The sequence below is a fragment of the Staurois parvus genome, unplaced genomic scaffold, assembly GCF_062004578.1.
Source record: "Staurois parvus isolate SC_StPar_1 unplaced genomic scaffold, SC_StPar_1.0 ptg001557l, whole genome shotgun sequence".
Lineage (NCBI taxonomy): Eukaryota > Metazoa > Chordata > Amphibia > Anura > Ranidae > Staurois > Staurois parvus.
This window is the reverse complement of record NW_028319353.1, coordinates 31445-257221: the sequence shown is the minus strand read 5'-3', so window position 1 is coordinate 257221 and position 225777 is coordinate 31445. Positions and strand designations below refer to the sequence as shown.

The 225777-nt window shown below is 45.9% G+C and overlaps 2 protein-coding genes and 1 long non-coding RNA gene across 6 annotated transcripts; 2 read left to right on the top strand and 1 right to left on the bottom strand.

The window, feature by feature from the left end:
* The first annotated feature begins 2818 nt into the window (after nt 1-2818).
* USF3 (upstream transcription factor family member 3) lies at nt 2819-22849 on the top strand. Its single transcript, XM_089662823.1, has 5 exons — nt 2819-2883; nt 6591-6619; nt 11917-11999; nt 13748-13844; nt 16539-22849. The coding sequence occupies exons 1-5, from the start codon at nt 2837-2839 to the stop codon at nt 22793-22795; spliced, it is 6513 nt and encodes a 2170-aa protein (XP_089518949.1). The 5' UTR covers nt 2819-2836; the 3' UTR covers nt 22796-22849.
* A 7683-nt stretch (nt 22850-30532) lies between these two features.
* On the top strand, nt 30533-32955 carry LOC149435295 (uncharacterized). The gene is made up of 2 exons (XR_016308520.1): nt 30533-32182; nt 32243-32955. It is a non-coding gene; the product is annotated as an uncharacterized LOC149435295 (long non-coding RNA).
* An 11397-nt stretch (nt 32956-44352) lies between these two features.
* On the bottom strand, nt 44353-205231 carry SIDT1 (SID1 transmembrane family member 1). 4 transcript variants are annotated; one of them, XM_089662818.1, is made up of 27 exons: nt 205015-205231; nt 199350-199707; nt 142356-142477; nt 140034-140186; nt 138086-138131; nt 123648-123749; nt 104990-105073; nt 102918-103011; nt 98856-98921; nt 90916-91009; nt 86977-87020; nt 84645-84716; nt 82338-82477; nt 82137-82210; nt 79709-79775; nt 77221-77294; nt 77009-77132; nt 75102-75219; nt 71915-72051; nt 71673-71781; nt 69648-69662; nt 65387-65463; nt 64633-64679; nt 56067-56172; nt 54982-55092; nt 51370-51483; nt 44353-45994 (listed from the first exon to the last, which is right to left on the bottom strand). In XM_089662818.1, the coding sequence occupies exons 2-27, from the start codon at nt 199539-199541 to the stop codon at nt 45932-45934; spliced, it is 2445 nt and encodes an 814-aa protein (XP_089518944.1). In that variant the 5' UTR covers nt 199542-199707; nt 205015-205231; the 3' UTR covers nt 44353-45931. The 4 variants fall into 4 exon arrangements, with proteins under 4 accessions (XP_089518944.1, XP_089518945.1, XP_089518946.1 ...); XM_089662819.1 differs by lacking the exon at nt 69648-69662 and having other exon boundaries at nt 205015-205230; XM_089662820.1 differs by lacking the exon at nt 199350-199707 and having other exon boundaries at nt 205015-205230.
* Between the last annotated feature and the right edge of the window lie 20546 nt (nt 205232-225777).

Here is a 225777-nt window from a genome sequence, read left to right as displayed (position 1 = left end):
GCGCATTACCTCAGTAACCAAAATGTATTAATTATAAAATGATACTCACAAATGGCGAATAAAATCAGGCATGTAAGTCCTCAGGAGGAGCTGCGCCTCATCGTTGGTGTCGTTGGGAGGAGCTGCGCCTCGTCGTTGGGAGGAGCTGCGCCTCGTCATTGGGAGGAGCTGCGCCTCGTCATTGGGAGGAGCTGCGCCTCGTCGTTGGGAGGAGCTGCGCCTCGTCGTTGGGAGGAGCTGCGCCTCGTCGTTGGGAGGAGCTGCGCCTCGTCGTTGGTGTCGTTGGGAGGAGCTGCGCCTCGTCGTTGGTGTCGTTGGGAGGAGCTGCGCCTCGTCGTTGGGAGGAGCTGCGCCCCTTCTTTTGTGTCTTTCTTTTGTGAGGGGAATTATGCCTCATTGTTGGTGTTAGTGGATGAAATGGTGCCCCAAGAGACGAATAAAGGCACGCAAAGGGCTGCATCTGGCCCCTGGGCCGCCGTTTGGAGACCACTGCTTTAGAGAGTATAATGAAACTATCTTTCTGTAAATATGATTGATATAGTGCCCCCATTTTATTATATGTATATGTATTTTTTTTTTTTTCTCAACTATTCCAAATATCCAATGCCAGTATTAATGGTATATCCTCAACCACCATTGTATTAAATACTCCCAAATGCGCACCGTTGCCCCCGAACCCGTGTTCTAACAAGCACAACAGTACCACCTACCGCCTCTAGCCATTGGAGTCACCAATATCTCCGCCCGTAGAATGATGAATTCATGTGCCTGGATTTGGACAAGCGTGCCTGCGCATATATCCTGCTTATCTTTTTGTCAATGCACATATAACAATAGGCTCGCCATTCTACCAATCCAGTAGCAGGTATTTTTGATTTCACCCGATTTTGTGTTGTAAGTTTTTTTTTTTTTTTTTTTTATGCACCAAGAAATTGTAATAAAATGTTTTTGTATTTATTTATGTTTCGTGGTGCGCCTATACAGTCTGTTCAGTGGTTGCTGGTGAAAAAAATTTCTTCTCCAGTTTACTTTTTTTCATTGTTCAGTACATTTGGATGCGGCACTTTGAAAGTCCCATAGTTGTTGCGCATAAAATGAGTGCACCCCAACAGATTTGTCAGAAAACCTTTACTTTCCGAATCGACATTTTTCTATGGGACACGATACTACAAAAATCCTCCCACAAAATGCCAGCCATTGGTTGCAAACCAGATTAGTTTATTTGCACACATAAAAAAAACAAAACAAAAAAAAGAAGTATTTTTCTTAAATTCATTCAAGACCATGTTGCAAAAATGAATACACCCCAATGAAAGTCTTAGGCCCCTTTCACACAGGCGGTCCGTTTTTTTTAATCTTTTTGTTAATGCACATTTAACAATAGGCTAGCGATTATACCAATCCAGTAGAAGGTGTTTTGTTTTTTTTTTTTGTTTTTTTCACTTGATTTTATTGTGTTTTGTATGTTTTTATGTTCCAAGAAGTTGTATTAAAATATGTTTTTATATTTATGTCTCGTGGTGTGCCTAAAAAGTCCCCCTTTTTTTTTTGGTTTGGTTTGTTCTGTTTGATTTTGTTTTATTTGTGGTTTTTTTTTTTTTTTTTCTTTTGTTTGTCTTTTTCACTCAATTTTATTGCGTTTTGTATGTTTTTATGTACCAAGAAGTTGTATTTAAAATCTGTTTTTATATTTGTATATGTCTCGTGGTGTGCCTATAAAGTCCCCCTTTTTTTGTTTTTGGTTTTTGTTTTATTTGTGTTTTTTTTTTTTTTTTTTTTTGGTTTGTTTGGTTTGTTTTTGATTTGTTTTGTTTTCGTTTGTTTTTTTTTTTTTCACTTGATTTTATTGTGTTTTTGTATGTTTTTTATGTACCAAGAAGTTGTATTAAAATGTGTTTTTATATTTATGTCTCGTGGTGTGCCTAAAAAGTCCCCCTTTTTTTTTTTGGTTTGTTCTGTTTGATTTTGTTTTTATTTGTGTTTTTTGGGTTTTGGTTTGTTTTGTTTTCTTTTTTGTTTTCGTTTTTTTACACTCGATTTTATTGTGTTTTGTATGTTTTTATGTACCAAGAAGTTGTATTAAAATATGTTTTTATATTTATGTCTCGTGGTGTGCCTAAAAAGTCCCCCTTTTTTTTGGTTTGGTTTGTTCTGTTTGATTTTGTTTTATTTGTTTTTTTTTTTTTGTTTTTTGTTTTTCTTTTGTTTGGCTTTTTCACTCAATTTTATTGCGTTTGTATGTTTTTATGTACCAAGAAAAGTATTTAAAATCTGTTTTTATATTTATATATGTCTCGTGGTGTGCCTATAAAGTCCCCCTTTTTTTGTTTTTGGTTTGGTTTTTGTTTTATTTGTGTTTTTTTTGGTTTGTTTGGTTTGTTTTTGAATTGTTTTGTTTTCGTTTGGTTTTTTGTTTTTCACTCGATTTTATTGTTTTGTATGTTTTTATGTACCAAGAAGTTGTATTAAAATCTGTTTTTATATTTATTTGTCTCCTGGTGTGCCTATAAAGTCCCTTTTTTGTTTGTTTTTGGTTTGTTTGGTTATATTTTGTTTTCGTTTCCTTTTTGTTTGTTTTTTTGTTTTTTATGGTTGCTGGTGAAGAATTTTCTTCAGTTTTTTTTTTTCTTTTTTCATTACTCCTTTTTATGCTGAGCATTGTGACTGTGGTGGGGAACATTAGAGTGTAAGCTCCTTTTGGTACAGAGGTGGATGAGACTGGCTCAATGCTCTTTGTACAGCGCTCTGGAACATGTTGGCGTTTTTTGTGTGATTGAATGACGTTCTCATTTCTGTATTTTCTTGGTTCTTCAGAAACCATCCTCTGGATTCAAGCATGCCGGAGATGACTCAGAGTGCAAACCCTAATAAAACCAAGCATAGGTAAGAGCGGAGTTTATTCAGCGTGAACATTTTTAGTTGGGTGGTTTTATATTTGAGGTTTTAGAGATTGAGGGTGAAATATGGCCGTGATTGATGACTGGATGTGGTTTTATAAAATATAATCCCCCCCCCCCTTTTCCTGGTATAGCACCTTCCACATTTCCAGGCCAGTGGTCTTATGCAGGGCTTCACAAATTTTGCTTTGAGTCTAGGAGCCAGTTGAAAAAAAAGTTAGGCACTAGATGGGGGGGAGGGGGGGTAGCGGGACAGATGGGGGGGCGGTGTCACACACATCTTGGGAAGCACCAGTCCTCCCAGCTCTCACTTGTCCAGCAGCGGCTCCTCTAGATGGTGTCAGTGGAGAGGATCTGGTTCAGGAGGGGTAGCTGAGCCTGTGGCCGCCTGGTTGTTGGGGTCTGCGCCATGCTAGAGGTGGGGCTGTCACGCAGGTGGATGGGACTTGGTGGTCCCAGTGACTTCAGTATGTGTGCGGTGCTCCTTCGAGGGGGAGTTGTACGCGTTAGTGGCCAACGCCATCGTGTTGACGGGCTCTGGCATGCGGCGCTGTGGCCACCCGCACTCCGAGCACATGGCTGCATGAAGGGTGTGCATTGGAGAGTTGGTGCGGGGGGGGGCTTGTTTTCTGCTCCACAAGCTCTCCAGTGGGGGTGGCTGTTATGAGGGGGGCGGACCTGCGGTGTCCTCCGGGGGGGGCGGCTCGTGTGGGCAGTTTGCAGATCTTCTTTTACCAGGACAGGTGTACACTGGGGGTGGGGGTCTTCGTCTGGGCCTGGTGCACGTGGAGGCATGGGGAGGACTCCAGGGGTCCCGGGACACTGAACCCACTCTGTAGGCAGAAGAGGGGCCGGCCAAAGATGAGGGGTGGAAGAGCGCAGGGCAGTGTAGGCTGCAGGGGCCCAAGCATCGGGACACGGTTTCTGATGTCCGTTGCAACCTGAAATTTATCGAGTCCTGTTCCCATGTGACCCGATTCAGATGAGTTAGCAGGATTTTGAGCTGCTGTCCTATTATTGAGGAGGAACTGAAGTCTGACAACTGAGTTCAAAATAAGGCAAGCCGGGGACAAAGGAGTAGTCACCAATGTCTGCCATGGTCTCCCTGCAGCTGATCTTTTATAGATTGCTAATTTACCATGTCTATTGTGGAGGCGGCCATATTGGTAGAGACAGGGCTTTGCTTCCCCATGTCAAAGCCTTCATCTTGGAGAACAGTGAGCAACAACACTGTAGTGACCTCCCCCTAATCTCACTCCAAATCTGGTGGGACTAGCAGTCAGAGGCCGCAGTGCCTTAGATGATCTCGTACTGCAGATATACCGTATATTTGTGAGGCTACAGAGCAACAGTGCCTGGGTACAAGGGGTGCCGTGAAATGTTTCAGGAACAAAAAGACACGCTGAACGTCAGGATGTAATTTTATAACATTCCCACACATGCAGCAAAAGCATCCCGAAATGTTCTCAATATGGAAATTCAGAGCCAAAAAAATCTTTTTTTTTTTTTTTGTTTTGTTTTGTTCATTTTTTGTTCGTGTTTTTATGGCTTTTTTTCTGCTTTATTTAAGCACTTCAGTCTCAGAGCCATTTTTTCGCAAACATGTTAAAATGCACATTCTAATCCTTGTTTTTGTGTTTTTTTTTTTTTTTTTTTTTTAAAGTACCATATCAATGCTTTTGGGTGGTTTTGGGACTGATCAGGCAGCTTCATAGGCATCCATCCAAATTACTTCCATCTGAATGCCAACTGTCAGCCTAACAGGAACCAGGGTCAAAAGCCCTTGATTCCAGAACTGTTTTAAAATGGCTCTTGGACTTGCTTTATTGCTGTTATAGAGGGGCTAACAAGCCCCCTATGTGATGTCATTGGCAGCCGAAAGGTTCTCTTTGGAGTCATCAGGGGTCTATCAGACCCCTGATGCCTCTCTTGCTCTTCATTGCAGCTAATCAAGCACAGCTTGTGAACAAGAGTGAAAATACTCATTACGACCGGATTCATTAGTCACGGGGGGTGGGGAGGATCAGAGAGCCGATGTTTCCCCGATCACTTCCTGCTCTCAACAGCACAGCCATTTACCATGGCCCCGGGCTCCCTGGAGGAACAGGAGAGCCCAGGAAACACCAAGGAATGAGCTTGCTTTTGAAAACATACCTTGGTAGACAAGGGGTTAAAGTGCCACTATTTGTCAAACATTTGTAGCATTTAAAGGCTCTTTTACAAATGTGTTCCCACTACTGACGGCTGGGGCCCTCAGACCACACCAAAGGGGCTGCAGACTGGGCAACATGAAGATGGGGACTACATATATACAAAATGCATTAGGAGGGTAAATGGATGAAAGGTTGTCCCAGACTGGTGGTTTCCTCCAAAGACCATTCATCCAAACCAAGTTCCTGCATAGAATATACTATACTCCCCCGAGACTCCAAAGATTCCATCCTGCCCTGGACCCTCTTCGCCCCCTGTTGTCGTATACATCCGGGTTCATTTTTGCACATGTTCTGGGCTTGCCCTAGGATTGCTTTTTTCTGGTCAGTTGGGTTTGATCTTCTTAATTTCAGGCTTCAGTTGTCCATTCCCATGTCTCCGGGTTTGGCACTATTGGGGATCCATGAGGATGATTTGCACCCTCACCAAAATTGTTGATCTCAATTTATTTCTTGGCACAATATAAAAATATATTTGTAAATTGGACTTCTGTTGCTCCTGCTGCTGTGCCATCTTGGGAAGCCACGATTGATGCTGCTTTGCTACTGTTTAAACTGGCTTATATCACCCGTGGGTGCATGGAAGTACGATAAAGTCTTGCACCCCCTGGATGTCCCACTAGGGCAGGGGTAGGCAACCTGAGAGCCGCAGGACTACAAGTTCCATCATGCCTCTGCAAGCCATAGCTGCAACTGTCACTTTTGTAATCTTTGCAATGCCTCATGGGAAATGTAGTTCCACAACAGCTAGAGAGCCGCAGGTTGCCTACCCCTACACTAGGGAGCACTACTGTTTGGGCCTTCTTGGTTCTTTGTGTGAGGAAGGGAGGCACACCCTTTTGTGTCACCTCCTTGCCTGCCTTTTTGTTCTACCCCCCCTTCGTCCTTTTCCCATGTTCCCTTTTTATCTTCCTTTTTACTTTTCGCCCCAAGATGTTGTATTTCCTTTTTGAGTTGAAAGGGATTCTGATGCGCTAGATGGACCGGTGGTCTGCAAACTGCGGCCCTTTGCTTGCCCTTTGTCTGATCCTTGGGGCATCCACTGACACCAATAGCGGGGCATAATTCCTGTCGCTGACACCAAAAAAAAAACCACGGCTTGGCCCTCTCCCCTACTACCTCGTGACAGCAGCAGGAGCCAATGGTTCTACTGCCTCGGCAAAGCCTGTGAGAGCACAGAGGAGAGAGCGGCTACAGACAGGCACAGCTCTGGATCGATTGACGACTCGAGTAAGTGGAAGGGGGAATGAGCAATACTTTTTTCACCCTAACGCAGGAAATTCGCCAAGCTAAAAAATATTTAGGCTTTAGATCCACTTTAACAGGGAGGCTTCTAGACATAAATGACCCAAATATAAAAAAAAGATTTGCTTACCTTCCTTTTTTTTTTTTTTTTTTTTTTTTATGTATTTATTATTATTGTTAAATTTTTTGATCAATTACTGATGTTTTATCTTTTTTTTTTTTTTTTTTTTTTTCCCAGGAAGAAAAACCGGGAGAGCCACAATGAAGGTTAGTGTAATCTACTCTACAGAATGCTTTTGTCCTTTTTGGACCATACGTGTCCTAACCAGGGTATCCTTACCTGTCAAATCCGGGTACCCGTTCCCCATAGCTTGCTATGGGGGCACCCACTGCTCCGTGTTTCCATTCACACACTGAGCCGCGGCTCGACCTTTCCCATTCTTTCTTCTCAATGGCTCCCGCTGCTGTCTCAGCCAATGAGAAGAGGGAGTCCCGGGATAGCCAAGACTCCAGTGCATATTACTGTAACTCTACTGTAACTCCCTCCTCGCCGGCCTACCCCAACACAGGCTATCCCCGCTTCAGTCTATCTTAAATTCTGCGGCCAGACTCCTCCACCTTACCAACCGCTCCGTATCCGCCACCACCCTCTGCCAATCCCTCCACTGGCTTTCGATTGCCCAACGCATAAAATTCAAAATACTAACATTGACGTACAAAGCTGTAAATAATACTGCCCCAAACTACATCACCGACCTGATATCCATCTACCACCCAAAACGCACTCTCCGCTCCTCACAAGACCTTCTACTCTCTAGTTCCCTGGTCTCCTCCTCCCATGCCCATCTCCAGGACCTTTCCAGGGCTTCCCTCATCCTCTGGAACTCACTACCCCAATCCATCAGACTGTCACCTACCCTCCTCCCCTTCAGGCGCACCCTGAAAACCCATCTCTTCAGGGAAGCCTACCCCAACCTCACCTAACTGCTGATCTCCTCCACTCTTCCTACCACTCCATCCCCCACAACTATTTCCTCCTGTACCACTCTCCCCTCCCTCCTAGATCGTAAGCTCCAAGGAGCAGGGCCCTCGAACCCCTCATGTATTTTATTGTTACTGTACAGTCTCATGTATTGTCTCCCATTGTAACGTACAGCGCTGAGCAAACTGTTGGCGCTATATAAATACTGTATAATAATATTGCAGGAATCTAGAGGGGCTTAGGTGAGTATTTTTGGGGAGGGGGGGCTGCTGCACATAGATGTGGGTTTGTTTTTAGCTGGTTAGGAAGGGGGGTCAATCCTCTTGAAGGCAAGTGGTTAAGATAATCTGCCATTTTGAATTGCTTTATATCTCCAGTTTAATTACATTTTCTGAAATATTGTATTCGCCAGAATTATTTTCACCATTGCCTTATGCCCTAGAAACATCTGGGGGCTGAGAGTCTACAGAGGTGTCCTAAGTCAGGAATGTATTGTCCGTAATGACACTTGTGGGCCCGTGTTTACGACGGCAGGGTGGGAAGTTTCTTGCCACCTCTGGGCATTTGTGGCCAATTGTCAAGCGAGCTTTAGAGAGAGGCGGTGCAGGGGAGAAAAGCCAGGAGGCTCCTTGTAGTTGGATATTAAGACCATCTTTTTGTCTTGGTAGCTTGTACAGTCGAAAAGCAGCTGAGCTGTCAACATATTTACAAAGCAGGTTTTAAAAAAGGAGGGGGGGAATACAGCTGTGGCTACAATACTCCATTTTGGCGCTGTCCACCGCAGACTTACTGCCCCTCTTCTGGGTTGAATGGCGCCCAGTGTCCTTTAACCCATGTTGGTGATGGCAGGACGTTATGAGCCTGCTACTCTGGGTGGGTGACATCACTGCTATGCCCTGCACTCCTAGTACAATGATGCAGGGAATAGTGCTCATGTCACAATGTTGGCAACAATCTCTTCATTATTGAAGACTGCCCAATGCAGAGGAAAATGGCGCTGGATGTCATGTGACTATCTGAAGGCAATTGAACTGGTAGGTGGAGTTAGGCTTTAAAGTATTACTTAACTAATTGAGTACCAGCCGGTATATTCCTCCTCATTACCAGACCATTTTCTGTTTTCAGTGCTGTCGTAGTTTGGCTGACAATTACTCATACAACACTGTACCCAAAAGTAATGTCATTTTTTTTTTGTCATCTTTTAGTAGGGTTTAGTTTTTTTGAGTATGGGGGTGATGTGCGCATGCTTTAGGGGGGAGGGGAATGCGCCAGTGGAGAGTGAGAGATTGAAGATGTGGGTGAGGGAGCGTAGGATGGAGGAGGAGGGTGACCGGAGGAGCTGTGTGGGGACAGGTTCAAGGGGGCAAGTGGTGAGGCGGGCTTCTGAGAAGACCTTAGTGACCTCCTCAGTGGTAGCAGTGCTGAAGGAGCGGAGTGTTGGGGAGGTGAAGCTGTGCGGGATGTTGGGTGTGGTGGGGGGTGGGGGGTAGGGCGGTTGTGAGGTCAGAGAAGGGGAGAGTTGATGGGGTTATAGTGGGAGGGAGGCTAGGTGGGGAGGAAGGTTGAGCATTGGAGATGTCCTTACGGATTGCTTTGATCTTATTTTGGAAGTGATTGGCAATCTCGTGGGCGGTGAGTGAGGTACTGGGTGGGGGTGGGGGGGGGAGAGAGTAGGGAGTTGAAAGTGGAGAAGAGCCGGCGAGAACAGGTGGCGAAGGTGTAGATGAGGGTTACGAAGTAGGCTTGTTTGGCGGCGTGGAGGGAGGAGGTGTAGGTGAGGAATGTGGATTTGTAGAGGGAGAACGCTCGAGGGGATATGGTTTTGCGCCATAATCGTTTCAGCACGCGACTGCGTCATTTAAGATTTTTAGAGTGGTTGTTCTGCCAGGGTTGAAGCGGTCGGGGTCTAATGCTACGTGTGGTCAGGGGTGCTAAGGAGTCTAAGGCAGCTGATAGCGAGTCGTTATACGCAGTAGTGGCCAGGTCAGGGCATGACAGTGGAAGGATACTGTCGTACAGATGATCAGCTGCAGAGTGGAGAGGGGCCGGGTTCAGGTTGCGGAGGTTACGGCTGTTGATGATTTGACGTTTGGGGGGGGAGATGGAGAATGTAATGAGGTTGTGGTCAGAGAGAGGGAAGGGGGTGTATGTGAGGTTGTGGGGGGTGCAGAGATGGGAGAAAACGAGGTCCAGGGTGTTCCCATCGGTGTGGGTGGAGGACCGTGTGTGCTGTGTGAGTGCAAAAGAAGAGGTTAAGTGGAGAAGTTGGGATGTAGCCGGGTTGTTGACATTGATGGGGATATTGAAGTCTCCAAGGATGATGGTGGGTAGCTCAGAGGAGAGGAAGAAGGGTAGCCAGGCGGAAAAGTCGTTGAGGAAGCTGGATACGGGTCCAGGAGACCGATAGATTACCGCAATCCTCAGAGGGGTGGGGGAGAAGAGTTGGATGCAGTGCGCCTCAAAGGAGGAGAAGGATAGAGAGGGGGGGTTTGGGAGGACCTGGAAGGTGCTCAGCGGTGATAAGACCATGTCGACCCCACCACCTCTACGACCGCTCGGTCTGGGTGAATGGGACCAGAAGAGACCTCCATAGGAGAGTGCCGCAGGGGAGGCGGAGTCAGTGGCTTGGATCCAAGTTTCGGTGACCGCTAGGAGGTTGAGGGAGCGGGAGATAAAGAGGTCATGGATGGCGGTGAGCTTGTTGCAAACTGATCCGGCTTTCAGGAGTGCAACTGAGAGTGGAGGGATGGATGTGGGGAGGAGGGGGACAGGTATAAGGTTGAGGGGGTTGCGGCGGTTTGTGGGAGTAGGAGGGTGCCTAGTGGGTGAGTGAGGTGGTGAAGGATCAGGGTTTGGGGAGATGTCCCCAGAGGTTAGGAGAAGAAGGGTGAGGAAAGTAAGATGGGAGCGGGATGTACACGAGCGCACATGCCTTCCAGTCCCGGTGTTTGGGTCAGCAGGAGAGTGAAGTATCAGCAGGAGGTGATGAGAGCAGTAGTAGGGAGATGGTAGCAGTGAGGGGGAGATGTACAAGTTTTGGGGTGGAGAACTGGCTCCGGCCTTTTTTTTTTTTTTTTTTTTTTTTTTTTTTTTGATCGAATGCTTCTCATTGCAGATAAGAGATGTGTGGTCTTATTAACCCCATATCTCTCCATAAAGAGGACCTGTCACTAATTATGTCTTATTGACCCCATATCTCTCCATAAAGAGGACCTGTCACTAATTATGTCTTATTGACCCCCCATATCTCTCCATAAAGAGGACCTGTCACTAATTATGTCTTATTGACCCCATATCTCTCCATAAAGAGGACCTGTCACTAATTATGTCTCATTGTCCCCCCATATCCCTCCATAAAGAGGACCTGTCACTAATTATGTCTCATTGTCCCCCCATATCTCTCCATAAAGAGGACCTGTCACTAATTATGTCTCATTGTCCCCCCCATATCCCTCCATAAAGAGGACCTGTCACTAATTATGTCTTATTGACCCCCCATATCTCTCCATAAAGAGGACCTGTCACTAATTATGTCTTATTGACCCCCCATATCTCTCCATAAAGAGGACCTGTCACTAATTATGTCTCATTGTCCCCCCATATCCCTCCATAAAGAGGACCTGTCACTAATTATGTCTCATTGTCCCCCCATATCTCTCCATAAAGAGGACCTGTCACTAATTATGTCTCATTGTCCCCCCCATATCCCTCCATAAAGAGGACCTGTCACTAATTATGTCTTATTGACCCCCCATATCTCTCCATAAAGAGGACCTGTCACTAATTATGTCTTATTGACCCCATATCTCTCCATAAAGAGGACCTGTCACTAATTATGTCTCATTGTCCCCCCATATCCCTCCATAAAGAGGACCTGTCACTAATTATGTCTCATTGTCCCCCCATATCTCTCCATAAAGAGGACCTGTCACTAATTATGTCTCATTGTCCCCCCCCATATCCCTCCATAAAGAGGACCTGTCACTAATTATGTCTTATTGACCCCCCATATCTCTCCATAAAGAGGACCTGTCACTAATTATTTCTATCACAGGGGCTGCATGCATTTCTTGTAAAAAGAATAAAAGTGTTTGTTTTTTTCTTTTTTTAAAGGGACAGTGCTAAATAATTAATAAAGTTTAAAGTCGCCCCCCCCCCCCCATGCTCACAAATAGTGGTGAATGCATACGTAGGCCACACCCACATATGTAAATGGTATTCAAACCATACATGTGAGATATCGCCACAAACGTCAGAGCAAGAGCAATAATTCTCACACTAGACCTCCTCTGTATCTTTACACGGCTAACCTGGAGACATTTTTAAAGCGTCACCCATGGAGATTTTTAAGTACCGCAGTTTCACACCATTCCACAAGCCTGCGCAATTTTAAAGCGTGACATGTTGGGTATCTATTTACTTATCGTAGCATCCTTTTTCATATTTTACAAAAAAATTGGGGTATATATTGTGGTTTTTTGTTTTTTCTTGTGTTTGTTTTGCCAAAATCCTTGTATGGTTTATTGCTGACTTCTCAACAAACTTTAATGATTCTTTTTCTTCTAACTCCTTTTCTTGTCAGTGGAGAGACATAGGAAGAAGAAAATCAACTCAGGAATCAACCGGATCGGGGATCTAATCCCATGTTCTCCAGCACTAAAGCAGGTAAGATGTTGATGTCCAGAACATCCTTACTTGTCCAGGTGAAGGACAGACCTCCAGGAGGTTAGTTCACCTTTCCACCAAACCTGTGAAGGTGAGCTAATTCACAAGACCTTCCCCAAACTCCCGGTCCTGCTGCATTTACCCGCCTTGGATGATTATCTTTCACTGCCCATGCTAGCTGATGTAGCGGTCTGGACATTGGAAAAAAAAAATGCTCTCTTTTGGCACCCATCTATCTTCCAGGACCCTGGGAAGCAGAGTGATTGTCATTGGTCAAGCATGGTCACATGCCAACACTGACTGATGCCTGCTGACCACCATGATGCTGCACAGCCTCTGCAGTGTACAGCATTTTTCAAATTGCTGGTCTGCTACACTGTGAGAATACGCTGATCAGCGCTGCAGATGATTGGTTGCAAGCGGCTGATTGAAGCAAGCTTTCAGCAGAAGACAAGCTATTGATCGGCTTCTGTCTAACAGGGAGGGCTACACACAGATCAAAATTCGGCCATTTTCTTCTGAACCAGACACATTTTGATACCTGTGTACCCTTCTTTAGTTCACCTTTTGATTGTGGGGTTTTTTTTTTTGTTTATTTTTGTGAAAGGGTAAACTAACCCTCTCAATTTTATGCATAACTTTACTTAGTCTTCAACTCTTACATCTACTTTTTAAAATGTTACTAAACCCAAACCTGCATTCACTATTTCCGCTGTCCCCGGACCCCGCATTCACTATGTCCGCTCTCCCCCGGACCCCGCATTCACTGTGTCCGCTCTCCCCCGGACCCCGCATTCACTGTGTCCGCTCTCCCCCGGACCCCGCATTCACTGTGTCCGCTCTCCCCCGGACCCCGCATTCACTGTGTCCGCTCTCCCCCGGACCCCGCATTCACTGTGTCCGCTCTCCCCCGGACCCCGCATTCACTGTGTCCGCTCTCCCCCGGACCCCGCATTCACTGTGTCCGCTCTCCCCCGGACCCCGCATTCACTGTGTCCGCTCTCCCCCGGACCCCGCATTCACTGTGTCCGCGCTCCCCCGGACCCCGCATTCACTGTGTCCGCGCTCCCCCGGACCCCGCATTCACTGTGTCCGCGCTCCCCCGGACCCCGCATTCACTGTGTCCGCGCTCCCCCGGACCCCGCATTCACTGTGTCCGCGCTCCCCCGGACCCCGCATTCACTGTGTCCGCGCTCCCCCGGACCCCTACTAAATAACCTGTGTGTGTGTGTGTATATATATAAAATATACAGTATATTTTGCGCACCCCTGCCGCCCTGTAGCAGTTTATCTGCTATAGGGCGGCGGGAAAGAGCTTTAACCTCTGGGAGCAAATCCAGAAGAAATGGTTTCTGGGACATAGGACCATGTGCTGCTGCTGCTTGGCATTTGGCCCAGTGCTGTCACATGGGAAGATCGCTCAGCCGTGTGAAAGCTCTAACAGGAGCACCTTATACAAAGATTCTTTGCTCCCTGAAGACAGTCAGTTGAAGGAAAGGTGATTATGTGCAAAAGATTTGCTTTCATTCAGACTTGCACACTACCATGCTGTCATTTTTTTTGCCTTTTTATTCTTCTTCCTTTTGCTTTAGCTATTGCATTGTGAGGGATATTATTCCTGTTTTGCTATTTCATTAAACTCGTTTTTTTGCAAAAATCAACAAGTTCATTATTTGCGAAAACTTGCAGAATGTAGTTTTTACATCTCAGTATGTTCTCATCATCTATTTTTCTCTTTTTAACTTCAGAGTAAGAACATGATTCTGGAACAGGCCTACAAGTACATCACCGAGCTCAAGCGCCAGAATGATGAACTCTTACTCAATGCAGGAGACAAGGAACAAGGTGAGGACTTGCAGGCAGGAGAGAGGCGTATTCTTTTCATTTTTGCAAAATTGGATGGTGCCGGCTTCTTAACCACTTTCTCTCCAGAGGATTTACCTCCCTTCCTGACCAGGCCATTTTTTTTATGTTACGGCTGTCAAGGTCCTACCTTTTCCCAGAGGTTATGTTACTCCATGTGCTGGCATCCATGTTGGATTTCTGCAGAGCATGGTGGGAATCTTTTTATGCCTTCTGGTCTCTGAGGTCCATCCCCCAGAGGGGTGTGGCTGATTACATATAAGCCTGTGGTCCGCACATGCCCTTTGCACTTGTGTCTTGTGTCTTTGTGTTGCTATAACTCTGTTCTGACTCTCGTGACTCTCCTGGAATCTGACTCGGCTTGTGACCTGACCATTCTTTGTGTTCTCCTTTGATCTGATCCTCTGTTGCTGAACTCGGCCCGTGACCCGTGATTCTCGTCTGCTGTCCTGTACCGTTTTCTCCCGTTGTTGTCGACCCGGCCTGCCCGACTACTCTATTGTCTTTTCCACCAGCTACACGCCATTGGCGGCGGCCATTACTGCAGCTGAGGTGTCTTGGGGGGCCGTGACCTTGTTCCTGGCTGCGTCAAGTCCATCCCCACCATCAGGGGCCCTGGTGAAGGGCAGCCTGGGACTTGGACTCCGCGCCCTGGGGGACTTCGGTCTGTGAGTGGTGGTTGTCGCCAGCCAGTGCGTTACATTGTTATTTGGCCTTCCTGTCCGTTCCTCAGCTCCTGCCCTGACAACGGCACTGCGTTACTTTAACTGACAATTGCGCGGTCATGCAGTGCTACACTCAAATTATTTTTTTTTCTTTTATTTCCCACAAATTGAGCTTTCTTTCGGTGGTAATTGGTTGCCTGAGCATTTTGGGGTTTTTTGGTTTTGTTTTTTTTTTTTTTTGCACTATTAAAAAAAACAAAAAACAAAACGATTTTTGAGAAAAAAAAAAAATATAGTATTTGTTGTGACTTTTTGCTATTAAACCTGTCCAGTAAAAAATAAAATTAGGTCCTTGCTAAAAATAAAAATCCCAATACGTGTAAATTAATTGGTTTACGTGAAGGTTATAGCATCTACAAATGGTGTGTATATATACGGGGATTTTTAAATTCTTTTTAATAGTAATGGCGGCGATCAGTGACTTATAGCAGGACTGTGGCGGACATTCTGATACTGGGGGGGACTGACTTGCACAGGCAATAGAGGCGGGGGGGACGTTTAGAAACATCCACCCACATCAGCAGTGCTCCTATCCGGCCGCTTCTCGTGAATGGGCTGGACGGGAAGAGGTTCCAGTAATGCAACTAGCAAAAGTGTATGAATAGATCTTCATATCGGCCTCCCGTTACCATCTGCACAGAGGCAGTCAGACTGAGATGGAGGGGCAGCACAAGGAGCCATCAATGCTTTGCTCTCTTCTTTCTACCAGCTCTGAATGTACCAACAAAGAAGACCAGAAGTGGTGTCACCCTCCTAGAAGGGCTGTATGAATCACAAAATTGGCTGGACAGAATTACAAAGATGATTTTATTTAGCTCTTTTTTGAAAATTACATTTTTATTATGTAGCTATATGTCTTGGAAATTCGCTTTGAACGAATTTCTCCTTACCGTGAGTACTCGCAGTTGGATGCGTAGAAATCCTCCATAAAGCTGTGCGAATCTCGCTTACTGCGACTGCAGCTAAACGCCACGATTCCTGCCCCTCCAACTGGGTTAGCTATCTTGAGATGTGGGGAAATGGAGCTCCAGTTATCTAGGAATGATCAGGCGACACTCTCAGGTTGCTGTTGGAATTCACATAGAGGCGGATCCAACCCCAGCCTCCGATTTTTATTTACAAGCAGACACGCCCCCCACATGAATAAGGTCAATCCCCTCCCACAGAACAATGCATGGGGAATGCCTATACACAGGATGTACATTCCGATTGGAGCGTAGCCTTTCCTCTTATCTATCACCGGTCCTCCCCCCATGAACCCTCTGAGGTCAGCAGACTTCCTCCCCTCCCCCCATGAGCTCTCTATGGAGAGCATACTTCCTGTCCTAGCTCCTAGTGGTATGTAAATTCTCTGTACAAGCATCCCCTAGATTAAACATCAGTCTGTATCTGAATGGGCCCGATACGATCTTTATTAAAACACATCCATCCAGATACAGTTCAGGTCGGTAGTGGTTGTAGAGATATCCATGAGCCTACACGCGGAGTTTGCATTGCCTGGCGCCTAGACATACGAGGTCCATGTGGTACTATGCTGCTGATATGTGGATACAGGCCCGCGGCCTACCGCCGGCGGCATTCGCATCGAATGCCGTGGTGGTATACACGCCGGTCTATAAGCGCAGATCTGCCATCTCATCCATTACCGAGCTGAGTACTGTAATACATACATTGCAAATGCGCACGGCCTAATTGCAGCCTTCAGAGCTTTAATTAAGCCACACGAGAGACATATGAATAACACTCCTATATGACACATTTAAAGTTCAACCAAAAATACAAAATTTCCATGACATATAGCCGAACATTTTACAACTGCTAGCTATATTTGGTTCCAGAAATATCTGTACTTTTCATATATTTGTATTTCATCTGTCTGTTGTTTTCCTTTTGTTGTGTGTTGCCTTTTTTTTTTTTTCTCTTTTAACAGTTTCTTTATTCTGTTTCACAGCCCGCGAAATCCGGAAACTCAGAAGAGAGCTGGCCGACATTCAGAAGGAGAACGCGCGCTACATAGAGCTATTGAAGAGCAACGACATCTGTCTGTATGATGACCCAACGCTACACTGGAAAGGAAACTCTAGGCGCGCAAAGACCTCTCTGATCGCCCCGGCCGACCAGAAGCTCCCGCTGTGCCTGAACAGTAATCAGTTGGCTTCTTCTAACCAAGGTAGCGCTGTGCAGGGAATTACTTTCAACGTGGGGCAGACCCTGCAGAAACAGACAGCCAATGTTGTGCCGGTGCAAAGAACTTGCAATCTGGTAACGCCTATGTCCATTTCTGGTGTGTATCCACTGGACAAAGCTTGGCAGCAAAATGCAACCTCTGCAACCACGACGAGCCAGCAAGCTACCTTGTGTCTTCCTGTCACCACGTCAGCTCCTATCACAACGGACCTTGCCACATCCAAAGGCACTCAAACCGTCCTATTCCACACCAACTCTTTAGCTCATTTTCCTCTGCCGTCCACTTCAGCTGGCTCACAAATGTATTCTTCCAGCCAGTCAGCACAGCCAGATAGCTTAAGAGGGAACCCCATGGACTCCACATCAACCCTAAATGTATCCACCTTCAGTAATCTTCCATCCCAGCCATCTCTTTTGACTTCTCAAGCTGGTATGAGTCCTCAGGATTCTCCAAACTCAATCCATGGAAAAATATCAGGCGCTGCTGAAACTGTGAAAGACTTGGTTAAAGAGATTTTCCCCAGTGTTCATATTGAATCCAGCCCAGAGGTGGTGGTCATTTCGAGAGACTTAAACCCCTCGGTTGAAGTTCACACGGCTTCTGCTGGCCCCTCTTGTCTGGAGAGCAGTTGGTCCCTTTCTAACACCCTACCAGAACTGAAAAGTGTTGGCAGCTTAACACGCATCCCCTCCGATGGAAATACACAAACTACCTGGACCACACTGCAACTTGCAGGGAACACCGTGCAGCCATTAAGTCAATCTGCCTCTGGTGCAGCGTCAACTCTTTTGGTTGAGCAGGTGGTGGCATCTAAAGACCAGGTTAATCAGCAAATGCCAGCTTGTGTAAACATAAGTAACATATTGGCCTCAGAAAATAGGACTGCTGAGCAAGTAATGGTGCAAATGCCTTCTTGTCAACCTGTCACAGTCCAGCCCTTCAAAACGCCGCCACAAAGCACAGCCAATATTCTTCCACTTAATCCTCCAGTGCAAGTAATTCAGGTGGCCCAGCCATTTGGTGCGGCTCTAAATCCAGTTCCAGCTAATCAGAACATTATATTGCTTCAGCCTCCAGCACCAGCTCCTTGTCCACCTCTTCCTAAGCCAACCGTGGGCCAACAAATTGTTATAATCCAGGCAGCGCCTAACCAGAATCCATTACCGCTTGTGTCTACACAGCCATCTCCCTCAGTGGTGATGCCCATAAATGCTCCCAATCCCGTAGTTTGTCCGGCAAACCCAGTGCAAAGTATAGTGACTCCACAGACATTTGGTGCAAAGCATCTTGTACACATATTGCCCAGACCTGCACCTGTACAGCCTTCGGGTTCCACCCAGCAAGTGTCGGCGTCCACTACCGCCTCAAACCAACAGCCCCCAACAATTTCCTTAAATGGTCAGTTGTTTGCACTGCAGCCAGTGACTCCTTCAGCTGGCTCCTCAAGCCAAGCTCCAATGCAGATTATCCAGCCAACAACCAGCGAAGATCCCAACACAAATGTAGCCCTTAACACCTTTGGTGCATTGGCCACCCTTAGCCAGAGCATATCTCAGATGGGTGGACAGAACTGTGTACAGTTTACTCTAAACCCCTCCGTTGCATCTTCTTTAGCAGCCAATAGCCTACCAATAAACTGTGCTTCTGTGCCTGTGTCCAGTGTGGCAACCGTACCCGCTGAAACATCAGTTGTGCCGGTTGCTTCTGTCCTGACAAAACCTTTATCTGTCAAACCAGTTAATGGCACTCCAACCACTGTAAAGCCAAAGAAGACCATCAAGAAGCCTGCTGTTAAGAAGGGAGGTCCGTTGAAGAAAGAATCCACCCCAGCAGTTTTACCTGATGATTTATCAGAAGCTTCAAAATCTCAGGCCCACAGTGCTGAACAGAACCGGATGGAAAAATTGTCTGTTTTAGTCGCAGCGCCTAATACAACCCAAGAGAAAGCAAGTGCCACCGATGGCATGTCCCAAAATATTGACCAAACTCAAGAGACGGCAGATGCCGAGGCCTGTGCTTCTGTGGCACTGAACGTGGGAATGGAAGGGGATGTTCTCATTGAATCAAAGACACATGAGCATGTTCCAACAGAATTTTCAGCCTCTAGAGAATTTGTTGCTGAAGAGGATTGTGTTAATCAAAAGAAGGGACTGCTCTCTGTTGCGCCAGCCTCACCTAAGACTGAGGCTGTGGCAGCCATGCTCCCCTTAAAAGAGCAATCTGTTCAGGATTCTCTGCCGGTTGACCAGTCTGTAGTGACCATTGATGAACATTCAAATTCAGCTTCCAAAGATTGCCTAATTCAAGGAGATGCTGCAGACCTAACTGCTGCTGACTTGTTGGACGTGCAGATTTTGTCAGATGATCCAAATGTGAGATCTCCTGAGAAAGCCACCACAGATGTCCCCGACAACTCTAAACCATTGTATAGCGAAACCAAGTCAAATGATGCCTTGACGGCTGCATCAGCAGATTCCATCATCTTGGCCACTTCAGTTGTCCACATTGCCCAGAACCAGTCTAGTACATCCGATCATGAAGTTGTTAGTTCATGTGCTAATAATCGACAGACTGATTCTCCTATGTCTAACAGTTCTGTAAGCGGTCGAAATTTCACCGTTGCTTCAATGTTGCCAGATACCAGTAGACAGGACACCGCAAACCCCATTTCCTCCATTCCACCCTTTAATGGATGCAGTTTTTCTGAGCAAAATGAAATGGTTGCAACTACTGCAAGAACTATATTTGACCAAGAAAATCTTACCAAGGAAAAGACCAGAACACAGGCAGAAGTTGTTTCTAAAAACATAGAAGTAGTATTGCCGGGGGATTGTCACCTCCCGTTCAAGCCACACCCAGCCAAAGAAGGTATCTCTGGGCTCCCCTCCATATCGCACTCCTTCGGTACTTCAGAAACAAATGCTTCGTCAACCTCCGATCGGCTGGTGGATAAAACTCATTGTACCTTAGGGATGAATAGTACCAATCTCTCTCTGCAAATTTCATCGTCTCAGTCTCAAAGTGTGACCAGTTTGAGTATCAATAATTTAATACACCAACGAGGGATAACCCATTCTGTTGCAAACTCTGCAAATGTTTCACAGGCATCTGACCATTTGCATTTGACTACATCCATCAATTCCTCAGTGCCCTCCAACAGCTACGAAGGACATTCTGCAGGGACGACTATCTTATCTGAGTACCATCAAGATGAGCTGAATTCTATGAAGGCTCGAGTCATGCAGGTCCCCCCAACCACGGATTCCCTTTTAAAGCAAAACTTAGATGTTCGGAAAGAATCTACCAAACGCACTGCGCATGGGGATGAGTTATTGTCGGTTGCCAAGAGGCAAAAGCAATTTCAAGGCCCCATGAGAATTGAAAGGATTCATCAATCTGACGGTGTAGGAGAGCAGAATGAAATGTTAGGTGGCCCGTTACCTTCTGACTCTTCCTCTTTGTCTGGACGCATTCAGAATCATGGAGAGGGAATTTCTAGTCTGTTCCCAGCAAGTAATAACTTTGTTACCCCAAATCTAAGGCAAAGTGACATGCGTTGCAATTCTCAACCATCAATCCCTGAGCAGAGTCAGATGGGGAATCAGCACCTTCAGCCTTTGCAGCAACACCAGCAGGCGACACTTCTTCACAACAGCAATCCTTACATAAAGCAACAACAAGCTGGACACATGCGGGAACAGCATCACTTGTACCAACAGCAGCAGCAGCAACAACAACAGCACCACGTTCCACTTACAGACAGCTCTGTTCGTGGTCAGCCCCACAATGTACAGCAGCAAAGAATGCTACAGCAGGACGTTCAGATGCAAAAGAAACGGGCCCCGATTCAAGGTGCCCAAGTGGGAAGATTGGCTCTACAGCAGAAACAGCTGCCCGAGCAAAACAGACCAAACACCTCTCAAGCTCACCCACACCACCAACAGATCCAGCAGCACATGCCAGCTCATTTTGGGTCGGCACAGGTAGAAAAATCTTGTGAAAACAATACATCAGCCCGAGGTCTTCACAGTTCTCATCAACAAAGCCATATGAGTCAGGACATCCGTCATCAGCATCAACAGGATATCAACCAGAGAGCACAGGGGTCTGTGGTATCTTCAGAACATCTGCCGGGCCTTAGCCAAGTCCAGAGACTTATAACCTCAAGAAGTTTAGAACAACAGTTGGTGTCCCAGCCCAGTGTTGTATCCCAGACTGCAAACATGAACATGAGTACCTCCCATCGGCAAGAACGAAATCGGGTTTCAAGCTACTCGGCAGAGGCACTTATTGGTAAGAGCACTTCAAACTCGGAGCAGAGAATAGGAATTTCGGTCCAAGCTTCAAGGATATCCGAGCAAATGGAAATGAGAAAGTATTTAGATGCTTCTAGGAATAAAGCGATGTCCACTCACAATATTCAGAACCGAATGACCATAGAGCATTCTGTAAATCCAGATTCCCAGAGACTCGCCGACTGTCAAACCTTTAAGCCGAGCGGCTTGAACCAGCAGCAGCAGCAGCAACCTCCAGCTTCCTTCGATGTGCAGAACTCAAGAAACAATGATGGTGGCAGCGCAGCCAATATGAGGAGTCTGCAATCCCAGACCTACAGACTTAATCAGAATCCCAATTCGGCAATGGATCGGCAAAAGCACTTGCCGTACCAGACTGTACAAGAGGTCCCTGTCGCCAATACGCTTCAGATTCGAGATAATGAAAATGCTTGCCATCAAAGCTTTATGCAGAGTCTTTTAGCTCCACATATTGGAGAGCAGCTTGGTTCGGGTCAACGGGCAATATCGGGTCCTCAACGTCCACAGTACAACTCTTCCTCCAGCCTTGAATTTGGTTGTGCGCCGACTCGTGATGCTCTCCATTTAAGGAGAGATAGCGAAGTCCAGAACAGGGAAAGCTGTGACTTGGTCATGGGACAGGTCACTTCGAGAAATAATTCTTTAAATGTTCCCTTCTCCAGCTCTTCTGGAGATATACAGGGAAGGAACACCAGCCCTCACAATACAATCCAGAAGTCCAATTCGATTAGACAAATCGACAGTCAAGGTGCCAAGAACCAGCTTAATATCCAAGTGTCTATTAACATGCATGGGGTGGTTCATCCACCCATTCCCCATCAGTCTGTTTCCCATGGAAATGTCGATCAACGGCAAACAGTGAGGCAGGTCAACCCTCCAGTTCCTCAGCGCTCAAGGCATCCTTTACAGGAGGAACCAGATTCCAAAACCCGACAGCCTGAAAGGAGCAGATCTGGGAGCCAAAGACATGGCAATATGTTTGACCCGACCTTGCCTCACCTTCCTCTGGCTGGTCCCAGCAGCATGATTCTTGGGCGGCAACAGCCTGTTACAGAAAAAAGGCCTGGTATTGTTCGATTCATGCCAGACACCCCTCAAGTGCCCAGTGACAATTCAGGCCCTGATCAGCACACTTTAACCCAAAACTTTCCTTTTCCCTTTATACCGGAAGGTACAATGAACCCACCGATAAATGCAAACGCCTCTTTTATTCCTCCAGTCACCCAGGCCACTGCCACCCGGACTCCTGCTCTCATTCCTGTTGACCCACAGAACACTTTGCCATCATTCTATCCACCGTATTCACCAGCTCACCCAAGCCTGTCTAACGACCTCACATTGCCATATTTCTCTAACCAGATGTTCCCCAATCCCAACACCGAGAAGACGAACAGCACAGGCCTAAACAATCGGTTTGGCTCCATACTTTCCCCACCACGACCCGTTGGCTTCTCCCAAACCACGTTCCCCCTCCTCCCGGAAATGCCTCCAATGCACATGACCAACCCCTCACACCTGTCCAACTTCAATTTGACATCCCTTTTCCCTGAGATCGCCACTGCTCTTCCCGCTGACGGGTCCGCCATGTCTCCTTTACTGTCCATATCGCACCCCTCCGCTTCTGACTCCTCTAAGCAGACCTCAAATCGGCCTGCACACAACATAAGCCATATACTGGGCCATGACTCAAGTTCAGCTGTGTAATGTTGAGCAGATCAAGCTACTGAGCTGGTGCAAAATGGATCCGTTTTAATTGTACTTGAGTTGTGTTTTTGTTTTTTTGGGGTTTTTTTCAAGGCTGATGGTTTTCGGGGATTTTTGTCATGTCGAGGTTTCTTGTGTTTCTCATAGGAGGTTTAAAGTAGAACTGTGGGCAGTCAAGTATTGTCGTATTCTTAACAAGCCGTAATTAAGCTTTGAAGTGTATCTAAAGGTTCCCTGTGACCGTTGAGGTCCAAAACCAAATTACTATGCGGTGTCCAAGCCCCCGGACCTTCCCATCAATCTGAAGTAGGCACAATTCATTATTATGTGAACTTACAGCTGAGTTTTAGGCTGACCTCTGTTCTTCAAGTTGGGCTGGACACAACATCTCGAAAAAACATTGAGATGTTTGCTTTGGAATATTGTAACCTTTGGTTCTGCTTGGGTTTTGTTTTAGGTGGAGCTCAAGCCGAGATCTTTTTTTTTTTATTGGTGAATGGAGGCACTTTTCAATATCCCATCTCCCCCAGGTGCCTGCCATTGCAGCCTGTGAACCCATTGGGAGGACTCCTTTCCCCCACTTCCGGCTCTATCATGACAGCCCTTCTTGGAGCTGATCATAGCGGTGAAATTCGAATATATTAAGGCCAGAAAGCTGAAACTAACCGTTTACCTGGTCCTGGTTGGCTTGGATCAACCGGGGGTGATGGGAAGTTGGGCAATCAAGAGCTTGGTTGGTATAAAACCCCAATTCCATGGTCAAACTGAAAAAAAAAAAAAAAAAAAAAACACCTAAAAGTTTACCCAAATTTTTAACATATTGCTACACAAACCATTTAACATTCTAATGTTGTTGAAAATTGCCTCTAGATTGGATCACAGGCTTCCTTTGACATTCTTTGACTGCAGCAGGATATTTTATTTTTTTTATTCTAGGGAGGGGTGGCAAAATACTACATTAATCATGTCCCTGCACAGTATTTATGCCTTTTGTTAACGTGCACTTTTAAAAAGAGTTTTGAACAGATCATACTGGAGGTCAGAAAAAAGTAAAAAAAAAAAAGTCTGATCTGTTCAAAACTCTTTTTAAAGTGCACATTAAAGGCATAAATACTGCACAGGGACATGATTTTAAAAAAAAATTGTATATGCACTGAAAACCAATTAATCCGTTCCGGAGGTCAGTAAAAAAATAAGTCTTAATTGGTTTTCAATGCAGATAAAATACATTTTTTTTACTTTTTTCTGACCTCCGGAACGGATTAATTTGTTTTCAGTGCATTTACAATTTTTTTTTTAAATCATGTCCCTGTACAGTATTTATGCCTTTAAAGTGCACTTTATAAAGCGTTTTGAACAGATGCATTTTTTTTTCACTTTTTTTCTGTCCTCCAGTTATGATCTGTTCAAAACTCCTTTATAAAGTGCACTTTAAAGGCATAAATACTGTACAGGGACATGATTAAAAAACATTTTTTAAATGCATTGAAAACTAATTAATCTGTTCCGGAGGTCAGAAAAAAGTTAAAAAAAAAAAAAAAAGATTTATTTTATCTGCATTGAAAACCAATTAAGACTTTTTTTTTTTTTCTTACTGACCTCCTGAACGGATTAATTGGTTTTCAATGCATTTACAAATATTTATTTTTAATCATGTCCCTGTACAGGATTTATGCCTTTTTTAACGTGCACTTAAAAAGTCTTCTCTGTTTAAAAAAAAAAAATAAATAAAAGAGTTTTTTGCTTTTTTCTGACCTCCAGTATGATCTGTTCAAAACTCTTTTTAAAGTGCACATTAAAAGGCATAAATACTGTACAGGGACATAATTAAAAAAAAAATTGTAAATGCATTGAAAACCAATTAATCCGTTCGTATTGCGAAAAAAATTTGTAGGCCGAGGCGTTATTTTCAATGGATTTTCATTCGTAAAGCGAAAATTACGTAAACCGAGGCGTTCGTAAACCGAGGTGCGTCTGTAGAATGGAAGTTGTGATCGTGTGAATGAGTTGGTGCGCTGAGAGGCCATCCTATAATTTCCTAAGGCTCCATTCACACTGAGCTGAGTGTTGTTTTTTTTTTTTTTTCCCCAAGCGTCTTTGAGCGTTTTTTTTGAGTAGATTTGCAAATGTTAGGCGTTTTTTTTCCAGTCGTTTTTCATTTAGGCGTTTTTACCGTGGCCAATAGAGCTGCTGTTTGAGCTGAAAACGCCTGAAAAAAATGCGCATTCCCACTGTTCAGGCTTTTTATCATTCAAGTCTGGGCAGCACAGTGGCTAAATGGTTAGCACTTCTGCCTGGCAGTACTCGGGTCATTGGTTTGAATACCAACCACGGCACCACCTGCCTGGAGTTTGCATGTTCTGCCTGTGCGGGTTTCCTCCGGGTACTCCGGTTTCCTCCCGCACTCCAAAGAGCTGCTGGGAGGATTTTTGGCCCCTGTCTAAATTGTCCCTAGTATGTGTATGTATGAATGTGAGTTAGGGGCCTCACATTGTACGCTCCTCGGGGGCGGGGACTGATGTGAATGTACAATATATATATCCATTCAGTCATATCTGACCCTTGGCGATTGCATGGACTGTCACTCGTAAGCGACTTTTTCCATGAATTCTCTTAGCAATTATTTTACAGGGTAGGTTGCCAGGTTTTTCCCCAACCCCCACCATGAAGGAGATGGCCAGGGATGAAACTAGGACTAGTGTGGGAGGAAACCGGAGCACCTAGAGGAAACCCACGCAAGCGCAGGGAGAACATGCAAACTCCATGCAGGAGGCGCCATGGTTGGGAATTGAACCCATGACCCAATTATTACAAGGCAGACGTGCTAACCATTAAGCCACTGTGCCACCCCGGTGTGTGTGTGTGTGTGTGCGTGCGTGCGTGCGTAAATTGATGGCGCTATATAAGTACCTGAAATGAACAAGTCTGCGGATAAAACGCTCAGATCTGCCTGAAAAGTAGTGCAAGTACCTTTTTGAGCGTCAGGTGTTTTGCTACGGTCGACAGAACGCTCAAGTGTGAACAGGGGCCATTGGAAATAATGGGATTTTACTTGTTGAGTGTTTTTTCAGCCCGACGCGCAAAAAAAACGCTCAAGTGTGAATGGAGCCTAATCACTGCAAATATTCCTTCCCATAAAAACCCGATGAGCCGGTAATCTTGGCTCACGTCAGTGTTTCTCAACTCCAGTCCTCATGGACCCCCAACAGGTCATGTTTTCAGGATTTCCATTATTTTGCACAGGTGATTTGATCAGTTTCACTGCCTTAGTAATTACCAGAGCTGTTTCATCCTGAAAACATGACCTGTTGGGGGTCCATGAGGACTGGAGTTGAGAAACACTGGCTTACGTGGACGATACATTTTTGTCTTTTTTGTGTAATATTTATATATATATATAATTTTTTTTTTTTTTTTTAAAATATACAGAAAATCTTGGCGTTTTTTGTTCACAAATGGAAATTTTAGGTTTTTAGAATAAATTACAAAATGGTTTGTGCAGCAATTCTATATGTAAGACGAGTCCAGGGGGTGCATACTCTGTACATGACCGCACGTTGCTTGGACTTTTGATCCACATCGGTGTGTTGGAATCGAGGTTTGATCATGCAGATGTGTTTGATTTTGAAAAAAATTTTTATGGTCCTTTTTGGTTTGTGTTTTTGTTTGGTCATCTGTGCCCCCCCTCTTGTTAATGGTGTCATACCGTGTAATTGCGACTCCGGAACAGATTTGTATATTTAATGAAATATCACTAATGTTGGTAAAATTGTAACTCCTGCGTTCTATTAATGTCACCAGAGGAAGCTTAAAGTGTTACTGAACCCCCAACAGTACAATCAGTCTGTAGATGCAGGAAAGCGTGCTTGTTATACTCACTGTGGGACCTAAGGGGTTAATCCTCCGCATTCAGTAAAAAGCCTGTTTGATCCTGACTTTTCTGATCCTCCCCTTCTACTGTCCTCAATCCATCTGCTGATAGATAAGAGCCTTGGGGGCAAGCTGCACATGCTCAGTTTGATGTGGAATACTAGAGATCTATATTTTTTTTTTTTCTTGGGTGAGTGCATGTGATCAGCACTGTCCAAACAGAGAATCAGGGGTTCTGCATCCTTCTAGAGCAGAAAGAAAACTCCTACAAGATTAACTGCTTCCCATCCGTCCTATAGCAGAATTACGGTGGCATGGGTGCGCAAAATATTTTAGCTAAGACATGGAGCAGAATACATTTTGGCCTAAATTTATGATGACATTTGTTTGTTTTGTTTTTTTTTTTTTTTTTATTGGACATGTTTAATAGCAAAAAGTCAAATACAGGTGAAACTTGAAAAATTAGAATATGGTGCAAAAGTTCATTTATTTCAGTGCAGCAACTTAAAAGGTGAAACTAATATATGAGACTCATTACATGCAAAGCAAGATAGTTCAAGCCGTGATTTGTCATCATTGTGATGATTATGGCTTACAGCTCATGAAAACCCCAAATCCACAATCTCAGAAAATGAGAATATTGTGAAAAGGTGGAATATTCTCGGCTCAAAGTGTCCCACTCTAATCAGATAATTCAGCCATAACACCTGCAAAGGGTTCCTGAGCCTTTAAATGGTCTCTCAGTCTGGTTCAGTAGGAATCACAATCATGGGAAAGACTGCTGACCTGACACCATCACTGACACCCTCCATAAGGAGGGAAAGCCTCAAAAGGTAATTGCAGAAGAAGTTGGATGTTCCCAAAGTGCTGTATCAAAGCACATTAGTAGAAAGTTATGTGGAAGGGAAACGTGTGGAAGAAAAGGTGCACAAGCAGCAGGGATGACCGCAGCCTGGAGAGGATTGTCAGGAAAAGACCATTCAAAAGTGTTGGGGACTTTCACAAGGAGTGGACTGAGGCTGGAGTCAGCGCATCAAGAGCCACCACATGCAGATGGATCCTGGACATGGGCTTCAAATATCGTATTCCTCTTGTCAAGCCGCTCCTGAACAACAAACAACATCAGAAGCATCTTACCTGGGCTAAAGAAAAACAGACCTGGTCCGTTGCTCAGTGGTCCAAAGTCCTTGGTTTCCAAATGAGATGCAAAAGTTGCTCTCATCAGAACAAAGGACCCTGAGTATGGAGGAAGAATGGAGAGGCCCAAGGACCCCGAGTATGTGGGAAGAATGGAGAGGCCCAAGGACCCCGAGTATGGGGGAAGAATGGAGAGGCCCAAGGACCCCGAGTATGGGGGAAGAATGGAGAGGCCCAAGGACCCCGAGTATGGGGGAAGAATGGAGAGGCCCAAGGACCCAGAGTATGGGGGAAGAATGGAGAGGCCCAAGGACCCAGAGTATGGGGGAAGAATGGAGAGGCCCAAGGACCCAGAGTATGGGGGAAGAATGGAGAGGCCCAAGGACCCCGAGTATGGGGGAAGAATGGAGAGGCCCAGAGACCCCCGAGTATGGGGGAAGAATGGAGAGGCCCAAGGACCCCCGAGTATGGGGGAAGAATGGAGGGGCCCAAGGACCCCCGAGTATGGAGGAAGAATGGAGGGGCCCAAGGGCCCCCGAGTATGGAGGAAGAATGGAGAGGCCCAAGGGCCCCCGAGTATGGAGGAAGAATGGAGAGGCCCAAGGGCCCCCGAGTATGGAGGAAGAATGGAGAGGCCCAAGGGCCCCCGAGTATGGAGGAAGAATGGAGAGGCCCAAGGGCCCCCGAGTATGGAGGAAGAATGGAGAGGCCCAAGGGCCCCCGAGTATGGAGGAAGAATGGAGAGGCCCAAGGGCCTCCACTGTGCTTCATTAAGTCCAGGGTCAACACAGCCGTCTACCAGGAGATTTTGGAGCACTTCATGCTTCCTTCCACAGACTAGCTTTATAGGGATGCTGACTTCATTTTCCAGCAGGACTTGGCTCCGCCCACACTGCCAAAAGCACCAAAACCTGGTTCAATGACCGTGGGATTACTGTGCTTGATTGGCCAGCAAACTCGCCTGACCTGAACCCCATAGAGAATCTATGGGGCATTGCCAAGAGAAAGATGAGAGACATGAGACCGAACCATGCAGAAGAACTGAAGGCCGCTATTGAAGCATCCTGGTCTTCCATAACACCTCAGCAGTGCCACAGGCTGATAGCTTCCATGCCACGCCGCATTGAGGCAGTAATTGCTGCAAAAGGGGCCCAAACCAAGTACTGAGTACATATGCAGCTTCTACTTTTCAGAGGTCCGATATTGTTCTATGTACAATCCGTGTTTTATTGATTGCATGGAATATTCTCTTTTTCGGAGATTGTGGATTTGGGGTTTTCATGAGCTGTAAGCCATAATCATCACAATGATGACAAATCACGGCTTGAACTATCTTGCTTTGCATGTAATGAGTCTCATATATTAGTTTCACCTTTTAAGTTGCTGCACTGAAATGAATGAATGAATGCACCATACTCTAATTTTTCGAGTTTCACCTGTATTTTTTTTTTTTTTCTCAAAATTGTAGGTTTTTTCTTTTGTATTTTTTTTTTTTTTTTTTTTTACAGCGCAAAAAATAAAAACCGCACAGGCGATCAAATACCACTGAAAGCTCAATTTGCGGGGGGGAAAAAAGGATGTAAATTTAATTTGGGTGCAGCATTGCATGACCGCACAATTGTCCGTTAAACTAGCGCAGCGCTGTATAGCAGAAAAATAGCATAAATTGCAGTATCTCTCCCACAGTTTGTAGACGCTATAACTTTCACACAAAGCAATCAATATACACTTATTGGGATTTTTTTTTACCAAAAACATGGAGCAGAATACATTTTGGCCTAAATTTCTAACTAACTTTGAGTTTACTATATATTTTTTATAGCTGAAAGTAAAAAAAAATCTCATTTTTCTTCAAAATTTTTGGTCTTTTTTTTTGTTTATAGCGTGAAAAATAAAAAGCGCACAGGTGATCAAATACCACCGAAAGAAAGCTCTATTTGTGTGAAAAAAAGGACGTAAATTTCGTTTGGGTGCAGCATTGCATGACCGCGCAATTATCAGTTGAATTAGTGCAGCGCCGAGTAGCAAAAAGAGGCGTGGTGAGGAAGGGGGGTAAATCCTCAGGAGGGCGAGGGGTTGAAATGGTTTCCTATGGACCTCGTTCACATCTGTGCATTCTGAGCCGGTGCGGTTTTTCCAAAGAGTCGGGAACTTTTTTTTTTTTCTTCCCTGCTGCAGATTGCGTTTTTTCATGTAGTTCAATGGACCTGCATCAAAAAAACACAAGTGTTGCGTTTTCAATGCGTTTTTGCCTTTTTTCTTTCTTGCCTCATAGGAAAGTATGACCGTTCTGTTCATGTAGTGCGACTTTACACTCTCATGCTACTTGAGTGCCAAAGTAGTGCAGGAACCTTTTTTGTGTTGAAAGTCGCCTGTTAGGATCCTCAGTAATTGAATGATAACCCGAACAATTACTGCTCGCCCTTGACCCGAACATGTGACTTTGGACGCCTAAAGCTTCCTGCACCACTTTGATGCGACTTGAGTATAAAGTCACCTCCAACTTGCACTACATGAACAAAACTCTTACTTTCCTGTTATCAAAAAAAAAAAAAAGGGCATGTTCAAAAACGCACCAAAATGTGCCGCAAAACAGCTTCAGCCACAACCCGCACACATGTGAGCCTCGCCTGGAGGGAGGGATGGGGGGGGGGGGGGGGGGTGCAGCTGGGGCAGTCATATTTCATGCACCATGGATGGGTAATGGACTCGCCATGCAGGGCAGACATATTACTGGAGGCAGCCATAGATGTGTTTGGAAAGTCTCGCTCCTCGGGGTATAGGGGGAGAGATGGAGGGGGGGGGGGGCTCGCTGATCACACCATGCTGCATCTGTATGCTCTGACCATTGTAATGGGGAAATGTTCTTTAGTAGGCAGTCCCGTCCTAAAGCCGGAAGTACGGCGTCTCTTCTATCACAGATCCAAAAACGATTCTCAGCTGCGCAGCGGACCCCGCTGTATAAAGGAATGATTTGCATATCTCTGTTCAGTAACTTAAAAATGTAAAATTTACACCTTTTTGGGGGTTTTGTGATGTAAGTGAAACTTGCAGATACTTTCCATTGGAACCAGTTCAGCATTCTCACTAAAAAAAAAAAAAATTGTTAAATGCTTAAAGTGGTTGTGAAGGTTTTTCACTTTCATGTGTTTTATGCATGAAGGTAAAGAAAAAAAAAAACCCCCAGTGTGCAGCAGCCATTTCCCCCCCACCCCCCCAAACACTTACCTGAGCACCATACCAATCCAGTGATGTCCTCCAGGGGACTTTCACTCCTGATTGGTCCCCACATCCCACCCACAAAACTGAATTACTGTACTATTATTGGCCACTAGATGGAGCTTGCATCCCACCCACAGATATTGAACTGAGCTCCTCCCCATCAGCCATTAGATGGTGCTGACATCCTGCCCACAGAGGTTGGACTGTTCTCCCCTCTATCAGCCAGTAGATGGGGAGGAGCACAGTCCAAGCTATGGGTGGAATGCATCGGATACCAGCGCTATCGACCAGTAGAGGGTGCTGGTATCCCCTTCATCCCGCCCACAGAGGTTGGACTGTGCTCCTCTCTATCAGCCAGTAGATGGTGCTGGTGTCCCCAGCATTCCGACCACAGAGGTTGGACTGTGCTCCTCTCTATTGGCCAGTAGATGGTGCTGGTGTCCACTGCATCCCGCCCACAGAGGTTGGACTGTACTCTTCTCTATTGGCCAGTAGATGGTGCTGGTGTCCCCTGCATCCCGCCCACAGAGGTTGGACTGTGCTCTTCTCTATTGGCCAGTAGATGGTGCTGGTGTCCCCTACATCCCGCCCACAGAGGTTGGACTTTGTTGCCTTCTATCGGCCAGTAGATTGTGCTGGTATCTTCTGCATCCCGCCCACAGATGTTGGACTTTGTTCCCTTCTATTGACCAGTAGATGGTGCTGGCATCCCCTGCATCCCGCCCACAGAGGTTGGACTGTGCTCCCTGCCCACAGAGGTTGGACTTTGCTCCTCCCTTTCTGCCAGTAGATGGTGCTGGTATCCCCTGCATCCCGCCCACAGAGGTTGGATTGTGCTCCTCTCTATTGGCCAGTAGATGGTGCTGGTATCTTCTGCATCCCGCCCACAGAGGTTGGGCTGTACTCCTCTATTGGCCAGTAGATGGTATTGGTATCCCCTCCATCCCGCCCACAGAGATTGGACTTTGCTCCTCCCTATCTGCCAGTAGATGGTGCTGGTATTCCCTGCTCCCCGCCCACAGAGGTTGGACTGTGCTCCCCTCTATCGGCCAGTAGATGGTGCTGGTGTCCCCTGCATCCCGCCCACAGAGGTTGGACTGTGCTCCCCTCTATCGGCCAGTAGATGGTGCTGGTGTCCCCTGCATCCCGCCCACAGAGGTTGGACTTTGCTCCCTGCCCACAGATGGTGCTGGTGTCCCCTGCATCCCGCCCACAGAGGTTGGACTTTGCTCCTCCCTATCTGCCAGTAGATGGTGCTGGTATTCCCTGCTCCCCGCCCACAGAGGTTGGACTGTGCTCCCCTCTATTGGCCAGTAGATGGTGCTCTGCATACTGTGGCAGGGTTACTGGGGATGCCAAGATTCCTAGAAATTCCGGACTCCCAGATAACATCTCTAGGGCCCTCTAATTGCACATCCCTAAAGCACGGCGATGCCAGGATGTATTCTCACCAAATCCAGAATCCTTTTCATTTTCTTCTGTGTTTAGCAGTTTGCCCTCCGCAGTCATTTGCTGGCGGTGTAGATGTTCGAGCGCAGAGCCCAGCAGAATGATCGATCCTGTGTGTGACACCTTGGAGTTCCTGGAGCCTGTAGATAATGTACATATGTGCAGATGACGGGGAGCCTCTCGTAGTCTCCTATGTACATACCTTGTATAGTTCTTTATACTTTCCTTTCTTTTTTTTTTTTTTTATAGAAATCAGAATAGAACCATCCCCCTCCGGGGCCACCGCTGCCTGATGGAGGGATTCTGATTCTTGTCTGATATATTATTATTTTTGTTTTCTATAATTGGTGCTTCGGGTCTCGCGAATCTCATGCTAAGATTTGATTTCAGATGATTTTTTTATTTAATGTAACTCTGGTTGTAATAATTCTTTGTAAAGAGCGGAACATATTTTATTACTAAAAATAAAAGTTTTCACCTCCTTTTTGTGTCTGTTTATTTTTATTTTTTCTTTTCTTTCTTTCTGGTTTTATGGGGATTGAGATTTTATGATGATGTTAAACCCATAAAGACAAAACAGCCTTTAACCCTTTTTGCTGCCAGAGCTGTTTTTTGCATTTATTTTGCTCATGTTAAAAAGAAAAAGATTTAGGCGTGAGGATTAGATAAAACCTTATCTACGAGGAGCGTTCAGGTCAAACCGAGACTTTTGTGTTTGTATAATAAAAGAACAGATTTCAAGGAGTGGAAACTGCTGACATACGTGTATAAATGTAGCAGGGGACTATGTAAAAAAAAAAATGTATTTAAAGTGTTACCAAATCCCCAAACAGTACAATCCGTCTGTATATGCAGTAAAGCATGCTTGTTATACTCACTGTGGAACCTAAAGGGTTAATCCTCTGCATTGTGTAAAAATGCTGTTTGATCCTGTCTTCTCTGATCCTCCCCTTCTTCCAGTGTCCCCCTCTTATCTTCTGATAATACATATCCTGTAGTCACTGCTCAGTTTGGTGTGTGTATTGCCAGAGAGGCTTTTTCCCCCTGGAAGTGTGCATGTGATCACTGGGCCAATCAGCACTGTCCAGACAGAAGTCAGGGGTCCTGCATCCTCCTAGAGTAGGATGAAAACACCTCTTTAACCAGTGTTCTGCTGGACACTGATGGTCACAAGACTGCTTTATCCTGCTGATGAGAAAAGATTTTAGCAGTTTATATTTACTAAAATAATTGCATTTCCATGTCCTGTGTACTGTGGGAGACTGGAGCTAGTGAATGCAGGGTCTGGGGAGAGCGGATAGAGTGAATGCGGGGTCTGGGGAGAGCGGATAGAGTGAATGCGGGGTCTGGGGAGAGCGGATAGAGTGAATGCGGGGTCCGGGGAGAGCGGATAGAGTGAATGCGGGGTCTGGGGAGAGCGGATAGAGTGAATGCGGGGTCTGGGGAGAGCGGATAGAGTGAATGCGGGGTCTGGGGAGAGCGGATAGAGTGAATGCGGGGTCCGGGGAGAGCGGATAGAGTGAATGCGGGGTCTGGGGAGAGCGGATAGAGTGAATGCGGGGTCTGGGGAGAGCGGATAGAGTGAATGCGGGGTCTGGGGAGAGCGGATAGAGTGAATGCGGGGTCTGGGGAGAGCGGATAGAGTGAATGCGGGGTCCGGGAAGAGCGGATAGAATGAATGCGGGGTCCGGGGAGAGCGGATAGAATGAATGCGGGGTCTGGGGAGAGCGGATAGAGTGAATGCACATCCGGAGAGAGTGGATAGAATGAATGCGGGGTCTGGGGAGAGCGGATAGAGTGAATGCGGGGTCTGGGGAGAGCGGATAGAGTGAATGCGGGGTCCGGGGAGAGCGGATAGAGTGAATGCGGGGTCCGGGGAGAGCGGATAGAGTGAATGCGGGGTCTGGGGAGAGCGGATAGAGTGAATGCGGGGTCCGGGGAGAGCGGATATAGTGAATGCGGGGTCCGGGGAGAGCGGATATAGTGAATGCGGGGTCCGGGGAGAGTGGATAGAGTGAGTTCGGGGTCTGGGGAGAGCGGATATAGTGAATGCGGGGTCCGGGGAGAGCGGATATAGTGAATGTCCGGGCCGAGCGGATACAGTGAATGCGGGGTCCGGGGAGAGCGGATATAGTGAATGTCCGGGCCGAGCGGATACAGTGAATGCGGGGTCCGGGGAGAGCGGATATAGTGAATGCGGGGTCCGGGGAGAGCGGATACAGTGAATGCGGGTTCTGGGACTTAGGAACACTTGAATGTCGGGAAAACTTCAGCATAGAAAGATTTGTCAGTATGCCTGAACCATCCTAGGACAGCCGGCTTCACTTCCTCATTGTGTTCATCGTTCCCAGAGAAAGATTTGTCTTTTGTTTGATTCCACGACAGGTTGTGTGTCGATGATCCAGGATCAGGAGTTCCATGTACTGAATGTTCACAGGAATGTCTGCTGTGGCCTGGGAACCACCACAGCCGAGATCATCACTGACGGACGTACGGCCATCTTTGAAACTTTTACTCCATTCTAATGCCTTACTGCGGCTGAGCGTCTCATCACCGTACTGGGCGTGAAGTCTTCTGTAGATATCCGTGGGTTTTACCCCCTTCGTTCACAAGAAACTTCATCACCTCGCACTGTTCCATTCACGCACTACCACTGATGTCCGCCATCTTGATTAACGGTCTCAGACCTGGCCTGCGACATGTGCACCGCCTATCACTTACTACTGCGTGTGGTACCTCCATGCCAGCATCCCTTTTTATATCTGGAAAATTAAAAGTCCCGGATTGACTTGAACACCCCTCATTTATTTTTTTATGTCACACAACATTAGCGCAAATGTTTACCAAGTGCAAAATTTCAGTAAAAAAAAAAAAAGTTACTTTTGATGCACACAAAGAATATATTACCCAATATAAAAGATAAGGTTGCACCAAGTAAATAGATACCCAATATGTCAAGCCCATGGAACAATGACAAACTTCAGTACCCTAAATTTTCCAGGTGACTCTTTAAAAGCCCCGACAGGTCATCGGTTTTGAGTTAACAGAACAACCGGCATAGAATTATTGCTTGGGTGTAACTTCTATTTTTATCATTTATCTCACTGGACAAAAAGGTCCCCTTTGGATGTTGGACCAAAACGTTGGATGTTGGACTTCTACAGACCTGCCACAATGGAAGGGTTTCATAGTAAGGCTTCTTATACACTGGCTGCTCCTAAACCTGAGTTTAGGAGATTTTGGTGGGTTTTTTTTTTTGCCATAGGCCATGAACTCAACTGAATAAAAGCCTGTGTCCATGGACACGTAGATTTTTTGCAGAATTTAGGAACAGCCACGTTTAGGGGAGATTAAACCTTCCTCTCCGGATTGTAGAAGAATTGCATTCAGGAGAAGAACATTTGGCCCAAGACCGGGGAGAGCGGATAGAGTGAATGCGGGGTCCGAGGAGAGCAGATAGAGTGAGTGCGGGGTTCGGGGAGAGCGGATATAGTGAATGCGGGGTCCAGGGAGAGCGGATATAGTGAATGCGGGGTCTGGGGAGAACGGATATAGTGAGTGCGGGGTCCGGGGAGAGCGGATAGAGTGAGTGCGGGGTCCGGGGGAGAGCGGATAGAGTGAATGCGGGGTCCGGGGGAGAGCGGATAGAGTGAATGCGGGGAGAGCGGATAGAGTGAATGCGGGGTCTGGGGAGAGTGGATAGAGTGAATGTGGGGTCCGGGGGAGAGCGGATAGAGTGAATGCGGGGTCCGGGGGAGAGCGGATAGAGTGACTGCGGGGTCCGGGTGAGCGGATAGAGTGACTGCGGGGTCCGGGTGAGCGGATAGAGTGAATGCGGGGTCCGGGGGAGAGCGGATAGAGTGAATGCGGGGTCCGGGGAGAGCGGATAGAGTGAATGCGGGGTCCGGGGAGAGCGGATAGAGTGACTGCGGGGTCCGGGGGAGAGCGGATAGAGTGACTGCGGGGTCCGGGGGAGAGCGGATAGAGTGACTGCGGGGTCCGGGGGAGAGCGGATAGAGTGACTGCGGGGTCCGGGGGAGAGCGGATAGAGTGAATGCGGGGTCCGGGGGAGAGCGGATAGAGTGAATGCGGGGTCCGGGGAGAGCGGATAGAGTGACTGCGGGGTCCGGGGGAGAGCGGATAGAGTGACTGCGGGGTCCGGGGGAGAGCGGATAGAGTGAATGCGGGGTCCGGGGGAGAGCGGATAGAGTGACTGCGGGGTCCGGGGGAGAGCGGATAGAGTGACTGCGGGGTCCGGGGGAGAGCGGATAGAGTGACTGCGGGGTTCGGGGAGAGCGGATAGAGTGAATGCGGGTTCCGGGGGAGAGAGGATAGAGTGAATGCGGGGTCCGGGGGAGAGAGGATAGAGTGAATGCGGGGTCCGGGGAGAGCGGATAGAGTGAATGCGGGTTCCGGGGCTTAGGAACACTTGAATGTCTGGAAAGCTTCAGCATAGAAAGATTTGTCAGTACGCCTGAACCATCCTAGGACAGCCGGCTTCACTTCCTCATTGTGTTCATCGTTCCCAGAGAAAGATTTGTCTCTTGTTTGATTCCACGACAGGTTATGTGTCGATGATCCAGGATCAGGAGTTCCATGTACTGAATGTTCACAGGAATGTCTGCTGGGAACCACTACGGTTGCAGGATCATCACTGACGGACGTACGGCCATCTTTGAGACTTTTACTCCATTCTAATGCCTTACTGCGGCTGAGCGTCTCATCACCGTACTGGGCGTGAAGTCTTCTGTAGATATCTGTAGGTTTTACCCCCTTCGTTCACAAAAAAAATCACCTCGCACTGTTCCATTCACGCACTACCACTGATGTCCGCCATCTTGATTAACGGTCTCAGGACTGGGCCCCGCCTATCAGTAATAGGACACACTTGCCACTTACTACTGCGTGTGGTACCTCCATGCCAGCATCCCTTTTTATATCTGGAAAATTAAAAGTCCCGGATTGACTTGAACACCCCTCATATATTTTTTTATGTCACACAACATTAGCGCAAATGTTTACCAAGTGCAAAATTTCAGTAAAAAAAACAAAAAAAGTTACTTTTGATGCGCACAAAGAATATATTACCCAATATAAAGGATAAGTAAATAGATACCCGATATGTCAAGCCCATAAAACAATGACAAACTTCTGTTCCCTAAATTTTCCAGGTGACTCTTTAAAAGCCCCGACGGGTCATCGGTTTTGAGTTAACAGAACAACCGGCATACAATTATTGCTTGGGTGTAACTTCTATTTTTACATTTTTATCATTTATCTCACTGGGCAAAAAGGTCCCCTTTGGATGTTGGACCAAAAAGTTGGATGTTGGACTTCTACACACCTGCCACAATGGAAGGGTTTCATAGTAAGGCTTCTTATTCACTGGCTGCTCCTAAACCTGAGTTTAGGAGCTTTTGGTGGTTTTTTTTTGCCATAGGCCATGAACTCAACTGAATAAAAGCCTATGTGTCCATGCACACGTAGATTTTTTGTAGAATTTAGGAAGAGCCACGTTTAGGGGAGATTAAACCTTCCTCTCCGGAATGTAGAAGAATTGCATTCAGGAGAAGAACGTTTGGCCCAAGACCACTAAATGCAGTACTGCTTTTGTATGAGTTTTTGCCACGTTTAGCATTTTTTTGGTGTCCAGGGGAGGTTAATGTACATGAAGCCTACTGGAGGTTATGTGTTGGTTTCTAATAACTTCCTTCTCCTCTGGAAGTTTGCACCTCTTCCCCGGGAACAAACACAATACTTAGTGTTCCCACTGAGGCTGGGGGACTGATTGATCACAGGAAAGTTGGAAGACATGGGGGCGTCCTCTCTTATGTCTACTGAGAGTAAAAGCAAATCTTTTGAGTCTCTAGGAGATGATCTATCATTGCAGGCTCTGCTAAGGAGGGCCCAAAAATGCCAGAATCAGCCTCTCTTCTCTGCATGTCCCTACAACTGTGATAAAGACCATTGAGGATGAAATCCATCAGTAGAGGAGGTCCCAAGTGGGGTCTCTTGACTGTCCTGGAATAATCAAGTTTGACGAGTGATGGCCTTTATGGTGTGATGCCAAGTATTTTTTTCTAGGTATGTTGACTTTTTGGGAGAGGATAAGCCCCTGCTTGGCATTTGCACCCAGTGAGCCGAGGGAGCAATCTTTTACAGAGGACTTGGGAGCAATGGGCCACATTTACAGGTCTTTTATGGAGCTGGCTTTGTACACAGAGGCACAGTCATGCTGGAACAAGAAATGGGATTTTTGACTTGCCTGTAAAATCCTTTTTTGGGGGTAGATTACATAACACAGGGGAGTTTATTCTCTGGCTGACCAGACATAGGTCCAATTTTCAAACGAAAAATCGTTCGAAAAACGACCCAAGAATAATCTGCCGATTTTCGCTCTGTTAGTGGGGCAATGGCACTGGCTGATTTTCATGGTTCCTCCCCATTTCGCTTATCGGGCATGCTGGAAAATTTGTGAAAAACAACCGATTTACAAAATCATTGGTGTCACCATTGGATTACAGAACGAACAACATTTTTGATTGAAAAATCGTTCAGAGTTTGACCCATGTATGGTTTGCTTAAGGCTACTGAGTTCTGCTCTACCTCCAGGTGCTTGGACACTTGCAAATATTGACACTGCCAAAAATAACTCCTCCCACTCCATGAATGGAATTTTGTGAGTGTGACGGTAGTCACTTTGGGTGGAGGGCCCATGGAACCCAACTCACTTTGGAGAGGTGGGGAGACCCCTGTCTGAGCTCCCCATATCCCTCTTATGTGTAAGTCACCCTGTGCCTGTTAATTGTACAGGGTGATCTGTCCTAATATTGGGGTGGGGGTTGTTTAATGCCATGTGGTTGCATCCCATTGTTCTATTGTCTTGCTTGGGAACAAACTATTATGGGATGTATGTGTTTATGTGTATTAGCTTAGTGGGGGTATCTCCAGCAGCCCTCCCTCCTAATGGGACTGTCTGCTGGTGTGAAGTTTGAATACCTGTGTGTCTCTTGTTGCTAAGTGTAGATTGCCCCACCCTGTGTCATTATTCAGGGAGGGGGGATTGTCCCCTGAGTGTATAAAAAGGCAGTTCAAGTTTCAAATAAAGAGTTCCATGTTCAGACAGATTGGTGTCATTTAATCTTGTATGGTCTGCTGTGGTGTCTGTGGTCGGTGTTCGGACGGGGAAGCGGTATTATAACGGAAGTGCCCAAGCGCAGTCTGGGTCAGTTCCATTACAGTAAGCAAGCAATACTGAAGTGAAAATTGAGGAGAGGGATCTGTGTCCTGTGATTCACTCCAAGATCGGGATTTTACAGGCCCATCTTCCTAATTGTACATTATAGGACACAGGGGCGTTCATTCTTAGGCTATTGGGATGTCCAAAAGCAATCCCACAAGTGGGCAACAGTTACCAGGCCCAACAGTAACAATCTTCCTAAACTGACAAGGCTCCTATAGGGCCACCTGTATAACTGTTCAACATAGGCCAGTGTCCACCAAGGCCTGAACATTTGCCTGGTAAAACCTAGCAGAGGTTCAATTTTCTAGGGTCATCTTACAGCCCTGGGAAACTGAAGCCTGATGTTACAAACTGAAAATCCAAAAGCTCGTCACATGGGTATACAATGCTCATAAAATCTTCTTTATTACATACCCATAGGGATACAAAGATATCTGCTGCACAAACTGATGAGGACACGTTTCCACCCTTACCAGCCTTAGTCGTAGCCATGTTGAAAACTCCATGGAGCACCAACACTTCTGGTGGAGCGAGCCCTCGCAGGAAAGTGAGGAACCCCCACCCAACGAATCCACTTAGCAATTGTAGGTCAATAGGCATCTTGTGCCTTCCAGGGACCTTCAGACAACATAAAAATGACATCATATTGAGGAACTGAGGCCTTGCCTACAGTATGTGGTAGGCTTGCACAACCCTAACAATATTGCTGCAATGGAGAGCAATCTCCTGTAAGATGTTTTGGGGCTTTACAAAAGGAAGGCAACACTATGAGGACAGACCACTAAAGGTTATCTCATGCGTTACGCAGGTCAAGTGACCACATATCGTATGCGATACTGAAAATATCAATTCACCATTGCTAGTATGCAGTATTTACCGCAAACATGCTTGGTAAATATCACCTAAGAAGACTTGAATATCTATTCACAGAAGGAAATAAATAATTAAATGTACACGTGTGGTATGTACTGGTTGTTAAAGAGTAGGCGGCCACCTGCATGCTTACCAACCAGTAACTGTCATGGTTGTTATGGATCGGGCGGCTGCCACGTCCTTAACAACTGATGAGTCAGCAGCTGATGATGGATCTACATCGGGAGACTTTTTTTTTTTGTGAATGAGTAGGGTTACCATGTGCCCCATACTCATTCACATGCGGAGGAGGGTCGAGATCTGGGCCACTCATTGTTAAAGGGGGCTTCCAGATTCCGGTAATCCCCCTGCTCGCAGACTTCCACAACCACCGGCCTGGGTTGTCGGGAAGAGGCCCTTGTCTCCATCAACATGTGGCCTGGTATGGAGGGAAGGGGGTGCTTGCTCGTACCCCCCCCCTTTCCTGTCCTGCTGGGCTGCATGCTCAGATGAGGGTTTGGTATAGATTTTGGGGGGGACCGCACACCATTTTTTTTCCTTATTTTGGCGTGGGGGTTCCCCTCAAAATCCATACCAAACCCAAAGGACTTGGTATGGATGGGGGGGACCTCACATCGTTTTTTTTCTTAATTTTGAATTAGCGGCTATTCTTTGACAGCTGATGACTCATTACATTATCGTAAGTTTTCACAAACTCATGCGGCATTTTAGTAGCATTTTGTTAGTGAATGCCAACTTTTTATTAAAAAAAAAACGCTGCATGTTATCTTACTGCATACTTGGATGTGTTAAGATACTGCTTTCTGAATTGTCCCCTATGTCTTGATTCAAATAGAACGTGGAGACCACTTTAGGCAGGTAAAAATTATGTAGGTCTCATCACAGCTTTGTCCTTGTGAGGCACAAGAAAAGGCTTCTTACAAAGGACAAAGGCACAAGCTCCAACACCCTCCTAATTGAGGTGATGGTCGTGAAAAAAGCAACCTTACATGTTTGGAGAGGAACAGAAATATCTAAAATGAGTTCAAACGGTGGCCTGTGAGAACCAACAAAACCAGACTGAGGTTCCACAGAGATTGTGGGGAGCATATTCATGAAACAATGTGAGCCTTCCTATGCACAAATGCTCTGATCAAGAAATGCAAAGCCAACAGTCTCTGAAAGAGCACTGCCAAAGTAGAAACTTCCGTTTTTAGTACTCAGGGCTACGGGCCTGTCCAGTACTGTTTAAAGGAAGTATTTTCTGGGATGAAACTCCCTCTTTCCATCAATTTTGCTTTCCACATGTAGTAGTAAACCCAATGAGAAGAATTTGCAAGGCTCTTGTTCCTCAGAACTTGGGCTTCAACAGCAAAGCTGTCAAAGCCAGCTACCTTGAAGCATGGTGTAACACAAGACCTTGAGAGAGAAAGTCCGGTTGGGCCGACAGGGAGTCTACTAGGAGTGAGGTCCAAAGACCAGGCTCCCCTGGGCCAATTTGGTAGCTCAGGTAGAGATCAACACCTAAACTTCTTATAGTCATTCCTCGGCAGGATCTTAGGGATATCTGCTGTCGAACAGAAAAATCAGCTGAGAATTCCTCCCTTGACACAAAGGCCCCCAAGGTCGGAGCCCCTGAAGGAGTTGGTGAAAAACCAGATGTTGCCAGAGACCCAGAGCTGGAATGCTGCCCTTCAAGAGAAATTGTGGATGGAAGACTGTCTCCTGATATAAGAGAGAGTAGTCCACTTGCTCCTGTTCTTCCAGGCCTGCCAAGCTCACAAAGGCACACAATATTTAAATTACTGAGTAAGAGCTCCAGTAAGGGAGTAGGGATAGTCTCCCAATGTCCCACTACCTGGGGGCTTTGGAGTCCTTTGTCGCGCCGTGGCCTGTGCTCTAGGAGTGCTGCAATTTATGTCCTACTAAGCTGGAATCCTAAGCAAAGAAGGGGTGCAGAAGCGCCATCAAGCCCTAACGAATCAGTATCCTCAGTGCATCTGAAACACTTACAGACACGTAGCAGAGATAAAAATTGGCTCAATGCTCACCTTCACAATAGGCATACCCTTCAGGATCTTTAGGAACTAGGCCCTTGCCACAGCAGCCAACGGCCTTGGACCTGTAAAGCGCCCCATCAGACAACTCACGGACACTAGCAAAACATTGAGGCAAACCTTAGGAGTGGGAGAGGTTATGTTGGGTGGTATAAATCTTTGCTATTTGGTAGTGTCCTATCACTTGGAGGTGGTTCATAATCCAGTAGTCTACGAACTAACTCTCCTGTGCCCCGTGAACTACAATTAAAAAAAAGAAAAAAAAAAGGATCTTCCCCAAACTGGTGCCACAAGGTTGGAAGTGTCCAATTGTCCCAAATACCACCCAACCTGCACTCTTCGCTCCTCACAAGACCTCCTACTTTCTAGCTCCCTGGTCCCCTCCTCCCACGCCCGACTGCAGGATTTCTCCAGGACTTCCCCCATCCTCTGGAACTCACTACCCCAATCCATCAGACTGTCACCTACCCTTCTCACCTTCAGGCTCACCCTGAAAACTCATCTCTTCAGGGAAGCCTACCCCACCCTCACCTAACAGCTGATCTCCTCCACTCCTCCTACCACTCCATCCCCCACAGCCACTTCCTCCTGTGCCACTATCCCCTCCCTCCTAGATTGTAAGCTCGAAAGAGCAGGGCCCTCGAACCCCTCGTGTATTGTTTTGTTACTGTATTGTCTCATGTACTGTCCCCCCACTACTCTGTACAGCGCTGAGCAAACTTTTTGGCGCTGTATAAATACTGTATAATAATAATAAAATAATACTTGTCTAAGATGTCTTTGTATGTTGTAGCTTTAACATTACCCTTCAGTGGAAACACTTGAACCCATGCAATTATTATTATTATTATTATTATTATACAGTATTTATAAAGCGCCGATAGTTCGCTCAGCGCTGTACATTACAAAGGGGGACAGAACATGTGACAGAACAATACCAATACAATGCAAAACATGAGGGGATCGAGGGCCCTGCTCTTTCGAGCTTACAATCTAGGAGGGAGGGGATGGTGGCACAGGAGGAGATAGCTGTGGGGGATGGAGTGGTAGGAAGAGTGGAGGAGGTCGGCAAGTTAGCAGGGGGTGGGGTAGGCTTCCCTGAAGAGGTGGGTTTTCAGGGTGAGCCTAAAGGAGAGGAGAGTAGGTGATAATCTGATGGGTTGGGGCAGGGAGTTCCAGAGGATGGGTGACACCCTGGAGAAGTCCTGGAGGCGGGCATGGGAGGAGGAGACCAGGGAACTAGAGAGAAGGAGGTCTTGTGAGGAGCGGAGAGTGCGTGTTGGGTGGTATTTGGATATTAGGTCAGTGATGTAGTTCGGGGCAGTATGGTGGACGGATTTGTACGTCAGTGTTAGGATTTTGAATTTGATCCGTTGGGCAATCGGAAGCCAGTGGAGTGATTGGCAGAGGGGGGTGGCGGAGATGGAGCGGTTGGAAAGGTGAATGAGTCTGGCAGCCGTATTCAGGATCGACTGAATCGGGGATAGCCAGCGGCGAGGCAGGCCAGAAACTGCAATGGAGAAGGCCCACATTCTTTTGGCCTTCCAGAGTATAACTTTTTCATTTTCATTCCCAATCAGTGACGCCATATTTGAATTCCCCGATGTTGACCTTGGCTTCTATATATACATTAGCTTGTATCCCTCAACAGTGACACGTTAATATTTGGTATTCCAGAGCAAAGAAGTGTTATGATGGTAAACATGTCAGTAATGACGACGAAGAGCTGATAGTTTTCTGTCTTTATGTAACATTTGATAATAATTATAATGCATTTAGAATTTATAAAAGTGCTGTTGACATTATTGGGTACAACAAGTTTAGGCAACCTGTGGCTCTCTAGCAGCTGTGGAGTTACCTGAAATGTTAGCATCTTGGAGCTCACAGCTCCATAAAAACCCAACTCCACAGCCTGCACTAGACCACCGTGTCCATATACTGTGCTTCTTCTTGCTCCACAATGCCATCAGCTCAAAAAATGAATTAGTAAACATGTTAGTAGAGCACTGGCCTAAAATCTTGAGATTCAAACTTGGAAGGTAACTGGGGTATCCTCAGGAGGTCCCCAGAACAGTCTGAGAAATGCAGAGAAGAAAAAGAGTGCCACAGAATTGGTATGAGTCTAGTAGACATGAAAAAGCTAACGTGTTTTGTAGGCCTGAAACTTCCCCTTCATCAGGGCCTGAAATGTTGGCAGTGACTTGCAGGTAGTATTGTAGGGATCTTGGCTTTTGGGTTTCCCAAGTAGGCAGTACCTGATGTGTTTGAGAGCTGGATTTTAAAAGAGAAGTGCTCCTTTCCTACTGGTATTTCAAGGCCTGCTGAAGGAGAGTTAAGTCCATGAAATGACTAATTCTGTGACACTCCTTTCCACATTTCTTACAATGTCATGAGCTGGACCTGGCTTAGCTGCCACTATACTGGCACAATTCTTCAACTGAAGAAGTAGAAAACATAAGAAAGGTCTTCAGATTCCAGCTACAACACATTTTGAGGTCTCATTGAAAAATGTACAAATCACATTCAAATAAATTACTTAGACAACAACAAATTCAGCCACAGTTGGCAGCAGCATGGCACTGAAAAGTTAATGCAAGACTGACTGACGTGCACTGGCGATCACAGGTCTTTAAGACAAATACACATTACAATAAAATAGATAAGAAAAAAAATAAACTATTCCTGGCACAGAGGGCCAACGGTCCTTTTCAGATTCCTGTTGCTGAAATATCCATCTTTTTCAGGCTTGTTTGGCCAGTGGGAAAAGAAATGTGCTACTGTCACGAGCCTTGGCAGCTTCGTAAGACCCCTATGGACTGGCCACCCTCAGTAGTTGGAAGTGATGAGAAAGGAAAGCAAGGAGTCATGTGATCAATGTGAAAAAATTTGTAAACAACTTGTGCCTTATGTCAAATGTGATCAGCTGTTTGGAAGTTCACCAATTTCAGGTTCGATGGTGAATGTTCCACTGGGTTCAAGTTCAGAGTTTCCGACTTATGGGGAGGCAGTGATGTTTGGAGGGGCAGCTGTGTCTGAGCATTAGCAATGAAAAATTGTGGTGGCCCAGTCTGAATTAAAGATGGCATTAGATGAGCACGGGAGCAGTGTGGCATTATCAGGCAGCATTTGATTGGTTTGTTCTTCTGGAAACTGGTGGGCTGAGAGGACAAGTCCGTCTCTCCTCTTCCCACTCCTCCACTTTCCTCTTCCTCTTCCTCTGGAAGGGTGATAATTTTCTGCGGTCTTGGACGCGAGCTTCTCTGCATGCCGAAGGCAAACGAAGGAAGGAGACAACGCCATTTCTCCTTAAAAGACCGGAATTTTGTCTCTCCGAACCTCATCCAAATCGTCATCCAATGTGAGGAGGACCTGGAGATGGAACCAGACAGCACAGCTGTTTAAGTCTGTCATGACCAGAAGACATGGAAGCCTAGCTACCCATGTCAAAGTTAGCAGCATTAGCATGGGTTGGTTAACTTGATGATTACTCTATGACTACATTCCTTCTTAATAAAGTGGTTCTAAAGGCAGAAGGTTTTCATTCTCAGCATTGAGGTAAAATACCTTCCGTGTGCAGATCTTCCATAGCCCCCTTTTATAGCTTCCTGAGCCAGATTTCCAAGGCAGCCATCAGAAATTTTGGGCCCCCTTACATAGCTTTAGGCCTGGCCCCCGCCCGGACCACCAACATTCCCCACCGAGTTCACCCACTGAGTTCTTCAGTGCACCAACTTTTATTTTAACACTCTTACAACTTAATATATCCTCCAACCCATGTCCTCCTTCTCTAGTCTCATCTCTTCTTCCAATCCAATCTTCTCTATCCCACATACTCTTCCTCCTCCACTCCATCTCCTCCATCCCATGTCCTTCTCCAGTCCCATCTCCTCTATCCCATGTCCTCCTCCTCCAGTCCCATCTCCTCCATTCCAAGTCCTCCTCTAGTCCAGAGAGAGAGAGAGTGAGAGAACCAGGCAGAGAATGAGAGAGAGAACATGGGAGAGAATGATAGAAAGAGGGAGAAGAGAGAGGAGGGTGAGAAGGAGAAAGAAAGGAGAAGGGAAGAGAGGGGTGAAGAGAGAAAGGGAGGGGTGAAGAGAGAAACGGGGGAGAAGAAGGGGAGAGAGAGAGAGGGGGGGGAGGGGGAGGGGGGAGAAGAGGGTGAAGTGAGAAAGGAGGGGAAGAGAGAGAGGAAGGGGTGAAGAGAGAGGGAGGGTTGAAGAGAGAAAGGGGGGAGAAGAAGGGGAGAGAGGGGGAGGGGTGAAGAGGGGGGGGAGAAGGAGAGGGGTGAAGAGAGAAAGGGGGGGAATAGAAGGAGAGGGGTGAAGAGCAAAAGGAGGGGGGAAGAGAGAGGGAGGGGTGAAGAAAGAAGGGGAGGGGGAAAGAGGGGGGGGGGGAAGGAGAGGGGTGAAGAGAGAAAGGGGGGGAAGAGAGGGGGAGGGGTGAAGAGAGGGGGGGGGGAGAGAATGAGAAGGGTGAAGAGAAAGGGGGGAAGAGAAAAAGGGGGGGGGGGAATAGAAGGAGAGGGCTTAAAAGTGAAAGGAGGGGGGAAGGGAGAGGTGAAGAGAGAAATGGAGGAGAAGAAGGGGAGGGGGAAAGGGGGGGGGGAGAGGGGTGAAGAAAGAGAAAGCGGGTTGGCGAAGGGGGGGTTACAGAAAGGGGGGAGAAGGAGCTGAGCAAAAAGAAGTGGGGGGGAGAGAAGGGGCTGTTCTGGGTGCGGAAGGCTCACTCAACAATTATGCCCCCCCCCTTCAAGCTGGTCTCTCCCAGGGTTGTGGCAACTAGTAGCTGTTGTTTCAAAACTGCCACCCAGCTGCCCACAGCTCCCCTCTCACAGCACAATGCCTTGCATACAGGCGGCTGGAGGGTGGGCAGGGTTGGTTGGACACAAATGGGAGGCGGGTTGTAGGATTGGACAAGCAGCGGAGTGAGGGAGGGGCTAGAAGGACAGCGGAGACAGGATGACAGGACGGGGGGCGGAGCGGTTACAGCCCACTTTCTACAATGTCCGGATCAGTCATGGTGTCTGGAGGAGAAGACACTCCTCTGAAAGCTGTACACACAGACTCTCCTTGTCCTCGGGACTCCAGGCCCCGAGGATGTGCGAACATGTGTGTTGGCTGTCTCCCCTGGTAGCGACCTGCCGATCTCAATCAAGCGGTGTGCACAAAGGTAGACGTTCTCTCCACTCTCTCCCTCCTCATTGGCTCAGAGACAGCAGCAGGACCAATGTGCTCTTGCTGCTGTCAATCACAGCCAGTAAGGAGAGAATGGGGTGGGGCCAGGCCACACTCTGCGTGTCAATAGACACACAGAACAGGGCTTGGGAGTGAGTACTTACGACCAGTGCCTCTACAGCAAGCAGCTTGCTATGGGGGCAGTTGGTGGAGGGGGGAGCCATGAGTGCCAGTGGGGGACCCCAGAAGAGGAGGTTTGGGTCTGTTCTGTGCGAAACCAGTGCACAGAGCAGGTAAGTATACGTTTGTTATTTTAATAAAAACAAATGGAGCATTTCCAATCCCTTTAAATAATTTCTGAGCTACAGGCTTCATATAGAACAAGGGCAGCTGTGAGTGCAGACCAGGCGATGACAATACATGAACAACAATTATGCAAATTAACTCCCGACTTTCACTATATTACCAATGTCCTCACATACATACTTAACGCTTAAGTTTCATCTGCGTAGATTTTTCCATTCCTGGTTCCTAGTCATCAACATTCTAATGAAATTTTCTATTTTTATTACATACCTTATTTTAGACTCAGTGACATCGCTAAGGTCTCTGTGCTTCTCTAGGCAATGCAGGAAAATCATGGCTGGTAGGAGGGGCCAGCAGAGTGACTCAGTACTCCACTTGAGGGTCCTCTGCCCTGATGCAAGCAGTGGGCTAGCTCTTGGGAGAAATTATGCAAAAATGCCTTGATGGGCGGATGTTGTCTCCCAGCCCTGAGGGTGAAAATAATGAGGGCAGGGGCGACAGACATAGGTTGAATCCTTGCAGATCTCTGCCTGAAGTAGTGGGCTTTCCTAGGCAGGCAGTATTTGCATGAAAACCACCCGCCTGCTTTTAATGCTGAGCCTCCATGATTGAAAGGCCTGAAATCCAATGAATGAAAGGGGAGGGCCAGGGACAGTCAAGACAGGGTAGGAAAAGACTCAATGATTCTGGATGTCCTCCAGCTGGCAAATGAGGCAGAGCTCTATCTGACTTGCTGCAGCTTCTAATGCACATTGTGAGAAGCTCACAGTGTGCAGTGACATCAGAATGAGCCATTTCAGTCCAGGAAAGGAGCCGGCACAATGGTGCAAGACTCAAGGGAAGGCCGGAGGTCAAATTTAACACAAAGTTCCTTGCTCTATGATAAATTTGCCTAACTAAATAATTATTGTATCTTTTAAAAGACACATAGGGCTTGTATTGGATATACACTGTTTAAAAACAAACAAATCTGTTTTTTTATTATATGCTAACAAATGCCTCAAAATTTAAAAAAAATATATATTTTTGTTTAATGCTGTAATTGTAGCTGATCATTACATTGTTAAACCATGAACATGCTGCCACCCTCTGGCTGCAGTGGAATTTTCAGGCTGAAGCATTTTGTTAAGCCCAACTGAAGTCTGGGAATGTGCTCTCTCCTCTCTGGTTCCAGTGTTCTAGGGTGCCAGAGATGATTGGTGGCCACACCCTCTCATTACAAATGTCTTCACAACAACTTATAAATCTAAGGAAGTCAGGGGGCATCTCTGTGATGGGAGTGACTTTGGGTGGGGGACCCATGGAACACAGCTCACTTTGGAGAGGTGGGGAGACCCTTGTCTCAGCTCCCCATATCCCTCTTATGTGTAAGTCACCCTGTGCCTGTTAGGGGTACAGGGTGGAATGTCCTGATATTGTGTACACATGTATAGGTGGGGTGTGGGGGTTGTTCATTGTTTACTGCCATGTGGTGCATCCCATTGTTCTATTATGTGTTTGTGTATTGAATTGGTGGGGGGTGTTTCCAGCAGCCCTCCTGATGGGACTGTCTGTTGGGATGTGTCTCTGGTTGCTAAATTTGGTTTGCCCGCCCTGTATCCTTATGCAGGGAGGGGGGTTGTTCCCTTGAATGTTTATATCTTGTGTCTGTGTTAAAATAAAGCAGTCCATTTCCTGTTTTAAGACAAGTCTGGTGCTGTCTCGTCTTGTATGGCCAGCGGTGGTGTCCGTGGATCTGTGTTCGGACAGGGAAGCGGGAGTCTAACGGAAATACCCTAGTGCAGTCTGGGTCCAGTTCCGTTACAATCTCTAACACGTCTGACCAGATCTGTTCAGTTACAGATTGCACTGGGCAGTGTGGTCAGGCTCTGGCTTCTATTGCACTGCACAGTCCTATTTAATCGCGTTGCACAACCGCTATGAGAAAGTGGAGGTAAGAGTATGAAAATAGAAGCTATGAGTACAATGTCTATCAAACTGATTATCTACTTCAACTAAAAAAAAAAAAATCTTCTTATGGGGCCCACGTGTCTCGAAAAGCCAGGATCACAGGGACATGAGTGAACTTCTGAGTATTCTCAGTTGTCCTCTACTGTTCAAGGCATTTAAGGCGTTTCCTAATATGGATCATCCCTTGAAGGCCATGCATTTATCTCCTAAAGATACTAAGTTATATCCACTGCAATAACCAATTTCCTGTTCCGCTGCTCAATAATTATATTAAATGATAACCAGAGTCTTGCTGTAGTGCCAAATTTCCTTGCACCCCCCTCAGGCTTCCCTACACTCTGCTGTGCCTTGTGGGGCTGATGTCCAGACACATGGACAGAAGTCACCAGGTGGCCGACCAATCAACTGCCTGTTTTTACACACCAACTCCCGAGTTTGTGGTATGAGGTCATCCAGTTGTCTGGTGGGAAGTAGTCCTTTTGTGGACCAGTATGCCCAACCCACAATGTGGGTAGGAGCTCTGGACCACTATTGGCATGCTGCAATGTGCACATGTACGGTCATGGCCAAAAATATTGGCTCCCCTGCATTCCTGTCAGATAATGCGCCACTTCGCCCAGAAATTGTTTCGGACAAAGCACTGGAGAGGACTGAACTGGTCAGCAATCAGTCCAGATCAGGGGCGGACTGACAACTCATGGGGACCCCGGGCAATAGGGGATCATGAGGCCCCTGTGTCCTTGCCCAAACTCAAAAAAGCCTATGAAAAAGGTACCAGGGGCATCTCATGGGGCCCCCTACTGACCCCGGGCCCTCGGGGAGTGCCCGAGTTTCCAAATGGTCAGTCCGCCCCTGGTCCAGATCTCAATCCTATCAAGCTCTGTTGAGAGATCTCAGACCAGCAGTTGGGAAAAGGAACCCTTCCAATCTGAGAGACCTGGAGCAGTTGGTGGAAGAAGAGCGATCCAAAATTCCAGCAGAGAGGTGGAAGAAACCCATTGCTGGTGCCAGGAAGCCATTGATTTCAGTTATTTTTTCCAAGGGGTCTGCTACCAAATATTACATGGAGGGTGCCAATAATTTTGTCCGGTCCATTTTGGGTTGTTTTGCATGAAATGTGTCAGATTTGGCTTTTTGTTTCTGCACTTTTTTGTGTTACACCAATACAAACAAAAGAAGTAAACATGAGAATGCCGAAATATTTGTAATTGCAGCAATTTTCTGGGCGAAGTGGTGCGTTATCTGACAGAAGTGCAGGAGGTACAAGATCTTTGGCCATGACTGTATTTGCTGTTGGTGGCACTTACTCACCAGGAATGAGAAGAACATGGCAGTGGCTGATAAGAAGTGCCAGATATCGTGGTCATCGAAGAAATTCATGATAATACACTCCCGATTCTTCTCCCGGGACTGTGCTGGGGTCTCCTGCAAAAATACACAATACAGACAATGAATACCAGAGCACCAAAGCAATTCAGGCAGTGCTGACACCACTCTGCCTGTAAATGGAACTACAGGAGGGATCATGACAAGACTGGTCACCCCAAAGGTGTAGGGCGGAGGTAACAGGTCTTCAAGAAGTGCTTGGGTTATCTGAAGACGGCCTATAAATGAAGGTTTCAGAAGATGGAAGCTGCAGATTAACGAAATCGCATGAGAAAAAAAAGACTTGTACAATTAGGTTGATCTTCTGAAATATTCATTCAAAGGGCACATTCAGATAATGGGATCCACTAGCAGCACTATACTCTGTGCTGGGTGACCAGTCTCCTCAACGTCCCTCTTCTAGGTTCATTTCAGGCAAAGCTGACTTCAGCACTGCTGGAATCAGTTGGCGTGCATATTAAAGTTAATATTGCTTCCGCCCACCTGACCCTGTCCGCTGCGTCCTACCTAGAGTCCACCCATTCAGTCTGTAGAAATGTAGTTCTAGGTCTTTCTCAACCTTTTCAACACAGAGGAACCCTTGAAATACCTTCCCAGGCTTGGGGAACCACTGCTAAAATCTACAAATCGTGATACATTCGTGTGATGGTCATCGGGAAGAACGCTCCTCACACTTGTGGTCATCGGGAAGAACGCTCCTCACACTTGTGGTCATCGGGAAGAACGCTCTTCACACTTGTGGTCATCGGGAAGAACGCTCCTCACACTTGTGGTCATCGGGAAGAAAGCTCCTCACACTTGTGGTCATTGGGAAGAACGCTCCTCACACTTGTGGTCAGTGAGAAGAACGCTCCTCACACTTGTGGTCAGTGGGAAGAATGCTCCTCAAACTTGTGGTCATTAGGAAGAATGCTCCTCAGACTTGTGGTCATTGGGAAGAATGCTCCTCACACTTGTGGTCATTGGGAAGAATGCTCCTTACACTTGTGGTCATTGGGAAGAATGCTCCTCACACTTGTGGTCATTGAGAAAAATGCTCCTCACACTTGTGGTCATTGGGAAGAATGCTCCTCACACTTGTGGTCATCGGGAAGAATACTCCTCACACTTGTGGTCATTGGGAAGAATTACCCGCTTACAGATAGCTAAAAAGATCAATGGTGTCAGTGGGAACTTATCTGAGAGCAGAAATTTCTCATTGCTCAAGGAACCCCTAACAACCTCTGGAGGAACCCTGGTTGAGACACCCTGTTCTAAAGGGTCCCTATGCTTTATCTGATATTCAGCCTTTAAAGTGGGAGTAAACTCCCACTGGACACTTATAATAAAGCCTAGCTGTAGGTACAAGGAATATCTCCTGAACTTGTACCGTTTAGGAGATATTCAGTGTCCTTGCAGCCTATGACATCACCGATGCCTGCACTCTCAAGGTATAGCATACCCATGCCATTCCTTCAGAGCTCTGTGCCACAACCATGACTCCCCCGCGCATTCGCGGGAGTGATGTCATCTCGACTCAGCCAATTGAGCGTCCAGAGCCCACGAACCTGGAAGGAAGACTGTGTAAAGATGGAAGCCCTGTCAGCAGTGACAGGACATTGCTGTATTGTATATGGAGATCATATCCACCCCTTATGTATTATACATGGTGATCATATCCCCCTTATGTATTATACATGGAGATCATATCCCCCCTTATGTATTATACATGGAGATCATATCCCCCCCTTATGTATTATACATGGAGATCATATCCCCCCTTATGTATTATACATGGAGATCATATCCCCCCCTTATGTATTACACATGGTGATCATATCCCCCTTATGTATTATACATGGAGATCATATCCCCCCTTATGTATTATACATGGAGATCATATCCCCCCCTTATGTATTATACATGGAGATCATATCCCCCCTTATGTATTATACATGGAGATCATATCCCCCCCTTATGTATTATACATGGTGATCATATCCCCCCTTATGTATTATACATGGAGATCATATCCCCCCCTTATGTATTATACATGGAGATCATATCCCCCCTTATGTATTATACATGGAGATCATATCCCCCCTTATGTATTATACATGGAGATCATATCCCCCCCTTATGTATTATACATGGAGATCATATCCCCCTTATGTATTATACATGGAGATCATATCCCCCTTATGTATTATACATGGAGATCATATCCCCCCTTATGTATTATACATGGAGATCATATCCCCCCTTATGTATTATACATGGAGATCATATCCCCCCTTATGTATTATACATGGAGATCATATCCCCCCTTATGTATTATACATGGAGATCATATCCCCCCTTATGTATTATACATGGAGATCATATCCCCCCTTATGTATTATACATGGTGATCACATCCCCCCTTAATCTTCTCTTCTCAGTAGAGAATGAATTCAGTTCCTCTAATCTTTCCTCATAGCTGATCTCCTCCATGCCTCTTATCAGTTTGGTTGCCCTTCTCTGTACTTTCTCCAGTTCCCCAATGTTCTTTTTGTGAATTGGTGCCCAAAACTGAACTGCATATTCCAGATGAGGTCTTAACATGTTAAATTGTTTCAATACTTCACTTCATTTGTCTCTTTTTTTTCCTCCCTAAAAAAAAATATTTTATTGGTGTTTCACACAACAATTTGGGACAGAGGTTCTTAACCTCTTGGCGCCGGCCGAACGCAAATGTGCGTCCTCCCAGCGTCTGGGCCTAGACGCCAAGCGGCTGCACATTTGCATTCTATTAAAAAAAACATGTGCTGAGAGTGCGCGCCCTACCCGCTCCCAGCACACACGTTCAGTACTCACTGAAAGGTTCCGATCTCCTCTTTCGATCAGGACCTTTCCCGATCATGTGACCGCTGTGACAGCGAACCCTGCCCCACCTCCCGGCTTCTGTAACCCTTAAAGGGCCGGGAGGTGCTGGCGCCAAGGGGTTAAGGTTTCTCTAAATAATTATTGAACTCTTTCTTTGGTCTGAAATTCAACTATCACGCCTACTTGGATTTCGGTTCCCTCTCTTTCCTCTACTCTTCCTATTTGTAAGATACCCCCAAAAAACAACTAAAATTCTAACATTGAAACAAAGTTAACCTTTTCGCTACAAATCGTTGCTTTGTCAGTGGATAGAAAGTGCATACGCCCCAGTGTGTTACCTTCACAATGTTAATATAGTAATGGCCTGCACGGTGCGCTATGTACACAGGTTGTGACAGAGGAGTGCGCTGCAGGATCCTCCTCCCGAGGCCAGAATGGCTAAAAGTTTTGATCACATGACGTCACTTACGGCTGGAACAAGGTCCTTCAGCACCCAAGGCGAAAAGACCAAAGTGCAACTCCCACCCTGGGCGTCTTTTAGCACCGCCTTCTGCTGAAGTGCCCAAGGCAGCCACCTCTTCTACCTACCCCTTGACCCAGCCCTGATGTCATTGGCCGAAGGAATGAACAGCGCCATGCTCTGGAGGAGCCGCCAATGGGACGTTTTGTATTTAGATATTTGGTGAACATTACCTCCCAACTGCTCAGGTTCTGGAAGAAGAAGTACAGAGCTGCAGCCCATACTCCTGCGGTGGCCATGATGCAGAAGATCGAAAGTGGGCGGATCCTCTCTGCGCTGCGTAGCTGTGAAAGGAGAAGAGGATGTGAGTGCTCCATAGTGCTCTCCATGTTGGAGAGCCATACACCTCCAACAGTCTCCTGTGACTCCTGTGCTGGAGGCCGCCAGACATGAAAGAGATATTCAGTGTTCTCTACAGGTGTTCCTAAAATATTCTGCAATAGTCTCTGATACTGCTAGTCAAAGTTCATACTGCTGCCCAGACCCAGACTGGGGCCATAGGGCACACCGGGAACTTGCCCAGTGGGCCGGGCCACATGTCCTAAAAGATCTGGCTGTCTACCCACATTGAAGAAAAATATACTTGAAATGCTACAATTTTGGCCATATTCAATATATTTCAAAATATATTTCAATAAATATATATATATATATATTTATTTTTTTTTTCGTTCTGCTTTCCCGGTGCCCTGTGCTCTCTCTGGGCCCCTGCAAGCAAAAATTGTAGAAATAATTAAAAAAGAAAAATTGTAAAAAAATTGTTTAAAAAAAATAGTAAAAAATAATTAAAAAAAAATTTGTAAAAAATTATTTAAAGAAAATTTGTAAAAAATTATTTAAAGAAAATTTGTAAAAAATAATAAAAAAAAATTGTAAAAAATGTAAAAACCGATTGTAATAAATAATTACAAAAAAAAATTAAATGGTAAAAAAAAAAATACTGACACCAGTGGCAGAACTACCAGGGATGCAAGGGTCACACCTGCAACTGGGCCCTAGCATTCCACCAAGGGAAGGGCCCCCAGGCTCGGGGTTGCTCAGTTTAATATGCCTGGGTCTATTTTTTGTCCCAGTTCGGGCCTGCTGCTGCCCCTCCCTCTCCCAGTGCTGCTCTTCAGGGGTGTGCAGTCCATGCTGTGCTGCTCTCAAACACCTGTTTTCATTTTAGAACACAGTGGTGCTCAAATATATGACTTTTTTTTTTCTGGAGAGCCAAGAAGGCTCTGGGCAGGTAGGAGAATGCTGAGCTGAGAGTTACCTTCATGATGATGTAAAAAGCCAGATACAGCAGCAAGTTACAGATGAAAATACCCAACAGATAGGAGGCGAAATCCCGAGGACGATAAACCAGTCCGAAGATGGCGCTGAGAGGGGAGAAGGAAAAGGTCAAGGGTTGTGATCAGGGAGAATACTGAACAAAGAATGCAACATGAGACTTTGAGAAAACCCTATCCATAGCTGACAGTGACAACTTTTGCAAGAAAATAAATTGTATTTATTGGTGTGAATGACATTCATAGAGCTCTGACACGTCTGTGAGGGGTTCTCATTCATCCAGGCTCGGAACAATGACGGGATCCTCCTAGATACACAGGGGTTATGTTATGGATATGGCATGCTAAGGTATACCCTAATGTGGGGTTCCTGTTATTAGTGTTCCCCATATTCCTCACTTCATATAGCCGGACTTTATAACTGGCCATCAAGTCCCATTTAGGTCACACTATGTTTTTTCCTATTTGGGAGATATGGGGCTCTGGCCTAATGTATCCTATGGCGCCCCCTAGGTCCTTGTCAATCATATTCCCAGATGAAGATGCTGTTACAATCTCATAACAATTGATGTGTTAGGATGTCACTTTCTTATATATTATCTCTTGTACAGAAGGATGTGCTCCTTTCCCTGAAGAAGAGTTTGAAACGCATCAGAAATGCAAACAAATACTATTACAACATTAGTAGTTTTGTAGGGTTTTTTTTTTCTTTGTCTGTTTTAGTTTTTTTGTTTTGTAGATTTTTTTTTACTTTGTACAAATATATATATATATATATATATATATATATATATATATATATATATTTGTACAAAGTGAAAAAAAAACTACAAAACAAAAAAACTAAAACTAAATATATATATATATATATATATATACAGAAATACACACACACACACACACACATATATATATATATATATATATATATATATATATATATATATATATATATATATATACACAGTTTTAGTTTTTTTGTTTTTACAGTGTGAATATATATATATATATATATATATATATATATATATATACACACATACAGAAATACATATATATATATATATATATATATATATATATATATATATATATATATATATATATTCACACTGTAAAAACAAAAAAACTAAAACTGTGTATATATATATATGTGTGTGTGTGTGTGTGTGTGTATATACAGTGGGGCAAAAAAGTACTTAGTCAGCCACCAATGGTGCAAGTTCTCCCACTTACAAAGATGAGAGAGGCCTGTAATTGGCATCATAGGGAGACCTCAACTATGAGAGACAAAATGAGAAAAACAAATCCAGACAATCTCATTGGCTGATCTGGAAAGAATTTATTTGCAAATTATGGTGGAAAATAAGTATTTGGTCACCTACAAACAAGCAAGATTTCTGGCTCTCACAGACCTGGACCTTCTTCTTTAAGAGGCTCCTCTGTCCTGCACTCATTACCTGTATCAATGGCACCTGTTTGAACTTGTTATCAGTATAAAAGACACCTGTCCACAACCTCAAACAGTCACACTCCAAACTCCACTATGGTGAAGACCAATGAGCTGTCGAAGGACACCAGAAACAAAATTGTAGACCTGCACCAGGCTGGGAAGGCTGAATCTGCAATAGGCAAGCAGCTTGGTGTGAACAAATCAACTGTGGGAGCAATAATTAGAAAATGGAAGACATACAAGACCACTGATAATCTCCATCGATCTGGGGCTCCACGCAAGATCTCACCCCGTGGGGTCAAAATGATCACAAGAATGGTGAGCAAAAATCCCAGGACCACACGGGGGGACCTAGCAAATGACCTGCAGAGAGCTGGGACCAACGTAACAAAGGCTACCATCAGTAACACACTACGCCGCCAGGGACTCAGATCCTGCAGTGCCAGACGTGTCCCCCTGCTTAAGCCAGTACATGTCCGGGACCGTCTGAAGTTTGCTAGAGAGCATTTGGATGATCCAGAAGAGGATTGGGAGAATGTCATATGGTCAGATGAAACCAAAATAGAACTGTTTGGTAGAAACACAAGTCGTGTTTGGAGGAGAGAGAATGCTGAGTTGCATCCAAAGAACACCATACCTACTGTGAAGCATGGGGGTGGCAACATCATGCTTTGGGGCTGTTTCTCCGCAAAGGGACCAGGACGACTGATCCATGTACAGGACAGAATGAATGGGGCCATGTATCGTGAGATTTTGAGTGCAAACCTCCTTCCATCAGCAAGGGCATTGAAGATGAAACGTGGCTGGGTCTTCCAACATGACAATGATCCCAAACATACCGCCCGGGCAATGAAGGAGTGGCTTCGTAAGAAGCATTTCAAGGTCCTGGAGTGGCCTAGCCAGTCTCCAGATCTCAACCCCATAGAAAACCTTTGGCGGGAGTTGAAAGTCCGTGTTGCCCAGCGACAGCCCCAAAACATCACTGCTCTAGAGGAGATCTGCATGGAGGATGGGCCAACATACCAGCAACAGTGTGTGCCAACCTTGTGAAGACTTCCAGGAAACGTCTGACCTCTGTCATTGCCAACAAAGGATATATAACAAAGTATTGACATGAACTTTTCATATTCACCAAATACTTATTTTCCACCATAATTTGCAAATAAATTCTTTCCAGATCAGCCAATGAGATTGTCTGGATTTGTTTTCTCATTTTGTCTCTCATAGTTGAGGTCTCCTTATGATGCCAATTACAGGCCTCTCTCATCTTTGTAAGTGGGAGAACTTGTACAATTGGAGGCTGACTAAATACCCTTTTGCCCCACTGTATATATCTATCTATATATATATATTCATTTATATTCAAACTGCAAAACAAAAAAACTAAAACTGTGTGTATATATATATATATATATGTGTGTGTGTGTATTTCTGTATATATATATATATATATATATATATATATATATATATATATATATATAGTTTTAGTTTTTTTGTTTTGTAGTTTGAATATATATATGAACATGCATACATACATCTATATATATATATATATATATATATATATATATATATATATATATATATATATATAAATATATATATTAAAAAAAAAAAAATATATATATATATATATATATATACATACATATACACACACACAGATATATATATATATATATATATATATATATATATATATATTTGTACAATGTAAAAAAAGCTTACAAAACAAAAAAATAATAATATATATATATATATATATATATATAAATAAGTATTATTATATTTATATAAATATAAATAAAAGCGTATTTAGTAATTGTAAAACAAACAACATCAACACACCAGCAAACAGGAGACAAGCAAACATGAAGATACAGGTGAACTACAATCATATAACCAAAATGTCTAATTATAATACACTATATACAAGATGAGGAACACAGGTCACGGGGAATACTAGAGATTCAAGGAAGGGGGGGGGGGGACAGGATTGGGATCAGGAACAAGGGGAGCAGATATAAGGCAGCAGGGTGCAGGGCAAGAGTATGATCAGGAGCAAGATAAATGGCACACAGTATCTGGTAGCAAACAAAGCAAATCAAAACGCTGACTTAAAATGTACTAGCGGAGGTGAGACTAAATACCCTCCCAGCAACCAGCATCAGGTAGAGCTTTATTATTAGAAGCTGTTGGCTGCAGGGAAACACCTGCTGGTGGACACAAGAACTACAACCTCTGGGAAGGACAGTGCCACTAGCAGGTGATTCAGGTCCTGACATATTTTATTCACAATAGTTGTATTCAGGGCTTTTTTTCCTCAGAGAATAGATGCAGGAACTCCCTCCTTCTGAATAATTTCTTGTCTCCGCCCCCCCCACCCACCTCCAAGCACCGTCCTTTGGTTCCACCCCCTACCCAGCTGCGAGCACCGTCCTTTGGTTCCACCCCCTACCCACCTCCGAGCACCGTCCTTTGTTTTCACCCCCTACCCACCTCCGAGTACTGTCCTTTGGTTCCACCCCCTACCCACCTCCGAGCACCGTCCTTTGGTTCCACCCCCTACCCACCTCCGAGCACCGTCCTTTGTTTTCACCCCCTACCCACCTCCGAGCACCGTCCTTTGGTTCCACCCCCTACCCACCTCCGAGCACCGTCCTTTGTTTCCACCCCCTACCCACCTCTGAGCACCGTCCTTTGTTTCCACCCCCTACCCAGCTGCGAGCACCGTCCTTTGGTTCCACCCCTACCCATCTCCCAAAACCTCTCCTGTAGAGAATACAGAGACAAATATAATTTTGTGGTGCTAAGTAATTTGTATGGAATTTGTTATTGATAACACGAAAAGCAGTAAAATAGATCCCCTGCACAATAAATTCCCCCCAAGCAACAATAGATCCTACCAGCATCAACAATAGATGCCCCAGCTTCAACAATAGATCTCCCCAGCATCAACAATAAATCCCCAGCATCAACAGATCCCCCCAGCAACAACAGACCCCCAATATCAACAATAAATCCCCCAGCATCAATAGATCCCCTCCAGCAACAATAGTTCCCCCAGCAACAATAGACCCTCAGTAGCAACAATAGATCTTCCCAGCAACAATAGACCCCCCCCAGAACAGCAGATCTTCCAGCAGCAAGCATCAATGGACTCTCTAGCACAGCGGTTCTCAACCTGGGGGTCGCGACCCCTTTGGGGGTCGAACGACACTTTCCCAGGGGTCGCCTAAGACCATCGGAAAACACATATTTCCGATGGCCTTAGGAACCGAGACACCGCTCCTCTATCCGTCTGCAGGTGTGGGCGGGATGACATGCCGTCCCTGTCATCTGGACACACCCCCGGGATCAATCCTTCCTCGTCGGTGATTGGCCGCCGGAACTGTAGCTCAAGAGAGGCACACAGGCGGCCAATCACCGGCGAGGAGGTGGAGCTTGGAAAGGAGGAGCCGAGCGGCACCGCGAAGCACGAGCGAGTGAAGAGGAGGAAAGCGGCCGGAGAAGGAAGCCATCTGACCGGTAAGTGTTTGTACCATGGGAGAGGGAGGGAGCGAGCGAGCCCAGGCTGGAGCAGGGGTCAGCAAGGTAAGTATCATTGGTGTCAGTGGGAGGAATAGTGCCCAATCATTGGTGTCACTATTACCAACGATGGGGCACTATTCCTCCCCCCACTGACACCAACGATGGGGCACTATTCCTCCTACTGACACCAACGATGGGGCACTATTCCTCCCACTGACACCAACGATGGGGCACTATACTTCCCTCTGATACCAACGATGGGGCACTATTCCTCCCACTGACGCCAACGATGGGGCACTATTGCTCCCCCTGATGCCAACGATGGGGCACTATTCCTCCCACTGATACCAATGATGGGGGCACTATTCCTCCCACTGACACCAATAATGGGGCCGTATTCCCCCCACTGACACCAATGATGGGGCACTATTCCTCCCACTGACACCAGTGATGGGGCACTATTCCTCCCACTGACACCAATGATGGGGCACTTTTCCTCCTACTGACACCAGTGATGGGACACTATTCCTCCCACTGACACCAATGACACTATTCCTCCCACTGACACCCCCCCGCTCCCCCTGATGCCAACGATGGGGCACTATTCCTCCCACTGACACCAGTGATGGGGCACTATTCCTCCCACTGACACCAATGATGGGGCACTTTTCCTCCCACTGACACCAGTGATGGGACACTATTTCTCCCACTGACACCAATGATGGGGCACCATTCCCCCCACTGACACCAATGATGGGGCACTATTCCCCCCACTGACACCAATGATGGGGCACTATTCCCCCCACTGACACCAATGATGGGGCACTATTCCCCCCACTGACGCCAATGATGGGGGCACATTCCTCCCACTGATACCAATGATGGGGCACTATTCCTCCCACTGACACCAATGATGGGGCACTATTCCTCCCACTGACACCAATAATGGGGCCGTATTCCCCCCGCTGACACCAATGATGGGGCACTATTCCTCCCACTGACACCAATGATGGGGCACTATTCCTCCCACTGACACCAGTGATGGGGCACTATTCCTCCCACTGACACCAGTGATGGGGCACTTTTCCTCCCACTGACACCAGTGATGGGGCACTTTTCCTCCCACTGACACCAGTGATGGGACACTATTCCTCCCACTGACACCAGTGATGGGGCACTATTCCTCCCACTGACACCAATGACGGGGCACTATTCCCCCCACTGACACCAATGATGGGGCACTATTCCCCCCACTGACACCAATGATGGGGCACTATTCCTCCCACTGACACCAGTGATGGGGCACTATTCCTCCCACTGACACCAATGATGGGGCACTATTCCCCCCACTGACACCAATGATGGGGCACTATTCCCCCCACTGACACCAATGATGGGGCACTATTCCCCCCACTGACACCAATGATGGGGCACTATTCCCCCCACTGACACCTATGATGGGGCACTATTCCTCCCATTGACACCAACGATGGGGCACTATTCCTCCCCCCACTGACACCAACGATGGGGCACTATTCCTCCCACTGACACCAATGTTGGGGCACTATTCCTCCCACTGACACCAATGTTGGGGCACTATTGCTCCCCCTGATGCCAACGATGGGGCACTATTCCTCCCACTGACACCAATGATGGGGGCACTATTCCTCCCACTGATACCAATGATGGGGCACTATTCCTCCCACTGACACCAATGACGTGGCACTATTCCTCCCACTGACACCAATAATGGGGCCGTATTCCCCCCACTGACACCAATGATGGGGCACTATTCCTCCCACTGACACCAGTGATGGGGCACTTTTCCTCCCACTGACACCAGTGATGGGGCACTTTTCCTCCCACTGACACCAGTGATGGGGCACTTTTCCTCCCACTGACACCAGTGATGGGGCACTTTTCCTCCCACTGACACCAGTGATGGGGCACTTTTCCTCCCACTGACACCAGTGATGGGGCACTTTTCCTCCCACTGACACCAGTGATGGGACACTATTCCTCCCACTGACACCAGTGATGGGGCACTATTCCTCCCACTGACACCAGTGATGGGGCACTATTCCTCCCACTGACACCAATGATGGGGCACTATTCCTCCCACTGACACCAGTGATGGGACACTATTCCTCCCACTGACACCAGTGATGGGGCACTATTCCCCCCACTGACACCAATGATGGGGCACTATTCCCCCCACTGACACCAATGATGGGGCACTATTCCCCCCACTGACACCAATGATGGGGCACTATTCCCCCCACTGACACCAATGATGGGGCACTATTCCCCCCACTGACACCAATGATGGGGCACTATTCCCCCCACTGACACCTATGATGGGGCACTATTCCTCCCATTGACACCAACGATGGGGCACTATTCCTCCCCCCACTGACACCAACGATGGGGCACTATTCCTCCCACTGACACCAATGATGGGGCACTATTCCTCCCACTGACACCAATGATGGGGCACTATTCCTCCCACTGACACCAATGATGGGGCACTATTCCCCCCACTGACACCTATGATGGGGCACTATTCCTACCACTGGCACCAACGATGGGGCACTATTCCTACCACTGACACCAATGATGGGGGCACTATTCCTCCCACTGATACCAATGATGGGGCACTATTCCTCCCACTGACACCAATGATGGGGCACTATTCCTCCCACTGATATCAATGATGGGACACTATTCCTCCCACTGATACCAATGATGGGGCACTATTCCTCCCACTGATACCAATGATGGGGCACTATTCCTCCCACTGATACCAATGACGTGGCACTATTCCTCCCACTGATACCAATGATGGGGCACTATTCCTCCCATTAATAACAATGATGGGGCACTATTCCCCCCACTGACACCAATGATGGGGCACTATTCCCCCCACTGACACCAATGATGGGGCACTATTCCTCCCACTGATACCAATGATGGGTCACTATTCCTCCCACTGACACCAATGATGGGGCACTATTCCTCCCACTGATACCAATGATGGGGCACTATTCCTCCCACTGACACCAACGATGGGGCACTATTCCCCCCACTGATACCAATGATGGGGCACTATTCCTCCCACTGACACCAATGATGGGGCACTATTCCTCCCACTGACACCAATGACGTGGCACTATTCCTCCCACTGATACCAATGATGGGGCACTATTCCTCCCACTGCAAAATTACAGTTATGAAGTAGCAACGAAAATAATTTTATGGTTGGGGGTCACCACAACATGAGGAACTGTATTAAGGGGTCGCGGCATTAGAAAGGTTGAGAACCACTGCTCTAGCAGAAAGCAACAATAGACCCCTCTCAACATTAGATCCGTCCAAGCAACAATTTATCCCCCACCAGCAACCATAGACCACCATGCAAAAATAGATCCCCTCCAGAGACAATAGACCCTCCAGCACCCCTTGCCATTACATACGTTCAGTGCTGGAAAAAGCCCTGGTTGTATTGAAATAGTCCCTAAAAAGTCCGAACATCTTTGGTAGTCTGATTCTGTCTCGGTACTTACAAGAACCAGTTGACAATGTTCCCGACTATCAGGAGAATCATACGATCCTGAAAACAGAGAAGAAGCAATGAGAAGGTGATCCGGGGATCTTGTGATCAGTAATCCTGCACATAGATCAGATGGCCAATATGCTGAGATGATGTCATCGGTCTGCTGCAGGCAAGAGGAAGCATTTCCTCAGTCTCCCCTCCCCTCCCCCCGTGATCAGACTGCAACAGTGTAACCTTGTAGCAAGTCACATGGTGAGAGGCTGCATCAGGGGCTGATCTGTGGCAGACATTTGTAAACAAAGCCAAGAACGACACCAGGAGTTACATGATTTGTCATCTCAGTTCAGGAAGTAGATGGTGACCATGGATGAAGCCTGGAGAAAAACGGCTCCATCCTTCTTGAGGGAAATTCAGATGAAGACATTGTTAGGGAAGTACTGCGATCTCTATATGTGTCTTTCAGCAGGGATGCTCCACCTAAGGACTGGTGAGCTGCAATATATTACATTTCCTTTTTTTTGGGGGGGGGGGGGGGGGGTAGATACACTATAGCAAGGAGATCTGTCCAATGGCCTACAAGTGGTATACCAATTCTAGTATGCCGAGCTCACCGGACACCATCAATAAGTGAAATAATCCTTCTGGACGAGGAGATCCCTTTAAATGCTGTTTTATAATGAACTGGAGACACACAGTAAGGATCTGGCCCCCCCACGTCTTGAAGTGACCCTCATATAAAGTGAGAGAAGATGGACATTACCTACCATGTACATCGGGCGGCTGCACTGCTGCACACAGTCTGTATAGAGGATCTGAAAGATGCGTCGGAAAATCCCAAAGTCTGTGGAGAGAGGATGTAGATGATGGATACTGAACATGGCATTGGAAGAAGATGAAGACCCAGATTTATTATATAGTCATTCCCATTCTCAACGTAGGAGGAAATCGACACTATATGGCCCACTGCTGGTGGACAACTGACCATTATACCTACAGTATGTTGGACATCTCATTTAAAAACCATCAGCATTGTTAGGGAGTTGCTCATAACCCCGCCCCCGGTGACTATAAGACCTTCCACTTTTTTGGGAAGACCTTCCAGATTTTGAAGTGTGTCTATGGAAGATTGTCCCATTTGTGAGGTCATTGACCGATGCTGGATGAGAAGATCTGGCTTTTGACAGGCATTCCAACTCACCCCCCAAGCTGTTCGGCAGGGTTGAGGTCTCAATGGAGGACGGTCAAGTTTCTGCACGCCACACTGGGCCAAACCATGTTGGAACTGGCTTTCTACACAGGGGCACAGTCATGCAGGAACAGAAAAGGGTCTTCACAAGGTTGGAGGAGCACGATCTTCAACAATGCCTTTGTATGGTGTAGCATTACCACTACTCTTCAGCCAGAGGCAGACAACCAGTGACCGGCCAGTTGTGGAATGGCGATACCTACTCTACGTTTAATGGAATGATTTCATAGGATGGAGAGGCAGTGTTTGGGAGTTAAAGGTGACCTCTTCCATTTTATCTTTGTTTTGGATAGAACTGGTAAGAAGCTGGGTTGGCACTTTATTGCTGTGTCCCCAATGGGGAAATGTCACACCAAGCGGAATAGTTAAATTTACAAGGGAGGCTATAAAAGCTCCTTCTACCCAACAGTTCCACTCCAAAAAGATACAAAGTACCTCTTGTGGGATACAACAAGTTACAAAGTGTCACCAGACATTATAACCAATTTCATTTAGGGCCAGGGGCGGACTGACCATTTGGAAAGTCGGGCACTGCCCGAGGGCCCGGGGTCAGTAGGGGGCCCCATGAGATGCCCCTGGTACCTCTTTCATAGGCTTTTTTGAGTTTGGACAAGGAAACAGGGGCCCCATAAGTTGTCAGTCCACCCCTGTTTAGGGCCCATTTACATTTGTACTGTGTGTGAAAATATTAGGGTCAGCAAAGTCCCAAAAGGTCTCCAAAACTGTAGACGTCATGAAATTTTTGCTGGTGATTTGCAAATGAATGGTAACGTGGCAAACCATGTAACGTGTGTTGCCGCATGTTCCCGCAACCCAAAAGGTGTATATGGGCCTTTAGCTTTCCAGCTGCACTCACTATGGAGCAATTTTGGTGTCCTACAGCCCTTCTCCAGGACTTCTGTGAACCAAGCCTGACTTTGATCTATGGAAGACACTCACATGCTCCTCTCAGGGAATCCAGAATTGCCTCCTTCAGTGCTATACAGGTTGGCCATACCACAGGTACGGGGCTCATCTGCCAGGAGGGAGACCAAGACGCCCACAGTTCAACAAATTTTTCCTTGGCTGAAAGCTTGCAGACCACTCTCACAACCTCAAACACCAAATTATGAGAGTTTACAAGCTCTCAGCCCAAGGTCCATGCTCTCCAGAATGATGTTACTGTGCATCTAGGATATGTGTATGCACAGCCAAGGGTATGGTCCCTTATTTTAGTCTACAGTTTCAGTCCTCACAGCATCCCTGTAGGGTCTTTCAGGATTACAGGAACCCCCACTACCTCCAGGACTTCCAGAGGTCCCTGAAAGGATGCTGGGTATGTCCTCTGAGCAAAAGGGTATTCATGCACCAGGCTTTAAAGTGGCTGGTGTCGCGTCTCATTGCCAGATACCCCTAAGCTAAAGTGCTATAAAACTTGTCTGTTAGTTGCCTATCTACTGCCAGTCCAGAGTGACCTGACTACTTTCTTACCTGCCTGGACCTGACTACTCTTGCTTGCCACCTGCCTCGACCTGTGCCTGGACCTGATTACCCTTTTGCCTGCTGCCTGCCTTGGTCCCTATCTAGACCTGAGTACTCTCTTCCCTGCTTCAACACCTTTCTGGGCTTGAGTACTCTCTTGCCTGCCATCTGCTTTTACCACTGCCTGGACCTGACTACTCTCTTGCCTTCCACCTGCCTCGACCCCTGCTCAGACCTGATTACTCTTGCCTGCATTGGCCACTATCTAGACCTGACTAGTCTCTTGCCTGCTTGGACACCTTCCTGGAATTGACTACTCTCTTTCCTGCTGTCTGCCTTTACCCCTGCCTGGACCTGACTACTTTCTTGCCTGCTACCTACCTTGGCCCCTATCTAGACCTGACTACTCTCTTGCCTGCTTCAACGCCTTCCTAGACTTGACTACTCTCTTGTCTGCCATCTGCCTTTACCACTGCCTGGACCTGACTACTCTCTTGCCTGCCACCTGCCTCAACCCCTGCCAAGACCTGATTACTCTAGCCTGCTGCCTGCCTTGGTCACTATCGAGACCGGACTATTCTCTTGCCTGCTTGGATGCCTTCCTGGAATTGACTACTCTTTTGCCTGCGGTCTGCCTTTACCCCTGCTTGGACTTGACTACTTTCTTTCCAGCGACCTTCCTCGACCCCCTGCTTGGATCTGATTACTCTCTCGCCTGCTACCTACCTTGGACCCTATCTAGACTTGACTACTCTCTTGCCAGCTTCAACGCCTTCCTGGACATGACTACTCTCTTGCCTGTCGTCTGCCTTTACCCCTGCCTGGACCTGACTACTCTCTTGCCTTCCACCTGCCTCGACCCCTGCCAAGACCAGATTACTCTCTTGCCTGCTGCCTGCCTTGGCCCCTATCTAGACCTGACTACTCTCTTTCCGGTTTCAACGCCTTCCTGGAAATGACTACTCTCTTGCCTGCTGTCTGCCTTTACCACTGCTTGGACTTGACTACTTTCTTGCCTGCCACCTGCCTCCCTGCTTGGACCTGACTACTCTCTTACAGGTTTCGACACCTTCCTGGACTTGACTACTCTCTTGCCGTCCACCTGCCTTGACCTGATTACTCTCTCGCCTTCCACCATCTAACCCACAATTAAGAGGTCAAATTGTATTTGCTACGTTTTGAAGGAGGATTCACCCTGAGCCATTGATTTATTTTTGGGTCATTTTATTCCATAACTGTGACTGTACATACTGGAGCTTCAGAAGTAGAAAGGGGATTTATGAACCAATCTGGCAGCTCATAGTCTGTTTCATACAATGTAGCACCTCCCTGTGCAACAAGATTGCTACCTTTACTCCAGAGATATTTATTGTCTGTAAAATAGCCAATCCGGTATGTATCTGTCTATGGTATGTATACAGTATTATAGGACCAGATACACGTATGGGGGAGAGGGATATGGAGGAGAGGGATATGGAGGAGAGGGATATGGAGGATAGGGATACGGAGGAGAGGGATACGGAGGAGAGGGATGTGGAGGAGAGGGATACGGAGGAGAGGGATACGGAGGAGAGGGATGTGGAGGAGAGGGATGTGGAGGAGAGGGATGTGGAGGAGAGGGATACGGAGTAGAGGGATACGGAGGAGAGGGATACGGAGGAGAGGGATGTGGAGGAGAGGGATGTGGAGGAGAGGGATACGGAGGAGAGGGATGCGGAGGAGAGGGATGCGGAGGAGAGGGATGCGGAGGAGAGGGATACGGAGGAGAGGGATGTGGAGGAGAGGGATGTGGAGGAGAGGGATACGGAGGAGAGGGATGTGGAGGAGAGGGATGTGGAGGAGAGGGATACGGAGGAGAGGGATGTGGAGGAGAGGGATACGGAGGAGAGGGATACGGAGGAGAGGGATACAGAGGAGAGGGATACGGAGGAGAGGGATGTGGAGGAGAGGGATACGGAGGTGAGGGATACAGAGGAGAGGGATACGGAGGAGAGGGATGTGGAGGAGAGGGATGTGGAGGAGAGGGATGTGGAGGAGAGGGATGTGGAGGAGAGGGACGTGGAGGAGAGGGACGTGGAGGAGAGGGATGTGGAGGAGAGGGATGTGGAGGAGAGGGACGTGGAGGAGAGGGATGTGGAGGAGAGGGATGTGGAGGAGAGGGATGTGGAGGAGAGGGATACGGAGGAGAGGGATACGGAGGTGAGGGATACGGAGGAGAGGGATACGGAGGAGAGGGATGTGGAGGAGAGGGATGTGGAGGAGAGGGATGTGGAGGAGAGGGATGTGGAGGAGAGGGATATGGAGGAAAGGGACGTTACCTGCATTAGATACATCTGATAGAGACAGCGAAGGAAAGAGAGAGAGAAAATGGTAAGAGGAGACCAACCTGGCCTGTACAGACATCAGGATACAAAACCCTCCAATACTCAAGACTCAGATCACTTTATACAGGACACACAATATCACAAAATGTCAAAAGTCAATAAAAAGGCAAGCCCACCCAAAAATGATATGTTAGTATTTGATGGAGACTAGTGGGCTCAGTCAGCCTCTGGATTCCTATGTGATTTAAATTCTCCAAGACTGAGATCTGTCTGACTAAAATTCCGGATCTGTTTCCATGAACCTGGAATGTTTGGGTGCTACCACCTCTTGTGTGTCCAAGCTCCTCCCACCCAGGGATGGTGGAAACCCCTCATAATGGGCACAGCAGGTGTACAGACCCGGGAACTCAGCCCAGGGATGGTGGGAACCTCTCATAAGGGGCACAGCAGGTGTACAGGTCTGGGAACTCCGCACAGGGATGGTGGGAACCCCGCATAATGGGCACAGCGGGTGTACAGATCAGGGAACTCCGCACAAGGATGGTGGGAACTCCTCATGATGGGTAGAGCAGGTGTACAGATCTGGAAACTCAGCACAGAGATGGTGGGAACCCCTCATAATGAGCACAGCAGGTTTACATACCCAGGCACTCAGCACTGGAATGGTGAAAACCCCTCATAATGGGTACAGCAGGTGTACAAACCTGATAGCTCAGTACAGGAATAGTGGGAACCCCTCATAATGGGCACAGTGGGTGTACAGACCCAGGAACTCGGCACAGGGATGTGGGAACCCCTCATAATGGGCACAGCGGGTGTACAGACCCAGGAACTCAGCACACGGATGGTGGGAACCCCTCATAATGGCCACAGCAGGTGTATGGGCACAACTGAGATCTGTCTGACTAAATTTCCGGGTCTGTTTCCATGCACCTGGAAGGTTTGGGTGCTACCACTTCTTGTGTGTCCAAGCTCCTCCCACCCATGGATGGTGGGAACCCCTCATAATGGGCACAGCAGGTGTACAGACCTGGGAACTCAGCACAGGGTTGGTGAGAACCCGCATTATGGGCACAGCAGGTGTACAGACCTGGGAACTCAGCACAGGGACTGTGGGAACCCCTCATAATGGGCACAGGAGGTGTACAGACCCCGGGAACTCAGCACAGGGATGGTGGGAACCCCTCATAATGGGCACAAAAAGTTAACATATCCAGGCACTCAGCACTGGGATGGTGAAAACCGCTCAGAATGGGTACAGAAGGTGTACAAACCTGATAGCTCAGTACAGGAATGGTGGGAACACCTCATAATGGATACAGCAGGTGTACAGATCTGGGAACTCAGCACAGGGATGGTGGGAACCCCTCATAATGGGCACAGCGGGTGTATGGACACAACTGAGATCTGTCTGACTAAATTTGCAGGTCTGTTTCCATGCACCTGGAAGGTTTGGGTGCTACCACCTCTTGTGTGTCCAAGCTCCTCCCACCCATGGATGGTGGGAACCTCTCCTAATGGGAACAGAAGGTGTACAGATCTGGGAACTCAGCACAGGGATGGTGGGAATCTCTCCTAATGGGCACAGCAGGTGTACAGACCCAGGCACTAAGCACGGGGATGGTGGGAACCCCTCATAATGGACACAGCGGGTGTACAGACCCAGGAACTCAGCACACGGATGGTGGGAACCCCTCATAATGGGCACAGCACGTGTACATACCCAGGAATGTAGCACAGGGATGGTGGAACCCTTCATAATGGGCACAGCAGGTGTACAGTGCCAGGAACTCAGCACAGGGATGATGGTAACCCCTCATAATGGATACAGCAGGTGTGAAGAGCTGGGACTTTAGCGCATAGATCTCAAATTCCCAAAACGATGATGCAAGAGACTCTCAGGACATGTATCTCTCCAGCATCCACCAAATTAAAATTCTGATAAATTCTGTACATTATAATGACACAGTGAGTAAGAGGAACACAGGAAACTGTCCAGAGGACAGATTTAGGTCTCACCAATCTTGAATCGTCCCATGTAGTAGATGTGTGTGCTGAGCGCCAGTGACCCCACCACATGGATGATGGAGAAGATCACCCAGAACCACCAATGGTCCTTCCCAAAGATCTGAGGAGCAGAGAGAGGAGAGATGAGTCGTGACCATTAAGAGTGACCTGGTGGTTCATTTATACCGGGGGAATCCATAATATTGGGAAGTACACACAGGATATGTTTTATCTGATGTGTATGGAGTACATACCACTCCGATGACTGCCAGGAAGATGACGAGAGCGAAGGATGCATAGGCTGCATAGGCGCTGGCGTTGATGTCGGGGTGCCGGGTCTGGTACAGTTTTAACATGCAAAGTCCCGCAATCATATACATGAAGGATGTATCTGAGGAGAACAGAGACATACGACTGTTCAGAAATATCTTATTTAGTCTCTATCTAATTACAGCTCAATTGATCTTTCATTTTCAGTACATTCCAGGAGCATAAAAAAAAAGGCGTTCAAAATCTTGCATTTGGTTTTCTTTACAATAATAGTCACAGCCTCAGTAGAAAAGCCTGTTCCCCATCAGCATGTTGAGTGGGACCCTCATTCTCTGTGTGGAAGCAGTGGTCTCTCTGCAGCAGTCCAATACACCCTCCTCTGTATTAGAGCCAAAGCTACAACATTCAGTAGGGAGAACGAGCTTTGTGGGGGCAAAGAAGCTAGAATGGCCTCAGCAGGGGATGTGTTGGACCTCTGTAGATGGACCTCTGTAGATAGACCACTGCTTCCACACTGCTAACACAGAAATAGCTTTTATAGCGGGTCCTCTCCCAGACAATGGAGAGGTGAATCCTTCCACAGACAGCAATAAAAACTTGATCAGGATTGTAACTCCCTTCCACATTCTATCTGTAGCGCCCTCTAGTTTAGCCAGGATATTTGTGTGATAGTCAGAGGCTTGATAGAAGCCTGGGATGAGCAAGCCTGGGAGTGAGGTTACCTCAGGGCAAGTTGGGAGGCTCTACAGGTCAGGGCTTCTGGAGCCCTCCCACCCTTCTAGACCCTCATTCTCTGTGTGGAAGTAGTGGTCTCTCTGCAGCGTTCCAATACACCCTCTTCTGTATTAGAGCCAAACTACACCATTCAGTAGGGAGAACGAGCTTTGTGGGGGCAAAGAAGCTAGAATGGACTCAGCAGGGGATGTGTTGGACCTCGGTCAGGTTGGGAGGCTCTACAGGTAAGGGCTTCTGGAGCCCTCCCACCCTTCTATGAACTGGAGGGACTTTCTAGAACAGGGGTGGAGGAGGAGAGGCCTAGATTTGCATGTTTAAGGGCACTTGGACCATCCCCAGGCAGGAGGCCAGGCATGGTGGCTAAGAGCAACAACCCTTAAATGTGGAAGAGCCTGAGGAGTGAGGGGTGTAAGAGCAGAAGATGGATTAAGGAAGGTGCTAGAGTGTGGAGCCTGGGAGGGGGACCACAGAGGGAGGCCTACCTACAGGCTGAAGCAGACAGAAGAATCTCCAATGCCCTACGGTCTCCTTGGGAGGACAGTTTGTTAGCAGAGAAGGAGCCAGCCCAGTGCAAGGCCTGAAAGCAGCTGCGACCCAACAAACTACAGGACAGTGTGAGTACTCCTACACCCCTTGGGCCACAGATGGGAGAGGATGGTCAGGTGCAATACCCAACTAGTTCTCATCTGGGACTGCTTCACAGTGAATTCTGGAATCCCTCATCCGGGGATACCCTCAGGACAGCTGGGTGGATGAGGAAAGTTTCATCTGGGGTCTAAGGAGGTACACTAAAGGAGACTCAGTGATCCTTAACCACTTCCAGTCTGGACACTTCCCCCCCCCCCCTTCCAGTCCGGACACTTTCCCCCCCTTCCAGTACGGACACTTTCCCCCCCTTCCAGTCCGGACACTTTCCCCCCCTTCCAGTCCGGACACTTTCCCCCCCTTCCAGTCCGGACACTTTCCCCCCCTTCCAGTCCGGACACTTTCCCCCCCCTTCCAGTCCGGGCACTTTCCCCACCTTCCTGTCCGGACACTTTCCCCCCTTCCAGTCCGGACACTTTCATCCCCTTCCAGTACGGACACTTTCATCCCCTTCCAGTCCGGGCACTTTCCCCCCCCTTCCAGTCCGGGCACTTTCCCCCCTTTCCTGTCCGGACACTTTCCCCCCTTCCAGTCCGGACACTTTCCCCCCTTCCTGACCAGGCCAATTTTCAGCTTTCATCGCTATCACACTTTGAATGACAATTGCGCGGTCATGCAACACTGTACCCATATGAAATTTTTAGCATTTTTTTGAGACAGATAAAGCGTTATTTTGGTGGTATTTATTCACTGCTGGGATTTAAATTTTTTTTGCTATGTAAATGAAAAAGTCCAGAAATTTAGAAAAAAAGTTTTTCTTATAAAATGTTGCAAATAAATAATATTTCATCATAAATCTTGGCCAAAATGTATTCCGTTATCTTTTTAGTAAAAAAAAAAAAATAACCCAAATTAGTTTATAACCAAAAATTATAATTTTTAAAAAATTTTTTTTACATTTTTATTTTTTTTCGTAATATTATTTATGTTCTTTTTTTTTTTACATACTGTCACCCTAGCAGTACAGTGTCACCATGGTGACACTGTACTACTTGTGGGGGGTGATGAAGATTTTTTTTACACCGATTGCTTTTATACCCATAAAGGCTGTAAAAGCAATCATTTCTCTTTCTCTCTGGCTGCATTCTTGCAGCCATTGAGAAATACTGTGTGAGCTGTGATTGGTCACAGCTTGTCACATGGTACAAGGCTTTTGTGAATAGCCTTGTACCATGTGACCTCTGTGATCATTCACAGATTTCACACATAGTAAGCAATGATATCAGAAGTGACATCTTGCTTACTACTCTGCATGTGATCACTTATTGGCCAAGCAGTGATCACATGATCGGGACCTCGCACAGAGGTCCCGTCCGACGATCGGTCTTCCACTGTGTCAGAGGACACAGCAGGCACCGGATCGCGGTGCTGAGCGCTCCCTGGGATCGCGCACAAGCAGGGAGCAGGGGGACCGTTTATAAACACCCACCCGACCCTGCACTGCCACCGTCTGGCCGTTTATATACATGGGCCGGACGGGAGGTGGTTAAAGAGAAGGTTGCTGATTTTTGATCCACATGTTGAACAGTGTTTGCAGTTCCTTTGGCATCCCATATACCACAAGTTGTTAACCCCTAATATATAAAAAAAAAAAAAAAAAACAAGCTCAAGGACTGTTTTATTGTCTTTCGATGAAAGTGTGGAAAATTCGTGTTGCCTGGCTGTGCGGATTTTAAGGGGGGCCCAATCAAATCCAGTGGCCCTCAAGAGAGTGGAGCTGCACATTCACTTACCATAAAGTCCTGAACATACAACAAGCAGAGTGAGTGAATCAGCGATGGCCGATCTTACCGAACTGGAAGTTGGAATAGTTGGGGCAGACGTGGTAACAAGCGCTGAGCACCCCCTCCATGGTCAGAGCGATGCCCATAGTGTAGAACAGACCGAAATGCTTGGGGATGCCGTATTCCTGTGAAAGAGAAAATTATCAGCAAATTAATCTGATGTCATACAGAGAACCACTTGAGAGGTGCAGAGATGGCCATGAGCATTCCAATCCGATTGTACAATCTCTTTAAAGCTGGCCATTCACATTCAAATTTTTAGATCTACCAAAACTTTGTAACTTGGAATAGCTAAAACATCAACTCAATCTGTATCCAATCATCCTTTGAATTACATTAGGTATAAAGCTCACCACACACACCTTACAATCTCATTGTACAATCTCCTCTAGATCAAGGACTATGTTGGTTGGGTCTGCCTGAATCATCCATTTCATCTATAACCAATCAGCTGGTCCACTACACCAGTGGTAGGCGCAGAATGTTCAATCTTGCTGACTGCCGCTCTCTCAGTGCTACTTCTCTGAACTTCTGGTCTTTACAGTGTAGCACCCCTCTAGTTAGCTACAGGGCGCCAGGTAGTTTTTTTTAGATAGAAACAATGAGTAGCAGCCTAGGCAGCGGGGTCAAATTTAGGTCAGGGCTGAGGGCTCTGCAGGTCAGTTCCCTGATATCGCCCCTGATCTAGAGACTTGGAGAAGTCTCTAGAACTCATTGGGTAGGGGTGAGGAGGGGCTGGCCTGCACACTTAAGAGACTCTGACCAATCATCAAGCAGGAGGCTTGGCATGGGGCCAGGGCAGCCTTTAAGTGTAAGAAAGTCTGCTCAGCAGCAGGAGAGTTCGGGAGGAAGATGGAGTGAGAAGTTAGGATGCTGCAGCCTGGGAGGGGGCCCAGTGGGAAGAAGCCTTCCTCCAGGATTCCTCAACTTCAGCAGTCCCCAAATCCAATCACTGTCCAAATCTTGTAGACTTCACCTCCACAACATCTCCAACTTCCAACATCTCCAACCTCCACAACATCTCCAAGATACGTCCATTAATAACCTCTGAAACTACTAAGCAGCTTATTCACTCCCTTGTTATATCTCACCTTGACTATTGTAACTCCCTCCTCATTGGCCGACCTCATCGCAGGCTATCCCCTCTTCAGTCTATCATGAATGCTGCTGCCAGACTCATCCACCTTACTAACCGTTCTGTATCTGCCACCCCTCTCTGCCAATCCCTCCACTGGCCTCCATTCAGTGTCCTCCACCCCTCTCTGCCAATCCCTCCACTGGCCTCCACTCAGTGTCCTCCATCCCTCTCTGCCAATCCCTCCACTGGCCTCCACTCAGTGTCCTCCACTCCTCTCTGCCAATCCCTCCACTGGCCTCCACTCAGTGTCCTCCACCCCTCTCTACCAATCCCTCCACTGGCCTCCACTCAGTGTCCTCCACCCCTCTCTGACAATCCCTCCACTGACCTCCATTCAGCGTCCTCCATCCCTTTCTGCCAATCCCTCCACTGGCCTCCACTCAGTGTCCTCTCACCTTTCTGCCAACCCCTCCACTGGCCTCCACTCAGTGTCCTCCATCTCTCTCTGCCAATCCCTCCACTGGCCTCCATTCAGCATCCTCCACCCCTCTCTGCCAATCCCTCCACTGGCCTCCACTCAGTGTCCTCCTCCCCTCTCTGTCAATCCCTCCACTGGCCCCCACTCAGTGTCCTCCTCCCCTCTCTGCCAATCCCTCCACTGGCCTCCACTCAGTGTCGTCCTCCCCTCTCTACCAATCCCTCCACTGGCCTCCACTCAGTGGCCTTCACTCAGTGGCAGCTCGGTCCTTTGACAAACCCATGGCAGCTCGGTCCTTTGACAAACCCATGGCAGCTCGGTCTTTTGACAAACCCATGGATGGTGCTGTAGAACATACCAGAGCGTAGACGTTTTTGGCCTCCAGCAAGCTGCGGTGAAGGAGATCTCTGCGCAGGACGATCAGGAGGAAGAGGAATCCCAGCATCACATGACCCATGTTACTCAGAACGTTGTTAAAAGCGCTGAAATAAAATAAAAATATAAAGTTTGAAGGGATAGATATGAATCTAAAGGAGGTAAGAGCCCCCCCCCCACTACAAGGTTACTGACCTGAGTACTCCGAGTGGGTGGGCGCACAGGAAGTTGTAAAAGCAGATATCTTGGTTTCCCGTCACATTTACCACCTGGGAGAAAAGCACACAATGTCCCAATGGCTCAATTTATCCGTTATGCAACAGCAATGGCCAGGAGCAATGGGAAGAGTGCAAATCCTAAAACTAGGGAAAGTTCCAACACATAGTTACATTGTTACCTTAACCACTTCAGAAATACTGCTACAGGGTGGCACGGGTGTGCAAAATCATGTGTATATACGTGATTATGCATTTCCAGGTAGGGGACGCGTGCTGCCATCCGTGGCTGTCAATCACCGGGTCCCGGCCGGTGATTGCCGAGCATCTCTGACAGGGAGGAGAATTGTTTGTAAACAAAACAGTTCTCCTTATATATCATAAGATGCAGCGCTACAGAAAAGGAGTACTATGTAAGGCGAATATGTGCATCAAATAACAAATACATAAATAAATGAATCAATAAATGCAACAGTTCATAGAATAAGGTGACTTCAAGTGCTCTCTTCTAATTCATATCCTCCTGATGCTCAGGCGCTGTGCGAAATAGTGCTGAAGGAATGCACACTCACCAGAACGCACAGTAAAATGAGCGTTTGTCAATATAAATTCCCCTCTGGGTCATCAGCTGGTCAGGATAAGGTCTGCAGTGTGATAACCTCCCTCCAGAGCTCCTGGATATTCCTGTATGATCCCTTGGTAGGTGGCCTGTGGACTTCTCCTTACAGCTTACATACGCTCCTTACCCAGCAGAGAGATGAATAGCTGCAAATTGATACTCCCCAAGGGAGTCAAGACAGAGACATATCCATAGTGTAGTAGGTAATTGAAAGGTTTATTGGCACAACAAGCTATCGATGGTACACAGCAGTGTGTATAAGAGATATGTGGACTGACCGTCCAATGTTAAAGATGGCCGCCGGAGCTCCACGATGCTCCGGCGGCGTGACGTCACGGCGTTCCTGGCTCCTCCTACGCGTTTCGTGCACACGCACGTCGTCTGGGGGGATTTGCTCATTTTACTGTGCGTTCTGGTGAGTGTGCATTCCTTCAGCACTATTTCGCACAGCGCCTGAGCATCAGGAGGATATGAAATAGAGGAGAGCACTTGAAGTCACCTTATTCTATGAACTGTTGCATTTATTGATTCATTTATTTATTTGTTATTTGATGCACATATTCGCCTTACATAGTACTCCTTTTCTGTAGCGCTGCATCTTATGATATATATTGTTTTTGGGGTGTTTGGTTACCTGGTGTTCAGCTGCTACTTGATTTTTACAGGTGCACTCGTATACAATTTTCTTAAAACAGTTCTCCTCCCTGTCAGCTCATGCACATTGCTTTGGGTGGCTGTGCACAGCACAACCATCCAAAGCAGTGTGCTTACAGTGAAGCACAGAGACACAGCACTTAGTAAAACAGCACGCAGTTAACCCTTTGATCGCCCCTTGTGTTAACCCCTTCCTGCCCAGTGCCATTAGTACAGTGTCAGTGCTTTTTTTTAATACTGATCACTGTATTGGTGTCACTGGGGATGTCAGTGACACCAAGTGAGTTCCCCCCCAGTGTCAGAATGCCCGCCGCAGTCCTGCTATAAGTCGCTGATTGCTGTCATTACTAGTGAAAAAAAAAAAAAAAATCCTGGTATCATCACCGCCATTTGTAAACGCTATAACTTTCACGTAAACCAATTAATTTACACGTATTGGGATTTTTTTTTTAGCAGAACATGGCCTAAATTTATGACTAAATTTGATTTTTTTTAATTTTTTTACTGGATATGTTTAATAGCAAAAAGTCAAAAATATAGTTTTTTGTTCTCAGAATTTTCAGAATTTTTTTTATAGCACAAAAAATAAAAAACGCACAGGCGATCACCATGGAAAGAAAGCTCAATTTGTGGGAAAAACAGGACGTAAATTTCATTTGGGTGCAGCGTTGCATGACCGCGCAATTAAAGTAACACAGTGCCGTAACGCAAAAAATTGCCTGGTCAGGAAGGGGGGGATCCTCTGGAGGGCAAGTAGTTAAATAATAAAAAGGGAACATTTTTTTTGTTGGCTGTGCAAAGAACAGAGATGGTTAGGCCCTCTGTCAGGCTTTTAGTGGTGACTGTAACACACTAGAGAGATTTCTCCTCACATCCTTCCTAGAAGACACCCCATCACAAGCCCCTAAAGAATTCCATAAATATATTGATAGAGAATACACTGCAGAAATGGGACAGCTGTAAAGAACAAACTGTAAGTAGTCCGTAGTTAAAAATGGGAGTTGCCCTGGGTGTCGCCAGAACAGGAAGTGAAAGCAAATCACCTAAACGGTGACAAAGGCGTCAATGAGACCTATAGGTGGTCCCCGCCCCTTGACACTCTATGCAGAAGTATAAAATGAGAATACATTGGATCAGTTTGCTTAAGCGATATTTGGACAGAGAAGGGGCCACATTTAGTACACATGACACATACCGTTTGGTAGGTGATGACCAGCTGGACCACGGGCAAAGCGTAGAACACGGCGATGGTGATTATGTTCCTGCAGAAGAGAGTCGTCATAGAGTGAGATAGGTGACCTCTCGCCTCAACTACTACATCGCACTACTCACTGACTTACCTTTACATAGGCTATCCCCCCCCAGTTCATCATGCATGCCGCTGCCAGGCTAAACCACCTTATCAACCATTCAGTGTCTTCTACCCCACTCTGCCAATCCCTCTACTGGCCTCCAATCATTGTCCTCCACCCCTCTTTGCCAATCCCTCCACTGACCTCCAATCAGTGTCCTCCACCCCTCTCTGCCAATCCCTGCACTGGCCTCCAATCAGTGTCCTCCACCCCTCTCTGACAATCCCTCCACTGACCTCCAATCAGTGTCCTCCATCCCTCTCTGCCAATCCCTCCACTGACCTCCACTCAGTGTCCTCCACCCCTCTCTGCCAATCCCTGCACTGGCCTCCAATCAGTGTCCTCCACCCCTCTCTGACAATCCCTCCACTGACCTCCATTCAGTGTCCTCCACCCCTCTCTGCAAATCTTTCCACTGATTTCCGCTCAGTGTCCTCCACCCCTTTCTGCCAATCCCTCCACTGATCTCTGCTCAGTGTCCTCCACCCCTCTCTGCCAATCCCTCCACTGGCCTCCAATGAGTGTCCTCCACCCTTCTCTGCCAAACCCTCCACTGGCTTCCACTCGCCCAATGAACAAAATTTAAAATACTAACAACAACTTACAAAGCCATCCACAACTCTGCCCCCGGCTACATCACCAACCTGGTCTTAAAATATCAACCAAACCGCTCTCTTCGATTCTCCCAAGACCTTCTGCTCTCTAGTTCTCGTGTCAACTCTTCCCATGCTCGCCTCCAGGACTTCTCCCAAGCTTCTCCCATCCTATGGAATTCCCTACCCCAATCTGTCCGGTTGTCTCCTAATCTATGCACTTTTAAACAATCCCTGAAAACCTTTCTCTTTAAAGAAGCCTATCCTGCTTCTACCTAGTAAATCGCCATTTATTTCCTCCATCAGCTCACCCCCCCCCCCACAGCTATTACTTTTTGTATCACTCAACCCTTCCTCCTAGATTGTAAGCTTTGTGAGCCGGGCCCTCTGTTTCCTCTTGTACCAAATTGTATTGTAACTGTCATGTCTCCCTTCATTTTGTAAAGCGCTGAGCAAACTGTTGGCGCCATATAAATCCTGTATAATAATAATAATAATAGGTGAATGATGACCATAGGGGGAACTGCATTGTCATGTTATAGAAGGGGTGTCCTGGGCCCCAACACCATCTAGGCACTAAGTGCCTACTAGGCCGCCTTGCAGCTGCACCGCTGAATACCAGGTAGGCATTGAGCACCCACAGGGCCGTCTTGCAGCTGCACCGCTGAATACCAGGTAGGCAATGAGCACCAACAGGGCCGTCTTGCAGCTGGAATACCAGGTAGGCATTGAGCTGAATACCAGGTAGGCTGAATACCAGGTAGGCATTGAGCACCAACAGGGCTGTCTTGCAGCTGCACCACCCAGCACCAGGTAAGCACTAAGTGCCAACTAGGTTGGCTTGTTGCTGCACAGCTGGTTTCTGAGTCTTTGCTGGTGGTGCCTTAGAATCCCATAGATGGATGGCTAATATGGATGGGGCAGCACAGTGGCTTAGTGGTTAGCACTTCCTCCTGGCAGTACTAGGGTTGTTGGTTCAAATCCCAACCACAGCACCACCGGCCTGGAGTTTGCATGTTCTCCCTGTGCCTGCGTGGGTTTCCTCCGGGTACTCCGGTTTCCTCCCACACTCCAAAGACATGCTGGGAGGTTAATTGGCTCCTGTCTAAATTGGCCCTAGTATGTGTATGTATGAATGTGAGTTAGGGACCTTAGATTGTACACTCCTTGAGGGTTAGGGACCTTAGATTGTACGCCCCTTGAGGGTTAGGGACCTTAGATTGTACGCCCCTTGAGGGTTAGGGACCTTAGATTGTACGCCCCTTGAGGGTTAGGGACCTTAGATTGTACACCCCTTAGGGGTTAGGGACCTTAGATTGTACACCCCTTGAGGGTTAGGGACCTTAGATTGTACACCCCTTGAGGGTTAGGGACCTTAGATTGTACACCCCTTGAGGGTTAGGGACCTTAGATTGTACACCCCTTGAGGGTTAGGGACCTTAGATTGTACACCCCTTGAGGGTTAGGGACTGATGTGAATGTACAATACATATGTAAATTGCTGCATAAATTTACAGCGCTATATAAGTACCTGAAATAAATTAAAATAACATATGCGGCTTTCTCTGTTCAGTAACCACAACTCCCAGCATGTCCTTCTGGCTGCATGCTAAGACTCTGCGTTCACTTCCTGACACCATATTTGTGGTCGATAATCTGGAAGTCGTTCAATACTCACCAGAAGTAAATCTTGTATTTCTTACTGATGGTTCGGCGGTCTTTAATGGCGAGGTCAGACACGTACAGGAAGGTCTGGAACAAGGATGGCTGTTATTCCAACTGATAATCGTCGCAACATTGGCAGCTCTGTGCCGTCCAATCAGTGACTGGTGGCTCTATGCCACTAATACGAGACACTTGCTGTGTTTATCACACGTACCTTGGCGTGGATTACATTTTTATCGCTGTCCATTTCCGGGATGCCATCAAAATCGCTCTCTTCATCCGCAGAGCTATCAGAATATACGCGCGGGCGGGGGATGGGCGGAATGGATTTTCCCTGCCTTTGGCGGGACTCGTCTATGTAGAGAGTAGAGGGGATAAAAAGGAAAGTGGGGAGAGAGGGCAAGAGGTAGAGAAGAGAAGAGAGGGGGAGACAGTGATAAAATAATTAATGAGGAGAAAAAATAGGGAGAGAGTAAGAGATGAGCAAAGAGAAAAGGGGGGGGGGAGAGAATGGGGGAGAGGGAAAGCAAGAGAAAATGGAGGAGAGAGAGAGTGCGTGGGAAGTGGGGAGAGAGAGAAAATGAGGGGGGAAGAAAGAAAAAGAAAATGGGGACAGGGAGAGAGAGTGTGGGAAAGGAAAGTGGGAGAAATAGAAAGAGAGAATGGGGGAGAGGGAGAAAATGTTGGAAGGGGGGGGGGGAGAAAATGGGGGGGGAGAGAATATGTGGGAAGGAGGAAGAGAGAGAGAATGCAGGAGAGAGAAAAAATAGTGTAGAGGGAGAAAGAGAGAATGGGAGAGGGAGAGAAAATACAGGAGAGGGAAAGAGTGTGGGAAGGGGGAAGATAGAGAAAATTTGATGGGGGGGGGGGGGGGGGGAATGAGGGAGAGGGAGAGAAAGTGTGGGAAGTGGTGAGAGAGAGAAAATGGGGAGGTGGGGGGAATGGGGGAGAGGGAGGGAGAGAGAGTGTGGGAAGAGCAGAGAGAGAAAAATGGGGGGGGGGAGAATAGGGGAGAGGGAGAGAAAGTGTGGGAAGAGGAGAGAGAGAAAAATGGGGGAGGGGAGAATAGGGGAGAGGGAGAGAAAGTGTGGGAAGAGGAGAGAGAGAGAAAATTTGAGGGGGTGGGGAGTGGAGAATGAAGGAGAGGGAGAGAAAGTGTGGGAAGAGGAGAGAGAAAGAAAATGGGGAGGTGGGGGGAATGGGGGAGAGGGAGGGAGAGAGAGAATTGGGGAAGGGAGAGAAAATGGGGAAGAAGGAGAGATAGTGTGGGAAGTGGAGAGAGAGAAAAATTGGGGGGGGGGGGGGGGGAGAATAGGGGAAAGTGTGGGAAGAGGAGAGAGAAAATATGGGGGGGGGGGATAGGGGAGAGGGAGAGAGAGAGTGAATTGGGGGAGGGAGGGTGTGGGAAGAGATGAGAGAGAGAAAATGGGGGTGGGGGAATTGAGCAGAGGTAGAAAGAATGTGTGAAGAGGAGAGAGAGAGTGAAAATGGGAGGGGGGGGGTAGAGGATGGGGGAGAGGGAGAGAAAGTGTGAGAAGAGAAGAGAGATAAAATGGGGGGGGGAGAGAATAGGGGAGAGGGAGAGGAGGTGTGGGAAGAAGAGGAGAGAGAGAGAAAATGGGGGAAGAGTAAATGAGGGAGAGAAAATGTGGGAAAGGGGAAGTCAGAGAGAAAGAGAGAGAGAGAATGGGGGGGGGGGGGTGAGGGAGATAAAGGGAGAGAGAGAAAGAGATAATGGGGGGGGGGGGATAGAGAGAGAGTGAGGGAAGAGAGGAAGAAAAGAGAAGAAAGAGAAAAAATGTGGGAGTGTTTGTGTTGGGGGGCAAAGAAAGAGCTCAGGAAGGGTTGAGAGAGGGAAGGGGGAGACAAGGAAGACAGAGAGTCAGAAGGGGGGTGAGAAAGATTTTAAAAGGGAAGAGAAAGAGAGTGAAGGGGGGGAGAGGGAGGATGGGAAAGGGGTAGAGAGCAATATAAAGAGAGGGGAAGGGCGAGAATAAGAAGAGGGAAGGGGGAGAGATCGGGAGTTCAAATGGGATAGAGGGGGACAGAGAGAGAGCGAGGGAGAATGTGAAGAGGAGAGGAAGAGACAGACAGGGGGGGTGCAATAGATCAACACAGAGAGAGGATAGAAGAGGGGTCGGGGTGCACACAGCCAGAAGAAAGAGACAGACAGACAGGGAAAGAGAGCAGAGGATGAGCAGAGGATGAGCAGAGGACGAGCGGAGAATGAGCAGAAGACAAGTGGAGGAGGAGTGGAGGAGGAGCAGAGGAGGAGCAGAGGATGAGTAGAGGAGGAGCAGAGGAGGAACAGAGGATGAGCAGAGGAGGAGCAGAGGAGGAGCAGAGGATGAGCAGAGGATGAGCAGAGGATGAGCAGAGGAGGAGCAGAGGATGAGCAGAGGAGGAGCAGAGGATGAGAAGAGGAGGAGCAGAGGATTAGACAATGTAGTTGATTGAGCAATCCTGAGCAGCCCCATTAGTATCAGTGAAGGTGACAACGCTTCAATCACACTTGTCATACCTATAGCCCCGTAGCTGCTGCCCTCTGGGGTGCCGGTGGTGATGGGATGAGAGGCCGCCACCGTACCTTCACCTGCAAACACAACGTGTCCTGTTAATGTCCATGAAATCAGCCATGAGACCCAAGAGAACTCCGATCACAGACATGCCATTGATCCGGTCTGGACAATAGGAGGGTCAGTAATTGACTACAGACAGCAAACAGCTTCCAAAAAAATAGCGACAAATATAAACTAGAAATAAACAGTACAGCAAAAGTGCACAAAGGAAAACTGGTCTGCAGTACCAATTATGTCCATCGGGTGGCGATAGGATCCCTTCTATGCTCAATAACTGTCATGCCTCATAAGAACTCTATGCGGTGGATTTACTAAAGGCAAATAGACTGAGCACTTTGTAGGTGAAGTTGCACTCATTTGCATTAGTAAATGTGGTAAATCTTCGTTTGTATAGAATACCCAATCAGGAGCAAGGAGAAAAAAAACAGCATTTGTGATTGCATGTGATCAGATGACAGAACTCAGCAGAACTTCACATTTGTAAAGCTCGTGGGGGACAATGAGTGCAACTACACTTGCCAAGTGCCTTTAGTAAATCCACCCCTAAGTTCAGCATCTCACGTCGGTGACCAGCGACAATCCTTCTGCAATCACATCTATGACTACAAATTGCTGAGCGGTCTGTAGCAGAGCGCACCAACCCAATGCTGTAGCACCAGCTCAACTTACAGCAGCGATGAATCACTTATACAACCAATAACCTCTTACATCAGCTGTCCCCATCAGAGTGCCCCCCCTCATATGATCAGTTATCCCCACTACATCAGAGGCCCCATCAGAGTGCTCCCTTACATCAGGTGTCCCTATCAGAGTCCCCTCTTACATCAGGTATCCCTATCACAGTGCCCCCTTACATCAGAGGTCACCACCAGAGTGTCCCCTTATAACAGGTGTCCCCAACAGAGTGCCCCCTCAGATATGATCAGTTATCCCCGTTACATCAGAGGCCCCATCAGAGTGCTCCCTTACATCAGGTATCCCCAGCAGAGTGCCCCCTTACATCAGGGGTCACCATCAGAGTCCCCCCTTATATCAGGTGTCCCCAACAGAGTGCCCCCTCACATATGATCAGTTATCCCCATTACATCGGAGGCCCCATCAGAGTGCTCCCTTACATCAGGTATCCCCATCAGAGTCCCCTCTTACATCAGAGGACCCATCAGAGTGCTCCCTTACATCAGGTATCCCCATCAGAGTGCCCCCTTACATCAGGGGTGACCATCAGAGTCCCCCCTTACATCAGCTGTCCTCAACAGAGTGCCCCCTCACATATGATCAGTTATCCCCATTACATCGGAGGCCCCATCAGAGTGCTCCCTTACATCAGGTATCCCCATCAGAGTCCCCTCTTACATCAGAGGACCCATCAGAGTGCTCCCTTACATCAGGTATCCCCATCAGAGTGCCCCCTTACATCAGGGGTGACCATCAGAGTCCCCCCTTACATCAGCTGTCCTCAACAGAGTTCCCCCTCACATATGATCAGTTATTCCCATTACATCTGAGGCCCCATCAGAGTGCTCCCTTACATCAGGTATCCCCATCAGAGTGCCCCCTTACATCAGAGGCCCCATAACAGTGCTCCCTTACATCAGGTATCCCCATCAGAGTGCCCCCTTACATCAGGGGTCACCACCAGAGTGCCCCCTTATATCAGGTGTCCCCAACAGAGTGCCCCCTCACATATGATCAGTTATCCCCATTACATCAGAGGCCCCATCAGAGTGCTCCCTTACATCAGAGGACCCATCAAAGTGCTCCCTTACATCAGGTATCCCCATCAGAGTGCCCCCTTACATCAGGGGTCACCATCAGAGTCTCCCCTTACATCAGCTGTCCTCAACAGAGTGCCCCCTCACATATGATCAGTTATCCCCATTACATCAGAGGCCCAGTCAGAGTCCCCTCTTACATCAGAGGCCCCATCAAAGTGCTCCCTTACATCAGGTATCCCCATCAGAGTGCCCCCTTACATCAGGTATCCCCATCAGAGTCCCCCCTCACATCAGCTGTCCCCAACAGAGTGCCCCCCCATATAGGATCAGTTATCCCCATTACATCAATTGTCCCCATCAAAGTATCCCATCACACATGAAGAGTTATCCCCTTCAGAGTGCCTCCTTACATCAACTGTTTGCATCAGACTGGCTCATGGAGGGGGGGTGGGGGTGGCACAGCTATAATCTGGGGGGGCACAGCCCACCCCAGCACCCCCCTTAGATCCAGTCCTGAACACAATCAGTTTAATGATTGCACAGAGATCAGAAGGAGTACCTTCATCCGGGCTCCCCGCCAAGTCCTGTCCCTTTGACTGCGACCTGTAAGAAATGAAAACTTAAAATGGTATACAAGTAGTGATGGGCCGAACCCCCCCCCTCCCCCCCCGTTCAGTTTGCGGTCGAATATCTGAACCTAACGAAAGGTTAGGAAAACTTACCGCTTCCGAGTATGTGGTAGGATATCGCACAGCTGCTAAACTGCCGCATGAGGTATATTATTGAGTCATGCAACATTCCTTAATATTTCAGCTGTCAGCGGCGAACGGAAACAGAAGTGCTGGCAACAAAAAAAACAGTGTGGCCCCTCCCACTCCATACACACCAAGCCCTTCGGGTCTGGTACGGATTTTGAAGGGAACCCCCCCATTAATTTTTATTTTAAAAATAGCGTGGGGGTCCCCCCCAAAATCCATACCAGACTCTTATCTGAGCATGCAGCCAGGCTGGTCAGGAAAGGGGGGGACAAGTGAGCCCCCCAAATGAACCATACCAGGCCACATGCCCTCAACATAGGGGGTGCTTTGTTGATGGGGACAAGGGCCTCTTCCCCGCAACCATGGCCGGTAGTTGTGGGGGTCTTATTGGAATCTGGAAGCCCCCTTTGACAAGGGGGTGCCCAAATCCTGGCCCCCCCATGTGAATGAATATGGGGTACATGCAGGGGCGGACTGACCATTTGGAAACTCGGGCACTGCCTGAGGGCCTGGGGGGCCCCATGAGATGCCCCTGGTACCTTTTTCATAGGTTTTTTTGAGTTTGGGCAAGGACACAGGGGCCCCATGATCCCCTATTTCCCGGGGGCCCCATGAGTTGTCAGTCCGCCCCTGGATACATGGTACTGCTACTCATTCAGGGTAGAGTGAAAAATGACAGAAGACAGTCTTTGACAAGTTCTTTATGAAAAACAAAAAACTAAAAAAAAAATGTCCCCTGAAGTAGCAACGTCAATCACGATGACCGCCACCACCGCTGACCCCAAAAGAGAAAAAAAAAACACTCCGCTCTCGACCTCGGGTGGGGTCACCCTGTGACATCAACGTGTGCCGTGTTTGGCTATGGGAAGGTTGGACCATTCTTCCAGAAGCACATTTGTCAGGTCAGGCACTGATGTCGGGGGAGGAGGCCTGGCTCACAGTCTCCGCTCTAATTCATCCCAAAGGTGTTCTATGGGGTTGAGGTCAGGACTCTGTGCAGGCCAGTCAAGTTCCTCCACCCCAAACTGGCTCCTCCATGTCTTTATGGACCTTGCTTTGTGCACTGGTGGGCAGTCATGTTGGGACAGGAAGGGGCCATCCCCAAACTCTTCCCACAAAGTTGGGAGCATGAAATTGTCCAAAATGTCTTGGTATGCTGATGCCTTCAGAGTTCATTTCACTGGAACTAGGGGGCCAAGCCCAACCCCTGAAAAACAACCCCACACCATAATCCCCCCTCCACCAAACTTTTCACTTGGCACAATGCAGTCAGGCAAGTACCGTTCTCCTGCTAACTGCCAAACCCAGACATGTCCATCAGATTACCAGACAGAGAAGCGTGATTGGTCACTCCAGGAACCCGTCTCCACTGCTCTAGAGTCCAGTGGCGGCGTGCTTTACACCACGGCATCCAGCGCTTTGCATTGCACTTGGTGATGGAAGGCTTGGATGCAGCTGCTCAGCCATGGAAACCCATTCCATGGAGCTCTCTACACACTGTTGTTGGGCTCATCTGAAGGCCACACCAAGTTTGGAGGTCTTTAGCTATTGACTCTGCAGACAGTTGGTGACTTCTGCGCACTGTGCGCTTCAGCATGCGCTGACCCCGCCCTGTCATGTGACGTGGCCTACCACTTGGTGGCTGAGTTGCTGTTGTTTCCAGTTGCTTCCACTTTGTTATAATCCCACTAACAGTTGAGCGTGGAATATTTAGTAGCCAGGAAATGTCACGGATGGACTTATTGCCCAGGTGGCCACCTATCACGGGACCACGCTTGGAGTCACTGAGCTCCTGAGAGCAACCCATTCTTTCACCAATGTTTGTAGAAGCCGTCTGCATGCCTAGGGGCTTGATTGTATACACCTGTGTCCATGGAGGGGATTGGAACACCTGAATCACATGATTTGGAGGGGATTGGAACACCTGAATCACATGATTTGGAGGGAGCCCAATACTTTTGGCAATATAGCACATATTTTATACAGAACTTATTATACTTACCGTATTTTTCACTCCATAAGACACACTTTTTTCCCCCTAAAAAACTGGGGGAAAATGTCTGTGCGTCTTATGGAGTGAATATGGAGCAGCTGTCCCAGAATTCTCGCCGCCGTGTTAGAATACCGATTCTGTGCTCCTCAGTCCAGCGCTGTCCTCACCGTCTTCTCTCACCGGCGCCGGCATCTTTAGTGTTGGTACCTGGCTGTGACAGCTTGCGGTGCGCTGCTTTGTGAATGGTCCGGCATTCTTCTGGGACCTGTCACGTGTCCCAGAAGACTGGGAGGGAGGACAACTCCGCGGAAGTGGGAGCGGGTACCAGTCAAATTTGGGTAATCGCTCCCCCCTCCCTCTGCTCCCCAAAGGTCGGCAGTGTTTGATCATCTCCTGTACTATGTCCGCAGTCTCTGGTCATCTCCTGTACTGTGTCTGCAGTCTCTGGTCCTCTCCTGTACTGTGTCCGCAGTCTCTGGTCATCTCCTGTACTGTGTCCGCAGTCTCTGGTCATCTCCTGTACTGTGTCCGCAGTCTCTGGTCATCTCCTGTACTATGTCCGCAGTCTCTGGTCATCTCCTGTACTGTGTCCGCAGTCTCTGGTCATCTCCTGTACTATGTCCGCAGTCTCTGGTCATCTCCTGTACTATGTCCGCAGTCTCTGGTCATCTCCTGTACTATGTCCGCAGTCTCTGGTCATCTCCTGTACTATGTCCGCAGTCTCTGGTCATCTCCTGTACTATGTCCACAGTCTCTGGTCATCTCCTGTACTATGTCCGCAGTCTCTGGTCATCTCCTGTACTATGTCCGCAGTCTCTGGTCATCTCCTGTACTATGTCCGCAGTCTCTGGTCATCTCCTGTACTATGTCCGCAGTCTCTGGTCATCTCCTGTACTATGTCTGCAGTCTCTGACCATCTCCTGTACTATGTCCGCAGTGTCTGGTCATCTCCTGTACTGTGTCCACAGTCTCTGGCCATCCCCTGTACTGTGTCCACAGTCTCCGGTCATCTCCTGTACTGTGTCCGCAGTCTCCGGTCATCTCCTGTACTATGTCCGCAGTCTCTGGTCATCTCCTGTACTGTGTCCGCAGTCTCTGGTCATCTCCTGTACTATGTCCGCAGTCTCTGGTCATCTCCTGTACTATGTCCGCAGTCTCTGGTCATCTCCTGTACTACGTCCGCAGTCTCTGGTCATCTCCTGTACTGTGTCCGCAGTCTCTGGTCATCTCCTGTACTATGTCCGCAGTCTCTGGTCATCTCCTGTACTGTGTCCGCAGTCTCTGGTCATCTCCTGTACTGTATCTGCAGTCTCAGGTCATCCCCTGTACTGTATCTGCAGTCTCCGGTCATCTCCTGTACTGTGTCCGCAGTCTCTGGTCATCTCCTGTACTATGTCCGCAGTCTCTGGTCATCTCCTGTACTGTGTCTGCAGTCCATTGGTACAGAATATTTTTTTTCTTTTTTTCCTCCTAGGTGCATCTTATGGGGTAAAAAATACGGCATTTACTACAATCATCAGCTCCATCTAGTGGTCCTAATAAAATTCACTCATTTGAGATAAAATTTTGTATCCTGCTATTCGATTTTTTTTCACCACTAAAGTCAAAAAACGAACATCAATTTGACCCCATGAATGATTAGAAAACGTAAAGAATGTTCTCAAAACGAAAAAATTTGAATGAAAATCTACTAGTGTGTGGCCAGCTTTAGAAAAGGAGACGACATAGAGAAGACTGCCAGACGTACCTGAAGTGATGGACGAAGAAGACCAGGAAGGCTCCCAGATAGAAGACGAGGAAGAAGAGGAGGCAGAGCAGCGTGGCGTGGAGATAGACCGACCCTGGGGGGGGGGGGGGGGGGGAGGAGAATGTTACCTGACATCACCGACATTCATCATTATTACTACACTCATCTATACAGGAACACTGATAACCGGGACCTATCAGTGCTTTGTAATGAGGAAGATCGCAACAATGTATCACATGTATGGAGAGCACGGATAACCAGGACCTATCGGTGCTTTGTAATGAGGAAGATCACAACAATGTATCACATGTATCAATGGATGTCTTCTATAGCAGAACACTGATAACTGGGACTTGATCTATGGTTCAGGATGAGGAAGATCGCAACAATGTATCACGTGTATAGAGAACACTGATAACCGGGACCTCTTTGTGCTTTATAATGAGGAAGATCGCAACAATGTATCACAAATATCAATGGATGTCTTCCATAGCACAACGCTGATAACTGGGACCTATCGGTGCTTTGTAATGAGTAAGAATGCAACAATGTATCACATGTATGGAGAGCACAGATAACCGGGACCTATAGGTGCTTTGTAATGAGGAAGATCACAACAATGTATCACATGTATCAATGGATGTCTTCTATAGCAGAACGCTGATAACTGGGACTTGATCTATGGTTCAGGATGAGGAAGATCGCAACAATGTATCACGTGTATGGAGAACACTGATAACCAGGACCTATTGGTGCTTTGCAATGAGGAAGATCACAACAATGTACCAATGGATGTCTTCTATAGCAGAACACTGATAACCGGGACCTTTTTGTGCTTTGTAATGAGGAAGATCGCAACAATGTATCACAAATATCAATGGATATCTTCCATAGCAGAACGCTGATAGCTGGGACCTATCGGTGCTTTGTAATGAGGAAGAATGCAACAATGTATCACAAGTATCAATGGATGTCTTCCATAGCAGAATGCTGATAACTGGGACCTGATCTATGGCTAATGATGAGGAAGATCGCAACAATGTATCACATGTATGGAGAACACTGATAACCAGGACCTATTGGTGCTTTGTGATGAGTAAGACCGCAACAATGTATCACAAGTATCAATGGATGTCTTCCATAGCAGAACACTGATAACCGGGATCTATAGGTGCTTTGTAATGAGGAAGATTGCAACAATGTATCACAAGTATCAATGGATGTCTTCTATACAGAACGCTGATAACTGTGACTTGATCTATGGTTCAGGATGAGGAAGATCGCAGCAATGTATCACATGTATGGAGAACACTGATAACCAGGACCTATTGGTGTTTTGTAATGAGGAAGATCGCAACAATGTATCACAAGAATCAATGGATGTCTTCCATAGCAGAACACTGATAACTGGGACCTGTCAGTTCTTTGTGATGAGGAAGGTGGCAACAATCAGAGGTGTATTTACTGCGAGGCAAACTAGGCGTTTGCCCAGGGTGGCAATTTTCAGGGGGCAGCAACACCCCCCAGAAGAAGTGGCAGGAGGAAAGGGGACCTGGTGAGGAGGCTGAGTGGATGGATGACCGGCTGCAGGTTAGTTCTTGTGATTGGGCAGCGGTGGTGATGGGCGCTGGTGGCAGAGGTTGTTGGTGACGGGGTGGGGGGCGATGGCGAGAGAATGAGAGAATGGTTGTCGGTGGGCGGGGGGGGGGGGGGGGATTGGCTTGGCGCTTCCACTGGGGTGCCTAGGCACAGCACAGGCCGGCACTTTCTCTGTGTGGCCTATGGACCTCTTGTATGAATTCTTCATTTCTCTGCAGAGTCCCCCCCCCTCCTCATACACAGGGGATGATGAGGGAATGAGGGAATCTGTACTCTGCACAACTGTCTCACAGCCTGTCCACACACATGACCATTAGTACATATATACACACATGACAATATTCCATGTAGCAGTGAAGTGTCGGCTCCCCCAAGGCTGGGAAGTGATGACATTAGCCCAGGACCCCCACCGGTCAGCAGTCTCTGATTGGAGGATCGGTCCGTACATCTCTGGTACACACACGATCCTCCAGCTGTAACAGGGAGTCAGCTAGTGACCAAATGGGGTGTGTCCATTGCTGGCTCCGCCCACTGGAGCCAATCAATAGGCAGGGGTGTGCTCTGATTTCAGAGTTAACCCTATGTGGGTAGGATGATCGGGGCCCGATGTGTATGAGAGGGAAGTGGTGGAGTGCTGGGAACCTGTCCACACTGAGAGTCACAGCCAGGACTCCACGCTCAGGCAGGAGCCATCAGAGGAGATCCGAGCCTAGGAGGACAACAGGTCACGGAGGTGACGGGAGCGGACAATGGTCAGGGTGAGGGGAGCTGATGCTGATTGGTCACGTGGGACTCCACCACATCATGAATGATCCTTCAGCTGAGGGGAGGCAGAAGGGGAGGAAGAAAGGACAGAGGAAATTCCCAGGTGTCTGGGGCCAGTGTAGCAACTGAGCTGCCTCTCCTTCCAGTGTTCCTCTCAGACTCAGTCCTTTACTGCAAGCCGTCTGGAAGCTGCTGATCACTGTGGGTTTTGTAACTCTTTTCTCTTTTTTTTTTGTTTCTCTGTCTGATTGGTTAATACAGTTAATTTATATTTGGTTAATACAGTGGATATAAAAAGTCTTCACACCCGTTAAAATATCAGGTTTCTCTGATGTAAAAAAATGAGACAAAGATAAATCATTTCAGAACTTTTTCCACCTTTAATGTGACCTATAAACTGTAAAACTCAGTTGAAAAACAAACTGAAATATTTTAGGGGGGGAAAGCAAACATAAAACACTAAAATAATATGGTTGCATAAGTGTGCACACCCTCTTATAACTGGGGATGTAGCTGTGTTCAGAATTAAGCAATCACATTCACAATCATGGTATATAGGAGTCAGTACACACCTGACATCATTTAAAGTGCCTCTGATTAACCCCAAATAAAGTTCAGCTGTTCTGGTCGGTCTCTCCTGACATTTTCTTAGTCGCATCCTACAGCAAAAGCCATGGTCCGCAGAGAGCTTACAAAGCATCAGAGGGATCTCATTGTTAAAAGGTATCAATCAGAAGGGGACAAAAGAATTTCCAAGGCATTAGATATACCATGGGACACAGTGAAGACAGTCATCATCAAGTGGAGGAAATATGGCGCAGCAGTGACCTCACCAACAGTGACATCCCCATCAGTGACCTCACCAAGAACTGGACGTCCCTCCAAAATGGATGAAAAGACGAGAAGAAAACTGGTCTGGGAGGCGGCCAAGAGGCCTACAGCAACATGAAAGGAGCTGCAGGAATATCTGGCAAGTCTTGGCTGTGTGGTCCATGTGACAACAATCTCCCGTATTCTTCATATGTCTGGGCTATGGGGTAGAGTGGCAAGATGGAAGCCTTTCCTTACGAAGAAAAACGTCCAAGCCCGGCTAAATTTTGCAAAAACACATCTGAAGTCTCCCAAAAGCCTGTGGGAAAATGTGTTCTGGTCTGATGAAACCAAAGGTGAACTTTTTGGCCAAAATTCCAAAAGATATGTTTGGTGCAAAAACAACACTGCACATCACCAAAAGAACACCATACCCACTGTGAAGCATGGTGGTGGCAGCATCATGCTTTGGGGCTGTTTTTCTTCAGCTGGAACTGGGGCCTTATGCAGGCCATAGACGGGTCGAAAATTGGCCTATTTTTCGGGGGAAAAAAATCGGCTGATTATCGCACCGTTAGTGCGTTAATTGGTCGGCCGTTTTTCGGGGTTTTGGCACATTTATTTTATCGGTCAAGTTGGAAAATTCATGGCCGATTTTGATGATCGGACGATTTTCACGGCAATGACAAATCGGCCGATCGTTTTACCGAACAAAAAATTTTCCGCATGAGCCGTGACCTGCAAGAATAAGAAAAAGAAGAAAATAAAAAGAAGAAGAAGAGGAAAAAGTAGAAGAGAAGAAGAAGAAGAAGAAAAAGAAGGAAAGAAAAAAAAGGAGAAAAAGAAGAAGAAAAGAAGAAAAAGAGGTAAAAGGAGAAGAAGAAGTAGAAGAAGAAAAAGAAGAAGAAGAAAAGAAGAAGAAGAAAAAAAAGAAGAAGAAAAGAAGAGAAGAAGAAGAAGAAAAGAAAAAGAAGAAAAGAAAAAGAAGAAGAAAAAGAAAAGAAAAGAAGAAGAGGAACACAGATTTGGAGTGTTTCTGTAAGGAAGAGCGGGCAAATATTGCCGAGTCAGGATGTGCCATGCTCATAGACTCCTCCCCAAAAAGACTGAGTGCTGGAACAGGGGCGGACTGACAACTCATGGGGCCCCCGGGCAATAGAAGATCATGGGGCCCCTGTGTCCTTGCCCACACTCAAAAAAGCCTATGAAAAAGGTACCAGGGGCATCTCATGGGGCCCCCTACTGACCCTGGGCCCTCGAGCAGTGCTCGAGTGCTCGAATGGTCAGTCCGCCCCTGTGCTGGAATCACATCAAAAGGGGCTTCAACAAAGGATTAGTGTAAGGGTGTGAACACTTATGCAACAAGATTATTTTAGTTTTTTATTTTTACTTCCCTCCACCTAAAAGATTTCAGTTTGTAGTTCACCTGAGTTGTACAGTTTATAGGTCACATTAAAAAGTTCTGAAATGATTTATCTTTGTCTCATTTTTTACCCGGGGTGTGTAGACTAATGATCCAGAGATCAGATCAGTCCACAGACACAGCACTGCCTTCCAGCTTCGCATGTAAAGAGAGGATCCAGTCCGAGGAAGGGGAGCGTCCTTAGCAATGGAAACTATTGATGTACCTAGCAGCGGGCGGAGCCATCTGAGGGTAGGGGGCGGAGGCACAAAAGTGGGAGGTGTTTCATTTGACTCTGATTAAAGTCAGGGCTTTTGCACCTCCAGCACTGAATGTATATAATGGCAAGGGGTGCTGGAGGGTCTATTGTTGCTGGCTGCTGGGGATCTATTTTCACCGTGGGGGATATATTGTTGCTGGGGAGGTCTGTTGTTGCTGGTGGGGGATATATTGTCGCTGGGGAAGGGGTTAATGTTGCTGGGGGGGGGTGTCAATTGTTGGCTGGAGTGATCTACTGTTGAGGAAGGGGTTTATTGTTACTGGCTAATGGAGGGTCTATTGATGCTCGCTGCTGGGAGACCTGTTGTTACTGGCTGGGATCTATTGTTGCTAGAACAGATACATTGTTGCTGGCGGGTAATTTTCTTGTGGGGGGTCTATAGTTTCTCATGGTGGATCTATTGTTGCTGGGGTGATCTAATGTTGAGAGAGGGGTCTACATTTTCTCACAGGGGACCTATTGTGGGAGGAGTGTTGCTGGAGTGATCTACTGTTGAGAGAGGGGTCTACAGTTTCTCATGGGGATCTATTGTTGTGGGGGTATCACCGCTGGAGTGATCTACTGATGAGGGACGGGTCTATAGTTTCTCATGGGGATCTATTGTTGCTGGGGGCTAGTTATTGCTGGAGTGATCTACGGTTGACAGATTTCTTATGCGGGATCTATTGTTGCTGAGGGGTGGGAAATTGTTGCTGGAGTGATCTGCTGTTGAGAGAGGGATCTACAGTTTCTCAGGAGGATCTATTGTTGCTGGGGATTAATTGTTGCTGCGGTGTACTACTGTTGAGAGGGGGAGTCTGTCGTTTCTCACAGAGGGATCTATTGTTGCTGGGGGAAATTATTGCTGGAGTGATCTACTGTTGAGCAAGGGATATACAGTTTATCATGGGGATTTATTGTTATTGGGGGTCTATTGTTGCTGCAGTGTACTACTGTTGAGAGGGGGGTCTGTAGTTTCTCACGGGGTATCTATTGTTGCTGGGGGGGTATTGTTGCTGCAGTGATCTACTGTTGAGAGAGGGGTCTGTAGTTTCTCATGGGGGATCTATTGTTGCTGGGGGGATTGTTGCTGCAGTGATCTACTGTTGAGAGAAATGTCTATAGTTTCTCATGGGGGATCTACTGTTGCTGGGGGTAGTTTTGCTGGAGTGATCTACGGTTGAGAGAGGGGTGTATAGTTTCTCATGGGGAATCTATTGTTGAGGGGGGAAGATTTCTTGCTGGAGTGATCTTCTGTTGAGAAAGGGATCTATAGTTTCTGGGGTGATCTACTGTTGAGAGGGGGGTCTATAATTTCTTACGGGGATCTATTGTTGCTGGAGAAGGGATTTTTGCTGGAGTGATCTACTGATGAGAGAGGAGTCTATAAATTCTTATGGGGATCTATTGTTGCTGGAGTGATCTACTGTTGAGAGAGGGGTCTATAGTTTCTAATGGGGGATCTATTGTTGCTGGGGATAAACTGTTGCTGGAGTGATCTAGTGTTAAGAGGGGGCTCTATAGTTTCTCATGGGGATCTATTGTTGCTAGAGTGATCTACTGTTGAGAGAGGGGTCTATATTTTCTCATGGGGGATCTATTGTTTTGGGTGGATTGTTTCTGGAGTGATCTACTGTTGAGAGAGGGGTCTATAGTTTCTAATGGGGGATCTTGTGTTGCTGGGGGATCAACTGTTGCTGGAGTGATCTAGTGTTAATAGACGGGTCTATAGTTTCTCATGGGGGATCTATTGTGGCTGGGGATTAATTGTTGCTGCGGTGTACTACTGTTGAGCGGGGGGTCTGTCATTTCTCATGGAGGATCTATTGTTGCTGGGGGGCAATTACTGCTGGAGTGATCTACTGTTGAGAGAGGGATCTACAGTCTATCATGGGGATCTATTGTTCTTGGGAGTCAATTGTTGCTGCAGCGTACTACTGTTGAAAGAGGGTTCTGCAGTTTCTCATGAGGTACCTATTGTTGCTAGGGGGGGAATGTTGCTAGAATGATCTACTGTTGAGAAAAAGGTCTATGGTTTCTCATGGGATCTATTTTTGCTGTTGAGAGAGGGGTCTATAGTTTCCCATGGGGGGATTTGTTGTTCCTAGGGGGCAATTTGTTGCTGCAGTGATGTATTGTTGTCCTCTGGAGGATCTATTGATGGTGGCTGCTTGGAGATCTATTATTTCTAATGCTGCTGGGGTAGATCTATTGTTACTGGGGTCTGGCTGCATTACAAAATGATACTTGGTTCCGTATTCTCTATAAGGGGCGGTACTGGGAGGTGGGTAGGGGGCGGAGAAGAGGGGTGACTTAGAAGGGGGGGGGGGGTACCTGCACCAATTCTCTCAAAGTAGAACTATCCATTGTAGGGAGGGTTAGGACCCCCATCAGATTTTTTTGCCATCTGTGTCCCCATTGGGGAGATTTCCCTTCACTTCCTGTCCCATCGCCAAAACAGGGAAATTAAAATTTGGGATTTTCCTCCACTCTCAAGCAGCCCATTGGTTGAAAAAAAATGTAATTCCCCCATTCAATGTGGAATGGGGGGGGGGGGGATCCTCCCTGCTGAGGTATTATATTCTGACAGGGGGAGGGGAGACTTCTTCACCATCACTAGATCGATCGATCGATCCCCAGCTCGACTTCTGTACAACCAGCTTTCCCCCCACACATGGATCGAATTCTGGCTCCTCCCTGCTGAACCGGCCGAAATTCCATCCCTGTATGGGCGGCTCCAGCGATCAGAGGATGGGACGAATGGAAACGGAGACTCTCCCTAACCAGGACGAACACCCAGCAATGAGGGGTTTACGGCTGTATCGTTAGCTCCATCTAGTGGCCAGAGTGCAGCATCGCGTATCTACGGGGGTATTTCAGGAAGCAGTGCAGCATTTTGACCAGTAGATGGAGCCGATGATCCAGGTATTGATCCCTTGGAAGAGATAGGGGACATTTCATTGGAATTGCGCCAATGCGTCTTACGTTCGTGCGATGAATGTGTTACGAATGGGCCCCTCAGTAATTCAGCATCTAAAGCCCGGCTGATCTCTCGACACATTGGCCTCACATTCTCCAGCTCATCATGGAGGCTTGGTCTCTTACCATCAATGGACGGAGTGACGGTGACTTCGATGTGCTTCTCGCGCTTCAAATTCCAGGTGTGATTTCCTGTCCGGCAGACGAGAAAACAGCGGTTATATATGGATGTACTACAATCTAGCATCATCTAGCCCTTTCCTCCCCAGCCGGGTTGTCCCTGGCCCTCCCTTTTCATTCATTGGAGGCTCAGCGTCACATGTGGGTGGGCCGCATGCAAACAAAGCCTGCTTAGGAACTCCGATTCCTCCAGACTGACACCCACCTATCAAAGAATGTTGATATTTGCATAACTCCTCCCAAGAGCCAGCCCACTGCTTGCGTCAGGGCGGAGCAGCTGTGATGTGTGTTCAGGAAGCTCTGTACAGCACCCTGCCGGCCCCTCCCACCAGCCACGATCTGACTGCCTTGCATAAAGAAGCACAGAGACCCAGCGATTATGTCACTGGGTGGTAAATAAGGTACGGAATGAAAATGGAAATGTTTTATTCAACCTCTTGGCGCTGGCCGAACGCAAATGTGCGTCCTCCCGGGGCCTGGGCCTAGACGCCGAGCGGTCGCACATTGGCGTTCTATTAAAAAAGAACATATGTGCCGAGAGCGCGCTCCCAGCACTCACAGAAAGGTCCCGATCTCCTCTTTCGATCGGGACCTTTCCCGATCATGTGACCGCATCATGTGATCACATGACCCTAAACCCCGTCTCCCAGCTTCTGAAACCCGTAAAGGGCCTGGATGCGCCGGCGCCAAGAGGTTAAAATGTCACTGACAGGTGGAAGCAGGGAAGGCGAAATAGAAACATTATTCGTTTCACGGCCACACTCGCACCCGAGCGATCGGTAGCCAAAAATGCTTGAGGAGCAAAAATCAATCATTCCCAATGGAGAGGGTTCACATCTCCACTCCAAGTCGCCTGAAGCCAAACGCCTGAAGCTCAAACAAAGTTCTGAAGCTTTTTTTTGTAGCGCAAATTGGGCAGATTCACGTGGTTTTTGAGCATTTTTATTCCCATAGAAATTAATGGAAACGTGTGATGTGCGCGGTTTGTCGCGTGTTTCTGCACGATTTTCAGCTCAAATGAGAAAATGAACAAAAAAAAATAAAAATTAGTAACACTATATAAATAAATAAATGTAATATATATATAAAATAATTATCGTCATAAATAAATAATAAATAAATTAATTAATAAAATAAATAATAATTACCCCCTAACCTTAAAAAAAAAAAAAAAAAAAGAGAAATTATTATTATTATTATTATTATTATTATTATTACATAGTTAGTCTGGCTGAAAAAAGACAAAAGTCCATCCAGTTCGACCATTAAAAAAAAAAAAAAAAGAGAGTTATAATCCTACACCCACAGTTGATCCAGAGGAAGGCAAAAAAAAGCACGATCCAATTTGCTCCTGCAGGGAAATAAATTCCTTCCTGACCCCCCCGAGAGGCAATCGGATATTCCCTGGATCAACGTCACCTATAAATGTTATATCCAGTTATATTCTGTGTATCCAAGAAAGAATCCAGGACTTTCCTACAGCAATCCACTGAGCTGGCCACAACCAACTCTGGAGGGAGTCTATTCCACATTCTCACAGCTCTCACTGTTATTATTAATAATAATAATGAAAAAACAAACCCGAACAAAAAAAAATAATACTGTATTATTATTATTATTAGTGATATATATGAATAAGTAAATGTAAAATAAATACACAAATAAATAAAAAAAATCATAAATAAATACAATAAATGAATACGATGTAATGATAAATATTACTTAACCCCCTAACCCTTAAAAAAATTATTATTATTAATAATAATAATAATAATAATAATAAATAATAAATAAACACCCTATCTCTAACACAAAATAAATAATAATAATAGTGATAATAATATTATATGAATAAGTAAATAAATAAATACAATAAATGAATACCATGTAATACTATGTAATAATACTTAATCCCTAACAGGGGCAGACTGACAAATTATGGGGCCCCCAGGCAATAGGGGATCATGGGGCCCCTGTGTCCTTGCCCACACTAAAAAAAAGCCTATGAAAAAGATACCAGGGGCAGCTCAAGGGGCCCCCTACTGACCCCGGGCCCTCGGGCAGTGCCCGAGTTCCCAAATGGTCAGTCCGCCCCTGGTCCCTAACCTAAACCCCCTAACCCTTAAAAAAGTATTAACAATATTAATAAATAAATACCCGTCCTAACCCTAACACAACATAAATAATAATAGTGATAATATTTTCCTCTATTGGGTAATAAAAAAAAACTCCAAAGCTCAAAAATGCCTAAAAACAAGCGAAATTATGCAAAAACGCATGAAAATTGTTCAAATTCTCTACGCTCAAGTGTGAATGCAGCCTAGGGAAGGTGAATTCTTATAGCTGTGACAACTGCTATTTTCATTTTATTGCTCAACAAGGAAGTATAACCCGGCAGGTTATGGTGGGAGGGGCTGAAAGGAACCCGAAAGAGGTCTCCACTGAACAACAATCCCCTCCCTCTTAGATTGTAAGCTCCCAGGATCAGGGCCCTCCTATCCCTCTTGTATTGATCTGTATTGTTGCTGTATTGTCTCCTGGTATATTGTAAAGCGCTGAGCAAACTGTTGGCGCCATAAATCCTGTATAATAATAATAATATAAATCCTGTATAATAATAATAATAATATAAATCCTGTATAATAATAATAATATAAATCCTGTATAATAATAATAATATAAAATCCTGTATAATAATAATAAAAAATCCTGTATAATAATATTATAAATCCTGTATAATAATAATAATAATATTATAAATCCTGTATAATAATAATAATATAAATCCTGTATAATAATAATAATAATAATATTATAAATCCTGTATAATAATAATAATATAAATCCTGTATAATAATAATAATAATATAAATCCTGTATAATAATATTATAAATCCTGTATAATAATAATAATAATAATATTATAAATCCTGTATAATAATAATATTATAAATCCTGTATAATAATAATAATAATAATAAAATAAATCCTGTGTAATAATAATAATATAAAATCCTGTATAATAATAATAATAATATAAATCCTGTATAATAATAATAATATAAAATCCTGTATAATAATAATAATATAAATCCTGTATAATAATAATATAAATCCTGTATAATAATAATATTATAAATCCTGTATAATAATAATAATAATAATAATAATAAAATAAATCCTGTGTAATAATAATAATAATAATAATAATATAAATCCTGTATAATAATAATAATAATATAAAATCCTGTATAATAATAATAATATAAATCCTGTATAATAATAATAATATAAATCCTGTATAATAATAATAAAAAATCCTGTATAATAATAATAATAATAATAATAATAATATAAATCCTGTATAATAATATAAATCCTGTATAATAATAATAAAAAATCCTGTATAATAATAATAATAATATAAATCCTGTATAATAATAATAATATAAATCCTGTATTATAATAATAATAATAATAATAATAATATAAATCCTGTATAATAATAATATAAAATTTGTATAATAATAATAATATAAATCCTGTATAATAATAATATAAATCCTGTATAATAATAATAATAATATAAATCCTGTATTATAATAATAATAATATAAATCCTGTATTATAATAATAATAATAATATAAAACATGTATAATAATAATAATATAAATCCTGTATAATAATAATATAAATCCTGTATAATAATAAGAATAATAGTAATAATTTTAGGAGCTGATGGCTACAAATCCTACAACATCTGTCTGCAGTTTGGATGAAATGTCTCTGCGATCTCAGGCTATATGTACCACACAACTGACAGCCACGCCGTTATCCAAAAGAGCAGAAAGGAATGCTTTGGGTGAACCCGCCTACCGTCCTGGAATGAGGAATGATCTCTTATGTGCAGGATATGATGGAATGCTATAGGACGGCCATACTGCACCGCACAGAATAGTAACACATCTGCAGTTCCCCTGTGTGTCCAGCAGAGTGCAGCATCTTACCGACTGTGGATGTTGGCATTGTCCCTCCGCAGGCGTAATCCTCGGGTTTGATAACAAACACGATATAGAATTGTCCTTTGGGGAAATCCTTCCTCTGGTGGGGGGAACAAGAAAAGCAAATGTCAGCCAAACATCAAAAATTTCTGCTTTCATAAGACTTTATTCTGCAAGATAAAGCCGCCACCCGTTAAAAACCGCCCCGTGCAAAATATACGGCCAAAAAGTATGTGAACCCCTCGGAGTGAGCGAGTTCAGGCGCTTCCAGTGAAGGGTGTTGATAATACTTCAAGGATATTTAAGATAACTGTGCTATTCCAAAGCAAAGACATACAGTATTTGCAAAAAAAAAAAAAGTCTGTATGGTAAAATATGAAACGAATGAAATTTCATCAAAGGCAGCTCCATTTTGGCAAAATCACGCAACGCTCATTTACCGCAACACGTGTCACCGAATCCTGTGCGGTGAGAATGAATTATTTTGTTTGTTTTCGCCCTAGTACAGATCCCCCTAGGCCAGGGATAGGCAACCTGTGGCTCTCTAGCTGTTGTGCAACTACATTTCCCATGAGGCATTGCAAAGATTACAAAACTGACAGTTACAGCTATGACTTGCAGAGGCATGATGGAACTTGTAGTCCTCCGGCTCTCAGGATGCCTACCCCTGGCCTAGGCAGTGCTTGGCTTACTAAGACTTTTGTTGGGTAAGTATCCTCTTAATATTCTTATGTAGCACCCTCCTAGATATCTAGGGGGAGCTAGAGTCCACTTTTTTTTTTGTTAAGAGGGCCGATAGCAGCCTGGGGAAATAGTCAGCGGGGTTCAAATTTGGGTCAGGGCTGACGGGGTCTGCAGAACAGTTCCTTGACACCTCCTTTGATGTAGAGACTTGGAGGAATCTGTAAAACTCAGTGGGTGGGGGTGAGGAGCTGGTCTGCACTCTTGAGGAATACTGGCCAAAGGTTTGGCATGGGGTCAGGACAGCCCTTAAGTGTGACTAAGTCTGCTCAGTAGCGGAGAGTTTGGGTGGAAGATGAAGTAAGAAGCAGAGAGCAGGAGTCTCGAAGGGGGCCCAGATGGGAAGGGGCTCACCTACAGGGGGAGGAGCTGGAAAGGAGGAAAGCTCAGGACCTCATCGGCCCCCACAGCAAGGACCAGCAGGGAAGGAACCGCCCAGAAGAAGACCTGAACCCTTCAGCTCATAGACAGAGGACTGAGTGAATAGACCTACACCCCTTGGGCCAGTAAGGGGAAGGAGCACTCTGGTGGGAAACTGGATTCATTTGCTACCCGGGACTGTCTTATATTTAAAGTGACAGGCACTGGACCCCTTGCCCAGGGGTTCACCCGGTACAGCTGGATGAGGACAGGATTCATCCGGGGTCTGGGGTGGTACATCTGGTCATGCTGGCTAGCTCTCCAAGAAGATAATTTTGCCATTAAAGAGACTTGTACATAATTCCAGGAGTTGCCGTTCCCTTGGACATCCCATTACACCCCTTACCCCACCCAAGTTCCAATCCCATAATAAAATCCAAAAAAACAAGATCAGGGACCGGTTACTGTCTCCTGGATGCAAGTCTGTATGGAAAATGCGTGTTGCCTGGCTGTGCATGACCTTAGGGGGACCCAAATCTTGTAGTAGTGCTACCCTTACCAATGGCCAAAAAAAAATAACCACCACCCAGGGGTGGACTGACAACTCATGGGGCCTCCGGGCAACAGGGGATCATGGGGCCCCTGTGTCCTTGCCCAAACTCAAAAAAGCCTATGAAAAAGGTACCAGTGGCATCTCATGGGGCCCCCTACTGACCCCGGGCCCTCGGGCAGTGCCCGAGTTTCCAAATGGTCAGTCCGCCCCTGCCACCACCTCATAGACTTCACAAAAATGGAACCCAGGAAGACTTGCTCATTCCCAGTTATACTTTATAGCCCAACTCTAGCCAAAAGCGTTTGGTTGGACAGACTGGAAGAGAAGCTGAGCTTCTGTCGGGTCTTCAATGCCCTCTGGGACTTCCTTGTGTGGTCACTGGGGGGGGGTAAAAAAGTAGGTATAGAACCAAAAGTCCACTTACCTGGATGGTAATAGCCGCCTTCCTCGTCATAGACTGGTAGATGCCATTAAATTCCACATTATGGTCCAGATCGTAGACAGGACACTGGAAGAGAGCAGAGCGGATCACCAGGATTACCGGTTTGTGTGCAAATGGAGCTCCAGCAGCACTTGAGGTACTTAAAGGGCCAACATGGGGAACATGTGATCAGACTGAATAAATGCACACATTGGCCAGCACACCAAGGATCTTCAAACGTCAGACTAAATGCACACATTGGCCAGCACACCAAGGATCTCCAAACGTCAGACTAAATGCACACATTGGCCAGCACACCAAGGATCTCCAAACGTTAGACTAGATGCACACATTGGCCAGCACACCAAGGATCTCCAAACGTCAGACTAAATGCACACATTGGCCAGCACACCAAGGATCTCCAAACGTCAGACTAAATGCACACATTGGCCAGCACACCAAGGATCTCCAAACGTCAGAATAAATGCACGCATTGGCCAGCACATCAAGGATCTCCAAACGTCAGACTGAATGCACACATTGGCCAGCACACCAAGTGTCAGGAATGGGCTCAGCACAGGTGGTGCTGGGGCTCACCTGCCTTGTGGGCTGCAGTACCGGTGCTGGCTAGCGGGTGCTCTCACCAGCCAGAATCTCACTCCTGCAATCAAGCCATCACCTGAGGCTGATTGCAGGAGGTGTATTTAAGCAATGACCAGGCCTGCAGTCAGTGCCTTGGTGTTTGTTTCCCCTGAGCCCCTGTACCTGGTATCCTGTGTTCCTGCACATCTGCCTATCAGATTTGTTGCTGACCCTGCTTGATCCTGACGTCTCGTGCCCTGATCCCTGGCCTGTCTGACTTCTCTTTGGATACCCTCATTGGATCTGATCTCCTGTTACTGACCCGGCGAGTGACCCGACTATTCTGTGCCTGCTGCCTTGTACCGCGCTGTCCCCACCGTTACCGACCCGGCCTGTCTGACCACGCTTCTGCTCAGCCATCCATCCTGCACGGACCCATCCGCCTCTTCACATCAGGCTCTCCTCCAGAATATACCTCTGGCGGATCCCTCTACCACGGGTGGGTGCACTCAGGGGCCGCAACCTGGTTTCTGTCTGCTCCAAGTCCATCCCAACCATCAGGGGCCCTGGTGAACAAGCAGACTGGGACTTAGACTCCGCACTTTGGGGAATCCTATTCCGTGGGTTGCTAGAGGTACCGCCAGGCGGTGCATTACAGACCCATACGGCCTGCCTGACCATTCCACCTCTCCAGCCCTGACTACGCCTGTGTTCCCACACATTTCTGGTCATACCCGGATCCCTGACACCAAGGATCTCCAAACGTCAGACTAAATGTACACATTGGCCAGCACACCAAGGATCTCCAAACGTCAGACTAAATGCACACATTGGCCAGCACACCAAGGATCTCCAAACATCAGACTAAATGTACACAATGGCCAGCACACCAAGGATCTCCAAACGTCAGACTAAATGCACACATTGGCCAGCACACCAAGGATCTCCAAATGTCAGAATAAATTTACACATTGGCCAGCACACCAAGGATCTCCAAACATCAGACTAAATGCACACACTGGCCAGCACACCAAGGATCTCCAAACGTCAGACTAAATGCACACCATGGCCAGCACACCAAGGATCTCCAAACGTCAGACTAAATGCACACATTGGCCAGCACACCAAGGATCTCCAAACGTCAGACTAAATGCACACATTGGCCAGCACAGCAAGGATCTCCAAACGTCACACTAAATGCACACATTGGCCAGCACACCAAGGATCTCCAAACGTCACACTAAATGCACACATTGGCCAGCACAGCAAGGATCTCCAAACGTCACACTAAATGCACACATTGGCCAGCACACCAAGGATCTCCAAACGTCACACTAAATGTACACATTGGCCAGCACACCAAGGATCTCCAAATGTCAGACTAAATGCACACATTGGCCAGCACACCAAGGATCGCCAAACGTCAGACTAAATGCACACATTGGCCAGCACACCAAGGATCTCCAAACGTCAGACTAAATGCACACATTGGCCAGCACACCAAGGATCTCCAAACGTCAGACTAAATGCACACATTGGCCAGCACACCAAGGATCTCCAAACGTCAGACTAAATGCACACATTGGCCAGCACACCAAGGATCTCCAAATGTCAGAATAAATTTACACATTGGCCAGCACACCAAGGATCTCCAAACATCAGACTAAATGCACACATTGGCCAGCACACCAAGGATCTCCAAACGTCAGACTAAATGCACACATTGGCCAGCACACCAAGGATCTCCAAACGTCAGACTAAATGCACACATTGGCCAGCACACCAAGGATCTCCAAACGTCAGACTAAATGCACACATTGGCCAGCACACCAAGGATCTCCAAACGTCAGACTAAATGCACACATTGGCCAGCACACCAAGGATCTCCAAACGTCAGACTAAATGCACACATTGGCCAGCACACCAAGGATCTCCAAACGTCACACTAAATGCACACATTGGCCAGCACACCAAGGATCTCCAAACGTCAGACTAAATGCACACATTGGCCAGCACACCAAGGATCTCCAAACGTCAGACTAAATGCACACATTGGCCAGCACACCAAGGATCTCCAAACGTCAGACTAAATGCACACATTGGCCAGCACACCAAGGATCTCCAAATGTCATCCAAAAGGCTTTCATTGCAGAAAGATCACATCACAAAGGAAAAAGCGCAACATGCCGGAGCCACGCAGGACCCCTTCGCCAGGCATGTGATCAGACTGGCAGATTTTTAACCCCTTCACACCAATTGCAAATATTTGGCCCCACTGGACTGTGCTTTTTTTTTCCACTGGGGCCGCTGATTTGCGTTATGGCGTGCTCCCAGCGCAGAGACCAGGGTCTCACTGAAAGCTCCGGGTCTCGTTTTAACAATCGGGACCTGGAACTCCCGACTCCACGTCACCTGCGATAAGCTCTGATTGGCTATACTAATTTAAAATTTAAAAAAAAAATCCTGACAAAAAAAAAAAATCCTGACCCTGACCTTGACCCTAACCCTGGCAATGACCTAGATCAGTGGTCGGCAAGCCGCGGCTCGCGAGCCACATGCGGCTCTTTACCCACTCTAATGCGGCTCTTCTGTGTGCCGGGCGCCTGCTCCCCTCCCTCCTCTCGGTCGGCCGCTCCCCTCCCTCCTCTCGGTCGGCCGCTCCCCTGCCTCCTCTCGGTTGGCAGCCCCAAAAGTCCGCGCGGACCTTTTAATCCGGCCCGCGGATGTGGCTGTCAGGATGTGTGTAGGCGGGGCAGCGTGCCGAACGTGAGGGGAGGGGAGCTAGGCTCCTCTCACAGTCCGCCCTGAAGACCCGAACGGCGCGGGAAGACAGCGAGAGGAACGCAAAAGGTAAGTGAATTGACACGGGGGACTTGGCTTACTAGAAGGGGGGGGGGGGAATAGTACTGTGGGGGATGAAATACTATATGAGGGATGAAATACTATATGAGGGATGAAATACTTTATGAGGGATGAAATACTATATGAGGGATGAAATACTATATGAGGGATGAAATACTATATGAGGGGATGAAATACTATATGAGGGATGAAATACTATATGGGGGGATGAAATACTATATGAGGGATGAAATACTATATGGGGGGATGAAATACTATATGAGGGATGAAATACTATATGAGGGATGAATTACTATATGAGGGATGAAATACTATATGGGGGGATGAAATACTATATGGGGGGATGAAATACTATATGAGGGATGAAATACTATATGAGGGATGAAATACTATATGGGGGGATGAAATACTATATGAGGGATGAAATACTATATGAGGGATGAATTACTATATGAGGGATGAATTACTATATGAGGGATGAAATACTATATGAGGGATGAAATACTATATGAGGGATGAAATACTATATGGGGGGATGAAATACTATATGAGGGATGAAATACTATATGGGGGGATGAAATACTATATGAGGGATGAAATACTATATGGGGGGATGAAATACTATATGAGGGATGAAATACTATATGAGGGATGAATTACTATATGAGGGATGAAATACTATATGAGGGATGAATTACTATATGGGGGGATGAAATACTATATGAGGGATGAAATACTATATGGGGGGATGAAATACTATATGAGGGATGAAATACTATATGGGGGGATGAAATACTATATGAGGGATGAAATACTATATGGGGGGATGAAATACTATATGAGGGATGAAATACTATATTAGGGATGAAATACTATATGGGGGGATGAAATACTATATGGGGGGATGAAATACTATATGAGGGATGAAATACTATATGAGGGTCGAAATACTATATGAGGGATGAATTACTATATGGGGGATGAAATACTATATGAGGGATGAAATACTATATGAGGGATGAAATACTATATGGGGGATGAAATACTATACGGGGGATGAAATACTATACGAGGGATGAAATACTATACGGGGGATGAATTGCTATGGGGGATGAATTACTATATGGGGGATGAATTACTATGGGGGATGAATTACTATGGGGGGATGAATTACTATGGGGGATGAATTACTATATGGGGGATGAATTACTATGGGGGATGAATTACTATATGGGGGATGAATTACTATATGGAGGATGAATTACTATATGGGGGATGAATTACTATGGGGGATGAATTACTATGGGGGATGAATTACTATGGGGGATGAATTACGATGGGGGATGAATTACTATATGGGGGATGAATTACTATGGGGGATGAATTACACTATGGGGGATGAATTACTATATGGGGGATGAATTACTATGGGGGATGAATTACTATATGGGAGATGTATTTTCAGTTTTAAAAATGTGGCTCTCAAAATAAATTTCAATCGTGGTTTTGGCGAGATTTGGCTCAGTTGAAAAAAAAGGTTGCCCACCACTGACCTAGATCAAACCTTTTTGACCTAGATCGAAGGTTTGTTTTTTTTTAAATTATCTTTTTTGCCCCGTTTTCTCTCTCTGAATGAAGGAGAGAGATACATTGTATCTTTCTCTCTCCTTTCAGAGGAAAAAAAGGGTGAAAAACATAAAAATAAAAATAATAATTAAAAAAAAAACCTAGATCAAGGTTCGATCTAGGTCATTGCCAGGGTTAGTGTTTGGGTCAAGGTCAGGGTCAGGATTTTTTTTTTTGTCAAGTTTTTTTTTTTAATTTTTATATTAGTATCAATGTCAGTTAGTGGCAGGAGATTAAAAAAAAAGTATATTGCGCACTATCGTTTCTGGGCCGTACTACGGGTACAAACAACAACTAACATACACTTATGCGGTATTTCTGCGATCGCCAGGAGCAGGAGAAATTATATTCGAAAGACATGCTGGTAGGATAATTGGCTTCTGTCTAAATTTGCCCCTAGTATGTGTATGTATGAATGTGAGTTATGAACCTGAGATTGTACGCCCCTTGAGGGTTAGGGACTGATGTGAATGTACAATATATATACATACAGTGCCTTGCAAAAGTATTCCTCCCCCTTGAAATGTTCCCCATGTTGTTATGTGACAACCAGAACCGTCAATGTATTGTCATCTGACAACCAGAACCGTCAATGTATTGTCATCTGACAACCAGAACTGTCAATGTATTGTCATGTGACAACCAGAACCGTCAATGTATTGTCATCTGACAACCAGAACCGTCAATGTATTGTCATCTGACAACCAGAACTGTCAATGTATTCTCATGTGACAACCAGAACCGTCAATGTATTTAGTTGTCATGTGACAACCAGAACCGTCAATGTATTTCGTTGTCATGTGACAACCAGAACCGTCAATGTGTTTAGTCGTCATGTGACAACCAGAACCGTCAATGTATTTAGTCGTCATGTGACAACCAGAACTGTTAATGTATTTATTGGGATTGGATGTGATAGACCAACACAAAGTGACACATAATTGTGAAGTGGAAGGAAAATGAGAAATGGTTTTAACATTTTTTTACAAATAAATACGTGAAAATTGTGGCTTTCATTTGTATTCAGCCCCCTTTACTCTGATACACCTGACTAAAATCTAGTGGAACCGATTGCCTTCAGAAGTCACCTAATTAGTAAGTCCCCCTGTGTGTCATGTGATCTCAGTATAAATCCAGCTGTTCTGTGAAGCCCTCAGAGGTTTGTTAGAGGACATTAGTGAACAAACAGCATCATGAAGGCCAAAGAACACACCGGACAGGTCAGGGATAAAGTTGTGGAGAAGTGTAAAGCAGTGTTAAGTTATAAAAAAAAAACATCCCAAGCTTTGACCATCTCACAGAGCACTGTTCAATCCATCATCCGAAAATGGAAAGAGTACGGCACAACTGCCAACCTACCAAGACATGGCCGTCCACCTAAACTGACAGGCCGGGCAAGGAGAGCATTCATCAGAGAAGCAGCCAAGAGGCCCATGGGAACACTGGAGGAGCTGCAGAGATCCACAGCTCAGGGGGGAGAATCTGTCCTCAGGACAACTATTAGTTGTGCACTCCACAAATCTGTCCTTTATGGAAGAGGAACAAGAAGAAAGCCATTGTTGGAGGAAAGCCATAAGAAGTCCCGTTTGCAGTTTGTGAGAAGCCATGTGGGGGACACAGCAAACATGTGGAAGAAGGGGCTCTGGTCAGAGGAGTTACTGTTACCTTTCTATCATCTCCAACCAGTCTGCCCATTCTCCTCTGACCTCAACAAGACATTTTCCTCCACACAACTGCCACTCACAGGATATTTTCTCTTTTTCGGACCATTCTCTGTAAATCCTAGAGATGGTTATGTGTGGAAATCCCAGTAGATCAACAGTTTTTTAAATACTGAGACCAGTCCGTGAGGCACCAACAACCATGCCACGTTCAAAGTCAATTAAATCCTCTTCTTCCCCATTCTGATGCTCATTTTGAACTTCAGCAAGTCGTCTTCACCACGTCTAGATGCCTAAATCCATTGAGTTGCTGCCGTGTGATTGGCTGATTAGTAATTTGTGTTACCAAGCAATAGAACAGGTGGACCTACTAAAGAGGCCGGAGAGTGTAGATTGTATCCTCCATTCAGTCCTCATACATTGTTTCTTATCTTTAGGCCCCGGTGAAGGGCCCCTGAAACGTGTTGGCTTTCCTATTTGGACTTCCACTTCAACTTACATTAGAATATATATAATATTATTATACTGATATATAATTTGTACCTGGACCATCAATTCATCACGCAACGCTTCCGTCTTAGATCCATTGATTTGCACTACAAACTGTGGGAATCCTTTGGTGTGTAGAAGAATCATCCAGACACCCTGTACAAGTACCACTGACACCAACAATTGGGCATGTGCCCTCCCACTGACACCAACAACTGGACATATGTCTTCCCACTAACACCAAAGAAGGGGCACAATTCCTCCCAATGACACCAACAATGGGGTACAATTCCTCCCAATGACACCAACAATGGGGTACAATTCTTCCCAATGACAGCAAAGAAGGGGCACAATTCCTCCCAATGCCACCAAACGTTGGGGTACGATTCCTCCCAATGACACCAAAAAGGTGCACAATTCCTCCCAATGACACCAACAATGGGGCATAATTCCTCCCAATGACACCAACAATGGGGTACAAATCCTCCCCATGATACCAGTGATGGGGCATGATTCCTCCCAATGACACCAACAATGGGGTATAATTCCCCCCAATGACACCAACAAAGGGGCACAATTCCTCCCAATGACACCAGCTATGTGGAACAATTCCTCCCAATTACACCAACGATGGGGCACAATTCCTCCCAATGACACCAACAATGGGGTACAATTCCTCCCAATGACACCAAAGAAGGGGCACAATTCCTCCCAATGACACCAACGATGGGGTACAATTCATCCCAATAACACCAAAGAAGGGGCACAATTCCTCCCAATGACACCAAACGATGGGGTACAATTCATCCCACTGACACCAAAGAAGGGGCACAATTCATCCCAATGACAACAAATGATGGTGTACAATTCCTCCCAATGACAACAAATGATGGTGTACAATTCCTCCCAATGACACCAATGATGGGGAACAATTCGTCCCAATGACACCAAAGAAGGGGCACAATTCCTCCCAATGGCACCAACAATGGGGTACAATTCCTCCCAATGACACTAACGATGGGGCACAATTTCTCCCAATGACACCAACGATGGGGTACAATTCCTCCCCATGACACCAACGATGGGGCACAATTCCTCCCAATGACACCAACCATAGGGTACAAATCCACCCAATGACACCAATGATGGAGCACAATTCCTACCACTGACACCAATGATAATGCATTGTTTACTCCCACTGGCACTAGGTGTTTTCCCATTTCCACTGGCCTCTGCCCTCCCCCCCCCAACACACACACAGTCTGAAGCACAGACTATCGACCCCTTGTTTAAAAAGTTTGGGGACCCCTGACCGACACCATCATTTCCAAATGTCTCTGGTCAATAACTGCAATCTGGTCGAAGATCCGTGGTACTACCATCTGTGCATTGCTCGGCCTTTGCTGACATTTGGGGCCGCTGTCCAGCAGAGGTCAGTAAATCAATAGCAGAGAATAATCTTCTCAGATTTATAAACAGACCTTCTTATCAAAATCAGAAAATCTCCTTTTTCCCTTTCGCTTCTTTTCAAACAAAATCGATCAGAAGAGATTGATCATGATTCCCCCAGGGACATTTTATACTGGAAGATTGAGTGTCTGGATGGATCGAACAATTCCATTGGGGATCCTTTTCCCACCCTTTGATTTATTGGTAAAGCCTGAAGATCTTTTTTTTTTATATAAATATTTTTTTTTTTTTATAATATATTTTTCAGAAATAAAATGTATTCGATTTCCACATCATATCAGAGAATTGTAGCGTTGTGCAGGTGCTGAACTACAAGTGAACCCAGGTCCTGGTGGAGGCCAGCCATTTATCACCCCACCGCCGTGGACGATTTCCTCATCATTACTGCAGAATCCGCAGGACATCCACAATTCCTGTCTTCCCGCCGACTCTCTAATTTCCTGACGGCTGCTGAAGCCAAGTCTTCCTGCTGAGGGATGGACTGTTCTGTATTGCTGGCCAAGAGCAAAAAGCTGCATGTTGGATCGACCCTCCAATTAAGCGGTCACGTGACTGTGTGCAGTGAGACGGTCTTGTGTTTTCAGTATAAAGCTGGACCGAAGGTTACTTCTGACATTATTGTTTGTAAAAATACTAAGCTAGAAAAAAAAAACAAGGAGGGGAGGTCTGAGGGTATGCCACATAAAGGACGAATGAAGAAATCGTAACCAAAAATTGTCAAAATAATCTGTTACGAGTTGACCAATGGACAGGTGGCACTGGCTGAGGAATCTAAGCGGCTTCTTTGTCTTCACCAGAACACCCTGTAAGGGATAATAGGTCCGCAATCCTAGTGACCGCTAGGCTACTTTGCTGAAAGAATCCACCAGGTTATGGCCCTCAGGCTTCTTGATCTTCACCAGAACACCCCGTAATGGATAATGGGTCTGCAATCCTAGTGATCGCTAGGCTACTTTGCTGAAAGAAGCCAACAGGTTATGGCCCTCAGGCTTCTTGGTCTTCACAAGAACACCCCGTAAGGGACAATGGGTCCGCAATCCTAGTGACCGCTAGGCTACTTTGCTGAAAGATGCCACCAGGTTATGGCCCTCAGGCTTCTTGGTCTTCACCAGAACACCCAGTAAGAGACAATGGGTCCGTAATCCTAGTGACCGCTAGGCTACTTTTCCCGCAAGATGCCACCAGATTATGGCCCTCAGACTTCTTGGTCTTCACCAGAACACCCCGTAAGGGATAATGGGTCCGCAATCCTAGTGACCGCTAGGCTACTTTGCTGAAAGATGCCACCAGGTTATGGCCCTCAGGCTTCTTGGTCTTCACCAGAACACCCAGTAAGGGATACTGGGTCCGTAATCCTAGTGACCGCTAGGCTACTTTTCTGCAAGATGCCACCAGGTTATGGCCCTCTCGCTTCTTGGTCTTCACCAGAACACCCTGTAAGGGATAATGGGACTGCAATCCTAGTGACCGCTAGGCTACTTTGCTGCAAGATGCCACCAGGTTATGGCCCTCAGGCGTCTTGGTCTTCACCAGAACACTCCCTAAGGGATAATGGGTCTGCAATTCTAGTGACCGCTAGGCTACTTTGCTGCAAGATGCCACCAGGTTATGGCCCTCAGACTTCTTGGTCTTCACCAGAACACCCCATAAGGGATAATAGGTCTGCAATTCTAGTGACCGCTAGGCTACTTTGCTGCAAGATGCCACCAGGTTATGGCCCTCAGGATCATGCCACCAGTGGATAGCAGGAATAGGGAGGTTACAGTGCCTTGAAAAAGTCTTCCTCCCCCTTGAAATTTTCCACATTCTGTCATGTTACAACCAAAAACGCCAATGTATTTTATTGGGATTTTATGTGATAGACCAACACAATGTGGCACATATTTGTGAAGTGGAAGGAAAATGAGAAATTGTTTAGAACATTTTTTAAATATAAATATCTGAAAGTGTGGCGTGGCATTTGTATTCAGCCCCCTTTACTCTGATACCCCTAACTAAAATCTACTGGAACCAATTGCCTTCAGAAGTCACCTAATTAGTAAATAGAGTCCCCCTGTGTGTCATGTGATCTCAGGATAAATCCAGCTGTTCTGTGAAGCCCTCAGAGGTTTGTTAGAGAACATTAGTGAACAAAAAGCATCATGAAGGCCAAGGAACACACCAGATGGATCAGGGATAAAGTTGTGTAGAAGTTTAAAGCAGGGTTAGGTTATAAAAAAATATCCCAAGCTTTGAGCATCTCACAGAGCACTGTTCAATCCATCATCCGAAAACGGAAAGAGTACGGCACAACTGCCAACCTACCAAGACATGGCCCTCCACCTAAACTGACAGGCCGGGCAAGGAGAGCATTCATCAGAGAAGCAGCCAAGAGGCTCATGGGAACTCTGGAGGAGCTGCAGAGATCCACAGCTCAGGTGGGGGAATCTGTCCACAGGACAACTATTAGTCGTGCGCTCCACAAATCTGGCCTTTATGGAAGAGTGGCAAGAAGAAAGCCATTGTTGGAAGTAAGCCATAAGAAGTCCCGTTTGCAGTTTGCGAGAAGCCATGTGGGGGACATAGCAAACATGTGGAAGATGGGGCTCTGGTCAGAAGAGACCAAAATTGAACTAACACTGCACACCACCCTGAACCCACGATCCCCACCGTGAAACATGGTGGTGACAACATCATGTTGTGGGGATGCTTTTCTTCAGCAGGGACAGGGAGTTAATGGGAAGATGGATGGAGCCAAATACAGGGCGATCTTAGAAGAAAACCTGTTAGAGTCTGCAAAAGACTTGAGACCGGGGCGGAGGTTCCCCTTCCAGCAGGACAACGATCCGAAACATCCAGCCAGACCTACAATGGAATGGTTCTGATAAAAGCATCTTCATGTGTTAGAATGGCCCAGTCACAGTCCAGACCTAAATACAATGGAGGATCTGTGGCAAGACTTGAAAATTGCTGTTCCCAGACGCTCTCCATCCAATCTGACAGAGCTTGAGGGATTCTGCAAAGAAGAATGGGCAGAAATGTCCCTCTCTAGATGTGCAAAGAGACATCCCCAAAAAGACTTGCAGCTGGAATTGCAGCCAAAGGGGTCCTACAAAGTATTGACTCCGGGGGGCCGAATACAAATGCCGCCACACTTGTCACAGATTTATTGGTCACAAATGTTGGAAACCATTTCTCATTTTCCTTCCACTTCACAATTATGTGGCACTTTGTGTTGGTCTATCACATCCAATCCCAATAAAACACATTGATGTTTTTGGTTGTAACATGACAAAATGTAGAAAATTTCAATGGATAGGAAGACTTTTTCAAGGTGCTGTACAATGAGGAGACAGAAAAACAGCAAGCAGATTGGCCAGGTTCAGTTCGAGGAAGACAGCATCAAGGATAGTTTTCAGGCAGAGGTTGAGGCAGGCAGTAGACAAGAATAGTCAAGTTTCTTTTCAGAGGTTGAGGCAAGCAGCAGGCAAAATGCTCACATGTCTAGACAGAGGTCTAGGAAGGCAGCAAGGATAGCAAGATTCTAGGCAGGGTGACACAGGTGACAGGTAAAGGATAATCAAGTTTATAGACAGAGGTCAAGGGAGGTGGCAGGCAAGGATATTTAAGGTTCTAGGCAGAGGAAGAGGCAGGCAAGGATAGTCAAGTTTCCAGGGGCAGCAGACAATGATAGTTAAGTTTCTAGGCAGAGGTTGAGGTAGGCAGCATGTAGGGATAGCCTAGTTTCCAGGGGCAGCAGGCAAGGATGGTCAAGTTTCTAGGTAGACATCAAAACTAGGGGACAAGAAAGAACAGTCAAGTTTCTAGGCAGAGGTTGAGGTAGGCAGCAGGCAAGGATGGTCAAGTTTCTAGGCAGAGGTTGAGGTAGGCAGCAGGCAAGGATGGTCAAGTTTCTAGGCAGAGGTTGAGGTAGGCAGCAGGCAAGGATGGTCAAGTTTCTAGGCAGAGGTTGAGGTAGGCAGCAGGCAAGGATGGTCAAGTTTCTAGGCAGAGGTTGAGGTAGGCAGCAGGAACAGATGGTCAAGTTTCTAGGCAAAGGTTGAGGTAAGCAGCAGGTAGAGATAATCAAGTTTCCAGGGACAGCAGGCAAGGATGGTCAAGTTTCTAGGTAGACGTCAAAACTAGGGGACAAGAAAGAACAGTCAAGTTTCTAGGCAGAGGTTGAGGTAGGCAGCAGGCAAGGATGGTCAAGTTTCTAGGCAGAGGTTGAGGTAGGCAGCAGGCAAGGATGGTCAAGTTTCTAGGCAGAGGCTGAGATAGGCAGCAGGCAAGGATGGTCAAGTTTCTAGGCAGAGGTTGAGGTAGGCAGCAGGAACAGATGGTCAAGTTTCTAGGCAGAGGTTGAGGTAGGTAGCAGGTAGAGATAATCAAGTTTCCAGGGACAGCAGGCAAGGATGGTTAAGTTTCTAGGTAGACATCAAAACTAGGGGACAAGAAAGAACAATCAAGTTTCTAGGCAGAGGTTGAGGTAGGCAGCATGTAGGGATAGCCTAGTTTCCAGGGGCAGCAGGCAAGGATGGTCAAGTTTCTAGGTAGACATCAAAACTAGGGGACAAGAAAGAACAATCAAGTTTCTAGGCAGAGGTTGAGGTAGGCAGCATGTAGGGATAGCCTAGTTTCCAGGGGCAGCAGGCAAGGATGGTCAAGTTTCTAGGGAGACATCAAAACAAGCGGACAAGAAAGAACAATCAAGTTTCTAGGCAGAGGTTGAGGTAGGCAGCAGGCAAGGATGGTCAAGTTTCTAGGCAGAGGTTGAGGTAGGCAGCAGGCAAGGATGGTCAAGTTTCTAGGAAGAAGTTGATGTGGGCAGCAGGCAAGGATGGTCAAGTTTCTAGGCAGAGGTCGAGTTAGGCAGCAGGAATTGATAAGTCAGGTTTCGAGGCAGAGGTTAAGGAAGGCAGGAGGCAAGGATAGTCCGATTTCTAGGTAGTCATCAAGGTAGGGGGCACACAATGATAGCCAAGTTTCTAGGCAGAGGTTGAGGTAGGCAGCTGGTAAGGATAGTCAGGAATGGGCAGAGTCAGCAACAGAAAAGAAGACACAGGCAGAGTCAAGCAACTCAGGTCAGCCCCAGAAACAGCAGAAGTCAGGCTAAGCACATTCACAAGTCACAGCATCGGCGGCAATAAGGGAAAGAGTTTCAGTATCCTCTTTGTGTCTCCTAAGCATCACGTGGGCTCCTTGAACCCTGTTCTTCTGCAGTGTTCTGGTTGGCTTGATTCTTATTAAGTCCATGCCTGCAGATTCCCAATTGTATATTGCATCATTAGCATCTCTGGCAGTTTTTTCTTTTTCAGATGTCATGTTAGACCAGGGGTCTGCAACCTTTAAGACATAAAGAGCCACTTGGACCCGTTTCGGAGAGGGAAAAAAAGACTGGGAGCCGCAAAACCATTGCAACATTTAAAACAAATCCGACACTGCATATATTGCAAAAAACGCTCTGGTCATGAAGGGGGTTTAAGGGCCCAGTAAGCAAAGGGTTAATCAGGGCCACAGTGTATCGTCATAATCACAATCATAGCCTTAGGTCAGTGGTGGGCAACCTTTTTTTTCGACTGAGCCAAATCTCGCCAAAACCACGATTGAAATTTATTTTGAGAGAAACATTTTTAAAACTGAAAATACATCCCCCATATAGTAATTCATCCCCCATATAGTAATTCATCCCCCATATAGTAATTCATCCCCCATAGTAATTCATCCCCCATATAGTAATTCATCCCCCATATAGTAATTCATCCCCCATATAGTAATTCATCCCCCATAGTAATTCATCCCCCTATAGTAATTCATCCCCCATAGTAATTCATCCCCCCTATAGTAATTCATCCCCCATATAGTAATTCATCCCCCATATAGTAATTCATCCCCCCTATAGTAATTCATCCCCCCTATAGTAATGCATCCCCCATAGTAATTCATCCCCCATATAGTAATTCATCCCCCATAGTAATTCATCCCCCATATAGTAATTCATCCCCCATATAGTAATTCATCCCCCCTATAGTAATTCATCCCCCATATAGTAATTCATCCCCCATATAGTAATTCATCCCCCCTATAGTAATTCATCCCCCATAGTAATTCATCCCCCATATAGTAATTCATCCCCCATAGTAATTCATTCCCCATATAGTAATTCATCCCCCATATAGTAATTCATTCCCCATATTGTGTGAATTCACTTACCTTTGCTCCGCGCGTTCCTCTCGCTGGGTTCCCGCGCCGTTCTGGTCTTCAGGGCGGACTGTGAGAGGAGAGGAGTTCGTCACGCTGCCCCGCCTACATCCGGGCTGCCCCGCCTACATCCTGACAGCCAATGTTTGCCAGAGGGCGCCCGGCACACAGAAGATCTGCATTAAAAGAGCCGCGGCTTGCCGACCCTATTGCCTGTCACCTGGTGGGCAGTGTGCTCCGGAGCCGCAGGAAAGGTGAAAAAGAGCCGCATGCGGCTCCGGAGCCGCGGGTTGCCGACACCCGTGTTAGACCATTGTATGCATGCAAACACATTTGTCTGCATGTGGTATGTTCTTGCTTCTACTACTAGAACGCCCCCCCCCCCTCCTGAAGAAGCATGTCAGCAAAACGCGTCGAGATACTGTAACTCCTCCATAGCTTCCGTCTTCCACATATTGACTTGTTATGTATCCAGTGAGATGATTTTTCTTTCTGATTTTTTTCTTCTATCACTAGAACGCTCCTTTCCTGAAGAAGCATGGGAGTGAAACGTGTTGAAAAGCTGTAACTCCTCTGCCGTTTACGTCTTCCGTCACAATGTAACATTTTATCTATTACAGCATATTGCATGGATTTATATCGGCTGGGCTGATTTTGTGGCCTCTTCCGGAGCAGTTCGGTGTATTTTGTATGTATACATACTGTACTCATGGCATGTGGTGTCAGGTAGCCTCAGATGGGAGAAATGAACTCAAAAATATAATACCCAATTTTTTGGTGAAGTATAAAAGATGATGATGTGTCAAGTAAATAGATACCAAACATGTCAAGATTTAAAATCGCGCACGCCTGGGAAATGGAGACAAACTACAGTACCCACAATGGTCCATAGGTGATAGTTTGAAAGCCTTTTACAGGTTATCAGTTTAGAGTTCATTGTGAATTATGACCCTGGAAGTATTGCTCTCACTCCTATGTGTGGTGCAATCACCTTTCATATACGCATGCTGGACCTGCGTGTGCATTTGTGTGTATGAGCAGCGTGTATGAAACTTGGTCCGGTAGGGATCAGGGATTAGAACCGTTAGTGTGGTCTTGCTGCAGTGCAGGAGATGGTCCAGTAGAGGTCAGGAGTTAGAACCTGCAGTGTGGCCAGGTGTTAGAACTTGCAATGTGGTCTTGCTGCAGTGCAGGAGATGATCAGTAGGGGTCAGGGGTTTGAACCCCCAGTGTGGTCTTGCTGCAGTGCAGGAGATGGTCCAGTAGGGGTCAGGCATTAGAACCTGCAGTGTGGTCTTGCTGCAGTGCAAGAGATGGCCCAGTAGAGATTAGGAGTTAGAACCTGCAGTGTGGACCTGCTGCAGTGCAGGAGAAGGTCCAGTAGAGGTCAGGGGTTTGAACCCCCAGTGTGGTCTTGCTGCAGTGCAGGAGATGGCCCAGTAGGGGTCAGGGGTTTGAACCCCCAGTGTGGTCTTGCTGCAGTGCAGGAGATGGCCCAGTAGGGGTCAGGTGTTAGAACCTGCAGTGTGGACCTGCTGCAGTGCAGGAGATGGTCCTGTAGGGGTCAGGTGTTAGAACCTGCAGTGTGCTCCTGCTGCAGTGCAAGACATGGCCCAGTAGAGATTAGGAGTTAAAACCTGCATTGTGGACCTGCTGCAGTGTAGGAGATGGCCCAGTAGAGATTAGGAGTTAGAACCTGCAGTGTGCTCCTGCTGCAGTGCAGGAGATGACCCAGTAGAGATTAGGAGTTAGAACCTGCAGTGTGGACCTGCTGCAGTGCAGGAGATGGCCCAGTAGAGATTAGGAGTTAGAACCTGCAGTGTGGACCTGCTGCAGTGCAGGAGATGGCCCAGTAGAGATTAGGAGTTAGAACCTGCAGTGTGGTCTTTCTGCAGTGCAGGAGATGACCCAGTAGAGATTAGGAGTTAGAACCTGCAGTGTGGACCTGCTGCAGTGCAGGAGATGGCCCAGTAGAGATTAGGAGTTAGAACCTGCAGTGTGGTCTTTCTGCAGTGCAGGAGATGGCCCAGTAGAGATTAGGAGTTAGAACCTGCAGTGTGGACCTGCTGCAGTGCAGGAAATGGCCCAGTAGAGATTAGGAGTTAGAACCTGCAGTGTGGTCCTGCTGCAGTGCAGGAGATGACCCAGTAGAGATTAGGAGTTAGAACCTGCAGTGTGGACCTGCTGCAGTGCAGGAGATGGCCCAGTAGAGATTAGGAGTTAGAACCTGCAGTGTGGACCTGCTGCAGTGCAGGAGATGACCCAGTAGAGATTAGGAGTTAGAACCTGCAGTGTGGACCTGCTGCAGTGCAGGGAATGGTCCAGTAGATGGCTGTAAAGCATCTCATTAATTCCAATATTCTTGGGACCACCCCAATGGACCACTTGGTCTATAATCGGCCTTCAGTCTTGTATGTTTCTATGCAGCTCTGCCATATAATGTACTACAGAGGAAGAGGAGGGGTCAGCTCTGCATTGGAAGCTTTATGTAGTTACATCTGGAATGTTACAGGAATACGTCGCTCCTCGTCAGCTACGTGTGTAATCTGAGCTTCAGCTGTGCGTGCGATCTGAATTTCAGATGTGCGTGCGAACTGAACTTCAGCTGTGCGTGTAATCTGAACTTCAGCTGTGCGTGTGATCTGAGCTTCAGATATGCGTGTGATCTGAACTTTAGCTGTGTGTGTAATCTGAGCTTCAGATACGCGTGTAATCTGAGCTTCAGATACGCGTGTAATCTGAGCTTCAGCTATGCTTGTAATCTGAGCTTCAGCTGTGTGTGTAATCTGAGTTTCAGCTATGCGTGTAATCTGAACTTCAGCTGTGCGTGTAATCTGAGCTTCAGCTACGCGTTGAATCTGAGCTTCACCTGTGCGTGTAATCTGAGCTTCAGCTATGCATGTAATCTGGGCTTCAAATGTGCGTGTAATCTGAGCTTCAGCTACGCATGTAATCTGAGCTTCACCTATACGTGTAATCTGAGCTTCAGCTGTGCGTGTAATCTGAACTTCAGCTGTGCGTGTAATCTGAGCTTCAGCTGTGCGTGTAATCTGAGCTTCAGCTGTGCGTGTAATCTGAGCTTCAACTGTGTGTGCAATCTGAGCTTCAACTATGTGTGTAATCTGAGCTTCAGCTGTGCGTGTGATCTGAGCTTCAACTGTGTGTGCAATCTGAGCTTCAACTATGTGTGTAATCTGAGCTTCAGCTGTGCGTGTGATCTGAGCTTCAACTGTGTGTGCCATCTGAGCTTCAACTATGTGTGTAATCTGAGCTTCAACTGTGCGTGTGATCTGAGCTTCAACTGTGTGTGCAATCTGAGCTTCAACTATGTGTGTAATCTGAGCTTCAGCTGTGCGTGTGATCTGAGCTTCAGCTGTGTGTGCAATCTGAGCTTCACCTATACGTGTAATCTGAGCTTCACCTATACGTGTAATCTGAGCTTCACCTATACGTGTAATCTGAGCTTCAGCTGTGCGTGTAATCTGAACTTCAGCTGTGCGTGTAATCTGAGCTTCAGCTGTGCGTGTAATCTGAGCTTCAGCTGTGCGTGTAATCTGAGCTTCAGCTGTGCGTGTGATCTGAGCTTCAACTGTGTGTGCAATCTGAGCTTCAACTGTGTGTGCAATCTGAGCTTCAGCTATTGTGAGCTTTGTAAACAACTGTTATTTTTGTTTTAATTATAATCACACCAAAAAAAACAAACTGACAGGAATAACATCAAACAGACAAATCAGATGTCACTGTGAAGAGGTGAGAGGAGATCTCCTCCAGCCGGCCTATCAGCTACTTACCGCAATATCCTGGACGGACACCACAGTGCAGGGGTAGGTGTTCTGTGAGCGAACCTTGATGAGCACGGAGTTCACTCCTTCCGGGAATGTGTACAGGAAATACTGCAAAACACAAGCATGGGAAAACGTTCGTCCTAGGCCACGGCTGTTCCATATCTCCAATACAGATCTGTAGATTCTCCCTCCCGTATCTGTTAAAAATCCAAATATCGAGAGAAGTGCAACTCCAGACAAACTCACTTTGTGTCAGAGGAGCGGGTACTTGTGTCGGGTTTTATTGCTGTCTGTGTCCCCGTTGGAGAGATTCACCCTTCACTTCCTGTCTCAGAAACAGTAGTCATCAGAACAGGAAGTGAAGGGAAATCTTCCCAAAGGAGGCCAAGATAACAGGTTTATAGCATTTTCCCACTGCTGCCTGTGTCCCCGTTGGGGGTATTCACGCTTCACTTCCTGTCTCAGAGATAGTAATCATCAGAACAGGATGTGAAGGGAAATCTCCCCAGAGGAGGCCAAGATAGCAGGTTTATATCATTTCCCCACTGCTGTCTGATTTTCATTGTTGGACTGGTAGAGACACGTAGGGGTCAATAAAGGATAGGCATCACCATTTACCCGGTACATTCGCTCTGTGAGAATGGGGGGGGGGGAAGCGATTGTAAAGCATTGATTTTAAACATAAAATGCCACATATGGTCACTAGGGGGAGCTAAGTATTATAAGAAAACCCTATGACACTTAGAGCCATCTAGTGGCCAACTTAGGTATCCACTGGAAGACGCAGCCTTTTCTGACACTTTTTGTTGACATGTAAAAAAATTATTTTTTTTCTTTAACCACTAGCCTACCGGGCACTTCTACCCCTTCCTGCCTACCGGGCACTTCTACCCCTTCATGCCTACAGGGCACTTCTACCCCCTTCCTGCCTACAGGGCACTTCTACCCCTTCCTGCCTACCGGGCACTTCTACCCCCTTCCTGCCTACCGGGCACTTCTACCCCCTTCCTGCCTACAGGACACTTCTACCCCCTTCCTGCCTACAGGACACTTCTACCCCCTTCCTGCCTACAGGGCACTTCTACCCCCTTCCTGCCTACAGGGCACTTCTACCCCTTCCTGCCTACCGGGCACTTCTACCCCCTTCCTGCCTACAGGACACTTCTACCCCCTTCCTGCCTACAGGGCACTTCTACCCCTTCCTGCCTACAGGGCACTTCTACCCCCTTCCTGCCTACAGGACACTTCTACCCCCTTCCTGCCTACCGGGCACTTCTACCCCCTTCCTGCCTACAGGACACTTCTACCCCCTTCCTGCCTACAGGACACTTCTACCCCCTTCCTGCCTACAGGGCACTTCTACCCCCTTCCTGCCTACAGGGCACTTCTACCCCCTTCCTGCCTACAGGGCACTTCTACCCCCTCCCTGCCTACAGGGCACTTCTACCCCCTTCCTGCCTTCTGGGCACTTCTACCCCCTTCCTGCCTACAGGACACTTCTACCCCCTTCCTGCCTACAGGACACTTCTACCCCCTTCCTGCCTACAGGGCACTTCTACCCCCTTCCTGCCTTCTGGGCACTTCTTCCCCCTTCCTGCCTTCTGGGCACTTCTTCCCCCTTCCTGCCTTCTGGGCACTTCTACCCCCTTCCTGCCTACAGGGCACTTCTACCCCCTTCCTGCCTTCTGGGCACTTCTACCCCCTTCCTGCCTTCTGGGCACTTCTTCCCCCTTCCTGCCTACAAGGCACTTCTACCCCCTTCCTGCCTACAGGGCACTTCTACCCCCTTCCTGCCTACCGGGCACTTCTACCCCCTTCCTGCCTACCGGGCACTTCTACCCCCTTCCTGCCTACAGGGCACTTCTACCCCCTTCCTGCCTACAGGACACTTCTACCCCCTTCCTGCCTACAGGACACTTCTACCCCCTTCCTGCCTACAGGGCACTTCTACCCCCTTCCTGCCTACAGGGCACTTCTACCCCCTTCCTGCCTTCTGGGCACTTCTACCCCCTTCCTGCCTACAGGGCACTTCTACCCCCTTCCTACCTACAGGGCACTTCTACCCCCTTCCTGCCCTCCAGACACTTCTACCCCCTTCCTGCCTACAGGGCACTTCTACCCCCTTCCTGCCTACCGGGCACTTCTACCCCCTTCCTGCTTACCGGGCGCTTCTACCCCCTTCCTGCCTACAGGGCACTTCTACCCCCTTCCTGCCTAAAGGGCACTTCTACCCCCTTCCTGCCTACCGGACACATCTACCCCCTTCCTGCCTACAGGGCACTTCTATCCCCTTCCTGCCTACCGGGCACTTCTACCCCCTTCCTGCCTACAGGACACTTCTACCCCCTTCCTGCCTACAGGACACTTCTACCCCCTCCCTGCCTACCGGGCACTTCTACCCCCTTCCTGCCTACAGGACACTTCTACCCCCTTCCTGCCTACCGGGCACTTCTACCCCCTTCCTGCCTACAGGGCACTTCTACCCCCTTCCTGCCTACAGGACACTTCTACCCCCTTCCTGCCTACAGGACACTTCTACCCCCTCCCTGCCTACCGGGCACTTCTACCCCCTTCCTGCCTACCGGGCACTTCTACCCCCTTCCTGCCTACAGGGCACTTCTACCCCCTTCCTGCTTACCAGGCACTTCTACCCCCTTCCTGCCCCCCGGGCACTTCTACCCCCTTCCTGCCTACCGGGTCATGCAACACTGTACACGTATGAAATTTTTATAATTTTTTTGTGACAGATAGAGCTTTATTTTGGTGTTATTTAATCACCTCGGGGTTTTTTTATTTTTTCTTAAACAAACCAAAAACCACTGAAAATTTTGAAAAAAAAAATTTTTTCTTAGTTTTTGTTCTAAACTTTAGTAAATAAGTGATTCTTCTCCTTCACTGATGTTGCGCTAATGAGGCTGCAGTGATGGGCACTGATAGGCTGCACTGATGGACACTGATGAGGAGGCACTGGTAGGTGGCACTGATGGGCATTGACAGCCATCACTGATGGGCACTGAAAGGCAGCACTGATATATGGCACTGATAGGCGGCACTGACGGGCACTGATAGGTGGCACTGACTGGCACTGATAGGCGGCACTGATGGGCACTGATAGGCGGCACTGATGCACACTGATAGGCGGCACTGACAGGTGGCACTGATTGGCAGCACTGATAGGTGGCACTGATTGGCATTTATAGGTGACACTGACTGGCACTGATGGGCAACACTGAAATGCAGCTCAGATGGGCACTGATGTGGCACTGATGGGCACTGGCACGTGGCACTGTTCAGCACTGACAGGTGGCACTGATGGACACTGACAGGTGGCACTGCTGGGGCTACACTGATCATCAGGGCACACTGATCATCAGTGCTCTGATGATCAGTGTACATGTCCCCTCAGAGGAATGCCGATTACCGGCTCTCTTCTCCTCTCCTCTGTCAGCGTGATGGCTCGTGGGGAGAGAGATGCCGATAACTGGCATTTCCCTATTTACATGTGATCAGCTGTGATGGACACAGCTGATCACATGACCAAGCCGACATCTTCGGCTCTTTCCATGGATTGGTGATCTGCTGTGTCCGAGAGACACAGCGCACCACTGATCGCCGTGCTGCTCGCTCCGGGAGCAGCGCATGCGCAGTGAGAATGGGAGGACGTCATATGACATCCTATCAGAACGAGAGAACTACCTTGCGCCTGTCATTGTACTATATGGCGGCTGGGAGGTGGTTAAAGAGAACCTGTCACCTAAAAATCATCACATTTGGGACTTTTGTGTCCCGTATGTGATGAAAAAAAATGTAAGTAAATTTTTTGACTTTTTCATTCACATAGCAAAAAAAAATAAAAATCCCAGCGGTGAATAAATACCACCAAAATAAAGCTTTATCTGTCTCAAAGAAATGCTAAAAAAATTAATACGGGTACAGTGTTGCATGACCGCGCAATTGTCATTCAAAGTGTGATAGCACTGAAAGCTGAAAATTGGACTGGACTGGAAGGGGGGGAAAGTGTCCGGACAGGAAGGGGGGGAAAGTGTCCGGACTGGAAGGGGGGGGGGGGAAGTGTCCGGACTGGAAGGGGGGGAAAGTGTCCGGACTGGAAGGGGGGGGGGGGAAGTGTCCGGACTGGAAGGGGGGGAAAGTGTCCGGACTGGAAGGGGGGGAAAGTGTCCGGACTGGAAGGGGGGAAAGTGTCCGGACTGGAAGGGGGGGAAAGTGTCCGGACTGGAAGGGGGGTGAAAGTGTCCGGACAGGAAGGGGGTGAAAGTGTCCGGACTGGAAGGGGGGGGAGGAAAGTGTCCGGACTGGAAGGGGGGGAAAGTGTCCGGACTGGAAGGGGGAGAAAGTGTCCGGACTGGAAGGGGGAGAAAGTGTCCGGACTGGAAGGGGGGGGGGGGAGTGTCCGGACTGGAAGGGGGGGAAAGTGTCCGGACTGGAAGGGGGGGAAAGTGTCCGGACTGGAAGGGGGGGAAAGTGTCCGGACTGGAAGGGGGGGAAAGTGTCCGGACTGGAAGGGGGTGAAAGTGTCCGGACTGGAAGGGGGGGAAAGCGTCTGGACTGGAAGGGGGGGAAAGCGTCTGGACTGGAAGGGGGTGAAAGTGTCCGGACTGGAAGGGGGGTGAAAGTGTCCGGACTGGAAGGGGGGGAAAGCGTCTGGACTGGAAGGGGGGGAAAGCGTCTGGACTGGAAGGGGGTGAAAGTGTCCGGACTGGAAGGGGGGTGAAAGTGTCCGGACTGGAAGGGGGGTGAAAGTGTCCGGACTGGAAGGGGGGGAAAGTGCCTGGACTGGAAGTGGTTAACTGAAATTTTGCGTTTCTTTGACAACATGCGACATGAAAAAGTTGGAACGCCCACCATTTTATTCTCTAGGGGTGTCCGCTTTCAGAAAAGATATCATGTTGGTTCCCTTTCACACAGACGTTGTGATCGGGTCCCCAGGGGCGGACTGACCATTCGAGCAGTCGACGCTGTCTGAGGGCCTGGGGTCAGTAGGGAGCCCCATGAAATGCCCCTGGTACCTTTTATAGGCTTTTTTGAGTATGCTTTGAATGTGGGCAAGGACACAGGGGGCCCATGGTCACCTATTGCCCGGGAGCCCCATGAGTTGTCAGTCCGCCCCTGGTCCCACCTGCCCGTTTTTCAGGCGGACCAAATCGGAACCTCCATTCTCCTCTATGGAGCGGGGGGTGTAAACGCACATCCGATCCGCCAAAAAGAGATGGATGGGGAGATGTCCGTTGGATCGGATCAGATTGGCAGTCGGATGGAAAGGCGGACAGGTGGCCCATTTCCATCCGACTGCCCATAGAGTAGAGTGGGCTGCGTGTCGGTGTCCGCTCTGCAGCAGCGGAGCGGACACGGGAACTGTCATCCGCTGGCTCAGTGGAGAGATCCCCCGCTCAGCAAGCGGATCCGCTGACGGGTCCGCCCTGTGTTAAAGGGGACTAATGCAGGCCACAGACGGGTCGAAAACCGGCCGTTTAAAAAAAAAAATCGGTCGTTCGATCGGCTGACGTTACCACCAATGGTAAAAAAACAGCCGATTTCTGTCCCGTCTATGGCCGGCATTTTTACTTCTGTCCCTGCAGAGAGCTCCGCTATTATATTTGACATGAAAAGTCTTGCAGTTGCAACAATGTATCTATTTGTATCCATTTCAGATACAGATGGTTTTATTCGGATACAAATAGATACATTGTTGCAACAGCAAGACTTTTCATGTCATATATAATAGCGGACTGGAATTCTTCTTCTTCTTCTTTTTCTTTTTTTCTTCTCCTACTTCTTCTCTTTCTTCTTCTTTTCTTCTTCTTCGTCTTTTTTCTCCCTCTTCTTTTTCTTCTTTTCTTCTTCTTCTTTTTCTTCTTCTCTTCTTTTCTACTTTTTCTTTTTCTTCTCTTCTTCTTTTCTTTTTCTTCTTTTTCTTTTCTTTTTCTGCTTCTCTTCTTTTTCTCCTGCTTCTACTTCTTCTCTTCTTCTTTTTCTGCTTCTCTTATTTTCTTCTTCTTCTCTTCTTTTTCTTCTTCCTCTTGCAGGTCGCGGCTCATGTGCAGATTTTTTATCGGTAAAACGATCGGCCGATTTGCCCATCATAGCCGGCAAAATCGGCTGATCGTCAAAATCGGCCACGATTTTTCCAACTTGACCGATAAAAAAAATGTGCGAAAACCCCGAATAACAGCCGACCAATTAACCCACTAACAGTGCGAAAATCGGCCGATTTTTGACCCGTCTATGGCCGGCATTTTTACTTCTGTCCCTGCAGAGAGCTCCGCTATTATATTTTACATGAAAAAGTATTGCGGTTGCAACAATGTATCTATTTGTATCCATTTCAGATACAGATGTTTTTATTCGGATACAAATAGATACATTGTTGCAACCGCAAGACTTTTTCATGTAAAATATAATAGCGGACTGGAATTCTTATTCTTCTTCTTTTTCTTTTTTTCTTCTCCTACCTCTTCTCTTTCTTCTTCTTCTTCTTCTTCTTCTTTTTCTTCTTCGTCTTTTTTCTTCCTCTTCTTTTTCTTCTTTTCTTCTTCTTTTTCTTCTTCTCTTCTTTTCTACTTTTTCTTCTTCTTCTCTTCTTCTTTTCTTTTTCTTCTTCTTTTTTCTTCTTCTTTTTCTTTTCTTTTTCTGCTTCTCTTCTTTTTCTCCTGCTTCTACTTCTTCTCTTCTTCTTTTTCTTCTTCTCTTCTTTTCTTCTTCTTTTTCTTCTTCTTGCAGGTCACGGCTCATGCGCAGATTTTTTTTCGGTACAACGATCGGCCGAGTTGCCCATCATTGCCGTGAAAATCGTCCGATCGTCAAAATCAGCCACGATTTTTCCAACTTGACCGATAAAAAAAATGTGCCAAAACCCCGAAAAACAGCCGACCAATTAACCCACTAACAGTGCGAAAATCGGCCGATTTTTAACCCGTCTATGGCCGGCATTAATGTATAAATGTTTGTTGAACGTGTGCATAAAAAAATGGCTCCTGGCAGTGAAAGGGTTCATTTTTCATGACGCACAATTGGGTTTGATTTGCAAAGTGGAATCTCGGCCTCGCTTCACCACATTCCAGAAATTCCAGAAAATGGAGAAATGAAGACCTGCAGGCCCTTCAAAAAAAAAAATCTGCCGTGGGGTGCGCTGCTGTGTAGTAATTAGCCACAGAATGAGAATTCAGGTCGCATGCAAGGAACAAGACGAAGTGTTTCAAAGGTCACATCGGGCTCTGTCAGGGACCAGAAAAACTGGAAATGGCACCTTGATGACAACTAGAAGAGTCTTTACAGGGAAATGATGGCGTGACACAAGGGAGCTGGAATACCCGGCCAATGTCCTCCCCTATGTCACGTCCAGAAGTCGCCTGACTGCTGCTGGGTGCCGCCATCTTTGGATGTGATGTCAGCAGACTCAGAGCTGTCACTCAAACAACAATGGTGTCCAAACTGTGGCCCTGGGGCTGGATGTGGCCCTTTGCTTGCCTTTATACGGCCCTTGAGGCATTATTCTTGCCACTAACACCAACATTGGGCATAATTCCTCTCACTGACACCAACAATGGGTCACTATTCCTCCCACTGACACCAGCAATGAGGCACTATTCCTCCCACTGACACCAATGATGGGGCACTATTCCTCCCACTGACACCAATGATGGGGCACTATTCCTCCCACTGACACCAATGATGGGGCACTATTCCTTCCACTGACACCAATGATGGAGCACTATTCCTCCCACTGACACCAACAATGGGTCACTATTCCTCCCACTGACACCAGCAATGAGGCACGATTCCTCCCACTGATACCAATGATGGGGCATTATTCCTCCCCTGACACCAATGATGGGGCGCTATTCCTCCCACTGACACCAATGATGGGGCACTATTCCTCCCACTGATACCAATAATGGGGGGGAATATTCCTCCCACTGACACCAATGATGGGGGGACTATTCCTCCCACTGACACCAATGATGGGTCACTATTCCTCCCACTGACACCAGCAATGAGGCACTATTCCTCCCACTGATACCAATGATGGGGCATTATTCCTCCCACTGACACCAATGATGGGGCACTATTCCTCCCACTGACACCAATGATGGGGCACTATTCCTCCCACTGACCCCAATGATGGGGCACTATTCCTCCCACTGACACCAATGATGGAGCACTATTCCTCCCACTGACACCAATGATGGGACACTAATCCTCCCACTGACACCAATGATGGGACACTATTCCTCCCACTGACACCAATTATGGGACACTATTCCTCCCACTGACACCAATGATGGGGCACTATTCCTCCCACTGACACCAATGATGGGGCACTATTCCTCCCACTGACACCAATGATGGGACACTATTCCTCCCACTGACACCAATGATGGGGCACTATTCCTCCCACTGACACCAATGATGGGACACTATTCCTCCCACTGACACCAATGATGGGGCACTATTCCTCCACTGACACCAATGATGGGGCACTATTCCTCCACTGACACCAATGATGGGGCACTATTCCTCCCACTGACACCAGTTACACCAATTACATTATGGTGATACTGAACTAATCTGATGACAATATGTTAAAAAAAAAAAAAAAGTAAAAAAGTAAAAAAAATATTCAATAAAAAATGATTATTATTATTATTTTTTTTTTAACATGCTGTCACCAGTCAGAATCTCTGACCGCCGTGGTCACAGGATGAAAAAATAGCGAAAAAAAAATGATTTAATTTTCTAACAAATTGTGACAAAAAAATTGCAACTTCAAAAAACTTTCCACGCCTCTTACTAAATACCTTGGACTGCTTACTTTCCAAAAAAGGAGTCATTTGGGGGGGGATTTGTACTATCCTGGCGTTTTTGGGCCTCAAGAAATGAGATTGGCCGCCAGTACATCAGGATTGATCGATTTTCAAACACCATCGTTTGTAGCAAGGCCGGATCTGGCCAATCTGATCTAAGGGGGCAGTAAAGTCAAGGAGCATAATGTCAGCAGTGAGGGAGATGCAGGGACCGGTATTTCCTGTTTTTTCGGCATGCTTCTGTACCCTAATGAGTCGAAATTCAGAAGTAACGTTTGGCCGGTACAGCAGAGGTGGGTGCAGGAGAGAACACGGAACGCTGGGACATTGGGTCTCAATAAATTAGGGTGATTAAATAGAACCTGTGCCCCCTTATATCAGGAGTCCTCCTCAGAGTTCCATCTTACATCAGGGCTCCTATAAGAGTCCCCTTACAAAAAATGTCCATATCAAAGTGCTCCTTTACATCATTTGCCCCCTTCAGAGTGCCCCCTTACATCAATTGTCTCATCAGAGTGCCCCCTTACATCAATTTCCCCCTTTAGAGTGTCCCCTTACATCAATTGCCCCCTTTAGAGTGACCCCTTACATCAATTCTCATCAAAGTGACCCCTTACATCAATTGCCCCCTTCAGAGTGCCCCCCTACATCAATTGCCCCCTTTAGAGTGTCCCCTAACATCAATTGCCCCCTTCAGAGTGCTCCCTTACATAAATTGACCCCTTTAGAGTGTCCCCTTACATCAATTGCCCCCTTCAGGGTGTCCCCTTACATCAATTGCCCCCTTTAGAGTGTCCCCTTACATCAATTGTCTCATCAGAGTGCCCCTTACATCAATTGCCCCCTTTAGATTGTCCCCTTACATCAATTGCCCCCTTCAGAGTGTCCCCTTACATCAACTGCCCCCTTCAGAGTGCTCCCTTACATAAATTGCCCCCTTTAGAGTGTCCCCTTACATCAACTGCCCCCTTCAGAGTGCTCCCTTACATAAATTGCCCCCTTTAGAGTGTCCCCTTACATAAATTGCCCCCTTTAGAGTGTCCCCTTACATCAATTGTCCCCTTTAGAGTGACCCCTTACATCAATTGCCCCCTTTAGAGTGCCCCCTTACATCAATTGCCTCAGAGTGCCCCCTTATATCAATTGTTCCCTTCAGAGTGCCCCCTTACATCATTTGCCCCCTTCAGAGTGCCCCCTTACATCAATTGCCTCATTAGAGGTCCCCTTAGATCAATTGCCCCCTTAGAGTGCTCCCTTACATCAATTGCCCCCTTCAAAGTGCCCCCTTATATCAATTGCCTCATCAGAGTGCCCCCTTACATCAACTGTCCCTATCAAGTCTCAAAGATTTGTGGATGCCCTCAAAAAGATCTGGGATGGGGGGTACTTTCATCAATTGCCTCATCAGAGTGCCCCATTATATCAATTGCCTCATCAGAAGCCCCCTTAGATCAATTGCCCCCTTCAGAGTGCCCCCTTATATCAACTTTATACGTATGCTTTACACCACGGCATCCGAAGCTTTGCATTGCACTTGGTGATGGAAGGCTTGGATGCAGCTGCTCGGCCATGGAAACCCATTCCATGAAGCTCTCTACGCACTGTTGTTGGGCTCATCTGAAGGCCATGCCAAGTTTGGAGGTCTTTAGCTATTGACTCTGCAGACAGTTGGTGACTTCTGCGCACTGTGCGCTTCAGCATGCGCTGACCCCACCCTGTCATGTGACGTGGCCTACCACTTGGTGGCTGAGTTGCTGTTGTTCCCAGTTGCTTCCACTTTGTTATAATCCCACTAACAGTTGAGCGTGGAATATTTAGTAGCCAGGAAATGTCATGGATGGACTTATTGCCCAGGTGGCCACCTATCACGGGACCACGCTTGGAGTCACTGAGCTCCTGAGAGCGACCCATTCTTTCACCAATGTTTGTAGAAGCCGTCTGCATGCCTAGGGGCTTGATTGCATACACCTGTGTCCATGGAGGGGATTGGAACACCTGAATCACATGATATGGAGGGGATTGGAGCACCTGAATCACATGATTGGTAGGGGATCGGAACACCTGAACCACATGATTGGGAGGGGATTGGAACACCTGAATCACATGATATGGAGGGGATCGGAACACCTGAATCACATGATTGAGAGGGGATTGGAACACCTGAATCACATGATATGGAGGGGATCGGAACACCTGAATCACATGATTGAGAGGGGATTGGAACACCTGAATCCCATGATTGGGAGGGGATTGGAACACCTGAATCACATGATTGGGAGGGGATTGGGACACCTGAATCACATGATTGAGAGGGGATTGGAACACCTGAATCCCATGATTGGGAGGGGATTGGAACACCTGAATCACATGATTGGGAGGGGATTGGGACACCTGAATCACATGATTTGGAGGTGGGGGGGCCAATATAGTGTATATAGTGTTGACTACAAATTCTTACACTGTAATGCAGGCCATAGCGGGTCGAAAACTGGCCGTTTTTTTAAAAAAAAACAACGAAAAATCAATTTAATAGGCCGACGTTACCACCAACGGTAAAAAAATCGGCCAATTTTCGTCCCGTCTACGGCCGGCATTTAATTACTTCTGTCCCTGTAGAGAGCTCCGCTATTATATTTGACATGAAAAAGTCTTGCGGTTGCAACAATGTATCTATTTGTATCCATTTCAGATACAGATGTTTTTATTCGGATACAAATAGATACATTTTTGCAACAGCAAGACTTTTTCATGTCAAATATCATAGCGGACTGGAATTTTCTCTTTTTCTTCTTTCTTCTTTTTCTTCTTCTTGCAGGTCACGGCTCATGCGCAGATTTTTTATCGGTAAAACGATCGGCCGATTTGCCCGTCATTGCCGGGAAAATCGGCCGATCGGCAAAATCGGCCGATTTTTTTCCAACTTTACCGATAAAAAAAATGTGCCAAAATCCAGAAAAACGGCCGACCAATTAACCCACTAATGTAGCGAAAATTGGCCGATTTTTTTTCGGCTGAAAAATCGGCCAATTTTTGACCCATCTATGGCCTGCATTAGTCGCACGATTTCAAAGTCGGATGACATGCCAATTTCAGGTGCGATTTGCAAGACATCTGACACAGATGTCTATGCAAATCGCACCTGAGGTAGCGCATGTACTACTTTAGAAATCGTTGCGGCTTCGGCCAGGGGCAGACTGACAACTCATGAGGCCCCCGGGCAATAGGGGATCATGGGGCCCCTGTGTCCTCGCCCACATCAAAAAATCCTATGAAAAAGGTACCAGGGGCATCTCATGGGGCCCCCTACTGACCTCGGGCCCTCGAGCAGTGCCGCCCCTGGCTCTGACCAAGTTGGAAGCGCACAGATATGGCCGCTCTAATTGCGGACATTTGGCATGCGATTTCCAGGTTGCATGGAAAGCAACTCGCATGCCAATTCGCATCCAGCGTGGCCGGAGACTAAGGCTAGGTTCACACCTATGCAGGTTGTGTTTGCGCCAGTTCTGCATTGCGCCTTTTGCACCTGAGTTTTTGAGGTGTTTTTGATGCGTTTGGTGTTTTTTTCTTCTTGCTTTTTTTAAATTTTTCTTGTTACTAGGCAGATTTAAAATGCAAAACGCAGCAAAAACGCATTGCATGCTTTTCTGCAACGTTTCCATTGAAGTCTATAGAAACCAAAAACACAACTTTTTACGTTTAAAAAAGTCCCTGACCTGACTTTCTAAAAAAAATGCACCGGGTGAAAACGCAGAGATGTGAACCCGTCCCATAGGAAATCATGTTAAATGGACTGTACTGCGTGTCTGCAAAACGCTGCGGAAAATGCTTAGGTGTGAACCTAGTGTAAGGACTGGTTCACATGACATGCGTTTCAGTTGCTTTTTTTCTCTGCATCCAAAACGCACAGAAAGTAGATGATATGGTTGTCAGTGTCATAGGTCACATCAGTGCTTGCAGTTCCAGTGCATTCTGAAAAAAAAAGTAGAACAAGCTGCATTTTTTCTGCACAGAACTGTACTGGAACACGGTAAAACACATCAAAAACGCACTGGAATGCACCAAAACGCACCAAATAGGCACCGGAATAAACCAAAACGCATCATAAATGCACCAAAACGCATAAAAAAGGCAGCAGAATGCACCAAAACGCATAAAAATGCACCGGAATGCACCAAAACGCACCAGAGGGCACCAAAACATATAAAAAATGCACTGGAATGCACCAAAACGCATCAAAAACACACCAGAATGCATCAAAAATGCACTGAAATGCACATGTCCCTATTTAAATTGAAGAAAAAGAGAGGGGAAAATATGAACAGGAATGCCTAAAAAATGGACCGGAACGCATAAAAAGTGTGTCCAAAAAGCACTGGAACACGCCAAAAACGAGCATGCCAAAACGCATCTGGACTGCATTTCTATAGTGTGAACAGGCCCTAAAAGATAAAACATGTGAGGAAGAGAAAGAGACGGCCCCAAAAAACAAAATGAAACAAAAAAAAAAAAACAGAATGAAACAAAAAAACGAAAAAAATCCAAAACAAAATGAAAAAAACCCCCATAATGAAACAAAAAAAAAAACAAAATGAAACAAAAAAATGAAAAAAAAAAACCCAAAATGAAACAAAAAAACCAACAAAATGAAACGAAAAAATGAAAAAAACAAACAAAATGAAATGGAAAAACGGTAAAAAAAAACCCAAAATGAAACAAAAAAAAACAAAATGAAACATAAAAATCAAACAAAATGAAACAAAAAAAAACACAAAATGAAATGAAAAAACGAAAAAAAAAACCCCCCAAAATGAAACGAAAAATACCCCCAAAATGAAACAAAAAAAAAACAAAAAAAAACAAAACTAAATAACGAAAAAAAACCCCCAAAATGAAACGATAAAAAAAACCCAAAATGAAACAAAAAAAACAAACAAAATGAAAAAAAAAAAAAAAGCCCAAAATGAAAAGAAAAAAAAAACAAAATGAAACGAAAAAAAAAAAACCCCAAAATGAAACAAAAAAAAACCAAAATGAAATAAAAAAAAAACCCCAAAATGAAACGAAAAAAAAAACAACAAAATGAAACAAAAAAATGAAAAAAAACCCCAAAATGAAACAAAAAAAAAACAAAATGAAACGAAAAAACAAAGAAAACCCCAAAATGAAACGAAAAAATTAAACAAAAAAACCCCAAAAAACCCAAAATGAAACAAAAAAAAAACTCAAAATGAAATGAAAAAACAAAAAAAAAACCCAAAATGAAACGAAAAAACCCCCAAAATGAAACGAAAAAACGAAAAAAAACCCAGAATGAAACAAAAAAAAAAAACAAAATGAAAAAAAAACAAAACAAAAACTCTGTGCGACTTGAAGGGGTTGCGGCAGAAAACGGTTCGGGGAATGAAGTGGTTAAAGATGCGCCTACAGACTGCGCTGGCTCCGCCCTCCTCCCTCCATACATCTCTATTTGCTCTCCAATGACGATTTCTTAGATTTGCGCTTTTCCCGGGCGGTTCCGGCTGAATCATTATTTACAATTCTGGAATCCGCCGCCACCCTCCACAATGGATCTTCTCCACCCAGAAGGTAAACGAGGGAGGGGCGCTGCCAGGGACATCTTACCTGAGGCTGGGACGGCGAGGTGCTGAAATTCATAGGAACTCCGGTCCTGGAAGAGAGCCAAGAGAGAGAGAGGTGAGATCGACCGCAAAACGCACAGCGCCAACGCAGAGAGCGGGCCACACACATCGCAATATGTCACGTGGACCTGTCACCATACATGGATTGTGTGCAGCTCAGTCATGCGTCGGGGTGACGCCTCCTGATACTTATTACTGCTTCCAGGGATCACGATACCCCCCCCCCTCGTCTGCTATCACGGCACCATCTTTATTCCGGCATCATCCGGGGTCACCATCTGCCTCCTGGACTGAGAAGCTAGCTCAGAGGTGACTCGGTCATGTCAATCCTGGTGCCTGTGCAGTTCTCTGCTGTGTTCACAATTGTCTGACACAGATCAGCCCCCTGCCCAGCCCCCCCCCCCCGGTAAAACATGGTGTTTTACCCCCCTCCCCAATAATTTAATAATTGCCCCACAACCCCCCCCCATTATAATTACTTCACACATCCTCCTCTGTTACATATAATTCCCCTGTGTCCCCCCTTCAATTATATTTGCCCTCCCCCTACAGAATTATAATTCTCCTGCAGCCCCCCAAATTATAATCCCCCCTCCTTTAATTATAATTCTACTGCAACACCCCCCAAATTATAATCCCCCCTCCTTAATTATAATTCTACTGCAACACCCCCCAAATTATAATCCCCCCCGTCTTTAATTATAATTCTCCTGCAGCCCCCCAGATTATAATCCCCCCTCCTTTAATTATAATTCTACTGCAACACCCCCCAAATTATAATCCCCCCTCCTTTAATTATAATTATCCTGCAGCCCCCCCAGATTATAATCCCCCCTCCTTTAATTATAATTCTCCTGCAGCCCCCCCAAATTATAATCCCCCCTCCTTTAATTATAATTCTCCTGCAGCCCCCCCAAATTATAATCCCCCCTCCTTTAATTATAATTCTCCTGCAATACCCCCCAAATTATAATCCCCCCTCCTTTAATTATAATTCTACTGCAGCCCCCCCCCCAAGATTATAATCCCCCCTTCTGTAATTATAATTTCCCTGCAGCCCTCCCTTCAATCATAATTACCCTCCCCTACACAATTATAATTCTCCTGCAGCCCCCCCCCCCCCTCAATTATATTTAACCTTCCCCCACAATTATAATTTCCCTGCAGCCACCCCCCTTTAATTATAATTATGCTTCCCACACAAGTATAATTCTCCTGCAGCCCCCCCCCCCCAGATTATATTCACCCCTCCTTTAATTATAATTGTTCTGTAGCCCCTCCCCCCCTCAATTATATTTAACCTTCCCCCACAATTATATTTTCCCTGCAGCCCCCCCTTTAATTATAATTACCCGCCCTACACAATTAAAATTCTCCTGCAGCTGCCCCCCCCCCCCCCAGATTATGAACCCCTTCCCTTAATTATAATTCCCCTGCAGCCCCCCTTTTAATTAAAATTCTCCTACAGCCCCCCCCAATTATAGTTAACCTTCCCCCACAATTTTAATTCCCCTGCCCCCCCCGGGGATTACTAAGGACAGGCCTACAGGCGTGTGAGAGCTCAGGGTCACCAGTATGGCGGGCGATCTTCCCTAGTAGTGCACACAGCAGTCAGTAGGTGGGGCAGTGACACCAAGTCAGCAGGAGTGTTATTCCCCCCCCCCCCCCCCCCATTCAATGGAACCTTCAGCCAAAAGTATTTGTAAGTATTTCATTCTCATTAGGGACATTCTCCCTCAATTCCTTTCCTGGGGACACCAAGACAGGAAATGACAGGGTCAGGTTGTCACCTGGACAGGAGGACACGGAGAGCAATTAAAAAAAAGTTTTGAGCGGGGTTGGGCTTTAACAAATGTTCAGTTTCAGCTGATTGGCTGGCGGTTTCCATCTACATGGCGGCCATGTTCGCAGTGACGCAATCTGCTACTTACAGCAGTTCGAAGTTGAGCAGCCGGGTGACGATGAGCTCGTACTGCACACTAGAGGGCGCCATGGAGGCAATGTCGATGTACATGAGCTGGCCCTCGGGGTTGGTGGGGCACAGCGTGCGGCTCACGTCCTGGTAGGTGTACGTCATTTGATAACTAGAGAGAGAGAGAGGGAATGTCACGTCACTGAACCCGGGGATGAACGTCACATAATACTCACAGATATAGGCAGCTGAAGTTATATGCAGATCTCGACTTTTCTGTAAATGTCAAGCTTAACCCCGCCCACTCCCATGCCTTCCTAGGGGTCCTTTATTGTAATGGGTGGACTTACTGATCTATAGGGAATTGGTTCCCAACATTCATTGGCACATGAGGAAGACACTTGGATGAGCAGAGAAATTGGGTTCAATGGGCCATTGAGGTGGCAGAGGAAGCTGCAGGGGGGACAGGGATCTAGGGGAGGAAGCTGCAGGGGGGACAGGGATCTAGGGGAGGAAGCTGCAGGGGGGACAGGGATCTAGGGGAGGAATCTGCAGGGGGGACAGGGATCTAGGGGAGGAAGCTGCAGGGGGGACAGGGATCTAGGGGAGGAATCTGCAGGGGGGACAGGGATCTAGGGGAGGAAGCTGCAGGGGGACAGGGATCTGGGGGAGGAAGCTGCAGGGGGGACAGGGATCTGGGGGAGGAGGCTACAAGAGAGCCAGGAATCTGGGGGAGGGGGCTAAAGTGGGGACAAGGAACTGGTGGAGGAGGCTAAAGTGGGGACAAGGAACTGGTGGAGGAGACTGCAGGGGGGACAGAGAACTGGTGGAGGAGACTGTAGGGAGGACAGAGAACTGGTGGAGGAGACTGCAGGGGGGACAGAGAACTGGTGGAGGAGACTGTAGGGAGGACAGAGAACTGGCGGAGGAGACTAAAGTGGGGACAGAGAACTGGTGGAGGAGGCTAAAGTGGGGACAGAGAACTGGTGGAGGAGACTAAAGTGGGGACAGAGAACTGGTGGAGGAGAGTAAAGTGGGGATAGGGAACTGGTGGAGGAGGCTGCAGGGGGGACAGGGAACTGGTAGAGGAGACTGCAGGGGGGACAGGGAACTGGTGGAGGAGACTGCAGGGGGGACAGGGAACTGGTGGAGGAGACTGCAGGGGGGACAGGGAACTGGTGGAGGAGACTGCAGGGGGGACAAGGAACTGGTGGAGGAGACTGCACGGGGGACAGGGAACTGGTGGAGGAGACTGCAGGGGGGACAAGGAACTGGTGGAGGAGGCTGCAGGGGGGACAGGGATCTAGGGTAGGAGGCTGTGGGGGACAGGGATCTGGGGGAGGAGGCAGCAGGGCGGACAGGGATCTGTTGAAAAATGCTGCAGGAAAAACAATTATTTGGGGTAGGAGGCTACAAGAGAACCAGGGATCTGGGGGAGGAGGCTACAGTGCGGACTCAGCCTCATTTCTCCATCTTCCACCCCAACTCTCCTTCTGCTGGGCAGGCTCGGTCACTCTTAAGGGCAGCCCTGACCCCTTGCCAAACCTCCTGTTGGGGATTGGCCAGGATCCCTGGAAAGTGCAGACTAGCCACTCCTTACCTCCACCCACTGTTTCTAGAATTTTCTCCAAATGTCTAGGGGGATGTCTCGGACAGCCAGTCTACAGAGCCTTTCAGCTCTGACTCAGATTTGACCCGGCCAGCTATCACGCCCAGGCTGCTACTCAGCCCTCCTCACTGGCAATTAGACAACTAGCTCCCCCTAGCTACCTAGGAGGGTGGTACAAAAATATAAAATTAATAAGCACTGATGCGATATGAAAGACTTCTGGAAGATGGCACTGAGATGGGTCTACATCAAGTGCAGATTTCGGGATGGAAGGTTCATGTGGAATGTTCCTCTAAGACAGGGGTGTCAAACTCCATTTCATCACGGGCCGTATCAGCATTATGGTTGCCCTCAAACCATAGACTAGAGCACCTCCTATACATCAGATGTCAAGAATCCCCAACATCACAGTGCACCCCCTTTGGGGCAGAGCTGGGAATCAGAAAGTGCAGGGTCTGGAGGAGGACCAGAGGAGGAGTGGAGTCAGTTACAAGAGAGACCAGGGGAGGCGGAGACTAGGGGGAGCTGCAGCTACACTGAGAGGTGCAGGATCTGGCGGAGGAGTTCTGTCCTCCTCTCTGCTGCCGACTGCTGAGACAAGGTGGAGGCAAAGACGAGGGGGGTACCGTAGCTGCAGGAGAGGTGCAAGGGCCACATGAAATGTCCTGGAGGGCCACATTCGGCCTGCGGGCCTTGTGTTTTGACACCTGTGCTCTAAGAGCAGACACTCACTATCCCCTGAAGGCGAGAGGGACCTGCCAGGACAATACCGCCTTCTGCTGGCGAACCACGAAGAGGACGGGGAACTCCAGATCATCGGAATCAGAGCGGACAAAAACCCGGAGAGCGTCCACCTAGAGGAAGAGAGCGGAGCAATGATAAATACAGAGCGAGACGAACCTTTCTATCACCAAGCGACTTTTATTACGGGTTCGATCACTTTTATTACAAAAAAAGAAATGATTCACATCTATTGAGAGAATATGAAATAAACGATCTGTTATCTATGAACTGCATTACCCAGCAAGGCAAAGCGCAATGTGCCACCGAGAGAGCTACAAAACTTCTTCCTTTTCCGCTTTTTTATTCTCTTCTCCTTCTGTTCTGCATTGTGCGGTTGGGTGCGCTCCATAAAAGACACGTAACGAAACTAAATCGGTAACTATACAAGTCTCCACGAACTCCACCCCAAATGACATCACCGATCTTGTCTCTAAACATCACCCAAACCGTACTCTCCACTCCTAGCAAGACCTCCTACTCTCTAGCTCCCTTGTCTCCTCCCATGTTCATCTCCAGGACTTCTCCAGAGCTTCCCCCATCCTCTGGAACTCTCTACCCCAATTTATCAGACTATCGCCTACTCTGCTCACTTTTAGGCGATCTCTGAAAACCTATCTCTTCAGGGAAGCCTGTCCTGCTCTCAGCTAATACTGGAATCTTCTACTCTTCCTACCAGCCCATCCCCCACAGTTACTACCTTTTGTATCACTAGCCCCTCCCTCCTAGATTGTAAGCTCCCAGGATCAGGGCCCTCCTATCCCTCTTGTATTGAACTGTATTGTTGCTGTATTGTCTCCCGCAGGGGTGGACTGACCATTCTGGGGGAGGAGGCTGTAGGGGGAGAGGGATCTGGGGGAGGAGGCCTGCAGGGTGGACAGGGAGCTGGGGGAGGAGGCTGCAGGGAGGACAGAGAACTGGTAGAGGAGGCTAAAGTGGGAACAGGGAATTGGTGGAGGAGGCTGCAGGGGGGACAGAGAACTGGCAGAGGAAACTGCAGAGGGGACAGAAAACGAGCGGAGGAGGCTGCAGGGAGGATAGAGAACTGGTGGAGGAGACTGCAGGGGGGACAGGGAACTGGTGGAGGAGACCGCAGGGGGGACAGAGAACTGGTAGAGGAGGCTGCAGGGGGGATAGGGAACTGGTGGAGGAGACTGCAGGGGGGATAGGGAACTGGTGGAGGAGACTGCAGGGGGGACAGGGAACTGGTGGAGGAGGCTGCAGGGGGGACAGGGAACTGGTGGAGGAGACTGCAGGGGGGACAGAGAACTGGTAGAGGAGGCTGCAGGGGTGATAGGGAACTGGTGGAGGAGACTGCAGGGGGGATAGGGAACTGGCGGAGGAGACTGCAGGGGGGACAGGGAACTGGCGGAGGAGACTGCAGGGAGGACAGGGAACTAGCGGAGGAGACTGCAGGGAGGACAGGGAACTGGCGGAGGAGACTGCAGGGGGGACAGGGAACTGGCGGAGGAGACTGCAGGGAGGACAGGGAACTGGCGGAGGAGATTGCAGGGAGGACAGAGAACTGGCGGAGGAGACTGCAGGGAGGACAGGGAACTGGCAGAGGAGACTGCAGGGGGGACAGGGAACTGGTGCTTTTTTTTGTCCCATGCTTCTTTGACGCATTCCAGTGCGTTTTTTTATGCATTCCAGTTAATTTTTTCCTCCTCTTTTTCTTCAATTTAAATAGGGACATGTACAGTGCGTTCTTGTGCATTTGTATGCGTTTTAACACGTTCCAGTACAGTTCTGTGCAGAAAAAAAGCCGCCTGTTCTACTTTTTTTTCTGCAACCGGAACGTGCTGGAACTGCATGCACTGATGTGAACGATGACACTGACAACCAGATCACTAACTTTCTGTGCATTTTGGATGCAAAAAAAAAAGCAACTGAAACGCATGTCGTGTGAACTGGCCCTAAATAGGGACCTGTGCGTTCCAGTGCATTTTTGGTGCGTTCCTGTGAACCAGCCCTTTATTGCTTTTATTTGTAACAGGCTATTCTTCTTTTTTCTTGTTTATTTTTTTTTGCTTGAAGTTTGCGATCGGGAAAAATATGATGAGCTAGGCTCCATTCACACTTATGCAACTTGTCATGTGACTTTGGGGTCCAAAGTTGCATGACAAGTAACCCCCCCCCCATGTTTCCCAATGGGTACCATTCATATCTGTGCGACTTTTCTGCACTACTACTTTCATGCAACTTGAGGCCCGTAAACTTCATGTAAACCCCCCAAAGTCACATGAACGTCGCACCTGAATGTTGTACGAGGCACTTGTGTGCGACTTTGTACAGCAGAAACAATTATCCATGGTCAAAGCCAAAGTCACACCAAAGTTGCACACATCCAAAGTCGCACCAAAGTTGCACACATCCAAAGTCGCACCAAAGTTGAACTGCAAAGTCGCACCAAAGTTGAACTCCAAAGTTGAACCAAAGTTGAACTCCAAAGTCGCATCAGGTCGCACTGTAAAGTCGCTGCGAAAATCGCACGATTTTGAAGTCGCACAAGTGTGAATGGAGCCTCAAGCCGCCTCTCCTCCTCCAGGGCCTATTCTGCCTAGGGCTCATTCACATGTGTGGCAACCCTTGTCGCCCCTCTGAAAAGCAATCTGCTGATCGATCGGCGGTGAGGAGGTAATATGTCGCATCATCACCACCTGATTTAACCCAGTAAATACCGCACTAATGTGCCACAATGGCGCGCACTGCACATGGTTGCGGTGTGGTCCCATAGACTTGCGTGGATTGCGTTTCACAAAAGTCAGGGTGGCTCATAAAACTGCCTGGTTTTACCACCCCCTGGCTGCACAGGTAAACGAACCCTAAGGCTCCTATAGAGGTACGACAGAGTGCGCTCGCATTTTTGCACGTTTCCGCGCAGCGCGTTGAAATCAATGGGCTGCCATGCATGCGAAAAAAAAACCTACTAAAAAAGTGCGTGACCCTTTTGGAAAAATTGCGCCGCACTAAGACACACGCTGCTTTGTAACCTCGCATTTCGGCGAATGTGCGCGTCTCTTGATCTTATTAAGAATGAATGACACTGCCGCGCCACTGCGCATTTTTTATGCGTGGCGGAAAAGTTTGCATTTCTGCGCCACATTCCCGCAAAGCACAAATGTGAGCTAATGACAAATCCGGCCCTGCGTCTATGACAATCCGCCCAAAACATCACTTTTGCTGATTTCGCCATAATCGGACGGACGTGTCTTTTTGAATTATTTGCGCTGAAGCGGCTCCCACATCAGAAAAGACTTTTATCTCCGGCGTTAATGGGTTGCAGCAATTCGCACTGTCTGAATAATTCATATTTACACAACACTGGGGCGGCGGAGATTGCGTAACGCGTCCCCCCTCCCGGCGCTCCCAGCTGAGCTCATCTGGAATGATTCCGGCGATGTACCGCCATCAGCGAGGAGTCTGGCGGGGTATTCGCAGGGTTAATAAGTGCGCCGGGTTGCATCTCGCTGATGTCCTGCTTTCCACGCAGCAGCCTGGCAACCGGCCGCTTGTGGATGGATCTCCAGGAACGGCTCGTGCTTCCCTCCTGTGTTGCCATGGCGACCGAGGCCTGACACTGATCCGTGTGTGCGCATCCACCGCAGGGCCCCGCTCGCATCATCCATCTACGGCTTATTAATGTCAGCGAGACGACAGGTGACAAATAAAAAAGGGGGGTCGGCCATGATGGAGGCACAGCGATCAAAGTTTATAAGGCCTCAAACACGCATTACTGCCGACGGCGGAACTTTTGTTCGAAGTATAGTCAGGATGTACATTTATGTATAATTTTTTTGTTAGATATATATGAGGTGCAGGAGGGTATGGATCTCCATCAGGTTTTACCGTTGTCCCTGACCCCACTGGAGAGATTTCCCTTCACTTCCTGCATGATCACCGGGACAGGAAGTGAGGTAGAATCCATCCAATGTAGACATAAACAAAACAAAATACCCCATATAACCTCACTTGAGGGACAGGAAGTGAAGTAGAATCCGTCCAAAGCAGACATAAACAAACAGAAGACCCCACATGACCCCACTGAAGAGGTTTTCCCTCACTTCCTGTATGACTATTGGGATAGGAAGTGAAGTGGAATCTATCCAACGCAGACGTAAACAAACAGAAGACGGCACATGACCAAATGGAGGGATTTCCCCTCACTTCCTGTATGATCATTGGGGCAGGAAGTGAAGTAGAATTCGTACAACGCTGACATAAACAAAACAAAGACCCCCACTTGACCCCATAGAACAATTTCCTCTCACTTCCTGTTTGATCACTGGGACAGGAAGTGAGGTACAAGACCCCACATGACCTTACAGGAGAGATTTCCCCTCACTTCTTGTATGATCACTGGGACAGGAAGTGAGGTACAAGACCCCACATGACCTTACAGGAGAGATTTCCCCTCACTTCTAGTATGATTACTGGGACAGGAAGTGAGGTAAAATCCATCCAACGCAGACATAAACAAAACAAAAGACACCGCATGACGTCATTGAAAGATTTCCCCTCACTTCCTGTATAATCACCAGGGCAGGAAGTGGGGTACAATCCCCACAAGAGTATAAGGGAGGAGATATTTCCCCTCACTTCCTGTATGATCACCGGGGCAGGAAGTGGGGTACAATCCCCACAAGACCCCACATGAGCATACGGGAGGAGATATTTCCCCTCACTTTCTGGATGATCACGGGGACAGGAAGTAGGGTACAATCCCCACAAGACCCCACATGAGCATATGGGAGAGATTTCCCCTCACTTCCTGTATGATCACCGGGATAGGAAGTGAGGTAGAATCCGTCCTACGGAGATATTAACAAAACAAAAGACCCCGCATGACAACATTGAAAGATTTCCTCTCACTTCCTGTATGATCTCTGGGAGAGGAAGTGAGGTACAATCCCCACAAGACCACACATGACCATACGGGAGAGATTTCCCCTCACTTTCTGTATGATTTCTGGGAGAGGAAGTGAGGTAGAATTCGTCCAATGCAGACATAAACAAAACACCCCACATGACTGTACGGAAGAGATTTTCCCTCATTTCCTGTATGATCACTGGGACAGGTAGTGAGGTACAATCCCCACAAGACTCCACATGACAATACAGGAGATATTTCTGTATGATCACTGGGACAGGAAGTGAGGTAGAATCCGTCCAACGCAGATATTAACAAAACAAAAGACCCCGCATGACAACATTGAAAGATTTCCTCTCATTTCCTGTATGATCACTATTACAGGAAGTGAGGTACACTCCCCACAAGACCCCCACCTGGCCATATGGGAGAGATTTCCCCTCACTTTCCATATGATTACTGGGACAGGAAGTGAGGTACAATCCCCGCAAGACCACACATGACCATACGGGAGAGATTTCCCCTCACTTTCTGTATGATCACTGGGATAGGAAGTGAGGTAGAATTCGTCCAATGCAGACATAAACAAAACACCCCACATGACTGTACAGAAGAGATTTTCCCTCATTTCCTGTATGATCACAGGGACAGGAAGTGAGGTACAATCCCCACAAGACTCCACATGACAATACAGGAGATATTTCTGTATGATCACTGGGACAGGAAGTGAGGTAGAATCCGTCCAACGCAGATATTAACAAAACAAAAGACCCCGCATGACAACATTGAAAGATTTCCTCTTATTTCCTGTATGATCACTGGGACAGGAAGTGAGGTACACTCCCCACAAGACCCCCACCTGGCCATATGGGAGAGATTTCCCCTCACTTTCCATATGATTACTGGGACAGGAAGTGAGGTAAAATCCCCGCAAGACCACACATGACCATACGGGAGAGATTTCCCCTCACTTTCTGTATGATCACTGGGATAGGAAGTGAGGTAGAATTCGTCCAATGCAGACATAAACAAAACACCCCACATGACTATACGGAAGAGATTTTCCCTCATCTCCTGTATGATCACTGGGACAGGAAATGAGGTACAATCCCCACAAGACTCCACATGACGATACAAGAGATATTTCTGTATGATCACTGGGACAGGAAGTGAGGTAGAATCCGTCCAACGCAGATATTAACAAAACAAAAGACCCCGCATGACAACATTGAAAGATTTCCTCTCATTTCCTGTATGATCACTGAGACAGGAAGTGAGGTACACTCCCCACAAGACCCCCACCTGGTCATATGGGAGAGATTTCCCCTCACTTTCCATATGATTACTGGGACAGGAAGTGAGGTACAATCCCCACAAGACCACACATGACCATATGGGAGAGATTTCCCCTCATTTCCTGTATGATCACCGGGGCAGGAAGTGAGGTACAATCCCTTCAAGACCACACATGACCATACGGGAGAGATTTCCCCTCATTTCCTGTATGATCACTGGGACAGGAAGTGAGGTACAATCCCCACAAGACCACACATGACCATACGGGAGAGATTTCCCCTCATTTCCTGTATGATCACTGGGACAGGAAGTGAGGTAGAATCTGTCCAATGAAGAGATAAAACAAAAGTCTAGGCCGCACGCTGTTGTACTTTTCTCTTTCAATATCAACAAACTTTCTTAACACCCCCTACATGGCCATTGTGTCATCCTCAGGCATTTAGATGTTCCTATTTTTGCCCGAGTTACACTCTATATGTTGCACCACACAGAAAGCAGCAGGAGGAGTGAGACTCCCTGCCCAGACTTCATAATGGCTTCTGACTCGGGACCTCCATGATACGAGGATACCGAAGCTTCCGGTATTTCCATCACAGAGCTGCGTAATGCCGCTCATCCATGGCCCCTGGCACTGGCTGCCTCGGCTCCCTCTCTAGAAGTTCAGATTGCTTTCTAATGAGAAGAGAGCCCCGAGATCACAGACTTCCTGAGGATAATGGCTTCCTATTGATCTTGGCTTTATCTATCGGCTGCCAGCAGATGGGCATTGAGCCATCACAATGAGAGGGAGGACCTGGAGGAAACTAGAAGGACGAGGGATGACAGACGTCTGAATGAGAGGCCATCCGCTTATGGCGGAGAGTCTTCCACCCTCCTGACACCGTGTAATTCTCCTTTTGGAAAATCAGGTCCTTCATGTATGTCTTGGCCAGAAAAGCTTTCAAAAGTGTGGGGAAAATGTAACACGGTGTCACCAGATCAGGATATGAGGGGAAACCTTTCAGTGGGACATGTAGGAGTGCTTATCTCCTGGTCCTCTGCAGTGGTCCATGGTTCCTCCTGGTGGCCCCTACATCACTACTGTGTCTTGCACAGGGGCGGACTGACAACTCATGGGGCCCCCGGGCAATAAGAGATCATGGGGCCCCTGTGTCCTCGTTCACAATCAAACCACACCCAAAAATGCCTATGAAAGGTACCAGGGGCATCTCATGGGGCCCCCTACCGACCCCAGGCCCTTGGGCAGTGCCCGAGTGCTCAAATGGTCAGTCCGCCCCTGGTCCTGCACTGTTTCCTGCAGTGATGTGGAGGTCAGTGAGAGGAACCAATGATCTCTCCAAGGGTACCAAAAGATTGACACAACTGGACGTGTTGACTTGTGAAGACCTCATCTGGTGATTTCTCCTCCTATAAGAGGTCTTTTGGTTTGGGGTAGACTATGTGCGATTCTTTCTGTTACAAATCGAAATTTGTACAAAATTTTTCTTATTAAGAGATTCGGATGCATTCGAATTTCCGAATCACAATAGTAAGGAATTCCTATGAATCTGACATAAATTGTAACGAAACTCAGAAATGAATTCGAAAATGATTTCAACTTAGAAAATGAATTCAAATTCGAAATTGAAACACATTGCAGTCAATACAGAAAGATATAAAAGTGAAATAAGATGATGATTCCTACTTAGGCTGCTTTATAGAATAGAACAGAAAAGAATAGATTATAATAGAAAAGAATAGAATAAAACTGAGTAGAATAAAATAGAATATAATAAAAAATAAAGGAATGGAACAGAATAGATTCTAAAAAAATAGTTTAGAAAAGAATAGAAAGTAACAGAATAGAATAAAACAGAATAGAATAGAATATAAAGGAATAGAATAGAAAATAATAGAATAGAATAAAATATAAAATCAAAGAACAGAATAAGATAGAATAGAAAAAAAAGGAACAGAACAGCATAGATTATAAAAGAATAGTTTAGAAAAAGAATAGAAAGTAATAGAATAGAAAAAAAACAGAACAGAATATAAAGGAATAGAATAGAAAATAATAGCATAGAATAGAAAATCAAAGAATAGAATAAAATAGAATAGAATAAAATCAAAAAGACTAAAAAATAAAGGAATAGAATATAATCAATTAGAAAAGATCAGAATAAAACAGAATAGAATAGAAAATAGAATAGAAAAGAATACAATAGAATAAAACAGAATAGAATAAAATAGAAAAGAAAATAAAGGAATAGAATATAACAGATTAAAAAAGAATAGCATAAAATAGAACGAATAAAGCCGTCTTTCAAAATTTGAATTTCGAAATTCAGATTTCGAATCGATTTGAAAATAATGAATATATTTTTGAATTTTTAATCGATTTGAAAATAACGACTATACGAAACTAATTCAAATATACAGAAATAATTAAAAAATATTAATCATTCTAACGTGACGAAACAAATTTATTACCTTAACAAACGAATTTGAAACAAAACACATTTTTTTTGTTGTGCTCATCTGTAGTTTGGGCTGCCAGTCACTCTGTGCTAGTCACCAACTCTAGATCCTTGATGGAGCTCCAGACCTTCACATTACCTACTCCATGTTGGTCAGTTGGTGTCACGCACTGTGGAAACATCTAGAGTCCACCAGCCACAGTTCTTGGCAATTTCTCGAGAAGACCTCATCTGGTAATTTCTCTTTCTACAGGAGACCTTTTGGTTTATGGTGCCAGTCACTCTGTGCTAGTCAACAACTCTGGATACTTGATGGAGCTCCAGACCTTCACGTTTCCTACTCCATGTTTGTCAGGTGGTGTCACACTGAGGAACCTTTTCGCCTACCAAATCATGTACAAAGATTTCAAATTTTGATTCATCCATCCATAAGACCTTCCTTCATTGTTCAAGAGTCCACTAGCCACAGTTCTTGGTCCAGGCAAGCCTCTCTTTCTGTCCCTGCTGGGGAGATTCATCCTCTCCATTTGTCCTGGTAGAAGAAGATGAGGGGAAGTCCAATATTTAACATGTCACCAGAAGAGGAGAGGAGGGAAATCTTTTAGTGGGACATCTAGGAGTGTTGATCTCCTGGCCATCTGCAGTGATCCATGGTTCCACCTGGTGACCCTTATGGCTCCCTACTTGTCCTGTACTGTTTCCGCTGGTCCACATGTGGAACCACTGATTACTGCACGGGACCAGCAGACTGACATTCCCAGAAAGGTCAGTTTCTGAAGAAGACCTAATCTGAAGATTTCTCTTTCTGCGGTAGGCCTTTTGGTTCAGGTTGCCAGTCCCCCTGTGCAAGTTACCAATCCTGGATCCTTGCTAGTGCCCTCAACCTTCACGCTTCCTCCCCCATGTTTATCAGGTGCTGTGAAACTATTTTTTGGCTACAAAAACACAAATATTTGATATTCGGTCCATAGGAACATCTGGTTTCTTCCTCTTCCGGTTTCCTACCACCGCTTGACCTATTAAATCTGCACCTCTCTCAGTCATCCCTTCACAGCTGAAATTGAAACTTTAAGTTAAGTTGCGCCTGAAGCATTCTTCTTGTTAAGCGCCAATCACGCAAGTTGTTGACTCTCAGAAACCTGTCTTCTGATTTTGCAGTGGCCTTGGGCCTGTCAGTGTTTCCACCAAGTTCAAAGCGTCTTTTGATGGCGTAGGAAACTGAACTCCCCGACACCTTGGTTTTCTATGAAATTTCTTGAGAAGAAGCGACACTTCTAAGAATTATAATGGCCAGTCTCACTTTCCTAAAGTAGAACTATGGTCAGACTTCTAAATCTAAAACTCAGTAAAGCTCCATCCTAAACACAGTATTAATTCTGAAAAACATTACATTTACTTTATATCGGCAGCTAGAGGGCTGAAGTTGATACCTCCTCTAGGTGGTACCTCCTCTGTTGCCACCCTTTGTGTCCTAATGCCCAATCTCGGGGCGCTAGCTTCCATGTATTGTAGCCATTCCATTGTAGCACATTCAGAATGAGGACTAGTCCCAGAGCTTCTGTGATACCTTTAGGAGTCAGAAACAACACCTCCTGCGCTCCACGACTCAGAACAAGGGTGGAAGGAACCTTGAAAAAGTTAGAGAAATTGCGACCACCAATGCTTGGAAGGTTGTGCAGCTCTAAACAAGGCTGGGGAAGCCCGACCGACACTGTACAGTGAAACAAAAAGAAAGCGCACCAGCCTTGTGCATTACCCCAGTAAAATACTCACATCACTAGGGTAGACTCTCAAAAGTGAGGCTGACGCATTTCGAAGGGGGTCCCTTCTTCATCAGAGCACTTTGAGAGTCTACCCTCGTGATGTGACTCGCACTGGTTCTACTCTCCTAAGTTCCGTTGAGGACTTTAACTAGTACATAAATATATTTAAATGATAACACAATACAAATTATTTAACATGAATGAATATATACATATATATATTTATATATATATATATAATGTATTAATTAATAAAATTTATATATATATATATATATATATATATATACAAATAAATAATATTTCTCATAGAATAGGTGCAGGTACTCCCCCCTTTCTGAGTCACCCGCTTGCTTGTCCCTTTTTTTTTAAATACAAATATATATAATCACACAATACAAATTATTTAACATGAATGAATATATACATATATATTGTGTATGTATATATATATATATATATATATATATATTTATATAAAATGTATTAATTAAAAAAAACCAAATATATATATATATATATATACACAAATAAATAATATTTCTCATAGTATAGGTGCAGGTACTCCCCCCTTTCTGAGTCACCCGCTTGCTTGTCCCTGCCCCCCACCCACCTCTGAGCACCCTTCCTTGGTTCCTCCCCCTACCCACCTCCAAGTATCGCCCCTTTTACAGAATACAGAGCCAAGTATTATCTTGTGCTGCCAAGTAATAACGAGAACCAGAAAAGCAGTAAAATAGATCCTATGCAGCCATCAAAACCAACTCCCCCAGGAACATTAGAGCTCCTAGCAACAATAGACCCCCATCATCAACCATAGATCCTCCAACAGCCAGTATCAAATACCCCCCTCCAGCAACAACAGATCCCCCAGCAACACTAGACCACCACCAGCAACAATAGATCCCCCAGCAGCTAGTTTCAACAGACCCTCCAGCAACCAGCAACAATACACACCCTCCCAGCAACACCTGCCCCCCCAGCAACAATAGACCTCCTTGGCGACAATAGATCCCCTAACAGCAAGTAACAATAGACCTTCCAGCAACTGTGTTCCCCTGCGTTCCTGCTGAAAAAAAATGCCCTGTGTATATAAATATATATACACAGGTATACCTCGGTTTATGAACGCCTCGGTTAATGTAATTTTCAGTTTACGAATGAAAATCCATTAAAAATAATGCCTCGGTTTACGGATTTTCTTCGCAATACGAAGTAAGTTTCCCCAGGATGCATTGCACCTGGGAGGTTTATAGTGCCGGCCTTTAAAGTGCACTTCATAAAGAGTTTTGAACAGATAAAAGACTTTTCTTTTTACTTTTTTCTGACCTCCAAAATGGATTAATTGGTTTTCAATGCATTTACGAATTTGTTTTTAATCATGTCCCTGTACAGTATTTATGCCTTTAATGTGCACTTTATAAAGAGTTTTGAACAAATAAGACTTTTTTTCTGACCTCCAGAACGGATTAACTGGTTTTCAATGCATTTACGAATTTTTTTCACAATACGAACGGATTCATTGGTTTTTAATGCATTAATTTTTAATCGTTTCCCTCTACAGTATTTATGCCTTTAAAGTGCACTTTATAGAGTTTTGAACTGATAAAATAATTTTTTGAATCTTTTTTGTGAGCTCCGGAACAGATTAATTGGTTATCAATGCATTTACGAATTTTTCTTTTAATCACATCCCTGTACATTATTTACGCTTTTAAAGTGCACTTTATAAAGAGTTTTGAACAGATAAGACTTTTTTTTACTTTTTTCTGACTTCCGGAACGGATTAAATTGGTTTTCAATGCATTTACAAATTTGTTTTTAATCATGTTCCTGTACAGTATTTATGCCTTTAAAGTGCACTTTATAAAGAGTTTTGAACAGATAAAAGACTTTTTTAAAACTTTTTTGTGACCTCCGGAACGGATTATTTGGTTTTCAATGCATTCTTTTTTCGATTATTTGAATTTTTCGATTTTTAGTTATTGCGAAATTTTTCGCAATAACTAAAGTCCCGCAGAACGCATTAAATTCATAAACCGAGGTACACCTGTATATATATATATATATACAGTCCGGTCCATAAATATTGGGACATGGACACAATTCTAACATTTTTGGCTCTATACACCACCACAATGGATTTGAAATGAAACAAACAAGATGTGCTTTAACTGCAGACTGTCAGCTTTAATTTGCGGTATTTCCAAATCAGGTGAACAGTGTAGGAATTACAACAGTTTGCATATGTGCCTCCCACTTGTTAAGGGACCAAAAGTAATGGGACAATTGGCTTCTCAGCTGTTCCATGGCCAGGTGTGTGTTATTCCCTCATTATCCCAATTACAATGAGCAGATAAAAGGTCCAGAGTTCATTTCAAATGTGCTATTTGCATTTGGAATCTGTTGCTGTCAACACTCAAGATGAGATCCAAAGAGCTGTCACTATCAGTGAAGCCATCATTAGGCTGAAAAAACATAACAAACCCATCAGAGAGATAGCAAAAACATTAGGCGTGGCCAAAACAACTGTTTGGAACATTCTTAAAAAGAAGGAACGCACCGGTGAGCTCAGCAACACCAAAAGACCCGGAAGACCACGGAAAACAACTGTGGTGGATGAGCGAAGAATTCCTTCCCTGGTGAAGAAAACACCCTTCACCACAGTTGGCCAGATCAAGAACACCCTCCAGGAGGTAGGTGTATGTGTGTCAAAGTCACCAATCAAGAGAAGACTTCACCAGAGTGAATACAGAGGGTTCACCACAAGATGGAAACCATTGGTGAGCCTCAAAAACAGGAAGGCCAGATTAGAGTTTGCCAAACGACATGTAAAAAAGCCTTCAGAGTTCTGGAACAACATCCTATGGACAGATGAGACCAACATCAACTTGTACCAGAGTGATGGGAAGAGATGAGTATGGAGAAGGAACTGCTCATGATCCGTCGCATACCACCTCATCAGTGAAGCATGGTGGTGGTAGTGTCATGGCGTGGGCATGTATGGCTGCCAATGGAACTGCTTCTCTTGTATTTATTGATGATGTGACTGCTGACAGAAGCAGCCGGATGAATTGTGAAGTGTTTCGGGAATATTATCTGCTCATATTCAGCCAAATGCTTCACAACTCATTGGACGCTTCACAGTGCAGATGGACAATGACCCAAAGCAGACTGCAAAAGCAACCAAAGAGTTTAAGGGAAAGAAGTGGAATGTTCTGCGATGGCCAAGTCAATCACCTGACCTGAATCCGATTGAGCATTTCACTTGCTGAAGACAAAACTGAAGGGAAAATGCCCCAAGAACAAGCAGGAACTGAAGACAGTTGCAGTAGAGGCCTGGCAGAGCATCACCAGGGATGACACCCAGCGTCTGGTGATGTCTATGCGTTCCACACTTCAGGCTGTAATTGACTGCAAAAGATTTGCAACCAAGTATTAAAAAGTGAAAGTTTGATTTATGATTTTTATTCTGTCCCATTACTTTTGGTCCCTTAACAAGGGGGATACACATATGCAAACTGCTGTAATTCCTACACCGTTCACCTGATTTGGATGTAAATACCCTCAAATTAAATCTGACAGTCTGCAGTTAAAGCACATCTTGTTCGTTTCATTTCAAATCCATTGTGGTGGTGTATAGAGCCAAAAATGTTAGAATTGTGTCCATGTCCCAATATTTATGGATATATAACTGTATATATATAAATATATATATATATATATACTGACACTTTAAGCTGATAATTATGTAATCTGAATGTAGGAAACAAACGCAGATCCTCCAGGATAGACGGTTGGGACGCCTCCAACAATTTTAGGCTGTAATTACATTTGGAAAACAAAGGTAACGTTTGGGTAAACAGGGAATAATGATCCTCCCGGACCTGCACAGATGTACTATTAGCTGTAATGAAGTCTGAGTCTCTGACTCGGTATAATCCTCCACGCTTCATTCTAATAACTGTGCCAGTTCCGGCCAAGCCAGTGCGACGAATGTCATAATCGCCACAGGAACCCTTCTACAGAGCACAACAAGCATAGCCGAGCTCCAAGTCTGTAGATATAAAAAGCCTCCCCGCCATTTTATTACACTTTCAAGCATTAAAATGATTTATTGTGTGACCCAAATGCAATGTACTAACATCACTTTCCTTTATCTTTGTCTCAGTGTCCTTCTTTCCCTTAAATCTGAACTCCGCCCTTCCATCCAGTCTTGCCCAGTTGAATAGGCTCCTCTACTGGACTGGAATGGCTCACTCTGATTTCACTGCACACTGTGAGCTTCTCACAATGTGCATTAGAAGCTGCAGCAAGTCCTCATTTCCTGGCTGGAGAACATCCAGCATCCTCTTGCCCAGGGGTCTCCAAACTTTCTAAACAATCCCACATGGAAGAAAAATAGAATTTAAATATATTTTTTAAATATTCTTCACAAATATATTGATATATATTTGAAATACTACAATTTTGGCCATATTCAATATATATATATACACTGTATGTTGAAATGCAATTTTTTATATTACAATATATATGAAAATTATTTGTAAAAATATATAAAATAAACTTTTTTAAATACATTCTTCAGATTTTTTTTTACATATAAAAAAGTAATTTCAACATATATTTGTAAATCATGAATGAAGCCATCCATTGTATACAACTGTCATGTGACCTGCTGTGATTGGTCACAGCAGGTCACATGGTACCGGCAACGGGAGCCGGTACTCGGATCTGTCATCGGCCGTGTCCGAGGTGCACGGGCGGTGACAGATCGCACTGCTGCGTCGCTCTGCAACCGCGCATGTGCGGGAGCACGCCAAATGGCGTGCACCCGGAAAGCTGCAGCGCTTTTCAAGCCGCCAAACGGCCATTGGCCGGGCGGCTAATGGTTAAATGTACTGTCAAAGACATACAGTATATTTGAAAATGTATTTTTAAAAATATTTTTCATATATATTGTAATATAAAAAAAACGCATTGGTGATATCGGTAGATAAAACAGTGTCCCAAGGGCCAGATAAAAGCAAGCAAAGGGCCACATCTAGTTTGGAGACCACTACTCTAGCCCTTTCCTCCCCAGCTTAACTGTCCTAACTGTTCATATGAACATAAAAAAAAAATGAGGGAAAAGCGCCAAAGCGCTATACGTTGACTGGTACAAACATTCCTCCAGTCCCAGCCCAAAGGCCCAGCCCGGAAGCTGCAAAATAAAGTGGTCAAGGGTGCTGTGACCAGGGGCGAACTGACCATTCAGAAACTCGGGCACTGCCCGAGGGCCCGGGGTCAGTAGGGGGCCCCATGAGATGCCCCTGGTACCTTTTTGATAGGCTTTTTTGAGTTTGGGCAAGGACACAGGGGCCCCATGATCCCCTATTGCCCGGGGGCCCCATGAGTTGTCAGTCCGCCCCTGGCTGTGACCAAGGTGCCATATTAAAATCATAGTAAGTCACCCCCACTGTGAATTTTTCTGGCACCCTTGGACTGCCACTCTGGGGGCACAAGCACCGTGGACTTTTCTAGGGTCCTCAAGGACAGTGTGACCAAATACTCCACTTCTGCAGTAAAATGTGCCTGGAAATGAAGCTACATTGTTGCCAGCTTTGGGGAGACATTGTAACATTTTAGTGAGTAGGCGAACTGCCGTGATACGAATAATGTACTTCTTCCTCTTTGGTCTTTTCTGGGGGTTGTCTAATGGATTCTGCAGAAAAACAACCGGCAGACACCGCCGAGGAAGAAAACCCGGCTATCAAAGTGAGTAAATACATTAGGAATGATTTGCAGAAGGTCTTTATTAACCTCATCAATTTCCCACTCCAATAATGCTCTCTGGATGATGTATCTGATGTTCCCAGGAAATGGAGCTCCGGCGGGGAGGGGGGGATGCCGAGTGCCTCTCATTGCTGCCGTCTCTCTGGTCTCGTAAATCCAGATGAATGGCTCAATCATTGATTTGGAAAATACAAACGGCTCTATTTGTTTTCTTCCCAGGTGAAACCTCTGGCACTTTCCTGCCGCATGACAAGCCATACCTGGTTATCCTACGTCACTGGCTGGCCACCTTGGATTCCCTCCGGATCTCAGGTTAATGGTTAACTGATAGGTGTCACTCCTCTTAGGAGTCACTGAGTTTTGGGTCCCCCTAAAGCTCTGCACAGCCAGGCAACACACATTTTTTTTCCACACTTTGAACACTGGAGTCAGTAAAGAATCATTGAGCTTGGTTTCGTGATTTTATTATGGGGTTTAGAACCTGGATGGGATTAGGGGTGTATGGGATGACCAAGGAAACGGCAAACTTGAGGACAAACTCCTTAGTAATTATGTACAGATGTGGACAAAGCAGTCTCTCCTCTAAGAGCATTCCAGCTCTCTGGTGTAGCTCCTCAGACCCCAGATGTATCCTCTTCTGAGGATATTGCCTGGGCCAGGGGCCCAGAAAATGCCAATTTAGCACAGCAGCCCTGAATAAGAAGCTAGTTGGGTTTTCCACCTAACCGCCCTCTCCTCTTATGCGGGCCAGGGGCTGTAAGAGTACTCACACTGTTCTTCAAGATAGCTTAATGTGTTGGTGGTTGCCTTCAGGCCTGGGCTGGTTCCTTCCCTGCTGCTCAGTATATCCTCCCTCAAAGACGGTGGTACAGTGGAGATCCTATTCTCCAGCACCTGCCTGTAGGCAGGCCTCTTCCCTGGGCACCGTCCCAGGCTCTATACTCCAGCCTCTCACTCTGTCTTCCACCCGACACTCACCTGACTCTGCACAGGGTCTGACACTTTTGAGGGTTGCCCTGGACATCATGCCCAGCCTCCTGCCAGGGAATTGGGCAGGGTCCCTCAAAAAAAAAACAACAAAAAAAACAGGCAGATCTGGGCCTCCTCCCCTCCTTCACCCCTCTTCCTGAAAATTCTCTAAGTTTTTGGAAAGGTGGGAGGGCTCCAGAAGCCCTGACCTGTTAGAGCCTCCCAGCCTGTCCTGAGATGAAATCCTACAGCACTCCCAGGCTGACTAATCCCAGGCTGCTACTCAGCCTCTGTTTAAAAAAGAAAAAAAAAACATCCTATCTAGCTAAACCTGGGGGGTGTTACAAGTATATGGATCAGAACCTTGCTGTATGTCTTGGAAGGACAGAATGTGTAAATTTCTCTCATTCTGAAAATCCATATTTTTTTGGCTGTCGTGTTACTTGGCAGCATGGAAGAATATTGTAACAAAATAGACCAGGTAGTCCATCAAGTCTGCCCATTTTTTTTATACTGAGTGTAGATCTATGTTTGTTCTCATCATGTATTAAATTCACTGTTGACTGACACACTACCTCAGCTGGAAGTCAGTTCCAAGCATCAATTACTCTTTTGGTAAAATAATGCTGGGATTCAACGCCAGGGTTCCCCACGTAATAAGTCACCAGCACATCCAAGCTTCACCTGGAACACCAGCACTGCAGCCATACAGTAGACAGTTCTCCTGATTGGCTGTGGTGCCAAAGCTCTCCTGATTGGTGCGCTTTACATTGTAAAGTGATGCACCCAGTGACATGTGTGCTCACAGTCCACCTGTTATCTAGTGATTCCAAATGTGCTGCCAGTCCTTGTGTCATCTAGTGATCCAGTGTGCCCAATGACTCCAAGTGCACTCGCAGTCTGTAAGTCATCTAGTGTCTCCAGTGCTCCCATTGATAACAATTTGCTTCCAGTCCATGTGTTATCCAGTGACTCTTGTGTGTTCCCAGCCCATGTGTTGTTTGGTGTCCAGTACCTCCAGCACTCCCATTGACTCCAAATGTGCTGCCAGTCCATGTGCCATCTAGTGACTCCAGTGTGCCCAGTAATTCCACGTGGACTTCCAGTTGACAAGTCATTTGGTATCTTCAGTGAGCTCATTAACACCAGTCTGCTCCCAGTTCATGTGTTAACTAGTGATTCCTCTGGGCACCCAGTCCACGACATCTAGTGTCTCCAGTGTGTCCAGTGACTCCAAATGTACTACCCATCCATATATCTTCTAGTATCTCCAGTGCACCCAATGATACCAGTTTGCTTCCAGTCCCTGTGTTATCCAGTGACTCTTGTGTGTTCCCAGCCCATGTGTCGTATTGTGTCTCCAGTACCTTCCGCACACCAATTGACTCCAAATTTGCTGCCAGTCCATGTGACATCTAGTGATTCCAATGTGCCCAGTGGCTCCAAATGTGTTACCTGTGCATGTGTCTTCTAGTGACTCCAGTGCTCCCAATGAATCCAAATGCACTCCCAGTCCACCAGTTATCTAGTGTCTCCATTGAGTCCAGTGACACCAGTCTGCTCCCAGTCCACGTGACATCCAGTGACTCCAGTGAGTTCCCAGCCCATGTGTCATCTACTGTCTCTAGTGCCTCCAGGGCACCTAGTAAATCTGAATCTGCTGACAATCCATGTGTCATCTGGTGATTCCAGGTGGATCTTGAGTCCACAAGTAATCTAGGGTCTTCAATGAGCCCAGTAGCACCAGTCTGCTCCAAGTCCATGTGTCATCTACTGCGACTTCTGTGCTTCCAGTCCACATTTCATCTAGTGATTCTAGTGTCTTCAAGTGTGCCCTGGATCATCTAGTGACTCTAAGTGTGCCCCTGAGACACCTTTACCTCCATGTGGCCTCCAATACACTTCTGCATCATCTGGACAGTCTCTCTCCCAGTGGATGCGGACCACTGTTCATGACACATACTACATTCCAGCAGTCTTTCCTGATATGCTTTAACCCGAAGGCCTTTCACCATTTTTGATGATTCTTATCAATATCTTTTTGTAGATGAAACCTCCAGAACTGGACACTGTATTCTAAATGAGGTCTAATTAAAAATCAGTACCTCCTTCCTCCTGCTGATGACCCCTCTAGTGATATAAAGATCTACAGTGGGGAAAATAATTATTTGATCCCCTGCAGATTTTGTACGTTTGCCCAATTACAAAAAAATGAAGGGTTTATCATTTTTATTATAGGTGTATTTGACAAGATAGAGACAGAATATCAACCAAAAACCCATAAAAAAACACAATACAAATGTTATAAATTGAATTGCAGTTCAGTGAGTAAAGTAAGTATTTGATCCCCAAGCCAAACATGACTTAGTACTTGGTGGAGAAACCCTTGTTGGCGAGCACAGAGGTAAGACTTTTCTTGTAGGCGGTTACCAGGTTTGCGCACATCTCAGGAGGGATTTTGGTCCACTCTTCTTTACAGATCTTCTCTAAATCCTCAAGGTTTCTTGGCTGACGCTTGGCAACTCGAAATGTCAGCTCCCTCCATACATTTTCTATAGGATTAAGGTCTGAAGACTGGCTAGGCCACTCCATGCCCTTAATGTGCTTCTTCTTGAGCCACTCCTTTGTTCCTTTGTTGCCTTGGCCCATCCACAACCCATCTTCAGTGTTCTGGGAAGAAGGTTCTCATGCAAGATTTTACAATACATGGCTCCATTCTTTGGCCCCTCAAAGTGGCAAAGTTGGCCTGTACCTTCAGCAGAGAAAGAGCCCCAAAGCATAATGTTTCCACCTCCGTGCTTGACTGTAGGGATGGTGTTCTTAGGGTCATAGTCAGCATTTTTCTCCCTCCAAACACGGCGAGTCAAGTTAATTCCAAAAAAGCTCAGTTTTGGTCTCACTTGACCACAGCATTTTCTCCCAATCCTTCTCTGAATCATTTTGATGTTCACTGCCAAACTTCAGAAGGACCTGGACATGTGCCTTCTTGGGGAGTCGACCTTGCAAGCACTACAGGATTTCAATCCATGGCGGCGTATTGTGTAACCAATGGTTTGTTTGATGACTGCGGTACAAACTGCCTTGAGATCATTCACAAGCTCCTCCCATGTAGTTCTGGGCTGATCCCTCACTTTACTCATGATCATTCTTACCCCATGAGGTGAAATCTTGCATGGAGCTCCAAACAGAGTACGTTTGATGGTTATTTTGTTGGTTATTTTGTATTTCTTCTATTTGCGAATAATCGCTCCAACAGTTGTCTCCTTCTCTCCAAGCTTCTTGCTGATGATCTTGTAGCCCATTCCAGCCTTGTGCAGGTCTACAATCTTGTCCCTGATGTCGTTTGACAGCTCTTTGGTCTTGCCCATAATGGTGAGGATGAATGAGATTCTGTGGACAGGTGTCTTTTATACACATAACGAGTTGTCGTAGAGCACCTTCTTCAATTGGCGGGACTAATCTGTGTACCACATGAGCACATAGCCAGTCTGTGGGAGCCAGAATTCTTAATGGTTGGTAGGGGATCAAATATTTATTTTACTCACTGAACTGCAACTCAACATTTGTATCATGGTTTTGTTTTCTGGATTTTTGGTTGATATTCTGTCTCTATCATTTAGAATACACCTATGATAAAAATTATAAAGCCTTTATTTCTTTGTAAGAGGGCAAACTTATAAAATCTGTAGGGGATCAAATAATTATTTTCTCCACTGTGTATTTTCTCCTCTTGTTGGTGATCCCTCTAGTCTAGTGATATAAGATCTATATAGAGGAACCAAGACCTCCTTCTTCCTGTTGGTGATCCCTGTAGTGATATAAAGATCTATATAGAGGAATCAGGACCTCCTTCCTCCTGCCAGTGACCCCTCTAGTGATATAAAGATCTATATAGAGGAATCAGGACCTCCTTCTTCCTGTTGGTGACCCCTCTAGTGATATAAAGATCTATATAGAGAAATCAGTACCTTCTTCCTCCTCCCGGTCATCCCTCTAGTGATATAAAGATCTATATAGAGGAATCGGGACCTCCTTCCTCCCGCCGGTGACCCCTCTAGTGATATAGAGATCTATATAGAGGAATCGGGACCTCCTTCCTCCTGCCGGTGACCCCTCTAGTGATAAAAAGATCTACATAGAGGAATCGGGACCTCCTTCCTCCTGCCGGTGATCCCTCTAGTGATATAAAGATCTACATAGAGGAATCGGGACCTCCTTCCTCCTGCCGTGACCCCTCTAGTGATATAAAGATCTACATAGAGGAATCGGGACCTCCTTCCTCCTGCCGTGACCCCTCTAGTCATATAAAGATCTACATAGAGGAATCGGGACCTCCTTCCTCCTGCCGGTGACCCCTCTAGTGATATAAAGATCTATATAGAGGAATCGGGACCTCCTTCCTCCCGCCGGTGACCCCTCTAGTGATATAAAGATCTATATAGAGGAATCGGGACCTCCTTCCTCCCGCCGGTGACCCCTCTAGTGATATAAAGATCTATATAGAGGAATCAGGACCTCCTTCCTCCTGCCGGTAATCCCTCTAGTGGTATAAAGATCTATACAGAGGAATCAGGACCTCCTTCCTCCTGCCGGTGACCCCTCTAGTGATATAAAGATCTATATAGAGGAATCAGGACCTCCTTCCTCCTGCCGGTAATCCCTCTAGTGGTATAAAGATCTATACAGAGGAATCAGGACCCCTTCCTCCTCCTAGTGACCCCTCTAGTGATAATCTTGTTTGAATTACTGACTCTAAACAGGATCAGATCCTTAGACTTTTCTCCAACTTCTTGATTTGTAGCCATTGACCAGCTTGGGTACAACCAGCATGTCGGATTCTTAGGATGGGATTACTGGCAGAAGCTATAGACTCTAGCAATAATTGTGTTCTCTCAGCAGGGATGGCAACCCGTGGTTGCAGGAAAGAAAATTTCATAATCAATGGCCTGCCTTATACTGTCTCTGAAACAATTTACCCAACTGGAACAAGATAATAATCATTCAGTTAGCAGTTTGATAAGGAAACCAGCAATGGTTGGGTATGGGGGCTATCCTTTTCATGACAGATTTGCTTAAAGGATGAACTACAGGCACACATTTTATATACACCTTTTGTAAATACTTGAATTTGGTTTCAGATCAGCTGCTCATGTTCCACAGAACAGCAGAGCTCAGACTAAGCATAGGGAAATTGCAATAAAAGGGAAGGCAAGCAAGGTAAGGGAAGTACCCAAGGTTGTTATGTGCCTGCTGGATATGTTACATTGAATTTTAATGAGTGGTAAAAGTGTATGTTGCCACTGAAATCCCAACCAACACTGTCACCCATGTTCTTCTCTGCTGGACTACAGAACACCTCCAACTTGGAGGTGCGTAGGGAGTGGAACCAAGGGACGGCGCTTGGAGGTGGGTAGGGGGGTGGAACCAAGGAATGGCGCTTGGAGGAGGAACCAAGGGACGGCGCTTGAAGGTGAGTAGGGGGTGGAACCAAGGGACGGCGCTTGGAAGGTGGGTAGGGGGTGTAACCAAGGGACGGCACTTGGAGGTGGGTAGGGGGTGGAACCAAGGGACGGTGCTTGGAGGTGGAACCAAGGTACGCGCTTGGAGGTGGGTAGGGGCTGGAACCAAGGGATAGTGTTTGGAAGGTGGGTAGGGGGTGGAAACAAGGGACAATGCTTGGAAGGTGGGTAGGGGGTGGAACCAAGAGACGGTGCTTAGAGGTGGGTAGGGGGTGGAACCAAGGGATAGTGTTTGGAATGTGGGTAGGGGGTGGAACCAAGAGACGGTGCTTGGAGGTGGGTAGGGGGAGGAACCAAGGATTGGCGCTTGGATGTGGAACCAAGGGACGGCGCTTGAAGGTGGGTAGGGGGTGGAACCAAGGGATGGCGCTTGGAAGGTGGGTAGGGGGTGGAACCAAGGGACGGCACTTGGAGGTGGGTACAGGGTGGAACCAAGGAATGCTGCTTGGAGGTGGAACCAACGGACAATGCTTGGAGGTGGGTAGGGGGTGGAACCAAGGAATGATGCTTGGAGGTGGAACCAAGGGACAACGCTTGGAGGTGGGTAGGGGGTGGGACCAAGGGATAGTGTTTGGAAGGTGGGTAGGGGGTGGAAACAAGGGTCGATGCTTGGAAGGTGGGTAGAGGGTGGAACCAAGAGACGGTGCTTGGAGGTGGGTAGGGGGTGGAACCAAGGAATGACACTTGGAGGTGGAACCAAGAGACGGCGCTTGGAGGTGGGTAGGGTGTGGAAACAAGGGATGGTGCTTGGAAGGTGGGTAGGGGGTGGAACCAAGAGACGGTGCTTGGAGGTGGAACCAAGGTACGGCGCTTGGAGGTGGGTAGGGGGTGGAACCAAGGGATTGTGCTTGGAAGGTGGGTAGGGGTTGTATCGATGGGACGCCGCTTGGAGGTGGGACCTCTCCGTAACGTGGGGAAAGTGTTTTGTAGTTCAGCAGGGCAAAACACAGGCAGAGCTGACAACACTGAGTGGGATTTCAGTGCAGCAGAGGCAGAACTGTCAGCTAACCGGAAGTAAGGAGCTTGTTGGATTTTCTGACAGTATTTTTACTTACACTAATGCTTACAGCAGTCAGAGGGCGCCATGACATCACCAATTAAGCCCCGCCCAACGCATTTTGTTGCAACAGAACATCATAAGGGGATTGAAGCTCCAACAAAGAGCCGGACTGGTTTTGCCTGACAGGTCGGTAGCATCACAGGAACATTGATAGCAATTTGACTCTGAAGCAGACGGTCTGTCTGGCCAAACCAGTCCAGCTCTTCTAATTTCTCAGCCTCATGGAACCCCCCCAGGCAAGATTCCAACTAAAACGGGATCTGTTTGCCTTAGGCTAGGCTCACACCTATGCGTGTTGTGAATGATGCGTTTTTCAGGCGCGTTTTGCATTTTTTTGAAAACACAGTTTCAAAGCATTTGCCTTTTTTTGGCAAGTTTTCTAAGGGGAGGTGCTTGTTGTGATTCAGGTGTAAATCTCAAAACGCATCAGAAACAACTTGCGTTTTTTTTGGTGCATTTCAATGGAGCCAAAAAAACGCAAACTGCTGCAAATAAAAAAGTTCCTGACCCAAGCCAAAAAACGCACAGATGTGAACGTGGACCATAGAAAAACATGTTAAATGGACAAAATGCACTGCAAAACCTGGATTTGGTTCACACCTATGCAAGTTGCAGTTGATGCATTTTCCAGGTGCGTTTTGTGATTTTTATACAGGCAGTTTTGACACTTTGTAATGCGTTTTTTAGGGAGGTGTCTGTTGTCATGCGGGAGAAACCAACAAAAACGCATAAAAAACGAAAGCGCCGCATTTTCCATGTATTTCTGCTGCATTGTAGAGCCTCAGCCAGGTTTTTATTGCTTTTCTTTCCTAATGACATCTGTACCTCTCTCCATGCTGTTACGCCCAGGTAGGGAGCACCTTGTGACCTCTGTACAGAACACACCATAGACACACTGAACTGGCTGTACACTTCATCTACAAATATTACAGCGACCAATGTACACAGTCAACGCAGATACACAATGAGATTCAGACAAAGTCACATTCAGCGCACACTGGGATAGGAAGTAAAGGGAAATCCCATAGGGGACACAGCAATAAGAACCTGACAGGGGCTCTAAACCCCTTAACACTCCATTCCACCATCGGCTGCAACAGCCAGGTCTTTGAGAGATACACTATATTGGCAAAAGTATTGGCCCCGCCCTCCAAATCATGTGATTCAGGTGTTCCAATCCCCTCCATGGACACAGGTGTATACAATCAAGCCCCTAGGCATGCAGACGGCTTCTACAAACATTTGTGAAAGAATGGGTCGCTCTCAGTGTGCCGCCTGTAGAGTCATATCTAGAGCTCTTTCATCACTGAAGCTCATGCTCCTTGCTGATTGGTGAGTTCTAGCTATGATTCGGCATTCAGGCATGCCAGACCTCTGCAGAGAGACCACTGCTTCCACACAAAGTGCAAAGGTACTTTTCCACTCAAGCTGTGGCTGCTGTCTAACATTTTTGGAATGCATTTAGTCCATTGAGACCCCATTCACACTTGTGCAACTTGTCATGTGACTTTGGACATCAGAGTTGTTTTCTGATGATAACCATTCATATATGTGCAACTTAAAGTGTTACTCAGACCCGCATTCACTATATCTGATCTCCCCGGACCCCGCATTCACTATATCTGCTCTCCCCGGACCCCGCATTCACTATATCCGCTCTGCCCGGACCCCGCATTCACTATATCCGCTCTCCCCGGACCCCGCATTCACTATATCCGCTCTCCCCGGACCCCGCATTCACTATATCCGCTCTCCCCAGACCCCGCATTCACTATATCCGCTCTCCCCGGACCCCGCATTCACTATATCCGCTCTCCCCGGACCCCGCATTCACTATATCCGCTCTCCCCGGACCCCGCATTCACTATATCCGCTCTCCCCGGACCCCGCATTCACTATATCCGCTCTCCCCGGACCCCGCATTCACTATATCCGCTCTCCCCGGACCCCGCATTCACTATATCCGCTCTCCCCGGACCCTGCATTTACTATATCCACTTTCCCCGGACCCTGCATTTACTATATATATAGTCTCCCCGGACCCCGCATTCACTATATCTGGTCTCCCCGGACCCCGCATTCACTATATCCGCTCTCCCCAGACCCTGCATTCACTATATCTGCTCTCCCCGGACCCTGCATTCACTATATCCGCTCTCCCTGGACCCTGCATTCACTATATCCGCTCTCCCTGGACCCTGCATTCACTATATCCGCTCTCCCCGGACCCCGCATTCACTATATCCGCTCTCCCCGGACCCCGCATTCACTATATCCGCTCTCCCCGGACCCCGCATTCACTATATCCGCTCTCCCCGGACCCCGCATTCACTATATCCGCTCTCCCCGGACCCCGCATTCACTATATCCGCTCTCCCCGGACCCCGCATTCACTAAATCCGCTCTCCCCGGACCCCGCATTCACTAAATCCGCTCTCCCCGGACCCCGCATTCACTATATCCGGTCTCCCCGGACCCCGCATTCACTATATCCGGTCTCCCCGGACCCCGCATTCACTATATCCGCTCTCCCCGGACCCCGCATTCACTATATCCGCTCTCCCCGGACCCTGCATTCACTATATCCGCTCTCCCCGGACCCCGCATTCACTATATCCGCTCTCCCCGGACCCCGCATTCACTATATCCGCTCTCCCCGGACCCTGCAAAATGCAATTATTTTAGTAAATATAAACCGCTAAATACCTTTTCTCATCACATTTATTACAGATTGCTAAAAGATCAGTGGTGTCAATGGGAACTTATCTGAGAGGCAAAAAATGCTGATTGCTGAAGGAACCCCTGGCAACCTCTGGAGGAACACTAAGGTTCCACAGAATCCTGCTGTAGAGGGACAAGTCATATCCAAGTTGCACCCATCCAAAGTTGCATGACTTTGGAGTCCTACAAGTGTGAATGGAGCCTTAATTTGCCATTTAAATTGGCTTTTAACGCTCTTCCCTCTATCCAAAACTGAAACATCAACTTTTGTTGACGTGATCCTTTGATCACAGGAATAGGGTGCTCTGTGAGCAAAGCAAAGATTTGCATTCATGAATACAGAAATAAAACAGGAAATAAAAATGGAGCTGACACCCAAAGTATCCCGGAGAATTAAAGGTGAACTCTGAATGGTCACCACGGCCAACAGTTCAACTTTGTTTCCTTTTTTCTTTTCATTCATGCCAGAGAATAAATACTGAAGTCTGTGCCCCTCCACCCTCCACCCAGATGTCCATCATCGATGTGACGGCAGGCTGAGCTGTGACTTGTCGGAGACGTCATGCCGTTCTCTGGATGGAGTCCACAAGGAGCCATTGTGCACTTCTAGGTGTGGATTCGGTTAGTCAATATTATGTATTTCCTAATTGCAGCTTGTTCTTCCACTTTCATTCCTCCACAGGACAGATCTACACCCTATAACACTGTAATCTCTGCGCCCGGCTGCTTCTACCTGCATACCATTGTCAGTATTCTCACAGGATAGGACACTTGCAGAGGAGCCAAGACATGGCATGTGCGCCTTCCACATACACTATATTGCCAAAAGTATTGGCCCCGCCCTCCAAATCATGTGATTCAGGTTTTCCAATCCCCTCCAAATCATGTGATTCAGGTGTTCCAATCCCCTGCATATCATGTGATTCAGGTGTTCCAATCCCCTCCATATCATGTGATTCAGGTGTTCCAATCCCCTCCATGGACACAGGTGTATATAATCCAGCCCCTAGGCATGCAGACTGCTTCTACAAACATTGGTGAAAGAATGGGTCGCTCTCAGGAGCTCAATGACTCCAAGCGTGGTCCCGTGATAGGTGGTCACCTGGGCAACTAAGTCCCTCCGTGACATTTCCTGGCTACTAAATATTCCACGCTCAACTGTTAGTGGGATTATAACAAAGTGGAAGCAACTGGGAACAACAGCCACTCAGCCACCAAGTGGTAGGCCACGTCACATGACAGGGCGGGGTCAGCGCATGCTGAAGTGCACAGTGCGCAGAAGTCACCAATTGTCTGCAGAGTCAATAGCTAAAGACCGCCAAACTTGGTGTGGCCTCGGGGTACCAATGGATAAACCATTCCATATTCATCCAAGAGGAGCAAGTCACATGATCCCCCATACCCAGAAGTCATCCCGGGTTCCATGGAAGAGGAGCGAGTCACATGACCCCCATACCCAGAAGTATCGGGTATATCTCAGAGTACTTGCGGGTAAACCATCCTGGTATCATGGAAGAGGAGCAAGAGTCACATGACCCCCATACCCAGAAGTATGGGGTAAATCTCGGAGTACTGGTGGGTAAACCATACTGGTTCCATGGAAGAGGAGTGAGTCACATGACCCCCATACCCAGAAGTATCAGGTATATCTCGGAGTACCGGTGGGTAAACCATACTGGTTCCATGGAAGAGGAGCAAGTCACATGACCCCCATACCCAGAAGTATCGGGTATATCTCAGAGTACCGGTGGGTAAACCATCCCAGGTCATGGAAGAGGAGTGAGTCACATGACCCCCATACTCAGAAGTATCGGGTATATCTCGGGTACCAATTGATAAAACATTCCATATTCATCCAAGAGGAGTGAGTCACTTGATCCCTTATACCCAGACATATCGGGTATATCTCGGCGTACCGACAGGTAAATCATCCCAGTTCATGGAAGAGGAGCAAGTCACATGACCCCCATACCCAGAAGTATTGGGTATATTTCGGAGTACCGGCGAGTAAACTTTCCCGGTTCCATGGAAGAGAAGCGAGTCACATGACCCCCATACCCAGATGTATCGGGTATATCTCGGAGAACCGGCGGGTAAACCATCCCAGTTCATGGAAGAGGAGTGAGTCACATGACCCCCATACCCAGATGTATCGGGTATATCTCGGAGAACCGGCGGGTAAGCCACCCCAGTTTCATGGAAGAGAAGCGAGTCACATGACCCCCATACCCAGAAGTATCGGATATATCTCAGGGTACCAATGGATAAAACATTCCATATTCATGAAAATGGAGCGAGTTACATGATCCCCCATACCCAGATATATCAGGTATATCTTGGCCTACCGACAGGTAAACCATCCCAGTTCATGGAAGAGGAGCGAGTCACATAACCCCCATACCCAGAAGTATCGGGTATATTTCGAAGTACCGGCGAGTAAACCATCTCGGTTCATGGAAGAGGAGTGAGTCACATGACCCCCATACTCAGAAGTATCGGGTATATCTCGGGGTACCAATGGATAAAACATTCCATATTCATCCAAGAGGAGTGAGTCACATGATCCCCCATACCCAGACATATTGGGTATATCTCGGAGTACTGACAGGTAAACCATCCTGGTTTCATGGAAGAGGAGCGAGTCACATGACCCCCATACCCAGAAGTGACCTATCCGGGGAAATACGTATTTCTTCTGCACAGAGCCTCACCCTGACCATGATGGGTCATCGCACAACGCACAGGACTGATAAGATCTCTATAAGATTACTAGAACTACTCCAACAACTAGTTAAGAGCTCAGCAAAGGATTATGGGGACTTTTCCTTTAAATCCATTTTATCCAGCCTTATCCATATCACAAAGGGGAGTGATGTCACTTGGAGCACTAACCAATCAGAAGTGTCTGTCCTTAAATGGAGCTAACATGAGATTAGTAAAATGAAAGGGGGGGGGTTGTCTGGCGTAAGGCCAAATCTTCATGCAAAGTATCCGACCCGTAAGAAAGTCACGGATGAATCTTTACTCCAGTGCGTAAAACTGAATTCCTGGGGAAGACACAAAGTGCGGCTATCCCGGCATTGCAAGGGTTCAACGCTTGTTTTTGACGAGGGTATTCTTAAAAAAACATTGCAACAGGCCCCCACAAGACGCTGGATCTACAGTGAGGGACATTGTTTGTTTGTTTTGTTTTTAATAAAGGACGTATCAAATGTTTGTGTGCCTTTATTTCTAGGTTTCATTTTTTTATTTTTGTGAATGATATAGGGGTACCATGCACTCCTACTCATTCACCTAGAAGTATAGGGTAACTCTCAGAGTAGCGGCGGGTAAACCATCCTGGTTTCATGGAAGAGGAATGAATCACATGACCACCCACACCTAGAAGTGTCGGTATATCTCAGAGTACCGGCGGGTAAATTATCCTGGTTTCATGGAAAAGGAGCAAGTCGCATGATCCCCCATACTCAGAAGTATTGAGTATAACTTAGGGTACCAATGGACAAACCATTCCATATTCATCCAAGAGGAGCGAGTCGCATGATCCCCCATACCCAGAAGTATTGGCTATATCTTAGGGTACCAATGGATAAACCATTCCATATTCATCCAAGAGGAGTGAGTCGCATGATCCCCCATACCCAGAAGTATTGGGTATAACTTAGGGTACCAATGGATAAACCATTCCATATTCATCCAAGAGGAGCGAGTCGCATGATCCCCCATACTCAGAAGTATTGGGTATAACTTAGGGTACCAATGGATAACCCATTCCATATTCATCCAAGAGGAGCGATTCGCATGATCCCCCATACCAAGAAGTATTGGCTATATCTTAGGGTACCAATGGATAAACCATTCCATATTCATCCAAGAGGAGCGAGTCGCATGATCCCCCATACCCAGAAGTATTGGGTATAACTTAGGGTACCAATGGATAACCCATTCCATATTCATCCAAGAGGAGCGATTCGCATGATCCCCCATACCAAGAAGTATTGGCTATATCTTAGGGTACCAATGGATAAACCATTCCATATTCATCCAAGAGGAGCGAGTCGCATGATCCCCCATACCCAGAAGTATTGGGTATAACTTAGGGTACCAATGGATAAACCATTCCATATTCATCCAAGAGGAGCGAGTCGCATGATCCCCCATACTCAGAAGTATTGGGTATAACTTAGGGTACCAATGGATAGACCATTCCATATTCATCCAAGAGGAGCCAGTCGCATGATCCCCCATACCTAACAGCATTGGGTATATCTTCGGGTATTTTTGTGAATGAGTAGGGGTACCATGTACTCCTACTCATTCAGATAGATAAAGGGGCGGGGGGGGGGGGTCAGTGTCTGGGGGCCCCTGTGTATTAAAGGAAGCATCCTGATTCTGATAAGCCCCCCACCTGCAGACCCCCACAACCACAGACCAGGGTTGTGGGGAAGAGGCCCTTGTCCTCATCAACAAGGTGCTTTGCGCAAGGTTCCCTCCCCATGTTGAAGGCATGTGACCTTGGTATGGTTCAGGAAGGGGGGAGCATGCTTGTCCCAGCCCCCTTTTTCTTGGTATGGAATTCCTGGGGACCTCACACATTTTTTTTGTGTGACCCCCTTAAAATCCAGATTTAAAAGGTCTGCTATGTATTTTGGGGGAACTATACCCACTTGAAGACCGCAGTACGTATATATAAACGTTGCGGTCTCAAGTGGTTTACCGGGGTTATGGCTGAAGAAATCAGCTACCATTTGGTTCATATGAAAGTGGTCTTGAGCCACTGGATCACTTTCCGTAGCGGTGAAAGGGGACGTCCCCCCCCCCACCCTCTAGCCGTTTGCTGGTGTTTCTCGTCTTACCGTCAACTCCGACCGACCCAAAAAACATTCCGATGTTGTGGTCTCCCTGTGCTGCATTCCTGTGTCTCTACACCCGCTGTGCCCATTATGAGGGGTTCCCGCCATCCCTGTGCTGAGTTCCCGGGTCTGCACACCCGCTGTGCCCATTATGAGGTGTTCCCACCATCCCTGTGCTGAGTTCCCAGGTCTGCACACCCGCCGTGCCTATTATGAGGGGTTCCCACCATCCCTGTGCTGAGTTCCCGGGTCTGTACACCCACTGTGCCCATTATGAGGGGTTCCCACCATCCCTGTGCTGAGTTCCCAGGTCTGTACACCCGCTGTGCCGATTATGAGGGGTTCCCACCATCCCTGTGCTGACCCTGGAGGATGGCTGAACAAAGATGGCGCTGTCCTGGATGGAAAACAATCATTATCTCTGTCCTGTGTCTCCAGAATGATCTCATAGGCTGCTTTCTAGCAGACATCCCCATCTGCTCCCTCATTGCCCCCTGGCCTGTTCCTCCGCAGCTGTGCAGTCTCCCTCTTATCGCTGCAGATCTAAGTGTATGTGATGTCCCACAATGGCGGGATGGTGAGCCGTCCACCCCGGAGGGATCGTCACGTCCTCATCCTACATCTGGTGTCACCATCCCATCGCTGCGTCCGGTACAATCTGATTACAATATATCCTGCAGGCCGGCCAGGGACTGATAACGGCCGATCTCAGCCAATCAGGAGACGGCGCCAGCTTTCTAGGAACAACACGCTTTCATGGAACGCCCCAAGCGATTGGAGCCGAGCCGCAAAGCGAGGAAATCGGTTTTTGTTGGATTTCAAAATACAATATATTGGGAAAAGTATCGGGCCGCCGGCCTTTCATGAACGTTAATGGCCCCCCTAGTCTGTAGGGTTCAATATTGAGTTGGCCCCGCCCTTTCCACGCACATGAACATTAATGGCCCCCCAGTCTTAGTCCGTAGGGTTCAATATTGAGTTGGCCCCGCCCTTTCCACGCACATGAACATTAATGGCCCCCCAGTCTTAGTCCGTAGGGTTCAATATTGAGTTGGCCCCGCCCTTTCCACGCACATGACCTTTAATGCCCCCCCCAGTCTTAGTCAGTAGGGTTCAATATTGAGTTGGCCCCGCCCTTTCCACGCACGTGACCTTTAATGCCCCCCAGTCTTAGTCCGTAGGGTTCAATATTGAGTTGGCCCCTCCCTTTCCACGCACATGACCTTTAATGGCCTCCCAGTCGTAGTCCGTAGGGTTCAATATTGAGTTGGCCCCTCCCTTTCCACGCACATGACCTTTAATGGCCTCCCAGTCGTAGTCCGTAGGGTTCAATATTGAGTTGGCCCCGCCCTTTCCACGCACATGACCTTTAATGGCCTCCCAGTCGTAGTCCGTAGGGTTCAATATTGAGTTGGCCCCTCCCTTTCCACGCACATGACCTTTAATGGCCTCCCAGTCGTAGTCCGTAGGGTTCAATATTGAGTTGGCCCCTCCCTTTCCACGCACATGACCTTTAATGGCCTCCCAGTCGTAGTCCGTAGGGTTCAATATTGAGTTGGCCCCGCCCTTTCCACGCACATGACCTTTAATGGCCCCCCAGTCTTAGTCCGTAGGGTTCAATATTGAGTTGGCCCCGCCCTTTCCACGCACATGACCTTTAATGGCCCCCCAGTCTTAGTCCGTAGGGTTCAATATTGAGTTGGCCCCGCCCTTTACACGCACATGACCTTTAATGGCCCCACAGTCTTAGTCCGTAGGGTTCAATATTGAGTTGGCCCCGCCCTTTCCACACACATGACCTTTAATGGCCCCCCAGTCTTAGTCCGTAGGGTTCAATATTGAGTTGGCCCCGCCCTTTCCACACACCTGACCTTTAATGGCCCCCCAGTCTTAGTCCGTAGGGTTCAATATTGAGTTGGCCCCGCCCTTTACACGCACATGACCTTTAATGGCCCCACAGTCTTAGTCCGTAGGGTTCAATATTGAGTTGGCCCCGCCCTTTCCACGCACATGACCTTTAATGCCCCCCCAGTCTTAGTCCGTAGGGTTCAATATTGAGTTGGCCCCGCCCTTTCAGCTATAACAGCTTCAACTCTTCTGGGAAGGCCGTCCACAAGGTTTAGGAGGGTGTCTATGGGAAGGTTGGACCATTCTTCCAGAAGCACATTTGTCAGGTCAGGCACTGATGTCGGGGGAGGAGGCCTGGCTCGCAGTCTCCGCTCTAATTCATCCCAAAGGTGTTCTATGGGGTTGAGGTCAGGACTCTGTGCAGGCCAGTCAAGTTCCTCCACCCCAAACTGGCTCCTCCATGTCTTTATGGACCTTGCTTTGTGCACTGGGGGGCAGTCATGTTGGAAAAGGAAGGGGCCATCCCCAAACTCTTCCCACAAAGTTGGGAGCAGGAAATTGTCCAAAATGTCTCCTTAAGAGTTCCCTTCACTGGAACTAGGGGGCCAAGCCCAACCATTGAAAAACAACCCCACAGCATAATCCCCCCTCCACCAAACTTTACACTTGGCACAATGCAGTCAGGCAAGTACCGTTCTCCTGGCCACCGCCAAACCCAGACACATCCATCGGATTGCTAGACAGAGAAGCGTGATTGGTCACTCCAGAGAACATGTCTCCTCTGCTCTAGAGTCCAGTGGCGGCGTGCTTTACACCACGGCATCCGACGCTTTGCATTGCACTTGGTGATGGAAGGCTTGGATGCAGCTGCTCGGCCATGGAAACCCATTCCATGAAGCTCTCTACACACTGTTGTTGGGCTCATCTGAAGGCCACACCAAGTTTGGAGGTCTTTAGCTATTGACTCTGCAGACAGTTGGTGACTTCTGCGCACTGTGCGCTTCAGCATGCGCTGACCCCGCCCTGTCATGTGACGTGGCCTACCACTTGGTGGCTGACTGGCTGTTGTTCCCAGTTGCTTCCACTTTGTTATAATCCCACTAACAGTTGAGCGTGGAATATTTAGTAGCCAGGAAATGTCACGGATGGACTTATTGCCCAGGTGGCCACCTATCACGGGACCACGCTTGGAGTCACTGAGCTCCTGAGAGCGACCCGTTCTTTCACAAATCTCCCCCCCAAAAAAAAATAATTTCCCCCTCCTAACACAATCCCCTCCCCCTACCATTTCACCTCTTTTAACACAAACCTCCCAAATCTCCCTCCTCACACAAATCCTCTTGCCCCACCTCCCCCAACACAAATCCTTCACCAATCCCCCTCGAAAATAAATAATTTCTCCCTACTAACATGATCCCCTCCCCCTTACCATATCGCCTTTTTTAACACAAACCTCCCCAAGTCCCCCTCCTCACACAAATCCTCTTCCCCCACCCCCCCAACACAAATCCTCCAAAATCCCCCCCCCCCAAAAAAAACAAATTATGCCCCCCCAACACAATCCCCTCCCCCTTACCATATCCCCTTTTTTAACACAACCCCCCCAAATCCCCCTCCTCATACAAATCCTCTTCCACCACACCCTAATACAAATCCTCCCAAATCCCCCCCCAAAAAAAATTCCCCCTCCTCACACAAATCCTCTTCCCCCACCTCCCCCAACACAAATCCACCCAAATTCCTCCCCGCCCCCCAAAAAAAATTCCCCCTCCTAGCACAAATCCCCTCTCCCCTACCATTTCACCTTTTTTTTTAGCACAAACCCTCTTTCTCAATCCCCCTCCCAACACAAATCCTCCAAAATACCCTGCCCCCCCAAAAAAATTCCCCCTCCTAGCACAAATCCCCTCCCCCCTACCATTTCACCTTTTGTTTAGCACACTCCTCTTTCTCCATCCCCCTTCCAACACAAATCCTCCAAAATATCCCCCCCCCAAAAAGAAAAATTCCCCCTCCTAGCACAAATCCCCTCCCCCCTACCATTTCACCTTTTTTTTAGCACAAACCCTCTTCCTCCATCCCCCTCCCAACACAAATCCTCCCAAATCACCACTCCTAGCACCATTTTTAGCCCTTGCCTCCCTCAAATTCCCCCTCCAAACACAAATCTCCTCCCCCTAACCTCCTCGTGGTGCCCACCCCCACCTCACATGTTACCACAGTGCCCAGGGCAGCCTCCCCTCCTGGCCACTCCTTGTCCCGGCCCTGGCCCCTTGTGCATGCTCATCACAGACTCCTGCCAGTAACCTGGCAGACATGTGTGCAGTTTCTGCACAGGGGCTCGATCCTCTGGTCTGCCTCCTGGGGGGGGGGGGGGTGACATAGAAATCCCGGGGGGCGTGCATGTGCAGAAAACCTGCAATGACCAGTGTTGTCCCTGCGCATGCGTGGACGTCCGTTTATGTTGTTCTTCCCTAGGCAAGCCCAGCCTCGGATAAACGCTACATGGGCTGGTGTCAAAAGGTCTGCAGATAGGGATTTCTGACTTCACTGGCTGCATGCTTGCAGGAGCTCAGAGCGAACTTAGACCAGCAATGGCCAGGCACGTGGCATTTTCAGGAGGCCAGTAACATGGCATCCCCCAGACATTTCCTGTGATGGGTTGCCTTTTAGAAAAGTGCTGCCCATCTGCAAACACGACTGTCACCGATGGTAATAACTGTCACTTCTATGAAGAATGAAGGGTGCGGTTCAGTCTGCTGGCTTGTGAAGTGTGAATAACTTCTTGGCTGTTATCAGGACCATTGTCAGTCCTCCTTCGTGTGAGGTCACTTGTTTGAACGGGCGCACAGTACAGGGAAAGCCCTTTGTACACACTCCTGATGACTCCTTTATAGCCCTGGCCAGGCCAGGAACGCAGGGTGCGACTACAGAACATGTCTCCTGAGCTGGGGTGAGAAGACAGAGAAAAGGCTCCTGAGCCTGAGAGACCAGGGGCCCCACCATGGCCCCTGCTTCCCCTAGTTTGCAGTATTTTAACCACTTCCAGTCCGGACACTTTCCCCCCTTCCAGTCCGGACACTTTCACCCCCTTCCAGTCCGGACACTTTCCCCCCCTTCCAGTCCGGACACTTTCACCCCCTTCCAGTCGGGACACTTTCCCCCCCTTCCAGTCCGGACACTTTCACCCCCTTCCAGTCCGGACACTTTCACCCCCTTCCAGTCCGGACACTTTCCCCCCCTTCCAGTCCGGACACTTTCACCCCCTTCCAGTCCGGACACTTTCCCCCCCTTCCTGTCCGGACACTTTCACCCCCTTCCAGTCCAGGCCAATTTTCAGCTTTCAGCGCTACCACACTTTGAATGACAATTGCGCGGTCATGCAACACTGTACCTAGATGAATTTTTTAGCATTGTTTGGAGACAGATAAAGCTTTATTTTGGTGGTATTTATTCACCGCTGGGATTTTTATTTTTTTTGCTATGTAAATGAAAAAGTCCAAAAATTTTGAAAAAAAGTGTTTTTCTTATAAAATTTTGCAAATAAATAATATTTCATCATAAATCTTGGTCAAAATTTATTCCGTTATCTTTTTAGTAAAAAAAAAAATAATAACCCAAATTAGTTTATAACCAAAAATTATAATTTTTAAACATTTTTTTTTAATTTTTTTATATTATTATTATTATTATTTTTTTTAACATACCCTCACCCTCATGGTGACACTGTACTATTTGTGGGGGGTGATGAAGATTTTTTTTTTTTACACTGATTGCTTTTACACCCATAAAGGCTGTAAAAGCAATTATTTCTCCTTCTCTCTAGCTGCATTCTATCAGCCATTGAGAACTACTGTGTGAGCTGTGATTGGTCACAGCTTTTCACATGGTACAAGGCTGTTGTGAATGGCCCTGTACCATGTGATCTCTGTGATCATTCACAGATTTCACACGTAGTAAGCAATGATGTCAGAAGTGACATCTTGCTTACTACTCTGCATGTGATCGCTGATTGGCCAATCAGTGATCACATGATCAGGACCTCGCGCAGAGCTCCCGTCCGATGATCGGTGTTCCACTGTGTCTGGAGGACACAGCGGGCACCGGATCGCGGTGTTGCACGCTCCCAGGGAGAGTGCAGAAGCAGGGTGCGGGGAGGCCATTTATAAATGCCACCCGACCCTGCACTGCCATCGTCCGGCCGTTTATATACATGGGCTGGACGGGAGGTAGTTAATACAAAATCTCCAGCGTTTAGCTGCGTTTTCCTGCGTTTGCATTTTTTAGGGTTTTTTAGGGTAAAAAAAAATCCAAAAAATGCTAGTTTGTGGCATTTTATCACATTTTTCAGCGTTAGAGCATTTGTACAGCTAAATAATTCCTCTAGAAACCCCACGAGTCTTGGGTTTTTTTTCTAGCCAAAAGACGATGATTCCAGTCTATGTGTCCACGGACATCTAGGAGAACATGCTGGGGGGTTTATCAGCCATTATGCAAGCAGCGGTCTGGCTCTAGGCAGGAGTTATGCAAATTTGAAAATGCCTGAGCGCAAAAACTTTCAATTACTGTAAATATATTCCTCAGCAGACGCAGAGGATTTCATTCCACTTTCTGAGCACCATCCGCTTTTGCAAACCCAGATATTATCTTGCAAAAGTAGCCGTGACATCAGCACTGTGCTGTACATAGCTTGAGCAAGGCTATGGGAGGGGCCCAGCAGGCTCCACCCAATACCATCTGCCTGCGGAAAATGTCCGGAGGGGTCGGAGACAAGACCAATCACCCTGAACCAGTGCCTGCAGAAAATTGTAAAAGGGGGCGGAGACAAGACCAGTCACCCTGCCCCAAGAGCAAGAGCAGCAGAGCTGTGGGAGGGGCCCAACAGACTCCACCCAATACCATCTGCCTGCGGAAAACTGCAGGAGGGGGGCGGAGACAAGACCAGTCACCCTGCACCAAGAGAGAGAGAGCAGCAGAGCTGTGGGAGGGGCCCAGCAGGCTCCACCCAATACAATCTGTCTGCAGAAAACTGAAGGAGGGGGGCGGAGACAAGACCAGTCACCCTGCACAAAGAGAGAGAGAGAGAGCAGCAGAGCTGTGGGAGGGGCCAGCAGGCTCCACCCAATACCATCTGCCTGCAAAAACTGCAGGAGGGGTGCGGAGACAAGACCAGTCACCCTGCCCCAAGAGAGAGAGCAGCAGAGCGGTGGGAGGGGCCCAGCAGGCTCCACCCAATACAATCTGCCTGCAGAAAACAGCAGGAGGGGGGCGGAGACAAGACCAGTCACCCTGCACCGAGAGAGAGAGCAGCAGTGAGCGGTCTTTATTACAGGAAGGAAAAGTCTGACATTGAAATGCTGGACAAATCCGGAAGAAATACATACAAGCACGCCGAGGTTCAGGAAGAACACGCGTGACGAATGTGGTTAGCAGAGCGCTCACCACAATATTCTTCTGAAGTTAAATTCAATTATATGAATCAATGACTGAAATAATTTTGGCCTTTTCTAGAAGTCGTCTCTGACTCTTTGGTCGGTCACATGATCGTGTATTCACCTTTCCTAGCTATTGACGCACGGGTGGATAAATGTCACCCAACGTGATACCACCGGAGATAAAAGAAAGGTAAGACGGATGGCACCAATCCATCGGCTTATCCTCACTCTGATATCCAGAGCCGTTCCGGGACCTTCGCCAAGACTTCATGTTCTCAGTGACACGGCTACAATGTGTTATGATGGAATTATGAGCCGTAATATTAACCCTGCAATTATGGCTGACCTGACCTTTCGTGAGACGTGGAGGAAAATCTCATAATAACATGAATCGAGGTATAGCCTGACATGGTGACATCAGTGAGGAAAAGGGCAGTTATTGGTCATGGGTAATCTTGGTGTTATATGATCTATGTGAACTTCACAGCCACAAAATCCAGACATGGATGGGAATTGAACGTTGCACCCACCTGGATGTTCCTTGGTGGACACTTTGACCACCATGTCTTCCTCAATCATCCCCTCAAGACTTCGGCTATGAAGGAGGAAGATTGGTCAGGATTATAAAGCTTTTCTTGTTACTAATCTCTCCATCCCTCCTACCTGTACAGCGTAAACATGTCCGCCCAACATGCCCACATAACATGCCCACCCAACATGCCCACCCAACATGTCTACCCAACATGTCCACCCAACATGCCCACCCAACATGCCCACCCAACATGCCCACCCAACATGTCCACCCAACATGTCTACTCAACATGCCCACCCAACATGCCTACCCAACATGTCTACTCAACAAGTCCACCCAACATGCCTACCCAACATGTCCACCCAACATGTCCACCCAACATGTCCACCCAACATGTCCACCCAACATGTCTACCCAACATGCCCACCCAACATGTCCACCCAACATGTCTACCCAACATGCCTACCCAACATGTCCACCTAACATGCCCACCCAACATGCCTACCCAACATGTCCACCCAACATGTCTACCCAATATGTCCACCTAACATGCCCACCCAACATGTCCACCCAACATGTCTACCCAATATGTCCACCTAACATGCCCACCCAACATGCCCACCCACCATGCCCACCCAACATGACTACCCAACATGTCCACCCAACATGCCTACCCAACATATCTACCCAACATGCCCACCCAATATGCTCACCCAACATGCCCACCCAACATGTCCACCCCACATGCCCAAGCAACATGTCCACCCCACATGCCCAAGCAACATGTCCACCCAACATGCCCACCCAACATGCCTACCCGACATGCCTACCGAACATGCCCACCCGACATGTCCACCCAACATGTCTACCCGACATGCCCACCCCACATACCCACCCAACATGATAAAGCAACATGTCCACACAACATGCCCAACAGGTGTTCCCTAGGAAGGCCATATTGCAAGTGCCTATTGGAGATCTCTCAGGTGACCCCTGGGAAGGCTATGTAACCACTGCCCATCAGGGAGATCTATTAGGTGCCCCCTAAAAAGGATATGTAACCAGTGCCCATCAGGGAGATCTCTCATGTGACCCCTGGGAAGGCTATGTAACCACTGCCCATCAGGGAGATCTATTAGGTGCCCCCTAAGAAGGATATGTAACCAGTGCCCATCAGGGAGATCTCTCATGTGACCCCTGGGAAGGCTATGTCACTAGTGCCCATCAAGGATATCTCTCAGGTGCTCTCATGAAGGCTATATTTCCAGTGCCCATCAGGGAGATCTCAAAGGTGCCCCCTGGGAAGGTCCAAACTGGTCCAATGTAATAACTGCCATACCTAAAGTTCATCTTTAAGCAGGGTCCTCTATGACAGGATGAGCTTTGCACATCATTTCAGTTGCTTAAAGTAGAACTAAAGGCAAAACTTGTTTTCTTTCATTTTGGAGGGTTACAACACCCCTGCCCAAAAATCTGTTTTTCAGTGCTGCCTGTCAGTGCCCATCAGTGCTGCCTATCAGTGCCCATCAGTGCTGCCTATCAGTGCCCATCAGTGCTGCCTATCATTGCCGCATCAGTGCCTGTCAATGCCCATCAGTGCTGCCTATCAGTGCCCATCAGTGCCAATCAGTGCTGCCTATCAGTGCCCATCAGTGCTGCCTATCAGTGCCAGTCAATGCCCATCAGTGCTGCCTATCAGTGCCCATCAGTGCTGCCTATCAGTGCCGCCTCATCAGTGCCAGTCAATGCCCATCAGTGCTGCCTATCAGTGCCCATCAGTGCAGCCTCATCAGTGCCCGTCAGTGAAGGAGGAAAATTACCTGTCTGCAAAATTATATAATAGAAAATAAGAAAACGTTTTTTTTTTTTCAAAATGTTCGCTCTTTGGTGAATAAAGACGACCAAAAGAAAGCTCTATGTGTGTGAAAAAAATTATAACATTTCCTAAGGGTACAATGTTGCATGACCGCGCAATTGTCATGCAAAGTGCGACAGAGCTGAAAGCTGAAAACTGGCCCAGGCAGGAAGGGGGTGCCCGGTAGGCAAGGGGTTAAAATACTGAACATCTCCAGATCTACTGATGACTTTAACCTCTTCCTGCCAGCACCTCCCGGCCCTTTAAGAGTTTCAGAAGCCAGGAGGCGGGGTTTTAGAGTCATGTGACTGCCGTGATTCGCCGTCACATGATCGGAAAAGGTCCCGATCGAAAGGGGAGATCGGGACCTTTCCAGGAGTTGCGGACAGATGTGCTGGGAGCGCGCAGGGCGCACTGATCCGACTTTGAAATCGTGCCCAGATGTCTATGCGAGTCGCACCTGAGGTGGCGCACGCACTACTTTAGAAATCGGCGCGGCTCCGCCCAAGTCGGAATCACAGTGATATGAGCGCTTTAATTGCGGACAATAGGGTGCGACTTGCCATGCGATTGGCAAGTCACATGGCATGGCAAGTTGCACCCGGCGTGACCGGGGTGTAAAACAAGGTTTTCTGCATTCCCTCCACTTCTATTTTTTCTATCGCACGTTTTTTATTGCATGTTTTTTATCGCACATTTTTTATCGCACGTATTTTATCGGACATTTTTTATTGCATGTATTTTATTGCACGTTTTTTATTGCACATTTTTATCGCACATTTTTTATCGCATGTATTTTATCGTACGTTTTTTATCGCACTTTTTTTATGGCACATTTTTTATCGCACGTTTTTATCGCACGTATTTTATCGCACATTTTTTATCGCATGTATTTTATTACACGTTTTTTATCGCACTTTTTTTATGGCACATTTTTTATCGCACGTTTTTATCGCACGTTTTTTATCGTACATTTTTATCGCATTTATTTTATTGCACGTTTTTTATCGCACATTTTTATTGCACGTATTTTATCGTACGTTTTTTATTGCACTTTTTTATGGCACATTTTTTATCGCACGTTTTTGTTGCATGTTTTTTATGGCACATTTTTTATCGCACGTTTTTTATCGCATGTATTTTATCATACGTATTTTATCACACGTTTTTTATCGCATGTATCTTATTGCACGTTTTTTATAGTACGTTTTTATCGCACTTTTTTTATCGCACGTTTTTATCGCGTTTTTATGGCACATTTTTGCGCACCTTTTTATCGCACCTTTTTATCGCACTTTTTTTAATCGCACTTTTTTATCACACGTTTTTATCGCACGTTTTTTATCGCACGTTTTTATCGCATGTTTTCTATGGCACTTTTTCAATCGCAAGTTTTTTATCGCACGTTTTTATCGCATGTTTTTTATGCCACATTTTTTTTTGCACGTTTTTTATCGCAAGTTTTTTAGCGCACGCTTTTAATAGCACGCTTTTTATCGCACGTTTTTATCGCACGTTTTTTATCACACATTTTTAGCGCACATTTTTATGTGCTGCAGTTGAGCAGGCCGGGTACAGGATGGGGTTAAACCAGATGATATAAAAGCGAGTGAGTCAGCCTCGTACACAATGCACAGACAAAGGGGAAGATCATAAAACAGGTAAAAGAATTCCTCACAAAGATCACCAATAAACTATAAATATATCAGAAGGAGAAGAATCGGTACACGGGGCGTTTTCCTCCTGTTCTGGCGAAAGACGCACACTCGGAGGTGGTCGGTCGAACGTTCATATGAACAGCTGTGTGAAAGTTCTCGGTGCGTTCGATGATATGGTGGACGTTGTAACATTCCACGTTGGAATTAATGGACTTTCCTGAATAAACAACCATATACAGTGAAGGAAATGTGTATTTGCTCCCCGGCTGATGTTGAATGTTCGCCCCTCACACAGAAATGATCGGTCTAACAATGGAATGTTTGCCCCTCACACAGAAATGATCGGACTAACAATGGAATGTTCGGTGTAACACTGAGAGACAGAATACAACAACAAATTCAGCAGAAATGTGTCTAACAAATGATGACTGATCTGCATGTTCATGAGGGAAAGAAGGATTTGATCCCCTATCATTCAGCAGGATTGCTGGCTCCCAGGTGTCTTTCATACAGGTAACAAGCTGAGATTAGAAGCAGTCTCTTAAAGGGAGTGCTGCTAATCTCATTGTGTTACCTGTATAAAAGACACCTGTCCACAGGAGCAATCAAACCATCAGATTCCAAACTCTCCACCATGGCAAAGACCAAAGAGCTGTCCAAGGATGTCAGGGACAAGATGGTAGACCTACACAAGGCTGGACTGGGCTACCAAACTATGGCCAAGCAGCTTGGTGAGAAGGTGACAACAGTTGGTACAATCATTCACAAATGGAAGAAACACAAAACAAGTGTCAGTCTCCCTAGGTCTGGTGCACCATGCAAGATCTCACCTCGTGGAGTGTCAATGATCATGAGAACAGTGAGGAATCATCCCAGAACTACACGTGAGGATCTTGTCAATGATCTCCAGGCAGCTGGGACCACAGTCACCAAGAAAACAATTGGTAACACACTACGCCGACAAGGACTGAAATCCTGCAGTGCCGCAAGGTCCCTCTGCTCAAGAAAGCACATGTCCAGGCCCGTCTGAAGTCTGCCACTGAACATCTGAATGATGCAGAGGAGGACTGGTGGGAAGTGTTGTGGTCAGATGAGACCAAAATCCAGCTCTTTGGCATCAACTCAACTCGCCGTGTTTGGAGGAGGAGGAATGCTGCCTATGACCCCAAGAACACCATCCCAACTGTGAAACATGGTGGTGGAAACATTCTGCTTTGGGGGTGTTTTTCTGCTAAGGGGACAGGACAACTGCACCGCATCAAAGGGACGATGGATGGGGCAATGTACCATCAAATCTTGGGTAAGAACCTTCTTCCCTCAGCCAGGGCATTGAAAATGGGTCATGGATGGGTGTTCCAGCATGACAATGACCCAAAACACACGGCCAAGGCAACAAAGGAGCGGCTCAAGAAGAAGCACATTAAGGTCCTGGAGTGGCCTAGCCAGTCTCCACACCTTCACCCGATTGAAAATCTGTGGAGGGAGCTGAAAGTTCGAGTTGGCAATCGTCAGCCACCAAACCTTAATGACTTGGAGAGGATCTGCAAGAGGAGTGGGCCAAAATCCCTCCTGAGATGTGTGCGAACCTGGGGGCCAACTCCAGGAAACGTCTGACCTCTGTGATTGCCAACAAGGGATTTGCCACCAAGTACTAAGTCATGTTTTGTGAAGGGGATCAAATCCTTCTTTCCCTCATGAACATGCAGATCCGTCATCATTTGTTAGACGCATTTCTGCTGAATTTGTTGTTGTATTCTGTCTCTCAGTGTTACACCGAACATTCCATTGTTAGACCGATCATTTCTGTGTGAGGGGCGAACATTCCATTGTTAGACCGATCATTTCTGTGTGAGGGGCGAACATTCTTCAGCAGGGGAGCAAATATACATTTCCTTCACTGTACACTGTTGCGACTTTATTTGTTCGAGAAAAATGTTTTCACCCCGCTGCCTCGAATTTTCTTGTCACTGTTGTCGAGAACGAACGTTAGCTCTGCCCCAGTAATGATTAGAAAATAAAACGAACGTTCTTAAAATTAAACATTTTGAATTAAATTTTACTAGTGCAGTAGTCTCCAAACTGTGGCCCGGGGGCCGGATGTAGCCCCTTGCTTGCTTTTATCCTTGGGGTAATATTCCTTCTACTGTCATGAACAGTGGGGCATAGCAAGGAGGCACTATTCATTCCACTGACACCAATGATGGGACACTATTCCTCCCACTGACACCAATGATGGGACACTATTCCTCCCACTGACACCAATGATGGGACACTATTCCTCCCACTGACACCAATGATGGGGCACTATTCCTCCCACTGACACCAATGATGGGACACTATTCCTCCCACTGACACCAATGATGGGACACTATTCCTCCCACTGACACCAATGATGGGACACTATTCCTCCCACTGACACCAATGATGGGGCACTATTCCTCCCACTGACACCAATGATGGGACACTATTCCTCCCACTGACACCAATGATGGAGCACTATTCCTCCCACTGACGCCAATGATGGGACACTATTCCTCCCACTGACACCAATGATGGGGCACTATTCCTCCCACTGACACCAATGATGGGGCACTATTCCTCCCACTGACACCAATGATGGGGCACTATTCCTCCCACTGACACCAATGATGGGACACTATTCCTCCATCTGACACCAATGATGGGGCACTATTCCTCCCACTGACACCAATGATGGGGCACTATTCCTCCCACTGACACCAATGATGGGACACTATTCCTCCCACTGACACCAATGATGGGGCACTATTCCTCCCACTGACACCAATGATGGGGCACTATTCCTCCCACTGACACCAATGATGGGGCACTATTCCTCCCACTGACACCAATGATGGGACACTATTCCTCCCACTGACACCAATGATGGGGCACTATTCCTCCCACTGACACCAATGATGGGGCACTATTCCCCCCACTGACACCAATGATGGGGCACTATTCCTCCCACTGACACCAATGATGGGGCACTATTCCTCCCACTGACACCAATGATGGGGCACTATTCCCCCCACTGACACCAATGATGGAGCACTATTCCTCCCACTGATACCAATGATGGGACACTAATCTTCCCACTGACACCAATGATGGGGCACTATTCCTCCCACTGACACCAATGATGGGGCACTATTCCTCCCACTGACACTAATGATGGGGCACTATTCCTCCCACTGACACCAATGATGGGGCACTATTCCTCCCACTGACACTAATGATGGGGCACTATTCCTCCCACTGACACCAATGATGGGGCACTATTCCTCCCACTGACACCAACGATGGGGCACTATTCCCCCCACTGACACCAATGATGGGGCACTATTCCTCCCACTGACACCAATGATGGGGCACTATTCCTCCCACTGACACCAATAATGGGGCACTATTCCTCCCACTGACACCAATGATGGGGCACTATTCCCCCCACTGACACCAATGATGGAGCACTATTCCTCCCACTGATACCAATGATGGGACACTAATCTTCCCACTGACACCAATGATGGGGCACTATTCCTCCCACTGACACCAATGATGGGGCACTATTCCTCCCACTGACACTAATGATGGGGCACTATTCCTCCCACTGACACTAATGATGGGGCACTATTCCTCCCACTGACACCAATGATGGGGCACTATTCCTCCCACTGACACTAATGATGGGGCACTATTCCTCCCACTGACACCAATGATGGGGCACTATTCCTCCCACTGACACCAACGATGGGGCACTATTCCTCCCACTGACACCAACGATGGGGCACTATTCCTCCCACTGACACCAATGATGGGGCACTATTCCTCCCACCGACACCAATGATGGGGCACTATTCCTCCCACTGACACCAATGATGGGGCACTATTCCTACCACTGATACCAATGATGGGGCACTATTCCTCCCACTGACACCAATGATGGGGCACTATTCCTCCCACCGACACCAATGATGGGGCACTATTCCTCCCACTGACACCAATGATGGGGCACTATTCCTCCCACTGATACCAATGATGGGGCACTATTCCTCCCACTGACACCAATGATGGGGCACTATTCCTCCCACTGATACCAATGATGGGGCACTATTCCTCCCACTGACACCAATGATGGGACACTATTCCTCCCACTGATACCAATGGTGGGGCACGATTCCTCCCACTGATACCAATGATGGGGCACTATTCATCCCACTGACACCAATGAACGGGCACTATTCATCCCACTGACACCAATCATGGGGCACTATTCCTCCCACTGACATTTTCAACTCCCACTGGCTACAGTCCACTCACCCTAAAGTTTTATGGACAGTAAACTGACCCGTTTAGGAAGTCTGCAGACCCCTGTACTGGTGTATAGTCAGTAGGGACGAGCCCACAGGTCAGTCTGAACCTAGGTCTGGATTGAACTTTTGCTTGTCTGGCCCCCCTAGTACAGCAGGGACTGAGCATCAGATATAGAAGCTCTATATATGACATCTTCCCACTGTCACTGGTTCCTATGGAAGCAGTGGGTGCTTGAACCCACCACATCCCCAGCAACAACTGACACCACCGGGAATCCCCGGCCACATAAGAAAAGGGGTGGGGATAGCAGTGGCATCATGTGACCACAGGCCATAGTTGGGTAATGATGTCCAATTAAAAAGTGAATACTTGTGAGCCACTATGTCTCAGATGTTCAGTATAATATGTGCAATAGGTGGTAGTGAACTACCTGTTGTGTTAGGTGCGCTGGCACTTTCACAAACTCACTTACTTGTGTATATGTAAATTGATTAGACGTATCTATAATGCCGCGCTCCTACTATAAATACTTAATAATGTATTGTATATCACTCATATACATCAATAAACTAAATAAATTAATAATAAATAATAAATATTAATAAAAATCAATAAATTAATTAATGTGATATAGTGAATGAAAAATCAAATCATGAATATGCTAAATTGTGCCATTAGTGCTCAAACAATATTGTCCGTGCCATATTCCAATTTCATGATTAAATAAAGAGTCTTTTATATCTTTGTGCAAAATGTGCAATGTGCAGGTGAACTCCTTAATCCCTCTTTCCAGGTGCCGTGTAGTCTCAATATGCGCTCACCTTAATATTTGCCCAAATAAATTTAGGCAAATAGACTTGTAGTCCTTCTAGGACTGGTGGGATAGTGCTCCTTTATGCAGTATTCCAGATGGATGTGCAGACCTGCTCAGATCCTCCTCCTATAATCTCCTCTTAAATCATCCACGTGGCCACTCATAGATAGGTTTTTGAAAAGGGGCTATCAGTATCTCCTATTTCCCCTCCTGGGGACACCTCCTTCTTATATCCACCTTTCCTCAATGTTGAGTATATAGATCAGATGGAGAAAAAAAAGACCATGGTGCCTTATCCTTTTGAATAAGCGTATTTATTGCTACCAGATGCGGTGATACAAGCATATGAGGCACTTATCTTATGCAGATATGCAGAGCTGGTGATTCCCTCTGCCTCTCTGTCTGCCTATCAAATTCCCCCTGATGAAGTCACGTGACCCTGTGACGCAACGCGTAGGGGAGGGGCTCTGACGTCACGACGTTGCATCGGAGAGGCTCGGCGACTCTAGCAGAGGCAGACAGAGAGGCAGAGGGAATCACCAGCTCTGCATATCTGCATAAGATAAGTGCCTCATATGCTTGTATCACCGCATCTGGTAGCAATAAATACGCTTATTCAAAAGGATAAGGCACCATGGTCTTTTTTTTCTCCATCTGATCTATATACTCAACATTGAGGAAAGGTGGATATAAGAAGGAGGTGTCCCCAGGAGGGGAAATAGGAGATACTGATAGCCCCTTTTCAAAAATCTATCTATGAGTGGCCACGTGGATGATTTAAGAGGAGATTATAGGAGGAGGATCTGAGCAGGTCTGCACATCCATCTGGAATACTGCATAAAGGAGCACTATCCCACCAGTCCTAGAAGGACTACAAGTCTATTTGCCTAAATTTATTTGGGCAAATATTAAGGTGAGCGCATATTGAGACTACACGGCACCTGGAAAGAGGGATTAAGGAGTTCACCTGCACATTGCACATTTTGCACAAAGATATAAAAGACTCTTTATTTAATCATGAAATTGGAATATGGCACGGACAATATTGTTTGAGCACTAATGGCACAATTTAGCATATTCATGATTTGATTTTTCATTCACTATATCACATTAATTAATTTATTGATTTTTATTAATATTTATTATTTATTATTAATTTATTTAGTTTATTGATGTATATGAGTGATATACAATACATTATTAAGTATTTATAGTAGGAGCGCGGCATTATGGGTAATGATGTCACTGCTATCCCCACCCCTTCCCATATAAATAACTGATCCTAGGTGTCACTCGGCTGGTGGTCCGGGTGGGATTGGTTGTGTGCACTGCGACGTCAGGGTTGGTGGGCAGCATTATTGTCTTATTTATGTAATATTTATTTATTGTCTATTATTATTTACTGTATTAGTGTGTTGTATTGTACGTATTATTTATTTATTGTTTGCTATTATTATTATTTATTGTATTAGTAGATTGTATTGTATTTATTATTTCATTATCATATTATGTATTATGTTTTTATTGTTTATTATTTTTTGTATTAGTGTGTTGTAATGTATTTATTATTTAATTATCGTATTATGTATTTTTTTTATTTATTTATTGTTTATTATTATTTATTTTATAAGTGTGTTGCAATGTATTTATTATTTCATTATTGTGTTATTTATGTAATATTTATTTATTGTCTATTATTATTTACTGTATTAGTGTGTTGTATTGTATGTATTATTTATTTATTGTCTGTTATTATTATTATTTATTGTATTAGTAGATTGTATTGTATTTATTATTTAGTTATTTTATTATTTATTTATTGTCTATTATTATTTATTGTAATAGTGTGTTGTATTGTATGTATTATTTCATTATCGTATTATGTATTTATTTTTATTTATTTATTAATTGTTTATTATTATTTATTGTATAAGTGTGTTGCAATGTATTTATTATGTCATTATCATATTATGTATTTATTATGTTTTTATTGTTTATTATTTTTTGTATTAGTGTGTTGTAATGTATTTATTATTTAATTATCGTATTATGTATTTTTTTTATTTATTTTTTGTTTATTATTATTTATTGTATAAGTCTGTTGCAATGTATTTATTATTTCATTATCATACTATGTATTTATTATGTTTTTATCGTTTATTATTATTTTTTATATTAGTGTGTTGTAATGTATTTATTATTTCATTACCGTATTATGTATTTTTTTAATTTATTTATTTTTTGTTTATTATTATTTATTGTATAAGTGTTTTGCAATGTATTTATTATTTCATTATCATATTATGTATTTATTATTTATTTATTGTCTATTATTATTTATTGTAATAGTGTGTTGTATTGTATGTATTATTTCATTATCGTATTATGTATTTATTTTTTTTATTTATTTTTTGCTTATTATTATTTATTGTATAAGTCTGTTGCAATGTATTTATTATTTCATTATCATATTATGCATTTATTATGTTTTTATCGTTTATTATTATTTTTTATATTAGTGTGTTGTAATGTATATATTATTTCATTATCGTATTATGTATTTTTTTTTTTATTTATTTATTGTTTATTATTATTTATTGTATAAGTGTGTTGTATTGTACGTATTATTTATTTATTGTCTATTATTATTATTATTATTATTATTATTATTTATTGTATTAGTAGATTGTATTGTATTTATTATTTAGTTATTTTATTATTTATTTTATTGTCTATTATTATTTATTGTAATAGTGTGTTGTAGTGTATGTATTATTTCATTATCGTATTATGTATCTTTTTTTTTATTTATTTATTTATTGTTTATTATTATTTATTGTATAAGTGTGTTGCAATGTATTTATTATTTCATTATCATATTATGTATTTATTATGTTTTTACTGTTTATTATTATTTTTTGTATTAGTGTGTTGTAATGTATTTATTATTTCATTATTGTATTATGTATTTTTTTTATTTATTTATTGTTTATTATTATTTATTGTATAAGTGTGTTGCAATGTATTTATTATTTCATTATTGTGTTATTTATTTAATATTTATTTAATGTCTATTATTATTATTATTATTTATTGTATTAGTAGATTGTATTGTATTTATTATTTAGTTATTTTATTATTTATTTAATTATTATTAATTTATTGTCTATTATTATTTATTGTGTTAGTAGATTGTATTGTATTTGTTATTTAGTTATATATATAGTTTTGTTTATTATTATTTTTTGTATTAGTGTGTTGTAATGTATATATTATTTCATTATCGTATTATGTATTTTTTTTATTTATTTATTTATTGTTTATTATTATTTATTGTATAAGTGTGTTGTATTGTATGTATTATTTATTTATTGTCTATTATTATTATTATTATTATTATTTATTGTATTAGTAGATTGTATTGTATTTATTATTTAGTTATTTTATTATTTATTTATTGTCTATTATTATTTATTGTAATAGTGTGTTGTATTGTATGTATTATTTCATTATCATATTATGTATCTTTTTTTTAATTTATTTATTGTTTATTATTATTTATTGTATAAGTGTGTTCTATTGTACGTATTATTTATTTATTGTCTTTTATTATTATTATTTATTGTATTAGTAGATTGCATTGTATTTATTATTTAGGTATTTTATTATTTATTTATTGTCTATTATTATTTATTGTAATAGTGTGTTGTATTGTATGTATTATTTCATTATCGTATTATGAATCTTTTTTTTTAATTTATTTATTGTTTATTATTATTTATTGTATAAGTGTGTTGCAATGTTTTTATTATTTCATTATGTGGTATTTATTTAATATTTATTTATTGTCTATTATTATTATTTATTGCATTAGTAGATTGTATTGTATTTATTATTTAGTTATTTTATTATTTATTTATTGTCTATTATTATTTATTGTAATAGTGTGTTGTATTGTATGTATTATTTAATTATCGTATTATGTATCTTTTTTTTAAATTTATTTATTGTTTATTATTATTTATTGTATAAGTGTGTTGCAATGTTTTTATTATTTCATTATTGTGTTATTTATTTAATATTTATTTATTGTCTATTATTATTATTGTTTATTGCATTAGTAGATTGTATTGTATTTATTATTTAGTTATTTTATTATTTATTTATTGTCTATTATTATTTATTGTATAAGTGTGTTGCAATGTATTTATTATTTAATTATTGTGTTATTTACTTAATATTTATTGTCTATTATTATTATTTATTGTATTAGTAGATTGTATTGTATTTATTATTTAGTTATTTTATTATTTATTTAATTATTATTCATTTATTGTTTATTATTATTTATTGTATTAGTATGTTGTATTGTATTTATTATTTAGTTATATATATAGTTTTGTTTGCTGCACTGGAATCGGCTCTCATTGGGTGTTCAAATGCACTGCGCTCTGCGACCCGCTTTTGGGGTGTTGTTGACTTTGAATTGATTGCATGAACAGAGAGCGGTGCGGCGCGATGCGGGAAGCGCGGCGATTCCTTTGCATTTCATCGCATCGGCGTGAGCCCCGCCTAGATGATCCTTCTGTCTATTTTTCTCTCTCTTTGTGGCCTATGTGATGGAAATGAATGTTCCGGATTTCGCCGTCGTGGAGGAAAACCGATAAACAAAATGATGTGTAAGGAGAAGATCGCAGAGCTCGCCATCTGTCAGCGCAAGAAACCCGAATACTAATAATCGCTCTCCCCGCACGGCCCGGACACGCCCACAGCGCTGCAGAGAACGAGCCCCCACTAACCACACATTACTGAGGAGAGCCGCCATTCCAGGATCCTCCCCACGCTGCGTCACCGAACGCAAATCCCACCCCCCATCCTCTCTGCAAGCAATAACCCCCCCCCCAAATATCCCCTTCTAATACAAATCCTCTACCCCTCAAATTACCCCTCTGAGCATAAATCCTCCCCCGCCTCCGAATCCCCCTCTCCCAGCACAACCCCCCCCCTCCGATCCCCTCTTCAAGCAATAACCCCCCCCCCCCAAAAGTTTCTCCTCCTAATAAAAATCCTCTACCCCTCAAACTACCCCTCTGAGCATAAATCCTCCCCGCCTACAAGTCCCCCTCTCCCAGCACAAATCCCGCCCCCCCAATTCCCATCTCCAAGCAATAACCCCCCCCCCCCTCAAATTTCCCCTCCTAATACAAATCCTCTACCCCTCAAACTACCCCTCTGAGCATAAATCCTCCCCACCTACAAATCCCCCTCTCCCAGCACAAATCCCACCCCTCCCAAATCCCTTCTCCAAGCAACAACCCACCCCCCCCCAATCCCCTCTCCAAGCAAAAACCCCCCAAATTTCCACTCCCAATACAAATCCTCTACCCCTCAAATTACCCCTCTGAGCATAAATCCTCCCCCACCTACAAATCCCCGTCCCCCAGCAAAAATCCCGCCCACCCCAATCCCCTCTCCAAGCAATAACCCCCCCAAATTTCCACTCCCAATACAAATCCTCTACCCCTCAAATTACCCCTCTGAGCATAAATCCTCCCCCACCTACAAATCCCCCTCTCCCAGCACAAATCCCGCCCCCCCAAACCCCTCTCCAAGCAGTAACCCCCCCCCAAATTTCCCCTCCTAATACCCATAATGTGTCATGAATGTATCACGGACACACATGAACACCGCACCGCACTGCATTGGTGTGCACCAAGTCTTAAAAGCCCACTCAGGACCTCCAATTAGGACCGGTTCACACGCCATGTGTTTCAGTGGTGGTCAGTGTCATAGTTCACACCAGGGCTGGCAGTTCCGGGGCGTTCCGGATGGAGTAAAAAAAGTAGACCAGGCGGGATCTTGTCTGCACAGAACTGCACCGGAACACGTAAAATGAAAGCATAAAAACACACCGGAACGCGTCAGTGTGTCAAAAAAGAGCTTGTGGAAACGCATGTGCGTGTATGTGTGTCTATGTGCCTGTATGTGAATGTGCCTGTATGTGTGTGTATGTGCCTGTATGTGTGTGTATGTGCGTGTATGTGTATGTATGTGTGTCTATGTGCCTGTATGTGAATGTGCCTGTATGTGTGTGCATATGTGTGTGTATGTGCCTGTTTGTGTGTCTATGTGCCTGTATGTGTGTGTATGTGCCTGTTTGTGTGTCTATGTGCCTGTATGTGTGTGTATGTGCCTGTATGTGTGTGTATGTGCCTATATGTGCCTGTATGTGTGTGTATGTGCCTGTATGTGTGTGTGTGTGTGTGCCTATATGTGCCTGTATGTGTGTGTATGTGCCTGTATGTGTGTGTATGTGCCTATATGTGCCTGTATGTGTGTGTATGTGCCTGTATGTGTGTGTATGTGCCTATATGTGCCTGTATGTGTGTGTATGTGCCTGTATGTGTGTGTATGTGCCTATATGTGCCTGTATGTGTGTGTATGTGCCTGTATGTGTGTGTATGTGCCTGAATGTGCCTGTATGTGTGTGTGTGTGCCTATATGTGCCTGTATGTGTGTGTATGTGCCTGTATGTGTGTGTGTGTGCCTATATGTGCCTGTATGTGTGTGTATGTGCCTGTATGTGTGTGTATGTGCCTGTATGTGTGTGTATGTGCCTGTATGTGTGTGTATGTGCCTATATGTGCCTGTATGTGTGTGTATGTGCCTGTATGTGTGTGTGTGTATGTGCCTGAATGTGCCTGTATGTGTGTGTATGTGCCTATATGTGCCTGTATGTGTGTGTATGTGCCTGTATGTGTGTGTATGTGCCTATATGTTCCTGTATGTGTGTGTATGTGCCTGTATGTGTGTGTATGTGTGTGTATGTGCCTGTATGTGTGTGTATGTGCCTTTATGTGTGTGTATGTGCCTATATGTGCCTGTATGTGTGTGTATGTGCCTATATGTGCCTGTATGTGTGTGTATGTGCCTGTATGTGCCTGTATGTGCCTGAATGTGCCTGTATGTGTGTGTATGTGCCTATATGTGCCTGTATGTGTGTGTATGTGCCTATATGTGCCTGTATGTGTGTGTATGTGCCTGTATGTGTGTGTATGTGCCTGTATGTGTGTGTATGTGCCTATATGTGCCTGTATGTGTGTGTATGTGCCTGTATGTGTGTGTATGTGCCTGAATGTGCCTGTATGTGTGTGTATGTGCCTATATGTGCCTGTATGTGTGTGTATGTGCCTGTATGTGTGTGTATGTGCCTATATGTGCCTGTATGTGTGTGTATGTGCCTGTATGTGTGTGTATGTGTGTGTATGTGCCTGTATGTGTGTGTATGTGCCTGAATGTGCCTGTATGTGTGTGTATGTGCCTGTATGTGTGTGTATGTGCCTGTATGTGTGTGTGTGTGTATGTGCCTATATGTGCCTGTATGTGTGTGTATGTGCCTATATGTGCCTGTATGTGTGTGTATGTGCCTATATGTGCCTGTATGTGTGTGTATGTGCCTATATGTGCCTGTATGTGTCTGTATGTGTGTGTATGTGCCTGTATGTGTGTGTATGTGCGTGTATGTGTGTGTATGTGCCTGTATGTGTGTCCACTGTGGTGCAATGTTAACCACCGAACCACCATTATATAACCCTAACCACTAACCCAACATGATGTAACCCCAAACCCGGAGCCACCAGGATGCTACCCTAAGCACTACACCACCACAGTGTAGCCTTAACCATTGACTTATCAAGATATAATTCTAACCACTGAGTTACCATGATGTAACCATAACCACTGGGGCACTGGGATGTAACCTTAACCACTGAATCACCATTACACAACCCTAACCACTGACCCAACATTGTGTAACCTTGTACGTGAAGCCACCTGGCTGTTATCGTAAGCACTACCCTAACCACTGAGTTACCATGATATAACCATAATCCCCGGGACACTAAGGTGTGACCTTAACTGGTGAACCACCATTAAACAACCCTAGCCACTGATCCAAAATGATGTAACCTTTGGTTGTACTCTTATTCCTCTATGGTCTTTTAGACACGACATTTGTACAATTTCTGTATCGTTCACATTTTTGTATACTTAAAAAAAACCGATGTAACCTTAATCACTAAACCACCATGATGTAACCTTACCACTGAAACACCATGGCATAGTTGTAACCACTGAGTTACTATGATAACCAGAGCTACCATGATGTAACCATAACCCTCGGGGCACTGGGGTATAACCTTAACCACTAAACCACCATAATATAATCCTAGCCACAGAGCTTCCATGATGTAACCATAACCCTCGGGGCACTGGGGTATAACCTTAACCACTAAACCACCATAATATAATCCTAGCCACAGAGCTTCCATGATGTAACCATAAACCTCAGGGCACTGGGGTATAACCTTAACCACTGAACCACCATGATATAGTCCTAGCCACAGAGCTGCCATGATGTAACCATAGCCACTGGGACACTGGGGTATAACCTTAACCACTGAACCACCATGATATAATCCTAGTAAAGAGATGGACGCTGCTCCACTGACCCTAGGAGTCCAATGTTGAAAAATAGCCTCAGCCGCCGTTCTGGCCATGCCCTCTAATGCGTTTTACCCCACCCACTGGGGCTTGGCTTCTGTGACCAAGCCCCCAGTGGGCAGGGCAAAACGCACCAGAGGGCGTGGCCATAACAGTGGTTGAGGCCATTTCTCAACATTGGACTCCTGGAGGCTTGTATTGGCTGACACTGGAATCGCTCGGACTCCTGCTCCCCTCTTCACACTTGGGGTGACCTTTTCCCTTCCATCCATAGCTTGGAGCGGCGCAGGTATACTTTTCACTATGATATAATCCTAGCCACAGAGCTACCATGATGTACCCATAACCACTGAGGCAGAGGTATAACCTTAATCACTGAACCAACTTACTATAACCCTGACCACCAATCCAACATGATGTATCCCTAACCACTGAGCCACTTCGATGTTAAATAGAAGGTGACAGATGTTCTAATCACATTCTTTGATGCAAAGTTAATCCCTAGATAAAGAATCTACAAACATATATGGAGTGAAAATATTAAAATATGTGACAACAACGTGAAAATGTAAGGCGGGTCGCATCGCATCGCATCAATGGAAACGGCAAGGTGGAATGTTGCAGAAGTAACTTCAAATGCGTGAGGTCAATGGAAACAATGTTCCCCCTGGGTGGGGATCCCTACCTTGCCTGGACTGCTGGTATAGTTGAATGCGTAGACCTCTTCTATGTTCTTGTCAATGCGCCCGAAGTACCGCAACCCGAAGTGCCCCGGCTTCATGTCCGTCGGCCGGCTCACTCCACCGACGGGCTCAGTCACCATAACAGAGAGCAACAGCCATTGGCTGAGCCAGATCACCGCCCCCGAGGTCCTCATCTCCCTGCTGGGTCTTATCCCACCTTAGAGAACGTTCTCAGTCCTTCCAATGAAATCTCGCCATCGATTAGACAGGTGTGAGGATAATACAGACGGACAGCGATCATTGATCAGCAATCAATTACATTGTCTCCATGTGGGGAGCGCCGACCAGATTGGATGTGATCTAAGAGAAGAAAAGATAAAGCGAGATATGAAATGACGGAACATTCCCTGAGGTGCCATCACATCTCAACCGAGCTTCATATATCGCCCTCCATACTTCCACCGATCAATTATCTGTCCGTCTATTGCCGTTCTCACCTCTGCTTCCCATATCTACAGTCCTGACTCTCTGTTTATGAACAATCCAAAGCATGTGCCGCCCTATGGCCCCTTTCACACGGGCGTTCCGTTTTTTTCATCAGTTCAATCACGTTTTTTCCAAGAAAAAACGGATCAATTCACATCAGTTTTTCATCCGTTTACATCCGTTTTTGATCTGTTTACATCTGTTTTTGTCAGTGTACATCCGTTATATGACCGTTTACATCCGTTTTCATCTGTTTACATCCATTTTCCATCTGTTTTCATCCTTTTTCCATCTGTTTACATCCGTTTATAATCAGTTTACATCCATTTTTCATGCGTTTTTCATGTTATGTTGTCCGTTTACATCCGTTTTTCATCGTATACATCCATCTTTGGTCTGTTTATATCCCTTTTCGTCTGCTTACATCAGTTTTTAATCAGTTTACATTACTTTTTGTCTGTTTACATCCATTTACATCTGTTTTTGGTTTGCTTACATCCGATTCAGTCCATTTACATCAGTTTTTTATCCCTTTACATCCGTTTACACCGGTTTTGGTCTGTTTACATCCATTTTAATCCGTTTACATCTGTTTGTGTCTGTTTATATCCGTTTTTTGTCTGTTCTGGTTTTTTTAATGGAAGAAGAATAGGCCCCTTTTACACGTTCTGTATGTCTGTTTTTCATCTGTCCGTTTAAGGATGAAAAACGAACACCTATGTATTTCTATGGACTATAGGATGTAAACGGATGATCATTGGATAAGAAACGGATGAAAACTGACAAAAACGGATATAAATGGATGAGAAATAGATGTAAGCGGACAAAAAAACGGATGTAAACTGATGCAAAACGTATGTAAACTGATGAAAAATGGATGAATAACGGATGTAAACTGATGAAAAATAGATGTAAACTGATGAATAACGGATGTAAACTGATGAAAAACTGATGAAAAATGGATGAATAATGGATGTAAACTGATGAAAAACAGATGTAAACTGGTGAAAAATGGATGAATAACGGATGTAAACTGATGAAAAATGGATGAATTACGGATGTAAACTGATGAAAAATGGATGAATAATGGATGTAAACTGATGAGAAATGGATGAATAACGGATGAAAAAAAGATGTAAACTGATGAAAAATGGATGAATAATGGATGAAAATTGATGAAAAATGGATGAATAACGGATGTAAACTGATGAATAACGGATGTAAACTGATGAATAACAGATGTAAACTGATGAGTAACAGATGTAAACTGATGAAAAACGGATGTAAACTGATGAAAAACGGATGAATAATGAATGTAAACTGATGAAAAACTGATGTGAACTGATCTGCTTTTTCTTGGAAAAAATGTGACTGATCTGATGAAAAAACGCCCGTGTGAAAGGGCTGTGATCCTATGTTGGACTATTACTTATTACTGATTGGTCGCTGCATGAGGGCGGCACATGTGGATTGGTTGTATTTAGTTGCTATAACCCGTGCCTTATATGTGCTGCTGATTGGTTATTATTTTATTATATTAATTTTTTTATTTTTATATTTATTATATTATATATTATTCCACATTTCATTGCTGATTATGATTTGTATTTGTGCGATGATTTTAGGTTTATTATATACAGTGGGGATCGAAAGTTTGGGCACCCCAGCTAAAAATTTGTATTAATGTGCATAAAGAAGCCAAGGAAAGATGGAAAAATCTCCAAAAAGCATCAAATTACAGATTAGACATTCTTATAATATGTCAACAAAAGTTAGATTTTATTTCCATCATTTACACTTTCAAAATAACAGAAAACCAAAAAATGGCGTCTGCAAAAGTTTGGGCACCCTGCAGAATTTATAGCATGCACTGCCCCCTTTGCCAAGCTGAGACCTGCCAGTGTCATGGATTGTTCTCAATCATCGTCTGGGAAGACCAGGTGATGTCAATCTCAAAGGTTTTAAATGCCCAGACTCATCTGACCTTGCCCCAACAATCAGCACCATGGGTTCTTCTAAGCAGTTGTCTAGAAAACTGAAACTGAAAATAGTTGACGCTCACAAAGCTGGAGAAGGCTATAAGAAGATAGCAAAGCGTTTTCAGATGTCAATATCCTCTGTTCGGAATGTAATTAAGAAATGGCAGTCATCAGGAACAGTGGAAGTTAAAGCAAGATCTGGAAGACCAAGAAAAATATCAGACAGAACAGCTCGCAGGATTGTGAGAAAAACAATTCAAAACCCACGTTTGACTGCACGATCCCTCCAGAAAGATCTGTCAGACACTGGAGTTGTGGTACACTATTCCACTATAAAGAGATACTTGTACAAATATGGTCTTCATGGAAGAGTCATCAGAAGAAAACCTCTTCTACGTCCTCACCACAAAAATCATCGTTTGAACTTTGCAAATGAACATATAGACAAGCCTGATGCATTTTGGAAACAAGTTCTGTGGACCGATGAGGTTAAAATTGAACTTTCTGGCCGGAATGAGCAAAGGTACGTTTGGAGAAGAAGGGGCACAGAATTTAATGAAAAGAACCTCTGTCCAACTGTGAAGCATGGGGTTGGATCAATCATGCTTTGGGGTTGTGTTGCAGCCAGTGGCACAGGGAACATCTCACGAGTAGAAGGAAAAATGGATTCAATAAAATTTCAGCAAATTTGGATGGTAACTTGATGCCATCTGTGAAAAAGCTGAAGTTAAAGAGAGGATGGCTTCTACAAATGAATAATGATCCTAAACACACCTCGAAATCCACGGGGGATTACATCAAGAGGCGTAAACTGAAGGTTTTGCCATGGCCTTCACAATCTCCTGACCTCAACATCATTGAAAATCTATGGATAGACCTTAAAAGAGCCGTGCGTGACAGACAGCCCAGAAATCTCAAAGAACTGGAAGACTTTTGTAAGGAAGAATGGGCAAAGATACCTCAAACAAGAATTGAAAGACTCTTGGCTGGCTACAAAAAGCGTTTACAAGCTGTGATACTTGCCAAAGGGGGCAGTACAAGATATTAACTCTGCAGGGTGCCCAAACTTTTGCAGACGCCATTTTTTTGTTTTCTGTTATTTTGAAAGTGTAAATGATGGAAATAAAATCTAACTTTTGTTGACATATTATAAGAATGTCTAATCTGTAATTTGATGCCTTTTGGAGATTTTTCCATCTTTCCTTGGCTTCTTTATGCACATTAATACAAATTTTTAGCTGGGGTGCCCAAACTTTCGATCCCCACTCTATCTATCTATCTATCTATCTATCTATCTATCTATCTATCTATCTATCTATTATCTATCTATTATCTATCTATCTCTCTATTATCTATCTATCTATTTATCTATCTATCTATCTATCTATCATCTATCTATTATCTATCTATCTCTCTATTATCTATCTATTATCTATCTATCTATTATCTATCTATCTATCTATCTATCTATCTATCTATCTATCTATTATCTATCTATCTATCTATCTATCTATTATCTATCTATCTATCTATCTATCTATCTATCTATCTATCTATCTATTATCTATCTATCTATTATCTATCTATCTATCTATCTATCTATCTATCTATCTATCTATTATCTATCTATCTATTATCTATCTATCTATCTATCTATCTATCTATCTATTATCTATCTCTCTCTCTATGTCTCTCTTTCACCATTCTATCTATATCTATGATAGATATATCTACCACTGTTCTATGTCTCTCTCTTACACTTCTATCTATACAGCAAACGGAAATTAAAATATTCTTGATTGGCAGGGTCAAATACATTTTAGCATTGCCAACACAAATATCTATCTATCTATCTATCTATCTATCTATCTATCTATCTATCTATCTATCTATCTATTATCTATCTATTATCTATCTATCTATCTATCTATTATCTATCTATCTATCTATCTATCTATCTATCTATCTATTATCTATCTATTATCTATCTATCTATCTATCTATCTATCTATCTATCTATCTATCTATCTATCTATCTATTATCTATCTATCTATCTATCTATTATCTATCTATCTATCTATCTATCTATTATCTATCTATCTATCTATCTATTATCTATCTATTATCTATCTATTATCTATCTATCTATCTATCTATCTATCTATCTATCTATCTATCTATTATCTATCTATTATCTATCTATCTATCTATCTATTATCTATCTATCTATCTATCTATCTATCTATCTATCTATCTATTATCTATCTATCTATCTATCTATCTATCTATCTATCTATCTATCTATCTATTATCTATCTATCTATCTATCTATTATCTATCTATTATCTATCTATTATCTATCTATCTATCTATCTATCTATCTATCTATCTATCTATCTATCTATCTATCTATTATCTATCTATCTATCTATCTATTATCTATCTATTATCTATCTATCTATTATCTATCTATCTATTATCTATCTATCTATCTATCTATCTATCTATCTATTATCTATCTATCTATCTATCTATCTATCTATCTATCTATCTATCTATCTATCTATTATCTATCTATCTATTATCTATCTATTATCTATCTATCTATCTATCTATTATCTATCTATCTATCTATCTATCTATCTATCTATCTATCTATAATCAATCTATCTATCTATTAATTATCTAAATATCCTTCTATATATTTGTCTGTTCCTCTATGCCCCCCAATTATATCTGTGATAGGATATCAGTATCTATCTTCTATTTTGTATCTTATCTATCTCCTTTATGTTTCTCACTCTTCTATCTATACAGAAAACAAATTCAAATATTTTTTAATGACAGGGTGAAATACCTTTTGCCAACACAAATTCATTCTCTCTCTCTCTCTCTCTCTCTCTCTCTCTCTCTCTTTCTCTCTCTCTCTCTCTCCCCTTTATGTCTCTCTCACGCTTCTATCTATATCTGTGATCGATATTATGTATGTATGTATCTGTCTATCCATGTATCTATCTGTGTCTCCCTCTGTCAGATCCCCCTCCCCCACCCTCTCCCAGTCTCAGTGTCTCTGTACACAGATTTGCACTGGTACATGCAGTCACACTGGGAATGGCAGGCAGCGTGCTGAGCTGTAGGTAAGGTGTCACCCATGCCATTAGAGGGGGGAGGGGAGGGGTGCAGAATGCTGGGGTGCAGTACCTGTCTCCTGGGGTTAGGATGCTCCTCTTCTGCCCCCAGCAGTGCTGCTGTCACCCATCTCCAGAGCCCAGGATCGCTCACTCAGCCCAGCGCCGGGTTCCCCCCAGCCAGCACAGCTCACACCCTGCCGCCCACTGATTGGCTGGGCTGACCAGGCAGGGGACAGAGCTGCATGACAGGTGACCAATCACGCTGCAGGCATTGTTCTCAGCTCGGGTGAAAGCAGAAGGTGGCAGGTGCGGATGGGCTGCAGGTGGACTTCGGCGCCATCTAGTGGAGGAAGAAGAGAAGGCACGGCATCATGACACCGGTTATAGACGGGTGTGATATCTATGAGCGAAGGGCGGCCAACTATTGTCATGCCTGGCAGTGATCTGCATGACGCCCATTGTAAGGAGCATTCTTCCCACTGACACCAATGTAAGGAGCATTCTTCTCACTGACACCAATGTAAGGGACATTCTTCCCACTGACCACCAATGTAAGGGACATTCTTCCCACTGACACCAATGTAAGGGACATTCTTCCCACTGACACCAATGTAAGGGACATTCTTCCCACTGACCACCAATGTAAGGGACATTCTTCCCACTGACCACCAATGTAAGGGACATTCTTCCCACTGACCCCCAATGTAAGGGACATTCTTCCCACTGACACCAATGTAAGGAGCATTCTTCCCACTGATCACCAATGTAAGGAACATTCTTCCCACTGACCACCAATGTAAGGAACATTCTTCCCACTGATCACCAATGTAAGGGACATTCTTCTCATTTACACCAATGTTAGGGACATTATTCCCACTGACCACCAATGTTAGGGACATTCTTCCCACTGACCACTAATGTAAGGGACATTCTTCCCATTTACACCAATGTAAGGAACATTCTTCCCACTGACACTAATGTAAGGAGCATTCTTCTCACTGATCACCAATGTAAGGGACATTCTTCCCACTGACACCAATGTAAGGGACATTCTTCCCACTGATCACCAATGTAAGGGACAGTCTTCCCACTGATCACCAATGTAAGGAGCATTCTTCCCACTGATCACCAATGTAAAGGACATTCTTCCCACTGATCACCAATGTAAGGGACATTCTTCCCACTGACACCAATGTAAGGGACATTCTTCCCACTGATCACCAATGTAAGGGACATTATTCCCACTGACCACCAATGTAAGGAGCATTCTTCTCACTGACCACCAATGTAAGGGACATTCTTCCCACTGATCACCAATGTAAGGGACATTCTTCCCACTGACACCCAATGTAAGGAGCATTCTTCCCACTGACACCAATGTAAGGAGCATTCTTCCCACTGACACCAATGTAAGGAGCATTCTTCTCACTGACCACCAATGTAAGGGACATTCTTCCTATTGACCATCATCAGCATATAAGCCTGCTTTATATACTGTAGCACCCTCCTAGTGCAGCTAGGGGGAGCTAGATCTTAATGGTTAGACAGGAGCTGTTAGCAGGTCAGGTGTAATATCCAGAGGGGTCAAATTATAGTCAGGGCTGAGAGACTCTGTAGCACAGCCCCTCTGGAATTTCCTCCTGCTCTGAGTCTTTCAGAGGAGGGCCTTGGAAACAGTGGGTGGATCTGAGGAGTGGCTGGCTGCATTCTTGAGGGACCTCAGCCAATCCCCAACAGAAGGCTTGGCAAGGGAGTGGGACTCTGCAGGTCAGCCCCCCTGGAATTTCACCGTCTGAGGCTTTCGGTGGAGGGCCTTGGAGGCAGTGGGTTGATCTGAGGAATGTCTGGCTGCATTCTTGAGGGACCTCAGCCAATCCCCAACAGAGGGCTTGGAAGGGGTTTGGACTCCCTTATAAATGTTTGGAGCCTGCTCAGTGGCAGGAGTGTAAGGAGTAAGGTGAAAGAAGGAGTAGGAAGATGTGAGGCTGATGGAGGAAGGCTGCCAGGAGGCCTAGTGGGATGGGGGCTGCCTGCGAGCCTGGAGCTGGAGAGGTGGAAAACGTAGACCTCACTGGCCCCCTGAGTGAGGACTACCTGTATGGCAGGGAAGGAGCAGCCCAGCTGATAGGCCTGGTAGCAGCAGCCGACCCGCAAGCAGTACAGAAGAGGATCTGAGTGAGTACACCTACACCCCCTGGGTGGACTCTGCACTGGTGGGAAACCAGATTAGTCCCCTGCTATGACTGTTCATCTCATAGAAAGGGACAGGAGCCAAGTCCCCTGCTCAGGAAAGGTCTCCAGATTGCTAGGTGAAGAGGAGGAGTTCATCGAGGGTCTAGGGCAGCCTTTCTCAACCTTTTCAACACAGAAGAACCCTTTAAATGACTTTTTGGTCTCGGGGAACCCCTGCTAAAGATTACTGTATCTATAACTCATGATACATTCATGTGATGGTCAGTGGGAAGAATGTTCCTCACACTTGTGGTCAGTGGGAAGAATGTTCCTCACACTTGTGGTCAGTGGGAAGAATGTTCCTCACACTTGTGGTCAGTGGGAAGAATGCTCCTCACACTTGTGGTCAGTGGGAAGAATGCTCCTCACACTTGTGGTCAGTGGGAAGAATGTTCCTCACACTTGTGGTCAGTGGGAAGAATGCTCCTCACACTTGTGGTCAGTGGGAAGAATGCTCCTCACACTTGTGGTCAGTGGGAAGAATGCTCCTTACACTTGTGGTCATTGAGAAGACTAACCCCCTTATACAAGTGGGGATCGAACGTTTGGGCACCCCAGCTAAAAATTTGTATTAATGTGCATAAAGAAGCCAAGGAAAGATGGAAAAATCTCCAAAAGGCATCAAATTGCAGATTAGACATTGTTATAATATGTCAACAAAAGTTAGATTTTATTTCCATCATTTACACTTTCAAAATAACAGAAAACAAAAAATGGCGTCTGCAAAAGTTTGGGCACCCTGCAGAATTTATAGCATGCACTGCCCCTTTGCCAAGCTGAGACCTGCCAGTGTCATGGATTGTTCTCAATCATCGTCTGGGAAGACCAGGTGATGTCAATCTCAAAGGTTTTAAATGCCCAGACTCATCTGACCTTGCCCCAACAATCAGCACCATGGGTTCTTCTAAGCAGTTGTCTAGAAAACTGAAACTGAAAATAGTTGACGCTCACAAAGCTGGAGAAGGCTATAAGAAGATAGCAAAGCATTTTCAGATGTCAATATCCTCTGTTTGGAATGTAATTAAGAAATGGCAGTCATCAGGAACAGTGGAAGTTAAAGCAAGATCTGGAAGACCAAGAAAAATATCAGACAGAACAGCTCGCAGGATTGTGAGGAAAACAATTCAAAACCCACGTTTGACTGCACGATCCCTCCAGAAAGATCTGGCAGACACTGGAGTTGTGGTCCACTATTCCACTATAAAGAGATACTTGTACAAATATGGTCTTCATGGAAGAGTCATCAGAAGAAAACCTCTTCTACGTCCTCACCACAAAAATCATCGTTTGAACTTTGCAAATGAACATATAGACAAGCCTGATGCATTTTGGAAAAAAGTTCTGTGGACTGATGAGGTTAAAATTGAACTTTTTGGCCGGAATGAGCAAAGGTACGTTTGGAGAAGAAGGGGCACAGAATTTAATGAAAAGAACCTCTGTCCAACTGTTAAGCATGGGGTTGGATCAATCATGCTTTGGGGTTGTGTTGCAGCCAGTGGCACAGGGAACATCTCACGAGTAGAAGGAAAAATGGATTCAATAAAATTTCAGCAAATTTTGGATGGTAACTTGATGCCATCTGTGAAAAAGCTGAAGTTAAAGAGAGGATGGCTTCTACAAATGGATAATGATCCTAAACACACCTCGAAATCCACAGGGGATTACATCAAGAGGCGTAAACTGAAGGTTTTGCCATGGCCTTCACAATCTCCTGACCTCAACATAATTGAAAATCTATGGATAGACCTTAAAAGAGCCGTGCGTGACAGACAGCCCAGAAATCTCAAAGAACTGGAAGACTTTTGTAAGGAAGAATGGGCAAAGATACCTCAAACAAGAATTTAAAGACTCTTGGCTGGCTACAAAAAGCATTTACAAGCTGTGATACTTGCCAAAGGGGGCAGTACAAGATATTAACTCTGCAGGGCGCCCAAACTTTTGCAGACGCTATTTTTTTTTTTCTGTTATTATGAAAGTGTAAATGATGGAAATAAAATCTAACTTTTGCTGACATATTATAAGAATGTCTAATCTGTAATTTGATGCTTTTTGGAGATTTTTCCATCTTTCCTTGGCTTCTTTATGCACATTAATACAAATTTTTAGCTGGGGTGCCCAAACTTTCGATCCCCACTGTAGATAGCTAAAAATATCAATGGTGTCAGCGGGAAACTATCTGAGAGGCAAATATTGCTTGTTGCTCAAAGAACCCCTAGCAACCTCTGGAGGAACCTTGGTTGAGAAACCCTGGCCTAAGGAGATACATCAAGGAGACGCTGGCTAGCCCTCCAACCGAGACTGTGTTGCAGAAGAAGGAGAAGCTTGTGAATAGTTCCAGGAAGTTGTCCTCAGATTTTGGTTCCCTTAGGCATCCAATACCCCCCTTACCCTACCCCAGTTCTAAAACCCCTCAATAACAAAACCAAAGCTCAAGGACTGGTTTCTGACTCTGGATGCAAGCTTGTGTGGAAAATGCTGAATGCCTGGCTGTGCAGGACTTTAGGGGGACCCAATTCATCAGCAATCCCCAAGGGTGGAAGTGCTACAATAGCTAACTCCATAGAGCGATCTTATGGATATTACCTGGAGCGCTCAACCAGTGTGTTTCTGACTATTGCCCTGGACCACCATCTACACTATTTCATTGAAGACAATGGGAATCCGTCGCTGACCTGTGGACACGTTCTCCTTATGTTATAGGGAATTTCGGGGGTACATTTTGGCAGTAGGGCTCCCAGACAGTAATTGCAGTAATCCCACCAATAATTGGACCAGTCTGGCAATTCATAAACACTTGTAGCAATACACTAGCACAACCTCGCCCCAACAGCTTCACCTATCTCTATCCAGGGCCAACTGTAGAGGTTTTCCGTCTCACAACAGCCAGGCATATCTTCACCAAGGCCAAAGGGAACGATGAAGGAATGAAAATCACAGGCTGTCCTCCTCCCAGCAAGTTCTTCCTCCACCAATGACTAGGACTCAGTTTCATCGAGGGCCACATCAGCATTATGGTTGCCCTCAAAGGGCCGGTTGTATCTGTAGCACTCTATAAATGTATCTACTCTATCATAGAAAACAATTGGCTCTGCATTCGAATGTTACTGGTTTTAGTAATAAATTAAGACCAGGGGTGGACTGACAACTCATGGGGCCCCCGGGCAATAGGGGATCATGGGGCCCCTGTGTCCTTGTCCAAACTCAAAAAAGCCTATGAAAAAGGTACCAGGGGCATCTCATAGGGCCCCCTACTGACCCCGGGCCCTCGGGCATTGCCCGAGTTTCAAAATGGTCAGTCCGCCCCTGCTTAAGACATAAGCTGCGAAGGGCGGGTGCAAGTCGGCATGGAGCCCACTCACACTCCAGTAGCAGATGATGGAAGTGGGGGTCACGTACCACTGGTGTCATCCACAAAAAACTATATTGGACACTTCTCAAATGGAACATGGTTCTGTGGATGGCACCAGTGGTGTGTGACCCTCCTTTTCCACTGGAAAAGAATGGTATTATTCTCATAATAGTTACAAGCAGAACAACCCCCCCTCCTTACATCAAATGCCAAGAACCCCCCCACCACCATCAGAAGTTAAGAGTACCCCACCATCCCTTACATCACAGTGAACCCCCCCTTACCTTGTGCTGCTGCTGGGGGCAGAGCTCAGAAGCAAAAAGTGCAGGGTCTGGAGAAGGACCAAAGAAAGACTGGAGTCTGCAGCCAGAGTCTGCTGCATGCTGAGACCAGGGGAGATGGAAACGAGGGGTTGCTGTGGCTTCACAGAGAAGTGCGGGATCTGTAGTAGGAGTTCTGTCCTCCTCTCTGCTGCTGACTGCTGAGACAAGGTGGGAGCATAGACAAGGGGGTGCTGTGGATGCATGGAGAAGTGCAGGATCTGTAGGAGGAGTTATGTCCTCCTCTCTGCTGCTGACTGCTGAGACAAGGTGGGGGTGGAGATGAAGGGGTCCTGCGGCTGCATGGAGAAGTACAGGATCTGTAGGAGGAGCTCTGTCCTTCTGTCTTCTTTTGACTGCTGAGACAAGGTGGAGGTGGAGATAAGGGAGTCCTATGGCTGCATGGAGAAATGCAGGATCTGTAGTAGGAGTACTGTCCTCCTCTACGCTGCTGACTGCTGAGACAAGGTGGGGGTGGATACAAGGGGGTGCTGTGGATGCATGGAGAAATGCAGGATCTGTAGGAGGAGTTCTGTCCTCCTCTCTGCTGCTGACTGCTGAGACAAGGTGGGGGTAAAGATGAGGGGGTCCTACGGCTGCATGGAGAAATGCAGGATCTGTAGGAGGAGTTCTGTCCTCCTCTCTGCTTCTGACTGCTGAGATAATGTGGGGCAGGAATGAGCAAGTGCTGTGGCTGCACAGAGAAATGCAGAATCTGTTTCTGCCTCCTGAGTTCTGTTCTGCCCTTTGCTACTGACTGCTGAGTCAAGGTGGGGGGTGTAGACAAGGGGGCGCTGAGGCTTCACGGAGAAGTGCAGGATCTGTAGGATGAGTTCTGTCCTCCTCTCTGCTGCTGACTGCTGAGACAAAGTGGGGGGTGGAGATGAGGGGGTCCTACGGCTGCACTGAAAAATGCAGGATCTGTAGGAGGAGTTCTGTCTTCCTCTCTACTGCTGACTGCTGAGACAAGGCGAGGGCAGAGATGAGAGGGGTGCCACAGCTGGTGCGAAGGCCACTTGAAATGGCCTGGTGGGCCCAATTCATCCTGCAGACCTTGTGTTAGACACATGTGGACTAGGGTTACCCCCCATCTGGCATTTTACTGGCCACATTTGTAAAGAAAACTCTAAAGGTCAGTGCTCTTTATATCAAATGACACAGAACCACACAAGAGCACGATGCTCAGGACTGGTCTGGGGGATCTGTTACCCTGAGATCTATTTGTGCAACAGAGTTGCTTTACCGAGGAGTTTTCCCCACTCAGCTGACACTCAATGGATGTTTTTTGTTTAATGCTCCGTTCTCTGCAAACCCTACAGACTGTGGCATGACAATCCCAGGAGGTCGGTGGTTTCTTGAGATGCTGCAATCCCAACACCCGCAGCTGCCGATCAATTCTTGGTTGAAGACATTTAGATAAGACATTTTCCCATTCTAATGTCTTTTTGTGCATGCATGCTTTACTTATTGAATTGGATCCACATGATTTGCTCTTCAGGTAATTGTGTTGAGGATCTCCTAATAATGTGTTAACTGAGCGTACAGGAAGTAATTGCAATGCCCCCTATAGATAATTCATATATTGATATTAAAGACTGACTGGGAGGTATGGGTCTTACCCATAACGCAGTGGGTTACATTTAAAAAATGTAATGTAGAAAGATCCATGAGAGATCCATGAGAGGTCAATGAGATGACATGAGAGGTCCATAAGAGGCCAATGAGAGGTCCATGAGAGATTAATGAAAGATCCAAGAGAGGTCCATGAGAGAACCATAAAAGATCCATGAGAGATTCACAAGAGGTTCATGAGAGGTCCATGAGAGATCCATGAGAGGTCCATGAAAGAATCATGAAAGATCCATGAGAGGTCCATTAGAGGTTCATGAGAGATTCATGAGAGATCCATGAGAGGTCCATGAGAGAACCATGAGAGATCCCTGAAAGATCCAAGAGAGGTCCATGAGAGAACCATGAAAGATCATCAGAGATCCATGAGAGATTCACGAGAGGTCCATGAGAGATCCATGAGAGGTCCATGAAAGAATCACGAAAGATCCATGAGAGGTCCATTAGAGGTTCATGAGAGATTCATGAGAGATCCATGAGAGGTCCATGAGAGAATGATGAGAGATCCATGAAAAATCCAAGAGAGGTCAATGAGAGAACCATGAAAGATCATCAGAGATCCATGAGAGATTCACAAGAGCTCCATGAGAGGTTCTTGAAAGAATCATGAAAGATCCATGAGAGGTCCATTAGCAGTTCATGAGAGATTCATGAGAGATCCATGAGAGGTCCATTAGAGGTTCATGAGAGAACCATGAGAGATCCATGAGAGGTCCATGAGAGAACCATGAAAGATCCCTGAAAGATCTAAGAGAGGTCCATGAGAGAACCATGAAAGATCATCAGAGATCCATGAGAGATTCACGAGAGGTCCATGAGAGATCCATGAGAGGTCCATGAAAGAATCACGAAAGATCCATGAGAGGTCCATTAGAGGCTCATGAGAGATTCATGAGAGATCCATGAGAGGTCCATTAGAGGCTCATGAGAGATTCATGAGAGATCCATGAGAGGTCCATGAGAGAACGATGAGAGATCCATAAAAAATCCAAGAGAGGTCCATGAGAGAACCATGAAAGATCATCAGAGATCCATGAGAGATTCACAAGAGGTCCATGAAAGAATCATGAAAGATCCATGAGAGGTCCAATAGAGGTTCATGAGAGATTCATGAGAGATCCATGAGAGGTCCATGAGAGAACCATGAGAAATACATGAGAGGTCCATGAAAGATCCATGAAAGATTCACGAGAGATCCATAGGAGGACCATGATGCCGCAGATCACCTTTGTGAGGCCACAGTGAATCGTAAAGACCAAGTGAGTCGTAAAGACCAAGAAAATAGCAATTTGTGATGGACAGAACCACATGCCAAGTGCAATCACCCACAGCCAGACCATACGGTTTCCCTGCGTTGTCCCCAAAGCAGTGATAGAAGGGAAATCTTGCAATGGGGACACTAGTTAGGTAGACAACCAGTGATTCTCTCACTTTGGAGGGGGAGGAGACTGCAGGGGGGACAGGGATCTGGGGGAGAAGGGTGCAGGGGGGACAGGGATCTGGGGGAAGAGGCTGCAGTGGGGACAGGGATTTGGGAGAGAAGGGTGCAAGGAGGACAGGGATCTGTGGGAGAATGGTGCAGGGGGGACAGGGATCTAGGGGAGAAGGGTGCAGGGGGGGACATGGATATGGGGGAGAAGGCTGCATGAGAAATAAGAATCTAGGGGAGCATGACTGCAGGGGGGACAGGTATCTGGCGGAGAAGGGTGCAGGGGGGACATGGATATGGGGGAGAAGGCTGCATGAGAAATAGAAATCTAGAGGAGCATGGCTGCAGTGTGGACAGGGAGCTAGGGGAGGAGGCTGCAGGGGGTACAAGGATCTGGGGGAGAAGAGTGCAGGGGAGCAGTGATCTAGGGGAGAAGGGTGTAGGGGGACATGGATATAGGGGAGGAGGATGCATGAGAAATAGGAATCTAGGGGCACATGACTTCAGGATGGACAGGGAGCTAGGGGAGGAGATTGCAGGGGTGACAGGGATTTGGGGGAAGAGGCTTCAGGGGGGACATGGATATGGGGGAAGAGGCTTTATGAGAAATAGGAATCTAGAGGAACATGGCTGCAGGGTGGACAGGGAGCTAGGGGAGGAGACTAAAGGGGGTACAGGGATCTAAGGGAGAAGGGTGCAGTGGGGACAGGGATCTGGGGGAGAAGGGTGCAGGGAGGACAGGGTCCTGGGGGAGAAGGGTGAAGGTGGGACAGGGAACTAGAGGAGAAGGGTGCAGGGGGGCATAGATATGGGGGAGGAGGCTGCATGAGAAATAGGAATGTAGGGGAGTATGGCTGCAGGGCGGACAGGGAGCTAGTGGAGGAGGCTGCAGGGGGGACAGGGATTTGGGGGAGAAGGGTGCAGGGGGGACAAGGATATGGGGGAGGAGGTTGCATGAGAAGTAGGAATGTAGGAGAGCATAGCTGCAGGGGGGGGGGGACAGGGATCTGGGGGAGAAGGGTGCAGGAGGAACAGGGATCTGGGGGAGGAGGCTGCAGGGAGGACAGTGATCTGGGGGGGGAGGCTGCAGGGGGGACAGGGATCTGGGGGGGGGGGAGATGCAGGGGGGACAGGGATCTGGGGGAGGAGGCTGCATGAGAAATAGGAATGTATGGGGAGTATGGTTGCAGATGGGACAGGGATCTGATGGAAGAGGCTGCAGGGGGGACAGGTATCTGGGGAAGGAGGCTGCATGAGAAATAGGAATGTAGCGGAGTATGGCTGCAGGGGGGGATAGGGATCTGGTGGAGGAGGCTGCAGGGGGGACATGGATCTGGTGGAGGAGGCTGCAGGGGGGACAGAGATCTGGTGGAGGAGGCTGCAGGGGGGACAGGGCTCTGGTGGAGGAGGCTGCAGGGGGGACAGGGATCTGGTGGAGGAGGCTGCAGGGGGGACAGGGATCTGGTGGAGGAGGCTGCAGGGGGGACAGGGATCTGGTGGAGGAGGCTGCAGGGGGGACAGGGATCTAATGGAAGAGGCTGCAGGGGGGACAGAGATCTGGTGGAGGAGGCTGCAGGCTGACAATGGTTATAACCCTCCCTTACTCTATCCAAAATGTCTTCAGTTCTATTTTAAAAGTCCTCAGTTACAATATTTGTGGCTGCAGTGCTGACTTTTAATTTTTTAGAGAAAGGGAGAAGTTCCCCTCCTGATGAAGGGGGGAGGGGTTTGGCCCCTGAAAAGTGTTGCTGTTTTATGTGATTTCACTTTGAAAAAGTGACTCTTTCATCGGTTCAGGAGGGACATTGATTGGACAGACTAGAAAATGTGTCACAATGTGACCTCTCGATATTACCAGTGCTGGCTACGTCTCCGTGTGACATCGCCTTTCTCCTCTCCCTCAGAGAGGCAGAAATATTCCGGGTGAACGTAGGGACGCGCGGCGCTCAGATCGGGCTTGAACATCCAACCTCCTCAGAGATCTTCACATGAAACGCACAACAGTAAAAACATTGTAACATTGTGGTATGTAATGCGTTACTCTTTCTTTGTAAATGTCATTACAATGTATCATCCTGATGTACAAAACATCATAAAAGAATTGTCCGGAATCAATTCTGATCCATAAGGCCCGGTTCGCACCTTGGCGTAGTAGAAACGCTCCTACCTGCCTGCGCAGAAAATGCGCTCTAATCCCTGACACGTTATTTCCTAATGGCATCCTAAACGTAGGTAGCAGTCATGCACTTCTCTGAGTCTAAATGCGTGAAAAACGTGCAAAACGCGCTTGGCTTCGAGGAAAATTTGGTACGTGAGCTTCTTTGGCGCATTTTTGGAGCGGAGGGAGGCCCAATCAAAGGAATGGTGCCGCTTCGAAAACGCAACACGGCTTCTTCATCACCTTGAACTACCCGCCTGCAGGGGCTGACTGACCATTTGGAAACTCGGTCACTGCCAGAGGGCCCGGGGTCAGTAGGGGGCCCCATGAGATGCCCCTGGTACCTTTTTCATAGGCTTTTTTGAGTTTGGGCAAGGACACAGGGGCCCCATGATCCCCTATTGCCCGGGGGCCCCATGAGTTGGCAGTCCGCCCCTGCTCACCTGTACAATCCCCCTTCTTCTACCCCTCCCCCACCTATGTGACTGCACTCAGGCCTGGCAATTGGCCAATGCATAGTGGGAAGGCTGGGCAGTTGTATAGACTGTCCCTTTAAACTTTAAAGGGCCAGTACACAACACTTGACCTGCTTTCAGGCCATGTGACCAAATGCCTCTTGGAAGATAGCTAAACACACAAGCCAAAGGCAGTTCTAAGGGTTGTTGTGCCTCCCAAAATTTCTGTCCATCCAGTCTTGAGGTGTACACAACTCTGACACACAGCACAGCCCTGAACTACTGCCCCCGGCTGTGCACCACACTCATCCACCCCATGCGACTGATCTGACAATGGGCCAATGGCCATTGCATGGTGGAAAAGCGGGGCAGTGATGTGGACTGTCCCTTTAAACTTTAAAGGGGAAGTGATGTGGACTGTCCCTTTAAACTTTAAAGGGACAGTCCACACCACTGCTCTGCTTTCCCACCATGTCATGGCCAAATACCTCCTGGCAAACATAAACGACACATCATGCGACTGGTCCGACAATGAGCCACTGCATGGTGGAAAAGCGGGGCAGTGATGTGGACTGTCCCTTTAAACTTTAAAGGGGAAGTGATGTGGACTGTCCCTTTAAACTTTAAAGGGACAGTCCACACCACTGCTCTGCTTTCCCACCATGTCATGGCCAAATACCTCCTGGCAAACATAAACGACACATCATGCGACTGGTCTGACAATGAGCCACTGCATGGTGGAAAAGCGGGGCAGTGATGTGGACTGTCCCTTTAAACTTTAAAGGGATAGTCCACACCACTGCTCTGCTTTCCCACCCTGGCCAATTACCTCCTTGCGAACATAAAAGACACCCCATGTGACTGGTCCGGTAATGGGCCACTGCATGCTGGAAAAGCAGGGCAGTGATGTGGACTGTCCCTTTAAACTTTAAAGGGACAGTCCACACCAGGGGCGGTCTGACAACTTATGAGCCCCCAGGCAATAGGGGATCATAGGGCCCCTGTGTCCTTGCCCAAACTCCAAAAAACCTATGAAAAAGGTACCAGGGGCATCTCATGGGGCCCCCTACTGACCCCGGGCCCTCTGGCAGTGCCAGAGTTTCCAAATGGTCAGTCCGTCCCTGGTCCACACCATTGCTCTGCTTTCCCACCATGCTGTGGCCAATTACCTCCTGGCAAACATAAAAGACACCCCATGCGACTGGTCTGGCAATGGGCCAACGGCCATTGCATGGTGGGAAAGCGGGGCAATGATGTGGACTGTTCCTTTAAACTTTAAAGGGACAGTCCCACCACTGCTCTGCTTTCCCACCATGCCGTGGCCAATTACCTCCTGGCAAAGATAAAAGATATATAGATCAGCCAAAGGATCTGTATGTCTGTGCATCCAGTCATGACATTTACACAGCTCTGCAAGGCAGCACAGTCCTGCCCGGCAGGGAAAGACACCTGATCTTTTTCTGTTGCAGTTTCACTTTCACTTACAAGACCCCAGCCCCGCTCTGACTGGAAAGCAAAAGAAGCGCAGACTGATGAGCCCCCCTCTCTGCCACTCTGCTCCTATCAGCATGGCTCCTTGCAATGAAGCACGACCAGGCAGACTCCTTGTGCTGCTTCCCCCTCCCCCCTCTCTGAGCTCTGCTGTATAAGGAACTCAAGAGGCCAATTCAATTTCAGGTACTGCGTGCGTTTGAAAATAAATATGCGCTAATAAATACGGAGCTGCAATAACGCCTGCCTGGGGTTCAACGCTTAACTTACAAAAAAAATTCACAGATCCATTCGTCCTGCAAAAATGACGGCAAAATCGTTAGAAAGCGATGATTTCTCCAGGTCATTCAGAAGAACAGCGTGAATCAGGAAAATACCACAGCACGGCCACTAGATGGAGCTGATGATCACAGCATTTACTATCGCCCTCAGCGCCACCTAGTGACCATAATGCAGCATTTTCCCAGTCTTATGACTGACCTGGGGAGAACACGGCTGAATAACATTCGATCCGGCCCAGAACAAACGTAAATGACATTTCACAGGACCAATCTGGGGATTTTTTTTTTTTTTTTTTTTTTAATAAACACACCCCACAGTGTCCCGCAAAATCTCACAATACAAGCAGCACACAATTAATGGAAATATTGAATCCTTACGAAGACCTGTTTTTACCCCCCCCCCCCCCCCCATGATTACAGCTTGTTGTACTATAAGAAAAGGTTACAACAGCAGGAATGTACAATGTAATCAGAGATTTGATATCTGTACGAATGCCAAGCCCGGCTGGGATCCAGGTTCAGCGATAGGCCGGGCTTTGTGCCGAGGACAATGACGGGGGTTCCCGGGAGGTAAACACAGATCTCTCCGCTATTATACCGTTCTGTATCGCTGCACAAACACTGACAGCACCGCCATTGTCTGCCCCGGGAAAGTATGATGCGGGGGAGGGGGGGGGCGGATGTTTTATACAGCAGTCACCAAACGTTCACCGCTGGTGAATACATCGCTCTCGTTTCATTTACATGCAGTGAATGTTTGATGAATGTCAAATTAAAGGAACAGTCCTCCTTTTTTTTTACAAATGTAATCAATTCAGGGCTGCTGTAAGAAATCATGGGGCCCCTACAACCTACCTGACAGGGACCCCTACAACCTACCTGACAGGGGCCCCTACAACCTACCTGACAGGGCCCCCTCACTACGAAAACATCAAACGATATTTTCACTAAAATGCCAAGGCTGCGATGCTGTGGCACAAAATTACACCCCATCGTACAAGAACCATAGTGCTGCTCTGCATGCGCCCATTTTTTTTTCTTTACCTGCCCTGTTGGGGGGCTTTGGTGAAATATTAGGGGTCTAAATAGACCCCTAATACTTCAATTGGGACAGAGAAAGGGAATGAGGACATGGAGGCCTCAATCCCATTTCTCTGCAGCCTCAGCTGCACTGGAGTTGACTGAGTAGGAAGTGCTCTGAGGCTTCCTGTTCATTCGCAAACTGAAGCATAGTCAACACACTTGACTATGCTTCAGTGATGAATGGACACAGGAGTGATCGGTACCCATCGCTCACATACCTCCCAACTTTCTGAGATGGGAATCATGGACACCTACTAGCAAAATAATGTAGGCATAGGAAACACCCCCTGCCACGCCCCCTTAAAGGAGTTTTTTTTTTCAGATGGGAACGAGGGACACCTACTAGCAAAAGTATGTAGGCATAGGACACACCCCCTGCCACACCCCAATTAAAGGAGATTTTGTGAGACAGGAACGAGGGTCACCTACTAGCAAATGTAAGTAGGCATAGGACACACCCCCTGCCACACCCTCCTTAAAGGAGAATTTTTGAGACGGGAATGAGGGACACCTACTAGCAAAAGTAAGTAGGCAAATGACACACCCCCTGCCACACCCTCCTTAATGGAGAATTTTTGAGATGGGAATGAGGGACACCTACCAGCAAAAGAATGCAGGCATAGAACGTACCCCCTGCCACACCCCCCTTAAAAGAGATTTCTTGAGAAGGGAACGAGGGACACCTACTAGCAAAATTATGCAGGCATAGGACACACCCCCTGCCACACCCTCCTTAAAGGAGAATTTTTGAGATGGGAACCAGGGACACCTACTAGCAAAAGTATGTATGCATAGGACACACCCCCTGCCACACCCTCCTTAACCACTTCCAGTCCGGACACTTTCACCCCCTTCCAGTCCGGACACTTTCACCCCCTTCCAGTCCGGACACTTTCACCCCCTTTCTGCCCAGGCCAATTTTCAGCTTTCATCGCTGTCACACTTTGAATGACAATTGCGCGGTCATGCAACACTGTACCCAGATTAATATTTTAACATTTTTTGAGACAGATAAAGCTTTATATTGGTGGTATTTATTCACTACTGGGATTTTTTATTTTTTTTTGCTATGTAAATTAAAAAGTCCAAAAATGTTTAAAAAAGTGTTTTCTTATAAAATTTTGCAACTAAATAATATTTCATCACAAATCTTGGCCAAAATGTATTCAGTTATCTTTTTAGTAAAAAAACAATAACCCAAATTAGTTTATAACCAAAAAATATAATTTTTTAAAAATATTTTTTTACATTTTTATTTTATTTTTTTATATTATTATTTATGTTTTTTTTTTTTGTTTTTTTTTTACATACTGTCACCCTAGCAGTACAGTGTCACCATGTTTTTTTTGTTTTTTTTTTAAACTGATTGCTTTTACTCCCATAAAGGCTGTAAAAGCAATCATTTCTCCTTCTCTCTGGCTGCATTCTTGCAGCCATTGAGAACTACTGTGTGAGCTGTGATTGGTCACAGCTTGTCACACGGTAAAAGGCTGTTGTGAATGGCCCTGTACCATGTGACCTCTGTGATCATTCACAGATTTCACACCTAGTAAGCAATGATGTCAGAAGTGACATCTTGCTTACTACTCTGCATGTGATCGCTGATCACAGGCACAGGCACAGGACACACCCCCTGCCATGCCCACAGCACTGCCACGCCCCCTTAAAGGAGAAGTGTACAAAAAAAATAGTAGGTTAAACCGACAAATGTATTTCTACCGCTACTATTCCTTTATATTGGCTTTTGAAGTTTACAAATGCAACAATTTAGAAATTGGATGAAAGGTTTAGCGCGGGGGAAACACTTTCCGATAGCTAAGTCGTGCATTTTACATACCACTCTATAGATCGGACCAAAATGAGGGACAAATGAGCAGGAAGGAGGCACAGAGGGACTTAGTTCCGAATGAGGGATAGTCCTTTGAAATCAAGGACAGAACTTAGAAATCAGGGACAGACCCTCGAAATCAGGGACAGTCCCTCGATATCAGGGACAGACCCTCGAAATCAGGAACAGTCCCTCAAAATCAGGGACAATCCCTCAAAATCAGGGACAGTTCCTCGAAATCAGGGACAGTCCCTCGAAATCAGGGACAGTCCCTCGAAATCAGGGACAGTTCCTCAAAATCAGGGACAGTCCCTCAAAACCAGGGACAGACTCTCGAAATGAGGGACAGTTCCTCGAAATCAGGGACAGACCCTCGAAATCAGGGACAGTTCCTCGAAATCAGAGACAGACCCTCGAAATCAGAAACAGATCCTCGAAATCAGGGACAGATCCTCGAAATCAGGGACAGCTATACTCTCACTAGAGCATTTTTGGTGCGATTTTGCAACAGAGTCGGGGACTTCTTTTGCGCATTTCTCACACGTAGGACAGCCCATTAAAATGAATGGGCCGCCCGATATGGGTGGTAAATGCACGGAAAAGGCGTGGCTCACACTACTGCGTGTCGAAAAATCTTCCTGACCCAGGAAATCCTTTGGAGGTGACAGCAAGCTGCATTTCTGGGGTTGCCCTCCCAAATAATATCAGCACCCCAAAAAATGGACAAGAACCCCCCCCTGGCAGAAATGAACGACTTGTTGGCATCGATGATGAAAGTATGATGGATCCTGCCAAGAAACTGCCTTTTATTCAGGGATAGTGATGGCAGGAAGCCATTTATTATCACGTAGTTGTTTGGCTCCTTTTTAACCCCTCCCCCTCCTGAGGATTTACCCCCCCCCCCCCCCTTCCTGACCAGGCCGATTTTTTGCGTTTCCGCTGCGTTATTTTAACTGACAATTGCGCGGTCATGCAACGTCGCACCCAGATGAAATTTACGAATTGAGCTTTCTTTCGGTGGTATTTGATCCCCCGTGCATTTTTTATTTTTTCTCTATAAAAAAAAAAGGTCGACAATTTTGAGAAAAAAAATCAATATTTTTGACATTTTGCTATTTTTTTTTTTTTTGGCAGTAAAAAAATGTAAAAATCAAATATTATAAATTTCGGCCAAAACGTATTCCGCTCCGTGTCTTCGCTAAAAAAAAAATGTTTTACGTGAAAGTTATAGCGTTTACAAATGGCGGCGATGATACTGGGATTGAAATTTTTTTTTTTTACTAGTAATGGCGGCGATCAGCGACTTATAGAGGGACTGCGGCGGGCATTTTGACGCGGGGGGGGGAGGGGGACTGACTTGGGGTCACTGACATCCCCAGTGACACCAATACAGTGATCAGTGCGAATAAAAAGCTGTACTAATGGCACTGGGCAGGAAGGGGTTAACATCTGGGGCGATCAAAGGGTTAACTGTGTGCTGGGAGTGTTTTACTAGGGGGCGGGGTCTGGATGGCTGTGCTGTGCAATGTGCCCGAGCTGACAGGGAGGAGGACTGTTAGTAAACAAAGCAGCCCTCCTCCCCGTCGGAGATCCTCAGTGATCACCGGGCGCCGGCGGCCAATCAGCGTCCGGCCAGCGAACGGCAGCGTGGGTAGGGAACACTCGCGGCTCGTGCGCACCCCCTACCCGGAAATGCAAAATCACACACATATATATACACGGGATTTTGCGCACCCCTGCCGCCCTGTAGCAGTGTACCTGCGGGGATGCGGTCAAATCATTTCCTTCAATTCATTCAATTTGTTTCTTGAAATTCGTTTCACTCGTTTTCCAAATTCGATCGAATTAAATTCAATTGGACTCTTCGGAAAATTTGAAAAAAAAAAAAAGAATTTTCATTTATTGCATTCAGAATTTGAATTTCAGAAGACGGTTATATTCTATTTTATTACTTTGTGTTTTTCTATTTTATTCTATTCTATTCCTTTCTATTCTATTCAGAATTTGAATTTCAGAAGACGGTTATATTCTTTCTATTCTATCCTATTGGTTTTTTTTTCTATTCTATTCTTTTCTAGGCTATTCAAATTTATTTTCGAAATTCGAATTTCAGAAGACGGTTATATTCTTTCTATTCTATCCTATTGGTTTTTTTTTTCTATTCTATTCTTTTCTATTCAAATTTAAATTTTTTTTTCGAAATTCAAATTTCAGAAGACGGTTATATTCTTTCTACGGTATTTTATTCTATTCTTTCGTTTTCCATTCTAGTCTATTCAAATTTTTATCTATTCGAAGTTCAAATTTCAGAAGACGGTTATATTCTCTCTATTTTATTATATTCTACTGCTCTTTTCTATTCTACTTGAATTTATTCTATTCGAAATTTTAGAAGATGGTTACATTCTATTTTATTACTTTGTGTTTTTCTATTTTATTCTATTCCTTTCTATTCTATTCAGAATTCAGAAAAGGGTTATATTCTTTCTATTCTATCCTATTGTTTTTTTTCTATTCTATTCTTTCCTAGGCTATTCAAATCAAAATTTATTTTCGAAATTTGAATTTCATAAGATGGTTATATTCTTTCTACTGTATTTTATTCTATTCTTTAATTTTCTACTCTATTCTATTCGAATTTTTATCTATTCAAATTTCAGAAGATGGCGATATTCTTTCTACGGTATTTTATTCTATTCTTTCATTTTCTATTCTATTCTATTCAATTTTATTGTATTCGCAGTTCAGATTTTAGAAGATGGTTAGATTCTATTTCATTATATTCTACTGTTTTTTCAATTTTTTTCTATTCTACTTGAATTTATTCTATTCGAAATTCGAATTTTAGAAGATGGTTACATTCTTTCTATTTTATTACGTTGTGTTTTTCTATTTTATTCTATTCCTTTCTATTCTATTCAGAATTAAAATTTCAGAAAATGATTACATTCTTTCTATTCTATCATATTGTTTTTTTTCTATTCTATTCTAGTCTATTCAGATTCATATTTATTCTATTCAAGATTCAAATTTCAGAAGATGGTTACATTCTGTTTTATTATATTGTTTTTTCTTTGCTATTCTATTCAAATTTATTCTATTTGAAATTTTAAATTCAGAAGATGGTTATATTCTTTCTATTCTATTCTTTTATTTTCTATTCTATTCTTTTCTAGTCTATTAGAATTCAAATTTATTGTATTAAAAATTAACTTTCAGAAGATTGGTATACGCTTTCGATTTTATTCTAGTCTATTATTTTCTATTCTATTCTTTTATAATCTCTTCATTTCTAGTCTATTAGAATTCAAATGTATTTCATTTAAAATTTGACTTTCTAAAAATTGGTATATTCTATTTTATTCTAGTCTATTATTTTCTATTCTATTCTACTTAAATTTATTCTATTTGAAATCCAAATTTCAGAAGATGGTTATATTCTTTCTATTTTATTCTATTGTTTTTTCTTTGCTATACTATTCTTTTCTATTCTAATTTATTCTATTCGAAATTCACATTTCAGAAGATAGTTATATTTTATTTTATTCTATTCTGTTATTTTCTATTCTATTCTAATTTATTCTATTCAAAATTCGAATTTCAGAAGATGGTTATATTCTTTCTATTTTATTCTACTGTATTTTTCTTTGCTATTCTATTCGAATTTATGCTATTGGAAATTCAAATTTCAGAAGATGGTTATATTCTATTTTATTCTATTTTTTTTTCTTTGCAATTTTATTCCATTCGAAATTTGAATTTCGAAAGATTGTTATATTCTTTCTATTTTAGTTTATTGTTTTTTTCTTTGCTATTCTATTCAAATGTATTCTATTCGAAATTCGAATTTCAGAAGATTGGTATATTCTTTCTATTTTATTCTATTGGTTTTTTTCTTTGCTATTCTATTCTATTCGAATTTATGCTATTGGAAATTCAAATTTCAGAAGATAGTTATATTCTTTCAATTTTATTTTGTTTTTTCTTTGCTATTTTATTCTATTCAAATTTATTCTATTCGAATTTCAGAAGATTGGTATATTCTTTCTATTTTATTCTAGTCTATTATTTTCTATTCTATTCAATTAAAATTTAATCTATTTGAATTTCAGAAGATGGTTAAATTCTTTCTATTTTATGCTATTGTTTTTTCTTTACTATACTATTCTAATTTATTGTATTCGAAATTCAAATTTCAGAAGATGGTTATATTCTATTTTATTCTATTGTGTTATTTTCTATTCTATTCTATTCAAATTTATTTTATTGGAAATTAAAATTTCAGAAGATTGTTACATTCTATTTTATTCTATTCTATTGTTTTTTTCTATTCTATTCTAATTTCTTCTATTCTATTTTATTCTATTCTTGTTTTTGATTTGGAATTCATTTTCTAATTTGATTCAAATTCCGGACGAATTTTGTGTTGTTATCTCGGATTCGTTTAAATCCATTACTATTGTAAATCGTGAATTTGGACGCATAAGAATTTCCGCACAAGGAAAATTTTCTCCTGAATTTTGATTTCGGAGCGAAGGCAATTTGAAACCTGGTGTTTGCACGCGGGGCGGCCCATTC

Bases quoted from the DNA above. Each gene is read 5' to 3' on its own strand.
- USF3 (XM_089662823.1), top strand. From the start codon at position 2,837: ATGCCGGAGATGACTCAGAGTGCAAACCCTAATAAAACCAAGCATAG. The intron at 2,884-6,590 runs GTAAGAGCGGAG...TTTTTTTCCCAG, and splicing joins CCTAATAAAACCAAGCATAG to GAAGAAAAACCGGGAGAGCC. The intron at 6,620-11,916 runs GTTAGTGTAATC...TTTTCTTGTCAG, and splicing joins CCGGGAGAGCCACAATGAAG to TGGAGAGACATAGGAAGAAG.
- SIDT1 (XM_089662818.1), bottom strand. From the start codon at position 199,541: ATGAGGACCTCGGGGGCGGTGATCTGGCTCAGCCAATGGCTGTTGCTC. The intron at 98,922-102,917 runs GTAAGATGCTGC...TCTGCCGGACAG, and splicing joins AATGCCAACATCCACAGTCG to GAAATCACACCTGGAATTTG. The intron at 45,995-51,369 runs GTGAGTAAGTGC...TTCCATCTCCAG, and splicing joins CCATGTTCTTCTCATTCCTG to GTCCTCCTCACATTGGATGA.